This window comes from Macrotis lagotis, chromosome X (genome assembly GCF_037893015.1).
Source record: "Macrotis lagotis isolate mMagLag1 chromosome X, bilby.v1.9.chrom.fasta, whole genome shotgun sequence".
Taxonomy (NCBI): Eukaryota; Metazoa; Chordata; class Mammalia; order Peramelemorphia; family Peramelidae; genus Macrotis; species Macrotis lagotis.
The window spans coordinates 159,171,864-159,460,221 of NC_133666.1; the positions used below are offsets into that span (position 1 = coordinate 159,171,864).

At 33.7% G+C, this 288,358-nt stretch overlaps 1 long non-coding RNA gene across 1 annotated transcript; it reads left to right on the forward strand.

Annotated features, from left to right (window-relative positions):
• Positions 1 to 83,218: 83,218 nt before the first annotated feature.
• Positions 83,219 to 210,623, forward strand: LOC141500186 (uncharacterized). Its single transcript, XR_012471883.1, has 3 exons — positions 83,219 to 83,402; positions 91,197 to 91,276; positions 209,661 to 210,623. It is a non-coding gene; the product is annotated as an uncharacterized LOC141500186 (long non-coding RNA).
• Positions 210,624 to 288,358: the final 77,735 nt, after the last annotated feature.

A 288,358-nucleotide genomic window follows, 5' to 3' on the forward strand; every position in this document is an offset into this window, starting at 1 on the left:
GTGTGTGTGTGTGTGTGTGCGTATGTATGTTATGATGTATGTGTGTGCCTTTGTGAGTGCAAGAGTGTCCTTAGTCCTTGAAATAAACATATTGAAATATAGATTCCTCTATATTCCTCCCTGCTTCAGGTTCCTAGGGCATTTTAGTTATTTAAGTTTGCATAAACATTCTGAGTTTATTATAGATAAATTCAAATATATGTCACTTACATGTAAACATATAGACTAACACATTTATGTGCACACTTATGTCTTTTCTCCTTAGTCAAGTTTGTTTCTATTTTTGTTATATATATTATAATGGTATTAATTCCTTTGTTTTAAAAAAGTAAATAAATGAAAGGGTAGAAGACAAGAAACTTCAATTAGTTGAAAATGCCAAAGAAGCCAATTTTTATCTACTTCTTTGCCAAAAGAACCAATGAGAGGGGGTGTCTAGGTGGCACAGTGGATAGAGCACTGGCCCTGGAGTCAGGAGTGCCTGAGTTCAAATGTGACCTCAGACCCTTAATTATTACCTACCTGTGTGTCCTTCGGCAAGCCACTTAACCCCATTTGCCTTGCAAAAGGAAAAAAACCTTTTAAAAAAAGAGCCAGTGGGTAGGTGAAGAGGGTGAGGAGGAAGTTCAAAAAATATTTAATGAAACTTTATTGGAAAATATATTAAATAATTTCAAATAGTCTCTTAATAATTTGAGGGAAATTAAAGCAATTAAATATTGATGGCAGTAATGCAAAACAAATAGGATATCCATTTTGCCATGCACTAAATGGTGATTTATGCGCAATGAGGATAACTTTATGCCTTATTTGGATACTTTCTTGCTACCAACATTCCAATATTGACCCTTATCACTAATTACTACACTCTTATCCTAAACTTCCAGCTGGACATTGTAACTCTCAAATATATCTCTCCAAAGCCTGACCCTTTTTAAAAAAATTCACTTAGATCTTTCTAATCCCATCACCACAAATTTTCTCATATAAACCATGCTCTTTCCAGGGTATGGAAGTCTTTAATGAATTTTCAGTTTCTGTCACAAACTCAGTTTGGAATTGAAGGTATTGAGTTACTTTTCCAGCTTTTTTTTTTTAATACTACATCCTTTCACAAACTTTTACTACATCATTCTCTGAACATGTGTCACTTTCTGGTATTTGCTCTTTCCTTGTCTATAGAATGACTTCTTATCATCTTCCCTGGTTAACATATTTTAAATAATTCATGGCCCATTTCACTTATTCTTCATTAAGTGTACTTGATGATCATAATTGAAACTAGATTTTTGTCTCCTATTTCCCTATAGCACTACAATTGATTCCATTAGTGTGATTTTTTCACATGTAACTTCTTATTGTGTATATGTGTTCATACATATTAACCTTAATAGATAACACAATCTTAAAGACAGAGATTTTAATTTTCTAGATATGCATTTTGTATTGCACTTATTAAATATAATACAGTAAGCACTCACAAGTTTGCTTGTATGTGCAGGGGAAAGTGTATCCCAGTTTGTGGAGAGCATTCTAGAGCAACGGTGCTTCCTATATTATCTTTCAAAGTAGCATTTGTTCAGGAGAACAGTACCAGAAACCTTAGCTCTTAATAATTACCCCTAGAACCTTGATGGAAGCAAACTGTTGTCTATGAATCCAACATATTAAAATGAGCTGGAGAAATGACTCCAGAGGGAATATTTTAGATCCATTAGCATTATTTTTCTAAGGTCTTTGAAAACAAGAACCACATCTTACTCCAGCACAATGCTCTGTACATAATAGCTCCTTTATTAATCTATTACATTTATTTTATACTTATGTGTTCATGTTATATCCTCTCATACATTTTAAGCTAGTAGAGGAAAGGACTATTCAATGTTTTCTGTAGCCCCAGTACTTTGCAACTATACTTACCAATAGTATGTAATAAATACTTTTTGATAGAATGAACTTAGGAGAGCATAAAGAAGATTCCTCTCTCCTTGTCTTGATCAAGATGTATAAGTCACCCTAGATTTTCTGAAACTATAGCAGCAAAATACAAGCTCTGGGACAATCCAACTCCCTGGAAAGACTTGGAGGATGATCTGGTAATTGAATGTTTGTCATTGTGGAACAGGAAGATGGAAAGCCTTAAGATTAGGCCATATGGAGACTGAATGAAGGAATCTAGCATGTTTAAATTGCAGAAGAGTATAATTCAAGAAATTATCATAATTCCCAGGTAGGAAAGATATGATATGTGAAAATTGCAAAGTGGCAAATAGCAATTCAAAGGTGGAATAGTCTGTCTCAGGAGGTAATGAGTGTTTTCTTGTTTGAGGTCTTTTAACTAAAATTTAGATAACTATTAAGTAACTTGTAGTGGAGATTTTTGTTCTGATGTAAGTTGGACCAGATGATATCTCAGTTGCTTTCCAAATCTGAGATTCTACAGTTCTGTGATATTGTGACCATAGCAAGTAAGTTCAGAGACATCAGTCATCACAAAATTGAGTTTACTCTTGCCTCCACTCCACATTCTTCAGACTTTACCACCCCCTCTCCCTCCTAGAAATGGTACTCTTCTTATCTAGGAGAGGTCTTTGCCTCATATCTTCCTCTTTTCATTGGTGAGTTCCTGATCTGTACTAATATTTCATGAGATGCTTAGATCATGCCCACTTCATTCCAGAATCTTTTCCTCATTTTCCAGACTTCTCCAAAATATTCTTCAACCTAAGTGAGTATTCTTACCTCCCTACATTTGAATTTTAGATTTTTGAAACTGTGTGCTATCTTTTCTGTTTATATTTGCATAATAACTCCTTAGCACAGCACTTAGCAAACAGTAAGGACATAGTAAAAGATCATTCTATCCATCTGTCAATCTATCTATGTATCTATGTATCTATGTATCTATCTATCTATCTATCTATCTATCTGCCTATCTATCTAGGAGAGGCCTTTGCCTGCCTGTCTGTCTAACTGAGAGGCAGAGAACAGTTACATTAAAAACATATTAATGAAAAAAATTATGTGCTATGTACATGAAGGAAATGTACAAAGTTTTCAGTTCATGGAACTTTGAAGTACTTAGAATAAACAAGAGTCTAGAAAGTGCTTCTTAGTTATATGATTCAGAAATAGATAGTCTACAATAGAGAAATCAGTATTGTCTCACTTAAATCCAATTCATTTGCATGTCATAGCATCACCTTACTGATATTATGGTTCTCTTTTATAATGAAAGTCAACACAAGCAAGAAGTAGAGAAATAATCTTGCTTATGATTGTCAGTCATCACAATATATAAAAGATACCAGTGTAAAGTAAGATGGGGGTATAAGAAAACAATTGAAAAATAAATATATTAAATTAGGAATTAATTCACAAAATACAAATGTTTGATGGTAAAATTGAGTCTGATAAGATTTATTTTGATACTTTGAAGTTATCTTCAGTGTAGGTATTCCTTTCGTAGGGAATTTCATGCTGTCTCACCCTAGTCTTTCCTATCTCATCATCTCCTAAAAGTCACCAATAAAGTAAATCTCTAAATATCTTGAACTTCTCTGCATATGAAAAGAGCAAATGTGATATTTACTGATTATACCTTATTTTAATTACATCACTTGTTTGTTTTTATTTATATAAGTCATAATTTAACACAGTTTTTTCCTGCATAGTTTATTACTGGTAATTCATTGCAAAATACTTATGCCAAAATGGTGCCCCTTCTATTGTCCTTTGAGCCACAATTTCAGTTCTTTAGAGATTTTTATTCAACAAGTTATAGGCATATGATATCATTATAATAAAATTATTTTTAAATAGTATAGTTTCTTTTTTTCCAGGAGGAACCTTGGAATCCTTGAAAGCCCTGTGGGATTTTTCAAAGAACATCTGACTGGCTCAATTTTTTCTGTCCTTACCTGTTCCCAGAAGGTCACTCATCTTAAGTATCAGTCAGTTCAGTTTAATTAAAAGGGTCAAGTACTCCTTAAATGCCAGGCACTATACAAGGTTGCCTAAGATATGAATCTGTTCTATGAGCTGGTCATCGGATTGTAATTCATATTCTAGAACAGGGTTATCCAACCATAGGTTATCTTAGGTCTATATTAAAGTAAAATAATTATATGAAGGCTGCACCCAGACCACAGTCTGCATTCAGGAGAGGAAGCACTATTTGAGGACTCTCAGGACAAAGGTTCTTAGATATAAATGGATGCCTCATAATTTCTTAGAAAGGGGGGGCATGCCTCATCAATATTACAGGCAAACACATGAAGCACAAAAGCAAACAGAAAACAACAAAATGCCAACACATAAGTATAAAGGTAGGTACATACTGACAAGTCTGCATCATACAGAAGGAACACATCCTGTAGATCATTGAAAATTCCATGCAATATATTCTATAATACTGTTTAAAACACCAAAAAATAATGAAATGAGATTTTTTATTAGTGATGGAATTGGAAAAAATTAATACACATTCCATGTATTTTTTTCACTCATGAAAGTGAAAATTCATAGGCAGGTCACATAAAATTACACTGTGCGCTACATGGCCCAGAGGCCATATTTTGGATAACCTTGTTGTAGGTGATAACATCTTTTTTTTTCAATTTCGCAAGGCAATGGAGTTACATGAGTTGTCCAGGATCACAAAGCTAGGTAATTATAAAGTGTATGGTGCTGGATTTGAACTCAGGTCCTCCTGACTCCCCTACCAGTGCTCTATCCACTGTATCACCTAACTGTCCATAAACTTTTATAGCAAACAGTAAGGACATGGATGTCTTGACAATTTTTTTGAGTGATTATGGATATCATTTAAGAGACTCAGAAAGATTCCAGGATTTGCTGAAATCACTATCATGTTATTTAAAAACAGGACTATCTGGATAACTTCATGAGAAGATATTCTGCTTTCATTTGGAATCTCTGATTAGCATCATCCAGAACAATGGATAACACCTTTGATGAGAAGGTATTCTCTTTAATGCCTCATTTTTCATCAATTATCAAAAATCATTGAATAAAGTTTTCTCTATTACAGTACCTTTCATGGATTCTTGTTTAATTTTGTCATATGCTTGGGAGATGCTTTACTGGAGAATTGTCTTTTACTCTATTGAGATCAAATGCCATTTTAAATATCTACATTTATCATAATGAGATCCTTCATTGGCTCATATAATGTAAAGATGTACTCTTTTGGTCTGTTCATAAAAGAAAATGACCGACACTGGCATACTTCTTTGGAAATGTAATTATTTTAATTTTACTCTTAGCTATTTGTCTTTTTAATATCAAAAAGCTAGTTGAAAGAAGTTGTGATGACATTTAGGTGCCTTATCTTCTTATCTTTATTTTTATTTTTTAGCAAGGCAATGGGGTTAAATAACTTGCCCAGGGTCACACAGCTAGATAATTAAGTGTCTGAGGCCAAATTTGAACTCAGGTCCTCCTGACTCCAGGACCAGTGCTCTATCAACTGCACCACCTGATGGCCCCATTTTATTTTTTCTAAGTATTTATTTCTATCTATGATCTATGAAGTTAATTGATAATAATTTTAGAAAAGGAAGAGGCATTATGGGTTTTAATCTAATATTTGCATTTTAAAGATGAGGAAACTAAGATTCAGAGAATTTAAACTTGCTCAAGTTCACACTGGAAGTAAACATCAGAGATAGGATTTGAATTCCAGACCTCTGACACTTGCAGAATTGCCTCAAGTTGATGATCTGATTTTATTGAAATACATAGTCTGGAGAAAGACACCCTTAGCAAGCAATCCTTTCCATTCTTTTACATTATTTGTTATCCATTATACCTAATACCTATCAATTATCTTTTTAAAAAATATTCAACAAATTTAAGACTAATGTTTTTTGCATACTTTCTATACATTGGACATTCTTTCTTTTTGCTCTGGAATAATTTTTCAGGATATTTTTCCACTTTCCTAACTAATGCTGTTATGTATTGACATTTCAGGCCACTAAAGTATGTTTTGATTTATTTGGAGGCTCTTATTGAGCTCTTTATAGAATTGTTAATCCCTTCATCTAATGTACTTAAGACTGGTTCACTACTTGCAATTATTTTTATAGTGTTGCTTTTTTGTTATATTGTATATTACAAGCATTGTAGAACAAGATAATTGTGTCCTATGTGTCCTGCCTTTGGATGTGCAATGAAATCTATTTATCTATTCCTTTTATTTGCTTTTCCAAAGGAAAAATAAATAATTCTTCCATTTTTTTTCCCCTCGAATTTCTTTTTTTCATGTTAGTTTCACTTATGGAAACAATATTGTTAATAGTATCAATTAGTTCATTTGTTGCTCATTGAGCAAGGGTAATAAATTTATAATACCAAGAACTAGGTCAATCTTTCTGGGAAGGGTAGTAAGCAAATGATCTTTCACAATCTTTATCCTATTTTCTTAATCTGCCAAAATTATTGTAAAAATAGGAGGAGCATAGGTGGCATCAATCCCAAATTTTATTTCTGTATTGTGAGTTGCCAGGATTAAAAAGAAAAGTAACTAGACTATTGTTAATCAGGCATTACATTTAAACTAATTCAATGTGAACTGATTTTTTTTTATTCCTGAGTAAAAAAAAATAATATAGAATATATTTAAAATGTAATTTAATTTGAGGACATGATATAGGAAAGGAACCCATTTTTTTTCTTGCATGGTGTTCTAAACTTAAGGGGAATGGGTTTCTTCTAAAAGACAGAGGAACCAATAAGTGTATTTTTTTTCTGGATTTTAATTTTACCAATCAGGAGGAATTGGTTGCTTGGTTAGATATTATAGAACGTGAGGAGAATAGTTTTTCAACTTAGAATTTTTGATAGAGTAAGACAGAAAATTGAAATGTCACCCAGATTTGATGAGTAGATTTCAAAAGATTAAAGAAAAAAAGCATGATTAGAATTCCATTTACTAACTTTTTTTTATTGGAAGTCAATTCCAGGCAATAGGAGGATCTCAAAAAACAAATTATGAGTACTGTAAGGAAATCACTTCCAACAAGTAGGAAAAGGACAGTTATCTAAAAAGACTGTATTGAATGCACAGGAAATGAAAAACAAAACAAAACAAAACAAAAAACCCATCAACTTAAGATTTTTTTTTTGCAAGGCAATAGGGTTAAGTGGCTTGCCCAAGGCCACACAACTAGGTAATTATTAAGTGTCTGAAGCCACATTTGAACTCAGGTACTCCTAACTCCAGGGCTGGTGATCTATCCACTGTGCCACCTAGCTACCCCTAAATTAGGATTTTTAAAACATAGGTACAGAAGTTAAAAACAAAGGCATGTAATAGAAAAATGAAGGAATGATAAAGAATGGAATGCTCTAGCAAGAATACTGTGAGGGTAGTGAAGGTAAAATGAACTAAGGCTACTGTCAAATCTAATGAACAGGAAAAGTAATTGAGAAAGCTATTCCATGAAAAGAAGAATTTCTAAGAAGATATATGAGCTTGGCTTTAACTAGACTGTAAAAAAATCACTGATGAAGGGAAGTTACAGCTCTCCTTGGGCTTTGTTTTCTACTATTTCTTTTGCCATCAGAATGCCACTGAACTTAAAAGATAAAAAAAATAAGAAAATTATAAACCAGAAAGGCAAGGACAGAGTAATGTTGCCACTGGCTACTTGATTTTGGATCTGCCTATGAGGAATCATTATTCAGACTCAAGAAAGCAAGGGTGGAATAAAACAAAAATTTATTAAAAGAAATTACAACACATAGGAAGGGATAGATAGAGAAAGAGATAGATAAAAGAACAGCCAAGCAGCATTGGCTGGGCTGGCAAATCAGAGAAGACTGCAGCCCTGAACCAAGGTCCAACCCAGGTTTTTATGTCTTGCTTCTCATCCAGAGAGCAAAGGGTGAACTCCATTCCTATTACTGGACCTGGAATTAGGTAGAGGGTAAAAACCTAAGGGGATCAGGGTACAAATTTTACATTAAATAATGAATCAATTGTACACCAAGAATGGGGATCTCCACCCAATTTGAGCAGCCTTTAAGATTACAAATTGTTTCTGTTATAATCCTAATTCTGTACTTCTAGTCAATTTACATCTCAATAGTAGGTGGTAGTCAATTTACATCTCCACAAAATTGCTACATTCCCAAATCTCTTCATCTTTCCCCTTGCATCATCCCCCCCCACCCAAATTATTTGAGACCCAGATTCTTCTGGGCCTTTCAGAGTCCATTTGGAGATGAATGCATTACAGCCAGGACTTCATTGAGGCAGGGTCCAGAGAAAATTGAGCAAGCAAAAACCAGAGATATTGTAACAGAGAAGGCTATTTAACAGAGGTCCAGTAATTAGGGGAAAAAAAAAAACCTAGAAGGTCTATAAGGGGCAAGAATTATACTTTATGATCCTAGGTCAATATAACACAGATTTATTCATGAATGCCATAAGTTGTAAACAAAAGCTCAAAAATAGTATAAACAAATGTACTGAAAAAGCATTTTAAAACTTCTCGTGTACAAAAAGTAATTTGCAACAAAATTTTCTATTTTAGCTTTGACCACCTTTAGAATGAACAAAAGTTCTAGTTGAAGACTGGATCTCTCTGTTAAAGCCATTAAATATGCCTATAGGCATTATCCTGATCCACTGGCTCACTCTCATACTTAATTATGATGCACCTGGAATGATCATGGCAATTTGCTTTTACAGAGCAGAGAGGGACATGAGGGCATGTTCCCTTATGAAGCCATACAGACAATCCTTTTCAATGATCCAGTTGAGGGATTCTTTTAAGAAAATCCTACCCCAGTTGAACCCAGAGGGCTTTCTTTCAAAGGTCACTTACTCCATCTGCAGCATTTAACATCAAAGCCCATAGGGCTAAATGGCTTCACTGGCATATTGTCTTTTTATTTTATCACACTGGATGTTAGGCACATCAATTATTAATATATTGAAATATAGCAATTACCTATAACCAGAGGTTCAGTTGTCTTGAACATTAAGGAGTATCAAGAGTGTGCCAGGTTGTAATTTGCCATAAGAGATCCAGGAAAAAATTATAATTCAGTTGTTGCTTATCTACCTAAGCACAATGTTGTAAATGAAATGCAATAAACAGATGTTGAAATATAAAAACAATAATCCTAATTTGTACTTTTTTATGAAATCAAGTTTTGCAATGAACCCATTTAGTTATTAACTATGTTTAAAATAACTAAACATCTCCTTCTGGCTAGTAGGTTGCCTATCATCTCCATACTTCTAACATAACAATTGACTAAAGAATGCCACAGAGAAATCCCAAATCATGATTACTTTATCTTACTCATGTTACCTCAAATCACATACCCAGTTCAGTCCCAATTTACATATATTGCTAGAAATTTCTATACATAAACTTCTAACTACTAACCATCTTCAGAAATACAAATTGTCACTTGCAGAATTCTTAAAAAAAATTAGGCATCTTACATAACCTTAAATTTCTAGCATGGGTTATTGATTCCAATGCACTAAAACAATGTTAAAAACAACCAGGCATTCAAATCAATTAACAACATGTTCTCATGCATGAATTCACAGATTTACCTCAGAAGGGGTTCATAATTTGTGATATTTCCCTTACCACCCCTTCAAAGCAATCACATTTATTCCAGGCCTTAACATTACAGTACTCAAATAGCTTACATGTTCACAAGAGAACCAAACACTGTAAATATGATTTATTTGAAGTTACAAAAGAATATTACATAACTGATAAATACATACATATATATATATACCCTTCCAGAACCATGTGGTAAGAGACAAAAGACCTTGTGAGATTGTTGAAAATTTATATCAATTTAACATCAAAACAGATCAGATTACAAAATTTAGTATACTAGTTTTCTTTCCCTCGAAATATATTATATATGGTTCAGTATTCCAAAATTCCTTGGCATACAATTTATCCCAATTATATTTTCCTTCTTAATAAAACACACAAATTATCAATACTTGTTACAGAACTTTCAAAGGTGACTAAATTACTCTCATTTAGTCGTCAGATAGTTTCTTTTTTTAAACACAAGGTGGTGACCCTTTCCTAGCAAAGGTCTTCTGTCTCTCTTTTCAAAGCCTCTTGAGGGCAAGAAGTCTATATTTACTAAATCTTAAACTCTCAATTAACCTTAGTTGAATACAGCCTTCACTCAGTATTAGGTTAACAAAAAATTTTAGCTCATGGATGAAATAATTTCACAAACTTTGCCAAACTTTACAAACTTTCAAATGGCATAAGGTGATAGGTTCAGGTCCCAATGCCATTAATTACTTAAAATTAGACCTTTTTAAGTTCTTAAATTTAAAACCCAAACTAAAAGGAGCAAGATTTAACTCAGGTAACTGTAACTATTTCAGATCTGAATTATACACACAAACACACACACACACACAAACACACAAACACACAAAGACTTAGGAGTTTAGACACAGACAGAACACTTTTGTATAAAGATTTCAAATTTACCAAAGTGAGAGTGATGGCTACCCTGACTGGTATTAAATCTCAGGATATAGAAACATTTTCCCACTCTCCAGGCCAGTAGAGAGATGTGAAAACATCCCATTGATCTTTAAAAACACATATACACACATATATATACATATATATTTATATATTTTTGAATGTACCAATTAAGACCAGTAAAAAAATAGAATCAATCAGAATATCTTGAGGAACTTTACACACACACACAAACACACACACACACACAAACACACACACACACACACACACATATATGTATATTAAGATTTTGAAGTAGCCAACCAATAGTTTAAATTGAACGCATTCTTAAGTAACTTTATAAAGTTAAAATCCACTTACTGTTACAGAGATATTAGTTTTTTGCACAGGCTTAATTAAAAGATGAAATCTGAATTTCCTTGTCCCAGAAAAAGTCATCTTCTCCTCTTATTTTTTTCCTTAACTAATTGACCACGAAGCTTCTCAATCTGCCCATTTCCCCTTCCCCCTCCCAAGATGAGAGTTTCTGAGCTGAACTAATGGCTAATGCTTTTAGGGAATGGGGGCTTGAAATTAAAAACATGGTCATTGCCCAGCCTTCCCCCCAAATCAAGAAGAAGGCATGGGGGCCCCTGTTTTCTGAAACAAGTTTTTTGGGGGATTTTACCCTTCCTGAAGGAAAGCATGCATTCCATCTGACGCATAGGTTTGAGTTTCAAAGTTCTAAAAAGGATAAATTTCCTTCTCCCTTCCCCCTCCCCAGCAGAGAATGAGAGAGTATTTCAAAAAGAAGGAGAAAAAGAGAGTTCCACCCAAAGATAATTTCCAGTAGTTCAGTGTTTTACTTTTGTCAAATCTAATTCCTTTCAAGGAGCAAGCACACAGCTGGGGAGGTGGCGATGAGTCTTGGTACCAAGTTTCCCAGTATTTTAATTCTCTGTCAATTTATAGATAGGCAAAGATGTCAACTGAACATATGCCAGATGTCCTGCCTTAAGTACCCTCAGTCATTAGAACTGCCTACACCAGTCAGAACACGGGTCATGCCCACACCAGGGCAACTGCAAAACATCACATGGGATCAGCTTAGCTGACTCCCCCACAGAACTCAACCTTTTTTCCATTTCCTGGAAAAAGGAAAACACAGAAGGATGGCTAGAGGTCCAATAATTTTCCTACTTCTGGTAAAAATCTAGAATCTAAAAGAAGGAGTGGTATTTATGGAGTTTGATCCAATTTCCCAAGTCTGGATAGAGATTTCCCTCCTCGTTGGCTCACCATTAATTTTCCTGCTGGCTATTTGAGGTTGGCTTTGCCTATGAGGAATCATTCAGACTCAGGAAAGCAAGAGTGAAAAGAAAACAAAAATTTATTAAAGCACTTACAACACATAGGAAGGGATACGTAGAAAGATGGAGAGAGAGAGAGAGAGAGAGAGAAAAGAACAGTTAAGCAGCATTGGCTGGGCCAGCAGTTCAGAGAAGACTGTGGAGGCAGGGTCCAACCCAGGTTTTTATGACTTGCTTCTCATCCAGAGGGATAAAAGTGAACACCCTTCTCCTTACTGGATCTGGAATTAGGTAGAGGGTAAAAACCTAAGGAGATCAGGATACAAATTTTACATTAAACAATGAATCAATGGTAATAAGAATCTCCACCCAATTTGAGCAGCCTTTAATATTACAAATTGTTTCTGTTACAATCATAATTCTTCACTTCTAGTAAATTTACATCTCAAGAGTAGGTGGAAGTCAATTTACATCTCCATCCAATTTATACATTCACAATTCTCTTCATCTTTTCCCTGCATCACTAAGTTCAAGTCACTTGACTTGGATGAATTATATTTTTGTGAATAGAAAGAATGTCAGATATGATTGCTAAATCATTCTCAATGATCTTAGAAAGTTCCAGTAAAACAAGAAAGTTATTGGAAATCTCATGTACTGGGGAAAGTTTATGGTTTATTTTTTAATGAAATGATATAGAATGAAATCTGAAAACTGAAGACATGAATTTGACTTAGCTCCTGACAAAATTTTATAACGTATCAATTGAATAAATATACACTGACCCAATAATTAAGAATATTTCCAGATTTTTTAGTCCTTTATTACAATTTTAACTGAACTTCTGTTCATTTCTTGGTTCCCATTTCCACATCATCAAACGCAATTTTTATTCATAGAAGTGAAATGTTTAAAAATAAAGTATCATTGTTCTAATGGTACCTAGGATTTTTCCAGTTATAAAATTTGATGGCCAAAAATAATATATATGACCTTTGTAAATTCTTCCAAATAACTTATGTAATGTCCCATTTGAGATAGAATATATTTCCATAACATACATGTCAAAATTTGAGATAAAAGCATGAATCATATCCCTCTCTGATACCCATATCAGTAGTTTGAAGAAATTTTGTAAATGCTTATTCAGCATCTCTGACTAGATTGATAGAGCTAATCCTATCACCAGCAACTTATATTCACTCCACACCTAACTGTAAGGCAGTTATTTAGAGAGCCTGTGAGGGACAATTCCGTCTTTTATTATATCCATAGATTTCTGACTTAGAAAGCAAATCATGAAGACCCAATTCAGTGATGAGTCACTGACATAAGGAAAACTACAACCTCCCCTCACCATTCTTCTAAGTTGTTCTTATGAAGGATGGCTGAGATTATTTCAAAAAGAAAGGGGGGAGAGTAAAGGCAACATAAGGGCAATCACTCCAAAGTGATTATAATCAAAGTGAAACCTTTAATGCAAGCTTTTCAATCTATTACATTTTTGTTGAAAGTATATAAACATCATTTAAAAATCAAAACAACTTTATGAGACAAGTATTCTCTTTTTCTTTTTCCTGGCTTTGTAATTTTCCTGGCATAGAGAATTGCAGTAGAATAATTTAGTTTTCTGATAACAGTACTCTTTGTAATTAATAATCTTAGAGAATTGCCTGAGCCACTGAGAGATAAGATACATGCCCATGGTCACACAATCACTGTTTTCAAAAGCAAGACTTAAATCCCTGTCTTTCATATTATCTTCCATGCCAATGGTGTCAAACTGAAACAGAAATGGGCACCCCTAAACATGCCTAAGATTCTCTACAGCCTACATTTTGACTTAGAAAAACACAGATTAATATTTTCTGTGCTTTACTATATTTTAATTTATACTATATTTTAATCTGATTAGACCACATTGGATAGTATTGTGGACATCTTGTGTCCTGTGGGCTACATGTTTGCCACCTCTGCTCCATATCATACAGCCTTTTATTACTAGTATTATGCATCTACTGTAATTTACTACTCCTAATTACTACTATTATGAAGGTGATATAGCAGGTTCGGAGTAAGTAAGAGACTTACTCCCAATGCATATAGCAAGGAAACACCACAGGCAAGACTTAAACTAGGTTCCTCTTAACTCTGAGTTAAGGAACTCTTTCTATTGCACTCTAATGACATACTGGAAAATAAAATGACAGGTTATTTGGTCTAGACATGTTATGAAGCAAATCTTTTGAAGGAAACCAAAATAGCTGATTGGGAGCATAGTGTAATTAGTAATTATTCATCTCATAGGCAAGGTAGGATGTTACCTAGTGGTGAAACACACCTGAAGAAATGCAGCATAGATGAATTATTCTATGGGGGCTTTCCTTGGAGCTTACATATATAAAATCTTGTTTCAGCCATATAAGACTTAAGAGTGTACTCTAAATAATCAAATACCAAAGGCCCTGTTTTCCATTCAAAACAATTCATAACCTAACCTTCCCCACCCTTACAGTTCTCTTCTATACTTGATACTCTCCCATGTATTTTGTACTCTAGCCTCCTTGCTTCTCCTTGATCAGTTTACTTCATCTTCTGACTTAGTCATTTTCATTATTTGATCCCATACCCAACATACTTTCCTCATATCTACTTCTTGAATTACCTGACTTCCTTTATGTCCCAGCTTAAATCCCACCTTCTACAGGACATCTTTCTCAATCATTTTTAATTTTGTATCTATTTGATTATTTCCTGTTTATCTTGTTTGTAACTTCCTTGCATAAAATTGTTTGTATGTTGTTTTATTCATTGGATTTTGAGATTCTCAGATGAAGTTACTGTCTTGTACCTTTCACTGCATCCTAAGCATTTATCCTTAACTTATATTGGCACTCATATTCACCTTATAAATTTTTATTGACTGGCTTTCAATGACTAACTGAAAAGTTCCAAGTTGACTACTGGAGAAAAATCTAGTAACTTCAAAGGATATACAAAAAGCAACAATTAGGTCCTTCTAGACTTTTCACCCCTGAATATTCAACTATTTTCTTGGTTTTCTTTACTCTGACAAAGTGAATGACCTTTGAACTGAAAATGATAGAAGAAAGCTGGGAGTTGACATCCAAGATAAATAAAGGAACTGCATTTGATATATTCTTGTGATTTGGCTGAAATGAAATTCATTTTCTATTACTGAAAGTTCTGATGGTTGTGTTTGCTGAGTCATTCTCAAGTATATTTGAATGACTGATGAGAATAGGAAAGGTATGTTACCAAAGGACAAGAGAAGGGCTGATGTCCCAATTTTTTTTAAAGGAATCTGTAAGCTATAAGTGAACTTCAGTTTCAATTTACTGGAAAATTCCAGAACATATTAGAGAGATAATTCATGAGTGAATCAGTTATCACAAAGAAGCAGTACAATCATGAAAATTGACATTTTATAAGTTGGTAAATCAAGCAATTCTAAGACTTATGTTTTCTTGGAAATATTAGGATCAAATAATAATAATAATAATAATAATAATAATAATAATAATAATAATAATAATAATATATTTAGAAAGGTTCAGAACTGGTTACATGAATGTATCCAAAGAGGTGTCAATAATAATCCCACATCAGCTTGGAAAGAGGTTTCAAATATGGTGCTTCACTCATTTGTGCTTGGCCCTTCTCTGTTAAATATTTTTATCAATGACTTGAATAAAGACATAGATGATATATCTATCTAATTGGAAGATGTTATATAGCTTGAAGGGATAGTTAATAATAGTGGATAACAATGTGGTGCTTAAAAGTTTATAAATTGCTTCACATGTTAACTCATTTGATCCTCACAACAATTCTGTGAAATAAAGTATTATTATTTGAATTTTATAGCTAAGAAATACAAGAAGGTAAGTGACTTGCACAGCTATTAAATATTTTTGGAAAGATTTTAACTCAGAACTTTCTAATGCTAAATTCTACACTCTAATCACTATACCACCCAGCTGCCAAGGTAGCTTGGCACACTAGATAGGAAGACCAAGAAAAAAATATCTTATCAAAATAGACTCAGGCTCAGTTTAATAAAATGTAATTTAGTGAGAATAACCATAAATTCTCATATTTGTCTTAAAGTTTTGACAGTAAAATACAGAATTGTGGATATAGATTTAGTTAATAATTTGGAAACAAATATCTAAGAATTTTATTCAGTGGGGTGTTGACAAATGTTTTACAAATCCTCCAAGTTTGATCTGTATTGTCAACATTTTCTTCATCACTTTATATCTAGACAATTAAGAAAACAATAATTCAAGATTTGATCAGTAGTGTTTGCTGATTTCTAGGATGTTAATGTGGTCAAAATATTTGTAGACACCATGTTTCCCAGAGCTAAGGCCTAGCAAGTAGTCTGTGTCCTGAGCTTGGTAGAACAATGATCTTTTGCACTCTTGATTATCTCACCCTCTGTCAAATTGTATTGCTTTGATCAGCATCAGCATCAGGTGTTCACTGAGGGGTTTATCAATTTCATATTAGTCAATAACTGTTTAGATTTGTTGGTGTTCTTTATTTCCCAGGGACCTGAGAGCCCATGTGCTACAGGTTAAATCCATCCTTTACATCTATTGATATGCTCCCTGTTCCTTGTAACTGCCAAATGAATTGAACCAGGTCCTTCAATCCTATTCTCTTCATAGTAACTTTGGTTCTGTACCTGTCTGGATGATAGCAAGGTGAGATGACCTTGAGGATTTGAGAGACTATTCCCGTGGGACCCAAGCTCAAGAATGATTGTGTCATGGTCCAATCCATTTGTGTTTTTGTTTTTTTTTAACGTATCTAAGCCTGGCTTTTGCCACCACATATCATCCCCTCTTTGGGAAAGAGGTCTTAAACTTACAAGTGGTTTACATTCTTAGCAATTAAATAAATTTCTGTTTACTTCCCAAGGCTTCAGAGTCTCTATCATGCTGCATTTGACTCTGACCACCCACAGGTTGGAGGCCAATTCTAATTCAGTGAAAAACATTCATGTGTAAAATTTAAAAATCAGTTCTCATCAGTCAGTTCAAGCTGGCTCTAGCACACACCTCATTTTAATGGACTGTGCGTTCAATATGATTCAATAATATGATAGAGATTTGACCTGTGTGATTTCATCAATACTGGTAACTTATGGATAAAGAACCTTATACAATATGAAAAGATAATGTAATCTTCTATACCCATAGTATTGACAGAGTCAAGATGGCAGAGAGAAGCCAGATACTTCCCTAAAGTTCTCCCAGGATACCCCCCAAAATAATGTTAACCAAACCTCTAAACTCATTCTGGAGTGATATTACCCATAAAAGAACAGAGTGGAACATTTTCCAGAAAAGTCTATCTTGGATGGAGGAAGAGGTAACCAGGAACATGAAGCAGAACCCAGGACAGTGAGCTAAAATAGCATGGTTGGAGTATGGAAGGAACCAGTCAAAAGTTATCAACCACAGTTGAGTCCCAGATTAACAGGTCAATGGTACAGGAAGTCTGCTAGGAAGGCTCCAACACAGGTACCCCAGAATCCCTATTCAACTGGCATAACTGGGTGGGATGGCCCAGCCTAGTTAACAAGTTACTAATGTTTACAATTCAGAAGGCCCCAATCTAATGAGCAGGTTGCTGGCATTCTCAAAACAGAAGGTCTGCTTCTACATGATCTCAGTCCAGTGAACAGACCTCTAGTGTTCTCAATTTAGAAGACCTATGAGTGAGCTCCTCCCCCAACACAAATTGGTATAGCAAGGTCATAAATGAGTAAGAAAAGTCAGAAATAAACTATGAAGCTAGAAAACTATTTTTTTTAGGTTTTTGCAAGGCAAATGGTGTTACGGTGACTTGCTCAAGGCCACAAAGCTATGTAATTATTAAGTATTTGAGGCTGGATTTAAACTCAGGCACTCCTGACTCCAGGGCCAGTGCTCTATCCACTGTGCCACCTAGCCTCCCATATAAAACTATTTTGAAGGTAAGGACAGGCAAAACAAAATCTTAAATGATAATGGCAAAATTAGTATTACATTTGAAATGCCAGAAGGGAAAATGAATTGGTATTCAGTCCAAAAAGACTTCTTGGAAGAGCTCAAAAAGAATAATATCAAGTAGAAAAATTTGACAAAGATATGCAAGACAAATTCAACATCTTGCAAAAGGAAGCATAAAAATTGACTGAAGAAAAGAAGTCCTTTTAAAGTACAATTGGATAAATGGATAAAGTTAACAGTTCCTTTAAACTGAATTGATGAAAATGAAGAGATGCAATAATTCCTTGAAGAATATTCTTTGACAAGTGGAAGTTAATGATTGTATAAGACATCAAGAATCAGTCAAAAAAGAAAAAAAGTAGAAGAAAATATAAAATATCTCATTGGAAATACAGCTGATCTGGGAAATAAGTCCAAAAGCGATAATTTAAGAATTATTGGACTGCCTGAAAAACATGATCAGAAAAAGAGCCTGAAAAACAACTTTTTAAGAAATCATCAAGGAAAACTTTCCTATTATCCTAGAACCAGAGGGTAAAATAGTCATTGAAAGAATCCACAAATTATTTATTGAAATGAATTCCAAACTGAAAACTCCAAGGAATATTGTAGAAAAATTCTATAATTTTCAGATAAAAGACAAAATCCATAGGCAGCCAGAATGAAACAATTCACATATTGAGGAGTCACAGTCAAGATTACACAGAATTTGGTAGCATCAATATTTTTTTTTATTTATTTAAGGCAATGGAGTTAATTGACTTGCCCAAGGTCACACAGCTCTGCAATTATTGTCTGAGGACAGACTTGATCTCAGGGTTTCTTGATTCCAGGACTGGTGCTCTATCCACTTCACCACCTACCTGACCCAGCATCAACATTAAAGGATGGAAGGGCCTGGAATATAATGTTCCACAGGGCAAAGGAGATTGCATTACAACCCAAAATCAGCTTCCCAGCAAAACTGAACATATTCTTTCAGGGAAAAAGATGGACATTTATTGAAATACATGATTTTATATTTTTCTGATGAAAAATCTAGAGTTGAGCAGAAAATTTGATCTTCAAATATGATATTCCAAGAGATATATAAAAAGACAAACAAGGGGAAAAAGATTGAGCTGGTTGCAAGCCTATATGGGACGATTATATTTATAACTTTGAGAATTATTTGTCCATTAGAGGGAGAATACTTAGAAAGTATGGGTATAAATAAATTTTGATGGGATGAGTTTGAGAAAAATAAGATTAAAAAAAGGATTGTATTGGAATGGGAGAAAGGGGGAGGCAGAATTGGGTAAATAATATGACATGAAGGGTTTTGCAGGGCACCCATGGCAATTGAGGGAAGGAAGAGAGATAATAAAAATTACTTTTATCTTATTTTCATTGTATTTGGCTCAAAGAGGGAATAACATATGCACTCAGTTGGGTATGGAATTTATTCTACAGGGAATAAGAAGAGGAAAGGAGGGGAAGGGGAAGAGAAACAAATGGAAGGAATGGAAGAAAAGGGGAAAACAAAAGGAGGAGACAAAAGGGGCAGATTAAGAGAGGTGGGTGCTGAGGATGGATAAGGTAAAAGGAGAAAGAATAGTGCAAATGGAGTGGGGATAACTTGAAGGCAATAAAGAGTTAGTGATTATAACTATGAATATGAATGTTGTAAACTCTCCCATAAAACTGAAGTAGATAGTAGAGTGGACTAAAGACCAGAATCCTACAGTATGTTGTTTACAAGAAACCCATTTAAAGCAGAGGGATACACAGAATAAAGGTAAAAGGCTGGTATAAAATATATAATGTTGCAGCTGAAGTAATAAAAGCAGGAATAGCATTCCTTATTTCAGATGAAACAAAAGCAAAAATAGATCTCATTAAAAGGAATAAGAAAAGGAACATCTTCCCAAAAGGTATAATAGATAATTTATATCAGTATTAACTATATGTGCATCTGATGATATAGCATCCAAATTCTTAGAAGGGAAGCCAAATGAGTTATTGTAGTCATAAAAAGCAAAACTATTCTCGTAGAGAACTTCAACCTACCTTGCTGAGAATTAGATAAATCTAATAGAAGCAAGTAGAATTTTATAAAAGTTAGATGTGATAGACTTTTGGAGAAAATTGAATGGGAATAGAAATAAATATAACATTTTCTTAGTGGTTGAATGCCAACAAAAGAATGCAGTTATTGAATTCTATGTAAGATTAAATCCTTCATCATATTAGTTAATGAAATTATGCTTATTGTATCAAGGCCTCAAATATTGCAGAGCTTAGAAAGGATTTTTAAATATTCAGGAGAGTAGTTTTCTTATCATATTAAAAAGAAAAGTCATATGGTTGATGAATATTGGTTATCAAGATTATGACATGCAGTTAGTTAGATAAGCTAAAGAGCTGAGCAGCTCATAATCAAAATCATCAATGAATTGGGCCTAGAATTAAACAGGAGCGCAGGCAAAATGGTTTTCATGAAATCACAATACACCTTAATTGTTCTCAAAACTTTTTTTTGCCTTCAAAGACCTTATATTCCCTTTCCCATTATATACATATTTTATTTGTTTCTTCAACTACATACAATGGTAGTTTCTACCAATCACTGTTTTTGCAAGGTTTTGAATTTTATAATTTTTCTCTCTCCCTCCCTTCCCTTCCTCCTTCCCCTGGACAAAAAGCAATCTGCTATAGGCTTTACCTTTGTAACCATGCTAAATTTAGATAGAAATTGAACGTGTTGTGAGAGAAGAATCAGATTAATAGGGAAGGAGAAAAAAAATTATATAATAATAAGACAATTCTTAAAAATTGAAAATAATATTTTGGTCCTCATTTAAAAACAATAGTTCCTTCACTGGATATGGATGATCATTCTCTATCACAAGTCCCATAAATTGTCCATTATTATTGTAGTGTTGGAATGAACAAGTCCATCATGTTAGAATATCACCCCATGTTGCTGTGAGTATATAGAATGTTCATTTGGTTCTGCTCATTTAACTTAGTTTTAGTTCATTTAAGTCTTTCCATACTTTTCTGAAAGTCCTGTCCCTCATAATTTTTTTATAGAACAATAGTGTTTCATCACATAAAATATTACAATTTGTTCAGCCCTTCCCCAACTGATGGTCAACTTCTCAATTTCCAATTCATTGTCATTGAAAAATAGCTGCTATGAATATGTTTTACATGTGGAATTTTTATCCTTTTTTTATGATCTCTTCAGGACACAGGGCAGTAGTGGTAATGCTGAATATGTCCTTTGGGCATAATTCCAAATTGCTCTACAGGAAAAGATTGATCAGTTCGCAACTCCACCAACAATGCATTAATATCCCAAATTTCTCACATCCTCTGAAACAATGATCACTATCCTTTTTAGTCATATTGACTAATCTGAGAGATATGAGTTGATATTCAGAGATGCTTTAATTAGCATTTCTCTAATCAATCATGACTTAGATCAATTTTTCATATGGCTATAGATAGCTTTGATGTCTTTGAGAATTACCTTTGGATATCGTTTAACCATTTATCAATTGGAGAATGATTTGTTTTTTATAAATTTGGTTTTGGGGGTATTGATCTTATTTTTTTGAATTTTACAAAATCCCCCCTAATGTTGTTTCCTTCTCCCCCGACAGAAGGTAGTCTAATAGTCTTAATATTGTTTCCATGCTATACATTGATTAAAATTGAATTTGTTGAGAGAAAAATCATATCCTTAAGAAAGAAATAAAATCAGAGATAGCAAAATTACATAAGATAACTTTTTTTTAAAAAAGGCAATAGTCTTTGGTTTTTGTTTAAACTCTACAATTCTTTCTTTGAATACAGATGGTATTCTCCTCAGATATCCTAAAATCATCCCTGATTGTTGCACTGATGAAATGAGCAAGTCCATTAAGATTGATAATCAGCCCCATGTTGCTGTTATGGTGTACACTGTTCTTCTGGCTCTGCTCATCTCTCTCAGCATCAGTTCATATATCCTTCCAGGCTTTTCTGAATTTCCATCACTCCTGGTTTCTAATAGAACAAAAATGTTCCATAATGTACATATACCACAATTTGTTCAGCCATTCCCCAATTGATGGACATTCATTCAACTTCCAATTCTTTGCCACCACAAACAGAGCTTCTATGAATAATTTTGTACAAGTGATATTTTTTATCCTTTTTTCATAATCTCTTCAGTGTATAGACCCAGTAGTGGTATTGCTGGATGAAAGAGTTTTTATTGCTATTTGGACATAATTCCTAATTGCTCTCCAGAAAGGTTGGATGTACTAGTGTTCCAAATTTCCCTACATCTCTTTCATCATTAGACAATGTCCTTTCCGGTCATATTGGCCAGTCTGAGAGGTGTGAGAAGGTAGCTCAGAGATGCTTTAATTTGTATTTCTCTAATCAGTAAAGATTTAGAGCAATATGACTGTGGATAACTATGATTTCCTCATCTATAAATTACCTCTACATATCATTTGACCATTTGTCAATTTGGGAATGGCTTATTTTGCTTTTACAAATTTTTCTCAGTTCTCTCTCTACATATTTTAGAAATGAGTCCTTTGTCAGAAAGACTAGTTGTAAAAATGATTTCCCAGTTTACTATTTTCCTTTTAATCTTGGTTGCAGTGATTTTATTCATGCAAAATCTTTTTTTAATTTAATGTAACCAAAATGTTCTAGTTTGGTTTTTATAATGTTCGTTATATTTTCTTTGGTCATAAACAGCTCTCCTTTCCATAGATCTGACAGCTAAACTTTCTCTTATTCTCCTAATTGGCTTATAATGTTTTTTCCTTGACTCATTTTACCCTTATCTTGGTAGAGATTGTGAGATATTGATCTATTCCTAGTTTCTGCCACACTATCTTCTAGATTTCCCAACAATTTTTAATCTAAGAATGAGTTCTCATCCCAGAAACTAGAATCTTCCTTTTTATATAATAGAGGATTTCTATAGTCATTTAATGCTGTGGCTTTTGTACCTAGTCTATTCCACTGATCTAACAGTCTATTTTTTAACCATTACCAGACAGTTTTGATGACTGATGCTTTATAATATGATTGTAGATCTGGGATGGCTAGACCATCTTTCTTTGCATTTTTTGGTAGTTGGTTTTTACAAGAAAATTGGGTTAAGTGAATTTGCTCAATATCACATAGCTAGGTAATTATTAAATGTCTGAGGTCAGATTTGAACTTGGGTCCTTCTGATGCCAGGGTTGGTGTTTTTTCCATTGCGCCACCTAGCTGCTTCCTTTGCATTTTTTGATTAATTTACTCCATATTTTTGATCTTTTATTCTTACATATGAATTTAATTACTATTTTTTCTAGCTCAAAAAAGTATTTTTTGAAAGTTTGATTGGTATGGCACTAGATAAGTAATTTAATTTGGGAAGAATTTTCATTTTTAGCATATTACTTCAGTCTATTCATGAATAATCAATATTTGTCCAATTATTTAATCTGATTTTATTTATGTGAAAAGTGTTATATGCTTGTTTTCAGAAACATTCTAAGTCTGCCTTGACAAGTAGACTCCCAAGTCGTTTATATTGTTTGAAGTTATTTTAAATGGGATTTCTCTTTCTATTTTTTAGTACTGTGTCTTGTTGGTAATATATTGAAGTATTGAGGATTTATGTGGGTTGATTTTATATCCTGCTACTTTGCTAAAGTAGCTTCCCTAGGTCTACCATCATATCTTCTTTTGTGTTTTCATTACCAGTTCTAATTCCTTTTTTCTAGTTTCTAGTTTTTTCTAGTTTCTTTTTTCTTCTCTTATTGCTAAAGTTAACATTCTAATACAGTATTGAATAAGAGTGGTGGTAACACATACTTGTTTCTCCCCTGATCTTTTTGGGAATACTACTAATTAATCCCCATTACCTACAAAGTTTGTTGATGGTTTCACATAGACATTGCTTATCATTTTAATGAATTATCTATTGCTATGCTATCTAGTGTTTTTAGTAGGAATGGGCACTGTATTTTGTCAAAAGCTTTTTCAGCATCTATTCAGATAATCAGATGATTTCTGTTAGGTTTGTTACCGATATAGTGAATTATGTTGGCAATCTTCCTGGTATAAGTCCTGCTTGATCATAGTATATTATCCTAGTGATAATTTTCTTTAATCACTTTGATAATATGAAAATTTTTGCATCCATATTCATTAGGGAAATTGGTCTATAATTTTTTGTCTCTTTTGACTCTTCCAGGTTTATGTATCAACACCATATTGGTGTCATAGAACGAATGATTCAGAGTACCTTCTTTACCTGTCTTTTCAAATAGTTAATATAGAATTAGAACCAATTGCTCCTTGAATGTTTGATAGAATTCATTTGTGAATCCATCAGGCCCTGGAGATTTTTTTCTTAGTGATTTCATTGATAGCTTGTTGAATTTCTTTTTTCTGAGATAGGATTATTTAATTAAATAATATCCTCTTTTTTAACTTGGGCAATTTATATTTTTGTAAATATTCATTGATTTTACTTAGATTATCAAATTTATTGGCATACAGTTTGACAAAATAGCTTTGAATTATTACTTTAATCATTGGTGATTTGTTCACCTTTTTCACTTTTGATACTAGTAATTTAGTTTTCTTTTTCTTTTTTAATCAAATGAACCAAAGGCTTATTTCTGTTATTGCTTTTCTCATTAATCCAACTCAATTTTATTTATTTGTTAAAGAGTTTTCTTGCTTTCAATTTTAATAATTTCACCTTTAATTCTCAGAATTTCTAATTTGATATTTAATTGGGAATTTAATTTTTTTTCTTTAACTTTCTTAGTTGCATGCTCAGGTCACTGATCTCCTCTTTCTCTATTTTATTCATGTGGGCATTTAGATGTATAATATATCCCCTAATAACTGCTTTGACTGAATTCAATAAGTTTTATTATATTGAATTATTACTGTCATTGTCTTGGTTGAAACCTTTATTTCTTTCTATTATTATTTTGTTCGATCCACTCACTTTTTAAAATTAAGTTATTTAGTTTCCAATGAGTTTTGGGTCTATCTCTCCTTGGTCCTTTACTGGATGTGATTTTTATTGCATCTTAGTCTGAAAATGATGTATTCAATATTTCTGCCTTTCTGTCTTTGATTATAAAATTTTTATGCCCTAATACTTGGTTGATTTTTGTGTAAGTACTATATACCACAGGAAAATAAAAGATATATTCGTTTCTCTCCCCTTTCAGTTTTCTCCAGAGTTTTCTAACATTCTATTCACCTCCTTAACTTTCTTCTTGTTTATTTTATTGTTAGAGTTATCCAATTCTGAGAGAGGGAGATTAGGATTCCCCATCCAGTAGAGTTTTACTGTCTATGTCTTCCCATAACTCATTTAGCTTCTCTTCTAAGAATTTAGATCCTATTCCACTTGGTGTACACACATTTAGAATTGAAATTAATTCAATAATTCATTCATTAATTCATTTTCTATAGTACCTTTTAGATGTATGCAGTTTCCTACCTTATTTGTTTTAATGGGATTTATTTTTGCAAATGCTTTGTCAAAGATAAGGTTTGCTACACCTACTTTTTTTTACTTCAGCTGAAACACAATATGTACTGTTCCAGACTTTTACCTTCACTCTTTATGTATCTCTCTGTTTCAAATTTGTATGCTGTAAGCAGCATATTGAGGAATTCTGATTTTTAATCCACTCTGCTATCTGCTTCTGTTTTATGTGAGAGTCCATCCCATTAACATTGCCCTCCATGCTATTTCTCCTTTCTTTGTATTTTTCTCCTTCTTTCACCTTATTCCTCCTCCACAGTTGCTTGATTGGTTGGTTGGTTGGTTGGTTTTTGCCTTTCATTACTGAAGAAGACCAAAATGATGACACCATAGCATTTGAGAAAAATTACATTGTGTCCAACTGTGACTGATCAGACCAATGTGAGTTCAGAATGCTCTACCACAGGTTGGCCACAAGTAGTTCATGTGAACACCTGGAGTGTTCCAAGTTTATGTATGTCACATTTCCTTTGAGTTCCTTTGATTCTGCCCTCAGGGTGTCTTTTTATCACTTATTCTTATTTCTTTGTGAGTACTTGCCCTCTGTGAGTTTTCCATAAAATGCTTTTGTTATTTTTGGTAAGTTTATGTCTGGAATTCTAACAGTATCAAGAATGAAAAAGGTGAAGTAACCACCAAAGAGGAAGAAATTAATGAGAAGATTCAGAACTATTTTGCCCAACTGTATGCCAATATTTTTGATAATCTGAGTAAAATGGATGGATATTTATAAAATTAAAAATTGACCAGATTAACAGAAGAGCAAATAAAATAACTCCATTTCAGAAAAAGAAATGAAAGAAACCATCAATAAACTCCCTAAGAAAAAGTCTCTAGGTCCAAATGGATTTATAAGTGAATTATGCCAAGCAACTAAGGAAAAATTAATTGCTATTGTATGTAAACTATTTAAAAATAGAGGAAGGAGTTCTGCCAAATTCATTTTATGGCACCAATATGATACTGATACGTAAACCAGGAAGAAACAAGACAGACAAATAAAATTATAGACTAATCTCCCAAATGAAAATTGATGTAAAGAGATTACAGCAAGTTATTCCTAGGATATTATACCATGATCAGGGAGAGTTTAAACCAGTTAGGCAGGGATTATCCAATATTAGGAAAAAAATTCAACATTATTGAACATATTAATAACAAAACTAATAGAATTCATATGATTATCTCAATAGATGCTGAAAAAGTCTTTGACAAAATCCCACAATGATTCTATTAACAGCACTAGAAAGTATAGGAATAAATGGAATTTTCCTTAAAATAGTAAGCAGTACCTTCTAAAACCATCAACAAATGTTATATAAAATGATGATGAACTATTCTTAGCATTACTATTCAATATTAATCGGAAATTTTAACTTCAGTAATAAGAGAAGTAAAAAAGGAAGGAATCACAATTGGCAATGAGGAAGGAAAACTTTCATTCTTTGAAGATAATATGATGGTATAAATAAAGAACTCTAGAAAATCATCTATACAAGTACATGAAACAACTAACAAATTCAGCAAAGTAGCAGATATAAAATAGACCCACATAAATCATCAGTAGGTATATATACATATATATGCATATATATATATATATATGTGTGTGTGTGTGTGTGTGTGTGTGTGTGTGTGTGTGTGTGTGTGTATGTGTGTGTGTGTACATATGAAAGCAAATCCCAGGAGTAAGAGATAGAAAGAGAAATTGCATTTAAAATAACTGTAGACAACAGTAAATACTTGGGAACCTACCTCCTAACACAAACCCAGAAACTGTATGAACACAATTACAAAGTACTTTTCACACAAATAAAGTCAGATCTAAGCAATTTGAAAAAGGTCAATTGCTCATAGTTAGGTAAAGCTAGGATAGCAGAAATGACAATTCTACATAGATTAACTATAAGGTCAAGAATATCAACAGAACTGATGAAAAAAGTGTAAAGGAAGGTGGCCTAGCTCTATCTCATTAAAACTATACTATAAAGCAGCAGTCATCCAAACTTCCTGGCATTGTTTAAGAAATAGATTGATGGATCAGTGGATTAGGATAGGTTAAAAAAAAAACTACTAAATTACTATGGTAATCTACTGTTTGACAAACCCAAAGACATTAGTTTCTGGGATAAGAATTTTTTGACAAAACTTGTGCAGAAAGCTGAAAAAATGGTAGGGTAAAAACTAGGCATAGCCCACATCTCACACCTTATACCAAAATAAAGTCAAAATGGGTAGAAAAATTTAGACATAAAGTGCTACACCATGGACCAATTAATAGAGTAAGTAATACACTGTCAGATGTATGGAAAGGGAAGAAATTTATGACCAGAAAGAAATGGAATGCTTTATAATTTGCAAATTGGGGGATTTTGACTATATAAATTCAAAAGATTTTGTACTAATAAAACCAATGCTGCCAAAATATGATGGAAAAATGAAAGCTGGGAAACAATTTTCACAGCTAGGAGTTCTGATGATGTTCTAATTTCCAAAATATATGGAGAGTTTCATCAAATTGATAAGGTTACAAGTCATTCCCCAACTGGTAAATACTCAAAGGATATGAATAGACAGTTTTCAAATGAAGAAATTAAAGCTATATATAATCACATGAAAAAATGCTCCAAATCACTACTGATTAGATAAATGCAAGTTAAAACAACTATAAGGTTGGACCTCACACCTATCAGATTGGCTAAGATGACAAAAAAAGGAAAATGATCAATGTTGGAGAGATTGTGAGAAGATTGGGACATTAATGCATTGTTGGTGGAGTTGTAAACAAATCCCACCATTATATTCTGGAGAGCATTATGGAACTATGCCTAAAGAAAACTGATCATACCTTTTGATCCAGCAATATCAATACTAGACCTATATCTGAGAAATGTCCCACATGTTCCACAATATTCATAGCTAATCTTTTTGAAAAAAAATTCTCTTCTATATTTCTATCCTATCTCATCTTTCTTCTTCCTTAATCCTAATTCTTTATATTGAAAATGACTAGTCTATAAACATAACTAAACACAAGTTTATGAACACAATATTCACCTGTTCACCTGACTGTTCAACCCTGAGGAGAGGGGTGGGTGGGAAGGGAAGGTGTAAGGAAATCATATTCCTTAAAAATACACATATGCATTTGCATGTAAGGTTTTTAAAAATTATTTAGTTATTTTCATCCATATGCACATGTTTATTTTTAAGTTACAAAGTTTTCTTCCATCCTCCTTTCCCACCTCTCTCTCCCTCAGTGGAAAATAGTCAGTTTAGCATTGTACAGACATATTTTGATGAGTGATTACAGATTATTAATTTTTGGTACAAGAAATAAGAATTAAGAGAAAGAGATACATAAGAGATAATTGTTATAAAGCATTCATCAGATTCTGAAGGGTTCTTTTTTGTGTGTGGGTGTTTTGTTTTGTTTTTCTTCCTCTGTTTGGGGATAATATAGTCCATAGCCAGGCTAATACAGTTGTCCTAGCTCTCTAGACTGCTGGGAGGAGCTGCTTCCATCAAAATTGTTCATCTCACAGTGTTGCTGATGTGTATGCATTATTCTCTTGGTTCTACTCCCTTCACTCAGCAGCAGATCCCATAAGTCATTTCATGCTTCTCTAGAGTCTGATCATTTATGATTTATTAAAGAAAAATAGTATTCCATAATATTCATGTACCATAACTGTTTAGGCATTCTTCAATTGATGGATATCCCCTCAATTTCCAATTCTTTGCCACTACAAATAGAGTTGCTATGAATATTTTGGAACATGTAAGTTTTCCCTTTTTTAATAATTTTTTTATGGATATAGATCTAGAATTAGAATTTCTGGGTAAGGATATGAACAGTTTTATTGCTCTTTGGGTCTAGTTCCACATTGCTCTCCATAAAGGTTGGTTCCATTCACAACTCCACCAGCAATGAATCAATGTCCCAATCCTTCCACAACTTCTCCTCACTGATCATTTTCCCCTTTTCTCATCTTGGTCAATCTGATAGGTATGAGATAATACCTTATTGTTGTTTTAATTTGCATTTATCCAATCATATTTGAAAATTGTCTGTTCATGTCTTTGACCATTTATCAATTGAGAATGATTTGTGATCTTGTAAATTTAATGCAATTCTCTCTATATATTTTAGAAATGAGACTTTCAGCAGAACTAGTTGTGAAGATTGTTTCCAACTTTAGGCTTTCCTTCTAATTGTGGCAGCATTGATTTTATTAGTGCAGAAACTTTTTAATTTAATATAGATAAGATCTTTCATTTTGAAATTTATAATGTGCTCTAATACTTCTTTGGTCATAAATTTATCCCCTTTCCATAGATCTGATGGATATAGTATTTCTTGATCTGTTAATTTATCTGTGGTGTTACTCTTTATGTCTTAATCCTGTACCCATTTTGATCTTATTTTGGTATAGGGTGTGAGATGTGTATCTATGCCTAGTGTTTGCCATACTATTTTGCAGTTTTCCCAACAATTTCCCAACAAATAGTGAGTTTCCATCCCAGAAGTTGATGTCTTTGGGTTTGTCTAATAGATTGCTGTAGTCATTTACTGTGATTTCTTTTGAACCTATCCAAATTCAATGATTTATCACTCTATTTCTTAACCAGTACCAGGTAGTTTTGATGGCTGGTGCTATATAGTATAGTTTTAGATCTGGTAGAGCTAGGTCACCTTCCTTTACATTTTTTTTTTCATTAGTTCCCTTGCTATTCTTGCTCTTTTATTTCTCCAGATGAATTTTGTTATTATATTTTTTTTGCTTAGTAAAGTAGTTATTTGGTAGTTTGATTGATCTGATACTGAAAAAGCAATTTAATTTGCTTAGAATTTTCATTTTTAGTATATTAACCTGACCTAAACATGATTATGTGACATTTTTCCCATTACTTAGATCTGACTTTATTTGGGTGAGAAGTGCTTTATAATTGTCTTCTTACAGTTTTTGGGTTTGTCTTGGGAAGTAGATTCCCAACTACTTAATGTTACCTAGAGTTATTTTAAATGGAATTTCTCTATCTCTTGCTCTTGGGTTTTGTTGTTCATATATAGAAATGCTGGTGATTTATGTAAGTTTATTTTATATTCTGCTACTTTGTTGAATTTGATAATTGTTTCAAGGAGGTTTTAGATGATTTTTCTCAGGATTTCTAAGTAAACAATCATATCAACTGCAAAGAGTAAAGATTTTGCTTCTTCATTGCCAATTCTAATTCCTTCAATTTCTTTTTCTTCTCTTATTGCCGCTGCTAGCATTTCATACTATATTGAATAGTAATAATGGTAATGGGCATTCTTGTTTCACTCCTGATTTTATTGGAAATGCTCTGAGTTTATTTTCATTACATATAATATTTGTTGATGGCCTTAGTAGAAATTATTTATCATTTTAAGGAAAGTTACATGTATTCCTAAACTTTCTGCTTTTAAAAAGAATGATGTTCTTTTTTATCAAAGGCTTTTCCAGCATCTATTAAGATAATCATATGATTTCTATTGGTGTTGCTATTGATATGTTGATTGTTTTCCCAATTGTTGAACCATCTCTCCCTACTTGGTATAAATCCTACCTGATAATGGTGTATTAACTTGGTAAGAACTTGCTGTAGTCTCATTGCTAAGATTTTATTCATGATTTTTGCATCGATATTCATTAGGGAGATTGGTCCATAATTTTCTTTGTCTGTTTTGGTTCTTCCTAGTTTAGGAATCAGCACCATGTTGGTATCATAAAAGGAATTTGATAGAACTCCTTCCCCTCCTACTTTTAAAAAAAGTTTATGTAGAATAAAAATCAATTGTTCCTTAAATGTTTGGCAGAATTCACTTGTAAATTCTTCTGGATCTGAAGACTTTTACTTTGGTAGTGTATTGATCATTTCTTCAATTTCTTTTTCTTAAATAGAGTTATTTAAGTAATTTGCTTCCATTTCTGTTAATCTAGGCAGTTTGTGTTTTGTAAATATTCATCCATTTCACTCAATTTATTGGCATGCAGTTCCACAAAGCAATTCCAAATTATCTCTTTAATTTCCTCCTCACTGGTGGTTTGTTCACCCTTTTCATTTTTGAAACTGTTAATTTGTTTATCTTCTTTATTTTTTTTAGTCAGATTAGCCAAAGGTTTGTCTATTTTATTGACTTTTCCATAAAATCAACTCTTAGTTTTATTTATGAGATCAATGGTTTTCTTGCTTTCAATTTCATTATCCCCGCCCCCCCTTGATTTTCAGAATTTCTAATTTGGTATCTAATTGGGATCTTTAATTTGTTCTTTTTTTAGATTTTTTTAGTTGCATATCCAATTCATTGATCTCTTTCTCTATTTTATTCATATCAGCATTTAGAGATATAAAGTTTCCCCTCAAAACTTCCTTGGCTGCATACCAAAAAAGTTTGGTACATTTGCATGTATGTTGAAAAACATATAATTGGAAAAATTTAAAAAAATTAAAAAGTACACTGTTAAAGAAAAACATAAATCTTGGACCTGAATTAATTTAAAAGGAACATTTTTTTTGTGTACCTCAGTTTTGTTAACTTGAACCCTTCAGGAATCTATTTATTGAGCATCCCAACATAAATGGAAAAAAAACATGTGCTTTAGAGGAACTGGCCTTGGACTTTCATTTCCTTTTGATCTGAGAATCTAAAAAGTTTAAAAGTTCAATTTATTTTGCTTTACTCTTTGCTTTACTCTATATCGAACTGCTTGTAAGAAATCTTTCAGTTGAAAATGAACTTAAACTTAGTCTCACTTATCAACAAAATTCTCAGGTCTTCCATTTGATGATCTTTACAACACAGAACTGAAGTCTGCTTTTTTGTTAAAACAAAAACAAAAACAAACAGTCATGGGGTCATCTAATTCAAGAACTGGTGATTCAAGAATGGCAGTTATGATAGGAGAAAACTATGATCTCAATTTGGCAATTCAAATAAAGGATCCAGAAAATAGTAATAGAAGAAGTTATTGAACTTATTTGTTCTAAAATCAAAATTCATAGGAACAGAAAAGTTGACAAGATACTGGTTTATAACTGTTTGAAATCTGTTGTGTAGTTATTTCAGTGTTGCAATAAAGGTAAGATATGGATTCCACATAAATCAATATTTCTGTGTGTTAATAAAAAATCAAACAATTCATTCTTGTTATGTGTCTGGTAATTGGAAGAATAATATATATAGAGACATTATTCTCAAATCTCTTCCTACTTTATATAGCAGTGAATAGAATGCTAGAATTGGAATAAGAAAGATACCACCTTCATTCAACTGCTTCAGACATTTCCCTAGTCTGTCAGTTTCAGTTTTCTTATCCATATGTGGGGTTAAGGGTAGTTCCTACCTCACAAGATTGTTGTGAAGATAAAATGAGTTCATGTTCATAAAACATTTCGCGAACCCTAATTATTGCAAAAAAAAGCTAGATTTATTACTACTGCTGATCCTGGGGTCAAAATTTGGTAATTTAAAGGCATCTATCTCTTTATAATTATACTCAAAATATGTTTCTCTCATAAAATATTAATCCGATTTCATATTTATCCAAATAACAATACCAGGGATAGCATACCCAGGTATTCTGTAAGAGGAATGATGGAAGATTAACATCTAGAATGTTTCCACTCTTATCTTCTAACTCCCTTTTTTCCCCTTACTTCAAAACCCACCTTCAGCAGGTTATCTTTCCTAGTCCCCACCTAGTTGATAGTGTCTTTGACTTGAGATTACCTTTCTCCTATTTTGTGTGTCTTATATGAAGGTAGTTTTTAAGGTAGTTTTTACCTCCCCAATTAGAATGCATTCTCCTTGCGGGTAGAGATCATTCTTAACATTTTTTTTTTTTGCTTATTTTCCATGTTTCTGTTAGAATGTAGGCACTAATTTGATGGTTGTTGATTTGCTTACAATCCATGGGTTTGATCATTTAAAGCTGTTATTAATATATATTCAGTTAAGAAAATGACAAAGTTCATATTAATAGCTATATTTAAACAGAACCCCATTATGCTAATGTTTTGAAATTCAAACAGTGTCATGTAGCTGTTCATTCTCTTTTTTGTATAATCATCTTGCCTTGATGATTTGACACAAGTGTCATTTGGACACAAACACATTTGTGTGCCTGTCACTGTGATTTCTTTTGTCAGAAGGTACTAAGCACATCATGTGGTTGTCATGGTAGTATGTGAAGCTTTTTTTGGAAATCCAGTCATGAGTATATAGATGTCATCTCAAACTTAGCAGAATGTAAAATTGTAAAGGATGGAATTTTCCCTAGAGAGAGATAAAACAATTATTGAAGAACTGGATATTGATTGAATGACTTCACTGAATGATAATGCATGGATTGGCAAAATTTCAATTTCATATTGTCATAAAAATTATGACTAAGTTCCACTTCAAATACTCTTTAATAAAGGATCCCTAATAATAAAATTTCCTAATTTTTAAAAAAACTCAAGAAATGATGCACTATCCCTCAAAGTGTATTTTTATGACATATTTCTTTACAGTATCATCTTTAAGAATCATATTCCAGGAAATATTTTATTTGGATTGTTTGATACTTACTTGGAAATTTTCGTGGAATAAATGAATTTGGGAGTGTAATTTCTCACAAGGCATAGGAAAAGCTGTTTAACTCCAGGGCCACCATCATACTGAATCCTCCAGTACATTTGGGAACAAAAAGACTTCCTAAAACTTATCTTGGCTCAGGAGTGGCCCCAAGGCCAGTCATGTTTTGCATACTTTTATATCTCCATGGAAACTAAATCTTTTCTTTCTTCATTTCTAGAGAAGTCAGGAACACTATGCTGTTCCCATGGAGATTGAAAACCCTACTTTCAGCCTCCTCCATGAATAATATCCAAAAAATTAGTCTTCTCATGTCTCTAAAAGGGGACCAGAATTTTTATCTTTTGTGAAAAAAATTCTAGTGAAGCATAATGAGAGATAAAGCATCAAAACGTGTATGTGTGTGCTTGGAAAAAAAAACATTATCAGTACATTACTTTCTTCATTAAAAGAAGCTAATAAATTGCAATGATTCTGCTGCTGAAATCCAAGGTGAAATCTCTCTTCCTTCAAAACAAAACAGACCAATCTCATTCCATCCCCCAACACATATGCACATCAATATCTTTAGTGTAGATTTTGTTAGGCATGGTGAAACTATGGAGATAGTGATCATGTAAAAACAACAGAAGAGCAAAAATAAAAAATAGAGTTGATTGTTAGATCTTTCTGGAATTAGTCTTAGAAAGTTTATGTAAGAGGAGAAAAATCCAACAGATTATTTTTGAATAGTCAAGGCTTCAAGTAGCTCTCTCATTATATCTCTTACAAAATAATATTAAATCTGGACTTTTACCTTAATCCATAAGGGTTCAAATACATAAGAACTATTTGCTTGATATTTTCTCTCAAAAAAGATTTAAAACACATATACTTATTCCTGTGAAATCTGAAGTGGAAAGAAAAAAACAACTCCCAGGTTAGGAGCATTGGTTTATCATACCATACATCAATAATAAACTATGTGATTTGCAAGATGATCAGAAAATTATTTTAGAACAAGTTATATGCTTAAACCTATAAGAATTCCTATATCTAACAGCCTAAGAACTAACAATCATATCACCTCACTTCAGATTGCATGGTTTATAATGACCACATTAAAAACACAAAGAGGTCACCCTTAACTTTTATCTTATAATGCAGTAGACTCTTTCTAAAATATTTTAATTCAAATTATTTGAAGGAATATTTACAAAAAAAGCAAAATACTCCAATCCGAAGAAATAGAAAATTCAATTATTCAGTTTCAGAAAAAAAATAAATGAACCATAAAAAAAATCAATATGGAAAAAATAGATTTACAAGTTTACACTATAGACTATTCAAAGAATAATTAATCCCACTGTAACATAAACTTTTTGTTAAGATAAGCAAAAAAGGAATACTACCAAATTCTATGCAACTGTGGTTATAATATATTAAACAGGAAGAGAAAAAACAGAGAAAGAAAAACTATAGAACAATATCCTTATTGACTATAAATAAACATTGAGTAAAATATTAGCAAAGAAGTTAAGAATGGACATGATAAGCACATTAAATCAATATCAGTTATACATAATTGGTTGAATAGTAACAAAAGTATAAACATAACCTACAGTTTTAATAATAAGGATCACATATCTGTTTAAAATAATAAAAAGAGGACTTCTAGCCAAGATGGCAGAAAGAAGGCAGGCACTGTGATAAGTGCTCCTCTTTCCCCCTCAAAAATTTCTTAACAAAAATTTGATCAACAAAACTCAGAAAGAGAAGCTGGAATAACACCTACCAAAAAGGTCTGTCTCAGGGGACCCTGGGTGAACTTGGAGAGGAGAGCAGAGGATCAGTGTGGGGATAGCAACTGGGGGAAGACAGAGGACCAACTTCAGTCAGAGACTTCTGTGAGTGGTTAGTGAGAGATCCAACTTTAGCTGCAGAGTCTTTGTCAGGGGGAGAGGAGTTACAGGAGGGTGAGTCTCAGAGCAAACCAAGAGAACAACCAGATGGGTCAGGGACCTGAGCTCCATACTTTAGCACAGCCCTTTGACCAGAACAAACAATAAACACACCCCACACCACAACCACCACCCGCTCAGGGCAACAGAGTTCACTCAACAGAAAGATTAAATCCCTCCCCTAGGATCTTCAAAAGCAAATCTCTGAGAGCCAGCTCCCCTCCCCCCAACACAAGATGAAAAAAAGGTTGGAGAAAAGGAGGGTCTATGGAGAAATGCTTAGAAGAGACAGATTCTAACCCAGAGAGATCTAACAGTGCTAATGAGGATATGAATTGGTCCCCAGCCCAAAAAGACTTCCTTGAAGAAATCAGGAAGGAGTTTAAAAATCAAATGGAAAAATTGGGAAAAGAAACTCAAGAGAAAATTAATACATTGTAGGAGAAAATTAACATCATGCAACAAGAAAACAAATCTTTGGAAAATACAATTATACAAATACAAAATAAGAATAACACTTTCAAACCTTCAATTGGGCAAATGCAAAAAGAAAATGATTCACTAAAACTACACTTGGGCAAATATAAAAGTTCTTCAAAAATAGAATGGACCAATTGGAAAAGGAGTTGCAAAAGAAAAAAAATCTTCTCTAAAAAAAAGAATGGAATTGGCTGAAACTAATGACTTCATGAGACAACAAGATTGTGTTAAACAAAATCAAAGATCACAAAAATAGAAAAAATGTAAAATACCTCATCAACAAAACTACTGACCTTGAGAATCATTCAAGAAGGGAGAATGTGAGAATTATTGGCTTTCCTGAGAACAATGAAGAGAAAAAAAAGCCTGGACTTAATATTACAGCACTGAGTGATGGAAAATTGCCCTAATATCATGGAACCAGAGGGCAAAATAGTTATTGAAAGAATACATTGATCCCATCCAGAAAGAGATCCTAAAATGAAAACACCAAGGAATGTTGTGGCCAAATTCCAGAAATATCAGATAAAAGAAAAAAATCCTACAAGCAGTCAGAAAGAAAAACTTGAAATACCAAGCAGCCATAGTAAAGATTACATGAGACCTGTTCAAAGCAACATTAAGGGATCAAAGGGCCTGGAATGAGATATTCCATAAAGCAAGGGAGCCTGGAATGCAGCCAAGAATCCACTACCTGGCAAAGCTGAGCCTTCTCTCCCAGTGAAAAAGATGGACATATAGTGAAATGGGAGACTTCCAAGATCTCATGATGAAAAGACCAGAGCTATATAGAAAATTTGGGCATCAAAGAGGAGGATCAATAGACACATGTAAAGGTTAAAGAGTTTCATAATTCTTGAGAATTGTAACTCTATTAGAGAGAGTATACTTATCTAGAAGTGATGGACACTCATAACTTTTCTATGACTCAAATAGACTGATTTAAAAACAATACCTCCTTAAAAATTAGGGGCAGTAAGGAGAAGGGAGGTTGGAGGGAGACTGAATGGGGTAAATCTCATTACATCAACATGTACAAAAGACCTATTGTAATTGAGGGGAAGTGGGGAGGAGGTGATAATCACCTGAATCTTCATCTCATCAGACTTGGCTTAAAATTAATATAGATACACTTAGCTAAGTTAAGAGACTTACTTTACCTTTCAACTATTAAAACGGGAAAGTAGGAGGGGCACACAGGGAAGGAGAGAAAAAGGGGAACTAACAGAAGGAAAGGAAGAAGGGGAAAAGGGAAATGGATAAAAGGGGAAGGAGATTGATATAAGAGGGCAAACACACTAAAGGAAGCAGTATTCAGAAACTGTGAAAAATACAAACTGAGGGAAAATAGCATGGAGAGTAATAAAGAGTTAATAATTATAACTTTGAATGTGAATGGGATGAACTCTCCCTTAAAATGTAAGCAGATAGAATGGATTAAAAACCAGAATCCTACAATATGTTGCTTACAAGAAACTCATTTGAAGCAGAGAGGTACATATAGAGTAAAGGTAAAGTAAAAGGTGGGAGCAAAATGTATTTTGCTTCAGATGAAGGGACAAAAAGCAGGGGTAGCAATCCTTATCTCAGACAAAGCAGCTGCAAAAATAGATATTGTGAAAAGAGATAAGGAAGGAAGCTATATCCTCCTAAAAATTAACATAGACAATAAAGTAATTTCAATACTAAATATGTATGCACTCAATGGGACAGCATCCATAATCTTAGAGGAGGAGTTGAAAGAGGTACTGGAAGACATAGACAGCAAAACTTTACTAGTGGGAGAACTCAATCCCCTGCTCTCATATTTAGATAAATCAAATTATAAAATAAACAAGAAGGAAGTTATGGAGGTATGTAGATTGTTAGAAAACCTAGACATGATAGACCTATGGAGGAAACTGAATGGGGATAGAAAGGAATATACTTTTTTTCTGGAGTACATGGAACTTACACAAAAATTGACCATGTACTAGGGCATAAAAAACCTAATGATCAATTGCAGAAAGGGAGAAATAGTGAATACATCTTTCTCAGAACATAATGCAATAAAATCATACACAATACTGGGCCAGGGAGATATAGACCCAGAACTAATTGGAAACAAAATAACCTCATTTTTATGGCACTGAATAAGTAATTTAATTGAGTTACAATTGTCATTTTTATTATATTAACTCAACCTCCCATGAACAATTGACATTTGGCCAATTATTAAGAAATGATTTCATTTGTGTGAATAGTATTTTATAAATGTTTTCATATAGTTTCTGAGGGTGCCTTGGTAGGTAGACTGCCAAGTTTTATGCTATCACTACTTTTTATTCAATGTTTCTTTCTATCACTTGCTGTTGTATCTTGCAAGTAATATATAGTGATGGTGATGATTTATGAGGGTTTATTTTATGACCTGAAACACATTGCTACAGTGCTAATTGTTTCAAGTGTTTTTTTAGATGATTTTCTAGTGTTCTCTAAGTATATCATCACATCATCTGCAAAGAGTTGAAAGTTCTTTTTCTTCATTACCTAATCTAATTCTTTCAATTTATTTTTATTCTCTTATTGTTCAGGCTAATGTTTCTACTACAATGTTGAATAATAGTTTAATTCCTGATGTTACTGAGAATGCTTCTAGATTCTCCCCATTACACATATGTTTGTTGATATTGCATATTATTTTATGGAGCATTCCATTTATTCCTATGCTCTCTAGTCTTTTAATTTTTAAAATGCAATGGGGTTAAGTGATCTGCCCAATGTCACACAGCTATGTAATTATTAAGTGTCTGAGGCCAGCTTTGAACTCAGGTCCTCCTGATTCCAGGGTTGATGTTCTAACCACTGCACAATCTAGCCTTTTTAATAGGGAGAGGTTCTAAATTTTGTCAAAAGCTTTTTCAGCAACTATTGAAATAATCATGATATTTTTGTTATTGATAGGATCAATTATGCTGATAGTTTTCCTCATACTGAACCAACCCTGTACCACTGGTAAAAATCCTACTTGATCATGGTGTATTAATCTAAAGATAACTTGATATAATTGCTTTGTTAAAATTTTATTTAAATTTTTGCATATTCATAAGCAAAATTGGTCTTTAATTTTCTTTGTCCATTTTGACTCTTCCTTTAACGTATTTCACCACCATTTGGTGTCATAGAAGGAATTAGACAGGATTCCTTCACCAATTTTTTTTTCAAATAGTTTACATAGAATTGGAACTATTTTTACCTAGAAAGCTTGGTCGAAGTCATTAGAGTATCCATCTGGTCCTGTAGATTTTTTTTTAGGTTTTTGCAAGGCAAATGGGGTTAAGTGGCTTGGCCAAGGCCACACAGCTAGGTAATTATTAAGTGTCTGAGACTGGATTTGAACCCAGGTACTCCTGACTCCAGGGCTGGTGCTTTATCCACTCTGCCACCTAGCTGCCCCCTGTAGATTTTTTCTTAAGAAAGTCATTGATGGTTTGTTCAGTTATTTTTCAGAAATGGGAATATTTAAGTATTCAATTTCCTCTTCTTTTAATCTAGGCAGTTTATATTTTTGTAAATATTCATCCATTTTACTTAGATTGTCAAATTTATTGAAATACAGTTGGACAAAATAGCTCTGACATGATTTTAATTTCCTCCTCAGTGGTAGTGAATTCACTTTTCTCATTTTTGATACTGCCAATTTAATTTTCTTTTTTTAATCAAATTAACAAACTGCCTATCTATTTTATTGTTTTTTACTAAACCAAGTATTAATTTTATTTCTTATGTCAATTGGTTTCTTCCTTTTGATTTTATTAATTTTTCCTTTGATTTTCAGAATTTCTAATTTGATATTTACTTGAGGATTTTTAATTTGTTCTTTCTTTAGCTTTTAAGTTGCATGCCCAATTTTAGGAGTTATTTGATCAAATTATGTGCAAGTAAAAATGAAAGTATGGGTAGAATGGATGAATATTTGCAAAAATGTAAACTGAAAACAGAAGGAGAAACACATTCCTGAACTTATGCTATCTTAGAAAAAAGTAATTGAGAGTAAAAGGGACTTCCAGACAAGATGGCAGAGAGAAGCTAGACACTGTCCTAAAATCTCCTGGCTTTCCCTCATAAGTAATATGGATCAAGCCTCCTAACAGAATTCAAATACACAAAATCCAAAAAGAGCAAATGAGAAGAACATCTACCAACAAGATCTGTTTCCAAGGAATGTGAGTGAGCTGGGGGCAGAGAGCAGAGAGATAGCACAGGGGTGGTGGGGTCTAATGGGAGAAAAGCCTCACAAAGCTTTGGCTTTGTGAGTGGGCTGGAGAGTTTCAGTGAAGTTGGAGGAAGATTTCCAGCATAGTGGGTGGGAGAGAGCTCTAGCACACTGGCTAGACATCAATCCAGTCAGGGATGGTTGGAATGGATGGCCTCAAGCCCCATATTTTCCAGTTTATTTCCCCCCATCCCTGTGGGAGAAAGGGACTTTTCCCATAACACAGTAACATCCCCCCACCCCCAATCCCCTAGGCTCAGATGTGTGCAGCAGGTCCCTCTCAATATTGAGTGAATAATAAAATTAATGATATAGGCCATGGGTCAAGCACATATTGTTCAAGGATAATTCAGGCCCTGCTATTCTCCCCAGCCCCCAGACCTAGGGAGTGGGCCACAAATCAAGGTCACAGAAACTCCAGAGAGTGGAGCCCTACTGGCTGGCCCATTTGGAGTTACTAAGCCCAGTGAGCAAAGCCTCTAGGGTTTTCAAAACCAAAAATCTGTGAACCAACTGTTCCCCGAACACAAGATCCTAGGAAAATGAAGAGAAGCCATAGGAATGGGGTTTCAGTTGAAAGCTACCTTGAAGACAAAGACCCTAAATCAGAAAGAACTAGAACTTCTGAGGAGAATATGAATTGGTTTCTAGCCCAGAAAGACTTCTTAGAAGACATCAGAATGGAGTGTAAAAATCAATTGGAAAAATTGGGAAAAGAAGCCCATTAGAAAATTAACACCTTGTAACAAGAAAAATCCTTGCAAAATACAACTAGACAAGTGCAAAAAGAAAGTCATTATCTCAAAACCACAATTGCGCAAATGGAAAAGGTGTTGCAAAAGGTAAGTAAAGAAAATTCTTATCTAAAAAATAAAATAGAATCTGTGGAAACTAATGACTTCATTAGACAACAAGAAACTGTTAAACAAATCCAAAAAAATTAAAAAAAGAAGAAATCCTAAAATCTCTTAACTGCAAAACTACTGACCTAGAGAACAGATCAAGGAGAGACAATTTAAGAATCACTGGAATTCCAGAACACATTGAAGATTAAAAAAAAGCTTGCATCAATATTTCAGGATGTTTTGAAAGAAAATTTCCTGTTATCATGGAACCGGAGGGCAAAATATTTATTGAAAGAATACAATAATCCCCTCCTGAATGGAATCCCAAATTGAAAACACCAAGGAATGTCATGGTCAAATTCCAGAACAATCATATAAAAGAGAAAATCCTGCAAGCAGCCAGAAAGAAACAATTTAAATACCAAATAGCCACAGTAAGGATTGCACAGGACACGACTGCATCAATATTAAGGAATTGAAGGGCCTAGAATATGATATTAGGAAGAGCAAGGGAACTTGGAATGTAGCCAAGAATACACTACCCTGCAAAAGTGAACCTTCTCATCCAGGGAAAAGATGGACATTTAAAGAAATAGGAAACTTCCAAGTTTTCTTGATGCAAAGACTGGAGCCAAATAGAAAATTTGGGCTTCAATCAGAGGACTCAAGAGACACATGTAAAGGTAAAAAAAGGGAAAAGATAAAAAAATGCTATCCCATAAGATGAAACTGGCTATAGCCCCACCTTGGAGAAAGATTCTCATAACTCTTGAGAATTGTAAGTCTATTAGATAGAATATACCTAACTAGAAGTAATGTACACTCATTATGTGTCCGTGACTCTGATAGAATGATTCAAAAGCAATATCTCCTTAAAAATGGGGGGATATTAAAGGGATGGGAGTATGGAGGAGATGAGGAGATTGAATGGGGTAAATCACATTGCATGAAGAGGTACAAAGGATCTATTGCAAGAGAGGGGAAAAGGGGAAGAGATGAGAAATGATTGAATCTTACTTTCATCAGATTTGGCTCAAAGAAGGATTAACACACAGTTAAATTAAAAAAGTGATGCTGTCTTTCAAATATTAAAAGGGAAAAAGGGAGCGGGAGGAAAAGAGGAACTAACAGAAGAAATGGAAGGATGAAGGGGCAAAAGGAAAGGGGAAAGACAGGGGAAGAGGGTGGCTATAAGGAGGGTAAACACACTGAAGGAGGTGGTATTTAGAAGTAAAATACAGGGGAATATGGATTAATAAAAAAGGGGAAATTACAAAGGGAAGATAGCATGTAGGGCAATAAAGAGTTAATAATTTTAACTTTTAATATGAATGGGATGAAATCTCCCCCAAAAATGTAATGAAGAGCAGAGTGGATTAAAAACCAGGGATTTGCAATATACTGCTCACAAGAAACTCATTAGAAGCAGAGAGATACATATAAAGGTAAAAGGTTGGAGCAGAATATATTTTGGTTCAGCTGAAGTGAAAATGGCAGGGATAGTAATTCTTATCTCAGAAAAAATAGATATCATTAAAAGAGATAAGAAAGGAAACTAAGTCCTCTTAAAAGGTACCAAAGATAAGAATTTAAGGAACAATTGGTTCCAATGCTATATAAACAATAGGTGAAAAATAGATGAAGCCGGGACTCTGCCTAACTCTTTCAATGCCACCATTATGGTGCTGATACCTAAACCAGGAAGAGTCAAAATAGAGAAAGAAAATTATAGACCAATTTCCCTCATAAATATTGGTACAAAAATTTTAAATAAAATCTTTATAAAGTGATTACAGAAAATTACCACTAGGATAATGCACTTATACTATGAGCAAGCAGGATTTATCCCAGGAATGCAGGGTTGGTTCAATATTAGGGAAACTCTTAGTATAATTGACTATATCAATAACAAACCTAATAGAAATTATATGATTATATCAATAGATGCTGAGAAAGGCTTTGACAAAATACAGCACCCATTCTTCCTAAAAACATTAGAGAGCATAAGAATAAATGAATTGTTCCTTAAAATGATAAACAGACTGTATCTGAAACCATCAACAAGCATTATAGGCAATGGGGATAAGCTAGAGGTATTCACAGTAAGATCAGGGGGAAACAAGGATGCCAATTATCACCACTACTATTCAGTATTGTATTAGAAATATTAACATTGGCAATAAGAGAAGAAAAAGCAATTAAAGAAATTAGAATTGGAAGGAAGAGACAAAACTCTCATGCTTTGCAGATGACATGATTGTATACCTAGAGAATCCTTAAAAAATCATCTAAAAAACTTCTAGAAACAATTACTTTAGCAAAGTTGCAGGATACAAAATAAATGCACATAAATCCTCAGCAAGATACTAGCAAGATACAGCAGCAAGAGATAGAAAGAGAAATTCCATTTAAAGTAACTTCAGACAATATAAAATATTTGGGATTCTACCTGTCAAGGCAGACTCAGAAACTTGATGAAAACAACCATAAAACACTTTTCACACAAATGAAATCTGATTTAAATAACTGGACAAATATCAACTGCTTATGGATAAGCCAAGCTAATTTAATAAAAATGCCAATTTTACCTAAATTAAACTACTTATTTAGTGCCTTATCAATCAAACTTCCAAATATTACTATGAGCTAGAAAAAATTCTAAGTAAATTCACATGGAGAAACAAAACATGAAGAATAGCCCGGGGTTTAATGAAAAAAAAAAACCTGCAAAAGATGGGGGCTTAACCCTACCAGGTCTAAAATTATGTTATAAAGCATCAGTCATCAAAACTGTCTGGAATTGGCTAAAAAATAGAATGGTGGATCAATGGAATAGACAAGGTGCAAAAGAGACAGCAGGAAATGTTTACAATAATCTGCTGTTTGATAAATCCAAAGAGTCTAGCTTCTTTAGATACAAACTCTCTCTTTGATTAAAAACTCTACTGGGAAAATTGGAAGTTAGTATGGCAAAAACTTAGATTACACCAATATCTCATGCACTATACCAAGATAAGAACAAATTGGGTACAGGATATAGATATTAAAAAGAAACAATATTATAAGTAAACTAGGAGATCAAGAAATAGTTTCCTTATCAGATTTATGGAAAGGGAAATAGTTTATGCAAGGAAGACATAGAGAACATCATTAAAAGCAAATTAGATCATTTTGATTACATTAGAAAACTTTTACACAAATAAAACCACTGTAACCAAGATAAAAAAATGTAGTAAATTGAGAAACAATTTTTATAACTAGTATTTCTGACAAAGGGCTCATTTCTGAAATATGTGAGAACTGAGTTGAATTTATAAAAAATCAAACTATTCCCCAATTGACAAATGGTCAAAGGATGTGCAAAAGCAATTTACAGATGAGGAAATAAAAGCTATCCATAGTCATATGAAAAATTGGTCTAAATCATTACTGCTTAGAGAAATGCAAATTAAAGCAATTCTGAGGTACCATCTCACACTTATCAGACTGACCAAAATGACCAGAAAGGAAAATGTTCAGTGTTGGAGGGGATGTGTGATATCTGGGATTCTAATACATTTTTGATTGAGCTGTGAACTCATTCAAACCTTATGGAGAGCAATCTGAATTTATGAACAAAGAGCAATAAAAATGTGTATACACTTAGATCCAGCAATACCATTACTGGGTTTACCCCTGAAGAGATCATGCAAAAGGGTGAAAACATCACTTGTACAAAAGTATTCATAGCAGCCATGTTTGTAGTATCAAAGAATTGGAAATTGAGTGAATGTCCATCAATTGGGGAATGGCTGAACAAATTTTGGTATATGTACGTTATGGAACACTATTTTTCTATAAGAAATCACAAGGTTTGGGATTTCAGAAAAGCCTGAAAAGACTTGCATGACCTGATGTTGAGAGAGAGGATCAAAACCAGAACATTGGCCATCCTAACAGCAACATGGGGGTGATGATAAAACTTAATGGACTTGCTCACTCCATCAATGTGAAAATCAGGAACAATTTTAGAGTACCTATGATGGGGGATACCATTTGTATCCAAAGAAAGAATTGTGGAGTTTAAACAAAGATCAAAGTCCATTACCTTCGTTTTTTTTGAAAAACAATGTCTTTTGTACTACATTATTTTTCTATCTCTAACATTTTATTTTCTTCTTAAGGATATTATTTCTCTCTCAATATATATTCAACTTCAATCAATGTATAATATGGAAACAATGTAAAGATTATCAGACTGCCTTCTGCTGGGGAAATGGTTAGAGGGAAGGGAGGGTCAGGGAAAATTGTAAAATTCAAAACCTTACAAACAACCTTACAAAAACTGCTATTGTGTGTAACTGGAAAACAAATAAAATACTAATAAAAAGTAATTGAATAAGTCATAAATGAACTCCTTAAAAATTCCCAAGACCAGATTGATTTATAAGAAAATTCTGCTAAACATTTAAGCATAAATAAATAGCAATATTATATAAATTATATTTTAAAATTATTAAAGATGGAATCCTACCAAATTCCTTTTATGAGACAAATATTATTTGGCACCTAAACCAGAGAAAAAATAGAGAAAGACAACTATAGGCCTATTTTGCTAAGAGACAGCAATTAAACTCTTTAAATAAAATACTAGCAAAGAAAGTTCAGCAATATATAACAAAGATCATTCACTATTATAAATTAGGAATTCAAGGTTGGTTTGGTATTAGAAAACCTACAAACATAATTGATCATATTGATAAAAACAACAAAAATTATATTGTTTTATCATTAATGCATAAAAATATTTTACAAAATGCAAGACCTATTTCTAATAAAATATTAGAAATCAGGGATAAGTACAATCTTTACTAAAATGATGAACAGTATCTAACACAAAAGCAGATATAATTTGCAATGGAGACAAACTAGAAGTCTTACTAATTACTTCAAGGGTCAAATAAGGATGCTCATTATCAACACTATTATTCAATAATAAAATAGCAATAAGAAAAAATAAATTGAAAAAATAAAAATAGACAGCAAAGAAAGAAAAATATTAATTTTTGCAGATTAAATGATGATATAATTAGAGAACTCTAGAGAATCAATCAAAAAGGTAGCTGAAACAATTAACTTTAGTAAAGTTGCAGAACAAAAAAGAAACTTATATAAATCACCAGAATTTCTATGTATTCAAAAAAAATTCAATAAGAAGAGATAAAGGGAGAAATTCCATGAAAAACTGGTAAACAATGTTCCTATTTTTCTTTCATTTTTTGAAAAGTCCAAACATAACATAGGGTGACATCTTTTACGTGTGAATTAGATTTAATTGAAGCTGAATTGTGCAAAATCTTGAGTGTCATTCTCCCTTTCAGAATTACTGATTTCTAGTGACAAGACAAATCAGTTTAACTGGTGATGTCCCTGGATACAATAATGTGTCTTTGATGCCTGACCAAGCACTAACTAATCCCCAATGTCTGCATCAACTTCATTCATGATCATTGGAACAAATTGTTCTCATGTGTTCATTAATCTGGATGAAATCTTCCCATGAATGAAGTAGACATCCCCCTAAATAATGATGGGTTTGAATTCCATTGATTACCTTCAATCTGTTTTAGTCCATCTGTTCAGATGGTTTACCTGGATGTGACCTCTGAGCACATTATAGTTTTTTGTAGCCACAAGTAAGAACCAGCTGGGTGATTAGGTGAACACCAAACATGAATGAGAGTCCCTAAAAAGGACTTAGGAACCCTCACACCAGAGGTGCTAGGTATCCTGAACACACCAGTGGTAAACAATAAAGTTTTTGACAGTCTCCCTACCAAGAAAAGCAGAAGGCTCTATGTAAATAATTGCAAAAGTCTTCTCACACAAAGGAAAACAAATGCAAATAACTAGGAAATATTAATTACTAATGGGTAGATTGAGCCAATATATTAACAAAGAGGGTTCTACCTAAGTTAATTGGCTTATTTAGTGCCATAATAGTCAACATACAAAATAATTATCAAGACTGAGGAAAAAATTACTTTGGAAGAACAAAAGTTTAAGGATATCAAAAGAATCAATGTGAAGACAAGTTGTTTAGCACTATTTTTAAACTATATTATAACCATTCAAACTACGTTATAATATAATATTATAAAACTGTAATAATGAAAACAATACTGATTAAGAGGTAGAGTGGTATATCCATGAAAGTAATGTATTAAACTACCTAATTTAGTAGGCAGTAGAGTAGAAAGACTGCTGCTGAGTTGAGAGTTGAGAAGATTCATCTTGTTGAATCAAAGCCTATATCAGACATGTTATTGCATGGCCTGGTCAAGTAATTTTGTTTGCCTCAACTTTTTCAACTGTAAATGATCTGGAGGAAAAAAATGGGAAATCGCTTAATTTCTTTGCCAAGAAAACCAGAAATGGAATCAACCACAATCAGACATGATTGACATGATTGAACAAAAACATCAAAAGATTAGACCAAAATTTCACAACATTTATCAAGATAAATATAGACAAAAGATAGGTGTATGATATAGGTGTAAAAAAGATGATTAAATAAATTAGGGGAGAATTGGAAAATATATCTATAATATGTATGAATAAGGGGGAAAATTGTGACCCAACAAGAAATATAGAGGTTAATGGGGAGTAAAATGTATAATTTTGATTACATGAAAATGAAAAGATTTCACAGAAATAAAACTAAGGTAGTCAAAATTAGAAGTAAAGCAAAAAACTGAGAAAAAACTTTCCAGAGAGTTCCTCTCATAAAGTTCACTTTTCTCAAGTATTTAGGAAATGGAGTCTAATAAATAAAAATAAGTATTTCTCAGTTGAAAAAAGAGTCAACAGATATAAATCAGTTTTCAGAAGAAATCAGAGTTAACAATAGTCACATGAAAAATGCTCCAGATCATTTATTAAAGAAATGTAATACCAATTGAAACGAAATACCAATTCACACATATCAGATTGGCTAGTGTAATAGAAAAGGAAAACAACAAATGGAGGGCATGTGGAAAATTTGAGACACTCATGCATTATTGGTTTAGTTTTATAAATATTTTTATTTATTTAAAGCAATGGGATTAGTGACTTGATCAATGTCATGCAGCTAGGCAATTATTAAGTGTTTGAGGCCAGATTGGAAATCAGTTCTTCCTGACTCCAGGGCCAGTGCTCTATCCACTGTGCCCCCTAGACAAAAGGACATTTATATGAAAAAAATATTGCAGCAACTAATCTTGTGTTGACAAAAGAATGGAAATTGAAGGAATGCCCATCAATTGAAGAATGCTGACCAAGGGCTATATGACTGTTATGAAATACTATTGTGCTATAAAAATGATGATCAAGATTGTTGAATTAATATGAATTAATTCAATGAAAATTGAAGTGAGCAGGACCAGAAAAACATTTTGCTTAGTGATAGCAATTCTGTAACTGTTATGCACTTTGAAAGACAATAATGATCAAAGCAAGGATCCAAAATATTTCCACAAGACCCATCCTGAAAAATGCTATCAACCTCCAGATAAAGAACTAATGAGTTCTGAATACAGATGAAAGTTTCTTTTATCACATTTTTGGTGTATTTTAGGACAAAGATAATATGTAAATATATTTTGCATCACTTCACATGTAAAATCAATATTATTTTACTTGTCTTTCCATGAAATGGAGAAGGTTGGAAGTTGTGAGAAAATTTGGAAATCAAAATTTTAAAAAAATGCTTAAATATTTATATGTAATTAGGAAATATTTAACAAAATAATGTATATTTGAAGTAACAAAAACAAATGATAAAAATATCTCTGAAATTGTCTTTCATCTCTTTTTTAATGTAAAAGAGAAATTTAGAAACATATCTGAGTGTATTCTCTCACATACATTATAGAACACCTACAAAAGATCAAGGAAATGAGTCAACAATACCTGAACTGTTTTTGCAATTTGCAATCTTTTGTTATTCCTAAAGTGAAATGCAATTGTACTGAATTCAAATAAATATACTTATGCACTTGTATATGAGCACAATTATATGTTAAAGTTATTTTGTATAATTTGTTAATATTAAACTTTAATTTGGGGAGTTGACTATTGTTCAACACTTATCAAAATATATATCTATTATTCCATTATTGAATAGCTCATTTCTTTCTGGAATTATAGAACGGAGAGAGGATGTGTGTTTGTGTTCAAGAAAAAGAAAAATAGAGACAGACAGAGTGAACAAATCATCATAATCTTTTCTCACATTAAACAATTGTGAACTGCTTGAATAAAGTCAGATTGCTATGATTTATTAATGAATTTGGGGACCATACTGCTGCTGATATCCTCTTAATGATTATGAGTAAATTATGTGAGAGCTCAATGAATGTTTTATTCAATGAAGTGATTACAGCAAATGTTAAACTGAATATTATATAATAGCACAATCACAGAGCATATGGTGTAATTAAAGGATGTGTTATTAGAGTCAATTCATCTCAGTTAAATCTCAAAACTAAGATTATTTTTGAATATCCTTAAATATCCTTAATTTTGAATATCCATAAAAGAAAAAAGATTATCTTAAATGGCACCTGTATCAAACACCACAGAGAAACATTAAAGTTGCTAGAAAGTATCTACTTTGCTCAATATTAGGAAGCAAAGGATCACAGTTTAGAAATTTTATACAGTTACCCTTAACAACGATTGACTGCCAATAAATCTTCCAGTTTAGAAGAATTGGTACTGGTGGTGCCAAAATCATTTAGAAGGTGGTAGAATTCATTTAATGCTATATTTATGGACTATTTCAATGATAAAAAATGGAAATTTTTCTTTTTTTCTTTTTAAATAAACTTGTCATTTATTTTTCTAACTACAAAGACAACTTTCAAGATTATTTTGTTGTTAAGGGCAAGTTTTTTAAAGACCATTTTAAAATGGCTGCTCTAAATTACTTTTTTTTTATGGTCATTGCACTGGATTATTTATTATTATCTAGGAAATATGCTGATTTGTTTCATTTCTCTGTTTAAGAAAAAGAGTTATATAAAAAAGATCTTAGAGTGGTATTTTAGGATAGCACTGGGATGGAATGAATATTCTCTTTCATTTCCTGGAAGTTTTTTAGCATTTTACTTGAAGGAAAGTCAGTGTATGCTCTTACTTTTAAAAATATAACAGTCTTGAAATATTTGCAAAAATTGATGTAATAAGTAGAAAACCTTGGTTAGCTATAATAATATTAATTTAAGTCTCTTTAATTAAATACACTATAAAAGAATAGTTAGGGAAAGTATCTCTGGAAGAATAAGTAAATCTAGAACAGTTTGTGATATTTACAAAACCTTGTAAACCTCACCTGGGATGGAAAATTTCATTGCAAATGCAAGAGTTGGGGAAATGTAAGTATCAGATTACTTAAATTCACAATGGATTTCTTTTCATTGCAAAATCAATTCATTCAATCAGTTCTTTTGATTTAAGTTGTTTTATGAAATATTAGAATAAGTACAGAATTTGGCTACAAAACTACTTACCTTGCTAACTTAGGGCTTTTGAATTTTCATCTTCTAGTTTAACTTTAAAAGTTTTAATGTAAGCAGTTCATTTTGATTAAACCTAATGCAAACCTTGGGATATTGACAAAGTATATATTATTCAGATACTTTAAAAATATATATTAAATTGCTGCATTTTGTGAAGGAAGAGGTTTTGAATGTTTTTATGAAATTGTCAAAAATAATTAGGGCATCCTCATCAATCATAATTAATGATTTATGATTTTGCATAAGATGGTGACAGAAGAGACAAAATACTTTCTTGAAGAGTTAATTATTTTTCATCTTTCATCTTTTCCCTCATTCTTTGTAGTAAACAGAAGTAGAATTAGAAATGGGAAATAGAAATAGTTATGCATTTAAGGGAGAGAGATCTCAGGCTTGATGGTGAGAAAAATCATTTAACTATATGCAAATGATTTTATAGTATCACTGTACCAACTCCATAGGAAATAGTTTCCATTTCTCCAATTAGATAGGAAGTTTATTTCCCCATAGAAAACTGTCTATAATTGTTTCATTTCTTTCACATAAACCTTAATTAAAACCAGAGTAGGAACAGGAGACTAGATTTGTGATTTCATCATAAAAGAAACCTTTGATTGAGGAAACTCCTTTTACTAATGCAGTTTAGCACCTACCCTATAACTGAGTCTTGGGGAGTTGTTTTGGGCACAAAAGACTTGATATGTGAGATATAGGACTTTAATTCTCAAATAGCTTTGAGAATGGCTCTTTATCTATCATGCCATGATACCCTTTAAAACAAGAGTAACAAACACAAATTTCCTCTCAATTTTTCAATTCAGTGAGCATTTAGTGAGTACTTACCTTATCAGGCACTGTGATATTAATAAAACAAAGGTTTTTTTTTCACAAAAATATTGTTTTTTACTTCTAGGCAATAAGAGGATATATGATATGCACAAAAATAAGTCTAAATGGTTATAGGGCAAAAGGAGGCCTGTAAATTGAGTACTTTGGAAAAATCTCAAGCTTCACTTTAGTTTAAAGAAGAGGATCATAGATTTAGAGTTAGAAATAGCATATTGATTATATGTAAGTCCAACTTACCAATTATACAGATATTGAAACTTAAGACTCAGAAAATATGAGTGACTTACCAAACATTATAGTGGTAGTATATGACAAAATCAGAATTTGAATATGTCACTGGCACAACAACAATTTCTTGTTCCACAATATCATCTTGTTTCAGGCTACTGAGTGAACAGGCCTTGTCCTTCTTTTAGCATATATACATGTCTTTGGTTATCACCATTTTAATTCCCACTAAATTCTTATTATCCTCAAGCATTCTTATTGTCCTCTATTTTTCTGCCCTTCATATGCTCTTGGTAAGTAAATCAAAGCAACTTTCCTACTCCCTATTGAAATGATCAATTATCTCAAATTATGATTATGTTCTCATTCCCAAGGAAATTCCTGAAATGGGTAACTAATCAGGAAAAAAAGAAACTTTGCTTAAGTGTCAGTGAATTAATGGATCATGCTTCTTAGGGACTAATATTTTATTCTTTATGGAAAATTAATTCTATGAACATCAGCAGTTCATTAAAGTAGATATTATAGAATAGGTATTTATCCTACCTTACTTATTTGTAAAATTAGATTTTTCATGAAGCATTTCACAAATAAGCCCTAAAGTATGTATAAAAAGTTGCTTTTAATTTTTTTTAAAAGTGACTATTGCCCGTATCCACTGTCAAGTAACATTGGAAAAAAATAGAATGTTGGTATTGTTTAAGCTGAAAACTTGTTCCAAACCACTTTTAAGTATTTCTCATAATATTACAGAATTCATAGAATCACAGACTAGGAAAGAATCTTGTATTTTTATCAAGGTCAATTAACCAATTTTAAAAATGAGGAAAATGAGAATCAGAGTTAAAGGAATTGGCCAATGACAGATTACAGTTGAGTTAGAGGTATTAACTAAACATCTTGATCCCATTGATCATCCCCTTCTTGATTTATATCCCTTGCCTCTAACCTAACCCTTTAAAAATCATTAACTCATCTATTTTCCATTCATTTTAATACATTTCCTCAAATTTTTTGAAACTAGCTAACTTTATGATGAGTGAAATGAATTTTATCATAATAACTGTGGAATGGTAAATTATGCACTTAGGAAAACTCATTAATTTTTAATCCACTGATTTATATTTTGTGTAATAAAGCATAAATAATTAAGTACTGGCAAACTTTGGGGTGGACATGTTGTTTTGAGGGACATACTGAGAAAAGACGACTTAGTAGTAGCAATGTACTAATGGTAGACAAAATTCCATATTATTATCACCTTGGTTTTTCTCACTAATGTTATATGATAGACCGGATAATTTTAGAGACAACTAAGATGACTTATTTTTCTTGTACATTTTCTTCCATAACAAAATAATGATTTCTGAAGGAATATATTTTTATATATGCATATATTTAATAAATTTGTTAAGATGCCATACAAGACAAAATCTAACTTGCATGAAAAAACATATTAAATATCTGTGAACTGAAAGCCCTTCATTTGATTCCATATTTTCTTTGGACTGATTTCCACAATTTCCTCTCCCACATTTTATGTTCCAGGAAAATTTAACTAGTTAAGGCTTAAAGAGATCAAGGAAGGAAAAGAATCCATGTTTATAGTAGGTTAATATCACTATTTATTTATAGTAAAGACCTTGGAAATAAGGAGCAACCCATCAGTTTGGAATTGGCTTTAAATAAATTATAGAATATGAATGCATTTATATATGATTGAGTTGAAAGAATAGGCAGTTTCAGAAAAACCTAGGATTTTTGAAATGATAAAAGTGAAATGAAGTGAGTTGAACCAGGAGGATAATTTATTCAATGACAACATTATTGCTATAGAGCGATATAGAGAATTCTCTTTTTATATAATACATATGTTTATATGTGTCCATTCATACATACACTTGTGTGTATCCATGCATTTGTTGATAGATGTCTGTGTCTATATGTATTTGTGTGTATATGGATATGCATATGTATATACCTAGTTAAGAAACAATACAGTGAACATATAGGACTGAGTTAAAATGTGTTTCTCATCTGTTGAAAGATATAGAGAATATAAACAGAAGATATATTTTTGGACAAAATTGTAACACTTTTTTTCTTTGACCCTGTATATTTATTCCCTTCTTTCCCTTCCCTGCCCAAACAGGATCTGCCCTACCTCACCCCACCTCACCTCACCTTACCTCTTCTCACTTTTCACATCCTTCCTATACTGCTTTTCATTTTTTTTTTATCATCTTGTTTTTTCCTAGTAGGTGAGGAATGAAGAAGAGATTGGATAGCGATAATGTAGCAAAAATAGAATTGGGGAAGGAAAAATGCTCACTGAAGCATCTACTTTTTAATGCTCAGGACACAGAAAGAAAGAAAGACAAAAAATGCAGAAAAGTAAGACAGCTTTAAAAGTTACATGTTGAATATATATATACACATAAATATATATATATATATTTTTTTTTTTTACAAAGTCAATTATGCATTGTTGATATATGTCATTTCTTTTCTTTTTTAGGTTTTTGCAAGGCAATGGGGATAAGTGACTTGCCCAGAGTCAAACAGCTAGGTAATTAGTGTGTGTCTGAGAAAGGATTTGAACTCAGGTCCTCCTGACTACAGGGCTAGTGCTCTATCCATTCCACCACCTAGATGCCTCTATCTGTCCTTTCTTTTGCAATCAATCCTCTTCTGTTAACAATGCTGATGAAAAAGAATATTTGCTGTGGTATTTACCTATTTGCTATTGTTTGTCCATAACATCTCACCTCCCACTTTCTTGTCTTTTTATACATTTTTTCATAGTTCTATTCTATAACATCTCCTCACCTCTCACTTTAGTAATCCTTACATTTCTCTAAACCTTTTCTGAAGAGTCATAAATTTCATGTGAATTTTCCTGTTATTGTTAATTGCCTAATCTTGTTTGACTTTCCAAGTCCATGGATCATACTGTCAGAAACTTCTGTCCTCGACTGTCTTTTGATGTTTGTTTAAGCTCATGTTCATACTATCCCATTTTGCCTTCAATTTTTTCCCAACATCAAGGTCTTTTCCAAGTTCCATTTACTCATTATATGGCAAACATATTTGTTTAAGTTTCAGTTTCAATATTTGCCCTTCCAGTAAATAGCCTGTATTAATTTAAATGACTGATTTGACTTTCTTGATAAACAGAGGACTCTCAAAAGCTTTCTCACTAGCACTACAATTTGAAAATGTCGATTCTGTGTTGCTCAGCTTTTCAATTTTTATAGCTATTCATTGCTTTGAGAAAAGAAGCAAAACAAAGCAAAACATTGCTACTGGAAAAACTATAGTTTTGACTATGTGAACCTTTGTCCCTGCATTTTAGTATTCCACATAGATTTGCCACAACTTTTAATTCCTTTTATGTTGCTACAGTCAACCTCTGCAGGTATCTTTGAGCAGAAGGATGTGAACTCCGACATTGCTTCCATTTTTCCTCCCTTGATTTGCTAGGAAATGATGGCATGATTTGTTAAGATCTTGGTTTATCTGATATTCAATTTCAAGACAACTTTTGCTTGTCCTCTTTTGCAATCATTAAGAGGTTTCTTCATTACTCTTCACTTTCTGATATGTGATGCAAATCATACATGATGACTTTACTGATTCTATTTGCTATCATCTCATAAGTTGGTGGGGGTTTTGAATAGATGTTATATTTATTTCTGTGTTTCTATGGTATATATCTCCCCCCTTTCCATAGAATGTAAAATCTTAAAAAAAAGAGAATCTCCCTTTGGTATCTGCTTCTGCAGCAACCAGTACAGTGAACGACCTTATAAGGTAGTTGATAAATGTTTGTTGATTGATCTAAGACATTTATTTATAGTCAAATATCCTGTGACAATGGAAGAAAGAATGCTGAATCCCCATTGCTTTTTTTTTTTATTCCTAGACCTATGGAAGTCCATATAATAATCTAGATTATGGGTATTTTTAAAGTTTAGTAGGCTTTTAAATTTTTCTTTCCTTCTTCAGATCACTTTTTTTAAACTTTTAATTGGTGTGGAATGACATTAACATTGATTAGCTTTTTTTTTTGGTCTAACACTCCATGTATTGAGGTAACTTTGTTACAATGTTAGTAATTTTAAGCTTAATTGTCTTCAGAGTTCTGCTTGTCTCTACCTTCAGCAAAAGCATCTCATAAAGGGAAAAGTCACCTATTATATAAACAAAAAGAGTGAGGAAAAGATATTCAAGATGATGACCTTTGCAAGTAAGGAACTGAAGAGATATGGGGGAGTAGGAAATGACTAGAGCCCTAGACTCATATTCAGAGGCAGAAAGCCTGACTAACCTATTCTGTAGAAGACATTAAATCTCAACATGCTGGTCAATTAAATTTATACATTCAGGGACAGTTAGATAATACAGTGGATAAAGCATCTGCCCTAAAGTCAGGAGGACCTAAGTTCAAATCCGGTCTCAGACAATAGTTGCCTAGCTGTGTGAGCTTGGGCAAGTCTCTTAACTCTATTTCTTTAAATAAATAAAATGTAAAAGAAATTATACATCCACAAAATGCTTACTAGACAAGGAAGTTCAAAATGTCTCTTTCTGAGAATGGTGTGGTCACTGGAAAGCCATTTTTTGATGATACTATATTATGTTCTTGAAAAGTATAACTTTGTTGTCCACTTTTCCTTATTGGACCCTTACTATCTATATTTGAAGTTTATCCTTGTGTTAACCTCATTTTTCACTTCATCTTACCTTTTTCCATTCAATTCTTAATTATATTGATTTGAAACACTATTAAAAAGATTGAGGACATTAAATAAAAGTGCATTTTAGTACTAAATTAGATCTTTTCTTTTTCTTGAAATAAGAATGGCCTAAAACAATATTTAGATAAAGAAGAGATAGATAATACTTTTAATGTAATCTTACTATCTTTGTGAAGTAAAGTGCATACTGAGAATGCAAAACTTCATAGGGATGGGAGAGTAAAACAACACTACTGAATCAAATAAAGCATGCATGAAAATAATTGTTATTTTTTTCCACCAGTTTGATTGACCAGTCAAAACTCATAAGCTCTAGTCACTCATTTTTAAATTGTAGACCTTTAAAAAAACAAGGATAAATAAAATATGTCTGGGATTGTAGTTGTATACCATGTAGATACCTACAATGTAATCTTCTAAAATTCAGCGAGTGTTGTATTATTTATTTGGTATCCCTAATGCATTAAACTAGAATATTATAGAAACCTGAGAAAAAACATCTCAATTGTTTTACTGATAGATAACTTTATCATACTACAAGAATCATAAATAGAATGGAAGTGCTATGTTAAACAATTGTGCATCTCCATGAAACATTTGGCCTAATGAGACTATTTTGGAGTTCTTGGAATGGGCAATATTGATAAATTCTTAAATAATATTATTTCAGTTTGCCGCTTTAAATGCTTAAATTCATTTTGAAAGGCAAATGAAAGATGAATTTATTCCTGAGTTTTATCTGGATAAATATCTAACTTTTCTAGTTAACTTCAACATAAGCAATAGCAACAAATTAACATTCTTCTGTTCCTTTAATAAGCATTTTCCATTATTCAATTTGGGTCTTTGGGAGACCCAAATTTAACACAGTTTCTACATAACATTGGCCCAGCCAAGTTCCCATCTAAATATGTAATGACTGCCAAATGAGCCCTTGTCTCAACTACTTCCAGACTGGGTTTTTTTTTTCCTTTTTCTTTTGTTTTTAGGTTTTTGCAAGGCAAATGGGGTTAAGTGGCTTGCCCAAGACCACACAGCTAGGTAATTATTAAGTGTCTGAGACTGGATTTGAACCCAGGTACTCCTGACTCCAAGGCTGGTGCTTTATCCACTATACCACCTAGCTGCCCCCAGGCTGGGTTTTGAAGGTAATTCCTGAACGTTACTCCTTGATATTTGCACATTCTAGATTCTTTAAGAAGTTGGCAGAGACTTGGACTCTCTCTTCCTTCTTGCTTCTACACAAAATATTTAAATATACCAAGAAATTCATCAAATTGGGAGTTCACTCCAAGGATTAATTTCATAATCCATTGTAGCCTAACTTTCTTTTGTATCTCTTGTCATGTCTTCCAATGCATTCATTGGAGAACAATCTTGCTTTTTCATCATTTCAAATGCACTAGGACAATACTCTGACTGACCATCTGGTTTTATCATATGACTAATCCATATAGATCTCTTTTTTCTCACTTATTAGTATTTTATTTTTTTCCAATTGTATGTAAGATAGTTTTTAACATTTTCTCCCTTTCTTGGTCCTCTCTCCCCTCCCCAAGTTGGCAAACATTCTGATATAAATTATGCATGTACAATCATATGAAAAAATCATATTTCCACTTTAGTCACGTTATGAAAGAAGAATTAGAACAAAAGCAAAAAAGGGAAAGGAAAAAATAAAAAGTTAAAATATTATGCTTTGATTTGCCAGGAAATTGTCATGCTGACATCTTTTCTTGTGATCTTTGGTCAATACTGCAATCTCCTTATATTCATTATATACTTTTCCATTGCCCTCTGAATGATATTCATTTTTCATTCCCATATTGTTGGATAACATTTCATTTTCACTCAACAATTCTAGTGTTACATAAATATTAAAAAAGATAGGTTTGGATTTCATCAAAAACATGGTTATTAAAGGGGTTTGATAAATTTCCTAAAGCCAAAGTAATCTTTTTTTCCTCTTTCTCAACTCGGGTCAATTCATTTTCCATCTTTACCGTCTGTCTCCACTACTCATTGAGATGGACAAGCTGTGTAGGTTCTCCATCAAATGAATTATGTAATCTGGTCAATAGACATTCTGGAATTTTGTCAGAAAATGAATTCAAACCTATTAGCCTACAATTTGATGAATCCATTTCTTCCTTTATTTCAAAGTTGATACATTTGCCCATCTCTAGTCCTTTATTACTTCAACTATTCATTATGATCTTTCTTTTAAAATTACTTAATGCTATGAATTTAATAAATATAAATAAGCATGAGTATTTCCCTATAAAAAGAACAGAAAATGTATGCTCTATGTGAAACTATGAATCGCCACTACATCATTTAAAAAAAGTAAAATTTAACATAATTTCAATAACACTGTTTCTTTTGTACTTAGGCATTCTTTTGCTTTTTAAAAATAAGTTAAACTCTTTATCTTTCCATTTTTAACTTCATTATCACTCCAAATATTCCTCACTCAACTTTTCCTCCTCCCTCTAAAAGTGAAGCCAAATCTGTTTCCTATAACCAAAATATAGTTTTGCAAAAGATGTGTCTAAAAATACATGCATCTTTCTGTAATTCTCTATCACCTCTTTGCTAGAGATGGGAAGTATGATCATTGTTCTTGTTCATTTGTTCAGTCATGCCTGACTTTTCATGACCTCATGAACCACAGCATGCCAGGCCCTTATATCCCTCTTTATCTTCTGAAGTCTGTCCAAGTTCATGTTCATTTGCTCTAGTTCTTTCTTTCTCATCCTCTGCTATCTCCTTTCCTTTTGCCTTCAACAATATCAACATCTTTTCTAAGGATTATTATATTAATATCATTATATGGCCAATGCATTTAAGCTTCAGCTTCAACAATGTTAGCAAGGCAATGTCTCTGCTTTTTAGAATACTGTATAGATTGTCATGGTTTCCTTCCAAGGAGTAAATACCTTTATATTTCATTGATGTAGTAATCTGTGAGTTCAAGAATATAAAATTCTCCAGTGCTTTGATTTCTTCCCCCACTGTAAGTCAGAAATTGATGCAGTCAGTTGCTGTGATCTTAGTTGGGTTTTTTTTCACATTAAACTTCAATTCAGTTTTTATGCTGACAAAGTTCTATATGGTCAAATCATTATTTTTTTTCAGAGTAGCAATATATTGCTATGAAAAGTTGGACTATAAGGAAAGCTGAATGACACAGGATCTAAACTTTCCAATTGTTGAGTTTGAGGAAGACTTTTGAGAGTCTCATGAACATAAAGGAGATTTTTCTTTTTTATATATTTCTGACTCTTGGTCCTTAATTCTGTTATTCAAACACATTGTGACTTCCATTCCTTCTACTATAATTTCTTTCCCAGGCTACCAATACCACACTTTCCCCCCCCCTTCCCTATCTCATTCCTTTTTTGAAACAGTTCAGTGTTACACTTGAGTCCCTTGACTCCCTATCCTAACATTGATAAAGTTTTGCTAAACTCTAATCTTAGATAATCATTGCCTTTGTCCTTGCGGAGGTGATGCTGAATGGAGCTGTGAAAATCACAAAGCTTTGTTAGTCAATTTTTAATTTTTACTACACAATCTCAACATGATCCTGACCATACCAAGTTGATAATTTTATATAATTCCTCCCAACTTCCTCACTTTCCTATTTAACAGCATTTCCCCAATCTCTTTTATTCCCCCTATGTCCCCTATGCCATTTTCACCTATTACCTACTCAGAGTGTCACATTGCTTCATACTTCAACAAAAATGGAGTCCATTGTCTTAGAGTTCACTCTTCTGCTTTTCCTAACATCATATTACAAAAATGTTTTCTACCCCTAGATCCCATTTCATCCTCACTGGGAAATATAGCCTCTCCCTTTTCCAACACAGCCATATTACATAAACTCTTGATGTCATTTTATCCCATCTTTTCTTACAGATTACTTTTTTTGTTGATGAGATAGAGAAGGAATCTGAATAAAATTAGTAATCTATAATTGAAGAATTCTGTTTGAACTTTTGTCTTTTTTCAGTAAACCTAGAACTTTATTTCTGATTCCTACACTTTCCATTTTAACCTTCGCTCCTTCATAATCCATTGTCCAAAATTGACATTTATTTTACTTATGACTATTTCTTCTCTGACTCCTTGAGAGTCATATCCCTCTTATTTTTTTAATTATGAGGGATAATAACCTAAAAGGCCACTTTCAGTTCTGAAATTTTCAATTTTTTTGTGCCAAATCTACAATGATGAGAGACAATTGACTTGAATTTATATAATTTTATTAAGAATGCACTTATTTTCACAGATATAAAGATTACTTTTATTAACTTCTAAACTATGGAATAATGGAAAAACTACTGAGTTTTGAATAGAGGGTAGACTATTGGATTTGGAATCAGAAAGTCCTGTGACAAGATCATAACTGAGACATTTGCTGACTGTATAACTTTTGGAAAACCATTTAACCTTTCTGTGTTTCAGTTTCCTCATCTTCATGCAAAATATGTTTAAGGAAGATTGACTCATTTAATAACTTAAAGTTTGCCCAGCAGGGATTCAGAGAGGCCCAACTTAAACAGATATATTTAGCTAAGTATTGAGATTTTTACCCCACAGAGGCTCATTTCTATTATAGAAAAGAGATAAAAGAGAACCTTGGCTGTGCCACCAATATCTTGGTACTAGCAAGGGCAGGCAAAATTATAGACAACTGTATCTCTTATATCAAGCCAAAATGCATTGGTATATACTTATTTTATTAGCTATACTTCAAATATTTGTAATGTTGGAGTATAGTACTCTGTAGGTGAATTCAGAATAAAAGTCACATTCCTTATTACTTACAGGGTAAATGTTAAAATTAGATTACTTCTGATAACTTTTATAGACAAAAGACAGTTTTGGATGTGAGAAAATTTATTCAATCAAGCAAAAGGAGAAGTGGGTTATCATGTTCAGATAAATCAATGATACTTAGATTATCTCTCTTTGATCTATTTGTCCTAGGAAGTTTTTTTTTTTTTTTTTTTTTCAGGGCAAATGGGGTTAAGTGGCTTGCCCAAGGCCACACAGCTAGGTAATTATTAAGTGTCTGAAACCCGATTTGAGCCCAGGTACTCCTGACTCCAGGGCCACCTAGCTGCCCCGGAAGTTTGTTTTTTGATACTGTGATTTTTAAAAGATTTTTCTTGTTGTCTTATTAATAGTTGTTTTCTGTTTGGTTTACCTAATTCTCAGGGAATTCAGGTTTTGACCAAGAGTTTCTACCATCTTTTATAAAATTTATCTTTTTTTCCTTGCCATTTTTTCTACCTAGAAATTCCATTGTCTATGTATTGTTTCCTTGTTTTCTAGAAACTCTTGGGGCCCTGGTGGACATAATTTTTTTTCCCTTAGAGCTTTAGTTTGTTTAGTTGTAGAACCATAGATTTCCCTTGGGTCCTATGTATTTCCTCATAGTGTTGATGATTATTTTTCTCTATTTGATCATTTCATTTCTCAGTTCCTAAGCAGAGGGTTTTTTCCTTGTCAGAATTCATTCCTATATTCCTTTATGGATAGGAAAAAAGCCATTCCTGCTTCTGACTGTGGTGCCCGACAGGTTTTCTCCTTTCTCTTTCCTTTTCTGAGGCTCTTGGACTGCTCCAATGCTTGACTATTCTCTTATCAACAGGTTTCAGCATTGCATCTATATAGATTTATCTAGTTTGGGTTCTTCCCTTCTCATGAGGCACTTTAGGGCTACTCCACACCCAGAAACTTCCTAGGGATCCCATTTTGTCTTGTGTCTAAAGTTCTGTTTGAAGTCCTTTTTATTTGCTGCTTGTCCCATTTTGGGTCTGTGGAGTTTCATTCATGGAAACTCTTTTCCTGCTGGACATAGGTCCTGTCCATCCCACACGGAGTCCCTCCAGTTGTCCTGTGGTTACTTTGCACTGTTCTTTTATTCTACTTCCAAACTAATTTGTCTACTTAAAGGCTTCTGAATGATTCTACTAGTTTTTCTGTGTATATCAAGACTGGATGGTGGAACTTACAAACAATCAATCAAGTAACATTTGTGCGAATGAAGTGAATCAAAACTGTAAAGTCTGTTTCCATGGTTCTGTACTCCACAAAAGTTACCCCCAAAATTAAGAAAAATTGTTCCTTAAGAACTCCAAATCCCGTATAATTCTGAACTCATGGACTTGTATGCAAAATGATTCAAATCTTCAAAATGATCATTTTGTGATTCAACTTGCCTCTTCATTTTTGCCTTTGGTCTCTGTATATAATTTTCCCCTTCACTATAGCAGGTTATAGTTTGCATAAGTTCTTATCAGAATTCCTGTGGTTCTCAGACTGAACTGCTCTGCTCTGTTTTCATTTCCAGGTTAGAGATTGACTAAGTAAAATTCTATTTACAATGCTAAGTGCCAGAGCATATAGGTGGTTCCCTTTATGGTTGCCTGTAAAGGATAAATTTAAAACACTTATTAGGGAATTTTCCAGGGTTCCAGTCTCCTCTAGTAGAACACTGTTATCTTCCTAGTCTTTAGTTTCATCTTAGTTCTGCCTCAAATAATGTCCTTCCCATAAGCTCCTGTAATAATAAAGAAAAACCACACACATACACATATCACTGTAGCATGACTTGTAGTTATCATTCTGTCTAGAAAGTACAATTTTCACTCTCTACCATAACCACATCCCCATGATGCCCCTTCAAGATCAGTTTCTTTTCCACTATAATGGAAGAAAGCACACTCCTTTCAGCTTGATCTTTTCTTTTATAATACTCATGATGTTCCTTTATCTAGTCCAGGGCTGTCCAAAATATGACCCACGGGTCTCAAGTGCCCACAATGTGACTTTATTTGACCTGCCAGTGGGTTTTAATTTTCATGAGTGAAAAAACAAATAACAGTTTGCATGGAATTCATATTAGATTTTTAAATTTCATGACTAAGAAATAATCTCATTGATGTTAATTTTTGGACAATATATAACATGCAATTTTCAGTTGTTCTGTGGGATATGTTCTGTCTATAAGATGCAGATTAGTCAGTATGCACCTACCTTTATACTGTTGTGTTGAAACTTTGCTATTTTGTGTTTGCTTTCGGGCTTCATGCCTTTGCCTGTTTTTTGGCTAATGCTCATTTTTCCACTTTCTAAGAAGTTAAACATACAAGACTTTTCTTAGCACTTCCTAAATCTAAGTTAAAACTACAAATTAACTACTGTACTGCATTTTTATTGTGGGTGTGGCCCTTGATTTACCATTTTATTTTAATGTGGTCTTAAGATAACAAGGTTGGACAGTTCTGATCTAGTTCTTCCCACCACCATGTAATCTATGGACTATCTTATTCTATAAATTGACTCATTTATGCTCTTTTGATCTGATAACTAATTATAAGAATCTATGTGCCTAAGGGAGCCTGCCCCAAACTTGGAAAGTGATTATAGTAACAAGGAGGCCAGGAGTCAAAGCCATGCAATCCTAGATTTGCATTCTTTCTCTAGGTTCTTTTGCCTCAGTAATATAGTCCAGTCAAAGCGGGTAGATAATGAGGATTCTTGATCAGATTTCATTGAGGATTTTTTTTAAATCTAGAGGAAGTAGAATCAGTTCCCCAGATTGAACAGATATGATATGATATATGATATGGATGAAGAGTGGACCTGATGATCCCTTGGTAGCAGGCACAGAATGATGAAGAGGGCCCTAAAACTTCCAGAATAGGTGGCTGCAGTGAAGACAGCAGAAATAGTAATTTAGGGAGGGGCAATGTGAAGGGCATGAAGGCCTGGTTATATGGAAAGGTTATCCCAGTTTGACAAGTGGATGCCTGGAATATTTTTATTACTTTTAAATTTCCTCTAAAATTGGTTTTGAGGATAAAAAACTTAACATTAGAAGGATATTTTTGTCCCTTTGGATCTTATTGACTAACTATACTAATAGAATGAAGAGAATTATCATTGAGATGACAAAAGCTCAGACATTATAAATGGAAACAAATGCCAGGGGCTTTTCTTCACTTAAAGAATTTTTTTTTAGGTTTTTGCAAGGCAAATGGGGGTTAAGTGGCTTGCCCAAGGCCACACGGTTGGGTAATTATTAAGTGTCTGAGACCAGATTTGAACCCAGGTATTCCTGACTCCAAAGCTGGTGCTTTATCCATTTCGCCACCTAGCTGCCCCAAGAATTTTTTATTTAGATATAAGATGTTTGAAAATGATACTATTTTGGGGCAGCTAGGTGGTGCAGTGAATAGAGAACCAGCCCAGGTGTCAGGAGTACCTGAGTTCAAATCTGGCCTCAGACACTTAATAATTACCTAGCTGTGTAGTCTTGGGCAAGCCACGTAACCCCAATGCCTTGCAAAAACTAAAAAAAAAAATTGATACTATTTCAAATTTTAAACTATGAACAAATTATTGAATGAAAACTGGAATGAATGAAAATTTATTGGAGTCTATTTTAGGCATGATTTTTTACAGAATATAACATCTTATTTGCTGATATATAACTGATATTGAAGTAATAAAACTTCTATTCTGTATTAATAGAATTGTACAGAAGGTATTCAGTAGGTCATCCTTTAGATGGACAGAAGTGCATTGATGACTCCTGGAATGGATCAATCAAAAAGACTGATGAAACAAATGATCAGATCATTTCAAAGAATTCTTGCTTATCAATAAGAGAAATGTCTACACCATTTATGAAACTGAATCTTAAGCACTTTGACAGAACTTACTTTGTCTTGAGACTTGGATTTCCATTGTTTAGATTTCTATTTGTCTTGAGGTTTCTATCAGTCATCCAGAAAAGTTTAAGACAGTTGAAATTACTCCTATTAAAAAACATGAGAAGCCATTTATCTGTGCCCTCTCCTTGCCTAGCTAGAGACCACTGTTCTCAGAATAAGTATCTTTGGAATCTAAGACCAAACTGACATTTGTTTTCTTGGAAGAAAACATAGAAATGATAGTAAGAAGGTACTAGATTGACAGATAGATAGCTGAGTAGAGATTTCTACAACATTGAATGAAGAAAAAAAACAATTGTGCCATTTGTCATCAATTTTATTGTTTTCCCAGACAAACTTAGGGAAAAATTGTATTTTAACATCCTTGCTATTGATATTAAAACAGGTTTGATACCAATTTTTAAAAAATTCTATATCATCTCAATCTTGAATTTTTTCCAGTGAAAGACACTTTGGATTTTGGTCAATGAACAAAGAGTCTTCTTCCATTTCACATTTCCAAAAATTAGTTGGACTTATGAACTTGCTGTCTTCTTATATATCTTTATCTGAAATACACATATATGAAGTTTTATTGTTTTGTTAACTTTTGAAAAGTGAATTTTGTTAAGCTAACCTACCTAATTTTTCATTTTATGTTCACCATTCATATTCGAATCTCTAAAGTGAGTTTTTAACTTATCTCAGAATTTTAATAAAGATGAGTGCCTATATTTTAATATAATTATTTTCTTTTACAATCTTTTTTATTTTATTTTATGCATTTAAAAACTTCATTCTGAGAAAGGGTTCATAGACTTCAACAGACAACCAAATGATTCCATGACACAAAAATATTAAGAATCCCTGCTTCAAAATTTAGATAGACAGATGGACAGAAAAACAGATAGCTAGATGATAGATAAATAGATAAATAGATAAATAGATAGAAAAATAAGGAGAGAGAGAGAGAGAGAGAGACAGAGAGAGAGAGAGAGAGAGAGAGAGAGAGAGAGAGAGAGAGATCCAAGAGGAAATAACAAAAGTGGGACAGTAGTTTGTTCAAATTGAATAGCAATAGGTTTTTTTTTGGAAGGTATCAGCACAAGAACTGCATATCCCAAAGGTCACTATCTTATTTGATGCTTAACCCTTATTCTGTCCTGCAGACTTCCTGGAACAGAAGTTCCAATTTTTTTTTTTTTTTTTAGGTTTTTGCAAGACAAATGGGGTTAAGTGTCTAGCCCAAGGCCACACAACTAGGTAATTATTAAGTGTCTGAGACCAGATTTGAGCCCAGGTACTCCTGACTCCAGGGCCAGTGCTTTATCCACTGCTCCACCTAGCCACCCCATGTTCCAATCTTTTTTAAGTTTGATATGTCTTTGGTTTCAATAAAGCTTGCTGTATGTCCTATTCAGTATGAAAGGACATACATTTTTACAGTTTATAATGAATAACAATGTATGATAAAGATTAATTTCTAATACATAATATAGTACTTTGACAACTATTTTTCTAATCTTTACAAGATTATTCTATCCTTGAGGGTACATGTATTACAGATTGGAAAACCCTGTCTTATTCTAGACATTCAAAAGCCTGAACAAGAAACAAACTTGTCTTAATATCCAAATTTATAGAGATTGACTTAGATCACTGTTTTGTCCATACTGCTTTAGCTAGTAGCCTTGAGACTGTAACTGTCAACTGACACCACTAAGTGAGTGACACAGACATGGTACAACATTATTAGCTTTGTTACAGGAAGGGCCTGCTATATATATACATGTCTGCTTAATTATAAAACTAAATGTATAACTCTAGGATAGATGTCAAATCCTGTTCTCATTAAGATAATACTCTGGTGAAATAAATTAACCAGCCTTAATGCCCCCTTTTCTTTGATCAATTGTACTAAATTTAACAATCCCTCCTCTAGTTGTTCAATGTAATAGGAACTGGAGAATAGAAACAAAACAGAACATTCCTTTGAATTTCTTTCTGAGTTTCTCTGCACCAGGGAGGTTCAGAGATTTTCCTTGATTAGGACTGATTTCCCCTCTACAAAAAAGAATATAGCCTCAAGGTCAGCTATTGCACTGATAGAAAATTCTTCAACTTGACAAGGCTCCAAGACAAGACCAAAGTAAAGGGAGTATTGGTATGAGAAATTCTATTTTCAGATGATTGTACACTCAATGCAACCTCTGAAACTGAGATGCAAGGAAGTATGGATCAAATTATCTGCTGCTTTTACTAATTTTAGTCTAACAATTTACACCCAGAAAACACAGTTATCCATCCATTTGCCAACAGCATATCATCCATATGTGGAACCATGTGAAACCAGCAAATGGAGAAGTTTTGATTATTGTGGACAAGTTCACTTACCTTGGCAGTGTCCTTTCCAGGGAGGTACACATTGACAATGAGGTTGACACAATGCATTGCCAGAGAGAGCTCAGTATTTGGGAGACTCTGAAAGAAAGTGTGGGAGAGAAGAGGTATTAGACTGACTTAAGGTCTGTAGAGCCTTTGTGCTGACCTTATTGCTCTATGCCTGTGAAGCCTGGATAATCTACCAGTGCAATGTCAGGAAACTGAATTGCTTCCAGTTAATTTTTCTTAGGAAGATTCTGAAGATCACTTGGCAATAGAAGATACCAGACTGATTATTGGACTCCATCAAAGGACCACTGATCTTTTCTTGAGCTATACTAATCTAGCATTCTAAAATCACTACAGAGAGTGCAACTATGATTGGGCTGGGCCCATTACAAAGATGCCAAAAAAACTAGAACTCAAACAGGGCAAGTGCTCACAGGGTGTTAAGAAGAATCAATACTGAGACCCCCTGAAGGCTCATAGAACTTTAAAGTTGATCTTACAGAAAAGGAGAAACTGGCACAGGACCACCCAGCATGGCATGCTCTCATCAGTGAGGATGCTGTGCTCTACAAGGAAGGTAGAATTGAAGCAGTTCAAAGAAAAAATGACAACCATTTACTAATCTGTTAAATGTTAGCTTTCATCAGGAAAATAATTTCTATACAATAATAACTTTGGAAATATTTGTTAGAATAATGATGGGCCCAGAGTGCATATTGAGTCAGTTTTAAAATGTGTTTAGTGGATAAATTCAATATTACTTGTCTGTACCTACTTGTAACAGAGGTTTTCTCACTGTATCATTTTCTCTCCATTTATCTTTCTCTTCTCTCTTTCTGTTTCTGTATATTTCACTATTTCTTTCTCCTTACTGCCGTGTGTGTGTGTGTGTGTGTGTGTGTGTGTGTGTGTGTATGCATAGAATGTGGAATGAGAAAAGGTTGATTGTCATTAAATAAATATTTTATAAAGTATATCAACTCTTTTCTCTCTTTCTCAATGGGGGGAAGTAGGAAGGAGTGAAGATGAATTTTCATTGATTACAAGGTCAAATTTTATTTTTAAATTATTAGCATGATGAAATGAAACCTTTGGCTTGGGCTAGTTAGCACACTCTCAGTATGAAAGAATAATTTTTTATATGATGTATTACTTAATGAAGGGAAATGTATTTTTAAATCTTTTTGGTGGGGAACTAAGTCTCCTCATCTTGTCCTGGGTAGAAGTTGAAATTCACAGGACAATCATCTATTGACAAATGAATAAGCTTTGATTTATTTCAATTCTAATGTGGCTAATTTGACCTTTTCCCAGGTTTCTTAGTGAATTCTAGCACCTGGTACCACATAAAATGGTGAGATACTTTATCCCTTTGGCTCTTAGTGCAGCTCAAAAATTTTTTTTTTTTGCAGCTCAAAAATCTTAACTGAATCTACTTATGTGAGACTTTCCAGTAGAAGGGTTTGTAGCATGTGTTGCCTCATTTCTTTGTTTTTTAATTTATAAAATCATAAAATTAAATTGGACACAAAATAAGATGTTAATTTTATTTTTTTCAAGATTGATATTCTCTTATTGGGTTGAAGAGTTATTTTTTGCCTTATATCTTTTCTTTATTTTTTTAAAGAAAGATTATATTTATTTTGAGTTTTACAAGTTTTCCCCTTATTCTTGATCCCTCCCCAACCCCCTCCCCCACAAAAGGCAGTCTGTTAGTCTTTACATTTTTTTCCATGGCATGCATTGATCTCAGTTGAATATGATAAGAGAGAAATCATATTCTTGAGGAAGAAAAATAAATTATATGAGATAGCAAAATTACATAATAAAACAACTTTTTTTCCTCTAAATTGAAGGTAATAGTCTTTGGTCTTTGTTCAAACTCCACAATTCTTTCTCTGGATAAAGATGGTATTCTCCATCACGGATAGCCCTAAGTTTGTTAAGCCATTTTGTTAAGCCATTCCTCAATTGAAGGACATTCACTTAATTTCCAATTCTTTATCACCACAAACAGGGCTGCTATAAATATTTTTATCTAAGTGATATTTTTACATTTTTTCATAATCTCTTCAGGGTATAATCCCAGATGTGGTATTCTGGATCAAAAGGTATGCACATTTACTTTTTGGCCTTTGGGTGTAATTTCAAATTGCTCTCCAGAAAGGGTGTATAAGTTCAGAATTCCACCAATAATGTATTAGTGTCCCAGATTTCTCACATCCCCTCCAACATCGATCATTGCCCTATCTGCTCATATTGGCCAGTCTGAGAGGTGTGAAGTGGTACCTCAGAGATGCTTTAATATGCATTTCTCTAATAAGTAATGAGTTAGAGCAATTTCTCATATGACTATGAATCACTTTGATTTCCTCATCTGTAAATTGCCTTTGCATATACTTTGACAATTTGTCAATTGGGGAATAGTTTGATTTTTGATAAATTTGACTTAGTTCTCTATATATTTTAGAAATAAGTCCTTTGTCAGAAAAAGTAGTTGTAAAAATTGTTTCCCATTTTACTATATTTCTTTTTATCTTGGTTACAGTGGTTTTGTCTGTGCAAAAGCTTTTTAATTTAATTTAATCAAAATGATCTAGTCTGATTTAATAACATCCTACATCTCTTCCTTGGTCATAAACTGCTTCCCTTACCATAGATCTGACAGGTATACTGTCTCTTGATCTAGTTTGCTTATAATATTATTTTTTATGTCTAAATCCTGTATCCATTTGGTTCTTATCTTGGTATAGAATGTGAGGTGTTGGTCTAATCTAAGTTTCTTCCATACCAACTTCTAATTTTCCCAACAGGATTTTATTGAAGAGAGAGTTTTTATCCCAATAGCTGGAATCTTTGGGTTTATCAAGCAGTAGAATACTATAATCATTTCCAGATATTGAACCTAGTCTATTGTACTGGTCTACAGCTCTGTTGCTTAGCCAATACCAGACAGTTTTCATGACTGATGATTTATAATATAATTTTAGATCTGGTAAGGCTATGCCACCACCTTTTTTACTTTTTTTCCATTGAATCTCTGAAAATTCTTGAATTTTTTTTTCTCCTTATGAATTTACTTATAATTTTTTCTAACTCATTAATGTAATTCTTTGGAATTTTGATTGGTAGGGCATTAAACAAGTAGTTTAGATTTGGTAGAATTGTCATTTTTATTATATTAGCTTGACCTATTCATGAGCAGTTGATGTTTGCCAATTTATTTAAATCTGATTTTATTTGTGTGAGAAATGTTTTGTAATTGTTTTCAAAATGCTTCTGAGTCTCCCTTGGCAGATAGACTCCCAGGTATTTTATATTATCTGAGGTTCCTTGGATGGGTTCTTTCTTTCTATCTTTTTTATGCTATATATAGACATACTGAGGCTTTATGAGGGCTTATTTTATATCCTGTTACTTTGCTAAAGTTGTTAATTATTTCTAGCAGTTTTTTAAGATAATATTTTTAGATTTTTCTAAGTATACTCTCATGTCATCTGCAAAGAGTGAAAAATTTGTCTCTTCCTTCTCTATTCTAATTCCCTCAATTTCTTTTTCATCTCTTATTGCTAAAGCTATTATTTCTAATACAGTATTGTATAGTAGTGCTGGTAATGGGCATCCTTGTTTCACTCCTGATCTTCTTGGGAATGCTTCTATTCTATCCCCATTTTATACAATGCTTGTTGATGATTACAGATAGATACTGCTTATTATTCTAAGGAAAAATCAGTTTATTCCTACACTTGCTTATATTTTTAAATGGGATTGGTGCTGTATTTTGTCAAAATAATTTTCAGCATCTATTGATATAATCATATGATTTCTCATAGGTTGGTTATTGATATAATTAATTATACTAACAGTTTTCCTGTTAAGGAACCAACCATGCATTCCTATCATAAAACCTACTTGATCATAATGAAATATCCTAGTGATGACTTGTAATTATTTTGTTAAGATTTTATGTAAGATTTTTTTTATCTATATTCATCAGAGAGATAGGTCTATAATTTTCTTTCTCTGTTTTAACTCTTCCTGGTTTAGTTATTATCACAATATCGGTGTCATAGAAAGAGTCAGGCAGAGTTTCATCTTCACCTATTTTCCCAGACTTTATAAAGTTTTGAAAACAATTACTTCTTAAATGTTTGATAGAATTTGATAGAATCTATCTGGCCCTGGAGATTTTTTCTTATTGAGTTCAATAATGGCTTGGTGAATTTCTTTTTCTGACATAGGGTTCTTTTGGTTTGTAATTTCCTCTTCATTTAATCTAGACAACTACTATTTTTGTAAATATTCATCCATTTCATTTAGATTGCCAAATTTATTAGCAAAGAGTTGCGCAAAATAATTCCAAATTATTACTTTAATAACCTCCTCAATGGTGGTGAGTTCATCTTTTTCATTTATGATACTGGCACTTTGGTTTTCTTCTTTTTTTTACAATCAAATTGACCAGAAGTTTATCAGTTTTATGTTTTTTTTCATAAAACCAACTCTTGGTTTTATTTATTAGTGCAATAGTTTCTTCCTTTCAATTTTATTAACTTCTCCTTTAATTTTTAGAATTTCTAATTTGATATTTGATTAGGGTTATTTAATTTTTTTCTTTAATTTTTAGCTACATATTTAGTTCATTGATTCCCTCTTTCTCTAATTTATTCAAGAAAGCATTTAAAGATATAATACATCCCCTGAGAGCTGCTTTGAATGTATCCCATAGGTTTTGGAATATTGTATCATTATTGTTATTATCTAGGATGAAATAATTATTTGTTTCCATAATTTGTTGCTTGATCCACTCATTCTTGAGAATGAGGTTATTTAATTACCACTTACTTCTGGGTTTATGTCTCCCTGGTCAAATATTGCTTTTGATTTTTATTGCATTATGATCTCAGAAAGATGTATTCACCATTTCTGCCTGTCTGCAATTGATCATTAGGTTTTTTACCCTAGTACAGGGTCAATTTTTATATAAGTGCCATGTGCTGCAGAGAAAAAGATATATTCCTTTCTATCCCCATTCAATTGCCTCCATAAGTCTATCACATCTAGGTTTTATAACAATACATTTACCTCCTTAACTTCCTTTTAGTTTATTTTATGATTCAATTTATCTAAGTGATAAATTTGATTTATCTGAGAGCAGGAGGTTGAAGGCTCCCACTAGTAGAGTTTTGCTGTCTATGTCTTCCTGTAGTTCTTTCAACTTCTCCTCTAAGAATTTGGATGCTATACCATTGGATGCATACATATTTAGTATTGAAATTCCTTTACTATCTATGATACCTTGTAGGAGGATATAGTTTCCTTCCTTATCTCTTTTAACTCTGTCTATTTTTAAAGTGGCCTTGTCTGAGATAAATATTGCTACCCTTGCTTTTTTTCTGTTCATCTGGAACAAAATTAATTTTGCTCCAACCTTTTACCTTTACTCTATATGTATATCTCTGCTTTAAATGATTTTCTTGTAAGAAGCACATTATAAGATTCTGGTTTTTAATCCACTCTGCTATTCACTTACCTTTTAATGGAGAGTTCATCCTATTCACATTCAAAGTTACAATTACTGACTCTTTGTTGCCCTCCATGCTATCTTCCCTCTGTTTGAACTTTCTCCTTTAACCCTTTATTCATATTCTTCAGTATTTTGTTTCTGAATACTGCAACCTTCAGTGTATTTGCCCTCCTAGATCAACCCCCTCCCCTTTCTTTTCACTTTCTCTTTTGCCCTTCTTCCTTCCTTCTCTTCCTTCTGTTAGCTCCCCTTTTTCTCCCCCTCCCTTTCCCCCCTCCCATTTTCCCCTTTTAATCCTTGAAGGGTAACATTTGTTTCTTAACTTCACTGAGTGTATGTAAGTTAACTTTAAGCCAAGTCTGATGAGATGAAGATTCAGGTGGTTTTCACCTCCTCCCTTCTCCCCCCCCCACCTTACAATAGGACATTTGTACCTCTTAATATAATGAGATTTACTCCATTCATTCTCCTCCATCCTCTAGTCTCCTTACCCTTCACCCTTTTAAAGAGGTATTGTTTTTAAATCATTCTTTTTGAGTCACAGAAAATTATGAGTGTCCATCATTTCTGGCTAGGTATATTATCTCTAATAGAATTACAATTCTCAAGAGTTATGAGACTCTTTTTCCCAAGTGAGGATATAGTCAGTTTCATCTTATTGGATAGCAGTTTTTTTCTTTACCATTTTTATTTTTACCTTTTTATGAGTGTCTTGAATCTCCTATTTGATGCCCCAATTTTTTATTTTGTTCTGGTGTTTTCATCAGGATATGTTGGAAGTCTCCCATTTTGTTAAATGTCCATCTTTTCCCATGGAAGAGAAGGCTCAGCTATGCTGGATAGTGTATTCTTGGCTGCATGACAAGTTCCCTTGCTCTTCAGAATATCTCACTGCAGGTCCTTTGATCCCTCAATGTTGATGCAACCAGGTTCTGTGTAATCCATACTGTGGCACCTTGGTATTTAACTTGTTTCTTTCTGAATGTGTGCCAGATTTTCTCTTTTATCTGAGAATTCTGGAATTTGGACACAACATTCCTTGGAGTTTCCATTCCATAGAATCTCTTTCCAGAAGGAATCAATGTATTTTTACAATAATTATTTATTTAAATTTTTCTTTCTGATTTCATGTCATCAGGACAATTTTCCATTTCTAAATCCTGTAATATTTAGTCCAGACTTTTTTTCTTTTCAATGTTTTCAAGAAAGCCTTTAATTCTCAAGTTGTCCCTTCATGTTCTGTTCTCAAGGTCAGTGGTTTTGCTGAAGAGGTGTTTTACATTTTCTTCTATTTTTTGATATTTTGGTTTTGGTTAATGTAATCTTGTTGTCTCATGAAGTTATTAGTTTCCACCAATTCCATTATTTTTTTAAGAGAAGAATTTTCTTCATTTACCTTTTTACAACTCTTTTTCCAGTTGGTCAATTCTATTTTTGAAAGAGTTTTCCATTTGCTCAAGTACAGTTTTGAGAGAATCATTTTCTTTTAGTGCATTTTCCCAATTGAGGATTTGAGAAAATTATTCTCTTTTTGTATTTGTCAAATTGTATTTTCCAAGGATTTGTTTTCTTGTTGAGAGATGATAATTTTCTCTTGAGTTTCTTTTGACAATTTTTTCAGTTGATTTTTAAACTCCTTCCTGATTTCTTCAAGCAAGTCTTTCTGGGCTGGAGACTGATTCTTATTCTCTTCAGAAGTGATTGATCTCTCTGGGTTACAATCTATTTCTTCTAAGTATTTCTCCTTTGCCCCTCCCCACTTCCATGGGCCTTTCTTCATCTTCTTATGACCTTGTGGGGGGGCTGGCTCTCAGAGGTTTAATTTTGAAGCTACTAGTTCTTTTGTTCACTTGGCTTAGTAATTCCAAGTGCCAGACAGTAGGGGGCACTGGTTGCTTTCTCTGAAATGTTTAAGGCCTTCGGCAGCAGGGTCTGAGTTGACCTTGGACAATGGGCTGAGCCTTGTCTGGGGGTTATCTCCCTTTCAGTTGAGTGAACTCTGTTGCCCATACCTGAGCCTGAAGGGGTGGAGTTTGTTTACCTTTTGCACTGGGATGAGGGCTCAGCTGAATGTATGCACTCAGATCTCAGCCCAGCTGGTCATTTTCCAGGCATACTCTGAAATGATTTGTGCTAGAACTCACCCTCCCATAACCCCTCTACCCTTGACCAAGAGGCCAAGGTGGCTCTTGTACCTGACACACAACAACGCCTCCTTGGCTAAAGCTGGTCCTCTGACTTCCCCCAGCTACTGTCCCTGCACTGCCTGTCTAGTCTCCACTCTTGGTTCACCCACGGTCCCCTGAGATAGACCTTGTTGCTAGGTGTTCTCCTTGTTTCTCTTTCTGGGTTCTGTCATTTGAATTTCTGTTAAGAGGTTTCTTCATGTTATTTTTGAGGGGAATCAGGAGCCCTTAACAGTGTGCCTGTCTTCTCTCCACTATCTTGGACAGAAGTCAAGACACTTTTTTTAGGAAGACAAATGGAGTTAAGTGGCTTGCCCAAGGCCACACAGCTAGGTAATTATTAAGTGTCTGAGTCCAGATTTGAACTCAGGTACTCCTGACTCCAAGGCTGGTGCTCTATCCACTGTACCACCTAGCCGTCCCAAGATACTTTCTTTAAAAAAATAGGAAAAGGGAATAAAATACAGAGAATCAGGAAAATTACCACCTAGTTTTTCAATTTTTAAGAATTTTTGTTCTGTTGGAACTCTTTTCCAAGAGACATGCATCTTTTGTTCCACATTAATGTCATTCAAAAAATGATTGTCTCATCTTCACATGAGTGCAAATTCTTCTTCTACTGTACTTCCCCCAAATTTCTCCCCTGAATTATAGGTACTAGAAATAATTACAGATCTACTATATCATAATTTTCTTGACATATAGATTATTATTTATCATTTTCCTTTGTTTCTGACATAAAGTTTTCAAACTGTATTTTATAAAATGTCTTCTGTGACAAATGTGGTGTGTTGTTGGTCTCCACAGGGTGGGGGCTGCCTAAGAAATACATTACACAGTCTGTATGGCCCTAGTCAATCACAAAACTGGGAGGGATCTAATCCCATTACAAAGATGAAGGGTTCAAGATTAGAAGAAACCAGTCACTAACCAGTCAAGGGTGAACTAGAAGTTTTGACTTAATGCAACTGTTTGTGCAGTTAGGTTCTTGAATATTTTTCACATACCCTCTGTGACAGTTGCAGTCCATCAACATAACATACCATATTAAAGGCATGTCATGGGATGGGCAGACCTCTTAGACTGTAACTTGAATTCTGAGAGCCTATGAAAATCCAGATGAGAGGGGAATGAGTTTCTGAAACTATATAATAAGGGACAGTATTGTACCTTAGGGTGCCTCACGCTGGGGGGGGGCACCCATGTCTTATAAGATCCATGAATAAAATGTACACTTCTCCCACTCCAGCAGATTTGTTTCTATTATAGATAGAACTGTATCTGGGACCTGCAGAACCCTTGGGGAAAGAGAGACTGAGGAAGGAGCACTCACAGCTCGATTTCAAGCAGATCCCCATTTCTTTTCTGGTGCTCCCTCTGGTGGATTTCTGAATGGATCTGGAATCTCAGCACTGATGAGGGGGGTAGGGGGGACTGGGAGGAGAAGTGATGAAACAATTGAGGGATCACTTGTGGAATTGATCCAGCAAGGAAGGAAAGATTTAGTTCTGCCTTTTGAGGCTTAGAAGTCCTCATTCCACATAACCTCGGGTGGGGGGGAGACCCTAGATGGTAGTTAGGGATCTAAAGGGGTGCCTAATGGTGTGGAGGAGGAGTTCCTCTCTTGTATACCCAAAGAAAGCACTTTAGAAAGAAAATTAGTTGGCTGGGTTATTGAAGGTGCTGTCCAGGGTAAAGAGAAAAGTAAGTTCATCAAATACTGTTTTTTGAAAGACCTAAAACCCGCATTCAAGTTCAGTCCCTGTGGTGGCCAAAATTCAAATTTGATGAAGATTGGGTATGCCAAATTTTGAATATTTTTGTGAATAATAAGGTACCACTAAGCAAATAGTGGGTAGAATATTCAGCATGCCTGATAATTGGGGATACTATATTATTTTTAATAAGTTAGAAAGGGACAAGAAACGTAAGTATGATCCTCTGGTAATATCGCCTCCATCTGACTCTCACTCTACTCCAAGTTCTCTGACTTCTTCTAGAGAGGAAGAAGCTGACAATAAAGCCCAAGAGGAATGGGAAAATTTAGAGAAAGGAGAATAAGAAACATTTTCTAAATTAAGGAAGGAGCAATGCAAAAGTGATATAGAGAATCTCCCCTTCTTAACTGATCAAGTCTTTGTCTTTGTTTACATTACAGGAGGTTCCAGTGGGAAGACAGGGAGGGGGAATAGGTTTATGTGAATGTCCCTTTAAGTACATCAGAAGTCAGGGCATTCAAAAAGGAGATGAAATCATTAGAAGAGGACCCAGTGGGGTTATCTGACCAATTGCAACAATTCTAAGTGCCAATCTCTTCACTTGAGGGGGATTAATGTCAATCTTGAATTTCCTCTTTATGGAGGAAGAGACAGGAATTATTAGGAAGGCAGTCATGGAGGGGTGGAAGAGGAAATATCTCCCAGATCCAGGGATTCTATCTGAAGAAGTTAAATACCCTAATATAGATCCAGGCTAGGATAATGATGACCCAGCTCATAGAAGACAAATGCATTATTTAAGGGATCTTATTATCTTGGGAATGAAGAAAGCCATCCTCAAGTCCCAAAATCTGAACAAGGTTTTTGAAGTATTCCAAGAGAAGGATGAGATACCTTCTAGATTTCTTGAGAGAATGAGGGAGAATGTGATAAAATATTAGGGTTTGGATCTCCAGGATCCTGTTATGTAAGGCATATTGAAGATACATTTTTTCACCAATGCCTGGCCCAATATTAATAAGAAATTGCAGAAATTAGAAAGATGGAATGCAGAACCACTTGAGGAACTTTTAAGGGAGGCACAGAGAGTTTATAGCAGGAAAGAGGATGAGATGACGTAAAAGAAAGCCAGGATATTGGTTCAGGCTGTTAGTGGGGAAGTTAAGGGAGAATTTGCCCATATTGGGGCATGGAAAGGGGATCAGTGGAAAGAAAAATGGCAGGAGTGAAGGAAAGCAAAAGAGGGAAATGGAGTGGATGGAATGAATGTTTTAAATGTGGTAGAGAAAGACATTTTTTTTTTGGAAATAAAATGAAAATTTATTAAAAAGGTTATAAGACATAAGGAAGGGAGAGAGAGAGAGAGAGAGAGAGAGAGAGAGAGAGAGAGAGAGAGAAAGAGAGAGAAAGAGAGAGAGAGAGAGAACAGCCAAGCATCCTTGACTGGGCCATGGTCAGGGAAGACTGAACCAGCCCTGAACTTGAGTTCAGTTCAGGTTTTTATGTCTTGCCTCTCATCCAGAGGGCAAAAGGTGAACTCCCTTCCCCTATACTTGACCTAGAATTAGGTAGAGAGTAAAACCCAAGGGGATAGGGTACAAATTTTACATTAAACAATGGTATTTTAAGAATGGGGAGGGTCCCCATGGGAGGGTCCCCACCCAAGATTATAATTATTTCTGTTACAATCATAATTCTCTACTTCAAGTCAATTTACATCCCAAGAGTCAATTTACATGTCCACCCAAATTCTGTTACATTCAAATTCTCTTCCTCCTTCCCTGCATCATTCCCACCTCAGTCATTTTAGGACCAGTTCTCTGAGCCTTTCAGAGTCCATTTGGAGATGAATGTATTACAGTGAGGACTTCATTGAGGCAGGGTCCAGGAAATGATTGGCTGGCACAGCTGGTTGGCATGCTGTAGAGACTGGTCTTGGAGTTATATAGCTATAAACCAGAGCATCAGGTGGTTTGAGCACTAAAGAGAACCAAGAATGTTTCAGGCTGCCATTTGGTATAAGAGATTCAGAAAAAAATCATAATTCAGTTGTTGCTCATGGAGCTAAGGACAGTGGCTATGGAGCTCAATCCAATTTCCCAGTCTGTGTAGAGAGAATCCTTTTGTTGGCTGCCAAAATGTAGCCACTGGCTACTTGGGTTCGGTTATGTCTATGAGGAATCATTATTTAGACTCAGGAAAGCACAGGTGGAAATAAAACAAAAATTTATTTAAAAGGTTACAGGACATAAAGAAGGATGAGAGAGAGAGAGAGAGAGAGAGAGAGAGAGAGAGAGAGAGAGAGAGATAAAAGAACAGCCAGCCAAGCAGCCTTGGCTGGGCCATGGTCAGAGAAGTCTGAGCCAGCCGAGAAAGACATTTTAAAAGAGAATGCTCTGTGTTGGAGAAGGAGGCATGGATCATGCCCCTCATGACCTTTGAGGAAGAGGACTAGGAAACTCAGGGGCTCTTGTTCTTCAAGTCCAACCAAGAGTCCCTAGTAAGGTAAACCTGAGGGTTCAGTTCTCCAGAGAACAGATTGTTTTTCCTTGTGGACACAGGAACTGAGAGATCATCATTGGCCTCTTTGCTGAAAGGGATGAGACTTGGAGAAAACACTCTGAGGGTCTCTGGAGTTAAAGGAGAAAACTTTTTCATCCCAAATTTTGAAGAAGTAGAGGTAGAATATGGGGAAAAGAAGGTGTTCTGTTCATTCCTGAAGCAAGAATGAACCTACTAGACAGAGATTTAATGATTAAGCTAAATCTGGGAATAACGGTCCTGAATAAGCAATTATACATTCTAATTTGCTCCCTCATGGCAGAGGAAGAAAGACAGGTAAATCCTGAAGTCTGGGTTAGGGAGGTCTAAAGATATGGTTTCTCAAAATAACCTTAAAGGACCCCCAGTCAGTGGCATATGCTGGCAATACCCTTTCCTACTTGATGGGAGGAAGGGACTGCAGTCAATTATAAAGGAGCTACTTCAAGGTGGACTCCTTTAGCCAAGTATGTCAAGGTTCAACACCCTGATTTTAATGGTTAGAAAGCCTAATGGTAGTTATCAATTAATACAGGATTTATGGGAAGTTAATTGCTTTGTATTGGCACATCACCCAGTGGTGCTGAACCCGTATACCTTAATGAGTTGGATTCCCCAGATCATAGATGGTATAGTGTTATTGATCTGAAAGACACCTTCTAGCCTTGCCCCCTCCATCCAGACAGCAGGTATCTCTTTTCATTCCCCTGGGAAAATCCAAAAATAGGGAGAAAACATCAGCCAAGGTAGACAGTTTTACTACAAGACTTCCCCAGTTTATTTGGGCAAGCACTGGAGGGAATTCTAGAGATGTTTCCCTCTCCTCCTTCAGTGTGAGGATGACTTGTTGCTCTCAGGGCAGAAATGAGCTGAGCTTTCAGGTGTTACAAATTAGTTGTTTAAAATACTTAGTGAAACAGGGTTTGAGAGTTTCCCCAAAGAAATATGCTGAGAAGGAGGTGAGGTGTTTGGGTCACTTGTTCAGTGAAGGTAGCAGTAACATTAGCCCCAAAAGCATCTAGGCCATCCTGGACTTAACCCTCCCTCTTACCAAGAAAAACTCAGGAGGTTCCTGTGATTGATTGGATTCTGTAGGTAATAGATTGATTCTTATGCTTTAAAAACTAAAAAGCCATAAAAGAAATTGTTAGTTGAGGAACCTGAGACCCTATTGTGTGAAGGTGAAGAAAAGGAAGATATTCAGAGATTGAAGCAAGCCTTAGTTCAAGAGCCAGTCTTAGCTTTGCCCACCCTGGACAAGTCTTTTCATTTGTTTGTCTCAATATACCAGGGCACAGCCCTGAGTGTGTTGGCCCAGTCCTGGCCAGGACAATGCCAAATGGTGATTTTCCTATGCAAAGTACTTGACCTAGTATCTCAGGGGTGGCTTGAATGCATCCAAGCTGTGGAAACAACCATAGTATTAGTGGAGGAGAGCAGGAAATTGACTTTTGGGGACCTTTAGTGGTTAGTGCCCTACATCAAGTTCTGACTACGTTAAACCAAAAAGTTGGGAGATAGCTGACAGATTCTAGGATTCTGAAGCATGAGGCCATATTAATGGAAAGGGATGATCTTATTCTAACTACAGACTGTCTTTTGAACTTGGCATCTTTCCTGTGGAAAGAAGAGGATGATAACCTCAGGGGTTTGGAGTATAACTATTTAGATTTAGTAAACTATCAGACTCAAGTGAGACCAGATTTAAGGGAGATCCCTTTTGAAATGGAGAGAAGGGTGCTCACTGATGGGTCCTCCATGGTGGTAGAGGGAAAATGCCAAAGTGGGTATACTATTATAGATGGGGAATGCTGGCATGTGATAGAATCTGGTCCCCTTCCTCAGCAGTGGTGTGCACACACCTGTGAATTGTATGCCTTGAACCAGGCATTTGGAATTTTAGATGGAAAATCTGGGACCATCTACAAAGACTTCAAGTATGCATTCAGAGTAGTGTATACCATTAGAAAGATCTGGGAGGAGAGAGGGCTTATTAATAGCAGGGGAAAGGAGTTGATACATGGGGAATTGATTAAACAGATATTATAAAACCTACTCCTTCCCCCAGAGGAGTACATATGAGAAGCCATTAAAAAGGAAACTACCCTGAAGTGATAGGTAATAGATTAGCTGATGAGCAGGCAAAACAGGCTTCCCTAGAGGAGACTGGGACCAAGATGTTGGTCCTTATCCTAGAAGTTCTACCCCCCCAGAATGAATCTCAATATTCAATAAGAAGAAGGGGGAAGAGCTAACAAAAATTGGAGGTATTGAGACAGAAGCAGGGTGGTGCATACTCCATGATGGAAGAAAGATATTAAATATAGAACTCGCTAGAGAAATATTAAGAGTCTTATGTCAGGGAAGTCATTAGGGTACCCAAGTGATGTGTGATACATTCTTAAGGTTTTATAGGTATATAGGAATATACATTGTAGACAAACAAATTACTGGAAGGTGCCAAATATGTCAAAGGCTTAACAAGAAAGTGAAAAGAAAAACCAACGTCTGGTGGAAGGGAGATCAGTTTAAGACCCTTCCAGAGCATTCAGATGGATTATACTGAGATGCTGCTTGTGGGGAGGTTAAAATATTTATTGGTAATAGTAGATCGCGTTTTGGGCTGGGTGGAGGTTTACCCCTCAAGTGCAGCCATTGCCTCTGGGATCAGTTAGGCTTTGTTAAAGTAAATCATGCCTTGGTTCATGTTGTTGGGATGAATTGACTTTGACAATGGGACACACTTTACATCAAAGTTATTACAGAATATTATGAATTGCATGGGCATACAAATGGGAATTTCATGTACCATGGTATCCTTCTTCTTCTGGGAAGATAGAAAGGATAAACCAAACAATAAAGAATAAATTATTGAAGTTAGGGCTTTAGACCAAGTTACTTGGGACCAAGTGCATCCCAAGTGCTCTGTTGAGAATTAGAACAACCTCTAGGAAAGACATTGGATCATCTCCATATGAAATGTTGTTTGAGTTACCTTATATGGGAAGGGGAACTGAACTCCCTACTTTGGAGTCCAAAGATAAATTTTTAAGAAATTACATTCTGGCAGTTTCATCCTCCCTAGCAGATCTTTGACATAGTGTTCTTTTGGCTCAGACTCCACCATTAGAGTTTCTACTTTATGTCTTGTGATTGGGTACTTATAAGTTGTGGAGAGAGCTGAAACTTTATCCAAGCTGGGATGGACTGTTCCTGATCCTTTTATCTACAGAGCCTGCTGTGTGGATGGCAGAATGGAGTTGGATTCATTATTCTATGGTGAAAGGACCAGTGGAAGAACCCCAAGACTGGAAGGTTCATGAGAATTCAGAGCCCCTAAAGATTGTTCTTTGTTGGAAGAAACACTAAGGACTGGAAAAACTGCAATGGCTCACTGTTGGGTAATGTTTTTAACTTGAAAATGTTTCTATGTTTCCATACTATACTAATAGAGAGGAGAAGGGTGGTGGTGGAGTGGGAGACACACTCCTTTTGAGAAAAAAAGAGAGTGGGTTTTCATGTGATAGAGTTATATTGTGCCTGAGTCTGTATAACCTATCTAGGGAGAATGGCAAATGGGGTATTGGAAGTGATAGGAGGTTCTTGCTGAAGGATATCACTATGTTTGCTCCCCTTTAACAAGTCCTTACTGGTTTGATGACTGCTGCATATACAGCTCCTGCCTCCTGGGGTGGTGGTGGGGAAATAAATACATTTAGCTGACTGGAATCATTTCCCAGTCCTTTGGTGTGACTAACTATTTTATTTGCAGTGGTCCACATCAGCTTGAGAGCTAACCTTGGGTGCCAATCCCCCTGAGTCAGACCTGGATTCTCAGTTCTTGGTCAGAGGTGCACCATGACACAGTATTCTGGTCCAGAGAAGATAAGCATCAGTGGCATTTGATGGAGTCAGTTCAGGGTGACTATTGTTTACACCAGCCTGGACAGGGCAATTTCTTGGGGAATAGCAAATGTCTGTACTTGCGAGCAGAAGCAGGTTATATATCCCCTGGACTGTACAGTTTTCAGAGATAGGTGGACCAAGATTTATCTGCAATGTAATGATGGTACTTGGATCCCTTGTAAAAATATGCGAACTGTGGGCCTTGTTAAGGGAAACTGTGATTATGAATTAGTATGGACCTTCAAGGAAAGTGCCGAAAGGACCATTTGCAAGAAAATAATTTAAGGAACATCACTAGATATATTAGCTATTCTTGGGGTTATTTCAATGGTCCAATTAAAGATTTACTTTGATCAATTTTGGAGCCAGAAAGACCTATCTAAACACAATGGTATAAAACCTTGCCAGTCAAAGGAGGAGCAGTAACTTTGGAAATGTACCTATTATCATGATGATTATATGGCTTATTTAGAAGGACCCTTTGGAAGAAAGGATAAGCAGCATTATCCACGTTTTTAAACCAGGAAACTATTTTCCTGGAAGATCAACCAGCATTAAGGGGCATTACTGGATTTGTGGGACTACAGCCTACACCTATTTTCCCAAGGGCTGATCAGGGAATTGCTCTAAAGTGTTTGTAAGGCCAACATTTTTCTTTCATCTTTTGCCTGGAGAAGGAGGAGACCAGTTAGGGTTAAGGTTATATGATGACTTAATCTGAGAGAAAAGCAGTGTGGTTACCTCACTAACTAAGACTGGGAATGTCAATGGATGGGGAGATACATGATCCTCAGAAAGAATTATCTAGACTTATGTACCTGCTACCTGGGCACAAGATGGGAATTGGTATTATAGAACCCCAATTTATATCCAATTTATATATAAGACTCTAAGCTGTTGTGGAAATAATTACCAATCACACAAGCAAGGGCCTTGGATTTGCTGGCTGACCAAGCCATGAAAACAAGAGAGGCAATTATTAAACATAGATTAGTATTAGACTATCTGAAGGCTGACGAAGGAGGAGTCTATGGTAAATTGAACCTATCAAGTTGCTGCCTAAAGATAGATGACAACAAGCAGGTTGTAAGAAGGAGATAACCAGGGATGTCAGAAAATTGGCACATGTCCTTATCCAGACCTGGTCAAGCCCATTTAGTACCTTTTGGATGAATTGGTTTACTGGTTCATGGAGTAAACAGTTGATGGATATCAAACTGTTGTTCTTTATTGGAATATTATTATTACCTGTGTGTCTCTGGAGAATGATCCAGTTAATAACCCAAATAGTACAAAATTGTAGCAGTAAATTAGGATGGGTGTATGTCTCTAATAATGATGAAGTAAAAATCTTGATAGAAAAAAGTCAGTAGTTCTATCAAGGATCAGGAGTGTGCATTGATGTTAAAACAATTTGAAGAAGACACTGCAGGTGAAGTGTGAAGACCAAGTTCTTAATAAAAAGAAATGGAGAAGTAGTGGGGAATGTCATGTGTTGTTGGTCTCTACAGGGTGGGGGCCTGCTTAAGAAATATATTAAAATGGAGGAATGGCCCCAGCCAATCACAAAACAGGAAAAGCTCTAATCCCATTCCAACAATGAGGGGTTCAAGATTAAAAGAAAGCAGGCATTAACAAGTCAAAGGTGACCTAGAGGTTCTGATCTAATGCAAATTAGTTTGCACAGTTAGGAACTTGAATATTATCCTGCACATCACTTGTTACTTTTGAGTTTCATCAACATAGCATACATCATATGAGAGGGAAGGTCATATTAGAGACATGTTCTGGAATGGGCAGACCTCTTAGACTTTAAATCGAATTCCGAGAGACTATGAATATCCAGTTGGGAATGAAAATAATTTCTAAAATGATATAATAAGGGACAGTATTGTATCTTGGGATGCCTCACACAATGGGGGGGGGTCACCCATGTCTTGAATTATATGTGAATAGTGTTAAATTCTTCTCTCATTCCAGCAAATTTGTTTCTTTTATAGAAAACATTCTCAAGTGGTTTGCTGAAGTCAATGAAATTTACCTCTGCATCTCAAGCATCTTTTAAAAGTTTTTAGTATAATAAAAGCTTTTTTTTGCAAGATATCTATGCTATGTATTGTTCATTTTTCCATGGTTCTTAAGTAGCTTATCTAAGTACCTTGTTTCAATAACCACAATGTCCTGATGTGTCCTTGGTCTATTTCTCAGATACTGAAAAATACTGCCTTTAATTATTGTTACTTTTGGAATATTGTAAAACTCTGATGGTTTACCACTACTAAATCTTTGGGGTATTATAGATCTTTTTTTTTACATTTTCTAAGGCAATGGGGTTAAGTGGCTTGCCCAAGGCCACATGGCTAGGTGATTATTAAGTGTCTGAGGCCGGATTTGAACTCAGGTACTCCTGACTCTAAGGCCAGCACTCTATCCACTGTGCCACCTAGCCAACCTAGGTCTTTTAATCTTTAAGAATTTACTAGCATGTCATCTGGTAAATAGTGGAGGAAAGGGAGAAAGAAGGGAGAAAGTATGACAAGATTTTTCTTCCCTCCAGAAAATTCTATCTCAGAAGTTCTTTGATGGATTTGACCATTGTTGGATGGTCTACTGCTGGCAGCTGAAAAAGCAAACTATTTCTGTATAGCCAAAAGTAGTTTAATTCTTCTAGCATCAACTATTATTTTTTCCTAGGTGTTCAAAGTTCCTTTGATCCTTTAAAATTCCTTAATGGCTCATTCATACCTAGTTTAGTTTTATTTATAATTCCATATATCCTAATCTGGCCACCACTATTAACACAACCACTGCTATGCTTATTTGTATGAACTGGTGTGGAATAAAATAAGTAGAACTTGGTGATATATTTGTGTGAAAATCACACATAGTAGACAATAAATGTGGAACAGGAGAATAATTGCTAGACTTGGAGTCAGAAAGACATCCTTGTGAGTTCAGATCTAGTCTCAGATAGCAATGAACAAACTGCTTAACATTATTTGACTCCATTTTTCATCTTTAAAACGAGTTGGAGAAGGAAATGGAAAATTCAATATTTTTGTCAACAAAATCACAAATGAGGTCATAAAGAGTGAGACAGGACACATGATGAAACAACAACAGAACAGTAACTAAATGTGTATCATATTGTATTGCAATAATCAATAAAGGGGAAGCAAATTTAACATTCTAGTCATGAATTCAAACGACTGATGATGAAATAAAAGTGATGCAAAAAAGGAAAAGAACGAGAAATACATTGACACTGACCAACTATGTTAATTTATTTTGCCTAACTATACATTTGTTTTGAAAGGAAGGCTTCTATTCTAAAAGGGAATGGATGGAAAGTAGTTAGTGGATACTGACAGTCAAATAATGAATCAAATCTTTTTTTTCTGGTACTTAAATATTTTATTTATTTGAGTTTTACAATTTTAGCCCTGATCTTACTTCCCCCCCACCCCCCAGAGAAGGCAATTTGCCAGTCTTTACATTGTTTGCATGGTATACATTGATCCAAACTGAATGTGATCAGAGAGAAATCATATCCTTAAGGAAGAAATGAAAATGTTCTGAGTTTCTTTAAGAGATAGCAATATCAGACAATAAGATATCAGTTTTTTTCCTAAATTAAAGTTAATAGCCCTTGGTTTTTGTTCAAACTCCACAGTTCTTTCTCTGGATACAAATGGCATTCTTCACTGCAGACAGCCCCAAATTGTCCCCTCTTGTTGCACTAATGGAATGAGCAAGTCCATCAAGGTTGATCATTGTCCCCATTTTGCTGTTAGGGTGTACAGGATTTTTCTGGTTCTGCTCATCTCATTCAACATCAGTTCATGCAAATCCCTCCAGGCTTCCCTGAATTCCCAACCCTCATGGTTTCTAATAGAATAATAGTGTTCCATGACATACATATACCACAGTATGTTAAGCCATTTCTCAAATGAAGGACATTTACTTGATTTTCAATTCTTTGCCACCACAAACAGTTTTCTTAATATTAAACCAACTCTGCAATCCTGGGAAAAATTCTACTTGGTGAAAATGTATTATCCTAGTTGGTGTATTTGTTTTGCTAAGATTTTATTTAAGATTTTAGCATCTACATTCATCAGGGAGATAGGTCTGTAATTTTCTTTCTCTGTTTTGTGTCTTCCTGGTTTAGGTATCAGCACTATATTGGTGTCATAGAAAGAGCTAGCCAGAGTTCCATCATGTCCTATTTTTCCAAAGAGTTTATATAGAATTGGAACCAATTGTTCTTTAAATGTTTTGGAGAATTCACTTGTGAATCTATCAGGCCCCGGCGATTAGTAGACTACTAGATTAGTAGATAGAGACTATCTGTCTCTGTCTCTGTCTCTGTCTCTGTCTCTGTCTCTGTCTCTGTCTCTGTCTCTGTCTCTGTCTCTCTCTGTCTCTTTGTCTCTCTCTCTCTCTCTCTCTCTCTCTCTCTATATATATATATATATATATATATATATATATAATATGATTTTTTTCAACTTGACACAGAGATGTGGAGGAGGAAATGTCTCATGATTTTTCCTTAATCAGTCCCTGTTTGGGATTTTCTGGTCAGAAAATCAGTCTGTTGGGAGAAAAAAACCATATACAACTTAACAGTGCAGGTCAGAAGGAAATTTATTCAGGTACGTAGTTATGGAAAAGATTTTAAAGAAGTGCCCGGGGAAACAATCATTACAACTAGGAGTTCTGATAAAGAGGTCATAAAATATACAGAGAATTGTATCAAATTTATAAGGTGTCATTTCCAGTTGATAAATGTTGAAAAGATATGCATAGACGATTTTTAAATGAAGAAATTAAAATTATATGTAGTCATATAAATATGCTCCAAATCATTATTGATTAGAGAAATGTAAATTAAAATAACAATGAGGTATAACCTCACATCTAGAAAAAGGGAAAATGATCAATGTTGGAGAGATGGTGGGAGGACTCCTGGGACATTGATGAATTGCTGGTGGAGTTGTGAATGGATCCAACCATTCTGGAGAACAATATGGAACTATGCACAAAGTGTAATAAAAATCTTCATTCCCTTTAACCCAGAAATTATATTTCTAGGTCTATATCCAGAAGAAATTATAAAAAAAGGAAAAAATCCCACATATTTCAAAATATTAAAACCACTTCTTTTTTGGAGTGGCAAAGAATTGGAAATTGAGGGGATGCCCATCAATTAGGGAATTCATAAACAAATTATGATACATGAATACTGGGGAATATTGTTGTTTTATAAGAAACCATAAATGGCTGGAGTCAAAAGAAGCATGGAATGAGTTACAGGATCTGTTACTGAGGGAAGGGAGCAGAACTAAAAGAACAATGTACACATTCACAACAACATTGTGAGATGATCAACTTTGATGGAAGCAGCTCCACTCAGCAGATCAGAGAGCTAGGACAACTATATTAGACCAGCTATGGACAATGTTATCCCTGTTCAATGGAAGAAAACCAAAGCAAAACAATCCAAAACAAAAATGATTTCTTATGCATCTCTTTCCCTTAATTCAAATTCCCCTTACTGAAAACAACTTATTTGTAAGAATGTTTACCAAAAATATGTATGGTAACTTGCTAACGTGTAATGTTAACCTGAACATTCGCCACTGAGGGGAGGGGGGTGGGAAGGGAGAGTGGAAGAAAATTTTGTAACTTTAAAATATGCATATGCTTATGGATAAATGTTGAAAAATTAAAAAAAATAAGAAAAAAATGTGCCCCCTTCCCTCACATATCCAGAATAGAACATAAAGCAGAAAACTCCTGGCTTTGGAAACAGAATAAAAACATTTTCCGTGTAGTTAGCATCATAGAGAAGGGGAACACTATATTGATGCTGTGTGACTGACTTTTCAAAGAGATTTGGGAATAATGCCTAGTGCAAGAAAGTAAATGCTTTATTTTCAATGTATATTGAAATGGAGGCTACCTAAAATTTGGAGTGAGTCACATTAAGAAAGGGGAAATACAGGACTGTTCTTTATTTGAATCTACTAAGTTCAGGGTTCATCACAATAATGAATGATGATAGTGACATCCTTGTTAGGAGCTAAGGTTAAATGAAGCCATGTTGAGAAAGTAGATGAAATTAGACAACATGGTGTCAAAGAGGACATCAACATTATCATTGTGGGGTAGAGTAGATGATTGTGAGCTAAGTCTTATTACACTTCTTTGAGAAAAGAAATGAATGACCTAGAAGTAAGTGTATAATGGTAATAAGAATTGTACTGGATTCTGAAAATGAAATAAAATCAGAAGTAAAAGGATATTTAGAGGAAGAGGGTCTGGAAATAAAAGTAACAAGAGTGAATATTTGTTATTTGTTTTCTGCTATTTCTCACCTGGCATATTGAGAAACATGAGAAATATCACACCCAAGAGAGGAAAACAGGAATGCAGAATCTTCTGAAGTGATCCATATTTCTGGGAGACCAAGAAAGGGGTTTTTCTTCTATTCTATTCAGTTTCAATAAGAGTGAATCATTTGTACTGACTGGGAATTTCAGGAAAATGATGCATGTAAAGTGTCAGACTCACATTGATGATAGAAAGGAACTGTTTCCCTAAGAAAGAGTTGATAATCTATGGCAACTTTCAGTAACTACAGTGTCATAGGCAGTAGTTAGAAACTAACAGAATGAGCAACATTAAACCAGAAAATATTCCTTCAAGCTTTAATATTATGATTCTTTGATTCTATTAGAAAGTAATAATAGGAGTAACTAGGTGGTGCAGTGGTTAGAGCACCAGCCCTGGAGTCAGGAGTACCTGAGTTCAAATCCATCCTCAGACACTTAATAATTACCTAGCTGTGTAAGCTTGGGCAAGCCCCTTAACCCCACTGCCTTGCCAAAAAAAACCAACCTAAAAAAACAGAAAGTATTAATAGATAAGTAGGTAAGTAACCAACATAGATAGATGTGCGTGTCTGCTAACAAAGTCCACATATAAAGTCCTGTTCTTGTTTTGAGAAGAGAATTTTGAGCAAAGTTATGCAGTATCTTGTAGTGATTGTCCATGATATATAAAGAGTACATTTGGGAGAATGGCCTAATAGAAAGAGTTTAATTTGAAAAACTTTAGATATTACATTAGATGAACAGAATGGGTTCATATTATGAAGTGGAGGAATTTAGGCATGGTATGATTTGGAAACAAGGACTACTCAAGTGATGAAGGGGATAAAAAAAACCATTTCTATCTGATTGAAATACTTTTTTCCCCCTTTTTTCTTTCTTTATTTTCAGCCATTTGCACAAGTATATTTTTGATTTTCAAAATTTCCTTAAGTCTCCCTTCCTACGCCTCTCCCTTCAGCAGCAAACAGGTTAGTATGTACATATCTATTTTGATAAACATGATTACAGATAATAATTAGTTATTTTTGGTATGAGGAATTAGGATTCAGGGAAAGGTATTCATAAGAGATAATTTTTATAAAGTGTTCATCAGATTCTGAAGGGTTGTTTGTGTTTGTGTGTGTGTGTGTGTATGTATGTGTATGTGCATGTGTATGTGTGTGTGTGTGTGTGTGTGTGTGTGTGTGTGTGTGTTTTGTTTTGTTTTTCTTCCTCTGGTTGGGGTTAACATAGTCCATAGCTGGTCTAATACAGTTGTCCTAGCTCTCTAAACTGCTGAGAGGAGTTGCTTCCATCAAGTTTGTTCTCAAAATGTTGTTGAAATGTCCATTGTTCTCTTGAATCTATTCCTTTTGCTCAGCATCAGATCCCATAAGTCATTCCATGCCTTTCAAGACTCTGCCCATTTGTGGTTTCCTATAGAACAATAGTATTCTTTAGTATTCATGTACCTAACTTGTTTAGCCATTCCCCAATTCATGGCTATTCCCTCAATTTCCAGTTCTTTGCCACTATAAAAAGGGTTGTTATGAACATTTTGGATCATGTAGGACCTCTTTCATTTTTTATAATTTCTTCTGGATATAGACCTAGAAATAGTATTGGTAGGTCAAAGGGTATGAACATTTTTATTGCTCCTTGAGCATAGTTCCTTATATGCTCTCCAGAAAGGTTGATTCATTCACAATTCCACCAGCAATGCATCAATGTCCGAATCCTCCCACAACCTTTCCAACATTGATCATTTTTCCCTTTTTCTCATCTTGTTCAATCTAGTAGGTGTGAGATGATCCTTCATTGTTGTTTTAATTTGTATGTCTCTTATAAATAATGAATTGAATATTTTTTTCAAATGATAACATATATATCTTTAATTTCTTCATTTGAAAACTGCCTGTTCATATCCTTTGACCATTTTTCAGTTGGGGAATGACATGTAACCTTATAAATTTGTTGCAATTCTCTATATATTTTAGAAACAAGACCTTTATCAGAACTCCTAGTTGTGAAGATTGATTCCCAGCTTTCTGTTTTCCTTCTAATTTTGGCTGCATTGACTTTATTAGTGCAAAACCTTTTTAACTTAATATAGTCAAAATCATTCATTTTGCAATTTATAACATGCTCTAATTCTTGTTTGTTTGTAAATTTGTCACTTTTCCATAGATCTGGTGGATAAAATCTTTTTTGGTCTATTAATTTATCTATGGTATCACTCTTTATGTCTAAATCCTATATCCATTTTGACCTTATTTTGGTACAGGGTGTGAGTTGTGCATCTATGCCTAGATTTTGTCATACTATTTTCAAGTTTTCCCAAAAATTTTTGTCAAATAGTGAGGTCTTATACCAGAAACTGATGATGTCTTTGGGTTTGTCAAATAATAGATTGCTGTAGTCATTTACTTTGACTTCTTTTGAACCTCTCCTAATCCACTGATCCATTACTGTATTTCTTAACCAGTAGCAAGCAGTTTTGATGGCTGCTGCTTTATAGTATAGTTTTAGCTGGCTGAAATACTTTGGCACTTCTCCATTATATTTCAGGAAAAGCATCATTTGAGGATATAATGATAAAATTAAACCAGTCTTAGGACTCACAACTCATCATTATCCTCTATCTCTCAAATCAAAGTGTGGAACTATGAACTTCAAAAGTTCCGTTTAAGAAGGGAACTCAGGCCAGGAAACTCTTCATTTCTCATCTGACCCTATTACTTTGGAATTTCTCTCACTTCTCCAAAATGCTTCCTGACCAACTCCAGGCACTAGCAACTTGAATGAAAAGGTGAGTGACAGAAACTATGTATATCAAACTGGCATTGAGCCACTTGTCCAAACAATTTCAGTTAAGCCTCCAAAGATTGCAATCATCTCCCCTCTCAAAAGGATTATATTCTACTAGGAGAAATAACAAGTAAATATATAAGGATTTACAAAATATTAAAGGAATAAAAATGGTACAAGGTATTCCCAAATATTCGTGTGAAAAAATGAAGAGAGATTAAAGTTAACACCATCCATTCCTTTAAGGAATTCACATTCTAATGAGAAACAAATCTATATGTACTAACATACAAAGTAACTATGAAGAGATTAAGTACAAGAAGGAGGGAGCAGAAAGAATTGTGTACTAGCCAACTCTAACTTCCACAGTGACATACACAGCAGAGTTGCAAGTGTTGCAAGTTGCAAATGGATTTTATTTCAGAGAATGTATTGCATGATGAGGGCTATCTACTTGGAAAGTATATGCGGCATAAGAACAAAATGTCTTAACATATTAAATAAATTAAAAAAATATTACAAATCCCAAGCTTCTGAAGTTGTCATTCAAAGGTTTAATTCTAACTTCCAGCCCACATAAGCAGTCTTATATCATATATAGCTCATATTCCATAATTTTCCATAAACAGTTCATATTCCATTTATTTCCATATTTCTTTCCTCCCATCTTATTGTTGTACTGAATAATACTCTTACTCTCCTATGTCTAGACTAGCATTTACTACCATCTTTGTCTGCTCTGTTCTCTTCAGGGTCCAAGTTAAGAATGACCTAATATAAAATCTTCCCTGTAATATTCCTCCCTAGAATAAAACAAGTTCCTCTTCAATTTTTTCTTCAAATCATTTTGAATCTCATCTTTGCTCTTAGTCCCCCGGTATCAAAATAACTGACCCAAATCCTTTATAGCTATGGTATTTATATTTTCATGCTTGTTATATTTGGGGGATTAAACGCTTTTTGAATCATTCTTTTTATGCTTAGAATTTCTACACAATATTCATGTAATAACTGGTTATTAGTTGACTAAGCCTTGGATAGAATAGACACTTAGTAATATTTGTTGAATTAAATTAATTTTATTTAATACATGTAAAAGAGATCCCTAACATACATTCCTAAAATAGGATCATTTATTGATATTGAGGAAATAAGTGGCAGAAATAAAGTGGATGAAATAAAAGGAAAATTAATTTATTTTGGCTCAGTTTTCTAGAAAACAATATTTTGTGAAGAAAAATATCATAACACTAAAAGATGGAACCATCTGTGAAATAGTAGATTTGAATGTCAGATCTAATGGAAATTTAATGAGCTGAGTGGACTTCTTTTGGACAGACATAAAGAATAAATTAAATGACTGGGTTATTTTAGTATATGATCTTTTGTGGACATTTTTTCATACTTTGAATTTGTCCTTTCTTATTCTTTCAAGTATCCATTGCTGTAACTACCTAGGGTCACAAAGTTATAAACATCTGAGATTGAATTTGAACTCAGGTCATTCTGACTCCATTCTAGTGATCCTTTGAGTGTGCTTCCTAGCTACATTGAATTACTTACTGTGAGTTCATTGTTTATAAGTGTATTTACTTTATATATATATATATATATATATATACATATATACATATGTTTATGCTTTCTCTTCAAATCTTTTTTCTCATTTGCTTTTTCCCTAAACTCTTATTTTATTTATTGATCTCTTTCTCCCCCTATACATTCATTTATTTACTATTCGTCTGTTTGTTCATTCATTCCTTTTTTCTTTCTTTTGTTTGTTTTTTATTTATATGCTTGTTGGGGAAAAACTAATGTAAAGTTGATTTAGTTGGACTTGCAGAGTACAGTGGTCAGAATCTATGCCATAAATTCATCAGCAGAAGTGAAAGTGGTGTATTGGTGATTATTTAACTATCAGTTCTCTGAAATTATTGGACAAACAGATTTTATCTGTGTTATTAACATTTTTTCCCCTGAGACTCTTAATTCTGGACAATTAACAAAACAAGTCAAATACCGATTTGAAGCATTTGCTGATTGGTGGTTTATAACTGCTCACACTGAAAATTAACAATTGTTCTTTTGAACCAGTCTATGATGGAGACACTGTATATTAAGAAGTACCAGTTTTCATCATTTTTTATGATATTAGGGCTAGATAAATACTTTTATGAAATTAGTGACACTGAACGAAAAGAAATTTGATTATTTTGAAGGTTTGATTTTTGGAATCATTAAACTGTTATATTAATCATCCAGAATCTTTTTTCTTATAGTTGTGCATTTTTATTTATACAACTGTTTTTTTCTTTTAGTACTTTAATGAATTAGATATTACATTTAAGTCATTGCCTGGATACAACATTTGGACTAAAGAAGGCCCATAAAGTCATTCAGGTTTTTAGGGTGTCATTTATGCCCTGGTAGGACAATATAGTCAATATATTACTAGAAAGGCCTAGGAAGTAGATGACAGAAACTCATTAAAGTCATCCAGACACTGAGGATTAAAGCTACTCTGTATAAACAGGAATCCATACTTGCTCAAGTGGCAAGTGCTATTTGCTTCCATCTTGAAACATTTCTCATTAAAGACAGCATGAAGTAATGACTACTCTTGCAGTCAGAAGAACCTGGCTTTAGGTTTTGTCTCTAACATTCTGAGTAGGAGAATAACATGGCTCTGTTTGTTTCAGTTATTAGATAATATAATAATGCTGTTATAAATATTATAGGGCTTATGAAGTCCTTTTTGTCATTCACCACCTTGAGAGATATACATATTTTAAAGTTATGGATATTATAGTAAATTTCATACTCTTTTCCAGAATTAGGGAGCCAATTCATAAATTTATCTGCAGTGGATTAATATACCTTTATTTCCCAAATCATGCCAATTTTTTTTTACTTTCCTAATTTACTGGTTGTAAGCTATAATTTCAGGGTTGTTTTACATTTCTTTCTATTATTAGTGATATGGGGTACCTTTTACTGTAGTTATTAATAGTTTGAAATTCATCTTTTGAGATCTCATATCCTTATGATATTTTAAACTAATTCTTAGTTTTAGATTTATGTGATTTACCACATTAAGAAATAATTTATTTATTTTTAGGCTTTTTAAGGTTTCACAATAAAAGTGTACTGAAGCTTTCCAATTTTTTCAATTACTTTCAACTTTTTGATTTTGTTGTAATATTTCTTGTTTCATAGAGCCATTGACATCTTTATGTTCATACATTTATGATAATAATTATTAATATTAATAGCAATTAACATGATATAATGCCTTAAGGTTTGCCAAAAGGCAAAATAATATTTAATTTTCTCTCTATATATAATCCTGGGAAGTGGGTGCTATAGTTATCCCAATTTTACAGAAACTGAAACATTTAAAAGTTAAATGATTTACCTAGGATCACAAAGTTAAAAAACATCTGAGTTTGAATTTGAACTCAGGTCATTCTGACTCCATTCTAGTGATCTTTTGAGTATGTTTCCTAGCTACCTTGAATTGCTTATTCTGAGTTCATTGTTTATAAGTGTATTTACTTTATATATATATATGTATATATATATATATATACATATATATATGTGTGTGTGTGTGTCTATTTACTTTATATATATGTATATATATATATATATGTTTTCTCTTTTTTTCTCATTTTGCTTTTCCCCTAAATTCTTATTTTATTTCTTGATCTCTCTCTCTCTCCCCCATACATTCATTCATTTACTATTTGTCTGTTTGTTCATTCATTACTTTTATATTTCTTTTGTTTGTTTTTTTATTTATACACTTGTTGGGGGAAAAACTAATGTAAAGTTTTGATTTAGTTGGACTTACAGAGTACAGTGGTCAGAAAAATAACATGACAATTATAACGTTATAAATTAATGACTGTTTATTAGAAATCATTAGGAGGTGAAAAATACAAATACATTTTGGCCTGAAGAGGAACATAATTATAGAACACAAAATCAAATAAAGAACAGTCATATTAACTGGGATTGAAGCAGGAAAGAGGTTAACTGTTTCTAGTTAAATTAATGCATTTAATGAGGTTTTGTACCTATCATAGCTAGTTTTTGGAGGTAATGAGTTATCATTCTATAGATCTAAGTATAAATTAGATAAACACCTGTCAGGGTGTTATTTCTGTTGATTAAAATGTCTAGTGTTATTATAAACTTAAAAGAGACTAGATGGGGGCGGCTAGGTGGCACAGTGGATAAAGCACCGGCCCTGGAGTCAGGAGTACCTGGTTTCAATTCCAGTCTCAAACACTTAATAATTACCTAGCCATGTGGCATTGGGCAAGCCACTTAACTCCATTTGCCTTGCAAAAACCTAAAAACAAGAGACTAGGTATAAGTAGAAGATTAGGAAAATATTAATATTGAGGAGTGAAATGACAAGACATTATTATTAAAACAAGATTCTCAAACATTTCACATACTATCTACTTCAATTCAAGCATATGTCTAATAGTCAATCTTCATCATGACACCATGACAGGTGTTTATCTAAGCTATACTTGGAAAGATCTAGAGAATAAGACCTCATTAGCTCCAACTAGTTATGCTAGGTACAAAACTTCATTACATACATCAATTCATGTCCTACTTTCTATCTATTTTGTTAAAGGGTTCCAAACTTGTCATCCTCAACTTTTATGTTTCAGGCTAAACTACTATGCCTCAGCTTTGTCTTAATTCTACTCCTTTTCACTGTCACATCCTTCCTGGAACTTTTTGCTTTAGGTTCTTCATAATCTCTCTGATAACAGGGCTTCTGGAATTGTATTAATACTCTGACATTTTTTCTTGTTGTGTGTTGAAATTTTTCAAATAACAAACATTTGTTTTCTCTATCTTCTTCCCCTTTTGAAAAAAAAAGAAAATTAAAAGTCTTGTAAGGAATATGTCTAGTTAAGCAAAACAATTCCTTGCACTGACTAGATAAAATTCAATAATTCTGTCATAACCATTCTCTCAGAAGGGAGGTAACACGTTTTATCATTGTTCTTCTATAGTGATGGTTAGTTATTCAATGAATAAAGTTATTAAAGCATTCAAAGTTGTTTTCTTTGCAGCATAGCTATTTTCCTTTATTTATTTATTACTTTCACATTTTGATACTTACTTTATTTTTCAAAATTAATTAAATAATTCATTGAAATCCTCCTGTGTTTACATGAAAAAGAAGTTCAACATTCATTTCCAAAATCTTGAATTCCAAATTCTCTCCCTTCCTTCTACCCCAATCACCCTCATTGAGAAGGCAAGTTACTTGATATAAATTAAAAATGTGTAGTCATGAAAACCATTGCCACAAGAGTCAGGCTGTATAGGTAAACATAACCCTCTCCAAAAAAGAGAGTATACTCAAGAAAAATAAAGTGAAAAAAAGTAAGATTCATTCTATATATTCAGATATCAACAGCTTATTTTTTTGGTTAGTATTCTTTATCATAGGTCCTATGCAAAGATATTGCCACTTTATATATAGTGCATTTCCCATTGCATCTGCTCGTGTAAGGTTTTACTGAGAGCACCCTATTCATTTCCCAAAACAGAACAGTATTTACTCTCAGTCATGAGCAACCCCTTAATTTCCAGCTTCTTGCCACCAAAAAAATGTTGCTATAAATATCCTTATACACAAAGTTTCTTTTCTTCACTATTTCATCTCTTCTGGACCTAGAAGTGGCACCAATAGGCCAAAGGGAAGACATAGTTTTATTGCCCTTCGGGCATTGCTCCCAATTGTTCTACATGATTGTTGAATCATTTCAAGCTCCTCAGAAGTGCATCAATATCTCAGTTTCCCCTACATTCCTTCCAACATTTATGATTTTCTCTTTCTGCCCTAAGCAATAGATATAAGGTAGTACTTCAGAATTGTTGCAACCTACAGTCCTCCAATAAATAGCGAGTTAAGACGAATTTTAAATGATTTAAATTCATTGCATTGATAACCTCATCTGAAAACTCTTCATATCTCTTGATCATTTATCAATTGAGGAATGATTCAATCTTCTATGTTTGAGAATCTTGTTTCAATATTTTCTCACACAGTTTCTATTGTTAATTGTATTTCCCTCCTTCCTATTTCCCCACCCCAACAATTTATTCTATTCCCTCTCTCTTTTCACTTTGTCCCTTCTCACAAATGTTTCGCATCTGACTTCCCCCTTCCATATTCTTCCTTGTCTTCTAACATCAACTGCTCCTTTCCCCTATCCCTTTCCTTTCCTATTTTCAACTAGGGTAAGACAATTTCTATACCGAATTGAATGTGCATGTTATTTCCTCTTTGAGCCAATTCTGATGAGAATAAGGCTCACTCATTCCCCCTCACCTTCTCTCCACCTTTCACTTGACTGCAAACAATTTTCTTGCTTCTTTTTAATTAAATAACTTACCCCATCCTACCTTTTTCCCCCTTTCCCCAAGGACATCCCACATTCATCCATTAACGTCATCTTTTTAATATATTATAACTCAAATCCAAACTCCCACCTGTGCCTTGTCTATATGTGCTCTTTCTAATTGCCCAAATAAATGAAAATGTTCACATGAGTTATCAGCATCATCTTGCTATACAGGAATATAAGCAATTCAGCATCATTGAGTCCCTTATAATTTACCTTTCCAGTTTTCCTTTTTTATGCTTCACTTGAATCTTGTATTTGAAGATCAAATATCTGTTCAGTTATGGTCACTTCATTAGGAAAGTTTGAATGTCTCCTATTTTATTGAGAGTCCATTTTTTTCCCCTGAAAGAGTATACTCAGTTTTGTCAGATTGTTGATTTAATGGTAATCCAAGTCTTTTTGCCTTCCAGAATAACATATCCCAAGACCTATGATCACTTAATGTTGAAACTGGCTATGACTCCTCAATTTCTGAATTGTTTCTTTCCAGCTGCTTGCAATATTTTCTCCTTGACATGGGAATTCTGAAATTTGATTAGAGTATTCTTGGCAGTTTTTATTTTGGAATCTCTTTTTGGAGGTGATTGGTGGTTTCTTTCAATTTCTATTTTACCATCTACTTTTAGAATATCAAGGCAGTTTTCCTGGATGATTTCTTGAAAACTGAAGTCCATCCAGCCTCAGACACTTAATAATTGCCTAGCTGTGTGATAATTAGGCAAGTAATTTTTAACCCAATTGACTTAAATAAAATTTAAAAAAACCCAGACAAATGAAGTCTAGGCTCTTGTTTTGATCATGGCTTTCAGGTAGTCCAGTAATTTTAAAATTTTGTCTCTTGAATCTGTTTTCTAGGTCTGTTGTCTTTCCAGAGATAGTTCACATTTTCTTCTAATTTTTCATTATTTTGGTTTTGTTTTTATTATTTCTTGATTTCTCACAAAGTTATCATCTGCCTTTTGCTCCATTCTGTATATAAAGGAACTAATATGGTTATTTGAGGTAATTTCTTCCTTTGATTCTACTTTATGCTGCATCAATTCTTACAAGTCTTTCCAGGTTTCTTTGAAACTGTGTCTCTCATAATTGCTTATTACACAATGATATTCAATAACATTAATATATCATGAATTTTTCAGTCATTCTAATATTGATGGGTACCTCTGAGTTAAATGTTTGACACTATAAAAAATTTCTATGAATATCTTTGAACATAAACATACTTTTCCTATTTCGTTGATTTATTTAGAATGAAAATGTAATAGCATTTCTGAGTCAGAGATTTAGAACTTAGTAATTTTTGGGATATAGTTCCCAATTACTTTCCATAAGAGCTGAACTGATTCATAGCTCTACATACATTACTTTATTTGTTATATTGAAATTTCTTTAGATTTTTTATCATTATTCTTTTTTGGGGATAAAATTTATCAGTCTTAGGAATATAAAATGCAAACTCAATGTTGCTTTAATTTACATTTCTTTGATTATTTCTATTTTGAACTATTTTTTTTGCAAGGCAATGTGGTTAAGTGACTTGCCTAAGGTCACACAGCTAGGTAATTATTAAGTGTCTGAGGCCCGATTTAAACTCAGGTACTCCTGACTCCAGGGCTGGTGCTCTCACTGAGCCACCTAGCCAGCCCCTGAACTATTTTTTAAAATATGGTAAATTGATAACTTAGAGTTCTTACTTGGTCAATTACCTAACAACTCCCTATGTACATTTATCAGTTTAGGAGTAACTTTCATTTTTATTTTCTCAAAAATTTGACACATTGTTTAAATAACTCGGTAAAAGGACTTTTTTTCAGAGATACTTGATGCTAAGATTTGCTCCCAATTAACTGTTTACTTTTAAATCTTATCAGCATTTATCACATATACTCCTTTTTATAAACATTTTATTTTTTAATTATCAATTTTTTCTCTCCCTTCTTTCATGCTTTTACTGAAAAAAAAGACAGAAAATTATTTCAAGAAATATTCAAAGAAAAGGAAAATCAATTCTTGCATTAGCCATGTCAAAAAATATCACTTTTTTTTTCTCATGGCTTTTTTCTTGCTATATTTTAAGCCTTCTTTTCCAATATGATAATATAGAAATATGTTAAATGACTGTACAAATGCAATGTATGTCAAATTATTTGCTGTCATGAGGAGGTGGTAGGGAAGGTAAGGTTGAACTCAAAATTTGCAAAAGTTACTGTGTTGAAAGATTTGCATCAAATTGGAAAATACATTTGGCAAAATATTCAAAATTTATATCTCAAGCTGAAACATGAGCCTGTCACTTCTATATCAGCAAATGTCTAGCATATTTTGACATGAGTCCACTAGAATTATAGGTGGTCATTGAGTGTGTTGGAAGTTTTTAATCTTGCTTTGTCAAGAAGAGGAAGGATGATAAGGAAGTAAGAGTATGATCATCATCAATTCTCTAGGTTTGTTGCAATTTACTTCTGCTTTGGAGATTGTCTTCTCTTTTTCTCATCCACAGACTAACTAATGGTTATTATTTGTTCTTTATATTCTTCTATGGTTATTTGCTCATACATAATCCCTCACTTCATCTTTCTTTTGCATAAGATTTTGTACTGATTTTATAGTATAGAAATTAATTCTCCTTAATTCTAGTTTAACATTATACCCTACCTTTGTTTGTTTTTTTTTTTCTGAGAGACTTTGCTTGTATATGTTATAGAGTCATCTTTTTCCTCTGGGCTTATGTCTTGAGAACTTTTGCCAACATAATAACTATCAATGGTGGGATCATATTCATGATTATTTTTAGTTCATTCTTCCACCCTTTCAACCTGATTTTAGGATCAGATTATGTCTATTTCTAGGGACAATGGCAGAATTATATTTAATTCTATTTTGTGTCTCCTTGATACCTGTTGCTCCTTTGTGTGTATTTTTTTGCATGTGTACAAATCTATAACATCACATTAATTCAGGATCTCAGAAATAACTCAGGCAAGGACCCTGAAAGTTGTCAGTGAATCCAAAAAGATCTTATCCACAGCAAATCTGAAAACTACCATATCTGAGTCTGTTTTTTACTTTGGTTTTCATGTAAAGACAACAGAGGACCTGCTGTTGTTTTATAAGTAGATTACTCCTGGACTGAATCACTGTCAGCTAGGGCAAAGCACTAGAACTGTATGAAGGCCACCCCTTCAATTCACAGTACTTTGCCACTACAAAAAGAGCTGCTATGAATATTTTTGTACATTATTTTTTACCTGTTTTCATAATCTCTTCAGGATACAGATCCAGTATTAGTATTTCTGGATCAAAGGGTATGCATCTTTCCATTGAACTTTGGGCATAATTCCAAATTGTTTTCCAAAAATGTTGGCTCAGTTCACATCTCCACTAATATATTAGTATATGCATATATATATACATATATATATATATATAAATTAGTATCCTAATTTCCTCATGTCCCACCCAATATTAATCATTTTCCTTTCTAGTCATATTGGCCAGTCTAAGAGGTGTGAGGGGGTACCTCAGGGAGAGTTTAATTTGCATTTCTCTAATCAATGATGATTTAGAGTAATTTTTCACATGACTATAGATAGCTTTGATTTTTGCATCTGAAAATTGCCTTTTCATATCTTTTGACCATTTATCAATTGGAGAATGACTTGATTTTCATTTTCATAAATTTGATTCAGTTCTCTATTTCTTTTCGAAATGAGTCCTTTGGGGTGGCTAGGTGGCACAGTGGATAGAGCATCAACCCTGGAGTCAGGACTTCCTGAGTTCAAATTTGGCCTCAGATGCTTAATAATTACCTAGCTGTGTGGCCTTGGGCAAACCACTTAAACCAATTTACCTTGCAAAAAAGAAAAAGAAAAAAGAAATGAGTCCTTTGACAGAAACACTCATTATAAAATTGTTTCCCAATTTACTACATTCCTTTTAATGTTGCTTGCAGTGGTTTTGTTTGTGCAAAAACTTTTTTGCAGCTTATAATCTCTTCTATCATTTCTTTGGTCATAACCTGCCCCCTTTTCCATAGATCTTTCAGATAAATTATTCCTGCTCACCAAATTGGCTTATAATATTGTCTTTTATGTCTAGATCCTGTGCCCATTTTGTTTTTGTCTTAGTATGGGGTGTGAGATGTTTGTCTTTACCAAGTTTCAGCCACACTATTGTCCAGTTTTCCCAGCAGTTTTTTATCAGATTGAATTTTTATTATAAAATTTGAACTCTTTAGATTTATCAGAGTAGATTACTATAGTCATTTACTGCTGTCTCTTTTGTAGCTAATCTATTTCACTGATCTACCATTCTATTTCTTAATCATTACCAAACAGCTATCATGACTGATGCTTTATAATATACTTTTAGATCTTGTATGGAAAGGTCACCTGTCTGCATTATTTTCAATAATTCCCTGGATATTCTTGACCTTTTCTTCCATTCTGTGAATTTAGTTTATATTTGTTCTAGCTCACTAAAGTAATTTTTAGAAGTTTGATTGGTATGACTCTAAATAAGTAATTTACTTTAGGTAGAATTGTCATTTTTTATTATATTATCTGAACCTTCTTATGGACAATTGAAATTTGCCCAGTTATTTAGATCTGATTTTATTTGCATTAAAAGTGTTTTATAGTTGTTTTTTGTAAAGTTTCTGAGTATGCCTTGGCAGGTAGACTCCAAAATATTTTATGTTGTTGAGTTATTTTAAAAAGGATTTCTCTTTCTATCACTTGCTCCTATATCTTGTTAGTGATATATAGAAATGCTGAGGATTTATGTGGGTTTATTTTATATACTGGCACTTTACTAATGTTGTTGTTTCCAAAATTTTGAGGATAATTTTCCAGGGTTCTCTTGGTATCCATCAGCTCATCACCAAAGAGTGATAGCTTTTTCCCCCCTTCATTACTGATCCTGATTCCTTCAATTTCTTTTTCTTCTTTTATTGCCAAAGCTAGCACTTCTAATACAATATTGAATAATAGTGGTGCTAATGAGCATCCTTGTCTTATTGGGAATGGTTCTACCTTATTCCCATTACATATAGTGATTATTGATGATTTTAGAGCAATATTGCTTATCATTTTCAGGAACATTTCATTTATTCCTATGCTTTTTACTAATTTTAATAGGAATGGATGCTGTATAGGGTCAAAAGCTTTTTCAGGATCTATTGAGATAATCACAAATTCTATCAGATTTATTATTGACCATTGTTATATTGTCAGTTATGCTGATGGTTTTCATAATATTGAACCAGCCCTGCATTCCTGGTATAACTCCTTCTTGATCATAGCATAGGGACTATAATGACTTTGCTAATATATTATTCAACATTTTTACATCTATAGTCATTAAGCTTACATATAACTTTCTTTCACTGTTTTGACTGTTTCTGGTTCAGTTATCAGCACCATCTTGCTGTCATCGAAGAAATTTGCCAGATCTCCTTTTACCCCATTTTTAAAATATTCATAGAATTGGAAATAATTGTTCCTTAAAAGTTTGGTAGAATTCACTTCTGATTTCATCTGACCTTGGAGATTTGTTCAGATGGAGTTCATTATTGGCTTATTCAATTTCTGAGATAGGGATATGTAACTGTATAATTTTCCCTTATTTTAACCTGAGTAATTTAAATTTTTGTAAATATTCATTCATTTTACCTAGATTATCAGATTTATTGGCATGCAATTAGACAAAGTTATTCCAAATTATTACATTAATTTCCTCCTTATTGGTGCTGAATTCATCTTTTTCATTTTTGATACTATTACTTTGATTTTCATCTTTCATTTTTTAATCAAATTAAACAAAGATTTGTCTATTTCATTGATTTTAAAAATCCAATTTTAGGTTTTTTATTAGGACAATGATTTCCTTTTTTTCAGAATTTCTAATTTGGGATTTAATTGCAGATATTAAATTTCTTTTTTCTTTAACCTTTTTAGTTGCATGCTTAGTTCATTGATCTCCTCTTTCTCTATTTCATTCATGCAGGAAATTAGAGATATAATATTTCTCTTAATAATTGCTTTGACTGTGTTCTATAAGTTTTAGTATGCTGTTTTGTTATTGTCATTGGATGGTATCATTAATACTTTCTATGATTTGTTGCTTGATCCACTCCTTCATTAAAATTAGGTAATTTTCTAATTAGTTTTTACATCTATTTCTCTCTGGTCCTTTATCACATGTGAGTTTTATTGCATCGTGGTCTGAAAAGCATGCATTCAATATTTCTGCCTATCTACATTTGATCAAGAGGGTTTTATGCCCTAAAATATGGTCAATTTTTGTGTGGTGCCATGTACAGCAGAAAAAATGTATCTTCTTTCCAACCCATTCAGTTTTCTCCAGAGGTCTATCATAACTAAGTCTTCTTATTTTTTATTCACCTCCTTAACTTCTTTCTTGTTTTTATTTTGGTTAGATTTATCTAATTCTGAGACAATGAAGTTCAGGTCTCCCAAAAGTAGAGTTTTGCTTCTATTTCTTTCTCTAACTCATGTAGCTTCTCTTCTAAGAATTTGGAAATTGTTCCATTGTCTATGGTACTTTTTTGGAGATGTACTTTCTGTCCTTATATTTTTAAGGATATTTTTTTGCAATTGCTTTATCTGAGCACCTGACTGCATTATATTCAAAAATTTCCTTATTCCTAAGCCTGTTTTTTTACTTCATCTGAAGCATAATATATTCTGCTCTGGTCTTTTACCTATACTTTGTGTAGATCTCTGTGCTTCAAATGTATTTCTTGTAAGGATCATATTATGGGATTCTGATTTTTATCCACTCTGCTTGCTGCTTCAGTTTTATGAGAGAATTCATCCCATTTATATTCACATTTATATTTGCTACTAAGTCTTTATTCCTCTCCCTGTTATCCCCTCTTCATTTATATTTTCTCCTCCTTTTACTTTATCCTACTTCCCCAGTGTTTTGCTTCTGAACATTTCTTCCCTCAAAGTGTTTTCCCCTTTTATCCACTACCCTCCATTTTCTTTCTCCATTCCATTTCCCCTTTTTACTTTCCCTCCCTTCTGTCAATCCTTCCTTCCCTCTCCCCATTTCTATTCCTAATACTTGAAAGGTAATATACATTTATGATCTAAACAATTATATGTTTAATCCCTCTTTGAGCTAAATTTTATAAGAGTAAGATTCAGGCAATTCTCACCTCTTCCCTTAATGCTATATAATTTACCCCCATTCAACCTCCCCTTTCCTCTCATCTCTTTACAATCCTCCTCTTTTTCAAGAAACAATGTTTTAAATCATTCCTTCAATGAAAGTCCACAATTTCTGTCTAAGTATATTCCATCTAATAGAGTTACATTTCTCAAGAGTTATGAGCAAGTCTAGGGGACTTCTAGCTAAGATGGTGGAGAGAAGACAGTCACTGTGCTAAGGTTCCTGATCTTCCCTCATATAAAATATGAAACATAACTGTTAACAGAAATTTGATCAAAATACCCCAGAAAAAGGAGCTAGGACAAGAATATTTATGAACAAGGTTGGTCTTCAGGGATTGTGGATGAGCTGGGGACAGAAATCCTAGAGCCAGCAGGGGTGGGATGAGAGCTGGATTAACCTAGGATCAGCCATGGAAGAATTGATTGTGGGAGCCATGGTCCAAGGGTCTACTGGGGTGCAGAAGCTTTGCCTGTGGGACTGGAAATTTGGGGCATTCCAGAAGGACTGGAGAGCAAGTTCCACATGGAGAGGTGTGGGGTGCTGCTCGACATTTATCTGCTGGGCTCCACTGGTCTGGAGGACCTCAGATGCCATACATTCATTGTAGCTGAACTCTCTTCCAAGAACAAACACAGTAACAGTGCCCCCTATTCCCGAGGTTTGGGCAGCAGAGCTCCATCAGTAAAATAGGGAGATAAATTACCTTGTCCCAGGGTAAAGCCCCCATTGTTTGAAGATAAAAGTATCCAGCAGTGCCACTCATCCCACAAGGCCTAGGGAGAGGGCCTCAACTCAAGGTCACAGACACTCTAGAGAAAGTAATCAGCACCTGCTACTGGTGGCCCACTTGGAGTTACTAAACCCAGAAAGAATCCCTTGAAAAAAATCAAGAATGAGTTTAAAAATCAATTGGAAAATTTGTAAGAGAAAATTAATACCCTGCAATAAAACAAAAATACAACTGGAGAAATGCAAAAAAATAGTTCTCTCAAAACCTCAATTTGTAAAAGGGAAAACTCTTTAAAAAATAGACTTGACCAATTGGAAAAGGAATTCCAAAATGTAAATGAAGAAAATTCTTCTCTAAAAAATCAAATGGAATCTGAGGAAATTAATCACTGCATGAAGCAATAAGAATTTGTTAAACAAAACCAAAAAAGAAAATGAAAAAAAGAAAATGTAATGTATTTTATTGACAAAACCACTGACTTCTAGAACAGAACCAGGAAAGTCAACTTAATAAATTACAAAAAAAATTACTTCAATGAATTAGAAAAAGTTGTAAGTAAATTCATATGGAGAAATAAAAAAGTCAAGAATTTCCAAAGATTTAATGAAAAAAGTTCAAAAGAAGGTGGCTTAGCCCTATTAATCTAAAATTATACTATAAAGCATTAGTCATCAAAACTGTCTGGTATAGGCTAAGAAATAGAGTGCTGGATCAGTGGAATAGACTAGGTGCATTAGCAGGAAATGATTATAATAATCTGCTGTTTGATAAGCCCAAAGAGTCCCGCTTTTGGGTTAAAAACTATCTCTTCACTAAAAACTGCTGAGAAAATTGAAAGTTAGTATGGCAGAAACTTGCATTAGACCAACACTTTACATCTTATACCAAAATAAGATCAAAACAGATACAGGATTTATTCATTAAAAATATTTTAAACTAACTAGAAGATCAAGTAATAATTTTCCTATCAGATCTATAGAAAAGGAAGCAGGTTATGAACAAAGAAGTGAGGGAGAACATCATTAAAAGCAAACTGGATGATTCTGATTACATTAAATTAAAAAAGCTTTTGCACAAACAAAACTGCTACAACCAAGAACAAAAGAAATATAGTAAATTGGGAAACAATTTTTACAACTAGTATTTCTGACAAGGGGCTAATTTCTAAAATATAAAGAGATATGAGTCAATTTTTTTTTAAAAAAGAAGCCATTCCCCAGTTGACAAATGGTCAAAGGATATGCAAATCACTTTATAGATGAGGAAATCAAAGTGATCCATAGTCACAGAAAAATTTCTCTTAATCATTACTTAATAGAGAAATACAAATTGAAACATCTCTCTGAGGTACCACGTCACACCTCACAGACTGACCAATATGAGCAGAAAGGGAAGTGATCAATGTTGGAAGGGATGTGGGAAATCTGGGACATTAATACATTGTTGGTGGAGCTGTGAACTCATCCAACCTTTCTGGAGAGAAATTTGGAATTACACCCAAAGGGCAACAAAAATGTGCATACCCTTGATCCAGCAATACCACTACTGGGCCAATATCCTGAAAAGATGATGAAAAAGAGTAAAAACATCACTTGTACAAAAATATTCATAGCAGCCCTGTTTGTAGTGGCAAAGAATTGGATATTCGAGTGAATTACCATCAATTGGGGAATGACTGAACAAATTGTGGCATATGTACATTATTGGACAATATTGTTTTATTAGAAATCAGGAGGGATGGGAATTCAGGGAAGCTTGGAAGGATTTACATGAACTGATGCTGGATGAGATGAGCAGAACCAGAAGAACCCTAGCAGAAACATGAGGTTGATGATCAACCTTAATGGACTTGCTCATTCCACCATTGCAACAATCAGGCTCAATTTTGGGGATATCTGTGATGGAGAATACCATGTGTATCCAGAGAAAGAATTATGGAGTTTGAATGAAGACCAAACTATTACCTTTAATTAAAAAAAATAACCTATGTAATTTTACTATCTCTTATACTTTATCTATTTTTCCTTAAGGATATGATTTCTCTCTCATCACATTCAACTTAGATCAATGTATATACCATGGATACAATGTAAAGAGTATCAGACTGCTTTCTCTAGGGGTTGAATAAAATTTATGAGAATCTTCCTCTTAATTAGAACTGTAACCAGTTTAATCTAATTGGATAGAAGACTTTTTCTTTTCTCTAGTTTTCCTTTTCTTGTATCTCTTGAATTTCCTGTTTAAAGATCAAATTTTCTGTTTAGCTCAGATATTTTGTTGAGTTCCCCTATCTACCAGGGGACTAATTCAACTTAGGAGAGAAAAAGAAACATTTGTTCACTCAGGTGGGGGTACTAGTAGGTCAACTAGCAGAGCCATTTGTTGTAAGTATAAAAGAGTTCTTGTAGTAGAAAACCATTAAATTAGTATACAGGATAAAAACAATGATATATCTCCCTTTTGGGTAGGATGTAACCTAGCAGGCTGTAACTCAGGTCCTGAAGTTCCAGAACAGGGCTATCAACAAGTGAGGCCATGAATGATGCAGTTGTGTTGTCAAATCAGAGTTCTGTGGAAAGTCTTCAGCTAGAGGTCACCAAAGCTTAGTACATTTATTCATAACTCTCTAACCAAAAGTCGTTCAAGTAGCTCTCAATACTTATCCCCTTTTCTGTTTATGCAACAAGCTCACAATTGCCCAACCTGATGCTCAACCTGAGTTATATGATCTTGAATTCTATGGATAGCATATTTATTAGCTTTGGCTACAGAAAAGAATACTTTGAAAAAACTTGGTAAATAGCAAAGTAGAAACATCAAGAGAATCAATATAAAATACAATTGTATAATGCTCTGGTTCCAATGCCTGAAGAAGGTGGGATGTTGAAACCATTTAATTATTTTATAGACTGTTTTTTTCAGGAATCAAATCTCACTGGGAGACTTCTTGGAAGTCTTTAGCCAACTTATACAAATCATCAATACCAAAAGATAGTTTTTAAAATGAGAGACAAACAACAAATGATCAATATCATAATTACAACTAAACTGAAGTGGAGAAGACAACAAAACATTATTTCTTATTCAAATCTATATATTCTTCCCTATCACAAATTATTCATTACAAAATTTTGTAATGCATTAACCAATTGATAAAGATTTTCATAAAGTCTTCTTCTGAGTCTTTAATGCTCTAGAAACATTTTCTGACAATTTTGAGTATACTTTGTTTCTATCTTTTCCTTATTAATAACTTCTTTACATGCACATGCTCAAATAATGCAGTTGTAACACCCAATATTATTTCCCTCTTTTTCTCAGTAATGATCAAAATTCCTCTATATGGGGTGCAATACTATTTAAGCCAGAAAAATTATACCTAACTTCTCAGCATCTCTTCTTTGATATTTCCAACAGTAACTTTGTTATATCCAAAATAATTTTCTTTTTCCCTATTAAAGCAACTTCCACATACTTTTCTCTCCATAGTATGGTTTTGAATATAAGTCCAATATTCAGTTCCTTTTGCAGTCCTTAAATAGTTTATTTTAAATATAAGCATCACAAGTTGTTCTAATAGTCCATTTTGTGCTTTCCTTTTCCATGGCCTGTCCTTCTATCTCCTCTTATGCTTTTTTTGATTTCTTAAGTGTAAGTTAATAATTTTTTGTACTACTTGATCATATGATCTGACATTCTGATGTTTCTTTCTGGCATCCAGACAATTTTTCCATCTATGAACAAAATGAAAGCATATCCTTGACCCCAGGTTAGTAATTGATCAAGTCCTTTCCAATGTCCATCTTTTGTATCCTTCCATATTATTCTATGAGAAATATTTATGAGTATTTATTATGTTACCTATAGTAATTTTGTAACCAAAGTATTTTTCAGGCATGGTTTTATTCTAGCTATCCAAAGTCAAATAATTAATGAGTATAAAACTTTATTTAGACTTGCCAAGTATCTGCTCTCCCAAATCCCCCCTTTTCTGTTTATGTAGGAACATTTTTAACTACCTATTCTTCCTCTCAATTATTTGGCTCGACCCGTGGGATTTTAAGGAATCCCTATAATATGTTTGATATTATAATATAGAAACAATTGTTTAAATGAGAGACAAGTATAGCCAGAACCATTATTTCTTTTTATGGATTATGGCATCATTGCAAAACAATGGAATAAATGATCAATCACACCTTGAGTAGAATCTGAACTTCATGCTATTGCCATGGTATATGAACTAAATGTATCTACAGTAACATGAATAGATTTCCTTTTTTCCTAAAGCTGCACAATGAGTCACATATATTTGACATAACTCATTAGGAGTCCAACCTCTAGGATTCTTAAAATAATTTGGAGGGATAGGTAAGTACCCTTTTGTGGACAGGATTTTTCTATATTTCTAGCTTACTCTCTGGTGATTTTAAATTCTTTCCTTAGTAAAGAGACACTATGATTACTTTCATTATATATATAGATATATATCTATCTCTATCTATAGATAGAGATAGATAGATAGATAGATAGATAGATAGATAGACCGATCCAGGCACTCTAGGATTGGAATTTATATGTTCAATAAAAAAGGAATCATATCTAGTATTAGTATTCTAGCAATTTTTAAAAAGTTGATATAATACTACATAAGTGCTATTATTAATAAAGGCTGTAACTATGTATCTGATGACATGATAATTATACTTACTATCTGTAAAAATAGTTAAGAGCTTTGGTCATTCTCTTAATACCAATAATATAGCATATAATTCATTTTTAAGTGTTGATGTAAAAGGAGCATATAATTTCTTTTCTATTATTACAATATGCTTAGAATTACATGTTTAGAATAAGGACCATTACATTGTTTAAAAATTTCAAGGAACCCAGAGGGTCATAACTTCTGATATTTTCCCTCATTACCTCTACAAAATAATCAATCATTAATTCCAGGTTTAGATATGATTACAGCAAAATGGCTTATATAGACAAAACTATATCACATAACATTTCATCATCTTGTTCATCAAGTTATCTGTCTAACTATGTGTTACATAATTTTCAATTTCCCATTGGAAATGATTGCAGTTAATATATACTTCCCAATATCCTATACACTCCTCTTCTGAATTTACCATTTTACTTCTTTAAAATTGAGCATTTAAATCTTAACCTATTTGAAACACATGATTTCCAGGATGACATCTCATTGACTTAAAGCAAAAATAAAACAAGTTCTCTTAAAGTTAACCTTAGACCTGAATATCTTTCACATGCAAATTTCTTATTCATTTATGTATTAAAAGTTTATGTTCCTTTTTCCAAATACACTCCTATTTTCAAAAAGAAGATGAGTCTCTATGAATTTAGTTTTAAATATGTTTATACATATATATATATAATTTTTTTCAAAAAAACCCAATGTAAATTTTTTGCCAAAGCCAGTGTTACTAGATACATATATAATTTCCAATATATATATGATTTCATATACATGAGATGGAAAAGCAAAGCTTTCACAAACTCTCTGGGCCAAGAAAGACCTTGAGAGATATGATTGGTTGGCAAGGTATTCTCTAATCTTCTTATAACAAATCTTTACAAATATGCTGGATGATACTTTAATTAATTCATATTTTCTTATTGTAACACAATTTTCAATTTTCTAAAAATTGTTTGAATCTGTTTTTTACAAAGTTTACTAATTACACATAACACATTTTCAATTTAAAGTATATTTCCTTTGTTTCCCTAAAATTTTTCAATAAAAAATTCATAAAACCAGATGTTTCTAAAATTTTTTTATGACTACAAGTTTTACTTCATAGTTCTCTTAATAATCTTATAAATTCCAAAACTCATACTGAAAATTACCTTAAATCATTTTCCTTTACAAAATATAAAAGTTTGCAAATTCTTCTTATCTGTATCAGTGCTATTCTAATTTTTCTATACTCTAACTTACAAAGAGATTCTGTCCTCACTGACAAAAGGATGTTCTGGGAATTGGAGAGTCTCCATAATTTGAGATATCAAGATAGTATATACTAATTCTTCACCTTTACTGTTTATCATTCTTTGGTCACCCCACATTTTTCAAATACATGAAGTATACCATTTTTTAGCAATTATAAAGCCTGATTAAGAGCACATAACTCAGAAGTCTGTGCTAACAAAGGTTTTGACAGACTCCCAATGTCTATCAAAGACATTCTGACCCTATCTGTTTAAGCATTATCAATGGTTCTTTTTCCTCCTGTGACTCTGGAGGAGCCAAAAAACATTATAACGAAAAAAAATCAATATTATTTTTTACAAACCCCTAAATGCAGTTACATGTATATTCAGATAACTTTGAACACAGGATTAACATACATAGATTTCCTGAATTTAAAGAAACAGTTAACATTTACTTAGCAATTGCTTTCATATCAAACTTTTCACTTTATGTGGATAATTACTTTTCCAATCAGTTCACTGCCAAATATTGCAAAAGTGGCAGTTTAATGCAATTTTTAGATTATTCCCAACCCCATTTAAACATATCCCTGTACAGAATTACAGCTCTCTATACTTTTTTCTCTTACTTCATAGATTTGTAAAATCTCTTATTTATACAAAATGAAACCTCTCATACTTACTTTGTACTTTCTACATGCTTTAACATACTTCCATACTTCACAAATGGTTAAAAAAACACAGTAGTCTCTATATAGCTTTTCATTTTTCCTTGCAACTCTTATTTTCTTTATACAAATCTTTTCAAAATCCATTACTCAGATTGAACTACTTACATATTCCCTTAATATACTGTTCCATAATTTTTCCCCATAAACTCTTTTATTGACCAGTTAATAAAATATAATTTTAGGGACAATTTCATTTTCTACTATGTCCCTTATAAATATAATTTGCCAAATCAGTAAGTAAAATTCTTTTAGACAATCAGGTCAGAAAATAAACAATGGTAAATAAGAGAAAATAATAGAACCCCTTCTTTCCACAAAACATGATTCTTAAGGAAATCTTCTGTGGTACCAATCATGTGTTTTTGAAAAAAAGAAAATTATGCAATTTCATAAAGAGAGAAATGAAGGAGGATTGACCAATCAGAACACAAAGACATGAAAGCAAGTTTGACCAGACAGAGACAGTTAAGAACTTCTCTTCTGTCTGTATTTAAAAACAAGCACATATAAAACACATCAAACACAATCAGAGGACATTGGACTGGAAGAGCCCCTGAACTCTGGGGGGGAACCCTCAACTTTCTCTCACATTATAAAAAATACAGAGAACTTTCCATTTTTCACAATGCATTTTTCCATAGAAGAGTATTAATATATTTAATGCTTCATGATTATAACTACTTTAACTTTTGAGAAGGCAAACAGTCACTCAAAAATCTCTCAGTCTAATTGAAATGTCCCCTGTCCCCCTTCTTCAAATAGAGTAAAGAAAATAACTTCTTTTAAAGGGAATAAATCTTAAGTCTTTTCTGGGGGGGCGGGGTTGAATCTTCTGTTCTCAAATCCTTATTTGACACATGATTATCAGAATCTATATTGATAAATACCTGAAGCTATAAGATTATGATATCATTCCGGTAAAAGATTAGCTATTTAGGATTTCCAACCAAGATGGCTGAGAGAAGACAGGCAGAGTTCTAAAGTCTACTGATATTTCCCCATCTATGATATGAAATAAATTGCTTAACAGAAATCTGATCTACAAAACCGAGAAAGAAAAGCCAGGAGAAAGAACATCTACCTCAGGATTTGTTTTCTATGGTCCTGGGTGATTCCAGGCACAGAGAGCAAATCAGGCTGAAGCCTGGGAGCCTGAGGCCCCAAGAGCCAGACTTACTTGATTAGCAGGACTAGAATCTGGTTGTTTGGAGGGGCTGTTGGAAACTAGGAAGAAGAGGCATTGGTGTTGGTGCTGACCCCCTGGAACTTGCTGACAGGGCTGGGGGGAGAGTTCCAGTGCAGGAGAGCTGTGGACATCATCCCAGGGCTCCTCTGGTCTAAGGAACTCTGAGTCCATGAGTTCACACCTCCATTACAGCTGAGGTCTCTTCCCAGAACAAATACAATTACAGTCTACTTCTGCCGCAGGCACAGGTGTTTGAACAGAAGAACCAACTCAGCTGACAATAGGGAGAGGGATGAACTCATCCCAGGGTAAAGCCCACCACTGATTGAAGACAAAAGTATTTAACAGCTTCAATCACTCCCTCAATCAAGCTCACAGACACTCCAGAGAAAGCCACTAGCCTGAACTTAATATTACAGGACCCAGTGATGGAAAACTGCCCTGATATCACAGAACCAGAGGGCAAAGTAGTTATTGAAAGAATATATTGATGCCCTCCAGAAATAGATCCTAAAATGAAAACACCAAGGAATGTGGTGGACAAATTCTAGCACTATCAGATAAAAGAGAAAATCCTGCAAGCAGCCAGAAAGAAACAATTTAAATACCAAGGAGCCATGGTAAGTATTACACAGGACCTGACTGTATGAACATTAAGAGGTAGAAGGGCCTGGAATGAGATATTCTGAAGAGCAAGGGAGCTTGGAATGCACCCAAGAATCCACTATGTGGCAAAGTTAAGCCTTCTTTTTCAGGGAAAAAAGATGAACATTTAATTAAATGGAAGAATTCCAAAAACTCCTGATGAAAAGATCAGAGCTATATAGAAAATCTGAACATGAAACATGAGGTTCAAGAGGCACATGAAAAGATTAAAACAAAGTGGGGGGGGTAAAGAAAAATAGTGCTATGCAATAAGTTGAACTGGCTATATCCCACCATGGGAAAAAGATTCTCATAACTCTTGAGAATTGCAACTCTAACAGAGAGAATATACCTAGCCAGAAGTGATGAACACTCTTGACTTATCCATGAGACTGCTAAACAATGGGATGGATGAAACTGGCTATAACCCTACATATATATATATATATATATATATATATATATATATATATATATAACCTACTCTCTTATATATATATATATATATATATATATATATATATATATATATATAACCTACTCTCAAGAATTGTAACTTTATTAGATAGAATGTACTTATCTAGAAGTGATGGACACTCAGAATTTTCTATTGCTCAGAATGATTTAAAAACACCTGCTCCTTAAACAGGGGGACAGGAAGGAGATGGGAGGAGGGAGGGTATTAAATGTAGTAAACCTATTACATTAAGAAGTACAAAAGACCCATACAGGAGAAGGGAGGAGATGAGAAACACCTGAATCTTCTTCTCATCAGACTTCGTTTAAAGTTAACTTATACTTATCCTCAGTTAATTTAAAAAAACATCTAACCTTCCAAGTATTAAAAGGAGAAAAGGGGAGGTGGGGACAGATAAAGGGAGGTGGAGGGAGAAAAAGGGGAAATAACAAAAGGAAGGGAAGGGGAAAAGGAAAAAAGGGAAAGGTGAAAGAAAGGGGAGGTGGTGGATATAGGAGGGCAAACACACTGAAGAGGGTGGTATTCAGAAACAAAATACTGGGGAATATGGATAAGGGGGGGAAAAGGGGAAAATACAAATACAGGGAAAATAGTAAGTAGGGCAATAAAGAATTAGTAATCATAATTTTCAATGTAAATGGGATGAACTCTCCCTTAAAATATAAGCGAACAGCAGAGTAGATTAAAATCCAGAATCCTACAATATGCTGTTTACAAGAAACTCATTTGAAGCAGAGAGATACATATAGAGTAAAAATGAAACATTGGAGCATAATATATTTTGCTTCAGCTGAAGTGAAAAAGCAGGGGCAGCAATCCTTATCTCAGACAAAGCAGCTGCAAAAATACATAGCATTAAAAGAGATAAGGAAGGAAACTATATCCTCTTAAAAGCTACCATAGATAATAAAGTGATTTCAATACTGAATATATATGCACCCAATGGGATAGCATCCAAATTCTTAGAGGAAAAGCTGAAAGAACTACAGGAAGACATAGACAGCAAAACTCTCTTAGTTGGGTACCTCAAAATCCCCCTCTCAGATCTAGATAATTGAATCATAAAATAAGCAAAAAGGGAAGGTAAAGAGGTAAATAAATTGTTAGAAAAACTAGATATGAGAGACTTATGGAGGAAACTGAATGGGGATAGAAAGGAATATACCTTTTACTCTGCAGTACATGAGAGTTATATAAAAATTGACCATGTACTAGGGCATAAAAACTTTATTATCAACTGCAGAATGGCAGAAATAGTGAATACATCTTTCTCAGATCATAATGAAATAAAAGTCATATGCAATATTGGGCCAGGGAGATAGACCCAGAACAAATTGGAAACTGAATAACCTCATTTTAAAAAAAATGAGTGGACCAAAAAACAAATTATAGAAAGAATTAATTATTTTATCCTAGATGATGACAATAATGAAACAACATAACAAAACCTATGATATTCACTCAAAGTGGTTGTCAGGGATATAGTTTATCTTTAAATGCTTTTATGAATAAATTAGAGAAAGAGGAAAACAATGAACTAAATATGCAGCTAAAAAATAGAGGATGAACTAATTAAAAATCCCCAAATAAATACCAAATTAGGAATTCTAAAAATTAAAGGAGGAGTTAATACAATTGAAAAAATCTATTGAAATAATAAGTAAAACCAAGAGTTGGTTTTATGAAAAAAAACAATAAAATTGATAAAACCCCGATCAATTTGGTTAAAAAAAGAAAGAAGAAAACCAAATTGCTAGTATCATAAATGAAAAAGGTGAAGTCACCACCAATGAGGAGGAAATTAAAATAATAATTAGGAATTATTTTGCCCAACTCTATGCAAATAAATTTGATGAAATAAGTGAACTGGATGAATATTTACAAAAATATAAGGTGCCCCGGTTAAATGAAGATGAGATTAAATACCTAAACAAACCTACCTCAGTAAAAGAAATTCAACAAGCCATCTTTGTACTCCCTAAGAAAAAATCTTCCAGAGCTTGATGGATTCACAAGTGAATTCTTTCAAACATTTAAGGAACAATTGGTTCCATTCTATATAAATTCTATGGAAAAATAAGGGAAGTTGGAACTCTACCTAGCTTTTTCTATGAAACCAATATGGTGCTGATATCTAAACCAGGAAAAGTTAAAACAGAGAAAGGAAAGTATGGACCTATCTCCCTGATAATTACAGATGCAAAAATCTTAAATAAAATGTTAGCAAAACAATTACAAGCTATTACTGGGAAAATACATTTTGACGAAGTTGGATTCATCCCAGGAATGCATGGTTGCTTCAATATTAGGAAAACTCTTAGTGTAATCAATTATATCAACAACAAACCTATCATAAATTATACGATCATACCAATAGATGCTGAAAAAACTTTTGACAAAATACAGCACCCATTCCTACTAAAAACACTACAAAGTGTAGGAATAAATGGACTGTTCCTTAGAATAATTAGCTGTGTCTATCTGAAACCATCAAAAGGCATTATATTCAATAGGGAGAGGCTAGAGACATTTCCAAAAAGATCAGGGGTGAAACAAGGATGCCTATTATCACTATTACTATTCAATATTTTTTTTAGAAATGTTAGCTTCAGCAATTAGAGAAGAAAAAGTAATTGAAGGAATTAGAATTGGGAAGGAAGAAACAAAACTATCACTCTTTGTAGATGACATGATGGTATACCTAGAGATTCCCAAGAAATACTCCAAAAAACTACTAGAAACAATTTGCAATTTTAGCAGTTTTCCAGGATATAAAATAAACCCTCATAAATCATCAACTTTTCTATAAATGACTAGCAAGAAACAGCTGGAAAAAGCTAGAAAGAAAATCCCATTCAAAGTAGCCTCAGACTATATAAAATATCTGGGGTCTATTTTTCAATGCAGACACAGAAACTTTTTGAAAACAATTATAAAACACTTCCCACACAAATTAAATGAGATTTAAATAACTTGGCAAATAACTGTTCGTGGATAGGTAGAGATAATATAATAAAAATGACAATTCTACCAAAACTAAGCTACCTGTTTAGTGCCCTACCAATCAAAATTCCAAAAAAATTACTTTAATGAGTTAGAAAAAAGTTGTAAGTAAATTCATATGGAGAAATAAAAAGCCAAGAATTTCCAGGGATTTAATGAAAAAAAGTGCAAATGATGGTGGGTTAGGCCTACCTGATCTAAAATTATATTATAAAAGATCAGTGATGAAAACTTTCTGGTACTGGCTAAGAAATCTAGTGGTGGACTAGTGAAATAGACTAGGTGCAATAGCAGGAAATGATTATAGTAATCTGCTGTTTGATAAACCCAAAGAGTCCAGCTATTGGGATAAAAACTATCTCTTTGATAAAAATTGCGGAGAAAATTGGAAGTTAGTATGGAAGAAACATAGATTAGACCAACACCTCACATCCTGTACCAAGACAAGACAAATGGATACAGGATTTAGACATAAAAAATACTGTAAGGAAATTAGCAGATCAAGGACTAGTTTACCTTGTCAGATCTATGGAAAGGGAAGCAGTTTATGACTAAGGAAGAGATGAAGAACAACAATAAAAACAAACAAGATGCTTTTGATTACATTAAATTAAAAATCTTTTTAACAGACAAAACAATTGTAAACAAGATCAAAAGAAATGTAGTAAACTGGGAAACAATTTTTACAACTAATGTTTCTGACAAAGGACTCACATAAAATACAGAGTACTGAGCTATATTTCTTAAAATAAAAGCCATTCCCCAATTGACAAATGGTCAACAGATATGCAAAGGCAATTTACAGATGAGGAGATCAAAGCAATCCATAGACATATGAAAAATTGCTCTAAATTATCACTTATTAGAGAAATGCAAATTAAAGCATCTCTGATGTACCACCTCACACCTCTCAGACTGGCCAATATGACCAGGAAGGATAACGATCATTGATGGAAGGGTTGTGGGAAATCTGGGACACTATTACCTTATTGGTGGAGCTGTGAATTCATCCAACCTTTCAGGAGAGCAATTTGGAACTACACCCAAAAGACAACAAAAATGTGCATGCTCTTTGATCCAGCAGTACCAATACTGGGTCTTTACACTGAAGAGAAGATGAAAAAGGGTAAAAACATCACTTGTACAAAAATATTCATAGCAACCCTGTTTGTGGTGGCAAAGAATTGGAAATCTAGTAAATGTCCTTCAATTGGGGAATAGTTGAGCAAACTGTGGTATATGTATGTCATGGAACACTATTGTTCTGTTAGAAACCAGGAGGGATGGGAATTCAAGGAATCCTGGAAGGATTTGCATGAACTGATGCTGAGTGAGATGAGCAGAACGAGAAAAACACTGTACTCCCTAACAGTAACATGGGGGTGATGTTTAACCTTGATGGACTCACTGATTTCATCGGTGCAACAATCAGGGACAATTTGGGGCTGTCTGCAATGGAGAATACCATCTGTATCCAGATAAAGAACTGTGCAGCTTGAAAAAAGTCCAAGGACTATTTTCTTTAATTTAGGAAAAAAAAAAACCCTGATATATTATTGTCTGATCTTGTTATATCTTATACTTTATGTTTCTTCATTAAGGATATGATTTCACTCTCATCACACTCAATTTGGATCAATGTATAACATGGAAACAATGTGAAGACTGACAAATTGCCTTTTGTAGGGGTGGGGGGAGGGAAGTAAAATTAGAGGAAAAATTGTAAAACTCAAAATAAATAAAATCTTTTAAAATAAAGATTATCTGTTTTGTTTCCCCTTATTTCTCGTATTTATTTCTTATTGGCATTTACCTAGTACCCAAATTATATACTTTAGAATTAACCTGAATCTGTTGTCTTTTTGGAATTTATTTCCCCAAAACTTTTTAAAATTAAAAATAGCATTTCTTTTTATTATTTCTTTATATTACATATTTTGTAATATACACTGTCTCTGTCCTTATTCTTTTAACTCCCAATAAATTTCTTTTTTGACACTTATTCATACAAATCCTCATGAATTAATTCTTTCTCTCTCTGGCTAATCCTTTTTTTTTCTAAAAAATATTCTTTCTACTAAATTTAAAGGTCAAAAGATTGTAGCCAGAAGTGTAAAATAGACAAGTTGATGAGAGGGAGAAGGAGGGAGGAAAACATTCTGGCAGAATCATAGCATTTTATCATATTAATAGTCATTTTTCTGTTCACAAACTGTTCTCTCAATGTAGATTCAAAGGACATTTTAAGCTCAATTCACTTTTCCTTGGAAACAATGGAAAACATCATAAACAGTCTGTAAAGACTTATCTATTTGTTTTTTGATAATTTCTAAACCCTTCTCTTTAGCCAGTTTCTTCAAAATGTTTATGTCCTGTCCTGGCTTGTTTAGTTCTTCAAAAATTTTGATCCTTATCACACCCTTTGTACCTGCTTGGAAAATAAATGTAAAATGCTGACACAGTTTATCAGCTCATCTCAAACCTTCTCCTACCTTAATCAACCTGGGATTATCATGGCTTTATCAGGGTATTTTCTTCTCCTGAAAGACTATCTCATCCTCCTGATGGCTTCAAATCCTCTTTGAATGCCCCACACAAGAGTGCCAAATGTTGAGTTCCCCTGTCTACCAGGTGATTCATTCAGCTCATGAGCAAAAAATAAACATGTGTACACTTGGGTGGGGGGAAGCAGGAGAATTAGCAGAGTCATTTATTGTAATTATCAAACAGTTCTTATAGTAGAAAATCACAGAATTAGCATACAGGATAATAACAATGATGTAACTCTACTTTGGGCAGGATCTAACCTAGCAAGATATAACACAGGTCAAGAAGTTCTAGAACAGGACAATCAACAAGTAGCAGTTTTGTTATCAAATCACAGTTCCATGACAAGCTTTCAGCTCAAGGGTCACTAAAGCTTAGGTCTTTTAGTCATAAGTGACCCCTAACCCAAAGTCAAGTAGCTTTCAACACTATTTCATCAAGAAAGTCACCTATTTTGTTAAATGTCTACCATTTTCCCTAAAAAGGAAGACAGATTTGCTGAATAACTGATTCTTGGTTGTAATTCAAGCTCACTTTTCTCCAGAGTATCATATTCTATACCTTTAGTCCTTTAAAGAAGATTGCTTCTTTCTGGTCACTTGCAGGATTTTCTTCTTCATCTGATAATTCTGGATTTGGTCACATTATTCCTTGGTGTTTTCATTTTTATATCTTTGAAGGGGGGATTGTTGTAATCTTTCAGTTACTGTTTTGACCTTTGTTCCAGTATACCAGGGCTCCTTAACTCTATCCTGAAGTATGAATTTCAGGTTATTTTTTTATCAAGTTTTTCAGGTATAATTATTAAATGGTCTCTTCTGCATCTATTTTCCAGGTCAGTTGTTTTACCAATGAGGTATTTTACATTTTCTTCTAGTTTTATTTTAATTTTGTTTAACTGATTCTTGCTGTCTCATGAAATCATTAACATTCACTAATCCCAATTATTTTTAAGAGAATTATTTTCTTCAGTTAGCTTTTGCATCTCCTCTTTCATTTTGTCTATTTTATTTTTAAGGGAACTGCTATCTTTTTTTGTTCAATAGTGTTTATGAAAGAATTATTTTCCTTCTGCATTTGTGCAAATGTATTTTTAAAGGCTTCGTTTTCTTTTTTTTAATCTTAGAAAGGTTTTATTTATTTGGAGTTTTACAATTTTCTCCCTAATCTTGCTTCCCTCCCCCCTCCAAAGTCTTTACATTTGTCCCATGGTATACATTCATCTAAGCTAAATGTGATGAGAAAGAAATCATATCCTTAAGGAAAAAAATAAAGCATAAGAGATAGCAAAATTGCATAAGATTTTTTTTTTAAATTAGAAGTAATTTGTCTTTGAGCTTTGTTCAAACTACACACTCTGGAAACAGATGGAATTCTCCATGGCAGATAGCCCAAAATTGTCCCTTATTATTGCACTTATGACATGAGCAAATTAATGTTTTTCTGGTTCTTCTCATCTTGTTTAGCATCAGTTCATGCAAATCCTTCCAGGTTTCCATGAATTTCCATTCCTCCTGGTTACTAATAAAACAATAGTGTTCTGTGACATAGATATACCACAGTTTGTTAAGCCATTTCCCAATTGAAGGACATTCACTCAATTACCAATTCTTTGCCAACACAAACAGAGCTGCTATGAATATTTTTGTACAAGTGAAGTTTTTACCATTTTTAATAATCACTTTGGGTAATAGACCCAGTATTGGTATTGTTCTACAAAGGGTTTGCACATTTTTGTTGTCCTTTGGGCATAATTCCAAATTGCTCTCCAGAAAGGTTGGATGAGTTCACAGCTCCACCAAAGCTGTATTAGTATCCCAGATTTCCCAAATCCCTTCCAACATTGATCATTATCCTTTCTGGTCATATTGTCATGTCTGAGAGGTGTGAAGTGGTACCTCAGAGAAATGTTTTAATTTGCATTTCTCTAATAAATAATGATTAAGAGAAATTTTTGAAATGACTATGGATCACATCAATTTCCTCATCTGTAAATTGCCTTTGCATATCCTTAGACCATTTGTCAGTTGGAGAATGGCTTCTTTTTATTTTTTTGAAAATTTTACTCAGTTCTCTGTTTATTTTAGAAATTAGTCCTTTGTCAGAAATACTAGTTGTAAAAATTGTTTCCTAATTTCCTACATATCTTTAGGTCTTGGTTAGAGAGGTTTTGTCTATGTAAAAGCTTTTTAATATAATGAAATCAAAATTATCTAGTTTGTTTTTAAGCTCTTTTTAATCTCCTCCTTTCCATCTTAATCTCCATATCTTCCTTGGTCATAAACTGCTTCCCTTTGCATAGGGGATCTGACAGGTAAACTAGTCCTTGATTCACTAGTTTGCTTATAATATTATTTTATGTCTAAATCCTGTATCCATTTTGATCGTATCTTGGCATAGGGTGTGAGGTGTTGTTCTAATCTAAGTTTCTTCCATATTAACTTCCAATTTTTCCAATAGTTTTCATCAAAGAGAGAGTCCCAATAGCTGGACTCTTTGAGTTTATTAAACAGCAGATTACTATAATCATTTCCTGATATTGCATCTAGTCTATTCTACTGATCCAAATCATTAGGTAATACCAGACAGTTTTGATGACTGATGCTTTATAGTATATTTTTTTTTCTGATAAGGCTAAGCCACCTTTGTTTGTGTATTTTTCCCCCTTGAATCCCTGGAAATTCTTGACTTTTTATTTCTCAAAATGAATTTACTTACAACTTTTTTTCTAACTCATTAAAGTAATTTTTTTTTTGCAATTTTGATTGGTAGGGCACTAAACAGGTAGTTTTGTTTTTGTAGAATTGTTATTTTTATTATATTAGCTCTACCTATCCATGATCCGTTCATGCTTGCCCAGTTATTTAAATCTGATTTTATTTGTGTGGGAAGAGTTTTGTAATTGTTTGCAAAAAAATTTTTGAGTCTGCCTTGGGAAATAGACTCCCAAATATTTTATATTGTCTGAGGTAACTTTGAATGCTCTTTCTGCTGCATCTTTCTAGTCATATATAGAAATGTTGAGAATTTATGAGGGTTTATTTTATGTCCTGCAACTTTGCAAAGTGACTTATCATTTCTAATAGTTTTATGGATGATTTTGTGGGATTCTCTAGGAAAACCATCATGTCATCTGCAAAGAATGAGAGTTTTGTCTCTTCCTTTCCAATTCAAATTCCTTCAATATATTTTTCTTCTCTTATTGCTGAACTAACATTTCTAATAAAATATCCAATAGTAGTGGTGATAATGGGCATCCTTGCTCCACCCCTGATCTTATTGTTAATGCTTTTAATCTATCCCCATTGCATATAATTCTTTTTGATGGTTTCAGATAGATATTGCTTATTATTCTAAGGAACAGTCCATTTATTCCTACACCTTCTAGTGTTTTTAGTAGGAATGGGTGCTGTATTTTGTCAAAAGGTTTTTTGGCATCTATTGATATAATCATATGATTTATGATAGTTTTGGTATTGATATACTTAATTGTAGTAACTGTTTTCCTAATATTGAACCAACCCTGCATTCCTTGGATAAATCTTACTTGGTCATAGTGTATTATCCTAGTGCTAACTTGTTGTAATCATTTTGCTAAGATTTCATTCATTTGCATCTATATCCATCAGGGAGATAGGACTATAATTTTCTTTCTCTGTTTTAACTCTTCCTGGTTTATTTTATGGTATTATTTTATTATATCAGAACCATATTGGTGTCATAGAAAGAGTTATAGAGGATTCCATCTTCACCTATTTTTTCCAAATAGTTTATATCAAATTGGAAGCAATTGCTCCTTAAATGTTGGATAGAATTGATTTGTGAATTCATCTGGCCCTGGAGATTTTTTCTTAGGGAGTTTGACAATAGCTTGTTGACTTCCTTTTTCTGAGATAAGGTTATTTATGTTTTTAATTCCATTTTCATTTAATCTGGGAAATCTTTTTGATTTATGATATTAGTAATTTGGTTTTCTTCTTTTTTAAATCAAATTGAGCAGAGATCAATTTTATTGGTTTTGCATAAAACAAACTTGGTTTTATTTATTAGTTCAATTGTTTTCTTGCTTTTGATTTTATTAATTTCATCTTTAATTTTTTAAAATTCTAATTTGTTATTGAATTGGGAGCTTTTAATTCATTCTTTCTCTAATTTTTTAGTTGTAAATTTAGTCCATTGATTTCCTCTTTCTCTAATTTAGTCATATAAGCATTTTAAGATATAATATATCCCCTGACTGCCACATTGAATGTATACCATAGGTTTTGGTATGTTGTTTCTTTCGTGCTATTATCTAGGATGATATCATCAATTGTTTCTATAACTAATTTTTATATAAATTTCTATAATTCTTTCTTTGATCCATTCATTCTTTAAAATGAGGTTATTTAATTTATGGTTAGTTCTGGGTCTGTATCTCCCTGGCCTGGTATTGTAAATGATTTTTATTGAATTATAATCTGTGAAAGATGTATTCACTATTTCTACCTTTCTGCAATTGATCATTAGTTTTTTATGCCCTAGTATATGGTCAATTTTTGTGTAAGTGCCTTGTACTGCAGAAAAAAAAGTATATTCCTTTCTCTCCCCATTCAATTTCCTCCAAAATCTATCATATCTAAGTTTTCTAACTCTCCTTTACCTCCTTAACTTCCTTCTTGTTTATTTTATGATTAGATTTACCTAAATCAGAGCATGGGCGGTTGAAGCCTCCCACTAGTGGAGTTTTTCTGTCTTTGTCTACTTGTAGCTCTTTCAACTTCTGCTCTAAGAATTTGGATGCTATACCTTTGGATGCATACATATTTAGCATTGAAATTTCTTTATTGTCTCTGGTTCATTTCAGTAGGCTATAGTTTCCTTCCTTATCTCTTTTAAAACTATCTATTTTTGCAGTTGCTTTGTCTGAGAAAAGAGTGCAACCACTTCTTTTATGCAACTCCTGCTTTTTTCCTTTCAGCCAAAGCAATTTTGCTCCAATCTTTTAATTTTACTCAATATGTATCTCTCTGCTTCAAATGAGTTTCTTGTGAGCAGCATATTGTAGGATTCTGAATTTTAATCCACTCTGCTATTAGATTACATTTTGAGGGAGAGTTCATTCCATTCACATTCAAAGTTATAATTACTAACTTTTTATTGCCCTCCATGCTATCTTCCCTCTCTTTGTATTTCCCCCTTTTCTGCCGTTATCCATATTCCCCCGTATTTTGTTTCTGAATCCTGCCACCTTCAGTGTGTTAGCCCTTCTATATCAATCTCCCTCTCCTTTCTTTCCCCTTTTCCTTTTCCCCTTCCTCCTTAACTTCTTTCTGTTAGTTTATATTTTTCTTCCCCTTCCTGTCTCCCCCTCCCCTTTTTCCCTGTTTAATGCTTGAATGGTAAGATAAGTTTCATAACAATTGAATGTGTGTGTAGGTTAACTTTAAGCCACCTTGGATGAGAAGAAGATTCAGGTGGTTCTTACCTTCTCCTTTCATCCCCTCTATTGCAAAAGGTCTTTTATACCTCTTAATGTAATGTGATTTACCCCATTCAATCTCCTCCATCCTCCAATTTCCTTAAAAGGTATTGTTTTTAAATCATTCTATCTGAGTCACAAAAAAAGTCATGTGTGTCCATCACTTCTGGCTAAGTATATTCTTTCTAATAGAATTACAATTCTTGAAAGTTATTAGAGTCTTTCTCCCTGGTAGGAATATAGCCAATTTCATCTTTTTGGATAGTAGGGTTTTTTCCTTTACCTTTTCATTTTTTTAACCTCTTCATGTGTCCCAAGAGCCTCCTGTTTGGTGTCCAAATTCTCTATTTAGCTCTGGTCTTTTCATCAAGAATTTTTGGAATTCTTCCATTTCGTTAAATGTCTACCTTTTTCCCTGGAAGAGAAGGCTCAGCTTTGCTGGATAGTGGATTCTTGACTGCATTCCAACCTCCCTTGCTCTTCAAAATATCTCATTGCAGACCCTTTGATCCCTTAATGTTGATTTAGTCAGGTGCTATGTAATCCTCACTGTGACCCTTGGTATTTAAATTGTTTCTTTCTGGCTGCTTGCAGGATTTTCTCTTTTATCCGATAGTTCTGCAATTTAGCCACAAAATTTCTTGGTGTTTGCGATTTAGGATCTCTTTCTAGAGGAGATCAATATATTCTTTCAATAAGCTTTTTGCCCTCTGGTTGTTTGATATCAGGGCAATTTTACATCATTAAATCCTGTATATTAAGTCCAGGTTTTTTGTCACTTCCATAATTTCAGGAAGTCCTGTAATTCTCAGATTGTCCCTTCTCATTTGGATCTCAAGGTCAGTGGTTTTGCTAATGAGGTATTTTACATTTTCTTCTATTTATTCAATCTTTTGGTTTTGTTTAACAGAATCTTGTTGTCTCATGAAGTCATTAGTTTCCATGGATTCTATTCTGTTTTTAGAGAAGAATTTTCTTCTTTCACCTATTGCAACTCTTCTTCCAATTGGTCAATTCTATTTTTTGAGGGAGTTTTCCATTTGCCCAAGTGTAGTTTTGAGAAAATTATTTTCTTATCGTGTTTGTCCAATTGTATTTTCCAAGGATTTGTTTTCTTGTTGCTAGATGTTAATTTTCTCTTCTAATATGTTAATTTTCTCTTGAGTTTCTTTTCTGAATTTTTCCAATTGATTTTTAAACTCCTTCCTGTTTTCTTCTGACCCAGAGACCAATTCATATTCTCCTCAGAAGTACTAGATCTCTCTGAGTTAGAATATTTTTCTTCTAAGTATTTCTCCATGGGCCCCCCTTTACTCTGGTTTTTCTTCATTTTTCTAGGATCTTGTGTTGGGGAGGGTTTGGCTCTCAGAGGTTAACTTTTGAAAACCCTAAAGGCTTTATTCACTTGGCTTCATAGTTCCAAGGGCCAGCCAGTGGGGCACACTGGTTGCTTTCTCTTGAGTGATTGAAGCTCTCTCCAAGTCCTGGAAGGAGTGAGTAGGAACAGCAGGATTTGAGTTGATTTTGAATAATGAGCTGGGCCTTGACTGAGGAAGTCAATCCCTGTAGTCCACAACTGAGGCTAAGGGGGTGGGGATTGGGTGGCTACCATTTGTTCCTGGAAGAATGCTTTGCTAAAAGTATTTAGTTCCTGTATCAAAGCTGGATGATTTCTAGGCCTGCAAACTTCCCCTCCCCCAGGCCAAAGACTCTGTGGCTAAAGTTGGTTAAGTCTCTGCAGCTGAGGTCCTTCCACTGGCTTCCCCCAGCTGCTGTCCCTGTGCCTGCCCTCCAGTCTCTGCTCCTGGTTCAATCATGGTCCCATTAGACAGAACTTGTTGGTGGGTATTCTTCTCCTAGATTCTTTTTCTGGGTTTTGTCAATTGAATTACTTGTTAAGAGGTTTTTTAGTTTTGAGAGGACACCAGGAGGACTTAACACAGTGCCTGTCTTCTCTCCCTCCATCTTTGCTGGAGGTGGCTTCATTTTCTTTTATCATTTTTATTGTAAGATGTTTATTTTCCTTATATTACATTAGTATTCTGTTGCTTTTCTTTCCCCAATTTCGTCATTTGCTTTTTAAATACCTTTCTGATCTCTTCTGGGTTGGAGATGAAATTCATCTTCTCCTCTGAAGTTTCACATATAGCATCCCTGCTGATTTCTTCTAAGCTTATATATTTATCTCAAAAGTAACATTCAATAGATTCTGCTTTGTGCTGACCTTACTTTTGTATATTAGCTTTTGCTAGCATCTTGATTTAGGGGATGAGCTTGTTTGCAGACCTTCAGTGTTAAGAACCCAAGAGGCCTCATTCTCTGGGGTTAGGAATATTAGGAGATTACACAGTGAACCAATCAATAAGTAACACTAGGTTTCTTTGTATTGCCTTTGTTGGGGGTGTTAGTGGTCCACTCCGTAGACCTTGGTCTGGATCTTGGCTGTCCTCACTGCCACCCAGTCATTTAGATAGGCTGTCAGGATTGGAATCACTAGAGGGTCTCCCTGTATATTTAGAGCTGGGGATGTGTGCTGGCCACACCCAGGCTTTGGGGTACCTCTTAATGTAATGTGATTTACCCCATTCAATCTCCTCCATCCTCTCATCTTCTTACTGTCCCCGTTTTTAAGAAGGTATTGCTTTTAAATCATTCTGAGTCACAGAAAAGTCATGTGTGTGTCCATCACTTCTGGCTAAGTATGTTTTCTCTAATAGTGGTATTTTCTCTAACTGTGGTAGTTTCTGTATTAGTCATGGCAATGCCAGACCCTCCCACAGGTGTACTGGGGAGGTACTCTGGGTAGCTCCTCTGTGAAAATGCAGGGCTGTTCAGACCACCCACACTGGCTGAATAGGTGCTCTGAGCTCTGGAGTTCTCCCATCAGCATGCCCTAGCTTTCCCAGTATGCCCAGTGCACTGCAAAGGCTTCCACTCCCATTATCACAGTTCTTAGGCTAGTTCCCCACTTCACCCTGCACCTTGAGTCCCTGCTATCTGACTAGGGCACACTCCTGATCTTTTGTTTCCCTTCACTTTTAGTTCTGAAGAACTTAAGACTTTATCTGAGAGCATTGTGCCAATTTAATCTTGAGTGATTAGTGGACTGAAAAACAATGCAAGCAAAAATTAGAACAATAAAGAAAAAACATGTAGTGACCTGGCAAATAGATGGAGAATAATGGAGTTATGGAGTCAAAGCAGAGTACTTAATGTTGTTTAGTTGTTTTTCACTCTTTGTGAGTGTTTATGATAGCATTTAAGGATATCTTGGCAAAAAACTGGAGTGCTATATATTTCCTTCTCCAGTTCATTTTACAGATCAAGTACTGAGGCAAATAGGGTTAGGTGACTTGCTCAGGATCACATAGTTAGAGAGTTCCTAAATTAGATTTGAATTTAGGAAGTGGAGTCTGTCTGAGTTTGGATTTCGCATTCTATTCACAGTACAGCCTTAATTGTCTTATTCAGCTAGGATTTGAACCCAAGTCTTTTGACTCATTGAAAGTGGACCCTAAGGCTGCAAACATCTATTAATTTGTCCCTAAAAGACTATGGTGATAGAGAAAAAAACTCTGAAAGGAAAGGAGAAAGAGTTCTGTCCTCATGAGTTTAATAGGTACCTCTCCAAAAGAGAACTTATAGGAGGAAGAAACTGAGGGAAAGTACTTTATGTTGAAAATAAATACTTTAATGGTGAGTGGGACTTAATCCATGTTCTCTGATTCTGAGAGAGATCCTTCCCTGTCGGTAAGATGAAACTAGTCACCCTGAGTCATAGAGAGGAACATCATCTTTGGATTAAAATAAAGACTATATCCCCTAGATAGTACACAGAAGCTAGACCAGTGGATACTGAACAAAAGTAGATTTGTCATTATTGACAATATAATAGTTCCAAGAAAGGATTTTTTTGAAAAAAAGTATTCTTGTTCTCTTAGGAAAAACTCAGAAGCGACATTTGGGAGAGTCAAAGGACTTGCTTTTAAATATCTAGTTTTTCTGAGACTACAAAAACCTAAACAAATCCCAAACCCTGAAACCAAATTTCAAGATGTTCAAAGAAGTTTACCACCTATGGGGCATTTCAGTGTAATAATCTGCTTAAAATCCTCAGCCATTTGGAGCCCACTTGATTCAATTTGACCAACATCTCTGTTTCTATGAGGTTCATCAAGAGAGTCCAAATCACTGAAGTTGAGGATATTAGCATTCAGGAAAAAAGTCATTGGTATCCTGACATCTCCAACCTTCTACCCCACCATGTTGTTAGAAAATTATTTTGCTATATTCTTTTCTTTCTTGGAGGAACTGAGAAATTCAAATCTTCCCACCCTGAGGGTTAACTCTATAAAGGTAATATGAATCTAAACTTCTTATATAGTAGACCAGTTCAGATTCTCTACATCTCTCTTGTTTCTTATGAATATGTGAACATACTATGAAGCTTATTGAATATCTCTGAAGATTCATATCTCACAAGGTTCCTAGATGATGATACTCATAGCCCAATAGATAATCAGAAATCAAGAATCTGGTATAGTCTGGAGCTCACTCTTGATGGTGATACTCAGCCATCATGATATATAGTCTAGAGATGGAGTCATTCATTAATAGGTTAGAAGAATGAAGCACAAAATTCCTTATGCAATCTTGGACTGTTTATTAAAAGAGAGATGTGAATCAGTAATCCTCCCTACCTTTCTTCAAGATTAATTTCTTGGAATGGAAGGATGGTGAGTGGAACTTTGATTCTGATCATAGTTTATTTCCAGGCTGTTGTATATGAGGAAGATAATTTGAAAGATATTCATCTTATCCATGTGTTATGTGCTACTTTTAAGACGTTTGTTGTTATCAGTTTTTGAGTGAAAGATTTAAAAAAAGAAGTAGATGGTGGATAGGGTCAGTTATCTTTTTCAGGAATTTATTATATCAAAAGCACAAACAACGAGGGAAAAACTTTCCAATAATGAGAATAGTAATGCCAGAACTGAGTGAGTTCTATGATGATATGTTTTGAAAATATTTGGATCTTGCCATTGACATTTTTGTCTTTTTAACTCATGCACAAGCATTCTGCTATCAAACAGAAAACTGCCCCATCTCCAGGCTACTTTTCTGTTACCTATAGATTCAGGCAGTAAAGAACAAGACAGGAACATTTTTCCCTATCTCATTTATTCCTCTCTTCGCACAGAACATAGATGATGATAAATACTCTTTTTTCCTTTAAAGAAATCAAAATTGAATTCTGTCTCAGTGGTCCGTAAAAAACTCAAAGGTCAACAACAAATTCTGACTCTATCTCCTAAGAATATAAATCCATCTCTCCAGCCATTCTTTGAGATTCTCTTCATGAAAAAAATCTTTTATACAAGCCAGAGGACGGTGCGTTTGTGTCTAGGTATGTACATGTGCATACACACTTATATGCATACAATATCCCCATTTATTCAGGACTCAGAAAGCAATTTCTTTTTATAAAACATATGTAGTTGCTTATAAGAACAATTCAGAGTTCACTCAGGAAGGATTTTAAATCCCAAGATTCTAGCAACTCACAATATTGTAGTAGAATACTCAAGATGGCATTAAAATATACAAAAGAGAGAGTAATCATACAGGAAAGAAACCAAAGCAACATCAATGAAAGCAAATGCAGTGTATGTTTTATCCATACTCATTGCAGCCCTTTGTTGTTACTGATTATTTACTTTGTCTAATGTCACAGGGTTGACCCAACTGCACCTGTGCCCATAAACTATCTTTCTGTTCATGCCTTTTTATGATTTATTTCCTCTTTGTTTTACCTTTTGTTTCAACTCTTGGACATTTGAGCATAAGGCAATTTATCTGTTCCTCTAATGGGACTTAGATTTTTTAGAATGAAATTTCATCTCACTTTTTTACTAGAATAATACAGATTACTATTTCTTGCCACTTTTACTTAATAATTCACAAACAACAAGGTATAATTGAGTTAAAAGTATAGGTATAAAGTGCAAAGTATTTGAATTTAGTTTCTACTATCAAAAAAGTCTGAAGAATTTAACTTTCATTTTGTTTGGTTTCCCTCAAAGTCTCTTGATCTAAAATTTGAAAAACTGATTTTGCATTCAAAAGCTTGAAAAAGGAAGATTTATTCTTAAATAAAGTCCATACTGTCCCTACTAAAGAAGCCATCTTCTGGTATCTTTCCCCTGCTTATTGAGTTTCACAGAATTTGCCTAACTGGCAATTCCAGGTGCATGGAGCATATGTACCTTATTCAGGCAAATCTTTTTGAGTGCTATAAGAATCTGTTGTGAAGATTGTATCCTGTTCTATTATTAATATAAGCTAAGGAATACAGGATTAATGCCATATGGCCCTTTGCTTCAGAAGAAATATTTTTTTCCATCATCACTTAAAAGAAAACATCTTACTGAAACACTGATACTGACTATAGGGTTCATATTTCTATATAACAGTAGTAAATGTCAAGGCATCATTAGTATCTGTCTAGTCATAGTAGTTAGAGTCCTGAATTAACTGTTCAGCAGCAGCCAAACAAAAATGCAATGAATGCCTCTAGCAAAAGCATTGACCTCAGCAGGTAGACTTGCTCAATGATGAGCAGCTTTTATCACGTTTCAGTAAAATAGGGAACTTAACTGAAAAAATAATGAAATCAGTACATTCTGTTCTAGAGTGGGTTTGGCTTTATTCACCAATTTTCCCATTCTCATCGCCTTAGGATAGGAACTCTTTAGATGAGTGGTGTTCAGACCTTCAGAGGAACAGTTCACAAAGAGACAAAACCATATAAATTATTATTATATTGTAGGTTTTCTCTCTCCCTGTCTTTTCTCTTCTTTCTTTCTTTCTTTCTTTCTTTCTTTCTTTCTTTCTTTCTTTCTTTCTTTCTTTCTTTCTTTCTTTCTTTCTTTCTTTCTTTCTTTCTTTCTTTCTTTCTTTCTTTTTTCTTTTTTTCTTTCTTTCTTTTTCTTTCTCTTCCTTCTTTCCTTCCTTCCTTCCTTCCTTCCTTCCTTCCTTCCTTCCTTCCTTTCTCTTTTTAGCTCTCTTCTTTCTTTCTTTCTTTCTTTCTTTCTTTCTTTCTTTCTTTCTTTCTTTCTTTCTTTCTTTCTTTCTCTCTTTGTATCTCTGTCTCTGTCATTTTCTCATGATTATCTCTGGGTCACATTTGTAATATTGAATATATATAATAATATATTTTATATTTATGTCTACCTATCATCAGAACTTGAGTTTCCTTGCCTCAGTATCTCATATAAGTGTTCATTAGGAATTTAATCAACTTGAGATAAGAGCCTTATATCCTATGTTTAATTAACATTCCACAGTGACTTTCCTTAAGTATATTACATCAGAAAGGCATTATTATTTTAAATATCAACATTGAAATTAATATCCAGGCCCTGCTTATTGAAACATTAAGATTCTTCATAAGGGACCTAAGCAATTTATTATTGACAAACTAACCCTTTTAGAGATAATAGACATAAAGTTTAGGAAAATGTTCAGTCTTCTCTTTTAAACATCCTTCACAAAAACCTGATGAACTTCCCTTTAACTGATAATACTAGGAGTGAATAGACGACCTTTACATTTAATGTAAAAAAATTACTAAGGAGTAAGTATAAATTTCCATCTGATAAATCAGGCTCATAACAATATAGATTTGAGAGAATGTATTCTGTCTCTAAAATTTGTTCTTATTATATTATTTTGTACATGTATTTCGGTGAAAAGTCACTTTTCATTTAGGATCAGCCCTGCTAATGTGAGAACTTACTGAGACCTTTTCAGAGCTACTCAACCATTTTCAGTGTTCATTATTCTCCCAACCTCGGTTGTAACTCCAAGAAGTTTTGGTATGTGGAGTTCACACTCAGGTAAGGGGTCTCAGTAGACAGTCTAAACAAGGTTGCATGTAACTACAAGCCTCAAATTAATGAATGAGTTTGGGGGATGTCTACCCCAAGCATATGAAGACTTCCCCTGGTGGAATGGGCACGTGAAACCAATCTGTTCCAATGGATATAAAGATGGCTAACATTGTATCCTGGGTCATCACCAATCATCTTGAATTTTGTCCTGCCACTGGACTTCAACATATCTTGAAGAGAGTGAGGCTGATAACTTTGTTGAACTACATGATTTGTTCATTTTAAGTATTAAACTTATTGACAATGACATTACTCATTCAATTCATAAACTGGGGTTCTTGGCTTTGAAGTAAGAATTTACTTCAAAGATAATTGAAAAGATTTAGTTGATAAATTTGGACAGATAGGTCAAGAGAGGACCCTAGAGTTAATAAAAAAGCATTTTTTTCCTGGTCCAATATAGTTATAGATATCATTAAAAAGATTGAGACATATTCACTGAATGCAAAGAAAAGCAATACCAGTTTGTACTAAATCATGAAGGAACATATGCACTAACTAGCAAGCTTTGGAACTGTGGCTGTGACAGTCTATCCCTAGTACTTCATTAAGCATATTTAGGTGGTCATTGATAGTTTCAAAATGCATGCCAATTGTAATTAAATGTTAGTAGTAACACAGATATGTAATTGTCTAGATCCTAGTTGGTATTCAACAAACAGCAGAGAAAAGTAAACAAAATAAGGATGTATGTTTCTATTTAAAGTCATAACCAAAGTTTATTTTATCATGTCTGAAAATAGCATGTGTATCCTGATACACATAGGATATGGGAAAATGACTTAGTGAAACTTCTTGGATTTTTAATGCAAGAATGAGTGCCAGGACTTGTGCAATGATTGATATGGTGATAGAAGCTTCAAAGATACAAACTGAACCATCTGAGTTGTATCATGGTGTTGGGAGAAGCTACCAATTATGATAATCAGAGAGAGAGAGAGAAAGAGAGAGAGAGAGAGAGAGAGAGAGAGAGAGAGAGAGAGAGAGAGAGAGAGAGAGAGAGAGAGGATATTTAGTATAGCATGTTTGTCTCAGATGAAAGTCTACTTAAAAAATGGAATGAATTTGTGGAATGTAACAATTTTATGGTCTCTTTAAGAACTGAGAAGAGAGATAGAAAATCTGTACTCTAACTTTTCCTTTCTGTATGAAAATTCAGACTTTTTATTCTAAATTCTATTTCTTTTATTCCATATATTTGTACTTTCAAAAGTGCTTTAATGTCTGCTATTTCTAGAAAAGGATAAATTCAATCACAATTTCTTTTGAGTCACAGATAATTTAATTGCTTGCAAAGTGTGTAAATGAAGGTGGATTTAATACATGAGGATATACAAAAACTGAATACAAAATGACTAGATAGAATATACAATTATTCAAATCATATAGAATTAAAACACTAAGAAGCTGAGTAATGCCCAACATCACACACCTAGAATGTGTCAGAGACAAGACTTTAGTTCAGATCTTCCTGATTCCAAGGACAGTTCTTTATTCACCCTAACATGCTGCTTTGCTATGATAAAAAGAATAAGGAGAAAAAAATCCTTTGATGTTCCACTTCATTCTTCATGTTTTTTCATTCTTGTGCAAAGAAAGTGATTTGGAAAGAAGGATATTCATTAATTTATTCATTCAGTAAATATTAAATGCCAAATTTCAAAATTAAGATATTTCTATAGACATAAAGAATAAAATGAAATAACACCTGACTCCAAGGGCTTTACATTAAATTGGGAAAAAGCATATTCAAAAATTTAACTTAAAATATAGACATTAAATTTTTAGGTGATACAATTAGGATAGAAGGTCAGAATTGAAATAGTTTTGAAGGAAACTAGGTATTCTATGAGTCAAAGTGAGAAGGGAATGTATTCCAGGTAGCAACACTATGGAAATGTTCTGAGAGAAGTAATGGTATGAACTACCAGGTTAGCAAGAAAACCATTTTTGTTAGAGTTTAGAGTGCATAAAAGTTATATTGTACCTTTGAAGGTACACTGAAACCATATAGCAAAATATTTTAACTTCAAACAGTAAAATTACTTAAAATTTAGGTTGAATTATGTATAGAATCTCTTGTCGAAAATTAGTCTTAAAAGGTTACTCAATGAACAATGTAAATCAGTAGTAAAGAACTTTTTATTTCTTTATCACAAATGGTATGCAAAATATAATAGACATTACACAGATTAACTAGAAACACCCTACAATAAGGAAGCTTCTAACTATTATTATATTTATCCCAGAAGTTGAGACTTCAACATCTGTACATCATCTTTTCATCTTTCACCTGAATTTAGAATTTTGGAACTCTTTTCATTGATTTCTCCTCTATGCCCCAGGAAAGTCATTATTGGGATAATTTGAATATCCTGTTAGATATCATCAGTCTTTGCACTCTACCTCATTACTACCCTTTTAATATTAGGTCTGAAGTCAGAAAGATGTATATTCAGTTCTTGCCTTTGATACTTACCAGCTGTGTGACTTGGGTTAAATTTCTTAACCTCTATGGACTTCAGATTACTTTCTAAGAATTTACCAGTCACAGATCAGTTAAAATCAACCTTGATTTTATGTGAAGAACTCACAAATAATTTGCAACAATGTAACTGATATTACATCACACAAATGTTTTTTCCATAATTCAGACTTTTGTGTATTTCTCACAATTCTTCAGTGTCATTTAAAAAATTATACTTTTACTACTGATAGGTGATAGAAAATATTTTTCCAACTTAATTAAATTAAAATAGAATTTATTCAGCACCTACCAATGCCAGACTCTATTCTAGGTTCTAAGAATATAAAGACAAAAATCCAATGCTTAATGCAAAAAAGTGATGTATGTTATATATTAATATAGAAAAGTATAATTTATTTAATGTTTTAAAATTAATAGAGAATATTCTTCTCAATGAAATTATTAACACCAATGTTCAAAGACTACTTGTTTAGCATTTATATAGTGGGTATTATAGATACTAAGAGGTCATCATTTTTCCTGATTTCATCTCTAAATTCTGTTTAAAGTAGCATAATTACACTGATTTATATTATTAATATATTAGATGTTACCAATTTGATTTTATTTCTAGTTCATTGATTTTTTTCTTTTCTATTTTAAAAATTCTCCAAGAGGAGAACGTGTAAGAGAAAATGAAGTTTGTTTTAGTAGTGGATCCGCTTTGGAGAATTAGTCCCATTTTTCTACTCCTACTTTCCATTACCTCGAAGTGAAATGTATGATCTTTGAGGACAGGCATTTAGTTTTTTTGTCTTTGTATCTCTTTAGCCTATTCATTATCTTGCATATGGTAGGCAATGGTATTTCATTTTTTGGCATTTTTATTATCTCTGCTGCTATAAATTATCTTGAAAAAGGTGGGCAATGTGGAAATGTCTTTTGAATTGATTTTAAAATAGAACAGGTGGTCTCCAAGGTTTCTTTCAAATGTAGAACTTTATGATTTTTGTGCTTCAATATTGTTTTTTAGACCTAATTTGTGAAATTATATTTCCTTGTAGATATTTAGTTCCATAAGTATTTAATGAATAAGTAATTTATCATTTGTTGTGCCTCAAAAATAAGAGAAGTATCTGCTGTATATATGAATATGGTGCAACATCTCTTCCATATAATACTCCAAAGATGCTATAATTAAAAATCCAATTTCTAATTCAATGCAACAGATATTTATTAAGCACCTTCTATGTACCAGAAATTGTCCTAAAAACTTTGCTACCTTAAAAATTCCCCAATATCCTACTTGAAGAAGTAGTTTAACTAGTCATTTATTTACACTATGTAGTCTAAAGGAATCTTAGGAGGCAGTTTAAAATAACCCCTAAAGAATTATATGATGAATTGTAGTGGATAATTCTAGGCCCTCAAGAAAGCACCAAAAATAACTGAGTAAAGTGTGTAATGAATATTGTCCATGTTTTCTAGTATACTCCAGAATTTCTTATTAGCACTTCTAATTCACCTCAAAATGGAAGATACCACAGATAAAATTTTTAAAAAGGGAGAACATTAAGGGCCACTGGTTCTGTTTACCCAGCATATGCTGACATATATATGATTACTTTCTCTGCATTTCTGGGGTCTTTGGGGAATTAGGATGAAAAGTATACTAAAATCAACTTTGCAATTGATAATTTGCTAACAACTCAATACTTTAGTCATGATTTATCTGAGTAGAGGAGAGAATTGTACCACAGGTGTACTTTAGGTCTCAACTAATAATGGGTTATCTTCTACAAAAATCATTTCACAGTCTTAATTCTAGAGCCCTCTCTCTCTCTCTCTCTCTCTCTCTCTCTCTCTCTCTCTCTCTCTCATTTATTACATATTTATCCTGTATTTGGTTTGTCTTGTACATATTTCTCTGCTTGTTTTGTATGTCCCATTAGATTGTGAGTTCCTTGAGGACAATGACTATCTTTGTCTTTTTGTTGCTTGTTTGTTTGCTTCTTTATTATTTACACCCTCAGTTTCTGGAACATTTGTAGTTCTTGTTCAGTAGTACAGTTGAGTATGATTCCTTGTGACTCCATGGACTAAAGTACAATAGGTCTTTCTATCCTCAACTATCTCACAAGGTTTTTCCAAATTCATATTCATTGCTTTTTTAACACTACCTTTTCATCTCATCATCTGCTGAACCTTTATCCTTTTAACCTCAATCTTTCAGTCTTTTCCAATGAGTTCTGTCTTCTCATTATATGGACATTGTTGTTTTTCTAAGAAATAGTCTGAATTAATTTCTCAAAATATTTAAGTTATCTCCTTGTTATCCAAAGGACTTTAAGAATTATTCAGCTCAATAATCAGAAGACAGGTTAAATGTTTCAAGCTCAGTTCTAACTATTGTTTTTTTACTCAGGCACAAGTTCTTCAGGAGGCAATTAAAATGATCTGAGGAATGTGTATCTGTATCTGTATCAAACCTGTATCTGTATCTGCATCAAAAGCAACACTTAGAATTGAATATGAAACAAATAACTAGAAAAAGAAATGAGAATGATTCAAGAAAATCGTGAAAAAATGAATTAAAAACCTGATACTCATAAAAACACTGAAGAAAATAACATCTTCAAAAAGGCCAAATGGTAAAAGAGATATAAAACGTCATTTGGGAGAAGAATGCCTTACAAAGCAAAACTGGTCAAATTGAAAAGGACATACAAAAATTCACTGAAGGAAATTATTCCTTAAAAATCAGAATTGAGGAAATGGAAGCTCATAATTGACTTTATGAGAAAACAAGAAATAATAAAAGAAAACTTAAAATGGAAAAAAATAGAAAACAATGTGATATATTTAATTTAAAAAATAACTGACTGGGAAAATTGATATAGCAGAGATAATTTAGAAATTATTGGACTACCTGACAGTCATGATCAAAAAAGGGCTTAGACATTATTTTTCAAATATTTTCAAGGAAAACTGTGATGATATTCTAGAACCAGAAGGTAAAATTAAAATGGAAAGCCTACAATGATCACATCTTGAAAGGAATCTCAATGAAAACTCCCAGAAATGCCACAGTCAAATTCCAGACTTTTCAGGTCAAGAAGAAAATATTGCAAGTGATCAGAAAGAAAAAAAAATCAACTATAGACAATCAAACAAGATAACACAAGATTTACCAGCTTCTATATTGAAGGGTAGAGGACTAGGATTATGATTTTTTGGGGAGGGAAAAGAGCTCATATTACAACCAAGAAATAAATGCCCAACAAAACTGAGCATACACTTTTGAGGGAAAAAAATGGGCATTTAATTAAATAGGGAACTTTCAGACTTTACTGAAGAAAAGACTAGAACTGAATAGAAAATTTGACTTTCAAATATAAGACTCAAGAGAAGAATAAAAATATAAACAGAAAAGGGCCTTATGATTAACGTGTGTACATTTCTTCTTAGGAAGATGATAATTGTTACTGATAAGAACTTTATCATTATTGAGTCAGTTAGAAGGAGTGTATATACTCAGAGGGCACAAACATAAGTTGAATATGAGGGGAAGATATAAAAATAAAATAGGTAAAGAAGGAATTTCTGCGTGAAAGGGAAAGGGAGAGGTAGAATGGGACAAATTATCTCACATAAAAGAGTCAAGATAAAACTTTTAGGGTAGACAAGAAGAGGAGGGAGATGAGGGGAGTGAATGAACCTTACTCTTATCAGAATTGACTTAAAGAGGGAATAACAAACATACTCAATTAAGAATAGAAATCTATATTGCTCTATAAGATAGTGAAAGGGAAAGAGGATAAGAGAAGGGCAGCTGACAGAGGTAAAACACTTTTGGGAAAGAACAGAGTGAAAGGAGAGATAAAAGATAAGTGGTGGGGGAAGTAGGATGGAGAGAAATTCAGTTAATAGTATTAATTGTGAAAAAATTTTAAAGCAGGTTTCTCTGATAAAAGTCTCATTTTTTCAAACATGGAGAATTGAGTTAGACATAAAATAAAAGACATTCATTATAAATAATCATAAATAGGAACAGTTTTTAGATGAAGTGATCAGGATTATAAATAATCACATAAAAATGAACAATTATTGAAGAAATGAAAATTAAGACAATTATGATGTCCTATCTCACACCTTTTAGAATGGCTAATAGGACAGAAAACAAAAATAACATATGTTGGAGGGGATGTGGGAAAAATGAGACATTGATGCACTATTAGTAGAGTTATGAACCGAATCAACCATTCTGAAGATCAGTTTGGAGTTTTTCCAGACTGTGAAACCAATGCAAAATCTTTTACCAAGCAATACCATGATTAAGTCAGTATCACCAAAAAAGATTTAACAAAACAAAGAAAAGGTCCAACATATTTACAAAAAGTAGTTGAATTTTAAGGTGATGCCCTTCATTTGGAGTATGACTGAACAAGTTGTTGTATGTGATTGTAATGCAAATGATTAGCAGAATGTTCTCAGAAAAAATGAGAAAAAGTAATGTGAGCTGATAAAAAGTGAAATGTACTGTGTGCAAACTATCAGCAATATTGAAAGACGATCAACTGTTAAATGACTGAGTTATTCCCATCTATTTAAGTTTACATCCAAGTTGCTGATTAAGCTTTCCATCTTCTGTTTGATCACATCCATTTTACCTTGATTTAAAGGTCTTATGTTCCAGATTACTTATACTGATCTTTGCAACACTGAACGTTCTTTTATTTTCACCAAACACATCCATAGCTGAACTTATTTTTTTGGTTTTGGTCCAGTCACTTCATTCTTTATGGAGCATCTTGTAGTTTTCCTCTGATCTTTCCCAGTAGCATCTTGGGAAACCTAGGACCTGAAGGTCTCATCTTCTCATGGCATATCTTTTATCATTTTTAACACTTTCCATGGGTTTTACTTGGTATTGATACTGGAGTGGTTTGTGTTTTCTGTCTCCAGTGGCACACAGTAGGCACTTAAGGAAAAGTTGCTGAGGACTTCCTAGGTGGAATCAAGGTGGTGTCACAAAGCTAGGAAGCATTCAGAGCTTTTCCTGAAACAAATTTAAATAAAACCTTTTAAATAGACTGCAAAGTGACAGAACCCACAAAAGAGAGTCAAACAGTTTTTCAAATCACAATATGTAGGAGGAACTTCAGTAAAGGTTTGTTTCTCATGGGTATAGGGGGACTGTAGCCAAGTGTAATGGGAGATTTGGGAAGTCATCAGGAGACTCTTAGTCCTAGCTTAGTGGCAAGAGAAAGACCATACCACTAATGACAGTTCCAGCCCCACTCAGAAGACAAAGTTTATGTCCAACAATGCTGGTGCAGAAGGTGGGACCCCTCCTTATTACTTCTTAGAAACATTAGGTTATACATGATACACTTCATGCCGAAAAAGAAAAAAATATCTTATATTTTTCATTTTGGCTTTGTGTAAAGTCTGGATATAGTACTGATAAAGGAAGAGTATTGACAAGAAGATGTATGCCCTTAGACATAAAATCAGGACAATGGAGAGTCTTGAGGTCATAACATGAAAGAATTATTTCAGAGAATGGAAGAAAAGAAAATGTCGGAAGACAAGATATTTTTCTTTCTTTAGGTATTTGAACTGTTGTTGTATAGAAGATATTAAACTATTTTTAGTCCTGGATCCAGAGGGCAGAGTTGGAATCAATGGTTGAAAGTAAAAAAGGGAAATTTAAGCTATGAGTAAGGAAATACTTCATAACAAATTTAACTATCCACAAGGGGAATAAACTGTTTTGGGAAAGAAATTGTTTCCTTTTCATTAAAAGAAAAAAAAAACTTCCCCCTTTAAGAGGTGACTGGAGGATCACTATTCAGGATCACTACAGGGATCTTTTTTTTTCAGTTATGTATGAGCTGAACTAGATGATATCTGAATTTCCGTGATTCTGTGTAAATGCTTCTCCAATCATTTAATGTTTTGGTTTTTTTTTTATTATAAACTTAACCACCAAATAAAGTGATTCCCCCCCCCCATAATAAGTACAATAGAAAGAGAATTGAAAATGAAGGTACTGTTCTCTTAAATACAGTTTATTTTTTATTTAACTTATATAATAAATTCAGTATTTAGCTTTCATGACTGTTTTGTTTCTTGATGTTTCTTTTTGGCCTTTCTACTCTTCTCTTCAGTGAACTTCAACAAATGTTTTAAAGACCTATTTTAATTTCTTTCTGTTTCTGTGTCTTTACATGTGTCTGCATCTGTTTATGTCTGAGTCTCTATTTTTATATGTACTTCAGGGTTTCTATTTCTGTTTCTGTGTTTCTGTTTGTATCTGTGTCTCTCCTACCATCCCATTGGGAAAAATTAAAATAAAATAAAATTCATGTTAAATATGTACAGTTACTCAAAGCAAATTCCTACATTGACCAAGTGTGAAAATGTATTTTACATTATACATTTCCAGGTCAGTGCTTTTCTTTCAGAAGATGGTTACAGAGCGTCATCATCAGTCAAAGTTGTTTTAATTCATTGTTGTTTCAATGTACACCTTCTTCTCCTAGTTCTACTTTCCTCAATTTGCATCAAATTATATAATTTTCTGCTTGATTACTTATTATGATAAAATAATATATCATAATTTTTAATCCTTTCTCAATTTATGGACACTCCTTTTGTTTCCAGTTCTTTTGATAACAAAATAAGTGTAACTCCTGTCCCAAAGCCCATTAATATGGAACTGTTTCCTTATGGTGGAGATGAATGCGGGAGATAAGATGGAGATGGTGAGAAGTGAAAAGGCTCCAGCTTTTAACTGTCCTCTCTGGGACTCATAAAGACCTTCAAATACTTTTTCCAGACTCATCCAACTTTAAGTCATTTTGGTTCTCTTCAAAACATGAATCACTTTGGAATCTTCTGAATTTCCATTTCTAACTTTAAGAGGGAAGATGGAAGAGACCAACTTCAAATCAGGTTACTTGAAGAAAAGACTCCTGGAAAACATGAGTGGTTGGCAGTCTTCAACATGGTCCAGGCTCTTTCTTGCTTCTCCAGGGACTTCAAGGAGTTCCTCCTTGGGAATATCTCAAACAGTCTCAGTCTCTTTCTCTCTCTCTCTCTCTCTCTCTCTCGTACTCTCGTATTTGCAAGGCAGTGGGGTTAAGTGACTTGCCCAAGATCACACAGCTGGCTAATTATTAAGTATCTGAGATCAAATTTAAACTCAGTTTCTCCCGACTCCAGGGCCAGTGCTCTATCCACCACACCATCTAGCTGCCCCTCAAACAGTTTCTCTTGATGGATTTGTGTATATCTCTCATTGGGGGAGATTCTCCATTCTATATTGTCTGTGTATGCCTTCTCTGATTTCTATGATTTGGAAAAATGGACTTTTATTACTCATTATATGTTTTTATTGTGAAACTGGTATTTGATGGGAAAGGGGTAAAATTTGGAGTAGGGTGTGTGTTTCTCCTTCCCTTTCTACAAAAAGACAAAATGATAAAATATTAGATGAAACCTAATCATATCCCCTCAACTATTAATATTTAAGGGAATAGATAGATACATTTTTAGCCTGCTGCCAATTCTCTCTGAAGAGAACAGAGTGACAGAACAGAGTGACTTCTGGTACCAATTTTCTGATTCTTTTTCTGGTAGGAATTAAAGTTAGCTTTGAGAAAATTTGGTGGAGAAAAGACTAGAGGTGTCTGTTATGTCTCTCTTCATACCACTCAACAACAGCCCTTTTCTTGACACTGATGGGCCCTTCACAACATGTGAATCACTCTACACATCTGGGGGTCACTTCTCTCACTATATGTGAGGGCTCCAAATATTTTGTCCACATAAATTCTTTACCTCTTAATTTGATGTCTTTGAGGTAGAGTGTGCTAATAGTGGCATCCATGGCTCAGAGTACACACAATTTTGAGAATTTGTGAGCATACTCAATAGATTATTTGGATATGCTACATGAACTTAACTAAAAGATTTATGCTAGATATATCCTTATTAGCCTCCTCTTGTTTACTAGTTTAGAAAGTATCTGAAAAAAAGGAATATGTCCAATGCAGGTTGACCAGAATGATTAGGAGTTATCAGACCACATTAAATAATTGATTCCTTCTGGCCAGTGGAGATATTTACATTCATATGGAATATCAATTATACTGATTTCATTCAGCTTCAAAGAGCAGAAGTAAAACAAAATGGGAAAAGTCACAGGGAAACATACCTTGGCACCAGAAGAAAGATTATTCTAACAACTAGGACAGTTCAACAACTGACTGAATATCCAGAAAAAGTGAAATGCATTCTAATGAAAGTATAACAGAGGCATGAGAATGAATTTTTGAGGGGTTTACAGAAGAAATCCATGTTTCAAGAACGATTTGGATTAGAGTTTCTAAGATTATATCTCTGCCACACAATGGTTTTGTGATCCTGAAGCAGTCACTTAATTTTTCAATGCCTCATACAACTCTCAAAGGTTATCAATTGAAGAAAAATTATCAGTCAATTTCTTGGTAAAAGGAGTTACTTACCAGGAGTTATTTTCATTTATGGAAACTGGCTCTGCCCCCTTTCCTTCCCCACAAAAGCTTTAATATTCCATAATTTGACTCTGACCTGTTTTTCCCATTAAATTAATCAAGATCATACCTTTTTTTTGATTGGTGCATTATGGTGATACCTGTATATATATAAATAATGCTTGATTTTGGAAAGGTTACACTTTTATCTATGCTTGTCCCCACCTTTCAGTTATAAGCACATATAAATTCTCAATTTAAGAATAAGGGAAAATAAATTTAGGTTTAAAATATGAGAAAGTGACAGGAATGTACCATTCATTGAAATTATGGTGAAGTTCAAAATATATTATTTTTTCATGTTATGGTTTAAGGTTGCATAGTTTAGAACACTAACATTTAATTTGATATTTAACATTATAAAATTATGGGCAAATATTTTAAATATCAGTTAAAATAAATATGGCAGTTAACAAAAATAAATTCTTAACAATTCTCTTATAATTCAACAAGTAGGTATAATTTAATTGTCTGAAACTTCAATATTTATCCATTTTAATATGCAAATATGACAGTAAATCAGATATTTGAGTAAATACTGATTTGAATATTACAAAAACACTTAAAGAAATAAAAATAAAATAATATTGCCTTAGAGAAAGTGTATTCAATCAAAGCATTATGCTTGGACATAACTGGCACCTTCAAGAGAAGTCTTAGTACATATTTCTATGTTAAGCACTTAAATGGTAAGAGATGAGTCATGAAACCTCAGAGAAAATGAGCAAAGGACCATGGAAACAGTAACATCATGCTCTGTTTATTGATTTACCTTCAACAATCTAGCATTAACAGTCATTGGTTGAATAAATTGAGATATAATTTACAATTGACATATATAGTATATATAATAATGGCTACCATTTATATAGTTCTATGTGTTAGGCACTGTGCTAAGTATTTCATAATTCTTGTCTCAAACGACTCTCACGTCAGCTCTACAAGAAAGGTGATATTATTATTCCTGTTTCATAGAGGAGGAAATGTAGACAGAAGCTAGGAGACTGGTTTAGCATCACATGGTCAAGCAGATTTGAAATCTGAAGGTGGATATGAACTCAGGTCTTCCATCTATATTTACTATACGCACAAATGTATTTTAGATGTAAATTATATATATATATATATATATATATATATACATACATACATTATCACATATAAACATGGGTTTTCCACTTTAACCTGTTATATTCAGATTTAATATAAGGGAAGGGACATATTTATCAACCTAATAATCCCTTCCATGACTCCATAGAGCAGGCAAATCACCATAAAATAATAAGCCAAATAAGTGGATCATATTTAAAGGAAAACCCAAGCAATAATTAATTCTTAATACTTCTTGAATCAGTGAGGGGGTGGGAGGAATTCCACAAAAATCTTCTTTGTTAGTGCAGAAAAAGAAAAAGATTCTCTGGGAGAAAAGACTGCCTTTAATTTATCCTGAAACAACTCTCAAAGAGCATGTCATCTTATCAGCTGTCTTTTAGTGAGAATTAACTTCTGTCACTGTCAATCACAGATCCTCTGCCTTCTCTCTCAACTGCTTCAGCTCCAAAACCACAACAATCATTCTGTCTCAGAGACATTGTTCATTTGTACTGCTGCTGCTGCTGCTGTTGCTCAATTCCAGATTCTTTGGGGTATCCAATGAAGTTTTCTCTGTTTCTTCTTTTTTGATACTCCTAATAAATGCTCTTTAAATTTCACACTTCCTAATCTCCATGATCTTTTAGAATTAGCTCATTCCTAGACACCTGCCTGGTTACATTCATTGTATACTTTAATTTGCCTTTACTAGCCCTATCACTTAATTTAGGAGTCAACCAAAAGGACATGTTAGCAATTGCTATTTGAACATTTCCTCACTCATCTTCAAAGAGAGTTTTCAGTCCTAGTTCTTTCTATTTTGGGATGGATAGTTTCTTTTACCTTTTCCTGACACTGAGGAATAGGCAACATTCTTCTCCATGGTCACCCCCCATCCTATTCAGATTATTCTGTTTCATTCTTTCCCCATGAGTTTAGGGATGAACATATTTTTTTCTTTTTTATTAGTTTTATTAATTCTCATAATTGCTCTGTCATGTCAAACTTCAATCAGCTACCAAAGTAGAGGATCATTTCTTTGCATTCAAAAGAAAGCTGTTTCTTGGGCCTAGAATTCACACTTCCAAGAATTCCACCTTTTGAAATAATTATCTTTTTTTCAGGTCACAGATCAGAAGCTTTCTCCTCATTGAAATCTCCTCTCTACATTATTGTTCAGTTGTTTTACTCATGTCAGACTCTTTATGAACTCATTTGAGGTTTTCTTGGCAAATATACTGTAGTGACATTTTCTTCCCTAGCTCATTTTACAGATGAAGAAACAAAACTAAACAGAGTTAAATGGTTTGCCTAAGATCACACAGGAAGACAATGTCTGAGATCAGATTTAAACTTGGTTCTTCCTTATGCTAGGCTTGAATATTCTATCTACTGTGCCACCTAGATACCTGAAGCTTTCTCTGGCTTCCATAAATCAGAAGTAATCTACTTCACATATATCATCCATTGCATTCAAGTATATGTCACCTTGCTGCCCCCAAGATTCCTTTTTCTTAAAGATTATTGCTTTTTAGAATTCTTTTTTTTTTAAATTTAGAAATTTTCAGGGGTAGCTAAGTGGCTCAGTGGATAGAACACTGGACCTGGAGTCAGGAGGACCTCAGTCCAAATCCAGTCTCAGACACTTAATAATTGCCTAGCTGTGTGACCTTGGGCATGTCACTTAACCCCATTGCCTTGTTTAAAAAAACAAAGACAAAATCAAAAAATAAAATTTAAAAATTTTCCTTCCTAGCCTTCCTTAACTTACTGAGAAGTTAAACAATATGATATCAATTATACATGTGAAATCATGCAGATCATATTTTATCTGTCATTTTACAAATCTAAATGGGGGGAGGATAAAATGAGGAAACCATATTTCAATTTGTACTCACAGTCCATCAGTTCTTTCTCTGGAAGTAATCATGAGTTGCGTGGAATTGTTTTGTATTTGTATATAAATCATTGTAGTCAAGTCTTTCACATTTAATTATCATTACAGCATTGTTCTTGATGTATACAATGTTCTGCTGATTTATCTCATTTCTCAGTTCATATAATCATTGTATTTTTTTGAAACCACTTTCTCATCATTCCTTATAATACAATAATATTCCATAACAATTATATGCCCCAACTTGGTTACTCATTCCCCAATTGATAAGCATTCCCTCAATTTCTAATTCTTTGCCACCAAAATAAAATATAACAATAAATATTTTAGTACATATAGGTCTTTTTCCTTTTATTATTTGAATTTCTAGGTTACAGAAGTAGCAGTGATATTGATGGATCAGTCTATATACCCTCTGGACATAGTTACAGACTGTTCTCCAGAATGGTTAGATCAGTTCACAACTCCAGTCATTAATGTAACCTATTTTTCTAAATCCCTCCAGCATTTGTCATATCTGATGTGCATGAGGTGGTATATCAGAGTTGTTTTAATTTGCATTTCTCTAATCAATAGTGACTTAGAGCATTTTTTCATATGACTAGAAATATCCTTGATTTATTCTTCTGAAACCTGACTGAATATATCCTTTGATCATTTATCAATTGGGGAATATTTCTTTTGTATTTATAAATTTGTCTCAGTTCCCTTCATATTTGAAAAATTAACCCTTATCAAATAAATTTGCTGTAAATTTTCTTATGTTACTTGATTGTTTATGGCAGGTTTTAGCAAAATGCAGTGCCCTTGATTATCTCTTTTAATTAGGTCTATTTTTGTTTTCACTTTGTCTAAGATCATGACTGCCAGTCCTGCCTTTTTTAACTTCATCTGAAACATGATAGGTGCCTTTCTTTTAACTTTGTGTATGTCCTTCTGTTGCAAGTGTGTCTTTTATAAAGAGCATTATTCAATTATGTTTTCTAATCCATTCTATGGTCTTCTGTTTTATGGGTGAACTCATCTCTTTCACATTCACAGTCATGATTATTGTGAATTTCCTTTAATACTATTTTCTACACTTATCCTTTCTTTGTTTTTATCCTTTGTCTCTTCAAATTTCGGTTTTGCTTCTGAACTCTGATTCTTTTAATCTGCTTTCCCTTTTATCAGCTTTTATTTTTATGCCTTCCTCCTATTATTTCCCTATTGGGTTGGTTATTTTCCTTCATTTTCAGAGAGTCAAAATGATATCATTATGTTAGGGTCAAGGTATGATGTGTTCAAACATAGTTCATCAGACGAATATTAGGCTCAACCATATATCAGGCACAAGTAACTCACATAAATATTTGGAACAGAAAGGTCTCTATATGTTCACATCTCACATTATTATTTTTGGAGTTACTAAAATTCTGCTTTGCTCAGAGGGTACATCATCTTCCTTGATACAGGTCTGCTATGCTGGGAAGTCTTGTTGTAGTGTCTTTTATGTTTCATGATTGAGTCTCAAGATCTTCAGAGAAACCTTGAGAGTGTTCTTGTATTACTTTTTCTTACCTCTGTGTGAGAACTTGCTTTCTGTGAGTTCTCTAAAAACTAAGCTTTTAGGCAAGTGCATTTTTGGCATTTGAGCAACATAACCAGTCCATTTCATTCTCTGCAGTAGAGATTAAAAGTATGGTAGTTAAGCTCAAGAAATGACCTCATTGTCTGACACTCTATCATGTCAGATAATTTTCAGAAGTTTCTTAAGGCAATTCAAATGGAAGCAATATGATACTGGTATACTGTCCAAGTTTTGAAGCTTTACAATAAGGTCCATCTGTAGATTTTTAGTTTGGTAAGTTGTCTAATATCTCTTCTTTCCCACACTTTCTTTGGAAGTCTCCCAAATAGTAAACTGCTTCTGGAAATGTGTTTGCCAATGTCTTCATCTGTGTGTATATCCCTGGAAAGTATACTGCTAAGGCAAGTGAATTTATAACCAATACTCAATATTTTTCCACTTGCTATAACCTATGGTTTCACCTGTAGATGGTATTGCTCTGGCTGGTTGTTATGGATTCTTTGCCAAAATGAGTGTACACACAAACACACACACACACACACACACACACACACACTCACGCAGACACATTTTTCTGTCTTTGAATGAATTCTGCTGAGGATGAGATTGAAGCATTGGTTGTCAAGCTCTGGTACATTTTCCCCTCTACTCTAAAAGGTCTTTCTTAAATACCTTTTTATGTGAGAGAAATTTCCTCATTCTACCTCTGTCTTTCATCTCCCAGTGCATTCCTCTTCTTCCTCTTCTTACCCCTATGTTGTTTTATAGAGATTACCTTGGCAAAATCAATGTACACCCATGTCCCCTGTATAATGCAGATTCCTCTTGTTTGAAATAATAATGTAAAGTTCTTATGAATTGCATGTAACATCTTCTTTATTGAATCATTTATGATGTATACTTTTAAATGCTTCTCTTGAGTCTTCTATTTACAAGTCAAATTTTCTTTTCAGCTACGATATCATTTGAAATCAGAATTTCTCTATGTCATTAAATATACATTTTTCCCCAAATAATTATATTCAGTTTTTCCTGGGTAGGTGATTCTTGATTGTAATTCTATATCCTTTACCAATCATGAAATAGATCATCTGCTCCTTAAACATGTAAGCTGATAGGGGTAGCTAGGTGGAGCAGTGGACAGAGCACTGACCTTGGAATCAGGAGGACCTGATTTCAAAGCCAGCCTCAGACAATTAATAATTACTTAACTGTGTGACCTTTGGCAAGTCACTTAACCCCATTGCCTTGCAAAATAGCAAAAGCACAGACAACATGGAATCTGATAAATCTTGTGTGATCCTTACTGTGACTTCTTGGTATTTCTTTATAACTACTTGCAATATTTTCTATGATTTGGGAACTCTGGATTTGAGCTATAATATTTCCTGGAAATTTTCACTTTGGTATCTCTTTGAGGAGGTGATCAGTGAATTCTCTTAATTTCTAGCTTATTCCCTGGATCTAATACTTTAAGTTTTCCTTGATAATTTCCTTGTAATACATATTGTTTAGTTCTTTTTTATCATGTCTTTCAGGTAGTCCAATAATACTTAAATTATCCCCTTTTTATCATTTGATTGGCCAATTGTTTTTTCCAAAGAGATATTTTATATCTTTATTTTTAAATTCTTTTTCTTTTATATTTTCTTTTCTTGAAGTCTTCTGGAACAATTATTTTCCCTTTCCCCAATTCTATTTTTAAGGGATTATATCCTTCAATGAACTTCAATACATCTTTTTTCATTTGGTCAATTTCATTTTTAAGACATTCTTTTCTTCAATTAAATTACTTCAATTAAAATTTTCTATTTGAACAATTCATATTTTCTAGGAGTTCTTATCTTCAATTAATTTTTATATTTCTTTTAACCATGACACCAATCCTGTTTTCTAAGATTTATTCAATATTTTTGATCCTCTGTTCCTATATTGTTAACTCTCAATTCTTAATTATTTTCCATCATTTACATGCCTTTCCCCATTTTTTCCTCTACCACTCTTATCTCTTACTTTAACAGTTCCAGATATTCTTAATGGGCCTTGGTCAGAATAGAATCTTTTTTCTTGAGGCTTTCTTTGTAACTGTTCTCATAGTGTTGTCTTCCTGTGTGTTTGTCTTAGTCTTTCCTGCCACAATAGTATGTTTTTATGTTCAAAAACTATTTTTTGTAATTTTCTCATTTTCTCAGACTATTCTTTGACTTTGAACTCTATGTTAAGTTTGGACTCTGTTCATTTGAGTGTGTGGAGAACTTAAGATTGGACTTATCCACAGGCTGTCCTAATTATGAAGGCGGTGGTTTATTAACTCTATCACACTGTCTCTTGTCTTTACAAAAAGGAATCTTTAATAACAAATTTTAATATTTTCTAATAGGAGAATTTTAATAGTTTCTAGTAGGAGAATGAAATAAATTTTCATACTTAGAAAAATTTAATGTTGAAAATTATAAATTTTGTTGGTAGTTTTGCAGATGTTGATATGTGTCTCTTCATGAGAGGAACCTAATGGCATGAAAAACTTTTTCTTTAGTTAGAACTTTGGCTACAGAGGGAATGACTTCAACCAGAGATAAATGTTCAAAGGTTTCAGCACTAGTTGATGATGGTTTGTTGATACTGATAAGGAAATGTTCAGCCAATTTCTCCAGTATCTTGTTCTTATCAGTGATCCTTCTGGCTCCATCAGTGGGGTGTATTTGAGGTTCATCATAATCTGATTCATAATTAACAATCAGATCATCATAAAAGCACTTTGGATTATTGCTATCAGAGTAAAATTGAATTTAATTTGCCTTCTTAACTGAACCAAGAGTTCATCATCTGTCTAAGCTTTACTTGTACTTTATTTTTGTTAAGAGCTAAAAGCTGTCTTCTTATAGAGATGGACAAACTATTGTGCTTGTAAACCCTATGGATCTTTCATTTTTTATTTAGCAGCTTGTGAAATTCTTTGTCATTTTTGTCAAACCAATCCTGAAGTTTGCAAGTATTCTGTCTCAGAGGAGTAATTGAAGTGGTATACAACAAATCTCTGAAAGCTGTCTGCTCCTTTTCTGCTCCACTGTTGTTAACCATATATTGGCTCAGTTAATGCCTTTAGGCTCTTCTCATATGACAGAGTACCTGGTGCTGACTGTATTCCAGCTGAAATTTGCAAGGCATGGGGTCCACTGGTCAAAAAAAAAAGCTGACTGAAAGAAGAGGTTACCCCCTCCCTAAGAGTTTAAGAATGAATCTACTTTTCATATCTAAAAAGGAAAAGGAATAGGAATAGTTTATCTGGTTACAGTTTGGATGGAGTGGAGTCTCTTTTAGTCATTGCACCTAGACTCTTACCTGAATATTTCTTAATAGATTGATCCTTCATTTGAAAGACTATCATCTACATGAGAGCCAGTGTTGCTTCAGAAAGGGTCAAGCAACATTCAATAAGTGTTTGCTGCCGAACAGCTCCATAAGAAATGACAGGAGCAGAACAGAATTATGTAAACATTTTGTATTGATCTGAGCAAGACCTCTGTAATTGTTACTCATTAGGAGTTCTGCAAAATTGGAACAAAATCTGGTCACTCAGATATGATTATCCGCATTTTATTTGTTTTGTAGTGACATAACTGCATGGATTCTGGATAAGGAATGATATCTCTTCCTTTCCATCCTTCACCAGTGAAGTGGTATGTGAACTTGTTTCCAGGTTTTTTACCATGATGTTTTTAGTAACATTGTCAGTTAACTTTCATGAAGACAAAAACAGCATTAAGGTCAACTATTACTGTTAATGTACATTATTTAACTTGAAAAGGCTACAAGACAACTAACAAGGAGGGAGATAGCATATGACTTTTTGTTCACAGATGATTATTCAATCCATGAAGTCTATGAAGCTGAAATGCATCTGAGTATGGACTGATTCTCTGTGATTTGTGCTAATTTCGGCTGGACAACACTAAGAAAAAAAGAGATTTTCCATCATTCAGAACCACACCATTAATATCTGGAAGCATTAGTAAGAGAAAATTGAAAATTTTGAAAGTTGTGGATAAGTTCACTTACCTTTACAGTAAACTTTCAGGGATGAAAACATAGATGGTAAGTTTAAAACTTACTTTTTTTTAGAACTAGCTCATTGTTTGGAAGATTTCCAAGAAAAGAAGAGGTATTAAGATTATCTACCATACTACAGATCTATAGAGCTGTTATGATGACCCTAGTGAAACCTCATTAGTTTACATGCACTATTCCAATAAGTTGAATTGTTTCCATTTAACTTTATTTTACAAAGTGTCTAAAGATCACCTGATAAGATAGGATATCAGACACTGAGGTCATTTCTTGAACTGAAATGACAAGCATTCAAACTCTATTGCACAGAGTGTTACTCTTATGAGTTGGTCATGTTGTTCAATTATGATCAAACATTATATTTACCTAAAAGACTATTTTTTGAAGAACTCATGCAAGACAAATGCTCCCATATTGGTGAGAAGTGATAAAAGGACACCCTTTCTTGAGAAACTTTGGAGTCAATTATGAGATATGAAAGACACTTACACAAGACTTCCCAGCATAGTCTTCTGACATCACAAAAAGTGTTACATTCTCTGAGCAAAAGAGAACTGTAGTATAAATTTAGAGGTATATCTACTCCAAATGTTCATGTGGACTAATTCTGCACAACCTATGATAGGTTTTCTAAGGGCATATCGCTTTGACACAAACACTTTCTACACTGACTACAAAATAGTGATGTAATTTTGGTCATTTTTGAGCATGAATGCCAACAACCATAACATGCCTCCTAGGAGATTTCCCTCATTTTGATCTAACTATTGACTTTGGTTTGGTAGTAAGTTGAAAGTTATAAGATGCAATCTTGACTATGCCACAATTTTATTGTGTTCTTTTTTATATCTCTAAAGTAAGAAGTTGTTTTAGAATTCTTTGTATTAGAAAATGCCATGATTCTAAATAATAGCAGTAATTACTGTTTTCAGTCTTTATAACTAAAAGATATATTATACTATTCTTCCTTGAATTGATGTCTGAAGATATCAACCTGTTTCTTCATGCTGTCTCTGTTCTCTACCTCTCTTCCTCTGATTATGTGCCTGTCTCTCAATCATTTCTTCTTTTTGTATCTTAGTATTTAATATTATAGTGGAAAGACAGAATCCCATTGAGGCAGAGAAAAGGAGCAGGGAGAATATCGACTGCATGCAGGAGATATTTGTACCTTCTTGTGCTAATGTATAGAAGTGGTATATAAGACTTTCTATCAATTTTTTTTAACATAGTAGCAATTTGGTAGATATGTTATTTCTGGGGAAGATGTGGAAAAAAGTGCAATTCTCTAAGTTGTTCCACCAAATTAAATAGCAGTCTAAAATCAAGAAAAAATTAGTTGCTTTAACCAGAGTTTATGATTGTGAAATATTATTTCATTGTTTGGCTTCATTAACAATTTGTTCTTTTAGGTAATGAAATAGATAAAAAACAGAATGAAACTCACATCTGGAAGACCTCAGTTCAAATTCATGCTTAGATATTTCTGAACTTTGTTAGCTTGGGCAAATCATTTACATTTTTGTCAACCTTTTTACAGATGAAGAAATGGAAATAATAATTACAACTACCTCTCAGGGTTGTTATAAGGTAAAATTAGATAATATTTGTAGAATGATTTGTAAACCTTAAAATACAATATAAATGCTATCTAGAAAATGTTGAAAAGACACAACTGCAAAAATAGTTTTGACTTCCAAAGATAGTTGGTTTTCCATAAATTATTGTTAGTGTATAAGTGGGGGTTGTTTTACTATTAGAATTTGTTGGCATTATTCAGCTTTAATCTGTGCAAACTTTTCTTGGTAAAATATTAATGATGATGGTAACAAATAACAAATATGTCAAGCACTGTTCTAAACCATTTACCATTGCTATTTTGTTCATTCTTACAACCATAGGATGTAGGTATTACTAATACACTCAATTTATAGATGAAGAAATAAGACAGAGTTTTGGTGTTTTGCCAGGGTTACACTTAATAAGTGTCTGTGGGCACATGTAAAGTCAGGTCGTCTGACCCTAAAGAAGTATTTTATTCACTGCATTGATTGAAGTTGAGAATTTTTTTTAAGATGTCAAAAATATTTCTCCTTTGCTGAACACAGTTATTCTAAGCACAATTCAGATTGCATAATCTTTTGTCAAAGTGGCTTCTAGCAACATGATGCACTCTCAGTATGATTTAGCTTTTAACTTTTTCATTTCAAATCCTCCCATTTTTAATAATTTCTGATGTTTATATTTTTGTTTTGCTTGGTCAGTACTACATAATACAATGTAAACTTCATTTCTTAAGAATATATCTCTCCTTTGAATGAGAGGATCATAAAAGGGCAGAATAATAAAGTAGGGTGATTAGTAAATTAACAAGTATTTCTTAAGTGCCTACGAAGATTTAGACACTGTACTTGGTGCTAAGAGTACAAGTGCAAAGAATCAAACAATATCTATTCATAGTGAGCTTACATTCAAATAAAAAGTATAATTATATATTAAAATATACAGAATTAATATAAAGTTAATAGGGCTAGAATACCCTTTAACATATCCCCTCATTTTATGAGAGAGGAAACAAGCCAAAACTGATTAAATGACTGGTCCAAAGTCAGCAAGAGAGTTAGAAGTCACACTCTTTTGGGCCAAGTGAAATATGTTAAAATGCTGGTAATTAAAAGCCTAAATTGCAAATAGTTTTTTGCAAGGAATATTAATCTAGTCATATTTTAGAAAATGACTGAGAACTAAGTAAATATGAACATCATGTAAACATCACTTTTCTCATGTGTTTTCTTCATCTTGCTTTACCATTTGTAAGGATTTTCCCCTGTTGTCTAAAGAATTTTTCCTGAAAAATTCAGATGGTTCCTGAAAAGAACACAAGTCTAAAATGATGTTCCTGAGGTTCCAACTTACTTTTGCTGTTTTTGACTAGTCAACTACATTAAAACACTAGAAAATCAAAACATACTCTTAATTGTGTCGTCATGAATCCCTTTTTTTCTGCTCAGAATTGAAAAGAAATGAATATTTTTGTGATTACTATTTATTTATTTATTCTTCTAACTGCATGAAAAGATAGTGGCAATATTTTGAATTATACATTTTTCCCTCCCCCCTCCCTGGACACAAAGCAATCTGATGCCCATCCATAATAATCATGTTGTGAAAGAAGAATCAAATCAAAATGTGGAAAAACAGAGAGAGAAAAAACATAATGCATAAGATAACTTTTAAAAATTAAAGATAGCAAGATTTGCTCTGCATTAAAACTCCATAATTCCTTCCCTGTATATGGATTGTATTCTCCATCACAAGTCTGTATGGCTAAAATGAACAAGTCTGTCATAATTGTACATCACCAAGTATTACTGTTGGAATGTACAATATTCTTCTGGTTCTTCTCATTTCATTCAGCATCAGTTCATGCAAATCTTTCCAGGCTATTTTATAGTTAGTCCTATCCCTCATAATTTCTTATAGTACTATAGTAGTTTCATCATGGTCATGTACTGTAGTTTGTTCAGTAATTCCTCAATTGATGGGCTTCTCTTCATTTTCCAATTCTTTACCACTACAAAAAGAGCTACTATAAATAATTTTGTACATGAGGGGATTTTATAATTTTTTTTGTGATATCTTTGGGATCCAGACCTAGTTAGTGGTATTGATGGATCAAATTCTAAGAGTAAAACAACCCCCACTCATACACTATCAATAATTTATGCAAAATCAATTTGAGTAGAATTTCAAATTGCTCTCTAGAAAGTTTGAATCAGTTCACAACTCTAACAGCAATGTTTTATTGTCCCAGTTAGAAATTAATATTCTTGTAATCTTTTGTTCGTTAATCCCTAAGCATTTTAAAGCATTTACTATGGACCTACTATCATGCTAATTGTTGTTGATATGAAGAAAAGTGACAGATAATCTTTGTTCTCAAGATACTCTCACTTTAATGGTAAAAACAATATGCCGACAACTATATACAAAAAATATACATACAGAATAAATTGAAAATAATCAATAGAAAGGAGACATTAATGCTAAGTAGGATTGGGAAAGGTTTTTGCAAAAGGCAAAAATTTTGCTTGTACATGAAAGGATGGCAGATAAGACAGGAGATATGGCAAGGAGATACAAATGATATTTGTGGGAAGCATGAGAAATCACTAGTCATAGATAGTTCAGAAAATGAGGAAACATCTCACCTTCTTTCCTCCTCCAGCAAAACATTGTCCTAAAGTATTATAGGGGATACAAAGATGAATGAAAACCAGACAATTTCTTTGATGAAACTATTTGGAAAACTCCCCAATGTGGAGAATTTGGGGGGTTAAGGAAGAGCAAAAGCTCTATTAGGTTAAAAGAACATTTATTGATATTTTGCTAAGTCATAAACTCAGCCAGCCTGCACAATTTTTTTCCTTGTTCTTTTCAAAGATGTAAAAATTGTTATATGAAATCCTATATAAAAACATTGAGAAAAATATTAACAAATATAGTCTGAAAAGGGTATATATAAGAGACTTGAAAATTAAGTTAAAAAATTGAGACCATGAAGTCAGATTGGAGCAGTTTTTATTTTCATGAATTCTTTCCATCTTTTACTAAGGAAAGTTTCTTGGAGGTCCAGTCCAGGCAATAAAAAATAGAATAGTTTCAAATCCCTCCATAGGCTGAATCATTAGTACTTTTCCCATTTTCCTTCCTCCTTCTTTGCCATGTCAGACAACTGTAATTCTCAAAACTCCTAAAGAGCTGTGGAAGTAGAGGTAACAGATAGTACTGTGTTCTCCATTACTTATCACCCTGGAATCCTCCCAAAGAAAGAGATGTGATGTGACATTTCCTGTACAAAAGGGCAAAGCTGGAAAACATCTTAGAAGTTGCTGTATTACCATCCTGGTCTGAATAGAGACGGGGGGAAATCTAGTTAAGTTCCATCTTAAGTCAGTTGTAAAAAATATCCTTTAAAATTTCTCATTTGAATATTCAAAGTGTTTGCAGAGAGTTCTCTTTTTTCCCTTTCCTAATTTAGATGCTCAATTACCATATAACCATTTATCTAGAAAGATTTTTATTGCCAGATGTAGGAACTGAAATGTATAGGAGAAACTAATTGAGTTCCTTTTCCATTTAAATCTCATAAAACTCACACATGATAACCCTCATTCAAATTGCTGTAGTGAGTGGCCCTAATTCAAGAGGATAGAATAAGATGACCTCCCTTCTGGTTTGAAATATAAGATCTGTAAATTGAGCTTTATTGTACCTTCTAAAATAGGATCATACAAATCTAGCTAATACATTTAGACAACATGCAAAAACGTTGAAATTTCTTCTGAGAATATATTATGTATATGGAAAAATATGAAATATATAAATGATAAAAGATCCTTTTTTGAACAGTTTAATTTGTTCATTAACTGAGACAAAGAAAATTTAATGATTTAACTGTATAGGTAAAGCAAAAGAATTTAATATGCAGAATATTTACCAATTATTTAACATACATTCATAGTATCATCAATCTCAAAGTTGGAAGGAACTTGAAAAGTCATCTTATCCAATCAGCAGTTTCATTAAAAAAAATCTTCTACAACATACTGTCAAGTTGCAACAGAATTACTAGTCCTGCTTGCTGGAGTCAAGCAAAAAGTCTGCTTCCTGATAAATAGGAGCTGGGAAATGATTCAACAGTTCTGTACAGCAATTTGGGACTAGCTCAAAGGACCATACTTATGCTTTGACCTAACAATGCCACTACCACATCTATATTCCAGAAGATATGACAAACAGGAAGGAAAAGGATCTATAGGTATAAATATTAGGATATTTATAGCAACTCTTTTCTAAAGGAAAGAAATTGGAAATTAAGGGTATATACATCAGTTGGGAAATGGTTGAACAAATTGTACTATGAGATTAAGATAAAATGCCACTCGGTTATAAGAAATCCTATAAGAAATAGGATGCTCTCAGTAAAAAAAAAAAAAAAAAAAAAAAAAAAAAAAAAAAAACTTTCATGAGCAGATGCAATGGAAATGTACTTTATACAAAGTTACAGCAATGTTGTAGATGATCAACTGTGAATGATTTACCTGTTCTCAGCAGTGTTATGACCCAAGAGAACTATGAAGGACTTATGATTTACAACCCAAAGACAGAGTTGATGTTTTATAAATAGAGATTGAAGCATATTTTTAAAAAATTTTCTTCAGTTTCCTTTTTTTTTGAGGAGAGGGATGGTTATGTTTTTCATGTATACACATTTTTAAGTTATATCAGATAACTTGCTTTCTCAATGAGAAGAACTGGGGTGGAAAGAAGGGAAAGAATTCTGAACTCAAGATTTTAAAACAGAATGTTGAAGCTTGTTTTAACATATAACCATGGAAAAAAGAAAATATTATGAAGGAATTTTTTCAGTAAAAACTGAATATTAAAAAGAGACATGGAAATTAATAAATTGAATATGAATTTTAAAAATTAGAATAACAAAAAACTAACAATGCAAGTACAGAAGTGGAGATATTAGAATTTAAGGGAGAATCAAACTGGAAATTGAAAAGGCTATAGAAATTATTAAGAAAATTATAAATTGATTCTCAACAAAAATTTACAAAATTGATGACCATTTCCCCAGCTCAATTAAAAAGGAAGGGCCAGAAAAATCTAATCAAATAAATAGTAATCCTAGTGGAATCCCAATTTGAGCAAAAAAAAGAAATAGTCAAAATCAGAATCCACTATGTCCAGTTGAGTGTTAATAAGACTGAGAGCACATCTTAACTAGAAGGGTACCTTCAAAAATACAAAATCTGAAAACTAACAGAAGACCAAAAAGAGGGTTTTTTTTTAAAACTAATACAATTACAGAATATTTAATTAGAAACTACAAGGTGAAACAAAAATCTGGTTTTGATGGCTTAAAACCAGAATTCTATTACACTTTTATTTGTTTATTTCTTTATCTTTGTTTTTTGCATGTCAAAGGGGTTAAGTGACTTGTCCAAGGTCACACCTAGGTTTTATTAAGTGCCTGGGGAGGTTACATTAGAAATCAGGTCTTCCTAGCTCTACCAACAACAAATTGTCCCTTTATTACACTTTAAAAGAATAATTAATAAAAAGACCAAGAGTATATGCTCTCCTTAATATTGTTTAATGCATGCCAACAATGGTAATAAGGAAAGACAAAAAAATTATTGGTGTAAAGTGAAATAAAAAGGATCTAAAGCTATAGGTTATTGATGATGAAATTATGATCTGCTTTAAAAGTTCTAGGAAATTAACAAAAATATAAATATAGACAGCAGAGTTAAGATTATAAATTAAATTATAAATGATCAGTAGTATTTTATAGTAATAAAATTCAAGAAGCAATAATGGAAAATTCTAATCAATATTACACATATAAACATTTAAGCATACATAGGTGAATGCATACATGTAAACAACATTTTATATTTTATAATAAATGATAGTTTACTTTTATATCCTATATAGACTAAATCTTTGTATGCACATCTATATTTATATATCTACAGAGAGAGAGAGGCAGAGTTAAGAATAAGATATGACAACCTTATAGTATAATCTGACAATATTTTCTACAGCAAATGGTATAGAAGGGATTCATATTGACTTTGCAAGGTTATTATAGGTTAGGATACTTGATTGTGAAAAATTTCCTTAAACCATTAGGACAGTGGAAATGAAAGAGAGATCAGTCTTTTAGAGGAGACAGGGTTTCCTGGTCATCACTTGGGCATGATGGAAAGGTTGCCATAGAAAAGAGAGATGGATGAAGGAAAAGATAGTATAAGAAGATATATCAATGATATGAGATGAAGAAAAAGGGGAAAGAGCCTCAGTGAAGAGTCTCCATCTTTTCCATAAACTAAGGGGCAAAGTTCTCATATAAGAGTGTCAGGAAGAGCCATGGAAGTTTTGGTTCAGAAGGAAGTAAAGGTTCAGAAAAGTTGCTCTGGTAAATGAAATAATAAATTGATTATGAAGGTGTAAAAAGATATGCCTTAATGCATTTTCCTTGGTTGTATTTATGTCACTCTCTAACTTGGCAAATCTCCAAAGATTCTGTCTGGGGCTCTCTTCTCCCTCTATCCCATTTCTCTTTAAAATCTCATCAGATTCTGGGGCAGCTAAATAGCACTTTGAATAGAGCACCAGTCCTGGAGTCAGGAGGACCTGAGTTCAAATATGGCCTCAGACACTTACTAATTACCTATCTGTGTGACCTTGGGCAAGTCACTTAACCCCATTGCCTTGCAAAAACCTAAAAATAATAACATTAGATTTTAAAAATTTAACAAAGATTTCTAATCAGATAATCCTTAGAGCTATATATTCAGGCATAACCTCTCTCCTGACCATTACTATTATATCTCCAAATGCATGTAGTCAAATGTTATTTGTGTTTTGATTTCAGTGAATCCCAGTGAATGTAATTTTGATACTTGTTAATTTTATAATGCAATGGTGCCTGTAGTCGACTTAATCCAAAACAATATATTTTTTGACAAGAGACAGATCATATAAAAATCTACCCTTTTATTTTTTAAAATATCTATTATTATTTTTTTTCCATATGCACATGTATATTTTTAAGTTATAAAATTTCCTTTCACTCTCTCTTCCCATACCACTCCCCTCAGTGGAAGTCAGGTTAGCATTATATATATATATATATATACATATTTTTGATAAACATTTTTACAGATTTTTTGAAATGAGGAATTAAGGTAAAAATGTACATAAGAGAATTTTATAAAATGTTCATGATATTATGAAAGCTGCATTTTTTCTTTGTCTTTTGAAATTTTCTTCCTCTGGGATGGGGATAATATTGTCCATGTTATGTTCTAATGCAATTGTCCTAGCACTGACCTGCTGAAAAGAGCTGCTTCGATAAAGGTTTATCATCTCTTGATGTTGTTAATGTGTACATTGTTCTCTTGGTTCTGCTCCCTTTACTCAGCATCAAATCCTGCATCTCATTCTATGCTTCTCTAGATTTTGACAATTTATTGTTTCTTGTAGAATAATAATATTCTATAGTATTCATGTACTAAAACTTGTTTAGTCAAATGATGGGTATCCCCTCAATTTCCAGTTCTTTGACACTACAAAAAAGCACTGCTATGGATATTTTGGAACGTGGGATTTTTCCTATGTTTTATGATTTCCTCTTCATATAGTCTTAGAATTGGAATTGCTGCATTGAAAGGAATGAAAATTTTTATTGCTCTTTCGGCATAGTTCATATTGATTTCTAGAATGGTTGGATCTGTTCACAACTCCACCAGCAATGCATTAATGTCCTAATCCTCCCACAACCTTTCCAGCATTGATCAATTCCCCTTTTTCTCATCTTTTAATGGTTAATAAAAGCACTTTCATTTGGCACATAATAGAAAAAGTATTAAAAAAAGAACTCTCCTCATATCCACAGGGAAATTTGGTCAGAAAGGAAGGATTTAGTTGCTCATATAGTCTTGGAACATCCATTAACTGTAATAATTAACAACCGATAGGTGTGAGGTGAAACCTCATAGCTGTTTTAATTTTCATTTCTCTAATCAATAATGATTTGGAGCATTTTTCATATGTTTATATATAGCTTTAATTTCTTTATTTGAAAACTTTCTATTCATATCCTTTGACCATTTATCAATTGGGGAATGACTTGCAGCCTTATACATTTGATACAATCTCTATATATTTTAGAAATGAGACCATTAACAGAAGTACTAGTTGTCAAGATTGCTTCCCAGATTTCTGTTTTCTTCTAATTTTGGCAGTATTGAATTTATGAGTACAAAAATTTTTAATTTAATATAGTCAAAATCTTTCATTTTGCAATTTATAGTGTACCCTAATTCTTGTTTGATCATAAATTGATCCCCTTTCCATAGATCTGATAGATAAGAGTATTTCTTGGTCTATCAATTTATCTGTGGTGTCATCTTTATGCCTAAATCCTGTACCTATTTTGACCTTATTTTGGTATAGGGTATGTGATGTGGGTTTATGATTAGTTTTTGCCATATGATTTTCCAGCTTTCCCAACAATTTTTGCCAAATAATGAATTCTTATCCCAGAAGCTGATGTCTTTGAGTTTGTCAAACAGTAGGTTACTGTATTCATTTTCTGTGGTTTCTTTTGAACCTCTCCTAATCCAGTGATCTATTACTCTATTTATTAACCAGTATCAGGCAATTTTGATGACCATTGCTTTATAGTATAGTTTTAGATCTGGTAGAAGCAGGCCACCTTCCTTTAAATTTTTTTTCATCAGTTCCCTTGCTATTCTTGAACTTTTGTTGTTTCAGATGAATTAAAATTTACCCATTTCTTTTCTATTTCCTAATATCTGATTCAAAAGTATGTAAAACTGATGATACTGGCAGAAGAGAGGAGCAAATTATTTTGCCCAGAATATTTTTTGTACCTAAGACAAGTAATACAAAACAATTGATGATGATTAAAGACCACTGAAAAGACTAAGATGAGTGTGGCATATGGGAAGAGTTTGTTTTGCAGTATAGAATCACTATGTGCCAGAATTCCACCCTCTTTGATCCCACTGAAACATGATTTGGCTAGTTTTTTCCCTAAAATGTGACAAAACTTTCCTTGGCTGTTGACTGTTAAACATGGCTAAAGCATAAACTGTTTCATTCTTTACACAATGCCCCATTGCCTTTAGCCATACCAATGGTTTTCTGGTCAAGGAAGTTAACAAAATGAACCTCTTCACATGGAGTGGTTAATTAGTAGAGTTAGTGGATATTCCAAGACTGTATGAGTAATTAAACCCTTCCTCTTTGATCAAATTTTCCTATGGACATGAGGAAAGTTCCCTTTTGAATACTTTTTCTATCATATGCTAAATCAAAGTACTTTTATTAACCTTTAAAAGATTTATGAATGCATTTCATTCCAGCATTCAATCTGTACAAAGTATTTAGCTTGAGATAGGTTCATACCTTACATGTGTTGTCATTGCCCTATTGTTGAGCTCTCTGGTAGCTTCTTATTTTAGTAAATTATTTTTCATATGCAGGTGCTAAAGATAGTTGTTTCCTAGCTGTTTAAGGTCTATAAATATAAGAAGGGCACTCTAAATCTCAGTGTACACAAGTATTTGTCATGTGCTAGTATTCCTTGGACTTTCATGAGTCAACAACCCAAGCTCTAGTGAAAGAGGAGCATTGAAATCATGACCCAAAGAGGGCTCAACTTTATCCTGTTTGTGGAAATTCCAGATACATATAGATTGTCTATAAGATATGTCACTAAGTGGTGAATGAGCCCAAATAAAGAGGATAGGTTTATGTTTTGCTGCAGTTTTTTATGAAGACAAAATTTTTTCCAGGTAGATTATGTCTTTTTTACCTTTACCTTCTCAGTTATCATTTATTAAGCAAGGAATAAATTAAGCAATATTTAAAAGCACTTTGCTAAGAGCTTGGGAAAGATGTGTTCACTTCCTCCCAATGTGCCTTCCTTCCTATGATTGTTCCCTTTAGCAAGAATCAGTCTGCATGACTTTACTAAAACTTTCTTTCAGCATTATTGATGATATGAGAGGGTAAAAAAATGTTTATTTGATGATTCTTACTGGAGGAGGAAATGGAGAGCAAATGATGATTCAAATACAAGTTTTATATTCTTTACAGGTTATTTTAACCTTTACTTGATCCTTGAAAAGTTGCTGAAATGGAATTAACCTTCCCATGCTGAATTTCAAGTCTTTCTGAAACTTTTCTGTTCAACATATAGAAAGAATGGAGTAGTCACAATATTTTTGTTCAGAGAATCACACCTAAAGGTAGATTTAATATCAAACTGAAAAAAAAGGTTTATATTCCATAGTTAGAGACTGACTTTCAAACACAAAGAAAAAAGAAAAATCAAAAATAAATTATTTCAGAACTGAGCAAGGATGTATGCCTCTTTGAATGTGTTCATGTATTACACAAAATCATACTGTTTTCAAACAGTCTAAATAAAGATTGTAACAATTTTGTAAGCTTAGAATGAATCTGCTTTTATTGCTTTTTAAACTTGAAGGCCATTGAATAGATATTTCTCTGATATTAAATGAAAGTTTACTTTTAAGCTAAGATCAAATGAAAGTTTTAGATTCAATGAAAAAGATGTGAACATCTTCAAAGTTGTGTGAAAATAACTATTTTGATAGTATGATTTGCTAGCCTTTAATTATAATTATATTTACTAACATTTATAAATAATGATCAAATAAGAGTCCTTATTCTGCAAATAAGATACAATAGTTTTAAAGCCATAAATTTTGTTATATTATATGTTCAACATAGTATCAATTCTAAATTTGTACTATTTGTACTATATGGTGGTAGAAGAAGGTAGATAAAATGAAAAATTAGTTTGTCTAACATGAAAATTACTATAATTTTAGTTAAAGCTAGGGCGATGTGTTTAAAAATATTGATGCCTTCTTTTTAAATCACATTCATTTGTGAATATATCTCCTCACTTTCCTTAATAAATCTATATTGCCATTATCAGATCCACATAAAACAAAGGAAAGGTTATCAACAAAAAATCTACCTAATCATTCTCCCTATCAGTTGTGCAACCATTCACTATATTATGACTGATCGATCACTGGCTAGGTTGTCTGGATTTTTAAAATCAAGAAATGAAATTCTATATGACTGCATTTGGAAGAAACTGCCAGTCAATTTTCCTGATAATTACTCTACATTTTCCTTATGTAGATTTGATTACATTTCTCCTTCCACATACTATTCATTCCATCTAATGGTAATTATTTTTCAACTTTGCACTTTTTAAATAAATGTATATTTGTACAATTCCCACAATATGCAAAGTTTAATCTCAGTTTTGTTTTTTTTTGCTCATTCTTTCACTCAAGACTATTTAGTGAATGCCTACTATGTGCAAGATCTTTAATGATTTGTCTCCTATTATTTCTGTTGGCATTCTCATTATTTTGCCAATGTGGCACATATTTAATGAATGATCTAACTTCATTGTTCCCTGAAGTGCTATCTTTTGCAATGTACCTCACAAATATATTGATGTTTTATCCCAATAGAGTGAATTTACACAATACAGTATAGAATATATTTCAAAATATTTGTCATGCCACTTTTATCTCACCAAAGACAAAACCAAACTGTTAGTTTTTTTTTCCTTTTCTTTCAGAGAATGTGCTCTATTTATATCCTGAAATGTCTATTTTATTTTACAAATGAGGCAGTTTCTTATAATTTTTGCTCAGGAGAGAATAGAATGGTGACAACATTGTTCTTTGGTGTCCTGCCTTTGTCATTTGAAATTTTGGCAGGTTATGTATTGCAATATATAGAGTTTTAAACATGAAATCAGGAAGACTTAAGTTCAAATTGTACCTTTGACTCTTAATAAAATTATTGAAACCTCACTAAATCATTTCATATATAATTCAGTTTTAAGATTCCAATCTGTAAAAGGAGCATAATAGCACCCATGATAACATAACAAAGAATTGTGAAGACCAAATAAGATAATTATCCTAAGAGCTTTGAAAACCTCTTAAGTACTATTTTAACATCAGATGTTATTAGCCAGAACAGTGCAAACTGAAACAGGGCAGATAGAATCAAGGGTGAAATATACATTTCTAAATCATTTCCAGAGACATATTACATTATTGCAGAGAAATAAAGAAGAATTTCTAGGGCCTTTTATACTTAATCCATTCACAGTCTTGGTATTTTTTTTTTTTTTGGTTTTTGCAAGTCATTGGGGTTAAATGATTTGCCCAAGGTCACACAGCTAAATAAGTATTAAGTTTCTGAGGTCAAATTTGAACTCGGGCCTTCCTGACTCCAAGATGGGTACTCTATCTACTGGGTCCCTGTAGGTGCCCCTGGTATTGACATTATTTTGGGATTTGCATAGTTCTGTTGTTATTAGAGCTGTTAAATTCAAGATAAATTTTGTTCATCTAGATTAAAAAGTTTCTTGTTGGTCTCAGTATTAGTAGCTCATATTTTGCAATTTTTAGAGCTCTTTACAAATATAATTACATTTTATTTCATAATAATCTTGGGAGGTAGATGCTATTATTATACCAAATTTATAAATGAAGAAAATTATACAGACAGACTAATTATTTTCCTTAGGGTTAAGTAACTACTAAGTATCTGAACCCAGATTTGAATTTAAATTTTGACTACAGGTGCAATGTTTGCTCTACTGTGCCTCTCCATACGCAAGAAAGACACTGTAAAAGACTGTATATATATAGTCATCCCTGGAGTTGAGATTCTATTTCTTACTCATGACCTTTAACTTTAGCATACAGACCTTCAGCATTTCAATGAACAAGTCAACTTTTTATAATTCAAAAATGCTTGCAAAAGATTTATCAGTGGATATTGGAAAAGGGAACTTCCAAAACCAATGAATGCAATGGTCCCAGGCAATGGTCCCAGTTGTACAAAAGTGCATGCTTGCACATACACACACACACACACACACACACACACACACACACATCCTGTCAGTAGATTCCAAAATATCTTATTTTGCTATTTCCTAATTTTAAAATATTTTTACATGTACATGCTTAGTATTAGTTGGAGTTGGTCAATAACATAAAGATCAAAATTTAGTTCTGATTGTTTAGTTAGCCAGAGAAGATGCAAAAGTCTGTAACATTAAATTAAGAATAAGATTAAATTAGCAATTCTAGATTTGAAAATAAATATTAAAAAATTAAATTATGATCGAATAAATTATACAGATAATAACCGATAGAGAGGAGTTCAGAGAAATAGGAGATCATGTGAGATTAGATTACTGAGGGATAGGTTTTATGGATAAGACTGAATTTTAGATAGTTTCTGAGGAACTACTCAGAGAAGAAGAGTTAAGGCATTCTAAGTAGAGTGAAATCAATAGACAAAAACAATATTTTTTTCCTCCTTTAAATTCTTTGAGTAAGGTAATGTTAGGTTCTTTCTTTCATCCTTGTTTAGAGAGAATTCTGGTGTGACATTTAAGGAGAACTTTTGCTCCTGATTCACTAGGGATTACCTACTTTCTATATACCTTCAATTTCTAGAATAAGTAAAGAGGGAGGAAGAAGACAAATCTCAAATCCTCAATGTATCAAATTGTAAGCCCTCTCCAGACAACTTGTCTTTGTCATTTAACACTGGGCTTTATTTGTTAACATCCACTTGTTTTCTTTTTTTTTGTTGTTGTTTTTGTTTTTTGTTTTTTGTTTTTAGGTTTTTGCAAGGCAAATGGGGTTAAGTGGCTTACCTAAGGCCACATAACTAGGTAATTATTAAGTATCTGAGACCAGATTTGAACCCAGGTACTCCTGACTCCAAGGCCTGTGCTTTATCCACTATGCCACCTAGCTGCCCCCCCACTTGTTTTCTAAAATACACATTGGCAAGCATGAAGATTCTTGGACAAAAATAAACTAAATAATTTTTTTGTCATACTAAACATAACAGACCCTACTCATCTCAGCTGAGCAATTATAAATTTAATACTTCTTTCCCTAAGAAAACTAGAAAGTTTTGTAGACCTCAGTTATTTTCATTGTACTAGCCTTTTTTTTTATTCTTCTATTCTCTTTATGCTTCAAATTCCCTAATATTAATCTCCATATTTGGTTTTAGTTAAGAAAATAGCTTTATAGGTGACTTTGTCTCCTTTTCTTTCTTTTTATTTAAAAAAATACAGTCTTTTTTGTCCAGGTGTATTTTTCTTTAGTATTTTGAGTATTTTTGAACAATGACATTTAAAACATGACAGCCTTGGCTTAGTAAATATGTAGTTAATTCCTGTAAAAGCTTGGAAAGCATGTCATTCAGACCTGCTGAATTGTATATTTTCAACTTTTCTAAGCACTGTATTCCTTTATGTCTGTTTTGTCAGTTGGTATGTCTTTAAAGGAGAGCATTTCTCCCTAATCTTCTACATACTCTTGTCCCCTTTCTCTTATTAAATCTTAAATTTAAATGTCATTTAATATACCAGTTATTTCTCTTTGGAACCTTATTATTGATCATCCAATAAAGGGAGATATAGGATCAGATAACAGCCCAGTTACAACCATTTGAAATGACATGAGAGCAGATGGCATCAATTTCATGGTACAAGCTAATGGTATACTTAGTTTTCCTTTATTTTTCCTCTACATTTATTGGCTCTGCGTATGATGAATTTCCTCTTGTATCTCTTCCCATTTTACCAAATTTCACTCTATGTTATATAAATTAGAAAGCATTATGAAATGTCAGTTCTCATTAGGTATTCAAGCTTCATGATGCACTAGATAACTTTCAATATTAGTATATTTGGATAGAAAGCTAATTTTGCATAGTAATATCGTTTAGAAAATACAATAACAATAGGCTTATTTCATTTAAGGTCTTCAGGTGTCCAAAAAGTCCTCAGGCAGAGGAGGATGAACTGGTATTATCTAATTCCATGAATGATTACAATTATTACTATTTCCAAAAAAAAGAAATTCCCAAATGCAAGAAAAGTAAGTCCTTGGAATGTTGTTGATCAACCTTATCTTATACACTTTAAAACAGAATAATAATTCTGGACTGCTTTATGTGTGATGTAGTGGAATGTCAGAAAATACTGCCTTCATTGGTTTCTTCAACTTGTCTTCTATTTTCAATAGTCTCAGAAAATATCTTTCTTGCTTCTCAAAGATAACTCTCCTCTTTATATATACCTTTGAATTTGTGTTCTTATCCCATTGTGATATTGTTCTAGTACTGGTGTTACCCCTTTGATATATCTTCCACTTTTCCATAGCCTGTAAGTAAGTAGGGTCTAGTTCTATTTAGATACACTAAAGAATTCAAAGTTCTTCAAAGTTCATATGTATATATATATATATATATATATATATATATATATATATATATATATATATATTTAAATTCATAGCAGGTTGGGATGTCAGAATTTAGATGATTACTCCCCATCAAGGAAATAATGAAAACTCCTATAGGCTGAAATTTTGAGTGCCATTCATGAGTCTTCCTTGAGTGTGCTTCCCAATTGTATATAATAAGTTAGAAAGTTTAAAAATGTACCCCATGAAGATTGTATTTCTTTCTTCCTATTCACAAAAACTCCTTGAGGACAGTGGAGATGAATTTAAGGCATAGAAGTAGTGAGGCACATATAAAACAAGTTGAGGGGGAGAAAGAGGGGAGGAAATCATGTATGATGTGAAACGAGTATATCAATCCCAAGTTTTCATGTGCTTGCCAAACATGCCTTCTGAGCATGTCCCAATGAAATGTTGAATGGGTGTTATTTTCCAAGAAATTTATTTTGACAGAGGATTATTAGAAAAAAATTAAAACAGATTCTCCAGAAAGATGTTTATTAAAGAAACTGTAACTGTATTTAATTATTCATAAAGCCTAGCTTAACTTAGGGCAATGGAAATGGCTTATCTACTTAAGACATGAATTTATTTAAGTACAATTTGCTCTAGGAAGAAAAAATTGCTATTTTTCTTTTGCCTGAAAGGCAATTATATTTTTTAATCTAAATAATATATTTCTTTTCTCTTTAATTATTTTGTTTTCCAATTACATGTCAATACAATTTTTAGAATTTATTTTTATAAGATTTTGAATTTCAAATTTTGTCCCTCTTTTTTTTTTATTCCTTCCCCTTTTGAAAAAAAAATTAGGGAAATTGAGATAGGTTAAACCTGTGCTATCATGTAAAGCATATTTCCAAATTAGTAAAATTTTGAAAGAAGAAACTGATCAAAAAGAAAAAAAACATGAAAAAAGTAAAGTGAAAAAATATGTTTCAGTTTGTATTCAGAGTCCATCAGTTCTTTATCAGGATGTGAATAATATTTTCCTTTATGAGACTTTTGTATTTGTCATGAATTATTGCATTGCTGAGAAGAGCTGAGTCATTCACAGTGGCTCATGACACAGTGTTGCTGATACTGTGTCCATTGGTTTCCTGGTTCTGCTCATTACACTTTATACTACTTCGTACAAGTCATTCTAGAATTTTTTTTTCTGAAATCTGCTTATCTTTTGTTATTCCATTACTTTATTATACCAGAGTTTGTTCAACCATTCCCCAGCAGATAGACATCCTCTTAATTTACAGTATTTTGACATCATTTCAAGGGTTGCAATAAATATTATTTGCACATATAGGTCCCTTCCCCTATTTTATCATTCCTTTGGAATACAGACCTAGAAGTGCTATCGCTGGATCAAAGGATTTGCTTCTGCTTTGCACATAGTTTCAAATTGCTCTTCAGAATGGTTGACAAATTCACAATTCCATCAATAATGCATTCAAATCCCAGTTTTCCCACATCCACTCAAACATTTAACATTTTCCCTTTTTGTCATATTATCCAATCTGATAGCTGTTGTGTGGTATCTCAGAGTTGTTTTTTGTTTAAATTTATTTTTATTAAAGATATTATTTGAGGTTTTATAATTTTCCCCCCAATCTTGCTTCCCCCTCCACAGAAAGCACTCTGGCAGTCTTTACTTTGTTTCCATGTTGTACCTTGATCCAAATTGGGTGTGATGAGAGAGAAATCATATCCTTAAAGAAGAGAAGGGAAGTCTAAAAGTTAACAAGATCAGACAATAAGATATCTGTTTTTTTCTAAATTAAAGGGAATAGTCCTTGCACTTTGTTCAAATTCCACAGTTCCTTATCTGGATACAGATGGCACTCTACTTTGTACACAGCCCAAAATTGTTCCTGATTGTTGCACTGATGGAATGAACAAGTCCTTCAAGGTTGAACATCACTCCCATGTTGCTGTTAGGGTGTACTGTGTTTTTCTGGTTCTGCTCATCTCACTCAGCATTTGTTCATGCAAATCCCTCCAGGCTTCCCTGAAATCCCATCTCTCCTGGTTTCCAATCAGAACAATAGTGTTCCATGACATACATATAGCACAGTTTGCCAAGCCATTCCCCAACTGAAGGACATTTACTTGATTTCCAGTTCTTTGCCAACACAAACAGGGCTGCTATAAATATTTTTGTACAAGTAATTTTTTTCCCTTTTTCATCATCTCTTCAGGGTATAGACCCAGTAGTGGTATTGCTGGGTCAAAGGGTATGCACATTTTTGTTGCCCTTTGGGCATAGTTCCAAATAGCTCTCCAGAAGGGTTGGATGATGTCACAGCACCAACAGTGTAATAGTGCCCCAGATTTCCCACAACCCTTCCAACAACGATCATTATCCTTCGTGGTCATATTGGCCAATCTGAGAGGTGTGAGGTGATACCTCAGAGAAGCTTTAATTTGCATTTCTCTAATAATTAATGATTTAGAGTATTTTTTCATATGGCAATGGATTGCTTTGATCTCCTCATCTGTAAATTGCCTTTGCATATCTTTTGAAAATTTGTCAATTGGGGAATGGCTTTTTGTTTTAAAAATATGACTCAGTTCTGTGTATTTTAGAAATGAGTCCTTTATCAGAATCATTAGTTGTAAAGATTGTTTACCAAATTACTACATTTCTTTTCATCTTGGTAACATTGGTTTTATCTGTGCAAAAGCTTTTTAATTTTAATGTAACCAAAATCATCTAATTGGTTTTTGGTGATGTTCTCCAACTCTTCCTTACTCATAAACTGCTCCCCTTTCCATAGATCTGACAGGTAAACTAGTCCTTGATCTTCTAATTTGCTTATAGTATTGTTTTTTATGTCTAAGTCCTGTAATTATTTGGATCTTATCTTGGTAAAGGGTGTGAGGTGTTGGTTTAATCTAAGTTTCTTCCATACTAACTTCCAATAATCCCAGCTGTTTTTATCAAAGAGGGAGTTTTTATCCCAATGGCTGGCCTCTTTGGGTTTATGGAACAGCAGATTATTATAATCATCTCCTGCTTTTACACCTAGTCTATTCCACTGGTCCACCCCTCTATTTCTTAGCCAATACCAAACAGTTTTGATGACTGATGCTTTATAATATAATTTTAGATCAGGTAGGGCTAAGGCACCTTCTTTTGCACTTGTTTTCATTAAGCTCCTGACAATTCTTGACTTTTTATTTCTCCATATGAATTTACTTACATTTTTTTCTAACTCATTAAAGTAATTTTTTGGAATTTTGATTCGTAGGGCACTAAACATATAGTTTAGTTTTGGTAGAATTATCATTTTTATTATATTAGCTCTACCAATCCATGAGCACTTGATATTTGCCCAGTTATTTAAATCTGATTTAATTTGTGTGAGAAGTGTTTTATAATTGTTTTCAAAAAGATTCTGAGTCTGTGTTGGCAAATAGACTCCCAAGTATTTTATATTGTCTGAGATTACTTTGAATGGGATTTTTCTTTCTACCTCTTCCTGCTGTATCTTGCTAGACATATATAGAAAAGTTGAGGATTTATGAGGGTTTATTTTATATCCTGCAACTTTGCTAAATTGCTAATTGTGTCCAGTAGTTTTTTAGATGATTTCTTGGGATTCTCTAGGTAGACCATCATGTCATCTGCTAATAGTGAGAGTTTTGTCTCTTCCTTCCCAATTCTAATTCCTTCAATTTCTTTTTCTTCTCTCATTGCTGATGCTAACATTTCTAATACAATATTGAATAGTAGTGGTGATAATGGGCACCCTTGTTTCACCCCTGATCTTATTGGGAATGCCTCTAGCCTCTCCCCATTGAATATAATGCTTGTTGATAGTTTCAGATAGATAATGCTAATTATTTTAAGTAACAGTTCATTCATTCCTACTCTCTCTAGTGTTTTTATTTTTTATTATTGTTTTATTTTTTATTTTTTTAGGTTTTTGCAAGGCAAATGGGGTTAAGTGGCCACACAGCTAGGTAATTTTTAAGTGTCTGAGACCGGATTTGAACCCAGGTACTCCTGACTCCAGGGCCAGTGCTTTATCCACTATGCCACCTAGCTGCCCCTATCTCTCTAGTGTTTTTAATAGGAATATATGCTGTATTTTGTCAAAAGCTTTTTCAGCATCTATTGATATGATCATATGATTTCTGATAGGTTTGTTGATATAATTGAGCATACTAACAGTTTTCCTAATATTGAACCAGCCCTGCATTCCTGGAATAAATCCTACTTGATCATAATGTATTATCCTAGTGATAACTTGTTGTAATCATTTTGCTAAGATTTTATTTAGAATTTTTGCGTCTATATTCATCAGGGAAATAGGTCTATAGTTTTCTTTTTCTGTTTTAACTCTTCCTGGTTTAGGTAACTGTACCATATTGGTTTCATAGAAAGAGTTAGGCAGAGTTCCATCTTTCCCTATTTTTCCAAAGAGTTTATATAGAATTGGAACCAATTGTTCCTTAAATGTTTGGTAGAATTCACTTGTGAATCCATCAGGCCCTGGAGATATTTTTTTAGGGAGTTCAATAATGGCTTGTTGAATTTCTTTTTCTGAGATAGTTTAGTTTAGGTGTTTAATTTCTTCTTCATTTAACCTGAGCAGCATATATTTTTGTAAATATTCATTCATTTCATTTAGAATATCAAATTTATTGGAATAGAGTTGCGCAAAATAATTTCGAATTATTACTTCAGCTTCCTCCTCATTGGTGGTGAGTTCACCTTTTTCATTTATGATAATAGCAATTTGGTTTTCTTCTTTCTTTTTTTAATCAAATTGACCAGAGGTTTATCAATTTTATTGGTTTTATCATAATAGCAACTTTTGGTTTTATTAATTAATTAAATAATTTTTTTTGCTTTTGATTTTATTAATTTCTTCTTGAATTTTTAGAATTTCTAATTTGGTATTTAATTGGGGATTTTTGCTTTGTTCTTTCTCTAATTTTTTTAGTTGCATGTTTCATTCATTGATTTCTTCTTTCTCCAATTTATTCATGTAAGCATTTAGAGCTGTAATATATCCCCTGAGAGTTGCTTTGAATGAATCCTATACGTTTTGGTATGTAGTTTCATTATTATCATTATCTAGGATAAAATGTTTAATTCTTTCTATAATTTGTTTTTTGGTCCACTAATTTTTTAAAATGAGATTATTCAGTTTCCAATTGTTTCTGGGTCTATATCCCCTTGGACCAATATTGCATATGACTTTTATTGCATCATGATCTGAGAAAGATGTATTCACTATTTCTGCTTTTCTGCAGTTGATCATTAAGTTTTTATGTCCTAGTACATGGTCAATTTTTGTATAAGTTCCATGTACTGCAGAGAAAAAGGTATATTCCTTTCTATTCCCATTCAGTTTCCTCCATAAGTCTACCATATCTAATTTTTCTAACAATCTATTTACCTCCTTAACTTTTCTTGTTTATTTTATGGTTTGATTTATCTAGATCTGATAGCGGGAGGTTGAGGTCTTCCACTGGTAGAGTTTTGCTATGTCTTCCTGTAGTTCTTTCAGCTTCTCCTCTAAGAATTTGGGTGCTGTCCCACTGGGTGCAGAATATTCAATATTGTAATGACTTTATTGTCTATGGTAGCTTTTAGGAGGATAAAATTTCCTTCCTTATCTCTTTTAATGCTATGTCTTTTTGCTGCTTCTTTGTCTGAGATAAGGATTGCTACCCCTGCTTTTTTTACTTTAGCTGAAGCAAAATATATTTTTCTCCAACATTTTACCTTTACTCTATATGTATCTCTCTGCTTCAAATGAGTTTCTTGTAAGCAGCATATTGTAGGATTCTGGTTTTTAATCCACTCTGCTATTGACTTACATTTTAAGGGAGAGTTCATCCCATTCACATTCAAGCTTATGATTACTAATTCTTTATTGCCCCCTGTACTATCTTCCCTCTTTTTGTATTTTTCCCCTGACATCAGAACACTTTAGGGAAATTGGTCTATAATTTCTTTCTTTTTAGTTCTTCATGGTTTTAGGTATCAGCACCATAACTCTATCATAAAAGGAATTTGGTAGGACTCCTTCACCTCTTTTTTCCAAATTGTTTGCATAATATTGAAATTAGTTCTTCTTTAAATATTTGGTAGAGTTGTGAAAACATTTGACTCTGGGGATTTTTTCTAAGGGAGTTCATCAATCATTTGTTCAATTTCTTTTTCAAAAGTGAAATTATTTAAATTTTCTATTTATTTATCTGTTAATCTAGATAATTTATATTTTCATAAATATTCATTGATTTTGCTCAGATTGTAATATTTATTGGCATTAATTGGGGCTAAATATTTCCACCTGACTGATTTAATTTCTTCTTTCTTGGTGGTGATTTCAAGTTTTTCATATTTAAAAATGAACATTTCATTTTTCTTCTTACTTATTTTTATGTTTTTACAAGGCAAATGGGGTTAAGTGGCTTGCCCAAGGCCACACATCTAGGCAATTATTAAGTGTCTGAGACCAGATTTGAACTCAGCTACTCCTGACTCCAAGGTCTGTGCTCTATCCACTACACCACCTAGCTGTCCCTCTTCTTACTTTTTAAAAACAAATTAACCAATGACTTATCCAACATTGGCTTTTTTCATAAAATCAGTCCCTAGATTTATTTATTAATTCAATAATTTTTATTTTTACTTTAATTCTTATTAATCTCATCATTAATCTTCAGGACTTCCAATTTGGTATGCAATTAAGGATTTTTAATCTATTTTTTTTTCTATTTTTTGTCCTATCTGTGGGGGTATAAGAATTTAGAGAAATAAATTTCACCTTAAGTACTACATAGCTTGCATCCCATAAATTTTTGGTATGTTGTCTCATGTTGTTATACTCTACTAAAATTATTGCTTCTATGAATTGTTTTTTATTCTTTAAGACTAGACTATTTATTTTCCAATTAATATTTAGTCTATTTTTCTACTGTCCTTTGTTGAATGTAATTTTTATTGTTTTATAACCCCAAAATAATACATTTATCACATATTTGATGGTCAATATCTATGTAGGTGCCAAGTATTGTGAGGATAAGATATATTTTTCTGTTCTCTTTCAGTTTTCTAAAAAGGTCTGCCATGTCTAACTTTACTTATATTCTCTTTATCTCAATTTCTTTCTTATTTATTTTTTATTGGTTATATCATGTTCTGAGAGGAGACAGTTGAGATCTCCCATTAATATGTACGGTCTTGCTGTCTATTTTTTCCTTTAATTCATTTACCTTCTTTAGTAAATATGTTTAGTATTGATATTATTTCATTGTTTATGGTTCCTTTGAAAAAGATATTGTTTCCTACCTTACCACTTTTAATCTGTTTTTGTTTTTGCTTTGTCTGAGATCAGAGTTGATACCAATTCTTTTACTTTAGCTAAAATGTAAAAGATTCTGCTTCAAATCATCTTTATCTGTCTCTCTCTACATCAAATGTGTTCCTTTTTATTTTTTGTTTTTTGAAAATGACATATTATAAGATTCTGGTTTTTGATATGCTGTGCTATCTGCATCCATTTTATGAGCGAATTTGTCACATTCACATTACAGTTATGATTACTAACTGAATTTCCCGTCATCCTATTTTTCCTGCTATTTGTTCTCTTACACCTTTCACCCTTTAACACCTCACCACCTTCTATCTCCTCCTTTCATCTATCCTCCACTCTGTCAGTTGCCCACCACCTTTTTATTTAATCTTCTCCCCTCCTACTTTCTTGCCAGATTGGATAAATTTCCATGTTCAACTGTTTGTGTTTATTATTATCTGTTTTAATCAATACTAATGAGAATAAAGATCAAGTGATACATTGCCCACTTTCTCATCTATCCCTCTGCTATGATAGGTCTTTTGTTCCTCTCCATGTGAAATAATTTGCTTTTCTCTTCCTTTTGTACCCCGTGTAGTCTGCTTTCTCATCCCATAAAGTTTTTTTATGTCATTTTTTTCAGATTTACCTTAAAGTTGTAGTCTGCCTATGTATATTCCTTCTAGTTGTATTATTAGTGATATAATTTCTAAAAATTACAGATGTCATTTTCCTATGTAGGAATGTAAACTCTTTATCCCTATTTTAGGTTTTCTTTCCCCTTTCCCCCTCTTTATTCGATTCATGGATCCAGAACTTAGAGATCATATTTTTGGTTTAATTCTAATCTTTTCTTTATGAAAAATTTGAAATAATTTTATTTCATTGAAAGACCTTGTTGTAGTGTGCTGAATTTTGCCAAGTAAAGTGATTCTTTGTTGCAGTTCTAGCTCCTTCTAGAATTGCATGTTCATGACGTCCAGACTTTTAATGTTGTAGTTGCTAAGTCCTGTGTAGTACTAATTGTGACCCCTTGATATTTTAATTGTTTATTTCTGGACATTTATAGTATTTTTCCTTGGTCCAATATTCAGAATTTTGGATAAAATCTTCATTAAAGTATTTATTTTGAGGCTACATTCCTGAGGTGATTCTGGGATTCTTTAAATTTCTGCTTTGTCCTCGGTTCAGGATATCAAGGAAGCTTTCCTTCATAATTTCTTGCAAGGAGCTGTCAATATCCTCCTTTTGATTATGGCTTTTGTGATTCTGACATTGTCTTTCCTGGATCTATTTTCCAGGTCAGTTGTTTTTCCCATAAGGTAATTTGTATTTTCTTTTATTTTTGTTTTCATTCTTTTGAATTTGTATGATTTATTCTTGAGATCTCATAAAGTCATTCCTTTTACTTTCCTGTTTCAGACTTTGAAGGAGTTATTTTCCTCAGATACCTTTTTTATTTTCCGTCCTATTTGACCACTTGTACTTCTTATAGTTGTTTTCTTTTTCCGAGCTATTGACTTTTTTCAAAATTTTCTTGTATCACTTTAATTTCTATTCTCAATTTTTCTTCCACCTTTCATATGATATTCAAACATCATTATGATCCCTTCCATGAGTTCTTTCTAAACTTGAGTCATTTTCCTTTTTTCCTTTTGTTTTTTTGCCTGTATGCGTTTTGACATCTTTGTCCTCCTCTGAGTTTGGGTCTTGCTCTTCCCTGTCACCACAATAACATTGCTATAGTTAGTTCTCTTTTTTGGGGGGTTTTTAAACTCATCACTTTTCTTTCTTTTAAATTTCAGCTCTGCTTCAAGGTTGCAAGGGACACTTTCTCAGACTTTTTGGACTAGGGACTATACTTTCTGGCTGTATACCTGGTGTTACACCAATGTTGTTTTGAGTCCCACAGGAGACCCTTTTGACTGGAGCTGTGCTGAGTGGATGTAGTGGAGGGGAGGACTGGTGCTGCTGAAAGATTTAGGAGTCTGCTAGTATTCCTGGTGCTGAGGTAGGTCCAAATACTGGTGTTTGTCTTGTCCTGAGCTCATTGGGGTATTTCTACAATTCCTCAGGGATACATTGAACTTAGTTGCAGTCTAGCTTCTGGCAATTGTGTATTTGCTTAGCACTATACTAAAACAAGTAGTGCTTCTCTGAGCTGGAGGTTGACCATTCCCCCTGGGTATATTGAGGCATGACATGAGGGTGGAGTGCATTTCTGGTGTTGGGATTTGTCTGCTCCAAAATGGCTCTGAAGCCTCCCACTCATTTGCCAAAATGGGAATTGTTGCTGGCTTTCTGGGATGCTTCCTGAGTTGGCCTGTATTCCCCTTTTATTTGAGTGTGACAGACCTTTGCAGCTTAATCTTCAAGTTTCTTGCACTAAAACTTTATTTCATCCTGTTTGCTGATTCTGCTGTACCAATATGTTATTTTACACTTGTTTAGAGTTGAACATGGAAGAGTTATGGTGATTCAGTGCTTACTCAATCACCTAGGCTCCTGGATTTTTAAGTATTTTAAAATAATTTCACAATAATTTCTGCTTTAGCAAACAAATAACAAAATAACAACTGAACAGAAAGAATATTAACTGAGCTACATATTTTATATATATATATATATATATATATATATATATATTTTTTTTTTTAGATTTTTTTTTTACATTTACCATTTTACTCAGAATAACCCAGTGTGTGGACAGCCTTTTAAATGACCGAGTTCAACTTGCTATTTTACAGATTAAGAAAATGAAGACTTGATGTGGTAACACATTTGCTCATTTATTAATGAGAGTTTGGATTAAAGCTCAGCTCTCTGGATTGCTCCATACAATGATACCTGGCTTATTCCATAATACACTGTATTAAAGGCATCAGAGTTTATTTCAGAAATGAATATGAGGAAAAGTTTGCTAATGATGAATTTATTTTACTTTATTCAGAGAGCTATAGCAAAAGTTAAATTTTATTACCTCCTTTTTGTAATTTCATTGTTTTCTTTTCTTTTCTTTGAATAAAGTAAATAGCTATTTTATTAAATACTATTCAGAAAACTGAATAGTAAACAGTTTCTTTTTGTTAAACTGTCCTTGCATTGGATCAGAATGTTTTTTTAATTTATTGCAATTTCATTGAAATGCTTCAATGGCAATTATCTCAGTTAAAGGAACAAAACTTTCCTTATTTTCAATGACCATTGAAGGAAAGTTTATTTCCAAGTATTTTAGAGTATCATTCTCTAGACTGAATTTTATAAAAGTCATTTTCAAAGACTTTAAACAACATGATGCTAAGCAGAAAAAGAACCAGATAAAATAAACTAGACATGTTTTTGGTAAATTAAAAATATTTTCAGTGGAAGAAAGTTATAAAACAATAAAACTCCAAACCTTTAGAAAAATATTTTTTCTTTCTTATTTTATTTTCTCAAGTATATGTAAAAAATTAATACTTTTTAAAAATTTTGAGCTCTACATACTTTCTCCTTCTTTAATTTCTACTCCTTGGGAAGACAAGCAATCTAATATAGATTACAAATATGTAATCATTCAAAACATTTCCATATTAGCCATGCTTCAAAAGAAAACACAGCATAAAATATGAATGAAAAGAAATAAATAGTATGCTTCTATTTTAATTCAAGCTTGATCAGTACTTTCTCTGGAGGTATTTAGATTGTTTCTTTCTAAGTCCTTTGCAATTATTTTGATTTATTGTATTGTTGGGAGAGGCTAGGTCACTCTTGGTCAATTATTGTATAATATTGCTGTAACTATGTTTAATGTTGTTCTGGTGCTTCTCACTTTACTTTGTATCAGTTCATATATGTCTTCTCAGATTTTTCTGAAAGCATTCTCCTCATTATTTTTTAGAGCACAATAATATTCCATCACAACCATATGCCATAACATGTTTGACTATTCTCCAATTAATGAACATCCTCTCAATTTCCAATTCTTTGCCAACACAGAAAGAACTGCAAACTGAAATTCATAACTCTGATATTTCTACTTTTGTCTTTACCTTTGAGAATGAACTCTTATCTTTCACTTGAGGCCCAGAGGACAGAGTATTGTTGCCATGGGACTGAGGTATCCTATTTGCCATAAAATCAAATCAGTGCTGGTAGCCACAGTCCATGATGCTATTTGTGGTAATAGAAGTGGTAGGCAGCAGATCAGAGCATTTTAAATGGAGAGTATTTTCATTTTTTCTACAATTAAAGCACTGAGGTCTTATAGTTAGTCTGTCATATAGCCTGATTTAGGAGTGTGTGTGTGTGTGTGTGTGTGTGTGTGTGTGTGTGTGTGTGTGTGTGTATGTGAATGGCAAGGCATTCTTCAAAGAAAAGAATGTCTTCCTGTATAATGGCATCAGAAACATTAATATTCTCTTTTTAAAAATAATTCTGGACAAGATTTTATATCAGTCCACTAGTCTAAATTTGATATTTTTCCACCTTGCATTTCATTTTGCCCTAAATATAATGTCTGATTGATAGTTTCAGAATAGTACTATCTGGGGAAGAGCTTAAATACACTACCTTACTAGATTTCAAAGTAGGAATGTCTTGCCTTTTAAGGGTTAAAGTTGATAGCACAAGAATCAGAATGAATTTTTCTTGATATTTTAGTTCCCAACAAGTACACATGACAGAGGTGTCATAAATACAAACCATAGTAGAACCACTAAATATGAGTAGTCAATCTCCCATTTACAGATTGGTTGAACTCTATAAATTCATTTTTAATTCAGTTTGAACCTAGCAACATGTCTCCCCTTGGATACAATTCTAACGCAATTAATTACTATCCACTATCCTACAGTCTGCAATGAGCATTAGGAGCTCTCATAAAAACCAGAAATCAGGTAATTCTTAGATGGTTCCCTATTTACTATCAGACTTGAGGATCCACATTGCACTGAAAGATTAAGATCAGTGTATGGAATTAGCACTAAAAACAGTGAACATTGTCTATTTAAGTTATCCCAAAGTATTCTTGGTGAACTCAGTCCCAACTCTCCTCAATTTCTATCCACTTAATTCCCTTTACACCATGCTTTCTGAAATTTTCTTTCCTTATAATCAATTTCTTCTTCATCCTAGATCTGCTCCTCTCACATGCTTTCCATCTTCTAAAGGTCACTGAAATATAGGTTTCATCTAATGACCTCTCTTTTACTTTCTATCAGCTTCATAAATTGTTGTCCTTTTCATACAGAGTCAGGAGGAGGAATGGTTATACTCTGTCTTTCCTCATTTTCATTGTCAGTCACTCTACAAACATTACTCAATTATGTATTTTCCTACTTCCAAGTTCATTTCTTCCTGTCCATATACCTATTGCATGAAATTCCATGAACCCCCAGGTCACTCTTCTTATTCCACAAAAGTTATGTAACTAAAAAATTCTTCAGTCAAAATATGTTTTCTCACCCTCTTATATTCTAACATCCTAAACTCTACAACTCCTCTGATTATCTATGTTTAATTTATTTAAATAATGCACTGGAATTCTTACATATTAAACACTGTCACACAACTTACAATTCAAATTAATTTGGTCAAGGTGCTGGAATTTCTATTTATAAAACTGATCATAATTTTCACCAGTTTCAAACCTAAAAATTCTGTTTTCAAAAGATGTGGTCTCTGTAAAAATGACATCAAATCAAAGGTTCCCAAGGACATTTTGTTTAAATTTTAATAGAATCCATGGGATGTGACATTTTTTTAAAAACATGCTAATTCTATGTCAAAACAAGGATGAAAGTGTTATATAATTTTTGCATTAGTTTTTTTCCACATTTCCTATTCTTAAAAAAGAATCTGCTACATAGCAGTGAATTAGTCTTGCAATGGAGAAAGAGAGAAAGAGCCACAAATCTTGCTTCCTAAAGATTATACTAATCTATCACAAAGATCTTAGTAACATCTGAGTGCAAACTTTTGATTCCAAAATGGTGTTTTGTAGATGATTTTTAAAATATGATAGAACTAGTCATAAAAATGTCTTTGCTTATAAATGCAAGGAAGCATTTATTTAAAAGCAATCTATCAGTGATAGATGCTTTTGTCTTTACCAGTTTCTTGAAATGATGTATACTGCATCAAGTATGGTCCATTGCATCAAATAGGGTCTGATGCAAATAGGTATTAGAGGCCAGCTTTGAACACATCTCAGCAGATAAGTCTGTCACAATTGCCACTAGAGGACAATTCATTTTCCTGTTTTTAAATAATAAGTAAATACAAAACTTTTGAGTTTTTGTATGATGAAACTTGTGGTTACCAATGGCTTAATTTAAAGAAAACTACTTGTAAGAACAATTGCCCTTATCCTGACGAATCTGGAAACATTTCTTTCATTTTTTTCAATCTAAGCTAGTGATTTGGATATGTCAAAGGTCTTAAGGGCACTGCAATAAACATTCCAAGTGGCTACCTTATATTAAGTCATAAGTTGTGGACTGGTAAACATTCAAAGATTTTAAAATAAACAGTTACTGTACTCATAAAGTTGTAAGTATAGTAAACAATTGTAGGGAAAACAGAGAATTGAGATATTGATTTAAAAAAAGTGTGGTACAAAATTAGGAGTTTTCTGGGGTCTGCTATTTTTTTTTCTGTGACCCTGGCACATTTATTTATTTATTTATTTTTAATTTTTATTAAAGATATTATTTGAGTTTTACAATTTCCCCCAATCTTGCTTCCCTCCCCCCACCCCCACCCCGCAGATAGCACTCCATCAGTCTTTACTTTGTTTCCATGTTGTACCTCAATCCAAATTGGGTGTGATGAGAGAGAAATCATATCCTTAAAGAGAACAGAATTCTCAGAGGTAACCAGATCAAATCATAAGACATCTGGGTTTTTTTTCCCAAATTAAAGGGAATAGTCCTTGTACTTTGTTCAATCTCCACAGCTCCTTATCTGGATACAGATGGTACTCTCCTTCGCAGACAGCCAAAAATTGTTCCCAATTGTTGTGCTGATGGAATGAGCAAGTCCTTCAAGGTTGAACATCACTCCCATGTTGCTGTTAGGGTGTACAGTGTTTTTCTGGTTCTGCTCATCTCACTCAGCATCAGTTCATGCAAATCCCTCCAGGTTTCCCTGAAATTCTGTGCCTCCTGATTTCTAATAGAACAATAGTATTCCATGACATACATTTACCACAGTTTGCTAAACCATTCCCCAATTGAAGGACATTTACTGGATTTCCAATTCTTTGCCACCACAAACAGGGCTGTATAAATATTTTTGTACAAGTAATGTTTTTACCCTTTTTCCTCATCTCTTCAGGGTATAGACCCAGTAGTGGTATTGCTGGGTCAAAGGGTATGCAAATTTTTGTTGCCCTTTGGGCATAGTTCCAAATAGCTTTCCAGAAGGGCTGGATTCACAGCTCCACCAACAGTGTAATATTGTCCCAGATTTCCCACATCCCTTCCAACAATGATCATTATTGTTCCTGGTCATACTGGCCAATCTGAGAGGTGTGAGGTGCTACCTCAATGAAGCTTTAATTTGCATTTCTCTAATAATTAATGATTTAAAGCATTTTTTCATATGGCTATGGATTGCTTTGATCTCCTCATCTGTAAATTGCCGTTGCATATCCTTTGACTATTTGTCAATTGGGGAATGGCTTTTTGTTTTAAAAATATGACTCAGTTCTCTGTATATTTTAGAAATGAGTCCTTTGTCAGAATCATTAGTTGTAAAGATTGTTTCACAATTTATTACTTTTCTTTTGATTTTGATTACATTGGTTTTACCTATGCAAAAACTTTTTAATTTAATGTAATCAAAATCATCTAATTGGATTTAGTGATGTTCTCCAACTCTTCCTTAGTCATAAACTGTTCCTCTTTCCATAGATCTGACAGGTAGACTAGTCCTTGATCTTCTAATTTGCTTATAGTATTGTTTTTTATGTCTGTGTCCTGTAACCATTTGGATCTTATCTTGGTAAAGGGTGTGAGGTGTTGGTCTAATCTAAGTTTCTTCCATACTAACTTCCAATAATCCCAGCTGTTTTTATCAAAGAGGGAGTTTTTATCCCAATGGCTGGCATCTTTGGGTTTATGGAACAGCAGATTATTATAATCATCTCCTGCTTTTACACCTAGTCTATTCCACTGGTCCACCCCTCTATTTCTTAGCCAATATCAAACAGTTTTGATGACTGATGCTTTATAATATAATTTTAGATCTGGTAGTGCTAAGCCACCTTCATTTGCATTTTTTTTCATTAAGTTCCTGGCAATTCTTGACTTTTTATTTCTCCATATGAATTTACTTACAATTTTTTTCTAGCTCATTAAAGAAATTTTTTTGGAATTTTGATTGGTAGGGCACTAAACAGATAGTTTAGTTTTGGTAGAATTGTCATTTTTATTATATTAGCTCTACGTATCCATGAGCAGTTGATATTTGCCCAGTTATTTAAATCTGATTTAATTCGTGTGAGAAGTGTTTTATAATTGTTTTCAAAAAGATTCTGAGTCTGTCTTGGCAAATAGACTCCCAAGTATTTTACACTGTCTGAGGTTACTTTGAATGGAATTTCTCTTTCTAGCTCTTCCTGCTGTTTCTTGCTAGTCATATATAGGAAAGTTGAGGATTTATGGGGGTTTATTTTATAACCTGCAACTTTGCTAAAATTGCTAATTGTGTCCAGTAGTTTTTTAGATGATTTCTTGGGATTCTCTAGGTAGACCATCATGTCATCTGATAATAGTGAGAGTTTTGTCTCTTTGTTCCCAATTCTAATTCCTTTAATTTCTTTTTCTACTCTAATTGCTGATGCTAACATTTCTAATACAATATTGAATAGTAGTGGTGATAATGGGCACCCTTGTTTAACCCCTGATCTTATTGGTAATGCCTCTAGCTTCTCCCCATTGAGCATAATGCTTGTTGATGGTTTCAGATAGATACTGCTAATTATTTTAAGGAACCGTCCATTTATTCCTACACTCTCTAGTGTTTTTAATAGGAATGGAGGCTGTATTATGTCAAAAGCTTTTTCAGCATCTATTGATATGATCATATGGTTTCTGATAGGTTTGTTATTGATATAATTGAGTATACTAACAGTTTTCCTAATATTGAACCAACCCTGCATTCCTGGAATAAATCCTACTTGATCATAATGTATTATCCTAGTGATGACTTGTAGTCGTTTTGCTAAGATTATATTTAGGATTTTTGCATCTATATTCATGAGGGAAATAGGTCTATAATTTTCTTTTTTCTGTTTTAACTCTTCCTGGTTTAGGTAGCAGTACCATATTGGTTTCATAGAAAGAGTTAAGCAGAGTTCCATCTTTCCCTATTTTTCCAAAGAGTTTATATAGGATTGGAACCAATTGTTCCTTAAATGTTTGGTAGAATTCACTTTTGAATCCATCAGGCCCTGGAGATTTTTTTTTAGGGAGCTCACTAATGGCTTGTTGAATTTCTTTTTCTGAGATAGGGATGTTCAAGTATTTAATCTCTTCTTCATTTAACATGGGCAACTTATATTTTTGTAAATATTCATCCATTTCACTTAGATTATCAAATTTATTGGCATAAATTTGGGCAAAATAATTTCGAATTATTACTTTAATTTCCTCCTCATTGGTGGTGAGTTCACCTTTTTCATTTCTAATACTAGCAATTTGGTTTTCTTCTTTCTTTTTTTAATCAAATTGACCAGAGGTTTATGAATTTTATTAGTTTTTTCATAGTACCAACTTTTGATTTTATTTATTAATTCAATAGTTTTTTGCCTTCAATTTTATTAATTTCTCCTTTGATTTTTAAAATGTCTAATTTGGTATTTGATTGGAGATTTTTGATTTGTTCTATCTCTAATTTTTTTAGTTGCATGTTTAGTTCATTGATTTCTTCTTTCTCCAATTTATTCATATAAGCATTTACAGCTATAATATATGCCCTGAGAGTTGCTTTGAATGAATCCCATAGGTTTTGGTATGTTGTTTCATTATTATCATTATCTAGGATAAAATGGTTAATTCTTTCTATAATTTGTTTTTTGGTCCACTCATTTTTTAAGATGAGGTTATTCAGTTTCCAATTTGCTCTGGGTCTATATCTCCTTGGCCCAGTATTGCATATGACTTTTATTGCATTGTGATCTGAGAAAGATGTATTCACTATTTCTGCCTTTCTGCAATTGATCATTAGGTTTTTATGTCCTAGTACATGGTCAATTTTTGTATAAGTTCCATGTACTGCAGAGAAAAAGGTATATTCCTTCCTATCCCCATTCAGTTTCCTCCATAAATCTACCATATCTAATTTTTCTAACAATCTATGTACCTCCCTAATTTCTTTCTTGTTTGTTTTATGATTTGATTTATCTAGATCTGATAGTGGGAGGTTGAGGTCTCCTACTACTAAAATTTTGCTGTCTATGTCTTCCTGTAATTCTTTCAGCTTCTCCTCTAAGAATTTGGGTGCTGTCCCACTGGGTGCATATATATTCAATATTGAAATGACTTTATTGTCTTTGGTACCTTTTAGGAGGATAAAGTTTCCTTCCTTTCCTCTTTTAAAGCTATCTGTTTTTGCTGCTTCTTTGTCTGAGATAAGGATTGCTACCCCTGCTTTTTTTACGTTAGCTGAAGCAAAATATATTTTGCTCCAACCTTTTACCTTTACTCTATATGTATCTCTCTGCTTCAAATGAGTTTCTTGTAAGCAGCATATTGTAGGATTCTGGTTTTTAATCCACTCTGCTATTTGCTTACATTTTAAGAGAGAGTTCATCCCATTCACATTTAAGGTTATGATTACTAATTCTTTATTGCCCTCTGTGCTATCTTCCCTCTGTTTGTATTTTCCCCCTTTCCCCCCCTTTTATCCATATTCCCCAGTATTTTGTTTTGTAATACCACCCCCTTCAGTGTGTTTGCCCTCCTATATCACTCCCTCCCCTTTCTTTCCCCTTTCCCTGTTCCCTTCCCTTCCTTTTGTTATTTCCTCTTATTTCCTCTACTCCCCTTCCCTTTCCCTGTCCCCCCTCCCCTTTTCCCCTTTTACTTCTTGAAAGGTTAGATGTTTTATAAGTTAACTGAGTATGTGTAGGTTGACTTTAAGCCAAGTCTGATGAGAAGAAGATTCATGTGTTTCTCCTCTACTCCCTTCTTCCCCTCTATTACCATAGGTTTTTTGTACCTCTTAGTTTAATGAGATTTGTCCCATTCAATCCCCTCCCTCCTCCCGTGTCTTTCCTGTCCCCCTTTTTAGGGAGGTAGTGTATTTGTTTTAGATCATTCTATCTAAGTCATAGAAAATTCTGAGTGTCTGTCCCTTCTAGTTCAGTATATTCTGTTGAATAGAGTCCAAATTCCTGAGAGTTATTAGAGTCTTTCTCCCCAGTGAAGTTAAAACCAGGTACATCCCATTAGGTATCAATCTCATGGATAGGTCATGGATGTCCAGCATTTCTGGCTACGTATATTCTCTCTGTTAGACTTACATTTCTCAGGATTCTCAGGATTTATGAGAGTCTCTACCCCACCCCCATGCTGGGATATAGCCAGTTTCAACTTGCTGGATTGCATTTTTTTCCTTTTACCGCCCCACCCCCTTTTTTTAACCTTTTCACGTGTCTCTTGAACCTCCTGTTTGATATCCAAATTTTCTGTTTAGCTCTGGTCTTTTCTTCAGAAATTTGTGGAATTCTTCCATTTCTTTAAATGTCCATCTTTTTCCCTGGAAGAGAAGGCATAGCTTTGCAGGGAAGTAGATTCTTGTCTGCATTCCAAGCTCCCGTGGTCTTCGAAATATCTTGTTCCAGGCCCTTCGATCCCTTAAAGTTGATGCAGCCAGGTCCTGCATGATCCTTACTGTGGCTCCTTGATATTTAAATTGTTTCTTTCTGGCTGCTTGCAGGATTTTCTCTTTTATCTGATAGTTCTGGAGTTTGGCCACAACATTCCTTATTGTTTTCCTTTTAGGATCTTTTTCTGGTGGGGATCGATGTACTCTTTCAATAAACTACTTTGCCCTCCGATTCCATGATGTCAGGGCAGTTTTCCATCACTAGATCCTGTAATATTAAGTCTAGGCTTTTTTTCTCTTCAATGTTTTCAGGAAATCCTATAATTTTCAGGTTTCCACTCCTCAATCTATTCTCGAGGTCAGTGGTTTTGTTGATGAGTTATTTCACATTTGCTTCTATTTTTTCTATTTTTTCTATTTTTTGATTTTGTTTAACTGACTCTTGCTGTCTCATGGAGTCATTAGTTTCTGTAGACTCCATTATTTTTTGGGGGGAGGAGTTTTCTTCATTAACCTTTTCCAATTGGTCGATTCTACTTTTGAAAGAGCTTTCCATTTGACCAATTGAGGTTTTGAGAGAATTAATTTCTTTTTGCATTTGCTCATTTGAGGATCTGAGAGAATTATTCTCATTTTGCAAGGTATTAATTGTCTCCCCCAAATTTTCCAGTTGATTTTTAAACTCCTTCCTTATTTCTTCAAGGAAGTATTTCTGTGCTGGAGACCAGATTGTATTCTCCTCAGAGGTTCCAGGTCTCTCTGGGTTGGGGTCTTTCCCTTCCAGGAATTTTTCTATGGATCCACCTTTCCGCTGACCCTTCTTCATTATGCTAAGACCTTGAGTTGGGTGGGGCTGGTTCACCTGGGCTTGGGATCTCTAAAGGCTTTACTGAAGGCAGTTTCTCTGGCTGGCCAGTAGGAGGTGCTGGTTGCCCTCTCTGGGGTGTCTGTGACCTTGGTTGTGAGGCCTTCTCCCTTTGCTTGAGGGAGGGAATTGGAGCTATTGAATTCTTTTGTCTTCAATCAATGATGGGCTTTACCCTGGCCTGAGGTGATTACTCAGCTGGGCTGGTTCTTTTGCTCACACACCTGGGCCTGAGGCAGAAATAATTTGCATTTGCTTGAGAAGAGGCCTCAGTGCAATGGAGGCGTGGGCTCAGAGTTTCTCAGACCTGAGGAGCCCAGGGATGGTGTCTGCAGCTGTCCTGCACCAGACCTCTCCCCAAGGCCCCTTCCCCAAGCTCCAGGGGGACAGCCCCAACACCAGCACCTCTGCTTCCCCACGGACCCAAGCCCCCTTCGTCCAGCCCTACTGCTGATCCAGCAGGTCCGGCTCTTGGGCCTTCAGACTCCCGGTTCCGATTCAGCTGTTGGCCTGGCTGATCTTCCCTGGGAGCTCAGACTCACCTGCGGGTACTCAGCCAAGGCTTCGGGAGACGAATCCTGAGGTAGATTTTCCTCTCCTGGCTTTTCTTTCTGTGTTTCCTGGTTCGGATTTCTTTTAAGAGGTTTGTTTCATGTGATAGATGGGGAAGAGATCAGGAGACTTTAGAACTGTGCCTGTATTCTCTCCACCATCTTGGCCTGGGGTCTACTATTAAGAGCATTTTGAATTGGAGATAGCAGAGAAGATATGATCCAGAGATCTGGGAGGGGCAAATAACTCACTCTCTTTTAAAAATTTTAATATTTCATTTATTTTTCCAACTACATGCAAAGATAGTTTTCAACAATCATTTTTGCAAGGTTTTGAGTTTCACATTTTTCTTCCTCTCTTCTCTTCCTCTTCCACCTGACATAAAGCAATCTAATATAGGTTATTCCTGGACAGCCATGCTAAATTTAAATTCATATTTATCATGTTGTGAAAGAAGAATTGAATTGAAACAAGAAAAAAATTAGAGAGAGAAAAAAAGCATAATACATAACAGAACTTTTAAAATTAAAGATAGTGACTTCTGGTCAAGAAGGAGGAGAGAAGCCAGGTACTATGTTAAACTCTTCTTGCTGTCTCTCAGAACAGACTTGAAACAAGCACCTTAACAGATTTTTGATCAACTGAATCCGCAAAAGAACAGAGGGGAAACATCTTTCATCAAGGTCTGTCATGGGGGAGCGAAGGCATACCCAGAACAGAGAGCAGAGAGCAGAGACTCAGTGCATTGGTAGCAGGGTAGGATTGGTGACTAACCTGAGAACCACAGTGGTGGGAGCATAGGCCTTTGTGTTATGCAGGATGGGTGGAATTGGAATGGGAGAATTTCAATGAGGCTGCTTAGGATACCCATTCTGCCATATGGTTGGTCTGGACCACCTTAACTACAAGTCCCTAGTGTTCCAAAAGGAGGCCCTTGCATTCCTGTGGGAGGGCATGGCTTTCCTCCAAAACAAACACATAAACAGCCTTAGGTGTTCACACCTTTCCCCAAGGGCCAGTTGTGGGCAGTAAGACTTTCCCAGATGACTATCCAGAGACTCTCTGGCACTTCCAACCCTGAAGGCCTAACCCAGTCTTTGGGTTGCATGAAGGCAGTGCTATACAGGCCCAGGCCTAGGGAGGAGTCCAACTGACACCCCCAACACAGACAATACAGAGAAAGCTTCTGACATTCCTTATTGGTTGGTCTACTGAGCTATTCCCTAGAGTACTTAAGCAGTAAGCCTAGTCTCTAGCAATCTCATTACTGAAGGTCTTTGAACACACTCATCCCTGAATATAAGACACAAGGGAAAGTTAATATCCCAAAATAAAAAAAAAAAAGGTCAGTGCAAAGCAGGGTCTGTTGAATGTTACCTTGGAGATAAGGCTACTAGCTCAGAAAAGGAGGACAGAAAGGTTACTATGTGTGAAACTTCAGAGGAGAATATAAATTAGGCATTATTCCAGAAAGACTTCTTAGAAGAGATCAGAATGGAGTTTAAAAAGCAAATGGAGGGGCAGCTAGGTGGCGCAGTGGATAAAGCACCAGCCCTGGAGTCAGGAGTACCTGGGTTCAAATCCGGTCTCAGACACTTAGTAATTACCTAGCCATGTGGCCTTGGGCAAGTCACTTAACCCCATTGCCTTGCAAAAACCTAAAAAAAACCCCAACAAATGGAAAAATTGGGAAAAGAAATGCAAGAGAAAATTATACCATGCAAGAGAAAATTAACATCTTACAAAAAAAGTAACTGAAGGAAAAATAAAATCCTTTAAAAATACAATTGGAGGGGGCGGCTAGGTGGTGCAGTGGATAGAGCACTGACCTTGGAGTCAGGAGTACCTGAGTTCAAATCCGGCCTCAGACAGTTGATAGTTACCTAGGCCTGTGGCCTTGGCCAAGCCACTTAACCCCATTGCCTTGCAAAACCTAGAAAGAAAATACAATTAGAGAAGAGCAGCTAAATGTTGTAGTGGATAAAGCATCAGCCCTGAAGTCAGGAGGACCTAAATTCAAATCTGACTTCATACACTTAATATTAATTACCTAGCAGTGTGTCCCTGGGCAAGTCAATTAACCCCATTGCCTTAAATTAAAATAAAATAAAATAAGAATGAAGAACAAATATTTTTAAAAATACAATTTGACAAATAAAAAAAGAAAATAATTCCCTCAAAATCACAACTGGCAAATAAAAAAATTAACAACTCTTTTAAAAATGGATTTAGGGGCGGCTAGGTGGCGTAGTGGATAAAGCACTGGCCTTGGAGTCAGGAGTACCTGGGTTCAAATCTGGTCTCAGACACTTAGTAATTGCCTAGCTGTGTGGCCTTGGCCAAGCCACTTAACCCCATTTGCCTTGCCAAAAAACCTAAAAAAAATGGATTTAATTTAATGGAAAAAGAAATGCAAATGGTAAATGTAGAAAAACCTCTCTCTGAAAAATAGACTGGGATTAATGGAAGCTGATGGCTTTCATGAGACTTTAAGAATCTGTTAAACAAAATCAAAAAATAGAAGAAAATATAAAATACCTCATTGCCAAAATAATTGAACTGGAAAATAGATTTAGGAGAGAAAATTTGGCAGTCATAGGACTACTTGAAAACCTTGATCAAAAAAAAGAGCCTGGATTCCATTTTTCAGGAAATAGTTAAGGAAAACTGTCTTGATATCCTGGAGCAGGAGGGCAAAATCATTATTGAAACAATCTATCAATCACCTCCTCAAAGTAATCCAAAATGAAAGCACCAAGGAATATTTTGATCAAACTTCAGAATTATTAGATCAAGGAAAAAATTCAGGAAGCACCCAGAAAGAAGCAATTCAAATTCAAAGACCCATACTTAGGACTACACATGACCTGGCTACATCAAAGTTAAAGGATTGGGGAGCCAGGGATATGATATTCTGGAGGGGGAGAAAACTTGGATTACAATCAGGAGTCCACTATCTAGCAAAACTGAACCTTCTCCATCAGGGGACAATACAGACATTTAATGAAGCAGGTGACTTTTAATGAAATAGAACAAACTTTCTTAAGGAAAAGCTCAGAACTGAGCAGAAAATTTTATCTTCAAACAGGAGACTCAAGAGATTAATGGAAAGGTAAACTAGGGAAAAGCAAAAGACTGTTATCCAGTAAGATTAAACTGGTTATATTCTTACCAAAGAGAAAGATTCTCATAACTCTTGAGAATTGCACCTCTATTAGAGGGAATATAGAGTGAAGATATGGACATTCATTGTATATCCATGACTTTGAAGGAATGCTTTAAAAAAAATTATGTCATTAAAAAGGGTGGGGGGGTAAAGAGACAGGAGGAATGCAAAAGTTTAATGGGATAAATTATGTCATGTGAAGAGGTAAAAAGGATTTATTGCAATAGCCAAAAAAAAGGGAGGGAATGAGAATCACCTGAATCCTACTGTCATCACATTTGACTCAGAGTGAGATTAACACACACACACACACACACACACACACACACACACACACACACACACACGGAGACATAGACAGCAAAACTCTAATAATGGTGGACCTCAACTTGCCTCTCTCAGAAGTTGATAACTCTAACCATACAATAAGCAAGAAGGAATTTAAGAAGGTGAATGAAATCTTAGAAATCTTAGATATGATAGACATTTCTGGAGAAAACTTAATAGGGATAGAAAAGAATATACCTTTTTCATTGGCAGTAAATGGCACCTATACTAAAGTTGACCATGTACTAAGGGCATAAAAATCCTTTTAATCAAATGCAGAAAGGAAGAAATAATAAATGCATGCTTCTCAGACCTTAGTACAAAAAAAATACATTAATAAAGGGAATGTACCATGAAAAGAAAAACAAAAACAAATTGGAAACTAAGTAACTGAATTAAAACAACCAATCATAGAAATAATCAATAATTATATCCAAGAAAATGATAATAATGAGACATCATGCTAAAATTTATGGGATACAGCCAAGGTAGTTTTGAGGGGAAACTTTATATCTCTAAATGTTTATGTGAATAAAATAGAGAAAGAAGAGATCAATGAATTTGGGATGCAACTCAAAAAGCTAGAAAAAAGAACAAATTAAAGATCACCAATTAAATGTGAAATTAGAAATTCTGAAACTCAAGGGAGTGATTAATAAAATTGAAAGCAAGAAAAAAATTGATCTAATAAATAAGAGTTGGTTTTGTGAAAAAGCCAACAAAATAGATAAACTTTTGATTAATCTGATTTTAAAATAAAGAAAGAAAATAATGAAATGACCAGTATCGAAAATGAAAAGGATGAACTAACCAATGCAGAAGAAATTAAAGATATAATTTGGAGTTACTTACCCAACTGATAAATTTGATAAATTGAATGATATGGATGCATATTTACAAAAATACAAACTGACTAGATTAATAGAAGAGGAAATAACATACTTAAATAACCTCATTTCAGAAAAAGAATTTGAATAAGCCATCAATAAATTCCTTAAGAAAAATCTCCATATCCAGAAAGATTGAAGCATTATCAGTAAGAACAGGGATGAAACAAAGAAATCCATTATTACCACTATTATTCAATAAAGTATTAGAAATTTCTATGTTACTAACAAGATACAGCAACAAGAGATCGAAAGAAAAATCCATTTAAAATAGCTTCAGATAACATAAAATGCTTTGGAGTCTACCTGTCAGGACAGACTCAGAAACTTGTTCATTTCAGTGTTCTACAATCAAAGACAATTTTAAAAGACCCATAATAGTGAATAACATTCACATCCAGAGAAGAAACTATGGAGTTTAAATGAAGACCAAAGTTTATTATCTTCAAGTTTTTAAAGTTGTCTTATGTTTTACATTATTTTTTTCTTTGATATTTTTTTCTTCTGTTTGGACCTGAATTCTTCTCTCACATCTTGATCAGCATGGATCTATTTAGCATGGTATAAATTTAAAACCTAATATCAGATTGGTTTCTGTTATGGGGGTGAGAGGGGAGGGATTGAGAAAAACTCAAAACCTTGAAAAAAGGATTTCATATAATTGGAAAAAGAAATAAATATTATAAAAAATTAAAATGAAATAAAATTGAAGATAGTGAGCTTTCATATGCATCTAAATCCTTCTCTGGATATGGATTTTTTCCCATCACATCTTTCATAATTGTCTTTTATTGCTCAAAGGAACAAGTTCATCATAGTTGATCATCACTCAGTGTTGCTGTTAGTATTTACAATGTTGTTCTGGTTTCCTCACTTCACTCAGCATCAGTTCATGCAAAACCTTTCAGGCTATTCTGAAGTCCCATCCCTCATAGTTTTTTTTTTTAATAGAACAATAATGTTATCACATTCATATGCCACAATTTGTGCAGTCATTCTTTAACAGATGGGTATCCCCTCAATTTTTAATTCTTTGCTACTATGAAAAGTGCTGCTATAAAGGTTTTTGTAGTTGTGGATTTTTTGCACTTTTTGTGATTTCTTTGGAATACAGACCTAGGAATGGCATTGCTGGATCAAGGAGTAAGCATAGTTTTATTGCTCTTAGGGCATAATTCCAAATTGTTCTCCAGAAAGATTGGCTCAGTCAACAATTTCACCAAGAAATGCATTAGTTTTCCAGTTTTCCCATATCCTCTCCAATACTGATTATTGCCTTTTCAGTAATATTGGCTAATACGCTAGGTGTGAGGTGGTACCTCAGAGTTATTTTAATTTACATTTCTCTAATTAGTAATGATTTAGAGCATTTTTCATTTGACTGTAGATAGTTTTGTCCCCTTAATTTGAGGATTGCCTTGTCATATCCTTTGGCTATTTAACAATTGAAGAATAACTTGTATTCATATAAATCGGATGAACTTCTCTATATAGTTTAGAAATGAGTCTTTTGACAGAAACACCTGCTGTAAAAATTGTTTTCTAACTTATTGCCTTCTTTTTAATCTTTGTTTCATTGAGTTTATTTGTGTAAAATTTTTTCAATGTAATATATTCAAAATTATCCATTTTGCTCTTTATAATATTCTTTATTTTTTCTTTGGTCAAAAACTGTTCCCCTTTCCATAGATCTGACAGGCAAACTATTCCTTGTGTTCTTTTTTTAATAAAGATTTTATTTATTTCAGTTTTACGATTTTTCTCCTAATCTTACTTCCCTCATCCCACCCCCCACAGAAGGCAATTTGCCAGCCTTTACATTGCTTCTATGGTAACACATTGATCCAAATTGAATGTGATGACAGAGAAATCATATCCTTAAGGAAGAAACATAAAATATAAGAGATAGCAAGATAATACAATAAGATATCAGTTTTTTTCTATATTAAAGGTAATAGGTCTTGGTCTTTGTTCAAACTCCACAGTTCTTTCTCTGGATACAGACGGTATTCTCCATCACAGATAGCTGCAAATTGTCCTTGATTGATGCACTGATGGAATGAGCAAGTCCATCAAGGTTGATCATTACCCCCATGTTGTTGTAAGGGTGTCCAATGTTTTTCTGGTTCTTCTCATCTCACTCAGCATCAGTTCATGCAATTTCCTCTAGGTTTCCCCGAATTCCCATCCCTTATGGTTTCTAATAGAACAATAGTGTTCCATGATATACATACACACAGTTTGCTAAGCCATTCCCCATTTGAAGGACATTTACTTGATAGCCAATTTGGATATTTTTGTACAAGTGATGTTTTTACCCCCCCCCCCCCTTTTTTTTTTATCATCTCTTCAGGGCATAGACCCAGTAGTGGTATTGCTGGATGAAAGGTTATGCACATTTTTGTTGCCCTTTGGGCATAGTTGCAAATTGCTTTCCAGAAAGGTTGGATGAGTTCACAGCTTCACCAACAGTGTATTAGTGTCCCAAATTTCCCACAACCCTTCCAACAATGATTATTGTCCTTTCTGGTCATATTGACCAATCTGAGAAATTCCTTGTTTTCTTAATTAGCTTATGATATCAACTTTCATTTCCAAATCTTGTTTAGAGTATGATATATTGATCTCTGCCTGATTTCTCCCTTTCTATCTTGCACTTTTCCCAGCAGTTTTAATCAGAGTGAGCTCTTATCCCAGTTACTAGAATCTTTGGGTTTGTAAAATAGCACATTATTATAGTCATTTACTATTGTTTTTTTTTTGCACCTAATCTATTCCACTACTCTACCACTCTATTTCAAAGTCAATACCAAATACTTTGTTGACTAATGTTTTATAACATAATTTTATATCTGGTATGGCTAGACTGCATTCTTTTACATTTTTTCCCTTAATTCACCTGATATTCTTGATCTTTTGATCTTCCATATGAATTTACTATTTTTTCTAGCTCAATAAAGTAATTTTAAGTTTAATTGATATATCATTGAATATGTAATATAATTTAGATATAAATGCCATTTTTATTATATTAGTTTGGCCTACCTCATGAGCAATATTTGGCCAATTATTTAAATCTGATTTTGTTTGTGTGAAAAATTTTTTATAGTTGTTTTCATATAGTTTCTGAGTTTGCCTTGGCAAGTAGACTCCCTTTTATGTTGTCTACAGTTGCTTTAAATGGAATTTCTCTTTCTATGTCTTGCTGCTGTGTATTGTTGGCAATATATAGAAATACTGATGATCTATGTGAGTTTATTATATAGCCTGTGACTTTGCTAAAGCTGCTAACTGCTTCCAGTAGTTTTTGGATGATTTTCTATGGCTTTCTAGACATACCATCATGGCATCTGCAAAGTCTGAGTTTTGTTTATTCATTATCCATTCCGATTCCTTCAATTTATTTTTCTTCTCATTGCTAAAGCTCACATTTCTAATAAAAAATTGAATAATAATGGTGATAATTGGCATCCTTGTTTCACCCCTAGTCTTATTGGGAATGCATAAAAAACAAATAATATGTTTTAGGGAAAGTTCTTTTTATTCCTATGCTCTTTAGTGTTTTTAATAGGCATTGTATTTCATCAAAAGCTTTTTCAACATCTATTGAGATAATCATATAATTTCTAGTTTGAAATGGTTTGTGATTCTCATAGCTTTTCTAATATTGAACCAATACTGAATTCCTGGTAAATCCTACTTGATCATATTGCATTTCCTAGTGATAATGTGCTGTAATGTCTTTGTTAAAAGCTTATTTAAAACTTTTGCATCAATATTTATTAAGGAAATTGGTCAATAATTTTCTTTCTCTGTTTTAACTCTTCCGGTTTAGGCATCACTACAATATTTGGGTCATAGAAAGAATTTTGGCCGAATTTAAAAAAATAGTTTATGCAGAATTGGAAGTAATTGTCCTTTGAATAATTGTTAGAAATCACTAGTGAATCCATCTGACAGTGGGCATTTTTTCATTAGGGAATTCATTGATGACTTGTTCAATTTTGTTTTCTGAGATGAGGTTATTTAAGTCTCCTCTTCTTTTCACCTGGGCAGTTTATATTTTTGCAAATATTTGTCTGTTACATCTAGATTATCAAATATATTGGCACAGTTGAGAAAAATAGATCTGAATTATTTCCACCTTCATGATGGTGAATTCACCCAGTTAATTTGGTTTCGTTCTTTCTTTTTTTTTAAAATCAGATTAACCAAAAGCTTATCTGTTTTATTTACTTTTTCATTAGATCAACTCTTAGTTTGATTTATTAGTTCACTAGTTTTCTTACTTGCGATTTTATTAATTTCTGCTTTGATTTTTCAGAATTTCCAATTTGGTATTCAGTTGGGGATTTTAATTTGGTTTTTTCCTAGCTTTTTTAGTTCCATGCTCAATTCATTGATCCTCTTTCTCTATTTTATTTATGTAAGCATTTAGAGATAAAAAGTTTCCCCTAATAACCTATTTGACTGCATCCCACAAGTTTCAGTAGGTTGTCACCTTATTGTCATTTTCTCAGATGAAATGACTAAATATTTCAATGATTTGTTGTTTGATCCACTAATTCTTTTTTATTTAAATTTTATTTATTTATTTTCATCCATTGTACATGCATATTTCCAAGTTACAAAATTTTCCTCCACCCTCCCTTCCCACCCCTCTCTCCTCAGTACGGAATAGTTAGGTTACCATGCATTCTTTAAAATTAGATAATATAGTTTCCAATTAACTTTAACTCTTTCTATCCATGGTCCCTTATTACACATGATTTTTATTGCATCATGATATGAAATGGATGTATTTAATATTTCTGCCTTTCTGCATTTTATTATATTTTTATGCACTAAAAGATGATCAATTTTTGTGCAGGTACCATGAATCACTGAAAAATGTTATATTCCTTTCTATCCCCATTTTTTCCAGAGATATATCATTTCTACTTTTTCTATCATTCTATTCACTTTCTTAAGTCCCTTCTTGTTTATTTTGTGGTTAGATTTATTTAACTCACAGTGAGGGAGGCTGAGATCCCTCACCAGTAAAGTTTAGCTTTCTATTACTTCCTATAACTCATTTAACATCTTCTCCAACACACTGAATGCTCTACCACTGGATACATATATATTCAGTATTGAAATTCCCTCATTGTCTATGGCACTTTTTAGAAGATGTAATTTTCTTCCTTATTCCTTTTGATGAGATCGATTTTTCCAAATGCTTTGTCTGAGATAAGGATTGTTCTTCTAGTTTTTTTTTTCACCTCTGGTTAAGTATACTATATTTTACTCTAGTCTTTTACCTTTACCCTGCTTCAAATGTCTTTCTTTTAAACAACATATTGTAGGGTTCTGATTTTTAATCTACTCTGCTCTCTGCTTCTATTTTTTGGGAAAGTTCATCCCATTCACATTCACTGTTTTAATTACCAAACCTTCATTAACCTACATGCTATCTCCACTCCATTTATACATTTTCCCCACTTTCATCCTATGCTGCCTCACCCGTGCTTTGCTTCTGAATGCCACCTCCCTAAATATTCCTCCCTTTCATGAGTCACCCTCATTTTTCTTCTTCCTTTTTCTTTTCCCCTTCTTTCTTTTCTTCCTTTTATCAGTCACTCCAAATCTCCCCCCTTTCCTCCTAATACCTGAAAGTTAAGATAAATTTCTAAACTCAACTGAATAAATGTGTTATTTTCTCTTTGAGCTAAATCTGATGTTAGTAACAGTCAACCGGTTGTCCCTCTCTCCCTTCTTTTCCTCTACATAATAGGTCCTTTGTGCCTCTTCATGAGATGTAATGTATCCCATTCTGCCTCCCCCTTACTCTAATTTCATTGAAATCCTACCTTTTAATATCGTAGTTTTAAAAAATCATTCCACCAAAATCAACTTATGTCCAAACCTTCAGCTTAATTATACTACCTCTAAAAGTGTTAAAATTCTCCAGAATTTTGTGAATCTTCCTTCAATGTAGGGATGTAACCAGTTTAATCTTCTTGAATAGCAGTGTTTTTCTTTTCCCCTGTTTACTTTTTCATGTATCACTTGAGTCTCTTGTTTGAAGATCAAATTTACTGTTCAGCTCTGATGTTTTCACCAGGAAAGTTTGAAGTTGCCAACTTCAATAAATGTCCATGTTTTCTCCTAAAAGAACATACTTGGTTTTATCAGTAGTTAATTCTTGGTTGCAATCCAAGCACTCTTACTCTCCAGAATATCATATTCCAGGCAGATAGATCCTTTAATATTGATGCAATCAAGTCCTGTGTAATCATAACTGTGACTTATTAGTATTTAAATTTATTCTTGGAGTGTCATGAAGTCATTAGCTTCTATTAGTCCCTTTTTCTTCTTAAAGGAGTTGTTTTCTTTACTTTCTTTACTTAGTATTTTCATCTCCTTTTCCATTTGCTCAATTCTATTTTTTTATTATTTTTTATTTAACATTTATTCTCATTTTGTTCAAATAATGTTTTTTACATTAATAAAATATTCTTGTTTAAGAGTAAATGAAATACCCCCCTCCCTCCATAAATATAGACTTGCTTGAGCGATAAAGTAAAGGGGAGAGAAAAAAATTAAAATTAAAAAAATAAAAGTAATAATTGTAGGTATGTCCAGGTGATGCAATGGATGGAGCACCAGCCTTGGAGCCATGAGCACCTGAGCCCACATCTGGCCCCGTACACCCAACTATCACCCAGCCCTGTGCCATGCAAGCCACCCAAACCCCACTGCCCTGCAAAAACTGAAAAAAAAGAAGAAAAAGACCCAAAATAAAATAAAATAGTAATAATAGTAGGGGTGGCTGGGAGGCAGACAGAGTATTGGTCCTTGAGCCAGGAGCACCCGGGTCCAAATCTGGCCTCAGACACCCAATGATCACCCTGCTATGCGGCGCCAGGCAGGCCATCCAGCCTGATTTGCCTTGCACCTCCCCCAAATAATAATAATAATAATAAAATGTGTTTGAGTCTTTGTTCCAACACTAACAACTCTGTCGTGGGTGGATCACATTCTTTATGATAAGTCCATGGCAAAAGTTACTTCCATATCAATTCTATTCTTAAAGGAGCTGTTATCCTTTTTCATTTGCCCATTTGTATTTTTCAAGTAATTATTTTCTTTTTCCATTTGTCCATTTTTTTTGTTTTTGCAAGGCGATGGGTTTAAGTGATTTGTCCAAGGTCACACAGATAGGTAGTTATTAACTATCTGACCAGAGTTGAACTCAGCTCCTCCTAACTCCAGGTCTGGTGCTCTATCCACTAGGCAAACTAGTTGTACAGCTCATTGTATTTTTAAAGAAATTGTTTTCTTCTATAACTTTTTGTTGCAAGAAATTTTCTCTTGCATTTCAATTGTATTTGATTTTTAAAATTCTTTGTGAGTTCTTCCAATTGACTGGAGATCAATTCATATTCTACTCCTGAAGTTTCACATGCAGTACTCTTTCTGTTCATCAATTGGGGAATGGCTAAATAAGTTATGGTACATTAATACTATGGAATACTATTTTTCTATAAGAAATCATAAATTGTTGGATTTTAGGGAATCATGGAATGACTTACAGGATCTGATACTGAGTGAAGGGAGCACCACATTGTGTACGTTATGAGCAACAAAATTGTGAGTCAATCAACTATGATGGATGCTACTCCTCTCAGCAGTTTAGAGAACAAGGACTATCCTGGAAGACCTGTGATTGATAATGCCATTCCCCACACAGAAAGAATATAAGAAACAAAAGAGAAAAACTCAGTATCTGAATATATATTGTTCATTTTTTAAAAGATTTTTTTCTTCCTTTATAGTGGGTTTTTTTCCTTTTCTGTAACCCTAATTTCTCTTACATAAAATATGTTAAATATGTTAAACAGAAATGCACAAGTACAACTTTTACTAAACTGTTCTGCATCAAGAGGAGGGAGAAAAATGTGTGACTTAAAATTTTGCAAACGGTTAAATCTTGAAAAGCTAACTAAGCATATATGCTAGGTGGATAGAGTTCCAAGCCAGAATTCAGAAAACCTCATCTTCCTGAGTTCAAATCTGGCCTTAGACTCTGACAAGCTGATTGATCCTAGGCAATTCTCTTAACATTATTTACTTTAGTTTTCTCATCTGTAAAAGGAGGTGGGGAATAAAATGGCAAACTACTCCAGAATCTTTGCCAAGTAAAGCCTAAATGGGGCCAAAAAGATTTAGAAATGATTGACAACACTTTGATAACAAACAGCATATTGTTTGTTACAATTGCATTGTTTTATAGTAAGCAATGATCTAGAAGAAATTTTCAAAATTGTAAAGTCAGGGGTATATAGATGGGGGGATTTTAATGTCATTTTACAGAAGAATTCTCTGAAAATTTTAAATATATTTACAGCTTTACTATATACACACCAAAAAAATGAAAAGAATAACACTCTAGTGAACTAATTTTATGATTCAAACATAATCCTAAAATTGAAGCTGGGCAAAGATTTATAAAGAATGAGAACTATAGACCAATAGCACTAATGCATATTGATTCAAATATTAAATTAAATTCTGGCAAGAATATTACAACAATTTATTCAAGAGACATTCATCATAACTGAGTTGGTCTGTACCAGAAATTCATGATGAATCATATTAAAATCCAAAGCTCCTTCCCCCCCAAAACTCTAACACTTCATTATACATATGGCCCTTGACAAAGAACTACACTCATTTTTACTTAAAAAAATCTTCCTGTTATGCCGATCAAAGACATAAAAAGATATATTTAATATGGTAAAATCTATCATTGTAAAATAAAAACATCATTAAATAAAATAGGAATTAACTAGAAGCTTTTCCAATAAGTATAGGAATAAAATAATGATGTTGCCCAAAAAAGGGATAACTAAATTAAAGTAGAAAAAATGCCATCCTTATTTTCTGAGGGCATGCTAATTTAGAAAAACAAAGAGAATAAAGAACCTAAATGACATAACTAATAACTATAGAAATATAACAAATTACAAAATCAGCAAAGAAGTGATCAACAACTATTTGAAAATAAAGGATACAATGCATAACATGTAAACATATAATGATAAAATTTTCTTTCAACAAGTAACAACTTAAAATGGAGATGTTTTCAGTGCTCATAGTTTGCATTACATCAATATAAGGAAATAATAAGAAAACTGAGAAAAATTCAAGAATTTTACAATTTATCAACCTATGAAAAAGATACTTTACAGAGGCATCCACGATAAAATCAACCAATGTAGAATTAAGAAAAATATATTGGAATAGTGGATGAATAACCCTCCTTGACTCCAAACTGTTTAGTGATCATTAAAAAGATTTAGTAATGGCTAAAAAAGTAAAGTAGATTAAAGGAAGAGTCTATTCAAGAATAAAAAAGAATGATTGATTTTATTAATGCAGTATATGATAAATTACAAAACAAGTTATCTAGGAAAGGGCTCATTGCATTACAAGATGAAGTTTCCTGAATTGTTACAAAAAGTATCCAAGAAAAAAACCTTAGAGAGTATTATGGTAGAAATTAGGTTTCTGATTTTTTTGCATTAAAATGAGTATATTATTTGAATATTAAAGATAATTAAATCAATGACAAAAGTAACAGCAACAATGAATAGAAAAGAATCATATCAGCTACAACCATGACTAATAGGTGAATTTTTAAATAAAAAAGAAATACAGTCAAGTACTAAGTTACAAAATTGATATTGTTGATCCTATAAATGAAAAAAAAAACTTTTGCATGGAAAAATGGTAAACTAAGCAAAAAGAGAATATAGTCAAGTGGGGAAAAGAGCTTCATATGCAGTATTTTTGAAAAGTTTTTAAACTCAGAAATCTATAGAAAATTAGCAAAAACATAGAAAACTGAGATGTGAACAAACTGTTCCCAAAAGTAAAATGAGAAATTATTAACAAGTATAGTTAAGAATGCTCCATATTATACACCAAGATAGTATAGTGGATAGAACACTGAACTTTGAATCAGGAAAACTTATATTCAGTCTAGCCCTAGACATTAACTAGCTGTATGAGAGTAGGTAAGTCAGCTAATTGCTACTTTAATTTTTTTATCTGTAAAATAGGAAAAAAATATAGCACCTATTCTGAATGGTTACTGTATCAATTGTAACAAAATTTGTACAACACTTTGTAGATTCTAAACATTTATTTTGATACTTGCTATTATCATCAAATGCAAGTCAAATCAACTCGATGGTTTCATTTCATATCCACAAATTGGTGAAGACAAAAGATGGAAACAGTATTGCAAATTTTGTAGAAGAATGAACTCAATAATGAGGTAGATAGGTTTGTAGTTTCATGAATTGATACAACCATTCTGGAAAGTAGTTTGGAAGTGAGTGAAGAAAATGTCTAAACTATCTAAACTTTTGTTCCTGAGTTTCCATTGTTAGGCAATTAATGTAAGCCATCAGTAACAAAAATTAAATCTTCTTGTCCCCAAATATCTATAGCAGCTTGTTTTTGTTAGTCTGTTTTCCAGGCTCTATGTTCTTCCAGGCCATTTCTATAGAAAGAAAGCCAAAAAAACGTCCCTGATTCCCAAGGAGCTCACACAACAATAAGGGAGAAAACATGCAAACAGCTATGTACAAACTAGGATAAATTGGGAACAAAATAAAGAAAAGGCATAGTGGTAATTAAGGAGATCAGGAAAACCTTATGTAGAAGGTGATATTTTAAGTAAAATGTGAAGGAGACCAAGCAATGCAGCAGATGGATATGAAGAGAAAGAGAATTCCAGCCAAGTTATTGGATACATGAGTACAGGTAAAGGTATGAGATGCTTGGAAATGAGAGGGCAAGATGTGAAGAACTTTTCTATCGAAAGAGAGAAATTTGTATTTGATCCTCCTATAAGACAATAATGCAAAATACTGATCTATTCTACAAAATACTAAACCCTTCTTTGATCATGATTCAGAAACAATTTAATGCAAAAGTATCTGGTAAGCACATACCTATATGTTGCAGGGCTTTTGCATTATGTAATATCATAAGAAAAAGACACATAAAATATTTTTCACCTTACATAGAAAAATCTAACTCCTGACATAATTGAGGAGATATACAAAGAAAGTTCATAATGACACAGAAAAGAATCTTTTATGAACAGAAATGCAAGAGGAAAACTAAAAAGAAGAGATGGGACTATTTCAAAATTACCCTTACCTAGAAGGAAGATCAGTTTATATAAAAGAAGACAAGTTTCCTCAAGAGATTAGGAATGTTCCACAGATAGCTAAACAAGTGACAGCATGTAATTAATTTTTTACTGAATATTTTGAGATTAAGATAATAAGCATCAAACAAGAATGAAAATGGTGTAAATAAGGGAGATTAATGAGTAAATTTGGTGCAGTTTATGAAAGAAGTGGACAATTTTAGTAATTTAACTATATATATATGTCTATTAGGTTCAGGAATCATACTAAGTTCTTGAGTTTTAACATATTTATAGGAAACATATATAGGTTTGAACATATATGGGAACATATATAGGTTTTCACATATATAAGAAACAAATCCAAGGAAGTTATAAGGAAGAAAGTCCAAAAGCTGAGTAAATCAGAAAAGATCTTCAGTAGAAAATATGGAAGTGAGGATGGAATATTTTAGATGAGGAGTGACAGAAAAAAAGATCAGAAATGAATAAGATAATGTTTATATTGTACTACAGTAAGAAAGCAAGTTTTGCTTGACCACAGATTACATGAAGGGAAGTAATGTGGATAATAAATTGGAAAGGTAGGTTGCCATTAGGGTGTAAAATACTTTAAATGTTAAGCAGATGAGTCCACATTTTATCCTGGTGGGTGTTGCAATCGCTGAAGTTTATTGGGCAGGAGATTGACATAGTCAGATGTGAACTTTAGGTAAATCTCTTTGGTAGCTGTGAGGAAGGTTTGGAGTGAGAAGGCTAGAGGTATGCAGTTAGGAAACTTTTGAAATACTTTAGGAGAAGTGTGATTATAAACTGAACTTAGAATCATAAGCATCAATTCCAATAAATTTAAAAATTGATTGTGATATTTTTGTCTTCTGACCAGAAAAATGTATAACACTGATAACATTGTCAAAGTTATGTTCCCAGTTTTGCATATAAGTGTGGAAAAGGTCACAACAAATTGCTATATGTATGTGTTGAACACTTTTATTTCATTTTGAAAAATACAAACCTAACAAATATAACATATATCTAAATATCTCTTTACCCTTGAGCCATGGAAGTCCATTCAAAAATAGTTTGGGAGGGCGGCTAGGTGGTGTAGTGGATAAAGCACTGGCCCTGGAGTCAGGAGTACCTGGGTTCAAATCCGTTCTCAGACAATTAATAATTACCTAGCTGTGCGGCCTTGGGCAAGCCACTTAACCCCGTTTGCCTTGCAAAAAAAAAAACAAAAAAAAACAAAAAATAAAACAAAAATAGTTTGGAAAGACATCAGTGTTTACTGGTAAAGCAAAATATTTGAGATTTTTCTAGATAATATTTGTGATTTTAAAAAAAGAGAATGAATATATCTTGCAACATTAGCAAGATAAGGCTAAATATGGGCTCATGGGAATAAAATATGAAAATTTACTTAATTTTAATCTAACCTTTTTTTTTCCAATGCAGATTACTAATCAAAATGAAGTCCTTCAGAACATATCCCTTAAGGACAAATCACCTGAAATGGATCAGATGGAGAACCCAGAATAAGGTTTCCAGATCCATCAGAGTTATGTTGTTATCTAAATTTCTTTTATATGGCATGAAAAGCTACTAACTCCTTCTCCCAGAGTCAGATATTGCCAGTTCCACTAGAATGCAAAGTTTTATATAGAGAGAATAACTAAGCCCAGGGAAAGAAGAATTATATTTCTCTTAAAAACATTTTCTTGTAAGGAAATATCATTCATAGGAAAACCCAGTGCTTTGTCAAGTATGATCAAATAAATTCAGGTATTATTAAATTACTTGATTGAAGAAGTAGAAAAAATTATTTGTCAAGATAGAACTGCCAAATATCTCTTGACTGGCACACAATTTAAATATTTCTTGCAAGAATGACTACACATTTTAATTTTTATGTAATGTATATGGCACCACATAGATAAAGATGATGAGTGTAATATTTGTTGATGGAAAGTTGGCACAAGTTGCTTAATTTTTTTTCAACATTGTATTTTTCAACATGTCAAGGTAGAAATAGAATAATATAAACTAGTTTTTGTAGTTTAACTCAGAAATTATTGTGGTTTAAGAAATGAAGGAAACAGCTGTTAAACCCTCTAAAGTGACCACCAAAATGCTACTCAAATGTTTGTTGGCTGCTATGTTGTTGGAAATATTGTCATTGTTTAAAATAGCAGAGTAAAGTCTCTGCTTTTCAGTACTTTGTCATTAAGAGATTATAATTTTCAGATGGATAACATATATATATATAAACATACATAATTTCATCTAAATTATGTTCTGTGCCTTTCATTATATAATATTTAGTATACAATTCCCAGGAAAGTGCTTCTCCATTATAGTCTTATTTTGATCCATTGCTATAATGTATTTGGGTATAATAAATTTGGATTGTGCGTGTATGTATGTATGTGTGTTATCTATATGTAAATAAAGTGATTAAGAATAATTTTGTTTTTTAGGGAACTTTTTCCTTTGCAAATGAGATTTTTTCATTATGTTCTCATTGATAAATGATGTAGTTAAGATTTTGGATTTTACATTTGTTTAGTAGTTGTTTATATCCTAGGACATGACTCCATTTTGTTAAAATCCCATGGGAGTAAAATAAAATCTTCTCCAAGATTTTAATTGATTAGTTTTCATAGTTGAATAAAAGACTCATTCCTTTCCTTTTATGTTCAATTCCATACTTTTCTAGTTGTTTTCATTTCCTTCAATTCATTTAGCTCAGTTGAAGGGTGTCAAAGCTACAAATGTATATATATATATACATATATATATATATATATATATATATGTATATAGTGGATTATTCACAGTAGCTATTGCATTTTAGCTAAATTTAGTCACAGTTCCATTCGGTATATACATACACACACCTGAATACAGACATGCTTATACATATATATGTATGTGGGCATTTGTATACAAGCACATATACATATACAGTAAACTATATATACATGCATATCATCTATATATACATGTTTGTATATATGTGTACACATATTTATGTGTGAGTTGTACAAAACTGTTAGATTTCAAACCTATTTGTGAGTCAGAACCATGGCTACTCCAAGCATGTGAAAAATTCCACTCAGCAAGTTTGGTGGAATGCTTAAAGCTTGGCCAAACATAGAAAACACAAACCTCATCCAGTGCCTGTCAAAACATCACCACCCATCTTGACTTTTGTCCTGTCCTTATAGTTAGAAAATGCTTCAAAATAGAGTCAGATTTAGTACTCTGACACACTTAAAAACAATTTGCATTCAAGGCAAGACATCACCCATCACTTCATGATCTCAGTCTTCTTTGAAAAAGAAGGGTGAACAATAGTATATAAACACAAATACATAAACATGTGTGTATATATATATATATATTTATATATATATATATATATATATATACACAAATATATCTAAACATATATATTTCATGGTAGGGCCTAAATATGCATATACACATATACATACATAGTACATGCATGTGTATATACATATTTAGGCCCTACAATGAAAATTTCAGATTAAAAAAGAGAAGACATGGGTATCATTAGAAGAGACTTGCAGGAAAATTAGAATTTGACTAGAGGCAAGACTTAATAAAATAATCTAAATATTACAAGTTACATATAGCAATTCCACATTACAATGTAGCAAATCTATTCTCCAAGCAAGCATATGATTATCATATGGGCAAATATTAATAAAATAATTAACAATAAATCATAAAAATAATAAATTAAAATCCATGATTATATTAATAGATGCATGAAATATTTTTGATAAATATATTTTGTGTAAAAATATAAGAATACATGAACTTTAAAGTATTTATGAAACAAAAAACTAATAATTTTATAATTAAAAAAACAGCAATGACACTGAAGTCTGTCCCAAAAATCAAGGGTGAAACAAGGTTGCTCATTGCCAGTATTGTTTTGACATTACTACAAAAGGTAGTTGTAACATTAACTGAAGAAAAGAAGTTAATGAAATCAGGATTTGACAAAGCTGAGGGAAAATAAATCCATACGTAGGTTATATGATACTTAATTTACAAAACACTAGATAATAAAAAATAATTGAGAATTATTTGCTTTTGCAAAATGGAAATAATAAAAAATTACAGAAATTGTTATCAGAAATATTGCATATTATTATAAAAACTGGAGTAATAAATTTAAAAAGACAAATTATAATAAAATGCATAAAATATCTAGGAGTTAATCTAAACAGTTTGTGTAGTTATTACTTAAAAACAACCATTAGAGAGATAAGCTGAACACTTTCATAAGGTTTTCAACAGACTACCATCAATCAATACTGAAGCTACTGACCATTTTTCTCAGGTTGAACTCAGTTGCTCCCTAGCTGATGTTCTAATTGAAGAAGAGGGTTTGAATGCCATTAGGTTTCTTTAATGTGTCAATGGATCTGAACTTTACAAGGTGAGGAGTCCATTGCTCATACCAAAGCTGACTGAAATTTTTCAGGTTATATGACATGAGGGGGTTATTTATCCCTAGGAGGTCAAAACTGCTTCCATTAGATATCTTTATAAGATTAAAAGAAATGGATTGTCTAGATTTTTGTGACAATTCCCTCACCTTCACGATGGTCATCTATCTTGGAGCCAGTGAAAGAAAGGACCAAGGAACATTCAATATGATATTTGCTGCCTGTCAGCTCCAGGAAAAATGTCAGCAGCAGAAGAGAGGTCTTTATACTTCTGTAGCCCAAGCCTTTGGTACTGTCAGTCAGGAGGAATTATGGAAAATTATGAAAAAATTTGATTGCCCAGAGAAGTTCATCGGTACTGTATATGAATCTCATGAGGGCTTGCTGCCCAGGTTCTGAATAATGGAGAATAGTCTGTGGCTTTCCCAGTCACCAATGAAGTGAAACAAGGCTATTTCCTTGTGCCCGTGCTTTTTAGTATGGTATTTTCACCCATTAATGATGTTTTTACTGAGATGAATATGAGTTAAAGTCTGCTACTGCACTGATGATAAATTCTTCAACTTGAAAAGGCTACAATTCAAGACCAAAGTAGAGGGATTATGCATTATTTTCTGTTTGCATATGATTATGCACTCATTGCAGCTATGAAGTCAAGATACAACAGAATATGGTTGAATTCTCTGCTGCTTTTGTTAATTTTTTTCCAATAGTTAGAAATATTAGGTGCTCCATTAGCCAGCTCCACAATATCTATATATGGAAACATTGGCTTACAACAAATGGAAGAATTTTTAATACTGTGGATAAGTGCACTTGCCTTGACAGTATATTTTCCAGGGATAAGCTAATTGATAATAGGGTTGACAGACAAATTATCAGAAAGTTTAGTGTTTGGGAGGCTCTGAAGGAAAGCTTGGGAGAAAAGAGATAGTAGAGTGAGTTCCAACCTTAAAGTCTACAAGTCACTGTGCTGGCTGCATTGTTGTATACCTAGGACACTTGACCAATATACCAGTTCCATTCCTAATTTGCTTCCATTTAAATTGTTTCAGAAAGATTCTCAAGCTCACCTGGTAGGATAAGATACCATACACTGAAGTAAGACAAAAGAGAAAAAATCAAAAGGTTTGAAAATGAGAAGAAAATATAAGATTATTTGATACCAAAAACAATTGACCTAGAAATACATCAAGCAGATATAATTTAAAAATAATTGAAGTCTCTGGAAACCCTGAAAAACAAAAACTTGTACATTATTTTTCAAGAAATCAAAATTTAAATTAAAAATCAATTAATATCAGAAATCAAGACAAGGAGAGATAATAATCTATTGCTCACCCCATGAAAGGAAATCCAAAAGAAAAAAATTCCAAGAATTTCATTGCTAACATCTAGAACTTTCACATCAAAGAAATAATACTACAGCCATTCATAAAGGTACAGTTAAAGTATTGAGAAAACTATATTGATGATAAGGCTTAGTAACAACTAAAAATCGGAGATATCGGAATACAATATTTTGAAGGTATAACCTAAAGGCATACAACCAAGAATAATTTAATTCTTAAGTGAGGAAGGAAAAGAGATTTTTTTTTAATGGAACAGAAGACATTTCACAATTTCTGATGAAAATACCTGAGTTGAGTAGAATTTCTGAAAGGGGAACATGAGTCAAGAGAATTCTATTTACTCAAGCAATTAAAAGAGATTGCATAATGATTAACTGTAATAGAGAGGGACAAGTTTCTCTTCGTGATTGTAAAATCTTCAATGACTATATGTAACTATGAAAGAGATGAGTTTAGAATGTCATGGGGGATATGAATACATGTAGAATGAAGTGGAAAAAAGTAGTAGAGGAGCATTTTAAATGAAAAGGACATTGCAAAGAAAAGCAATGAAAGACAAGAACTAATCAAACCATTTTTCTAGAAAACCTATGCTGAACTGATTATTTGAAATGGATTATTTGACTTCGGAGATGCTGGCAAAAGAACACCCAATATCATGCGACTACCTCAAAGAATTGTAGCAGCTCAAAAAAAAATAAGAGCTGCACCAACTGAGAGAATGATCCCCAAAAATGTTTACATGGACTATTTGTGCTTCACCTGTGGTAGAGCATTCTCAGTTCAGATTCGTTTTATCAGCCTCAGAAGGCTACATTGTGACTTGACTCTAATACAATGATATCATTTTTATCCTCTGAGAATGAAAGACAATACCAATGTTTTCTATTTCCTAAAAACAAGAATGCAAGATATAGAAAGAAGTGTGAATGTCTGAAGACAAACACTATATAGATTTGTTTTTGATGACCATTCTTATTTGTGAGGAAATTTCACCTTCTGTTTTTTTAATTTCTGGGGATGGCTGAAGGGAAGTTGGCACTAGTGATATTGTCAAAGGGTGCAAAAAGCAATTGAAGATTATTGAAATATTTTTAACTGTTCAGAGAGAATGGAAAGAAGCATTGACAAAAAGACATTTTTGAGAGTAATGTATAGAATTTATTACATACTTTAACCATATCTATCTGTATACATTTATTTTTTTGTTTGTTTTGAGGCTAACTCTCCATATCTTGTCCAAGCTGCAAATCCAGTGGTCAAACACTAGGACTAACCCCATCACTGATTTACACAGGAGATTAACTTACTCCATTTTCAGCTTGAACACATCCTCTACTCCTTAGATAACCTAATGGCCCTTTCTTCCCTGAAGCTCAGCATATTGGTCATGTACTTTGCATAGATACCAAATGGCATTAGCTCTATTTTAGATGAAAGTTCAAGTGATTTATCAGTCTCAACTTCTCCAACAGCAGTGATTGTAGACCTGTTCAATATGCCTATACTTTTTAAGAAAAGCAAGTAGTATGAAATGAAGCTCATAGTTTTATATGCAATCATTTTTCTATTTGATTCTGATTATAAGTTTTTTTCAAATTTTCAGTTCAAAATTTAAAAAGAATAAAGAAATTAACAGAAATTTCTAGCCTTTTCTTTCTTTTTCCCTCCATATAATTTGTTTTTAGTACTAGAAAACATTCCATAAGAAGATTACTTGGTTGAACTATGGATATTTAAATTGAAGAAGAAAAGAATGAAAGATGAAATCAGTCTACAGGTATTTGAATGTCACATAAAACAAATTTAGATTGCTCTGTTTAATCAAATAAGGCAGAATGGTTTTTTGAAGACATGGACTATTTTACTTATAGTTTTGTATCCTTGATACTTATTGCAGTGCCTGTATAACATGGTGAGTACTTAATAAATGCATATTTACTTAAAATGTTATTATACAATAATGAATATAAAAAAGAAGTCCCATTGTATAGTATCTGACCTAAGTTAGGAAGTGTTAAGCTTAAATCCTGCCTGTGACAGTTACCATCTGTGTGACCCTAAATAATTTACTTAACTTTCTTGTCTCTCAGATAACATTATAGGTTATGACTTGAAAAGAAATTTTGAGATTTGTGTTGATAGAGAATTGGTAGAAGGAGTTCCCTACCGATAGAATAAAAAGAAAGGAAGGAGAGAGAACTTATATTAAATGCTTCCTAAGTTTTGTGCACTGGGATAATAAATATAAGTAATAATACCTCCTCTCAAATAGTTCATATATATATATGTATATATATATATACATATATATATATATATATATATATATATATATATATATGTATGTGCTAGTCAATGGGGTTAAGTGACTTGCCTAAGGTCACACAGCTGGGTAATTATTAAGAGTCTGAGGTCATATATGAACTCAGGTCATCCTGACTCCAAAGCCACTGCTCTATCCACTGCACCATCTAGCTTGCCCCCCAAATAATTTTTACTTTATGACAACTATCTTTAAAAGTTGGTGACTGGAAAAGCATGACATCATTGTCCATTTTCCATTTTCATGAAATTGATATATGATCCTGATTACCTTCTCCAAGCAATCAATTGTTTTTAGCATTGTCATCAGAAAACTTCAACAAGGACAAAAATGGATTAAAGTCAGTTACTGCAATGATAGCAAATTATTTAACATGAAAAGTCTATAAGCCAAAGCTAAAATGGAGCGAGAATTGGTGCCTACTTTTGTTTGTGAATGATTGTTCACAAAAGGCAATGTCTGAGGCTGAAGGGCAAAAAAGGTTGGATAAGTTACTTGTCAGGTGTTAATTTTGGCCTGAAAATTAACCCTAAGAAAATAAACATTTTTCACCAGCAAGTAACATGCAATCCATATGTGAAACAATCACTTATAGCAAATGGAGAAATTTTGAATGTCCTGGATGAGTTCACTTTTGCTGGCAGTATACTTTCAAGAGGTGTATACATAGATGATGAGATTGATGTTTGCACTGCAGGGCAACTTCGGTTATTTGGGAGATTCCAAAAACAAGTGGGAAAGAAGAAGTATTAGACTATCTACCAAACCAGAAGGTCTACACAATTGTTGAACAGACTTCATTGTCATAGACCTATAAAATATAGCAGAATCATGTCATTTGAAATTTTCTAGGAAAAATATTTTCTAGAACAAGATAGGGTACCACATCCTGAGTTCTTTCTTAGCTCAGTTGTGAGGTATTCATACTTTCCTGCAGAGAGCAACTCTGATGGACTGGTCACATTGTTATAATGTTAAACAAATGTTTGCCTAAAAGACTTTCTTATGGAGAACTCACATAGGGCAAGTGCTCACACGGAGGTCGGAAGAAGCATAACAAGGCACTCTCAAGGTCTCTCTGGAGAAGTTAGGAATTGATTATGAAATAAGAGAGACACTGGTATAGGTCTCCCCAGAATGGTATTCTGTTTTTTTTTTTTTTTTTTTTTTTGCAAGGCAATGGGGTTAAATGGCTTGCCCAAGGCCACACAGCTAGGTAATTATTAAGTTGTCTGTGACCGGATTTGAACCCAGTTACTCCTGACTCCAGGGCCGGTGCTTTATCCACTGCGCCACCTAGCCACCCCTTTAAGTTTTTTTTTTAGGTTTTTGCAAGGCAAATGGAGTTAAGTGGCTTGCCCAAGGCCACAAGGCTAGGTAATAATTAAGTGTCTGAGATGGGATTTGAACCCTGGTACTCCTGACTCCAAGGCCAGTGCTTTATCCACTATGCCACCTAGCCGCCCCTGGTATTCTGTTTTCAAAGAGAGAAAAATTGCTGTAGGTCAAAAGAAAAGTGAGATGACCACATTTAGAGACCTCTGTTTTCCAAATATTTATATGAATATTTGTGCCTAATCTATGTTAAAGCTCTCTGAGCCCATATAGATCTGATCAGCAGATTTGGACACACTACCTTGACTCCAACAAAGTTATATTGCTGCTGGGGGATTGGTGTTGTCAATTTAAGATTGAGAAGTCTTGATGGTGAAAGAATTCACATAAAACCCTGGAATTTTAAAACCCCTCAGGTTTTATTGTACTAGTCTGCAAAATTGACGGATTATAGATTTAAACTTTTTCTCCTCCTAGAGAAGCAGCCAATACCTTGTAAATTGCTTGAGGGCAGGAGTGAATGACAAAAGACAAAGAGAGGTGAGAGAGAGAGAGAGAGAGAGAGACAGACAGACAGACAGACAGACAGACAGACAGACAGACAGATAGACACAGAGACAGAGAGAGACAGGGAGTCAGAAAGACAGAGACAGACAGACAGATGGGCAGGCAGGCATACAGGCAGACAGACAGACAGACAGGAGAACTGGCTGGACTCAATGTGCCTACCACAGGGGAATCTAGGTCAAGCCTTAATCTTCCTCACTCTCTGGGTATAGAAGGGTAAGGAGAATCTGGGCAAAGGGGGGAAATCCCTCTCAATTTATGTGAGGGAGGTAAATCATGTAAAAGGCTGGAAGTTGGGGGGGGATGAGGAGAGGTTATAAATTTAGATTTAGCAGTGGAACAATAAGAGCTAATTCATATCACAGGCACAGATAATATTTCCTTATTAGGTAGAATTTAACAGTGTAAAAGATTACAAAATTTGTTTCCAGTTACAACATATTCTGTTCATAACTACCTGCATCAATATCATTTTATTATTCTGTGATCATGAAGGACAATTGTCATTCTCAGCTCACAATGATATGAAAATTTTAAAAGACATGATGAAAAATATTGTTCACTTTCAGAGAAAGAGTTGATGCAGTCTGAATGGCAGATTGAAGCATCTTTTTCTTCTTTTGTCTCTTTTTTTCTTTTGCAACATAGCTAATATGAAAATATATTTTGCATGACTGCACTTATATAATTGTATTCAATTTCCTACCATCCACCATGGGTGGAGGGAAGGAGGGAATTTGCTATTCAAAATTATTTTTTAAAAGCTAAAAATTGCTTTTACATGTAATTGAGAAAAAATAAAAACATCCTAAAAAGGAAAAGAAAACCAGAAAAAAAAACAATTCTAATTGAACAAGAAAACATTATAACGGAGAAGTTGATGAAAGGTTATAAGGGAAAGTGTAGACAGGAAGCAAATGAGTGTGGAATTGAGAGTGAAGCTGAGTATGCTTCTGAAGCAGTTGCATAGTCACAATTCAGAAGAGAACTTCAGGGAGGAGACTTTTTCCCAGTGGCAAGGCATCTGGTGAAGAGAAGGAAAAATGGACAGAAAGTTAATTTAGGACAGTGTCTAATATATGCCAACTCATTAGTTAATGCTTTTTCTTTTATTCATCCCAGAAGTTATCTAAACAAACCTATCCCTAAAGAATCGTACCTAAAAAAAACCCCTTGGTCCTTTCTAATCTGGACTCAAGAACTAGAGGTAACCCACTAATTTCCAAGGCAATTCATTCCATTTTTGGAAAGTGTAATTGTTAAGTTTTTCATTATATCAAAACTAAATTGATTATTTTACAACTTCTATACTTTGTTTATATTTCTGCCCTCCATATAATTGTTAGGATGATCCAGTTTTATGCTCTGCAAAAACAAAATTTATAATAAAAGATTCTTTTAATGAATTTTAAAATTGAACTGTTTTAATTTTATTATATTATTAGGTCTAGTATATCTTAATTGTTTTTATTTGTTTTGCGGCTCAAATGAGATGATGAAAAGCAATTTGAAAACTTCAGAACACTATATAAATACTATTATTTGTTGCACATTACTTTATATTACTAAACCATATTTATTTTAAAAAATACACCTAGCTTATACTCCTAGTTAAAAGAAAAAGAAATTTCTAGCTTTTGACTTCATTTCTGGCACTTTTGACTTTATACTTGTAATTTCCCAAATTTTATTTTACTAATTTTAAATATTCATGGACTTATATTTTAGGACACCAGAAACTAGTTTTAAAACATTATATTCTTCCATAAATATGTGATTTCTGTAAGCTTAATATTCTCTTCACTGGTCCACAGGCTTATTCTATTTGATTATACTGCCAAGAAGCTGGATTTCTTCCCTTAAGTATTGTCATTGTATAATATAGATCTAGAATTGAATAGGAACTTTTACAATGAAGAAACAGGTCCAGAGGGATTAAGAACTTTGCCTTAGGTCACACAAATAGCAACAAAGCCAGAATAAGAATTAAGGTGCTATGACACTCTTTCTGGTATACAAGAAATTCTTAACCTGGGATCTATAAATTTACATACATATATATATATATATATATATATATATATATATATATATATATATATATAATATTTTCTAGTAAATTAAATTTAAATATATTTTATATTTTTATATAAATTTTATATATTTTAAATGTTTTATATTATATATTTTAAATATTTCATATTAAATTAAATGTGATTAATGTTATATTAAATAAGTGTATATTTATTTTCTTTTCTATGCTTACATATTATACTATATTCATTTAAAAATATTCTAAAATGGAATTTCAACAAAATACCAAAACATTCCATGGCACAAACAAGGTTAAGAAAGCTGAAGTTATACCATACTACCTTCAATATTTTAATATGAAAAAAACAATTTGTCCAGAATTTGAACTTTTCACTGTCATCACTCAAAATCTAGCCAAGTTCTCCCTCCAATAATACATTTTCTGGATGGTAACTATTTATGATGATACATTGAATTTAAGTTGACACTGGTAATATATGGCAGCCTAATTATAGCCATCATTTGTTTCTACAGTACCCTTGGTATGCTCTTCAATGTTTAATGCTCAGGTATTATTATGACATCTATGATTTTCAAACTGCAGAATATCTATCTGTAACAATATATAACAATATTAAAAATGTTTTTTCCAGAGTATGGATTTTAGGTAGCATTGTAGGATCATTGAAAGTGCTGAGCTATTATTTCCCATATCTGCAATAAAATGCAATCAAAAAATAAATAAAACTGCCTTTCCTTCATTCATGCTTGTGAAGTTTAGATCATTTAATGATTTTAATCAATGTTAATAGAATTTATTAATGCAAATTTATATTCTGAATGCTCATACTGTTGTAAAAATGATTCTGAGTCCTGGAAAAATACTGTAGTACATTTTTAAAAAAAGAACTAGAATAACATGTTTTCTCTTTTGCATTAATTACATTTCAAAATAACTTGATATTTATGAGATCTGTCCTAACAAATTTAAGTAATTAAGTAAAACTAAGACAGAGATTACATCTGAAAATACATATATCTCATAACTGTAGTATCACACCAACATATATTTTTTCCAATTAACAGGAATCTATTTTTTCTCCATCATCCCATTGGAAAAAAAAATTCTTGTAGCAAATATTCATAGTCAAGCAAAACAGATTCTCTCAATGGCTTGATAGAAAAAATAAAAATTTTTTTTGTATACTGTAGCACTTTATCCTAAGCATCTCTAATATTCCTTCTACCACTAAATCTCCACATCATATGAGTTAAAAGCTATAAATTTATCAACTAAGGTCTGTCCTTGATTTTTTGGAGGCTTATTACCAGAAGACTGGTCACCTGATGATGATTTTTTTGACTTAGTGATACATGATGAAGATTATAACTAAAACATGAAGTGGTGTCAAACTGTGTGTGCAAATTAACACTTGAAGTAATAAGATCCATAACAATATAGTCATTGACTTAGAGCTAGAAGTGGCCTAGATGTCATGTGGTCTATTCCCTTCATTTTCTAGAAAGGAAAAGTGACTTTTTAATCACACAGAAAACAAATAACAAGACGAGGATTAAAAGTCAGGTTGTGTTACTCCAAATTCAGTGCTCTTTTAAACTACATTTCAGGCTTTCAATTTTTTTTTATCTTTCTTGATGAACCACTGCTTTGAGTGCTATTCATAAAATACCCTCTTACTTTTGCTATGAGTCAATATTCCAGAGGCCTATGCTCCTGAGAGCATACTACAGGGGAATCTATCAGTTTTTTTTTTACTTATTCCAGTTTTGTTGCATTACTTTTCCTTGGTACAGAGCAGCCACTTCTCTACCTCTAACTAAACCAGAGGAACTGAATTATTTCCAGTTTGACTTGGATATTGAAATGTGGCCCATTCTCCATGAACTCATTTTTGTCTTGCCATTTATCACTAAGTATGCCTTGTAGGTGACACTGATGGAATTGTTCTTTCTCTCTGGTTTATTTCCAAGTTGCACAGAATCTTGGACTTAATTACTGTTCAGTGGACCACACTCTCTCATACTCCCAATTTGTTGTATTGATACTTGTGTTAAATAGAATTATAGAAACTTTGAATCACAAGGAATTTCAGAGTTCATTTAATCTCACCTCCCACATAATGGAAGAATCCCTTCTGCAGGGATTCTTGTCAACTGTTCAGGGTTACATTCCAATGAGAACTTGAGAAATAGCATGGTACAGAAGAAAGAGAATCAATCAATCTTGGAATCAGGAACAATGACAACAGCAAGAACAACAACAATAATAATTATCATTTATATTTTAAGTTTTACAAAACACATACATAATCTCTTGTGCTTCTCACAATAGCCTGTAAGGTACATGTTATTATTATGCTTATTTTAGAGATGAAGAAATTGAGCTATAGAGACATGAAGTGACTTGCACATTGTCACATAGCTAATGTCTTTGAAGTAGGATTTGAACTCAGGTTTCCCAGTTTTAACTCCATTTTTCTCTCTGTTGTCCTAACTTGCTGTCTGGGCACAAGTCCCTGGGAAATTTTCCAAAATTGTAAATTGTAAAAGAGTTGTTAATCTGCCTCCACCAATGAAATTACAGATTGAGAAACTCTACCAAACTCCCTTCACACATATATCCTCTTACCCCTTTCTCAAATAGTTTACATTTATGAAACACTTTATATTTTTATGCATTTTCATATCCATGATTTTATTTAATCTTTTCAAGGAGAATTAGCATGATAATCCTTATGTAGCATCAAGAGACTTGTAAACTCTTATCAATCTTCTTGCGCTATTATTGTATGAATGATAGTTCTTCTCCCTGACTTATTTGCCTCCATCCCTGTGGAAATTCTCAATATTTTCTTGGATTTAAAATGTTAATAATAAACTTCCTATCTTCTTAGCATATTCCAGTCCTAAGATATAATCAATTAGATTGAATAAATCTGTTAACAGATTAATTTAAAAAAATATTGTTGGGGGGGCTAGATGGCTCAGTGAATAGAGCACCAGCCCTGAAGTCAGGAGGACCTGAGTTCAAATCCAGCTCACTTAATAATTACCTACCTATGTGTCCTTGGACAAGCTATTTAACCCCATTGCCTTGCAGAAACCTAAAAGAATACTGTCATTGTGTAGCATAAAGTTAGGATATTATCATGAGTTATTTACTAAACATTCAGCAGATATATTTGCAGCACTGACTATTGATTATAGTGCCTTATTTATAAATATATCAAGAAAGTTCCTCTTAAAATTGGGACACAGGCAACCCAAGTAGACATAAACGTTTGGTGTTACAATGGAGAATTATTCTAAGCCCAAAAAAGAACCAACAATGCTTGAATTGGCAATGACATCAGATTTGAGTAGAAATTGCCAGAAAACTCCAATTTTCTGATTCCCAAAGGTGACTTATTATAGGCTTATAAGGGCCTAGAGTGCAGTTAAACTGCTCTCTACTCATTCTGTGTATCCTGATAAATCTCCCCATATTATTTACCCTTACGATTCTAATTCACTATTAAAAGTTATTTTTCCCTGGGGGTGATAAGACTATTTTAACTACCTGCAATGTGAAATTGGTGTCATTTTCTTATTTTATATGTCACGAAACTTAAAGAATTTTTGCAATCAGGAGAGGGAAGAATAGTGGGTCTTTTTTCCCCTTTTTGTTATGTAAAAGAATGACTAAATAAACAAGATATATATATATATATATATATATATATATATATATTTAAAACCTATCTGCTCTGTAGGGTAGAAGTTATTAAAACTGATGAGAAAAGTTGGTTATTTATTATCTCTTGGCTACCCCACCTTCATGTGGGTAGCAACATCACTCACTCCCAGATTCCCCTAATATCAGGGATTTTCTCTCTAATCAAAATCCTCAGTTCCACTCTTCCAAAGAATAGAATTCCTTTTATAAGTACTGTGAATTGTCCCATGGGAAGATGAGGCATCTAAATCAAGTGATTTAGAAAGACTACATACATATTCTGCATGTAGGACCTGTATGTAGGACTGTATGGAGGCCTATATGTAGGAACCTGAAGTTCTTCCTCTTTGACCTATAAAAATTTCCAAGTAGATCAATGAAATAGGGACAGAAGCAATCTATTGGAGCTCTAATCAGAATCACTCAGATTTATATCAGGGTCTAGAGCTTGAAAAACTCAGATAAGAAGAACAGCAAACTTCATTTTCACTCTGCCAGATATTTTAGAATACACCAAAAGTCTGCAGGTCCTTGTCCTGTGTTGTCTCTTTTGATTAGCAAAGGCAGAATTCAATATCCAACAAAAAAGAGAAGCTGAACCCCAAAACAAAACAAGTCAAAAATAAAACAAGTCAATAAGGGCTCAAAGTTTGTTTTTTTCCAAAGTGAAAACTCTGAAAGTTATACAAGTAAAAATCTTCTGTGATAAAGTTACATTATAATGTCAAGAATGGATGTACTAGTAAAGGTTTAATAGTTTAATGTTTAACAGTTCTCTGCAAAAATACATGTTTAAGTTTAATATACATTTTAAAATATTTTTTTCATTATTTTCTAAGATCTTGACAACTGAATCTATAAACCCATCCTTGATTTGTAGTTTTTTACTGAGGTGTAAATGTCTCAAATTGGTAATATAACAATTGGTTTCCTTAAGCTAATTTTAGCTGGTTTCAACATAACTCTGGTGCCAGGCATACTCAAGATACAAACCCAGGAAAAAAAGAATAACTTCAAGAAGCTATAGCAAAACCTCAAAGACAAAAATACTGATTGTGCAAAAAGTGCATAAGAATTCTTAGAAGAGATAAAGCACGATTTTTTTATTTTAAAATTGTAGAAATGAAATTAAACTGCTTAGAGATATTTAGAAAAGAAATAAGCATTGAAGAAGAAACACTTGAAATGAAAATGGTAGCTTATAAAAGGTAAAAGGAAAATGGTGCTTAGTACAAGAGGTGCAAACCCTACCCAAATAAAAATGTCTTTAAACCAAAGAGTAATTAATGACAATGTGAAAATAAGAAATATTAAAATAGTTAAAAGACTAGAATAAGAGAAGAAAATGTATGCATCTTGCATTACATAGCTTACTTAGAAAACAGTTTAAAGATAATTTAAAAATCAAAGAGGAACATGAAAATCATGACAAAAATGAAGGAGAGAAGAAAGGATATCATATTCTTTTTTACTTTTTAAAATATTTATTAATATTTAGTTTTTTTTTAAAAAATTTGAGTTCCAAATTTTCTCCTTACCTCTAGCCTCTCCTCCACTGAAAGAGAAGATAAATAATATAATATTAATAATGAATGTTGAATTATGCAATATATTTCTGTATTATCTCTGTCACAAAAAGTAAGAAAGAATTAAAAAGGCAAAAAATTATATTTCAATTTGTACCCAGAGTTCATCATTTATCTCTCTGAAGTTGGATAGAATTATCTTGATTATTATGTTGATTAGAGAAGGTAAGTCTTTCACAGTTGATCATCTTTACAATATTGCTGCTACTGTATACATTGATCACCTGAGTTCAAATCCTGCCTCAGACACATAATACCTAGCTATGTGACATTAAGCAAGTCACTTAACCCCATAATCTTGCAAAAACAAGCAACTCCCCCCCTCCAAAGTACATTGATATGCTTTTGGTGGTTTCACTTTTCAAAACTGCATGGGTACCATTCTACCCATGTTTTTCTGAAACTACATATCATTTCTTATACCACAATAGAATTCCCTGACAATAATATACCACAATTTGTTCAAATATTTCTCACTTGATGGGTATTCCCTCAATTTCCAATTCTTTGCCATCACAAAGAGAACTGCTATATTTTTATACATGAAACTCTTTTCCCTTTTTCTTTGACATCATGAAGACATAGTAGTGATATTTTTAGGTCAAGGATATTCAGATATTCAGTGATTTCTTTTTAATGTCTTTTATTCCTCCAGATTAATTTTGCTACTCTTTTTTTCTATCTCTATAAAATATTTTTTGGTAATTTGTTTGGTATGGCTCTAATATGTAGATTACTTTAAGCAGAATTGTTGTTTTTTACTATATTAGCTCATCTTAATTGCAAGCAATTGATATTTTACCATTTGTTTAGATCTGACTTTATTTCTGTGAACAGTATTTTGTAATTGTGTTCATTTAGTTCCTAGGTTTGTTTTGGCATGTTTTATATTATCTACAGTTACTTTTAATGGATTTTTTCTTTCTATCTCCTCTTGCTAGAATTTGTTGGTAATATATGGCTACATTGATATTTAAAAAGGGTTCTGAAATTTTCATTTCACTTCTTTTTCTTTCTTGTTTTATCAACTTGTTGCTCTCGGCAAATAACATCACCTTAGCCAAAATCATTTTCCTTTTTTAACAAATAAATTACACTTATTTGTTAATCATAGAACACTTCTTGTGATCATATTGTCTCAATAAGATCCAAACTAAAAGTTATGCAATTCTGCAATACTTCATTTGCATATTACTGGATTAGATTCTTTTTGTTTCTTCCATGATTCCATAATCTATCACACAAAAACAGCCAGGTGTTGTCTTACAACAAGATTTGGGGAACCATAGTAACGAACTTCTTATAGAACTTGAGTCAGACTCCTGCCTTAGAAGAATGAACTTTGAAGGATGATTTTCTTAGATATGCCTGTAGATATTTGCATATGTACATGCATAATAGCAATAACTAGCATTTATATACTGTTTACTATGTGTCAGGTACCTTGCAGATTGTTTTATAATTTTTATCTTATTTGTTCCTCATAAAAACTCTGAGAGATAGATAATATTTTCTCCATTTTACAGATGAAGAAAGTGAGGCAAACAAAAATTAAATGACTTACCCAGTATCACACAGATACCAAATGACTGGAGCAAGATTTGATTCGAGGTCTTACTAACTCCATACCTAATGCCACCTAGTTGTTCCTATAAAGGATAGGAATTCAGTGTTTGTGAATAATTCCTTTGATAATTTTGTTTCACTGTTTACAAGTACATATAAACCTCTAAATTGATGGGAATTTTATTTTACTTATCCTTCTCTGGGACCAAATTTATAATTGTAGCATAATACAGCAATGTTCATTTTTCAATTCCATTGTTGTAGTGGATATTACTTTCTTGATTCAGTTTAAATTACTATGCCTCAGTTTAAATGTCTTTTCATATTCTCTAAATTCTGAATTTGTTGGTATAATAGTATTACATTGCATATGTTCAAATTGGAAAGAAAATAGATGTTTATTAATTTGATTATATATTCTCAAATTAATAAACATCTATTTTCTTTCCAAATTGATTTTTTATTATAAAAGCACCCCTAATAATATTTTAGTGCTTGTATTAACTTTTCTGTCTCTGCCAACCAAACATAAAGGATATATTGTATATGTTGTATGCGAGTGTTAACATATCTTATCAAGTTGGGAAGAATGCAAGGCACCATGATTAAATATATGCCTTTAGTCTATGTAGCAAACTCATCAGATATTTAGATACTTGTCATTTTTTGGCTTTGTTTTATGGCCATAGCAATTTAAAAAGTCTTAAAATTTGTGATCTATATTAGTGGAAGCAACACTTATGTTGTTTTAATAATGCATGATTGGTGTTGAATTCAAAAGGATGTAGTGCTATGGAATATACAACTAATGCTTCAGTGGTTCTGCTGTTCCTTGAATATGTCTATATTATTTCAAGTATTTTACTGTCTTACTGTAACCAGTTTTCATATCTTTTCTTGCTATACTTCATCATTATTGATTAAAGACTCAAATTCAAATGAGGAAATTGTAATTTACCTGAAAAGCAGAGAGGAAGCAAAAATTGACTATCCATGTCTATGGGATAATTCTAAAGTCTTTTGCTTGAATATAGTGGAAGTAGAAGAAGTTATAAGTATTGTTTAATTTATGTAATTTTTTGAATTTAGAGAAATTGTGATGTATTGGATAATGGGGGATGGCTATGGAATTCAGAAGACTTGAGTTCAAATTTGCCTCTCACAAATAATGACATGTCATATGGACTCTCTCAATGCCAAGATTTTGATTATCTGCATTGTTATAAAGGAATTTCCACACAGTAGGTACCCTACTTTTAGAGAAGTCAGAGGTCTGGGGAGAAAAAAAAAACATCTACACTCAGAAATACCCTATTCATATTAGAGAGACACAAAGTTATAGAAGCACAGATTCAAAGAATTTGAAGGGCCCTCAGTAGCTATGTAGTCCAATCCATATATGAAGGAATTCCTACTGTAACATACTTGACAAGTTTGCACTCAGCTTTTGCTTAGAGATTTTCAATGAGGAAAATCTAACCACAACTCCCTTTTGGATAATTCTAATTTTTAGTATATTTTTCAGACATCAAATCTAAACTTGCATCTTTGCCATTTCTCCCCATTGTTCCTGTATCTGTCCTCTTTGCTCAAACTGAATTAGTGCACTCCCTTTTCTCCATGACAACTCTTCAAATACATGAACACAAATAATATATCCTCCTTGAACCTGGTTTTATTGAGGTTAAACATAACCAATTCTTACAACCAATCCTCAGAGGTCATGAACTCAATGTACTCCACCTTTCTGGTTGCCCAGTAATCCAAATGAGGTCTAGAAAGGGCAGAGTATGGTTGAATTATTATATCCTCTTCCTGGAAGCTATTTCTCTCCCAAATAACCCAAGATTGCATTAGCTGTTTTGTTTGTCCCATAATAGTTTTGCTTTTAATATTTAACTTTCAATCTCTGAGGTCCTCCAATACTTTTCGGAAAACTGTTGTCTGTTTATTCTTGGTTAAGCTTAAATTTTCATAGTTAATCTTTGTTTAACCAATTTAAAAAAAACATTAAACCTGTTGAAAGAACATTAAACATTCAGGGGACCTGGTTTTGAGTCTTAGCTTTATTACTATGGACAAGTCATTTCACTTTTAAAAAGCACAATTTTCTGAGCTAATAAAATAGTGTATAATAATATTTGCTCCAGTTACCTGTCAGTACTAGTAATTTGCTACATTAAATGCGAACTGTTATTCCCTACTGGATTATAGATCTAAACAATACTTTATTTGATTTTATGAGATGCTGGAATGACTAGAGCTTTTTGAAAATTGTCTTATTTTTCATTTTTACACCACTAACATCTAGAAAATAAGTAGGTACTAAAAAGCTATTTGAATTGAATTGAACTACAGATTCTTGTAAAAGAATTGTATTAAAACTTCATCTCTAAATAATGTTGGTATAGTATTAATAATCACATCTGCCACTTTCCAAATGTCTTTTGAATGTTAGCTTTTTTTAAACAATTAGCAAAGTAGACTTTTTCATTCAAATGTAGTCTTTAGAAGAGGGGGAATTTTATCAAAAGAGTGGAAGAAAATATATGTTTACACTTCCATATGAAGTAGAGGTAAAGATATGACATTTCCAAACAACTTATGAAAATTATTCAAGTAAAAATTGTTACTTCATAGCACTAACATTGGCCTAAGCCTGGTGAAAAGAGGTAGGGATAGCTCTAATGGGATGGTAGTAATAAATAGATGAGGTCTGTGCAAGTTTTGCAAGGTAAACAGCTTTGTAATAACTATTTTCTAGTATACTTTCATGATTAAGTTTATATCAGTCACAGAGTGTGGGAGAGGAAATTTGAAAGATCTCATCAAGTTCCCCTGATTAATGCCTCCATAAATGTGTTGTAAATTCCTTAAGAGGGATAGTTTTTAAAATCCCTTTTTAGAAATCTAAATGAAATTGTCATTCAATAACTCCAAATAGATAATTAGATCTGAGATTTCATCCACTGAGGACTTTCTTCCTGTGACAAAGAATACAAGCAATCAATGCCTGCAATTAATATATGAATCCTTCCCATTTAATCAAATTATTTTGCCACTGGGCATCCAAACTGTTTTGTCGATCTTCCTCCATTTTTTTCTGCGATTAAGAGGAGTAGATCATCCTATCAGGATACCTATCATATCTTTATTTCCCCATTTTTTTCTTCTCATTCAGTTTCTTCATTTCATCTTTAGTAATAATAGCTCAATGATTAGAGCACTGTGTCCAGGAAAGAAGACCTGAGTTCATATCCAGGTTCAGATACTTACCAGCTATGTGACCCTGGGGAAATCTGTTTGCTTCAGTTTTCTTATTGGTAAAATAGGGATAATGATAACCCATATCTCACAAAGTTGTTCTAAGTATCAAATGAGATTATGTTTATAAAAAGTGCTTAACACTCTCACATACAATAGACTACAAAAATGCTTATTGTTTTGCTCTTAGCCTCCCAAGTTCCTCATTTTTTGTTTCCTCATTTTATGTGTTACAACCTATTACCATCAACCAACTGTGATTCCATTGCACTCCAAATATATTCATTTTTACTTATTTCATATTTTCATGAATATTATGAAATACTATTGTTGAAATCTAGGGAAGTATGGAATTAATTACAGGATCTGATGCAGAGTGAAGGGAGTAGAACCAAGAAAATCATATACACATTAGCAACAACATTGTGAGATGATCAACCTTGATGGAAGCAGTTCCTCTCAGCAGTTCAGAGAACCAGCATAACCCTATTAGACTGGCTATTATCAATGTTATCCCCATTCAGAGGAAGAAAAATAAAACAAAAAATAAAAACAAAAAATAAAAATAAAAATCCTTCAGAATCTGAGGAACACTACATTCACTATAAAATATCTCTTATGCATTTCTTTCCTTTAATAATAATTCCTCTATCAAAAATGGCTAACCTATAAACATGCTTAACACAAATGTATAAGTCCAATATTAACCTGACTGTTTGCTGCTGAAGGGAGGGATGTAGGAAGGGAGGGTGGAAGGATATTTTGTAATTTAGAAATATGCCAGTGGATGAATGTTAAAAAAAAACACAACTTTCATAATATGTATTTGGGGAGCAGAGAAAAGATGGTGGAGGCATGAGAAAAGCCTTTCCCAATATTTCAAAAACCTTAAAGTTATGACTCTAACTAAATTTTTGAGAAACAGAACCCATGGAAAGATCCAGTGAGACGGTTCTCCAGCCCAAGGCATCCTAGAAGATCCTGGGAAGGCTCTGTTCCATGGAGTGTAGCCAGGATAGCCAGGCAGGAATGAAGGAGCTGCAGCCATCTGGGAATAACCTACAGGGCACCTAGGTCCCTGGGAACACCAGCTAATGGCAGCAGAAGCAGTATACTGACCTGCCAATCCAGGGAACACCAACTGCAACTTGGAAGATCAGCAGGGAAATCTCTGCCAGAGTACTGATCCCAGACCCGTGTGGCCCACAGAACATCCTTGGACATCAGTGCAGCCCAGATCCCAGGAAACAGAAGCAGACCCACAGAACCACCTGGCCACTGCTTCCAGAGTGCTCAGCCCATAGAAAGTAAGGGGGTGGGGCAGACTGTTGAGGTCTCTCCTCTGTCCCTGCAACAGGACACTGGGTCTTTGCCCATATTTTCTCTGGTCACAGTCTGGGTCTTCTAAAGAGCAGGGACCCTCCTCACAGCTCCAGAGCAGAGGAGAGTGCTTGTGATCATCCATAGACTAAAGCACAGGCAGGAGAACAGTAAGAGCTATCTCATTAGATCTTGAAGGAAATGAGGTCCTTGCAGGGGTGTCTCAATAATATTCAAAAGCTCAAGAAGCACCCCAAAACCAGGGCACAGGTTGGGGAAATGAGTAAACAAAAAGAAAAGAATCTGACTAAAGACAGATGGTCCCATGGAGGATCAAAAGACACACTAGAAATGACAAAGTCCAAATTTCTGTATCCAAAGCCTTCAAGAAAAATAGGATATGAACTCAGGATATGGCAGAGCTCAAAAAAAATTTTGAAAATCAAGTAAGGGAGATAGAGGAATAAATTGGGAGGAGAAATGAGAGATGCAGGAAAAACATGAAAACCAAGTCAGCAGCTTAGTTAAGGAAATCGAAAAAATGCTGAAGAAAACAACATGTTAAAAACAGTTTCAGTCAAATGCAAAAAGCAGTTCAAAAAAGTTATTTAGGAGAAGAATGCCTTAAACGCAGAACTGACCAAATGGAAAATGAGATAACAAAGCTCTCTGAGAAAACAATTCCTTCAAATATAGAATGGAGCTAAAGAAAGCCAATGACTTTGTGAGGAATCAAGAAACAATAAAACAATACCAAAAGAATGATAAAGTAGAAGAAAATGTGAAATATCTCATTAAAAAACAACTGACCTGGAAAATAGATCCAGGAGAGATGATTTAAAAATTATTGGGTTACCTGAAAGTTATGAAAAGAGACTTGACTTCATTTTTAAAGAATTTATACAGGATATTACTACAAAATTTCTACAGGGTATTCCTGCATGGGAAGGTGATACTGATAATACTCATATGAATCTTCTCATTTATTAGAGCAGTTAGAAGGAGTATATAGATAGAATAAGCTAAGATATTTCATTTTAAAGAATCAAGAAATAGTTTTTGCAATGTTATGGAAGGGGAGAAGATGAAGGGGAATGAGGGAGCCTTCATTCTCATTGGAAATGGTCCAGAAAGGAAACAACACACATACTTAGTAGGATATAGAAATTTAGAGGAAAAAAGGAGGGTAAGGGGATGTGAGAAAGGGGACAAGGGGGAGGGGAGGGGGATGTAGGTGATAGAGGAGAGGGCAGATTATGGGAGAAGATAGCCATGTATAACACATTTTCTTTTTTTTTTTTTGCTTCTTCCAAGGGGGTGGAATTGCATGGTCTGTCCAAGTCCACTGGACTAGGTGGTTGTGGGGTCTATGGGATGGGATGTAGACTTGGGGCCTCCTACTCCCGGGGCCATGCTCTGTCCACTGTGCTACTTGGCTGGCCCCACAGCACACTTTTAAAGAGGGACAGAATGAATGGGGAGAGAAAAGATATTAAAATGGTAGTGGGAGGAATGGATGGAGGAATTACAATTGGCTATAGCAACTGTGGAAAAATATGGAAATAACTTCTCTGATGGACTTATGATAAAGTATGTGATCCACCCCAGATGCAGAACTGATGGTATCTGAACACAGACTGAAACACATTTTTCCCCTCTTTCTTTCACTTCATTTCTTGTCAGGTTTTTTATTGTTGTAGGGGGAAGGGGGATTATGTCTATTTTAGTAACGTATAAATAAATAAATAAAAGTAAAGCATCAATAAAAAATAAAATTACTTATATAATTATCTCATATTTTGCTACCATATAGTAACACTTAAGGAATTTCAGTATCAAAATAGATGGATCTTTGCTTTGGTGAAAACTCTGGAGATGTTAAAGAAACTTTACAATTTCCTAAGGCAATACGGTGTTCTTTCCCTATTTTGCTTAATTCTGGACTCAATTTATTTAACTGTACTTACTTTTTTTTTTAGGTTTTTTTGGCAAGGCAAATGGGGTTAAGTGGTTTGCCCAAGTCCACACAGCTAGTTAATTATTAAGTGTATGAGACCAGATTTGAACCCAGGTACTCCTGACTCCAAGGCCAGTGCTTTATCCACTATGCCACCTAGCCGCCCCTAACTATACTTTCTTTTTTTTTTTTTTAGGTTTTTGGCAAGGCAAATGGGGTAAAGTGGCTTGCCCAAGGCCACACAGCTAGGTAATCTAACTATACTTTCTATGCAAGATATGTAGATCAAAGAAGAAGATTTTGCGTTTGTCTGTCCAAAAGCATGTTCTAATCTGGGCAATAGTCATTCATCATCCATTTAGTCTTTCTTCTGAGTTTGGTCAGGCCAGACAATTATGAGTGATTACCCATTTTTCCCAGAGGTTCTGTAATGACTTGGGGGTTGATAAATCCACTGCAATGGCATCCACAAACAGAAACATATGGAGTGTTTCTTCATTCATATAAGCAAAGTATTAAATAAGCACTTACTAAATTAAATCAAAGGTTCTATGTATTTAACTTGGAGTCAAAGTAAATGATGAATAACTTCTAGTAAATTATTGTGTTTTACTTAACACATTTTTGACAATTGTTTAAATTGTCATGTACCAGTAACTATACTAAGCTAATAACTCTAAAATTATATTTCCTAGCTGTTCACTGGACATTTCAACCTGGATATCAATATTCTTTATTTTTTTCTCCTTACCTCTCACATTAAATCATTTGCCTAGATCTTTCAGTTCTACTTTCAGTTTTTCAGATATATCTCCATTTTTCTATTCCTAAAGCTTTGTGTCCTAGTACTTCCATTTATCAATTAATACATTTTAATTGAACACCTATTATGTCACATTTACTTTGCGAAGCATTGGGAATAAAAGATAAAGTAAACGTTTCTACCCTTGAGGAGCTTTCAGTCTAGCCATGGGAGACAACATGAACAGATATCCAAAGTTCAGGCACCTAGTTGGTACAGTGGATAGAGCACCAGTACCAGAGTTAGGAGAACCTGAGTTCAAATGCAGCCTCAGACCCTTAATATTTACCTAGCTGTGTGACCTTGGGAAAGTCACTTAACCCAATTGCCTTGCAAAAATAAAACTAAGCCTGTAAAAGGTTGATATTTTTATCCTTCATTCTGACTGTGATAGCAGGGGAGATAATACCATGACAAAGACATAAATAGGATTTAAAGGAGGGGTACTGTTTTAAGTCACCAGCCTCATTTTCTCCTCCACAATCCTAGGTCCATTGGTCAGACATGAGTCAAGATGACTGGTGATGGCCCTGGATAGGAGGCAATCAAAGTTAAGTGACTTGCCGAGGATTACATAGTAATTGGCAGCATCTACAGTAAGGGTTCGTAGGGTTTAGAATATAATAATCCAGAAGGCAAAAGAGCTTGGAATGCAACCAAGAATTAACTACCCAGCAAAACTGAAATCCTCTTCTAGAGGAAAAGATGGACATTCAGTGAAACAGGGGAATGTCAAATGTTCCTGTTGAAACAGTGAAAGCTGATCAGAAAGTTTGATCTTCAAGTATAAGACTCAGGTGAAACAAAGAGAGGATGGATGAAAGGGGCAAATTGTGAGGGATTTAATTATGATGAACTGTGTATATTCATGCATGGAAAGATGATATTGATAATGCTCATATAAACCTCATTTATTAGAGCAGTTAGAAGGAACATATATAGACAAGGCACAGGAGAGAGCTGAATTTGAAGGTATAATATATTGTAAAAATGGAGTCAGTGGGTGAAAGGGAAATGTACTGGGAGAAAGGGAAAGGAGAGATGGAATAGGCTAAGATATTTCATGTAAAAGAATAAAGAAATAACTTTTGTAATGGTATGGAAGGTGGGGAAGGTGAGGGGGGGATGAGAAGCCTTCATTCTCATCAGAAATGGCTCAGAGAAGAAACAGCTCACATACTTCTTAGGGTATAGAAATCTAGAGGAAAAAGGAGAGGAAGGGGATGGAAGAGAGGATGTAGGTGATAGAGGAGAGGGTAAATCATGGGAGAGGATAGTCAGATATAAGTAGCACACATCTGAAATTGGATTCAAACTCCCAGCCTCCTGACTCCATGGTCAGTGTTCTATTATGCCACCTAGCTGCCATCAGTGCAGGAAATTGTGAAAGAAAGATAGGATCAAAGTGAATAAGTAAATTTCACATTGAAGTTTGCACTTGAGTTTAGCCTTGAAGGAAATAGAAATCCTAAGAGTCCGAGTGCTCACTCTATAATCCAGCAAAATTGGATTTTTTTTGCAAGGCCAATGGGGTTAAGTGGCTTGCCCAAGGCCACACAGCTAGGCAATTATTAAGTGTCTGATACCGGATTTGAACCCAGGTACTCCTGACTCCAGGGCCGGTGCTTTATCCATTGCACCACCTAGCTGCCCCAAAATTGGATTATTGTTGTTCAGTTGTTTCATCATATCTAATTCTTCTTGGCTCAATGGACAAAAAACACTTCTACCTTCAAATATCTCTCAAAGTCTCTCCAAACTCATGTTCATTGCTTCCATGACAATATCCATCTCATCCTCTACTATCCTCTTTGTGTTTTGTCTTCAGTCCTTCCCAACATCTGGGTCTTTTCTGGTCAGTCTTGTTTTCTAATTATGTGGTCAAAATTTATGAATTTCATCTTCACTATTTAACCTTCCCACAAATAATCTGAATGAATTTGTTTTTAGTATTGCCTGATTTGACCTCCTTGCTGGCCAAGGGATTCTCAAATAGGGGGAAAAAGCCTTCTCTGGGAACATAATTTGAAAGCATTGGTACTGCAACTGTAAGCAATTTCCTTTTTTGCAATTTGAAAAACCATAACTTTGACTATATGGATCTTTGTTGGGCAAGGTGATGATTTTGCTTTTTTTTAGTATGCTTGCTAGATTTGCCAAAGCTTTTCTTCCAAGGAGAAAATGTCTTTTAATTTTTATTACTGTAGTCACCATCTGCAGTGATCTTTGAGCCCAAGTATAAAAAATCTGATAGTACATTCATTTCTTCCTCTTGCCTGGAAATGATGTCCCCAATTGTCAAGATCTTAGTTTTATAATTTTGTTTTTATATTAAGATTCAAATAAGCTTTTACACTCATCAAGAAACTTAATTCTTCTTCACTTTCTGTTATCAAAGAAGCATAATTTGCATGACTTGTAATTATTAATATTTTTTTTGACAATCCTAATTCTGTTTTTTTGTTTCATCCAGTCAGGCATTTTACTATTCTCTCTCTCTCTCTCTCTCTCTCTCTCTCTCTCTCTCTCTCTCTCTCTCTCTCTCCATATATATATATATGTATATATATATATATATATATATATACATATATATATATGATAAGGTGGCAATATACAGCCTTCTCATACTTCTTTCCTCATCCGTTGCCATTTCTTGACTGGCATACAGGTTCTTCAGGAAACACGTAAGATGATCTGGTAAACTCATCTCTTTGAGTGATATACATAACCAAAACTTTTAATATAGTAAATGGAAAAGAAGTAGATTTATAGTTTATTTCAATTTGTTTTGTTTTATTTTTCTTTTTTTTTTCTGGAACTCCTTTTCTTTATTCACACTCCAGTGAATGTTAGCAATTTTGTCTCTTATTCCTCTGCCTTTTCAAAAAAGTCAGTTCTTCTGGTTACTCTCAGTTCACAAATTATTGAAGTATTTTTTGCAGAATCTTTTGCATAACCTGGATGACATGTAAATTGAGCACTATTGTTCAGTAATTTGAACATTCCTGGCTTTTGCCCTTTTTTAGAATTGGCAAAAAAAAATGATTATTTTCAAATCCAGGAGCCACTGTTGAGTTTTCCAAAATTTTCTGGCATATTGAATGTAGCACTTTAACAGCACCATCATTTAGAACTTTATTATATAGCTCAGCTGAAATTCTATCACACCACTAGAATTAAAGTTATCAATACTTGCTAAGACCCACTTTACTTTTTTTCTCTCTATGTCTGCCTCTAAATCAGTGATCTTTCTTTTTAATTCTATTGCATTTTCTTACCACCTCTTCTTAATCTCTTCTACCATTTTCATATTTTTATCATGTATATTTTAACAAGAAACATTTCCTTGATATCTCTAATTTTCTTGAAAACATATCTGGTCTTTCTCATTATATTGTTTTCTTCTTTTTCTTTGCATCATACATTTGAGAAAAATTTCTGATCTCTCCTTCCTATTTTCTGGAATTTGACAGTCAGTTAGATTTATTTTTTCCTTTTCCTTTTCCCTTTCCCTTTCCTTCTTTCCTCAGCAACTTTTAAAGCAGACAATACAAGAATAGTTTAGAAACTCAGAAATGCATAAAATATGTGTATAATATCATATATTTCCCCAAATTGTTACAAAAAGAAGCTATAAAATACCCATGAAAGAAAAAGAAAAAATCAAATTTCTTCTGTGGTATGAAGGGAGGACCAAACAATTTTACATGGATTTTCCAGATGAGAGCACTGGTCACCTAAGCTTTGATGTACAATGGATAACTGATTTTAAATTGATCCATTTCCATCCATTTAAGTTCACTCTCAATGAAGATGTCATTGTTCAATATTTTCTTTTCCTTTTTTGATCACACCCAACTTAATCTCTTTTCTAATCTTACTTCTCAGATTCCTATGCAATTCTGATCTTTATGACAATGGACTTTCTTTTCTACAAGAGATAACATTCACCACTAAACCTGTTTTAGGTTTTGGTTTAGTCACTACAGTAATAGTTACTTGTAGTTGTCCACTGCTCTTTCCCAATAGTGTATTGCACATCTTCTAACTTGAGGGAATTTATCTTTCATCATTACTTTTATCATTTCATTATTGTTATACTTTGTAACCTCTCTCTCTCTCTCTCTCTCTCTCTCTCTCTCTCTCTCTCTATCTGTCCACACACATATAAATATCTTGGCAGACAAACTGGATTAGCTTGTCATTTCCTTCACCAGGGGTTGATCTTTTACTAGAATTCTACCATACATATCTCACACGCTATACCAAAATAAAGTCAAAATGGGTACATGATTAAGACATAAAGAGCAAAAACATAGCTAAATTAATAGAACAAGAAATACTCTATCTGATCTATGGAAGGGGGATAAATGTATGACCAAATAAATATTAGAGCACATTATAAACTGCAAAATGAATGATTTGACTATATTGAATTCAAAAGTTTTTACACTAATAAAATAAATGTTGCCAAAATTATAAAGAAGAAAGCTGGGAAACAATCTTCACAACAGTTGTTCTGATAAAGGTCTCATATCTAAAATACATAGAGAATTATATCAAATTTATAAGGTCACAAGTCATTCCCCATTTGAGAAATGGTCAAAGGATATGAACAGACAGCTTTCAGATGAAGAAATTAAAGCTATATATAATCATATGAAAAAATGCTCCAAATCACTATTCATTAGAGAAATAAAAATTAAAACAACAATGAGGTATCATCTCACATCTATCAGATTGGCCAAGATTAGAAAAAAGGGAAGATTATCAATGTTGGAGAGGTTTGTGGAAGTATTGGGATATTGATGCATTGCTAGTGGAGCTATGTATGGATCAAACATTTCTAGAGAGCAATAAGGAACTATGCTCAAAGAGCAATAAAAATTTTCATACCCCTTGACCCAGAAATTTCAATTCTAGGTCTATATCCAGAAGAAATGATAAAAAGTGGGAAACGTCCTACATTTTCCAAAATATTCATAGCAGCTCTTTTTTAATGGCAAAGAATTGGAAATTGAAGGGATGCCCATCATTTGGGGAATTTCTAAACAAGTTATGTTACATGAAAACTATGGAATACAATTGTTCTATAAGAAGCCATAAATTTCAGATTCTAGAGAAGCATGGAATGACTTATGGGATCTAATGCTGAGTGAAAAGAGTAGAACCAAGAGAAACAATGTACACATCAATGACGTTGTGAGATGAACAACCTTGATGGTAGCAGCTCCTGTAGGCAGTCCAGAGAGCTAGCACAACTGTATTAGACTGGCTATGGACTTTGCTAACCCCATCCAGAGGAAGAAAAACAAAACAAAACAAAACACACACACACACACAGACACACACACACACACACACACACAAAAATTCATCTCTTCAGAATCTTATGAAGACTATAAAAATTATCTCTTACATATCTCTCTTAATCCTAGTTCCTCATACCTAAAATTTTAATCCATAAACAAGTTTATCAAAATATGTTCACCACTTGGGGGAGGGGAGTGGGAGGGGAAGGTGGAAGGGCATTTTCTAACTTAAAAATATATATGTGCATATGGATGAAAATAAATGAATAAATTTTAAAAAGAAAAATAATGAGGACTTCCAGGCCAAGATAAGGAGAGAAGACAGGCACAGTTCTAAAGTCTCCTGATCTTTCCCCATCTATCATATGAAACAAACCTTGTAACAGAAATCCGACCCACAAGGAAAAGACAGGAGAAAGAGCATCTACCTCAGGATTTGTCTCCTGCAGCAGCCCTGGGCAAATCCGTGTGGGTGAGTCTGGGCGCAGAGGGTGGATCAGCCCAGAATAAACCCTGACCAGCAGCCTAATTGGAATCGGGGAGTCTGAGTGCCCAAGGGACTGACCTGCTGGATCAGCAGGGGGCTGGACAGCGGGGGCTTGAGTCATCTAGGGAGCAGAGACACTGCTCTTGGCAATCACCCTCTGGAGCTTGCCAACAGGGTTAGGGGGGAGAGTTCCAGTGCAGGAGAGCTGCAGACACCATCCCTGGGCTCTTCTTGTCTGAGGAACTCTGAGTCCATGCCTCCATTATAGCTGAGGCCTCTTCCTAGAACAAGGACAATCACAGACTACTTCTGCCTCAGGCACAGGTGTATGAGTAGAAGAACCAGCCCAGCTGACAACAGGGAGAGGAATGACCTCACCCCAGGCTAGAGCCCATCATTGATCAAAGGAAAATGATTCAATAGCTTCAACCCCTCCCTTCAAGCTAAGGGAGAAGGCCTCAATTAAGGTCACAGACACTCCAGAGAAAGCTACCAGCACCTCCTACTGGCCAGCCAGAGAAATTGCACTCAGTGAGTAAAGCCTCTAACAATCCCAAGCCCCTGTGAACCAGCCCCTCCCCAGCTCAAGGTCTTAGCAAAATGAAAAAAGGTCAGCGGAAAGGTGGATCCAAAGAAAAATTCTTGGAAGGAAAAGACCCTAACTCAGAGAGACTTAGAAACTCTGAGGAGAATATGATCTGGTTCCTAGCACAGAAAGACTACCTTGAAGAAATAAGGAAGGAGATTAAAAATCAACTGGAAAATTGGGGAGAGACAATACCTTGCAACAAGAAAACAAATCCTTAGAAAATACAATTGGACAAATACAAAATGAGAATAAATATCTCAGATCCCCAATTGGGCAAATACAAAAAGAAAATAATTCCCTCAAAAACACAATTGGTAAAATGGAAAGCTCTCTCAAAAGCAGAATTGACCAATTGGAAAAGGAGTTGCAAAACATTAATGAAGAAAACTCCTCCCCCCCAAAAAATGGAGTCTGTAGCAACTAATGACTTCATGAGACAGCAATAGCCAATTAAACAAAATAAAAATATAAAAAAAATAGAAGAAAATGTAAACTACCTCATCAGCAAATCCACTGACCTCGAGAATAAGTCGAGGAGGGGCAACCTGAGAATTATTAGATTTCCTGAAAACATTGAAGAAGGAAAAAAAAAAGCCTGTGCTTACTATTACAGGATCTAGTGATGGAAAATTTCTGTGATATCATGGAACCAGTGGGAAAAGTAGGCATTGAAAGAATAAATCGCCCCCCTCCAGAAAAAGGTTCTAAAATGAAAACTCCAAGCAATGTTGTAGACAAATTCCAGGACTATCAGATAAAAGAAAACATCCTGCAAGCAGCCAGAAAGAAAAAATTTAAATACCAAGGAGCCACAGTAAGGATTACACAGGACCTGGCCATAGTAACATTAAGGGATGGAAGGGCCTTCAATGAGATATTCTGAAGAGCAAGGCAGCTCGGAATGCAGCCATGAATCCACTACCCAGCAAAACTGAGCCTTCTCTTCCAGGGAAAAAGATGGACATTTAATGAAATGGGAGACTTCCAAGATTTCATAATGAAAAGCCCAGACCTAAATAGAAAATTTGGACATCAAACAGGAGGCTCAAGAGACACATGAAAAGGTAATAAAAAGGGGGGGCTGTAAAGGAAAAAAAAAAGCTGCTATCCAATAAGTGGAAACTGGCTATATCCCAGCATGGGGGAAAAGTTTCTCATAAATCTTGAGAACTGTAACTCCACAGAGAAAATCTACCTAGCTAGAAGTGATGGACATTCATGACCTAACCATGAGACTGCTATCCAATGGGATGTAACTGGCTTTAACCTCATTCTAATAATTCTCAAGAATTTTAATTCTATTAGACAGCATGTACTTAGCTAGAAGTGACGGATACTCAGAATTTTCTGATTCAGATAGAATGATCTAAAAAACACTACCTCCTTTAAAAGGGTGACAGGCAGGAGATGAGAGGGGGAGGGGATTGAATGGGGTAAATCTCATTACACTAAGAGGTACAAAATACCTATGGTAATAGAGGGGAAGAAGGGAGGAGATGAGAAACACCTGAATCTTCTTCTCATCAGACTTGGCTTAAAGTTAATTTACACATACTTAGTTATCTAAAAAACATCTAACCTTTCAAGGATTAAAAGGGGAAAAGGGGAGGGGAGACAAAGAAAGGGAGGGGGACTGGGGAAAAGTGGGAACTAACAAAAAGAAGGGAAGGGAAAAGAGACAAAGGGGAGGGCAAACACACTGAAGGGAGTGATATTCAGAAACAAAATACTTGGGAATACAGATAAAGAGGGGGAAAGGGAGAATAATACAAACAGAGGGATGATAGCATGGAGGGCAATAAAGAAATAGTAATCATAACTTGGAATGTGAATGGGATGAACTCTCCCTTAAAATGTAAGCAAATAGCAGAGTGGATTCAAAACCAGAATTCTACAATATGCTGCTTACAAGAAACTCATTTGAAACAGAAAGATACATATAGAGTAAAGGTAAAAGATTGGTAAAAGGTAAAAGGTAAAATATATTTTATATTTTGCTTCAGCTGAAGTGAAAAAAGCAGGGGAAGCAATCTCAGACAAAGCAGTTGCAAAAATAGCATTAAAAGAGATAAGGAAGGAAACTTTATCCTCCTAAAAGTACCATAGACAATAAAGCTATTTCAGTACTGAATATATATATATATATATATATCTCCATCTCCATCTCCATCTCTTCTCTGTCTCTGTCTCTATCTCTATCTCTATCTATCTCTATCTCTATAGATCTATCTATCTATCTATCTATCTATCTACTCCCAATGAGATAGCATCCAAATTCTTAGAGGAGAAGCTGAAATAACTACAGGAAGACACAGACTGTAAAACTCTACTAGTGGGAGAACTCAGTCTCCCGCTCTCAGATCTAGATAAATCAAATCATAAAATAAACAAGAAAAAAGTTAAGGAGGTAAATACATTGTTAGAAAAACTAGATACAATAGACCTCTGGAGGAAATTGAATGGGGATAGAAAGGAATATACCTTTTTCTCTGCGGTACATGGAACTTATACAAAAATTGACCATGTAATAGGATATAAAAACCTAATGATCTACTACAGAAAAGCAGAAATAGTGAACACATCTTTCTCAAATCACAATGCAATAAAAGTCATATTCAATGTTGGGCCAAGGAGATATAGACCCAGAACCAATTGGAAACTGAATAACCTCATTTTAAAGAATGAGTGGACCAAAAAGCAAATTATAGAAAGAATTAACCATTTTATCTTAGATACTCATAATAATGAAACAACATACCAAAAGCTATGGGATTCACTCAAAGAGGCTGTCAGGGGATATATCATATATTTAAATGCTTACATGAATAAATTAGAGAAAGAGGAAATCGATGAACTAAATATGCATCTAAAAAATTTAGAGAAAGAACAAATTAAAAATCCCCCAATTAAATGACAAATTAGAAATTCTAAAAATTAAAGGAGAAAAATAATTAAATTGATAGCAAAAAAATATTGAATTAATAAATAAAACCAAAAGTTGGTTTTATGAAAAAACCCAATAAAATTGATAAACCTCTGCTCAATTTGATGGAAAAAAAAGAAAGAAGCAAACCAAATTGCTAGTATCAACAATGAGGAGGAAATTAAAACTAAAGTAATAATTAAAAATTATTTTGCCCAACGCTAAGTCAATAAATTTGATAATCTAAGTGAAATGGATGAATATTTACAAAAATGTAAGTTGCCCATGTTAAATGAAGAGGAGTTTAAATACATAAACAATCCTATCTCAGAAAAGAAATTCAACAAGCCATCATGGAATTCCCTAAGAAAAAATCTCCATGGACTGATGGATTCACAAGTGAATTCTACCAAATATTTAAGGAACAATTGGTTCCAATTCTATATAAATTCTTTGGAAAAATAGGGAAAGATGGAACTCTGCTGAATTCTTTCTATGAAACCAATATGGTGCTGATACCCAAACCAGGAAGAGTTAAAACAGAGAAAGGAAATTATAGATCTATCTCCCTAATGAATATAGATGCAAAAATCTTAAATAAAATCTTAGCAAAATGATGATAAGTTTTCACTGGGATAATACATTATGATCAAATAGGATTTATCCCAGGAACGCAGGGTTGATTCAATATTAGGAAAACTGTTAGTATACTTAATTATATCAACAAGAAACCTATCAGAAATTATATGATCATATCAATAAATGCTGAAAAATCTTTTGACAAAATGCAGCATCCATTCTTACTAAAAACAGTAGAAATTATAGGAATAAATGGACTGTTCCTTAGAACAATTAGCAATATCTACTTGAAACCATCAACAAGTATTATATTCAATGGGGAGAGGCTAGAGGCATTCCCAAAAAGATGAGGGGTGAAACAAGGGTGCCCATTATCACCACTACTATTAAATATCATATTAGAAATATTAGCTTCAGCAATTAGAAAAGAAATAGAAATTGAAGGAATTAAAATTGGGAAGGAAGAGACAAAACTCTCACTCTTTGCAGGTGACATGATTTTCTACCTAGAGAATCCCAAGAAATCATCCAAAAAACTAGTGAAAACAATTAGCAATTTTGGCAAAGTTGCAGGTATTGAATCTCCTCTTCATAAATCCTCAACTTTTCTATACATGTCTAGCAAGATACAGCAGGAAGAGTTAGAAAGAGAAATTCCATTCAAATTAACTCCAGACAATATAAAATACCTGGGAGTCTATTTGCCAAGATAGCTTCAGAAACTTTATGAAAACAATTATAAAACACTAATCACACAGATTAACTCAGATAACTGGGCAAATATTAACTGCTCATGGATAGATAAATCTAATATAATAAAAATGGCAATTCTACCAAAACTAAACTACCTGTTTGGTGCCCTCTCAATCAAAATTCCAAAAAATTACTTTAATGAGTTAGAAAAAATTGTAAGTAAATTCATATGGAGAAATAAAACCTCAAGATTTTCCAGGAATTTAATGAAAAAGTGCGAAATAATGGGGCTTAGCATAACTTGATTTAAAATTATATTATAAAGCATCAGTCATCAAAACTGTTTGGTATTGGCTAAGAAATAGTGTAGTGGACCATTGTAATGGACTAGGTGCAAATGTAGGAGATGATTACAGTAATCTGCTATTTGATAAACTCAAAGAGTCCAGCTATTGGGATTAAAATTCTCTCTTTGATAAAAACTGCTGGAAAAACTGGAAGTTAGTATGGAAGAAGCTTAGATTAGACCAACACCTAACACCCTTTACCAAAATAAGATCCAAATGGTTACAGGATTTAGACATAAACAATACTATAAGCAAATTAAAAGATCAAGGACTAGTTTTCCTGTCAGATCTATGGAAAGGGGAGCAGTTTATGAGTAAGGAAGAGTTGGAGAACATCACCAAAAACCAACTAGATGATTTCTATTACATTAAATTAAAAAGCTTTTGCACAGATAAAATCACTGTAACCAAGATCAAAAGAAACATAGTAAATTGGTAAACAATCTTTACAACGAATAATTCTGACAAAGGACTCATTTCTAAAATATACAGAGAACTGAGTCAAATTGTTAAAAGAAAAAGCCATTCCCCAATTGACAAATGGTCCAACAATATGCAAAGGCAATTTACAGAAGAGGAAATCAAAGCAATCCATAGCCATAAGAAAAATTGCTCTAAATCATTAATTATTAGAGAAATGTAAATCAAAGCTTCTCTGTGGTACCACCTCATATATGACAAACTGGCCAATATGACCAGAAAGGGTAATGATTGTTGGAAGGGTGTGAGATATCTTGGAGACTATTACACAGTTGGTGTAGCTGTGAACTCATCCAACCTTTCTGGAGAGCAATTTGGGATTATGCACAAAGGGCAATAAAAAATGTGCATACCCTTTGACCCAGCAATACCACTACCGGGTCTATACCCTGAAGAGATGATAAAAAAGTGTAAAAACATCATTTGTACAAAAATATTCATTGCAGCCCTGTTTGTGGTGGCATTGGAAATCAAGTAAATGCCCTTCAATTGGGGAATGGCTTAGCAAACTGTGTTATATGTATGTCTTGGAACACTATTGTTACTTTAGAATCCAGGAGGCATGGGAATTCAGAGAAACCTAGAGGAATTTGCATGAACTGATGCTTAGTGAGATGAGCAGAACCAGAAAAACACTGTACACCCTAACAGCAACATGGGGGTGATGATCAACCTTGATGGACTTACTTGTTCCACTACTGCAACAACCAGGGACAATTTTGGACTGTCTGCAATTGGAGAATACCATCTGTATCCAGATAAAGAGCTATGGAGTTTGAACCAATTTCAAGGACCATTCCCTTTAATTTAGCAAAAAAACAGATATCTTATTGTCTAATCTTTTTATCTCTTATACTTTTTGTTTCTTCCTTAAGGATTTGATTTCTCTCTCATTCCACTCAATTTGGATCACTGTACAATATGGAAACAAAATAAAGACTGACAGATTGCTTTCCATGTGGGGGGTGGTGGGTGGAGGGAGTGAAGTAAGATTGGGAGAAAAATTGTAAAACACAAAACTCAAATAAAATCTTTAAAAATTAAAAAAAAAAGAAATTTAGGGGAAGGAACTCATTTATCTCTCTCCTCTAAGCCACAATTCAGGTATTGCTCCCTTCACAAACATTTTCTTTGAGTAGCACCCACTACTGGTCCTTTCCCTACCAAAATAAAAATAATCCTTTCGTTCAGAAACAGGTCAAGTCAATGTGTTAGATGTCTTTTATGAAGACTTTACTGAGTACTCTCTAGAACAGAAGTGCCTTCTCATTGAAAAAAAAATGATTTCTGTTTATTTTGCATATAATCCAACAGTGCCTCTTGGAAGGTCCTGTTGAATTATAATTTTACATATATATATGTATTGTACATGCACATATATAATATATGCATGTGTGTGCAAAAACACATACACATGCATATGTTTACACACACATAGATAGGTATATGCATCAATATGGGCAGTTAGACTTGAATTCAAATCTAATTACACTAATCTGTGTGACATCAGGTAATTCATAACTGTTTACCTCAGAGCAATTGGTGAACCATTCTAGTATCTTTGCCCCACAAAAGATCACAAACATAGTCATGAAGATTTGGACACAACTGAAATGAATGAATAACAACAATTATAGGCACTAATGTCTACAATACTTCTAACATAATATCTGACATATAAAGGACCAAATTAAAAGAAAAAGTTTATTATAGTTTCACGCAATGTCTCATGTATAGTAATGGAGACAGGAAACAAAAATATCTTATGTAGAGAATAGATGGAAAGACAGATTGTTTGTATCATAGAATGTGGAGAATAAAGTACTCTAAAAATCGGACTAGAAAGTCAAATTGAGTGACACTTGAAAAACACAAACTGAGGAAGGCAGCTCCATTTTTCCTGAATTTTATTCAAAACCTTCTTAAGAAGAGAATGATGAGTCTAAGAATATTAGACATGGGAGAAGAGGAAGATTGCTAGTTCCATCAACAGACACTAAACTTTAGTAGAGGAGTAAATTTTGGAGAAAGGACAGATAATAATTACAGTTTTGAAGTTCTTGTGTTTTAGTTGGTTCTGAACTATATAGTTTGAAATGTCCAACAGGGAGCTGGAGATAAAGAATTAGAACTCAAGAAGGATATTCCAATTGGAAGAACAAATAAAATGGGGAGAGAGGTGAAAGCTAGTCCTACTCTCAATGAAACTGTTATTTAAATTAAAATATATGATATTGGAGGCAATTTCAGAAGAAAAATACTCAAATTTAGGAGAATTAGTAAAAGGTTTTTTTTTGGTTCTTGCAAGGCAATGGGGTTAAGTGACTTGCCCAAGGTCACACAGGGTATTTATTAAGTGTCTGAGGACATGGTACATGAATGTTATGGAACACTATTGTTCCATAAGAAAATCATAAATGTCCAACTCTAGAGAAGCATGGAAGGAATTACAGGATCTGATGCTGAGAGAAGGGAGCAGAACCAATGTACACATTAACAACATTGTGAACTTCTGGCCAAAATAGCACAGAGAAGACAGGCACAGTTTTAAAATCTCCTGATCTTTCCCCATATATGATATGAAACAAACCTCTTAACAGAAAGACGATCAACAAAATCCAGAAAGAAAAGCCAGGAGAAAGAACATCCACCTCAGATTAGTCTTCCGCAGTCATGGGTGAGTCTGGGTGTGGAGGGCAGAATCTGCCAGGAGCATGGATGGGTGAGAATCTGGGAGCCCAGATCAGCAGTGGATCACCCTGATTAGCAGAAGGGTTGGAGCCCTGGAGGCCGAGGGCCCGAGAACCAGACCTGTTTGATCACTGGCGGGGCTAGAGTCTGGTCCACCATGGGGCTTCAAGTCAACTAGGGAGCAGAAGCATCAGTTTTGGTGCTGACCCTTGAGAGCTACCCAGCAGGGTTGGGGGGAGAGTTCCGGTGCAGGAGAGCTGGGGATATCATCCCTGGATTCCTCTGGTCCCAAGGAACTCCAAGTCCAGTCCTCCATTTCCTCTGAAGACTCTTCTTATAGCAAACACAATTACAGCCCTTCTGCCCCAGGCACAGGTGTGTTAGCAGAAGAACAACCTTAGCTGACAATAGGGAGAGTGAAGACCTCACTCCAGGGTATAGCCCACCATTGATTGAAGACAAAAATATTTAACAGCTTCAATAACTCCCTCCAAACCAAGGGATAGGGCCTCAATCAAGGTCACAGACACTCCAGAGAAAGCAACCATCAACCCTTACTGGTCAGGAGGAGAAATTACACTCAGTGATCAATACTTCTAGCACCCCCTACTGGCCAGCTGGAGATATTACACTCAAGGAATAAAGCCTCTATGGATCGCAACACCAAACCTCTGTGAATCAGCACCTCCCCAACTCAAGGTCTTACAAAATGAAGAAATACCAATGAAAAGGAAGGTCCATAGAAATATTCTTGGAAGGAAAAGACCCTAATGTAGATAGACCTAGAACCTCAGAGGAGAATATGATCTGGACTCCAGCACAGAAAGCCTTCTTTGAAGAAATAAGAAAGGAGTTTAAAATCAATTGGAAAATTTGGGAAAAGAAACCCAAGAGAAGATTAACATCTAGCAACAAGAAAACAAATCTTTAGAAAATACAATTGGACAAATACAAAATGAGAATAATTCTCTCAGATCCTCAATTGGACAAATGCAAAAAGAAAAGAAATTTCTCAAAACCTCAATTGGTCAAATGGAAAGCTCTTTGAAAAATAGAATCGACCAATTAAAAAAGGAGTTGCAAAAGGTAAATGAAAAGTCTTCTCTAAAAAAAAAAAGTTGTCTGCAGAACCTAATAACTTCATGAGACAAGAGCCTCTTAAACAAAGCCAAAACACAGAAGAAAATGTAAAATACCTCATCAGCAAAAACACTGACCTCAAGAATAGATCGAGGAGAGACAACTTGAGAATAATTGGCTTTCCTTAATGCATGGAAGAGAAAAAAAAAACTTGGATTTAAGATTACAGGATTTAGTGATGGAAAATCGCCCTAATATCATGGAACAAGAGGATAAAATAGTTATTGAAAGAATACATTAATCCCCTCCAGGAAGAGATCCTAAAATAAAAACAACAAGAAATGTGGCCAAATTCTAGAACTATCAGATAAAAGAGAAAATCCTGCAATCAGCCAGGAAAAAATCAATTTAAATACCATGGAGTCACATTAAGGATTGTGGAGGATCTGGTTGCATCAACATTAAGGGAACAAGGGGTCTGGAATGAGATATTCTGAAAAGCAAGGGAGCTTGGAATGCAGCCAAGAATCCACTATCCAGTTAAGCTGAGCGTTCTTTTTCAGGGGAAAAGATGGACATTTAGCAAATTTGGAAGAATTCCAAAGATTCCTGGTGAAAGGACCAGAGCTAAATAGAAAATTTGAATAGCAAATAGGAGGTTCAAGAGACACAAGAAAAGGTAAAAATGGGGGGGGGGGGCTAAAGAAAAACTGCTATCCAATAAGATGAAACTGGCCATTCCCAGCATGGGAAAAAGATTCTCATAACTCTTTGAGAATTATAACTCTAACAGAGAGAATATACCTAGCCAGAAGTGACAGACACTCACGACTTATCCATGAGACTGCTATTTAATAGGATGAAACTGTCTATAAACCTACTTGGGAGAAAGACTAATAACTTTCAAGAATTGTAACTCTATTAGAGAGAATATACTTAGCCAGAAGTACTGGATAATCAGAATTTTCTATGACTCCAATAGAATGATTTAAAAACACTTCCTCCTTAAAAAGAGGGACAGGAAAGAGATGGGAGGTAGGAGGGGATTGAATGGGGGTAAATCTCATTAAATTAAGAGGTACAGATTTCTGTCCAAAATGGCAGAGAGAAGACAGACACTGTGATAGTGCTCTCTATTTCCAGTAAGAAATAACATGAGAGAAACCTCTTAGTAGAACTTTGATCAACAAAACCCAGAAAGAGAAGTCAGGAGAAGAACACTTACCAAGAAGTTCTGTCTCAGGGTACCGTGGGTGAACCAGGAGAGGAAAGCAGAGGATCAGCACTGAGGACAGCAGCTGGGGGAGGCCAGAGCTTCAGCCTCAGCCATAGAGACTTAGGTGTGTGGCAGGTGGGAGATTCAGCTTTAGCTATAGAGTCTTTGGTCAGGGGGAGAAGAGCTATGGGAGGGTGAGTTCCAGCAGAGTCTCAGAGAATGCTTGAAGAACAACCAGTTGGGCCAGGGACCTGAGCTTCATACTTTTCTTTGCCCAGAACAAACAATAAACAATCCCTCCCCCACCTCAGGGCAGCAGAGCTCATTCAACAGAATGAGATTAACAACCTCCCCCCCCCCAAGGCCCGGGACAATTTTCAAGGCCAACTCAGACCCTACTGCTGAAGACCTCACTCCAGAGAAAAGAACCAGCACCCCTTATTGGCTGGGCCTCGGGGAATTAGTAAGCCAAGTGAACAAAGCCCCTAGGATCTTCAAAAACAAACCTCTAAGATCCAGCTCTGCAATCCCCAAAATGAGATAAAATAAAAAGGCCAAAGAAAAGGGAGGCCCATGGAGAAATACTTAGTAATGACAGATCCTAACCCAGAGAGATTTAGCACTACTGAAAAGAATATGAACTGGTCTCCAGCCCAGAAAGACTTCCTTGAAGAAATCAGGGAGGAGCTTAAAAATCAGTTGGAAAAATTGGGAAAAGAAACTCAAGAGGAAATTAACACATTGCAAAAGAAAATTAACATCTTGCTACAAGAAAATAAATCCTTGGAAAAAATAATTGGATCAGTAGAAAATGGGAATAACTCTCTCACATGTTCAATTGGGCAAATGCAAAAAGAAAAAGATTCTCTCAAATCCTTAATTGTTCAAATGCAAAAAGGAAATGATTCTCTCAAAACTATATTTGGGCAAATAGAAAAGTCCATCAGAAATAGAATGGACCAACTAGGAAAGGAGCTACAAAAGATAAAGGAAGAAAAATCTTCTCCTCTAAGAAAAAGAATGGAATTGGCAGATACTAATGACTTCATGAGACAGCAAGACTGTGTTAAACAAAACCAAAAGATTGAAAAAAATGTAAAATACCTCATCAGCAAAACCACTGATTTTGAGAATCAAGATCAAGAACTGAGAATTAGTGGCCTTCTTGAGAACACTGAAGAGAAAAAAAAACTTGGACTTAATTATTACAGGATTTAATGATGGAAAATTGCCCTGATATCATGAAACCAGAGGGTAAAATAGTTATTGAAAGAATACATCGATCCCATCTGGAAAGAGATCCTAAAATGAAAACACCAAGGAATGTTGTAGCCAAATTCCAGGACTATCAGATAAAAGAAAATATCCTGCAAGCAGCCAGAAAGAAAAAAATTTAAATACCAAGGAGCCACAGTAAGGATTACACAGGACCTGGCCACAGTAACATTAAGGGATGGAAGGGCCTGCACTGAGATTTTCTGAAGAGCAAGGCATCTTGGAATGCAGCCAAGAATCCACTACCCAGCAAAACTTAGCCTTCGCTTCCAGGGAAAAAGATGGACATTTAATGAAATGGGAGACTTCCAAGATTCCATAATGAAAAGACCAGAGCTAAATAGGAAATTTGGACATCAAACAAGAGGCTCAAGAGACACATGAAAAGGTAAAAAACTAAACAAAACAAAACACTACTATACAATAAGATGAAACTGGTTCTATATCCACTTGGGAGAAAGAGTCTCATAATTCTTCAGAATTGTAACTCTATTAGAGAGAATATACTTAGCCAGAAGTAATGGACACTCATAACTTTTCTGTGACTAAGATAGAATGATTTAAAAGCAATACCTCCTTAAAAAGGTGGGGCAGTAAGGAGAAGGGAGGTTGGAGGGAGACTGAATGGGGGTAAATCTCATTATATCAAGAGGTACAAAAAACCTATTGTAATTGAGGGGAGGAAGGGAGGAGGTGAGAACCACCTGAATCTTCATCTCATCAGACTTGGCTTAAAGTTAACTTAGATACACTGAATCAAGTTAAGAAATTTATTTTACCTCTCAAGAATTAAAAGGGGGAAAGGGGGTGATGGGGACAGAGAGGAAAAAGGGGAACTAACAGAAGGAAGGGAAGAAGGGGAAAAAAAGAAGGGGATTGATTTAAGAGGGCAAACACATTGAAAATGCCGGTATTCAGAAACAAAACACTGGGGAATAAGGGGAAAAAGGGGGGGAAAGGGGGAAAATACAATCAGAAGATTGCATGGAGGGCAAGAAAGAGTTAATAATTATAACTTTGAATGTGAATGAGCTGAACTCTCCCTAAAAATGTAAGGGTATAGCAGAGTGGATTAAAAGTCAGAATCCTACAATATGCTGCTTACAAGAAACACATCTGAAGCAGAGAGATACATATAGAGTAACGGTAAAAGGTTGGAGCAAAATATATTTTGCTTTAGCTGAAGTGAAAAAAGCAGGGATAGCAATCCTTATCTCAGACAAAGTAGCTGCAAAAATAGATAGTGTTAAAAGAGTTAAGGAAGTGCCCCATACCCCAGGGTCCCACTGAAACATGCCCTTCCTTCCCCCAGCTCTGGGCCCCCATGGTCTGTTTGCTATCAGAGCTAGGCCAAACTGGAATTCTGCCCCCCCCCCCTCCTGCCCTGTGACATTGGGCTAGTCATTGTCTTCTTGATGGTTTCGGGTGATTGATCCTTACAATGAGGGAGGCCCTGATCCCCAGCACCATCTGGGGGTCAATATCCTTTAACCCCAGTTCTCTGACCAAAGCCCTCCCCTGAGGTTCTTCAGGCCAAATGGGGAGAATTACAGAAAAGATACAGACTCCCATCCCTCTCCTTGGAGGCCCCCCAGAGGGCTGGGAGTTGGAACATTCCAACCCAATGATGGAAGAAGGAACCCTGTATTCTCATAACTGTGCCCATTCTGAAGAAAGGAGACTAGGAGATGAGGGTATGGCAGGTGTGCTCTTGTCAACCAGATCTCAGGAATCTATGGCATTTAAAGATGTGATCGTGGACTTCACTGAGGAGTATTGGGGGCAACAAGACCTAACTCAGAAAAACATGTACAAGGATCTGATGTTGGAAAAGTACAGGAAACTGGTGTTGTTGGGGCTTCCAGTTTCTAAACCTGATATGAACTCTTGAGATGAAGCAAGAAGACTTGGGGATACCTAGAAAAGAAGTCCCAGGAAGCACCTATGCAGCCTGGGAGACCAGATCTAAGTACAAAGAATCACCTCCAAATCCTGACTTTTTTTTTAAAGATAACTCAACAGCACGAAAAACTATCTTGTCTTGCATGAGAGTTAAGAGATAGGAATAGTAGAGAGGGCATATTGTTTCTGCAACACCTAGTTTTGGAGAAAATTGAACATAAATATAAGACTATAAATTCAAGCATATTAGTTATGTGAACTAATATACATTTTTTATGAGCCTCGTCCTATACATGATATCTATCCTAAAACCTAGTTAGGGGTACATAAATTGACCAGATTGAGAGAAGACACTGATTTGTTGGCTTTCTGAATTTGTATTTTGGTGGAGTTGGATTCTGATTAGGCACACCCTTAGAGAACTTCATTGTCTACTGTCATCTTTGATTTCATCAACTCCAGCTTATAGCAAGCTTCCAGAACGAGTAACCATATGCCACTCCCATACTGTACATACTTTCCCCATTTTCAAAGTTTTCCAAGAAGGGTGCACTTTCATTTCAAAGGTCTGTCCTTGGCTCTGTTCTTTTCAACATACTTAACAGTGACTTGAATGAAAGTATAAATTTGTTATTACAATAAGCATTTAATAAGTGCCTACACATGCTAGGAAGTAAAATAAATAATGAGGTTAAGAAAAGAAAAAAAAAGAGATAAGGAAGGAAACTATATCCTCCTAAAAGATACCATAGACAAAAAAGTAATTTCAATACTACATATGTATGCACCCAATGGAACAGCATCCAAATTCTTAAAGGAGAAGTTGATAGAGCTATAGAAAGACATAGACAGCAAAACTCTACTAGTGGGAGACCTCAAACTCCTGCTCTCAGATTTAGATAAACTGAATCATAAAATAAACAAGAATAAAGTTAAAGAAGTAAATAGATTGTTAGAAAACCTAGATATGATAGACCTATGGAGGAAATTGAATGGGGATAGAAAGGAATATACTTTTTTTCTGCAGTACATGGCACTTACACAAAAATTGACCATGGACTAATGTGTAAAAACCTAATGATCAATTGCAGAAAGACAGAAATAGTGAATACATCTTTCTCAGAACATAATGCAATAAAAATCATATGCAATACTGGGCCAGGGAGATACAGACCCAGAAGTAATTGGAAACTAAATAATCTCATTTTAAAGAATGAGTAGATCAAGCAACAAATTATAGGAAGAATGAATTATTTCATCCTAGATAATGGTACCAAAACCTATGTGATACACTCAAGGTGGCTGTCAGGGGATATATTATATCATCAAATGTTTACATGATTAAATTAGAGAAAGAAGAAATCAATGAACTAAATACACAACTAAAAAAATTAGAGAAAGAACAAATGAAAAAACCCCAATTAAATACCAAATTATAAATTCTAAAATTTAAAGGAGAAATTAATAAAATTGAAAGCAAAAAAGTTATTTAATTAATAAATAAAACCAACAGCTGGTTTTATGAAAAAAAAAACCCCAATAATATTGATAGACCTCTAGTCAACTTGATTTAAAAAAAGAAGAAAAACAAATTGCTAGTATCATAAATTTAAAATGTGAACTCACCACCAATGTGGAAGAAATTAAAATAATATTTCAGAGTCATTTTGTCCAACACTATGCCAATAAATTTGACCATCTAAGTGAAATGGATGAATATTTGCAAAAATGTAAGTTGCCTAGATTAAATGAAGAGGAACTTAAAACCTTAAATAACTCTATCTCAGAAAAAGAAATTCAACTAGCCATTACTGAACACCCTAAGAAAAAATCTCCAGGGCCAGATTGATTCACAAGTGAATTCTATCACACAATTAAGGAACAATTGGTTCAAATTCTATATAGTTCTATATAGACTCTTTGGAAAAATAGGTGAAGATGGTACTCTGCCTAATTTTTTCTATGACACCAATATAGTGCTGATAGCCAAACCAGGAAGAGTTACAAAAAGAGAAAGAGAATTAGAGACCTATGTCCCTGATGAATATAGATGCAAATTTCTTAAATAACATCTTAGCAAAATGATTACAACAAGTTATCACTAGGATAATACATTATGATCAAGTAGGATTTATCCTAGGAATGCAGGGTTGGTTCAATATTGGAAAGCTGTTGGTATAATTAATTCTGTAAATAACAACCATATCAGGTATCATATGACTATATGAATAGATGCTGAAAAAGCTTTTCACAAAATGCAGCACCATTTCTACTAAAAACACTAGAGAGTGTAGGAATAAATGGATTGTTCCTTATAATTATAAGCAGTATCTATCTGAAACCATCAACAAGCATTATATGCAATGGGGATAGGCTATATGCATTGCCAATAAGATCAGGGGTGAAACAAGATGCCCACTATCACCTCTACTATTCAATATTTTATTAGAAATGTTAGCTTCTACAATAAGAGAAGAAAAATAAATTGAAGGACTTAAAATTTGGAAGGAAGAGACAAAACTCTCAATCTTTGCAGATGACATGATGATATTCCTGGAGAACACTAAAAAAATCATCTAAAACCAACTATAAATAATTAGCAACTTTAGCAAAGTTGTAGGATACAAAATAAACCCTCATAAATCCCCAACATTTCTATATATGACTAGCAATTTGCAGCAGAAAGAGCTAGAAAAAGAAATTCCATTCAAAGTAAGTTCAGACAATATAAAATACCTGGGGGTCTACCTGCCAAAGCAGATGCAGAACATTTTTGAAAACAATTACAAAACCTTTCTTACGCAAAAAAAAAACCAGATTTATATAACTGGGCAAATATCAACTTCTCATGGATAGGTAGAGCTAATATAATGAAAATGACAATTCTACCTAAATTAAACTACTTGTTTAGTGCCCTATCAATTAAAATGTCAAAAAATCACTTTAATGAGTGAGAAAAAATGCTAAGTAAATTCATATGGAGAAATAAAAAGTTGAGAATCTCCTGGGACTTAATGAAAAAAGTGCAAAAGAAGGTTGCTTAGCCCTAACAAATCTAAATTTATATTATAAAACATCATCAAAACTGTCTGGTATTGGCTAGGAAATAGAGTGGTGGATCAGGGGAAGAGACTAGGTGCAATAGCAGGAATTGATTATAGTAATCTGCTGTTTGATAAACCCAAAGAGTCCAGTTAATGGGATAAAACCTCTCTGTTTGATAAAAACTGTTGGGGACATTGGAAATTAGTATGACAGACACTTGGATTAGAACAACACTTCACACCCTATAGTGAGATAAGATCGAAATGGATACAGGATTTAGACATAAAAAAGCAATTTTATAAGCAAACTAGGAGATCAAGTAATAGTTTACCTGTTAGATCTATTGAAAAGCAAGCAGTTTATGATGAAGGAAGAGACAGAGAACATCATTAAAAATAAACTAGACAATTTTGACTACATTAAATTAAAAAGCTTTTTCCACAGACAAAACCACTGTAACCAAGGTCAGACAAAATTTAGTAAATTGGAAAACAATTTTTACAGCTAGTATTTCTGACAAAGGACTCATTTCTAAAATACATAGATAATGGAGTCATAATTACCAAAAAACGCCAAGCCATTCCCCAATTGACAAATGGTCAAAGGATATGCCAAGGCAATTTATAGCTGAGGAAATCAAAATGATCCATAGTTACATGAAAAAAATTGCTCTAAATCACTACTTATTAGAGAAATGCAAATTAAAGCATCTCTGAGGTACCACTTCATACTTCTCAGACAGGCCAGAAGGACCAGAAAGGACAATAATCAATGTTGGAAGAGATTTGGGAAACCTGGGAGACATACTTTGTTGGTGGAACTGTGAACTCATCTAACTTTTCTGGAGAGCAATTAGGAATTATGTCCAAAGGGCAATAAAAATATGCATACCCTTTGATCCAGCAATACCACTACTGGGTTGTAACCCTGAAGAGATGATGAAAAAGGGTAAAAACATCACTTATACAAAAATATTCATAGCAGTCCTGTTTGTAGTGGCAAAGAATTGAAAATCAAGTAAATATCCTTCAACTGGGGAATAGCTTAGCAAACTGTGGTACATGTATATCATGGAGCACTGTTGTTTTATTAGAAAGCAGGAGGGATGGAAATTCAGGGAAGCCTGAAGGGATTTGTGTGAGCTGATGCTGAGTGAGATGAACAGAATCAGAAAAACACAGTACACCCTGACAGCATTGTGGGTGTGATGATCAACCTTGATAGACTGGCTCATTCCATTAGTGTAACAATCAGGGACAATTTGGGTCTGTCTGCAATGGAGAATACTATCTGTATCCAGAGAAAGAACTGTGGAGTTTGAACAACAACCAAGGACTATTACCTATAATTTAGGGGATAAAAACTGTTATCTTATTGTCTGAACTTGCTATCTCTTATACTTTATGTTTCTTCCTTAAGGATATGATTTCTGTCTCATCACATTCAATTTGGATCAATTTATACCATGGAAACAATTCTAAAGACTGGCAAATTGCCTTCTGTGGCGGTTGCGGGGAGGGAAGTGAAATTAGGAGAAAAATTGTGAAACTCAAAATAAATAAAATCTTTAAGTAAAAAACAACATTGTGAGATGATAACCCTGATTTGATGATGCTGCTCTCAGAAGTTCAGAGAGTTAGGACAATTAGACCAACTATGGACAATGCTATCTCCATCCAGAGGAAGAAAAACAAAACAAAACAACATAAAACAAAAATATCCTTCAGAATCTGAGGAACACTATATTCACTTTTTAAAAAAAAATCTCCTATGTACTTCTTTCCTTTAATCCTAATTCTTCATACTAAAAATGGGTTATCTGAAAACATGTTTAACACAAATATATATGTACAATATTAACTTGACCATTCACATCTGAGGGAAGTGGGTTTGGAAGAGAGGGTGGAAGGAAATTTTATAACTTAAATATGCATAGGCACATCGATAAATGTTGGAAAACTTTCCAACATGTATTTGGAAAAAAATAAAATATCAAGACAATTAAGAAATTTATTAAAAAAAGTATGAAGAGGGATTTGAACTCAGTTCTTCCACACTCTAGTACCAGTTTTCTATCCACTGCACCACTTAGCTATCCCATAAATTAGTAAAAGTTTCTTGAAAAAATTGTAACTTTTCAACTGTGACTTGAAGGAAGTCATGGAAACTAAGATATAGAAATGAGAAGAGAGAGCATTCCAGGCATGACAGTTAGTGACTTTTGAGGGAAAAAAATGCACAGTTCAGTGTAAATAGGTCACATAATTTTTATATCTATCATATATATATATATATATATATATATATATATATATATATATTTAGCTATATGTGCATATGTATATATACATATGTATAGGTGCATGTGCATATATATATATATATATATATACATATATAATGTATATTTGAAGTTGAATAAAGCATAAGAGGAGTGAAAAGGAGAAAAATTTGGAAAACTTGTGAAAGCCAGATTTTTATACCGGATTCTGAGTAATAGGGAACTATTGGAGTTGATTGAATAAAGGATGAAATATGGGGTCAGACCTTCATTTTAAGAAGATCAGTTTGACAGATGGATATATATGGAGACAGGAAGCTACTGTAATAATTTTGGTATAAGTTGATGAAGTCCTGTACCAGGGAGGTGGCAAAAGGATGTGGTGGTGGTGGTGATGGTGGTGGTGGTAGTGGTGGTGGTCAGAGGAGAAATGTAGTTGCATATCAAAGAATTTAAAAGTTGATATTTATAATATTTGACCACTGATTCAATATGGAAAATGAGAGAGTGAAAAATCAAAGAGGGTGCCTAGATTGTGAGTTTGTGTGACTGAGAGGATGGTGATATCATTGACACAAGAGCTAATAAAGTTACCAGGAAAAAGTGTAGAGAGAAAAGGCCCAAAGCAAAGTATTAAAATACAGTGTATTATGGGAAATGGCATGCAGATGTGCAGATGATTGGAGAAATTGAGATGTCATTTTCCTACATATATATATACATATATATATATGTACATATATATGTATATGTACATATATATATATATGTATATATATATATATATGTAGGAAGAGACCACAGAGTCATGAACACCGTAATGTAGAGAAAATTTGAGAAATCAAGAAGAAAATGAATTGTGAAAGATCATAAGATTTTGCAATTAATGGATCAATGACAATTCTTCAAAGAGCACTTTCCTTTGATTTAAAGAGTCATAAGTCAAACTACAAAAGTTTGAGAAATAAGTAAGAAGAAAAGAAATAGAGATGAGTGTAGATAGATTTTTTTTCCAGAAATTTGTTTGAGAAAGGGAGAAGAGATCCCACAAGGTTTATAACATTTGATGTTGATGTTTGTCCTTCATCCTTGAAGGAGACCATGACATCAGTGAGGTCATGCCATGACAAGCACATGAATTGAATTTGATTGAGGGTGAGGGTCTATGCTAGGTCACCAGCCTCACTTTCTCTTCCAGAACCATTTGGGTCCAGGGGTCAAATATGGATTAGGGTGCCTGGAGATGACCCTGAATGCGAGGCAATCAGGATTAAGTGATTTGTCCAAGCTCACAAAACTAATAAAATTCAAATGTCTGAGGCTGGATTTGAACTCTGCTGTGCCACCTAGATGCCCCTATAAATCTTCTTTAGGAGTTGGAGGCCTACATGTAGAGTAAGCTGGACATAATTTTTAATGAACAATTTCCTGAACTGTCTCTAAATGGTGAACATGTGTCAGAGGAAAGAAGATGTCCTATAAAGCTTAACTGTTAGAATTGGATCAGGATACATTGGATGAGTCTTGTGAAGAATGAGAGTACTGGGCCATAAGTAATGAATGCATGCATACAAACAAATATACATCCACACATAAACATATGTGAGATTATGTAATATTTTGGACACTTCAGAGTGTGACATACTTGTCATAATTATCATTTTCAACATATTTTTAGAATTCTAATTTATTTTATGATATTTAATATAATTTATACATTATAGGTACTTTATAAATGTTGAACATTATATTGAATTGAATTCGATAAACTCCATTCCTTAAAATATAAAAATATAAAAATCTCTTCTTATTGAGGTAGACAAAATACATAAATTAGTAACCCCAAGTGATTTAGAGTTGAAGATTAAGGAGGAAACAAAAGGTCAGAAATATTAGCTCATATCAGATTATTATAAACAAGTATTTTCATATCAATATAAATGTTCTTTAGAGAAATTAAATTGGAAAATTGTTGTTTTTAAGTCACTAACAGCCATGTTCCTCTAAGTATACACAGCACAATCTCAGTTTGAGCTGCCATCAGAGAAAAAAAAGAATGATTAGTTGATGCCACAACTTGTGTACAGACCACATTCAGTTGTATTTTGCTACCTCTCATCTCTATTGTCATGTTAAAAGTGAAAGCAACATAATAAAACATTTTTGAGAAAAGTTGTGTTTCCAGATATGCTTGAAAGTCCTTTTCAAATTAATAGAGAAGCAGGAGGAAATTTATTTTCTCTAAAGTTTATGGCAAATTTTGTTGTTGTGACTATTTTGAGAAATTGGGAACAAGTTTCAGACTGATAAAGCAAGTGTTCCTGGATAAGAATGTGGAGAAAACATCCCTAGGAAGGATCTCTTAGCTTGAGCAATTAGGCCTCTGCTTGGGATACTATAGATAGAATAGGCAAGACCCAAACTGCAATGAGAGACCAGGATCTACTTAAGTGAATCGGTCACGATAAGAAAAAAAAATATAAAGGTAGGCAGAGAATGTAGATTTCCAAAACAGAGGGGAAAAAAGATAGTAAATTATGAGAAGTAAGTTTTGGACATAGATTGAGAAGAGTTTGAGTGGACACTAGACTTTTCAATGGAATGTGGATGGAACTGAAGTTAAAATGCCTCAAGATGACTAAACTTATTGATAAAAGGGAAGTAGAAAGACCATACTCATATAAATCCTTGTTAGAACTGGAGAAGCAGATTCTTCAAAGGGAACTGGGATTGGGGGATTAGAAGTGGAAAGGTGAAAACTAAAGGAAGAACAAGCTAGCTGACACCAGTTCTGTTTTATGAAAGCAGCTAATATTGTTATAAAAAATCACTCAATATAGGGAGGAAATAGAAGCAGCTGAAAAATCTTGTACAAATGAACAAACATATTTGAATGACTTTAAGTTGACCCTCCTCCTAAAAATAATTATATTTTTTCATCATCAAGATAACATATATAAAATGCAAACTTTAAATCACTATGTAAATTCTAGCTAAATTAGTATAACTATTTTCTAGGGAAATGTCAAATTTCCAGAAATAGATCATGCTTAACAACATATAAGTCTGGACAGTAAGAGACTTTTACTTTGACTTGTTATAGTTTTTGAAAAAATCATCTGTCATGCTTAAAAATATTTTTGACATATTTCTTGTACATATAGGAAAAATACACATCATTACAATATTTGTATGTCTTTTCAAAAATATTAGTTTCAAATTTAATAATAACCTGCTGAAAATATTGTGGTCATCTGATGATCATAAAACACAAATACATAAAATTTGTTATTCTATATGTTAGTAATAATTCTATATTTGAGAAACTATAAGTAAAAATTCTATAGTAACAAATAAAAAAGTGAGTGCCCCATCCCTCTTCTAGGATAGCAATGGCCAACTAATAAAACAGTGACACTGAAGAGTCAAGTAAATAGATATTGTAATGTGAGTTTAAATATAATTGTGTTTAGTACAACAGTAAAAAAAAATCAAGAAATATCAGCAAGAAATCAGAAATGTCAGTAAGATTGAAACTTATTTTTGGATTTAATGGCAATACCAGGTGTATGGAATCTCCCATCTACCAGTCATGTAAAGCCTTAAAAAGCATTTGTATGGTGCTACCATGGCAACTGCAGATGAGACTCAAAATTGAAAAAAAATCTAGGAGCTTTCTAGGGTGAATTAATTAAAATTTTGACCAAATATATCAGGCTAATTTTTAATTTTATAATTTTGTTGGGCCATGAATGATGCTTTAAATATTCAAATGGTCCTTGGCTAAAAAAATGGTTCCATACTTCTGATCTTTACAAAAGCAAAGAGAAGATAAAAGCATGAAATAAATAACTCATATATGAAATAATAATGTATATTTTCTTAACAATTAGTTATAGAATTCATTTACATGAAGGTTGTACCTATCTATGGTTGATTAAGCATGCCATGGAAAAGCATAAATAGTAAGAATGTTTGCAAGTCATCATCATGACTAATTGCAATTGTTTTATCTTTGATTTTTCTATTGCATCAATTGGTAGAAAGAGTAAATTGACCATATAACTTAATATTCAATTTTAGTTGCTTTCAAAGAAATTCATTTTATTTCATGGAAAGTTAACATCCACAGTTTCAGTCAAATAGAGCTTATTACTTATATGAATCATAAACAATGGAAAGGTGTACTCCAAGTCAGGTCTATAGTTGAATGAATAATAAATGTCTTAACCCTTTTTGAAGCACAAAGAAAATATTTTAATATATTTGTACTCTGGAAGTAAGGAAAAGTTAGATAGATCAATTGTACTCAGTTAAAAGAGCAAAAGTATGTATGATGAAATTGGTCATATGAATTTTAAAAAAGAATTATAAAAAGAACAAGCAAAAAGTTTGTTTAGACACTAAAGAAGAAAATCAAAGATCAACAACATTGAAAGAAGCAAAAAGTATAAACAAAATTAAATGTAAAAAAGTAGTTGATTTATTAAATCCATAAAATAGGGAAACTCAATTTGACTAAGAAGAGAAGGAAGAAAATTATTTTGGCAAGTTCAAGAAATAAAAATAATTGAAAAGAAATAAAGAGGAAATGAAAAGGACTAATCAGAAATCATTTCCTAACTCATCACTGTTTCCATATATATAGTCAATAAATGACATCTAGAAGAGAAAGGTAACTTTGAACCATAATAAAAAATTAATAAACATTTCTTAAGTACTTAAATACACCAGATACTGTTCTGAAACCTGTAGATCCATAAGTAATGCCCACCCTCAGGGAATTACATTATAATGAGGAAAGATAGTACAGTAAATGAAGTATAAAGGAGTGTAAAGGAAGACAATACTTTCCTAGGAGCAACAGAAAGAATCCAGTTGAGTCAGAAATAGAATCCACAAAGGAATGAAAGAGTAAACATACTTGTAGTGGTATTAAAATGCATACCATTCAAAGAGGAAATGAAAAATCAAATGAAGGACCCATTAATTTTAGAGATCTCTCAACATTAGAATACTAGAATGGTTGGTGTTCAGCCTTCATTCTTGAAAACGACCAATGATACCACAAGTGTGATAACTCAGTTTACATATGAATTGGATTTGAGTGAAGCTGAGCTGCACAAAACCTCAGTTTCTCTTCCAAGACAGTAGCAAGACAAAAGTGAAGATCACTTGCAATAGACCAGGAAAAGCAAGTACTAGGGAACCCAAAGAGGTGCTTTGGACACTGGGTTATTATAGATGATTAGAAGAGAGGATAGGTACAAATTCTTAGAAGGAGGGGGTCTTCCAGAATGCAGGAACATTTTATTTTCCCCAAAATACACGTAAAACATTTTCAAACATTTGTTGTTTTCTTAACGTTTTATTCCAAATTCTATCCCTCTCTTTCTCCCCACCTCCTTCACTGAAATGGCATATAATCTGATATAGATCTTACATGTTCAATCATGCAAAACATTATTATTAGTCATTTTGTACAAGAAAATTTAACAAAAAAGAAATTGTGAGATGTTATGCTATAGTCTGTATTTAGATAGCATTTTTCTTTTTCTTTTTTTTAGGTTTTTGTCTGCAAGGCAATCCTGTTAAGTGGCTTGCACAAAGCCACACAGCTAGGTAATGATTAAGTGTCTGAGGTTGGATTTGAACTCAGGTACTCCTGACTCCAGGGCCAGTGCTCTTTCCACTGTGCCACCTAGCTGCCCTAGATAGCATTTTTCCATGAGTCTTTCACCTTAGATCATTATGTCAAAAAAGGATAACTAAATCATTTACAATTGTTCTTTAAACAGTATTGTTGTTGTTTATTATTTATTTATTTGTTTATTTATTTATTTTCATCCATATGTACATGCATATTTCCTAGTTACAAAAATTTCCTTCCATACCCCCTTCCCATGCCCTCCCCTCAGCTGGGAACAGTCAGGTTAGCATTTTATATACATATTTTGTTAAACATGTTTACAAATTAATAATTTTTAGCATGAGGAATTGGGATTAAGGTAAAGAAATATATAAGAGAAATTTTCATAGCATGTTCATCAGATTCAGAGGTATTGTTTTTTTTTTTTGTTTTGTTATCTGTTTGTTTTGTTTCAATTTGGTTTTCTTCCTCTGGTTGGGGATAATCTAGTCCAATCTCAGTCAGATACAGTTGTTCTAGGTCTCTGGACTGCCAAGAGGAGCTGCTACCATCAAAGTTGTTCATCTCACAATGGAGTACATCTCACAATTTGTACATTGTTTCTCTTGGTTCTGCTCCTTTCACTCAGCATCAGATCCCATTAGTCATTCCATGCTTCTCTAGAATATGAGCATTTATGGTTTCTTATAGAACAATAGCATTCCATTGCATTGATGTACCATAATCTGTTTAGCCATTCCCCAACTGATGGGCATCCCCTCAATTTCCAATTCTTTGCCATTACAAAAATAGCTGCTATGAATATTTTGGAAAATGAAGGACTTTTCCCACTTTTTTATAATTTCTTTGGGATATAGAAGAAAATTGGAATTGATGGGTCAAAGGGTGTGAACATTTTTATTGCTCTTTGGGCAGAGTTCCATATTGCTCTCTAGAAATCTTTACATTTACAACTCCACCAGCAATGCATCAATGTCGCAATCCTCCCACTACCTCTCCAACATTGATTATCTTCCATTTTTTTCCTCTGGGCTAATCTAATAAGTGTGAGATGATACCTCATTGTTGTTTTAATTTGCATTTCTCTAATCAATAGTGATTTGGAGCATTTTGTCAATGATTATATATACATACATATATATGTATATATAGCTTTAATTTCTTCATTTGAAAATTGTCTGTTCATATCTTTGATGATTTATCAGTTGGAGAATGACTTGAGATCTTATAAATTTGATGCTATTCTCTATATATTTTAGAAATGACATCTTTATGAGAAATCCTGGTTGTAAAGATTGTTTCCCAGATTTCTGCTTCCATTTTAATTTTGGCTGCGTTGATTTTATTAGTACAAAATGTTTTTTTAAAATTTAGTCAAAATCATTCATTTTGCAGTTTATAATCTTCTCTAATTCTTGTTTGGTCATAAATTTAACTTTTTTTCCATAGATCAGATAGATAGAATATTTGGGATCTATTAATTTATTTATGGTATGTATCACTCTTTATGTCTAAATTCTGTACCCACTTTGTCCTTATTTGGGTATAGGGAGCAGTAGTATTGTTAATTTGTTCAGTGTTTTCCTGGCTCCACTTACACATGAAAGTCTTAAAAATTATTTTTATTTAGTTTTATTTCTCATGATTTTTCCTTTTGTTCTTATTTTTTCACAATATAACTAATACAAAAATAAGTTCTATATGCCTAAAAATTTATTACCTATATCAGATTATTTGCTATCATAGGGATGGGGGAGGGTAGGGAGGTGGAAAAAGGTGAAACCCAAAATCTTTCAGGAAAAAATATTTATATGTAACTGAGGAAAATAAAATAAATTTCAAAAAGAGTGAACTTGCTGGATTCAGGCATTTATGGGGTGCAGAAACTCACAATACTATCACCCTATCCAGCTAGTTGCTGGGGTGTTGACTGAGTAAATGGAATGGGCTTATCTCATATTGGAGAAAGCTCAAATTAGAGAAGTCCTCATCCAGGTCACAAGAAGTATAGAGGTTCAAGAAAAATGTTGAGGTTCAAGACACAGGTCATCCCTGAAAAATTTCAGAATCAGACTGTCTCCAATTCAAGTGAAAGTATTTATTTTGAGGGGATCTCACTCTCCAAGAGCAGGCTGGTTCCCCCAAAAGAAAGACAGCAACTTAACTGAGGAGAGGGTGAGCTTTTAAAGGGGCAAGAAGATGATTTTATTTAGAGGAATGGTACATGAATTTTATCTAAATAGTAATTTTCATCTTTCTAGTTTATACTTCCATTCTATTACAAACTGATTCCTAACCTAAGACTTATTTGTAGGTAGCAGACCCTAGATGAAGTTATAGATCTTTAGCTGCAGGGGCAAAGATGAAAAATTATATTAAATAACAGCATAATGTATACCATGTGATCAAGGATATTAGAACTATGAATAAAGAGATTACAGTTTTAAAAGAACACATTTAAGGTGAATTAAGTCACTTTTAATCCTCTTTATGGAAATTTTGGTATTCTCATCCAAATGTCAGAATCTGCTCTTTTCAAGGAAAATAAATGAGTGACACAGGATAGCTAAAAAGAAAGATAAATAACAAGCACATTTCACTACACTCTCCTTTTGTTAAAAAAATAGTAATCTTCTCTGTTTATTTTTTCCAGACAAATTGTACTGTTTTTCATACATCTCAATAGAAAATAATTGGAGGGGTGGCTAGGTGCCACAGTGGATAGAGCGCTGGTCCTGGAGGCAGGAGTACCTGAGTTCAAATCCGGCCTCAGACACTTAATAATTTCCTAGCTGTGTGGCCTTGGGAAAGCCACTTAACCCCATTGCCTTGCAAAAAAAAAGAAAAAGAAAATAATTGGAACAGGAAATTTTCCACAGGGTGTGCTTTATGTAATTAAGTAGTTTCACTTAAAGGAATATATAATTCATATTCATATAATCAAAAGAATGTATATATATATATATATATGTATATGAACACATTGATACATATATGCATGGAGATATATGTATGTATGTACCTATGTGTGTATTTCTGTTGAACCTCTTGAACCTCCCCTGAGTGACATAATGAGGGATTTTTCTATTAAGCAGGTAAACATTCTTCATAATTGAAATCAGAAATCATTAAGATCATTGAATTCTATAATTGAAAGGCATTTTACAAATCATAATTCAACACCAAGGCTTTCTTACAGAGGCCTCCCTCTGATCCTATTTTCATTAAATTCCTTTTTTTCCCTTAGTTTGAACCCATCGAGTCTTCTAATTTGACAAACATTAGAATCCTCAGAAAGAGGTTAATTCAACAAATATATATTAGTCATCTACTATGTACAAAACACAATATTCAACCTGAAAACTATGAGTCATTTGATAACATAAACCAAATCCTATGGAAATATTCCAAGATGACATTTCCCTTTATAGTAATAAAAAAGGCAGGAAGGTAGGAAATAATTTTTGATAAGGTTGATAGGTATAAAAATTCTGTTCTGGACATATTGAGCATAAGATATCTACTGGACATCTACTCTGAGATGTTTAAAAATAGTTGTGATGCAGAGAATTATGATAAAATTATGAATATAGAAAGTTAAATTTTTATTGCTGTTAAATCTGGGAATCTTGTTCAGTGTGTGAAAGGCTCTTTGCTTTTGAGATGTAAATTGATTCCTATTGTTTCATTTTTAATGTAAAATTTGTATCCTGTCTCTTTAGTCTCCTCATTTCCAACCTCCAGCCTTCACAGCTTTCTACCTAGTTTCAGGCATTTAAGAGTGGAGAGATTTCCCCTTTTGTCTTCACTGGCCAGAGAAGGGGCAAGGTTATAAAACGTAGGCTGAACCTCTGTCCAGTCAGTTCTCTGTTACTGTCTTGCTTCCTCTCCTTATGTCCCTCTTTCTAACTCTTTCTCTGAAACAACCTAGCCTAGCTTTTTGTTATTCACCCTGTCCAAAAGTACTTGTTGACTCTCCAGAAGAAGGAAAAGTTTTAACCTGTTTGCTTTGTAATAATTTGTAATAAAATACTGAGTAGTTTAAGACATTCCAGAGAGTGCAGGAATTCCTTCATCTTTCAATGGTCCACAAATGTATATCTTACCTGATTACCCCAAAATCCTAGAGACAAGAGTTGGAATGGTGAGATCAGCAGAGAGTATGGGATAGGAAAGGTAGATTTGAGAATCATTAACATAGAGATTTAATTAAATCCGTGGTAGCTGCAGAGATTACCAATAAACTAGTAATATAAGGAGAAAGAAAAGAGTCCAGGAAATAACCTTGGTTAACACATATGGTTAGAGGCTATCATTGGGAGAAAGATCCAGCAAAAAATTCAGAGGAGTGGTCAGATAGACAGGAGAGGAGACAGTGTTGTCTTGAAAATCTAGGGAGAAGACAATTTCAGGGAGAAGAGTGATGAACAATGTCAAAGACTTCATAGAGATCAAAGAGAAAGAGGATTAAAAAAAGTCATTAGATTTGACAATGAAGAGATCATTAGTTATGTTGGAGAGCAGTTTTGATGGAATAATAAGGCCAGAAACTAGTTTGTAAAGGATTAAGAAGAGAATGAGAAGAGAGGTATTGGCAGATTTGTAGGTACTAGGAAATAAAATAGTAAAGCAAGAGAGATTAAAAATGGTGAAAGAATGGGGATGACAGAGGAGACAATAAATTTGAAATGGAATGGAATAGTTTTGTCTGAAGAAGTAGAGAGGGTAGCCTTGGAAAAGAGTAAAATCACTTCATCATGTGAGACAGGAGTGAATAAGGAGAAAGTGGCAGAAGGCATCTGAGTGACAGAAGATGAAGAAGGGGGTGGGGAAGAGGGAAGTTAGAGCAAATGCCTTCATTTTCCCCCCTGTAAAATAGGAAACAAGTTTCTCAGCTATGAGAGGAGGGGAAGGGATAAACATAGCAGATTTAAGGCAGGAAAAAATTGTTTTTGGCTTGCCAGTGGGGGGTGGGTGGGTGGGGTAGTTAGAGAGATCTTTTTTAGGATGATAATACCTGAACTTGATCCTGAAAGATGATGTGTCATATTTGAGCAAGTAAAAATGGTAGGGGACAACATTCTGAAACAATACATGGTGTGAGTGAACTTGCCAAGGGAAGAAAGAGAAGAATGATTTCATTGAAATGCATCATCATGCGTTTTCCTTTAACCACACATAATACATGAGGAGGCAGGAATGGAACATGTGATGGTTTTATTATTCTTAGTTCAGAAGCATATTTGGAAAATTTTACTGGCTGGGGTAAACTGTGCCCTGAATGTGCCAGTCTGGATTATCTCCTGCAACAAAAACATAAGAAATATCTTTATTCTAATGACATTAGGAAGAAAACACCAATTTTAAAAAAATGAGAAAGGGTAAAGGAACAGCACAAAGACTTTGATTTAGGTAGCTAGAATTTAACTTAATAAATTGGGGACTGGAATTTTTGTGGTAAATGAATATCATTCTAAATACTATAGGTAAGTATCGTCTAGCAAGACATTAAATGTTTTTGAAATGATATAACTCATTAGTTTAACAACTGATGTCTGGGTCTCCCTGGCAAATGGGAAGTTTCATTCATAGTAGTATACAGTTTCTATTTTTTCTGTTTGCTTAGCATGTATTGTTCCTAAAGCATTAAAAGCCATATACTTCCCTATACATGATACTGAATTCCTAATAGTTGCTCAGTAGGAGATACTAAATAGCTTTTTAAGTTGAGTACTTAGTAATGGGGAAAAGAAACTTCAAATAACTTCCTCTGCAGGGCAGAGCCCCAATTGTGGTTCTGTTGGTTTTTACAGTTCTGCCTGCTGTGCTTGGATATTTCTTTTCAATAATGAATAACAATGTTTAGGCCAAACCTATCCTGGTGTAGAACAATTGTATAGCCTACAGCACTATTCATCAGAATGATGATCCTGGCACTATGAAAACTTGCATGCCCTTGTCCACCCACAGCATATCATTAAACCTAATTCATTAGGATGATAAAGAAAAAAAATCTGCTTCTGCAAATATCTTTGAGTTTCACTTTCTGACTCCTCCTTTCATGGTGGATGTCCCAAGAGTTATAACATAAAGCTGATTCAGCCTCCAACCATACAGTAAAATTAACTTTTCATAGGTTTCAGTCCTTGTCCCAAGTGACTAGGATTAGGGAATGGAACTTCCTTTCATTCCCTTTGACCTGCTAGAACTTCTTCCTCTCTCTTCCTCTCCAACACTGGTGACTTAATCCTGTTCCCTCTGTTCTTTGATTCTCTGACTGCTGTGCTGCAATGGGGAATTGCAGAACACACCTTTGGTTTCCTATACTTCCATCTTTTTCAAGGGGGTGAATGGGTGAGACAGGGGAGTTCTGTTGCTTGCTCCTGTGGAATGATAGAGTAAGAGTAGGAATTGGAGGATTGCCAGTGGTGTTCATGGAGATTGCAGGAGCAGCTAGGAAATTGCTGAGCAGATCCCAAACATAAGTCCATGAGCCCCATTGTGTAGTTGGGGTGGGGGTACTGAATCAGGGATTAGGGAAAATCTCTATATTTAATTACGTTGTTATCTCCTTAGGGCTCTTTTTTGCCTAAACTGGTTGAAACAGCAACAAATTCTTTATTTCTTACAAATAGTAAATTTTTGGAGTATTTGAGGAGTTCTGAGAATGATTCTCCATTTTGTTGCTCTCTTTAACTTTAAGATTTTTATGGTTAGTTTAGTTCTTCTACCCATATTACTATGTAAACACTTTATCATTCTTTAGTCCCTTTATATCATTAAAATGTATCTTTTCTTCTTTTTGATTCCTGTGCTTTATAATTTTAAGTGTTTTCACCAGGAATGATTGAAAATTCTTTTCCATTACTATCAATTTTTTCTTGCCTGTAAAGTTATACTCAGTCTTTCTATAGAATATATTCTTGATTGTAAGCATTTGCTTTCTTGTTTTTTTGTAATATTAAAACTCTAAATTTGATATTCTTTAAGCTGGAATTAATACTTCTGATCTATATATTTCTGATCAGAAATTAGTCTCTTAACTTTTAACTAATGGTTATAAAATGTCAGTCTATTATGTAAGGCCTGTCTTCTACAATGTTGACTTGACCCTTGTCAATACCATCTGGTCATCTCTTTGACAGCACTAATAAATTTCTTACCAGATCAACAAAACTCAAGATAAGAAACATCTTGGATGAACACAGACAAAATCCTATTGTTACTTGTAAACATTTACTCTTCAACATAACTGGAATTCTTGTCAATAGGAATTTTAAGCTAATACTATAATATTTGAGAGAATCATATTACAAAACCATGTCATCTATGTGAAACCTTATTGATTACCTAACTCAATTTTTAATGATTCTTTATCCTTTCTGTATAAAATGCCCCAAACTTTGTATCATTACTTGTATTTATAAGGATATCACCCATCCACGAATTTTGGTGAGATCCTGGAGAATAAAAATGTATTAAAAGAACTTTGTTGGGGCGGCTAGGTGGCGTAGTGGATAAAGCATCGGCCCTGGCGTCAGGAGTACTTGGATTCAATTTCGGTCTCAGACACTTAATAATTCCCTAGTTGTGTGGCCTTGGGCAAGCCACTTAACCTCATTTGCCTTACAAAAAAAAATCTTAAAAAAAAGAACTTTGTTATTTCATTTTTAGTTTCAGAAAATTATGGTTATCTGTAGCTGTCACCCACTGACTTGGGTTCCATGCTTTTCAAATTCTTTGTCCTCTTGGAATGTTTTTTTTCTTTGACCAGAAAGCTCAAGGTTTTGGTCAAGATGTTATTGCTGGCATTTATGGGGTCACCAAATAAAGATAGAATTTGGGGTAACTGAGAAATCGAGGGTCACTGAAAAGACTGAAAAAATTTGCTTGTCCTCAGGGACATTAAAACTGCCTAGAATTTTATTATGATATATAGCAAAGGATCAACAAGCACTTTAGGACAGGGTGAATAACAAAAGTTTAGGTGAGGTTACTTGATAGATATGGACTGAGACAGAGGCAGCCAGAGGGAGATAAGGAAAGACAGTCACAAAGAGGTGACTAGGACACAGAGAGAAAGGACCAGCTAGGTTAAATTAGGGAGAAAGAGAGCAAGAGTGAGAACAGGAGAGCGAGAGCAGGAGAGCGAGAGCAAGAGTGAGAGCGAGAAGGGCAGGCAGCTGTGAAGCTTGAAGCTTGGCTTAGTCTGGCCACGTGGCATAGGGTCCCATTGTGGACCACCAGGACCTAGCATAGGAGCACATGGCCTAGGAAGGAAAGAGTGATGCAGACATTCTGCAAGGTAGAAGACAGAGGTAAGAAGTAGTCAAGAAAGGGCAGTGCTTTCTGTTAAATACCCTTTTGTGGTAGGTAGGGCAAGGGTGCTTGGGGAGTTAACTTGCACCTTGGGCATGGTATCTTCCAATGGCCAGCTACATAATGATCTTTCCTGTCTGAAGATGCATGACCCCCCCAAGTTTAACATATCATTTCCTGTCACACCAGGTATATGGCCAAAGTTAGGGGAAGGGGAAAATGGGAGACAGGATACAAACAACAGGGGTTAGTTTACCTCAGGAGCAAACAGCCTTGCACAATTAATAAGATTTTAACAGCATTAAAGTTACATTCATAATTCTCTGCATCAATGAGATTATTGGATATTTTGATTTTGAGATTTCTTTCAGGTATACCATTTTTAACTTTCACATATTACATACACCGCTTTTCTAATAGACTTGGACAATTTTCACTTGAGATTTTTAGGAAGCATTAGCATTAAGCAATTTTTTCCATAAATTTTCTTTTTAACTGTTTTCTATATCAGTTGTTCTGCATAGTAGGCACTTGTATTGTTTTCTATTTTTTCAGTCTTTTGATTTTGTTCTAATACTTATTGTCGCATGGACTCATTGAATGATTTGGTCTATTTCATTTCATAGGAGTCTTACTTGGACACACTAGTCCTTTTATTTGAAGTTACTTATTCCACTTCTTTTTAGCAGAGACCCTTTTCATCTGCATTATTGAATTTTAGGGGAAATATTATCTTTTATAGATATTAATCTGTTCACTCTGCACTGACCATTATGCCTTATATTAAAAATGACCCTCCCATACCAATGTCTAAGCTTTGTGATGGGGTCAAATTTTAGTGAAGTACCTTACCCCTTCCTGGCAAGGATTCTGTAAATGCCTTTCCCCAGAGTAGTCTGCCCCCCAAAGGGAAGTGAGCTGTCAGGATATAAGCAGTAAAGGAAATTAATAAGGGGAGGAGAGTTTGGGAGTTCATATATGCCCAGATCAGGTTGCTCTCCAAAGGAAAGGGTCTCATTTAAGGAAAAGTGGTGAAGAAGGGCACAGGGGCAAATCTCATTCCCCCAGTGCATTAGGTCAGAAAACCTTAACTATAAGGACTGTAATAAAATGGGGTGGGGGTGTAAAGCAAAGGAGGGCTAGGTCCAAAGCAGACTACAGTAGGGATAGCTTGAGGAGCATACTTTTTAATGAGTGCTATAGGAAGCAGGATGTTGTGGTTTCTATGGGAAGTTGAGTTGTTTGGGAATTACATTGTAAGTTAAAATTTGTTCTCTCATTTAAGTTTTCTTTAATCAGAAAAGGTATTCAACTAGGCTCAACTGGGCAAGAATAAAACCCAGGTTTGGATACCATAGGCAGTTCCACAGGAAGGCAAACAATTGAACTGAGAACTGAGCTGAGTTTTTAAATGGGCAGGAACATGAAGTATTTTACATATATGTCGATGGGCAGTAATTCAGAGAGCAGAGATGAGGTAATAAGCCTTTCCGTTTAAAACAGGGATCCATTGTATTCTCAATAGAGGCTTGATTTTCCTCCTGGTCAGATACTTTATTAAAAGTTCATTGACTTCATCTCATAGTCCAGACAAGGGATGGATGAGGAGGGTCAGTGTTAATGTTAGAACTATTATCAGTGCAGAGGGAACAGATTAATGATTATAAAACATATCTCTCAATCTAATATTTCCTCTATTTCATTATCATTTTAAAATATTTTCTTTAATTTCTTTAAGGAATTCTAGGTCTTTTGGCCAAGACTGCCTGTAACTGTTATGATGCTACTTTACTCTTTTTTTTTAAGCTTTTGCAAGGCAATGGGGTTAAGTGGCTTGTCCAAAACCACACAGCTAGATAATTATTAAGTATCTGAGGCTGGATTTGAACTCAGGTACTCCTGACTCCAGGGCCGGTGCTCTATCCACTGTGCCACCTATCCACCTCTCCACTTGCTCCACCTAGCCACCCCAGATGCTATTCTACTCTTACAGGTTTACCTCTTATGTATCTCAAGGCACATTTCTTCATTATAAAAATATATTGAATTCTCATTTTCAATCTTAAAGGCAGATATCAATGTGTGTGTGTGTTGTGTGTGTGTGTGTGTGTGTGTGTGTGTGTGTGTGTGTGTGTATGCATGCACACGCCATAATCAAGCTTTTACTTAATTATATGTTCTGGTCAGATTCTGTTTTACCCTGACTTCAATTTCCTAGGCTCCTCCTGCTTATTGCTACCTCCCCTTATGTATGTATTCTAAAAGTATTGATAGAGTTCCATGTCCTTAGTCAGAGCTGTTCTTGGTGTGGGTAGTACTGCTTGACTGGCTTTCCTATATGCACTGCTGAAGTTCTTTTAAGTTTTTTTTTTTAATTGATTTATTTGACAGGAAATTTCCTTCGGGATTCATATTTTTGAGTTATCTTTTTGAGTAGTCTTGTCATAACAGATAAACTTATTTCTATTTTCTTTGGATTTCTTTGAATTTCTTCATCATTACTAGATCTGTTACATTTATAAGATAATATTCTGTGCATTTATGGCAGAACTGGGATCTTCTTTATATTTTCAAGCATCTTTTTCATTGAAAGTCATATTCTATTATGCCCAAAGGGCAATAAAAATATGCATACCCTTTGATCCAGCAATACCTCTACTAGGTCTATACCCTGAAGAGATCATGAAAATGGTAAAAACATTACTTGTACAAAAATATTCATAGTAGCCCTATTTGTGATGTCAAAGAATTGGAAATTGAGTGAATGTCCATCAATTGGGGAATGGCTGAACAAATTGTGGTATATGTACATTATGGAACACTATTATCTATTAGAAACCAGGAGGGATATGAATTTAGAGAAGCCTGGAAGAATTTATATGAATTGATGCTGAGCAAGACAAACAGAGCCAGAAGAACATTATACAACCTAACAGCAACATGGGGTTGATAATCAATCTTAATGGACTTGCTTATTTCATCAGTATAACAATCAGGGAAAATTTTAGGATATCTGCAATGGAGAATATCATCAGTATCCAGAGAAAGAATTGTTCAGTTTAAATGGAGACCAAAGACTATTACCTGTAATTTTTTTTAAAAAAGGTATCTCATTATGTAATTTTGCTATTACCTATTTCATTTTTTCCTTAATGATATGATTTTTCTCTCAACACATTCAATTTTGATCAGTTTATAGCATGGAAACAATGTAAAGACTATTAGACTGCCTTTGGGGGGTGGGGGAGGGAAGTGACATGGGGAAAATTTGTAAAATTCAAAAAACAAAAAATAAAGTCATATTCTAATAATTTCTTCTTAGTGATTTAAAATTCAAAAAGATATCTTTTTAATTTCTTTTCAAGTCAGCAGTTTTTAATGTAGATATTCTATACTTTCTGATATTTTTTCAACTTTTGAACTTTTTCTATTATTTATTGTTACTTTAATAATAACTGTGATCTATTTTCTTTGTTCCAGATTGTTTTTAAGGGAGTCAACTGTTCAGTCTACTTCTGAGCTAATTATTTTTCTTTCCATTTTTCCTCTTAAATTATACTTTTATTTATAATTTGGCTGTTCACATTTTATTTACTTCTTTTTTTAATTCAATTAAAAAAAATTCCCCCAGATACATTCAGAAGCAAGTTTCAACATTTACTTCTAAAACCTTGAGTTCCAGGGGTGGCTAGGTTGCACAGTGGATAGAGCACCAGCCCTGGAGTCAGGAGTACCTGAGTTCAAATATGGCCTCAGATGCTTAATAATTACCTAGCTGTGTGACCTTGGGCAAGCCACTTAACCCCATTGCCTTGCCAGAACCAATAAATAAATAAAACCTTGAGTTACAAATTTTCTTCATTCCTCCACTGAGAAAGAAATTTATTTGGTATAGCTTAAAATTGTGTAATCTTGAAAAAATATTGCTATAATGGTCATGTTGTAAAAGTAAACATAACTCCTCCACAAAGAAAGAGGAACCTCAAGGAAAAAATGAGGGAAAAATGTATACACCAGTCTGTATTCAGACATCTTCAGCTCTGTTTTTAGGATGAATAGCTTTCTCTAACATAAGTCCATTAAAGAAATTGCTTCAGCATTTCTCCCCTGCAGTTTCTATTGCTAGCTGTATTTCCCTCAATCTTATTTTCCTCCACCCCCATTTGTTCTTTTCTCTCTTTCTCTCTCTGTCTCCTGTCTCTGTCTCTGACTATCTCTCTCTCTCTCTCTCTCTCTCTCTCTCTCTCTCTCTCTCTCTCTCTCTCTCTCTATCTTGTCCCTCCTCAAATGTGGTTGCATCTGAGTACCCTCTCCCATGATCTTCCCTCACTTCTATCACCTACATTCCTCCCTCCCTTCTCACCCATCCCCTTTCTCCCATCTCTTTCCTCTTTTATTTTGATCTAGAGTAAGATAGATTTAATACCCCAATTCAATGTGTATGTTATTCCTTCTCTGATCCACTTCTGATGAGAGTAAGTCTCACTCACCCCTCATCTGAGCCCCCATCTGCCTCTTCCACTCCACTGCAAAGTCTTTTTGTGTCTCCTTGATGTGAAATAACATCCCATTCTACCTCTCCTTTCCCTTTCTCCCAGTACATTCCTTTCTCCCTAATTAGCTACATCTTTTTAATATCTTACACTAAGCTATCAGTATCATCTTCCAATGCAGCAATACCAGCAGTTAAACATTATTAAGTCTATCCTGATTTGACCTTCCTGTCCACCCTCTGCTTCACCTGAATCTTGTACTTGAAGATCAGATTTTCTATTCAGCTCTGGTCATTTCATCAGAAAAGTTTGAAGGTCCCATATTTCATTGAATATCCATCTTTTACCTGAAAAAGTACATTCAGTTTTGTCAAGTAGTTGATTCTTGGTTGTAATCCAAGCTCTTTTGCCTTCCAGAAACTCATATTCCAAGTCCTATGAGCTTTTAACGTAGAAGCTACCAATTCTTGTTTTATCCTGACTTGTAGCTCCACAGAATTTGAATTGTTTCTTTCTAGCCATTTGTAATAATTGTCTCCTTGACTTTGGAGTTCCAAAATTTGGTTTTCATATTTCTGGAAGTTTTCTTTTTGGAATCTCTTTCAGGCAGTGATAGGTGGATGCTTTCAAATTCTATTTTCCCCTCTCCTTCTTAGAAATTAGGGCAGTTTTCCTAGAGAATTTATTGGAAAAATGGTATCTAGACTCAAGTTTTGTCATGGCTTTCATGTAGTCCAATAAATTTAAAATTATCTCTTCTGGGTCTGTTTTCCAGGTCAGTTGCTTTTCCAATGAGATATTTCACATTTTCTTCTAATTTTTCGTTATTTTGGCTTTGTTCTATTATTTCTTGATTTCTCACAAAGTCATTGACTTCCTTTATCTCCATTCTACATTTTAAGTAATTATTATCTTTAGAGCTTTTGTATCTCCTTTTCCATTTGACCAATTCTACTTTTTAAGTCATTCTTCTCCTTATTGATATTTTGGATTGCTTTTTCCATCTGACTCAAACTGGTTTTTTAATATATTATTTTCTTCAGGATTTTTGGGGGTATCTTCTTCATGAAGCTGTTGACATGGTTTTCATGATTTTTCTAAATTGCTCTCATTTTGCTTCTCAATATTTTCTCTACCTTACTTAACTGATTTTCAAAATATTTTTTAATTCAAGACCAATTCATACTTTAATTGGAGGGTTTGGATTCAGAAGTTTTGTTTTGTTATCTTCTGATTGGGTATTTTGATCTTCCATAGGACCAAAGTAATTGTCCCTGGTCGAAATTTTTTTTCTTTTGTTTCTTGCTCATTTCCCCAGTGTGTGACTGATTTTTAATTCTTTATTAAGTTGGGGCTCTGCTTCCAGGATGGAGGACACAATGTCCCAAGCTTTTGTACCTGTTTTCAGGTACACCCTCAGTTATTTACAAGTTCTCACTTCTTCCAGCATCTTATGGGAAACGATGACTGCTCTCCACACCTATTCTCTGGTCTGTGGATGGCCACAAAATCTCTCCTCTTCCCTGGAGCTGTGGGGAGAGTCCCTTCCCCACTGCTGGCAATAAACTCTGTTCTGCCCCTGCTCCTCTTGCTGGGACTGGAATCCTAGACTGAGATCCAGATCTGAATTTGGGCAATGCCACAGAAACCTGCCACAGCATTAGAGAGCAGAGAAACCTCTGCAATCTCCCTTGATCCCCTTACTGATCATGGGCTGAGCCCTTGGGAAGCAGTTATCAGGTGGCTCCCTGCAAGGTGGCTCCCCAGACCTGTTCTTTGTTCTGGGGGCTGGTCAGTTTTGAGGCCTGCCCTGGACTAAGTTCCATTCTCACTCTGCTGAACATCCAAATTATCCTTGGCAATCCTTGGACTGAGTTGTCTGGAAACTGCCACCACTGCTACTATGGAAATTCAGGCACCCCTAGACACCCAGGTGCTCACAGTTTGCTCCTGGTTGACTGGAGCTAGTTTGCACTAGGTGGCCCAGGCTGTACTTTGGTTCTGTTCTAACCTCTGTGATCCTTCCAATGTATCTTCTAAGTAGTCTTGGGCTGGAAAATTGTTTCACTCATTCTTTTTTTTTCGTGGATTCTGCCACTAGAATTTGGTTAAAATCATTATTTAAAGGTATTTGCAGTAGTCTGGAGGAAAGTTGTAGGAGTTCCTGCCTTTACTCCACCATCTTGACTCCACCCTTTTATTTAATTTCTTTCAAGCACTCTAATAATTTTTGGGCAGTTAGCTGGTGCTGTGAATAAAACACCATACCTAAGTCAGGAGATTCTGAGTTCAAATTTGCCCTCAGATACTTGATATTTACTAGCTGTGTCACTTTGGACAAGTCACTTAACCTAAACTGCTCACATCCAGGGTCATTTCCAGTCATCTGAATTCATATCTGGCCATTGGACCCAGATGGTTCTGGAGGAGAAAGTGAGACTGGTGAATTAACACAGAACCTCTTCACTCAAATCTAGTTCACTTGCTTGTCATGGCATCACCTGCCTATATCATGGTCTTTTTCAACAATAAAGAACAAACATCATCTTCATCTTGTTTCTAATCCCTATATTTTCTGAATCTTTTTTTGAATTGTCTGTGTAGTTACTCTCTTCTTCCAATTGCCTTTTTAAGTTTCTCCTAATCCACATTTTTACTTTGTGTTTCATGTTTTCTTGTACTTATATTTTCAGATTTTGTGCTTGGATTGGGATTATATGTTTGATTCAGTTCCTTCTATCACTTCTTGGCTTGGTTGAAATCATCTACTCTTTCCTCTTCATAATCTGGATATTGTTACTGCTACTAATCTGGATGGAGTGAATATTATTAAATCTCATTGTCTCAATCTTTTACTTCCATCTCAATTTTCTGATGAACGATTACAGTTGTGGTCTCAGTCAACCTCTCTCTTTAACTCCCTACATGAGTCCCATTTAGATGCTGATTTTGTTCATTTCTTTGACCCCAGTAGACTCAGTGCAATGTTGAAGATAATAGTTAACTCAGGTCTTTTTTTTTTTTAGGTTTTTGCAAGGCAAATGGGGTTAAGTGGCTTGCACAAGACCACACAGCTAGGTAATAAGTATCTGAGGCTAGATTTGAATGCAGGTACTCCTGATTCCAGGGCTGGTGCTCTATTCACTGCACCACCAAGCCACGTTTTTTAAAGAACTTCACCTACTCCCTGCTTCAGGCACCCAAGTACTAGTGTTTTCATTTCTTGCAGTAGCTCCTTGTGCTCTAAGGTATTTCATGTCATTTCTTCTTCACGAATTACCAATGGATAATTGACTCTGTCCCTAGGTACTTCTATTTTTGATAGGCCAGGTCTGGGATATGAGTTTAGGAATTAAATTACTGGAGATTCTGTTAACTTTAGAACGCACTTTGATCAGCCTACTAATTGACTTTTGTATTTTTCATTTTTTTATTTTGTTTGGATTCTTTGCTTACATTCTCTTCTGGCAGTTTACTTTGCTCATGCTGACTTTTCTGAAGTATTCTCTCTCCCTCTGTTATCTGATTCTGAAATTCAAACCTGGATAGAAGAACATCCTTCTGTTTTTTTAAAATTATTTTTCTTATTCATTCATTAATTTATTTCTTTTTTTTTATTTTTTGCAAGACCATGGAGTTAAGTGACTTGCCCAAAATCACACAGCTAAGCAAATAGTAAGTGTCTGAGAGTGAATTGAATGCAGATTCTCCTGACTCCAGGGCCAGTGCTCTATCCACTGTGTTTCCTAGCTGCCCCAAAGCAAATCATTTATTTTTCAACTGCTTGCAAAGATAGTTTTCAGCATTTATTTTTTGTAATATTTTGAGTTTCACATTTTCTCCTTCCTCCCTTCCTCCCTTTTCCCTTTGACAGCAAGCAAATTTATGGGTTATACATGTCTAACTTTATTAAACATCTCCATATTAGTCATGTTGTGAAAGACAAATCAGAGAAAAAGGGGAAAATATAAAGCATAGAACAAATTTTTAAAATTGTAAATATTATTCTTTGGTCAGTATTCAGACTCCAAAGTTCTTTCTCTGGTTATGGATGATATTTCCTGTTATAAGTCCTTTAGATTTGTCTTTGATTTTTGCACTGCTGAGAAAAGCTAAGCCTATCATAGTTATTCATCGCATTATGTTACTGTTAATGTGTTCTGTGGCTCTGGTCATTTAAAATTCAAGATCAGTTCATTCAAGAACTTTCCAGGCTTTATTGAAGTCCTCCCACTCATGGTAACAATAGTAGTCTATTTCATTCATATACAACCTATTCAACCATTCCCTGATTGATGGACATCTCAATTCCCTATTCCTTGAAGTAGAAATGCTATAAATAATTGTTCATGTGGATCTTTTTTTCCTTTCTTATGATCTCTTTGGGATCTTGATTTAGTAGTGGTATTGTTAGATCAAAAGTTATGTACAGTTTGACTTTCCTTTGGTCATAGTTTCAAATTGTCCTCCAGAATGGATGGATTAGTTCACCACTCCACTAGCAATGCATTAGTGTCCTAGTTTACCTACATCCCCTCCCACATTGATCATTTTCTCTTTTTTTTGTCATTTTAGCCAATCTGATAGGTATGAGGTGGTACCCCAGAATTGATTTAATTTTCATTTTTCTACTCAATAGTTATTTGGAGCATTTTTTCATATGAAAAGAGATAAAAGCTACCTATTCAGATACTTTGGCCATTTATCAATTGGGGAATAACTTGTATTCTTATAAATATTACTCTGTTTTCTAAATATTTTAGAAGTCCTTTATAAGAAATGGTGTGTGTTAAAATTCTTCCAAGCTTCCTGCATTCCTTTTAATCTTGGTTGCATTTGTTGTTTTCTTTATCACTAAAATTTATGGGACTCTTTTTCATATATTTGTTGGCTATATACATAGGAGAGATGGCTACTCTATGACCTTAAACAGTAACAATTTAACCAAAAGTTGAGCTCTGAGTTAAAAAAAAAAGAATTGTAGCAATGCAATTTTATATTGAATGAACACTAGTTCTATAGTCTGAGGACTTGGATTCAAGTGGTTCTTTCTTGTATAATTTTAAGTAAGCCAGTTACCATATTTCCCCATGTATAAGGTACATCCTTTTTTCAAAAAAATTGAGTTCTAAAACCTGAAGCATTCTTATACAGTGGTTTTAGATTTTTTTTTACTTGCATTCCCCACTTTTTTCACTCTTTTTGTCTTTGTGCTCATTGTTTCTCATTTGTTACTATTATATTAGGTTAGTTTTGCCATATTCTGCCCAGAAATGACTCAGAAAAGATTTTCCTACAGTGCTGAATTCAAGTTAAAAGTGACCCAGTTTGGAAAAGTGAATGGACATTGTGCTGCTGAATATAAGTTTGGTCCTCCTCCAACTGAGAATACAATTAGAGATTGGCTACAGGAAATAGAAACCCTACTGAAAACACCACAGCAGAAGGTCATGAGAGGCAAGTCAGCAAAATGACTTGATTTAGAGAGGGAATTAAAGAGATGGATTGAAGAGCAAAGGGCAAGTGGAATTCCTGTGTCCACAAAGATGGTTCAACAGGAGCCAAGAAGAATTGCTGATGAAAAAAGAAGTAACTGATTTCAAAAGATGACACAATTAGTGCTTCAGGTTCATGAAACATAATGGACTAAGTATATGTACTCATACCAGACTTGTCCAGGGAGGGCTTGTCAACCACAGACCAGAGCAGAGGCAGGAGAGCAGTTAGAGCCTTTCCTAAGACAATAACTTTATGAAACATTTTTAAAAAACATTTTGGGAGCCCAAATTAAGATGTGTTTTATACATGGGAGTGTCTTATACACAGGGAAATAAGGCAATTTCCCTGGACCCCAATTTCATCATCTACAAAATGAGAAAGCTGAATTAAGTAACTTTTGAGATCCCTTTCCATTTTAAATCTATGAACCTATCATAAACTACATCTGTTTCTTAATTTATCATTTCAAGTAATTTTTTTGCTGGTTCTGTGGAAATAAGGGTTTGACATTATATTTTTTCAGAAAATCAACTATTTAAGAGAAATGTTTCATATTCTCTCCTCAAGTCAAGTCCACAAGGTTTAAAAGGTGTTTCCTATGTGCCTGTCAATGCATTTAGTTCTGGTAATACAAAAAAAAAAAGATATCCTGATTTCAAGGACCTCATAGTATTATGGATAAAAACATATGCAAACAACTAAGTACACGAGAATATGCATAAAGATTACTTACACAAGTCTCAAGGAGTATCAGGAAAAGTTTCTTGTAGAAGGTAGAATTTTAGATAATATTTGAAGGAAGCAAGGGAACTCAAGAGTTTTCTCATTCTTTGGAGATAAGCATGAATGAAAGAAAATTACTACAAAGTAATTGAATGAAAGAATGTACTGACAACTGAACTGCCTGGACCAAAATTTGTTCATTAATCTATCTATCTATCTATCTACCTCTCTCTCTCTCTCTCTCTCTCTCTCTCTCTCTCTCTCTCTCTCTCGTCTAGCTAGCTATTTCTACTTTTACCTCTATTATTATATAATTATGTTTTATATATAATGTTATGTTATATATGTTACACACAGACACATACACATACATACACAAACACACATATAGGGATTGGTGAAAGATATTGCAATCTATCATTCACTATCTCTAAAGCGTGGTCTTCCAAGTCATGCAAAATTATGTAATTTGTTGGAAACTCAGAAGGAAGCTTTTGAACTCCACTTACATAATAGGAAAAGCTGAAGTAAGAGATCTGAACAACAGTAGCAGACACATCTTTCGCTCCTTCATATCCTATATCCTGTCCCTCCTTATTTCTAATAAAACAATAGTGTTCCATCACATACATATACCACCGTTTGTTTAGCCATTCCCCAATTGATGGATATCTCCTTCATTTCCAGTTCTTTTTACTACAAACAGAGCTACTATAAATATTTTTGGTACATCAATAGTGTGCTAATGACCTAGTCTCTGATCTGATTGGGGATCACAGAGTTTTTATTCTATAGATTTCCCAAGGGACTGAATTTAAGAGTTCATCTGAGGCTTTATTTTGACCTTAACTACTGAGCCTATTATTTTAAGGTGTGTCTGATGAAGTCTTCAGTTCTGACCTGAACAAGATAAAAGAAGGGATAGCAATAGACATAGAGTTAGGATGACCTGAGTTTAAATTCAGTCTCAGAAACTTACTAGCTATATGACCTTGGGCAATTTATTTAACCCTATTAATCCTAGTTTCACCTTCTCTAAAATGAACTGAAGGATATCTCTGCCAAGAAAATCTCAAATGGGTCATGAAGAGATGAACACAAACTGAAATGACTGACAAGCAATAAAAAGGGAGAAAAGCTTTGGGGGAGGAGGGGCAGGACTGCTTAGCTAAGAGCTAAGAAAAAGAAGAGAATATGATTGAAAGCAAGGTTATGCTCAAGTCAAATCTTAAGGTTGTAAATAACATGAGGATTTGGGTTTACCTCTTTTAGAAAAGAGGAAAGGGGGCAGCTAGGTGGTGCAGTGGATAGAACACTGGCCCTGGTGTTCAATTCCAGCTCAGACACTTAAGAACCTGAGTTCAAATCCATCTCAGACACTTAATAATTAGCAGTGTGATCTTGGACAAGTCATTTACCCCCGTTGTCTTGCAAAAAGAAAAACAAAGAAGAGGGACTAGACATGTATGTCTATCAGCTAACTACTTTTATCTTCCATCGTGCCAATTACTAGATAACAAAAAAAATTAAATAGTGAATTCCATAGTATTCCAATGGAAGTTATTCCTACTTCATCCTGGGCCAAATATGAGGCAGAGTATTATGTTCCGAGATATTCCAGTTCTGTGATCTCTGCCATAAGAAAAACTGCGCCACAATTTTCAGAGTAATCAGATCTTCCACAATTCTCCTTCACCATTTAGTTTGATAAACAACTGGGAAAGGCATAATCTCATTGTAATAGGATTGTTCCCTTTGCAGCAATAACATTAACAAATTTACATTCATTACATCTTATCTTTTTTTGTTCTAACCTGAAATTATTACAGACTTAAGCACACAAGCTGCTATGAACTCCAACCATAGCTCTAAGTATGAAGTTGCATTTTTATGGTGATTTCTAGAGGGCTGAAATTCCTCATTAATAATCAAAATTTATAATAAATAAAATTAAAGAAGTAATTCTATAAAAATTTAATCTCAAGTAGCTCAGACTTTTAATTACATAGTCTCCACCTTCATATCAGGGAATAGTACCCCTTTTCATTGACACATTTTGAAATTATTAATTTTAAGAAATTTTTTCCCAGTTTCATTTTTTCCTCCCTTTTCCTGATGCAATAATATTTTTGTGAAATTTAATGATAACAAAGCAATCATAGGTATATTCAGTTTTTTATATAAGTTCTTTTACATGATGAAAATGAAAATTGAAAGCTTATTGATGGAATTTCATCAATCTAGTTTTTCTGTGACTTTGGTGGTTACTTTCAAATAACTCAAAAAGTAAATCAATATCTTCATTATTTTTCCATTTTTAGATTATTTCATTTAATCTTTAGAATGATTGGCTCTCCTTACTACACATTTCTTCAGATTCTCTTGAATATTCACCTTTTTTTCCATTCAGCAATTCAAGAAACTATTACTAAGGACTTCATTCATGAAAGATACTGTGGTATAATCCAAAGGGGTAAAAAAAAGATTAAAATGAGAGTACCTTGTCTGAAGGACATTTTGTTGGAGAAACAGCATGTGTCAGTAAACAAAAACATATGTTTGTATATGTTCAAAAACATATTAGTCCAAGAAAAATTTGTGAGTCAAGAGAATCAGCAGTAGAAACTGGGCGTACAAGGAAAAATCTTGTGTAGGCTGTCATACTTCAGCTGAATCTTGATGGGAGACTGTCAGGTTAAATGATATTGTCCAGAATCACAGGGCTAACATTTTAAGGTTGGGATTGAAACCCTTGTATTCCTTTATCTACAGCTTAACAATCATATATTAGGCCATGATTACTTGACATAGATAGATAGATATAGATATCAATATATCTATCTTCATAGATGTACGCATGTTTATGTATATACATACATTTAAACATATCTATATATACATATATGTAATATACATATTTGTATATTACACACATATATGCACTTAGGTTTATGTGGGTGTGTGGTGTATGTTGTATATGTGTATGTGTATATAAATATGAAATTTAAAGTAATTTGGTTAATGCCACTAATCACGGGAAAGTTTTTTTTTTTAAAGACCTCTTTTGAGAGATCACATTTGCACTGAACCTTGAAGGGATCTGGGGCAGTTAGAGAGCACAAAGAGTTGGGCCTAAGGTCAAAAAGACTCATCTTTCTGAGTTCAAATCTGATCTCAGAAACTTACTAGCTCTGTGACCCTGGACAAATAACTTTATCCCATTTGCCTTAGTTTCTTCATATGCAAAAAGAGCTGTAGAAGGAAACGGGAAATCACTGTAACCTTCTCCTCAAGAAAACCCTAAATGGGGTCTTGAAGAGTTAGGCATCGTGAAATAATGCTCTTGAAGGGATTCTGTGAAGTGAGGAAGAAGAGCATTTTTCAAGTAATCTGGGCAAAGAAATAGAGGCTGAAAGTGACTTGTGATTATAGGGAACCAGGAAATCAGATGTAAATATGCCCCCCTCCCCCAGCAAATAGATAATTTCATATAATAAATTATATGAAGGTGAAATAAGTTAAGGTATCAGTTATTTTTTTCTGGACATTATTCATTTCCAGCACACACACATAAATTTTAATCCATGTGTTCTTTTTCATGGTTTTCTGATACTACCTTGCGATGGTCTTAAAAATACATTGTATTGATGGCATTAGAAATAAACTTATTTTTCATTTTCTCAGACAAGGGCACTATGAATATAAGTTCTAGATGGGAGACCATCTAGTTAACTGGTATCTCACTATCAGAACTTGGATAAGAAACTAGATTTCCCAAATTTTAGTCAAGAATTCTTTCCATTAAATCAGACAGTCTGATTTGTTCATCAGTTCGGCATTTGGGGTATCACTGGATTATCCAATGCTATTATCTATTTAATATATCTTTATCATGATGAAAAGTTAGATTTTGGCTGTTTTGAAGTAGAGAATGATCTTGCAATAGAGTTGAATTCATATGGGAACAATTTCCATTTTGCTGCATGTTTATATTACCTTGATCTTGTTCTTCATCTTAGTCAGAGTCATGTTCCATTTTGAGCATTTCATTCCAGGGAAAAAGAAGGAAATAAGAATATGAAGATAAATAATATTATGCTATGTATTATAGAATCTTTTACATACTTAAAGATCATCTCCAATAAATTATGGTAAACATACTGTAAAATGGTTGGATAATGAATTGGATCCATAAATGAATGGATAGAAAGAAGTAAGATTTTAGACTAGCTCACAA